This window comes from Pongo abelii, chromosome 12 (genome assembly GCF_028885655.2).
Source record: "Pongo abelii isolate AG06213 chromosome 12, NHGRI_mPonAbe1-v2.0_pri, whole genome shotgun sequence".
Classification (NCBI taxonomy): Eukaryota; Metazoa; Chordata; class Mammalia; order Primates; family Hominidae; genus Pongo; species Pongo abelii.
Window position 1 is genome coordinate 23,669,091 of NC_071997.2, and position 288,358 is coordinate 23,957,448.

Sequence of the window (288,358 nt, forward strand, 5' to 3'; positions counted from 1 at the left end):
TAGGGTTAAAAGCACTCTTTAAAAATTTAAATAAAAGTTAAAGCATGGATTACATGGGGTTGTTTTTCCTGGAAGCACTTAAGTGAATGAATATGCTACAATGAAGATATCAAACACACAACAAGAGGGCAATGGACAGGAAGTTGGACTACACAGCCCCTTGTCACAGCCTCTTCTTCTTCTTCTTCTTTTTCTTCTTCTTCTTCTTCCTCTTCCTCTTCCTCTTCTTCTTCTCCTTCTCCTTCTTTTTCTTCTTCCGCTTCTTCCTCTTCCTCTTCTTCTTTTTTTTTTTTTTTGAGACAGAGTCTCACTCTGTCGCCCAGGCTGGAGTGCAGAGGTGCAATCTCGGCTCACTGCAACCTCCGCCTCCTGGATTCAAGCGATTCTCCTGTCTCAGCCTCCCAAGTAGCTGGGATTACAGGCACGTGCCACCACGTCCACCTAATTTTTTATATTTTTAGTAGAGACAGGGTTTCACCATGTTGGTCAGGCTGGTCTTGATCTCCTCACCTCAAATGATCTGCCCGCTTTGGCCTCCAAAGTGCTGGGATTACAGGTGTGAGCCAGCACACCCAGCCAACTTGTCACAGCTTCTGACCCAGCAGATGTTAACTGTGGATGGTACATGCCCATATTTGAAAGCAGAAGTGAATTACTGCTAAAGCCAGGGGTGCACAATGTGTAGACAATTCACTTGCATGTTGGAATACCAACAAAACCATAACATGGAGTTGTGAATCTCAGGTGATGGATGAAAGTTTGCTGGACAGTTACAATGTAAACGTCATGACCCATCAGTGCCCAACACTGATTCAGTCTCTACAGTAGCCATAGGCACTGCAGTGGCCTCAGAGCAGAAGGCACAGGATACCAAGGCAGCATCCCGTGGCCTCAACATGGAGGACGTGAGGCCACAACCTTTAACCAAACTGTGGTGCAGAAGAGGCAGGCCCACAGAAAGCCATCCAAAGCACTGGTAGTATTGTTCAGGCACACCTCTAATTGGGCTCCAGTTCCTTGAGGGTAGGTATGGGGAAGGCTTGTTCCCAGAACTAGGCTTTGAATGTCATCTGTGCCCAAGGTGTTTGGGGATCAAAAGTCTAAGCAGCGCTTATTGGTGTGCACAAATCAAGAAAAGAAAATGTAAAATGCAAACGTTGTATTATCTTTTAGGACCATGATTAAAAATGAAGAAAAGACTGGGCATGGTGGCTCGCCTGTAATCCCAGCACTTTGAGAGGCTGAGGTGGGCGAATTACTTGAGGTAAGGAGTTTGAGACCAGCCTGGTCAACATGGTGAAACCTTGTCTCTAAAAAATACAAAAATTGGCCAGGCGCAGTGGCTCATGCCTGTAATCCCAGCATGTTGGGAGGACAAGGCAGGTGGATCACCTGAGGCCGGGAGTTCGAGACCAGCCTGACCAACATGGAGAAACCCCATCTCTACCAAAAATACAAAATTAGCTGGACGTGGTGGTGCATGCCTCTAATCCCAGCTACTCGGGAGACTGAGGAGGGGAATCGCTTGAACCCGGGAGGAAGAGGTTTCGGTGAGCTAAGATTGCTCCATTGCACTCCAGCTTGGGCAATAAGAGTGAGGCTCCATCTCAAAAAAAAAAAAAAAAAAAAAATTAGCCGGGCGTGGTGGCGAGCCCCTGTAATCCCAGCTACTTGGGAGGCTGAGGCAGGAGGATCGCTTGAACCTGGGAGGTGGAGGTTGCAGTGAGCCAAAATCGTGCCACTGCACTCCAGCCTGGGCAATCGAGGAGACTCCATCTCAAAAAAAATAAAAATGAACAGTAGTCTCACATAAAAGGTTTATTTAGATGTAAAGACTAAGTCTTGAAATAAACCAAGAATGCATGATTGGAGATGGGAGGAACTTTTCTGACACAACTGTACATTTGGTTTTTGCTTCCTGGTTGATTTTACAATCTTATAAAAAGAATTGTTTTTACAAAAATATCCCCTAGCTTGATTCGTTTTCCCAAGGGCCTTTTTTAATCCTTAGATGTTTAAACCATTCTTTGAAGCACCTACCTTGCATTGTGCTTGCAAATGTTCTCTTCAATTTTAACAGTCTAACACTGATAGATCCTCCCTGCGCAACAGCTCTGCCTGTGATGACAGCAGCTCTCCAACGTCGTTTCCATGAAAACCCCCCTATTTCAGGAGATTGCAATTTCACTCCGTGCATATTTGCACCAGATGTTTACAACCTCTGACAATCAGATGGTTAATGAATTATTATCACATTGATGAGCCGCGTCGGATAGAGCAAGAAATGGTCATGAACAGCGCTTTGTTAGCTTTTTTCTTCCCTAAGGTATGCAATTTTGGAGCTAAGATAACTTTGCTCACGTCTCTTTGTAGTGGAGCGGAAGTAGGGGAAGAAAGACAGGAAAGAATGGGGATGATTTAGAGAGAAAGTGTTTGCTCTTGCTTCCTTTCTCGCTGCATCTCATTCAAGCTTCTTGCTGCTTCGTATTTCTCTTGAATAGCACCCACCTTCCCCCTTCAATGGTAACTGCAATTGTTAACATTTCCTACTCATTTTCTCTTCCCCTCAACCCCAAGCATTGAGGGGGAAAGAAGGGAAAAGTGGAAGAGCCTGAAGAATAGAAGTGCTTTTCCAAGATGCATTTGGACCATGCAACAATGATGAGCTGGACCCAGGGCCTGGAAAAGGCAGGAGGGTTGCACTTTTACTCCCTACCCCATTATTATTATTATTATTATTTTAATTTAATTAATTTTTTTTTTTTGAGATGGAGTCTTGCTCTGTCACCCAGGCTGGAGTTCAGTGGCGTGATCTCGGCTCACCACAACCTCTGCCTCCTGGGTTCAAGCAATTCTGCCTCAGCCTCCTGAGTAGCTGGGATTACAGGCACCAGCCATCACAGCCGGCTAATTTTTGTATTTTTGATAGAGACGGGATTTCACCATACTGGCCAGGCTGCTCTCAGACTCCTGACCTTGTGATCTGCCCGCCTCAGCCTTCCAAAGTGCTGGGATTACAGGCGTGAGCCACCGGGCCTATTTTGTTTTTTTGAGACAGAGTCTCACTCTGTCGCCGAGGCTGGAGTGCAGTGGCACAATCTTGGGTCATTACAACCTTCACCTCCTGGGTTCAAGTGATTCTCCTGCCTCAGCCTCCCGAGTAGCTGGGATTACAGGCACCTGCCACCACACCAGGCTTATTTTTGTATTTTTAGTAGAGACCGGGGTTTCACCATGTTGCCCAGGCTGGTCTCGAACTCCTGGCCTCAGTTGGTCCACCCACCTCGGCCTCCAAAAGTGCTGGGATTACAGGCATGAGCCACCGTGCCTGGCCCCCACCCCATTATTTAAATACTCAGGGCACCCAGGGACCAGGGTGTCACTCTGTGGAGCAGCTACTCTAATCACAGCCCTTCAGTGAATGCTGTCATACTACCCCAGCTTCCTGTCCCACCACCCATCACCCACCACCCGCCACCTACCCATCACTGCTGCCCAGCCCAGGCCTATAGCCATCATCTTCCTTTCTGCTGTCAAAGCCAAAAGCTAGGTTAAATAACCATTTTCTTCCAGAAGCAGTTTTAAATCACAACAGAATTTCTTTACATTTACAGGGTCTGTGCTCTCCACGGTAATTATAACACTCTGCATTCATTAGGTGGATCTGTTTGTACGGACATGAAAAGATGTCCAAGATATAAGTGGAAAACATTAAATTGCAAAACTTTCTCCATAATATAACATTTTATTTAAAAATATATTTACATATATGTTAATACATGGAACTGTGTTAAAATGTAACTTTCTACTGCATGATTAAGGTCTGATATCAGATATTAAATGGAGTGTGACACAGCCCACCTTGGAGGCATCTTCAAAGTAAATACTGAAAACTGGGGTTCTGCGACTGTTTATCTTACCCCCCCACACTTTTTTTTTTTTTTTTTTTTGAGACAGAGTCTCGCTCTGTCACCCAGGCTGGAGTGCAGTGGCGTGATCTCGGCTCACCGCAACCTCTGCCTCCCGGGTTCAAGCGATTCTCCTGCCTCAGCCTCCCAAGTAGCTGGGACTAAAGGCACGAGCCACTACGCCCAGCTAATTTTTTTGTATTTTTAATAGAGATGGGGTTTCACCATGTTGGCCCCGGCTGGTCTCAACTCCTGACCTCAGGTGATCTGCCCGCCTCGGCCTCCCAAAGTGCTGAAATTACAGGTGTGAGCCACCAAGCCTGGCCTCCCTTCTCTTCTCCATCCCCCCTGACTTTGCCAATAAGCAAGAGGGAAAGAGGATAAAAGAGAAAGAAGACCAGACCACACCACCTTCAGGAAAGGAAACGTCTTTGAATGAAAGCTGAATTGATGAATGAAATCTCAAACCTCATTTCTGATTTGACACTGTATTTTGTGATTGCACGACAGTCTTCTGAGCAAGAAAATTGAGGGGACTGCCAAGTTTCCAGCCAGCAAGAGAGGAAAAGTTCCCCACTGAATAAACTTTTTTTTTTTTTTTTTTTTTTTTTTTTGAGATGAGAGTCATTCTGTCGCCCAGAATGAGTGCAGTGGTGAGATCACTGCAACCTCCACCTCCTGGGTTCAAGTGATTCTCCTGCCTCAGCTTCCCGAGCAGCTCAGACTCCAGGCATGTGCCACCATGCCCGGCTAATTTTTATATTTTTAGTAGAGATGGGGTTTCATCATGTTGGCCAGGCTGGTCTCGAACTCCTGACCTCAGGTGATCCACCCACCTCGGCCTCCCAAAGTGCTGGGATTACAAGCGTGAGCCACTGGGCCCAGCCTCCACTGAATAAACTTTAAAAAGGCAGAGGGAAACAAAAATAAAGTGGAATTTCTATGACATTTCCCTGTTGGGCTTAATGGAGAGACTAGGTTCAAAACAGAGGAAGACATCTGGAAACAGGATATAGCAAATTCCAGATATCTCTTGTGGGGGCGGGGGGGAAGGTGGTTGCGGATGGGTGTTACTCACTTTTTCTATTTACATTATGCCTGAATTGTGTTAACAGAGCATGATTATTTTTGTAATCAGAAAAACCATAATGATAAACATGCGCCCCTAAAATATTAGTGGAAAAAATCACTGCCCTTGACGTTTCAAAGACATTTGTAAAATATTAGAAAGAGGGCAAGCTGAAAAATCAAATAGGAACCATAATCACTGACATCTATAGAATGTATTACCTTTAACAAAATATTTTCATTTAAGAATCTTATTTGATGCCGGGCCTGGTGGCTCATGTCTGTAGCCCCAACACTTTGGGAGGCTGAGGTGGGAGGATCACTTGAGCCCAGGAGCTTAAGAGCAGCCTGGGCAACATAGTGAGACCCTCTCTTTACAAAAAGTTAAAAAATTATCTGGGTGTGGTGGTGTGCACTTGCAGTCCCAGCTACTTGGGAGACTGAGGTTGGAACGATTGTGTGAGCCCAGGAGGTGAAGGCTGCAGTGAGCCATGATCATGCCACTGCACTCCAGCCTGGGTGACAGAGCAAAACCCTGTTTCAAAAAAACAAAAAGAAAACACCTCATTTGATTGTTACAGCAACCCCAGAGTTATGCACTTGAGTTTTTCACATTGTACAGAGGTAGAAATAGTGTCATAATTATTGGTTACTTAACATGGCCAACCACACTGCCAATGGAGAGAAGGCTCAAATTCAGGTCTTCTGGGTTTAAGTCTCGTATTCTTTCCATTTCACAATACAGAGTGCTGTTCTACAATGATATTTACTTGCCAGAAAATATTCTCCCAGCCCACTCTCAATGGATGCACAAGATTCCCTAGTGCACATGATGTAATAAAGCCATACAATTACAGTCTGCAATAACAGTGTTCTTCTGAACTATATTCCACATTCCCCTATAAACTGTGGAATCTTTACATATTTAACAGTTTTCCTCATCTTAAAACTGATACTTCTAAGCCAAGTGTGGTGACTCACGCCTGTAATCCCAGCACTTAGGGAGGTCGAGGCGGGTGGATCACCTGAGGTCAGGAGTTCGAGACCAGCCTGGCCAACATGGTGAAACCCCGTCTCTACTAAAAATACAAAAATTAGCCGGGCGTGGTGGTGTGCATCTGTAATCCCAACTACTCTGGAGGCTGAGGCACGAGAATCACTTGAACCCAGGAGGCGAAGGTTGCAGTGAGCTGAGATCATGCCACTGCACTCCAGCCCGGGCAATAGAGCAAGACTTCATCTAAAAAAAAAAACAAAAACAAACAAACAAAAAACCTGATAATCCTACTGAGTTCCATACCTGTCAATGACCCTATAATTTTCCTGTTATCACAGTATTGAACTTTAGTTATCTTTGTTCTCTTCATCCATTTTATTCTATATCTGCTCATTTTGCAGTTGTGTGTGTGTGTGTGTGTGTGTGTGTGTGTGTGTGTGTGTGCGTGTGTTGTTTTTGAGACAGAGTTTCACTCTGCCGCCCAGGCTAGCATGCAGTGGCTTGATCTCGGCTGTAGTGGTGAAGGAGGCGCTGCAGTCCGGGGACCTGAACTTCGCCCACCTGAACCTGCCTACTGCACACTATGCCCTGCCTCCAGGTGTACTCACCTTGCTTCTGGTCACCTGTGAAGCTGGACACTCACCCCAGAAATGCGGCCAGTCACAACAGCCCAGTCACACCACCATTAACATCTCATGCTACTGAACCTGAATAGGTGGAGTCCAGTTTGTATCTAGACCCTTATCTGCAGAAGAGCCTGGGAAACAGAGCATTAGCCTTCCAGCCTCTGCAGCACAGGAAGACATGTTAGGAGAGCGCTGAGACGCTCATTGCCAATTAACCACATCCACCTTGTTGACACAGTTTCATTTTTAAATTTTTATTTATTTATGTTTTTGAGACAGGTTCTCGCTCTGTCGCCTAGGCTGGAGTGTAGTGGAGCTATCTCAAATCACTGCAGCCTCAACCTCCTGAGCTCCAGTGACCCTCCCACCTCAGCCTCCTGAGTACTGGGACTATAGGTGCACGCCACCACACCTGGTTAATTTTTGTATTTTTTGTAGAGATGGGGTTTTGCCATGTTGCCCAGGCTGGTTTCCAACTCCTGATCTCATGCAATCCTCCTGCCTTGGCCTCCTGAAGTGCTGGGATTACAGGTGTGAGCAACCATGCCCAGCCTGCAGTCTTTTTGATTCTTTCTTAGAGGAACTCCTCAATCTGTTTGTAATCCATTTCCATCCTGCCCCACAGAGGTTTCTAGTCTTTGTTCCCGTAGTAAACTACATATTGTATTACAGTGGCCTATTTATATCAATCTCCAGCCCCCTCCTTGCAGGAAGAAAACATCCTTGAGGGCAGATACTATATCTTATCTTTTTATCACCATTAGTTAACATAGTGCTTGACAAAATACTAATTGCCCAGTAAAAGTTGAATGAAGGAATGAATTTTCTGCAGAAGACTGGAAGATCTACAAGGATGCCTTGGAGGCATGTGAAATCAGGGGTTGTGCTGCAGTGGAAAACAGGCTTGAAGGTGGCTGAGGCACCAGGATCCAGGGTCAGGACCCAGGTATTCAAAGAGAGGACACTGGGAAGGATCTGTGGCCTCAGGGCCACAGCTTACAGACCCCAACTTATTTCTGACTCTGGGCAGCTTTAGGCCCCTGGGAAAGTTTCTGAGGGACTTAGGAGGAAGCATGCCGCCTTGGTCTCTAGCTGTGGCCAGTGAGGTGGGTGAACAAGCTTGGGGTTCACCCTGGAGCTTGGGGAGCAGAAAGGTGTCCCAGCCTGGGGCAGGAGGGATAGGCTGCAGCAGCGCAGTGGAGAGTGTGGCAGTGGCCATGCCAAGGAGGGCAGCAGAGGGAGCTGGAGGCCCCAGAACCTCGGGGAGGGGAGCAGCTGTCCATTCAGGGGGAGCCCTGATATCTCCAGCTTTAGCTGCAGGGGGTGGGGCACTCCCCACCCCAGAATGTCTGCTTGTTACCATTCTGCCAGGATGGTGAATTGGATGCCACTTTAGCTGATGTGACTCTTTTCCAAGGCACTTTCTCAGTCCCAGTCTTGTACTCCAAATCCTTCAAAGACCTCTGTCTGAATAAACAGAGTAATTTATGCACAAAAGGCCCACCACTATCAGGTCCCCAGATATACTTTTTTTTTTTTTTTTTTTTTTTTTAGACAGTCTCACTCTTTCACCCAGATTGGGGCTCACTGCAATCTCTGCCTCCAGGGTTCAAGTAATTCTCATGCCTCAGCCTCCCAAGTAGCTGGATTACAGGCATGCGCCAGCACACCTGTCTAATTTTTGTATTTTTTAAGTAGAGACTGAGTTTCATCACGTTGGCCAGGCTGGTCTCAAACTCCTGGGCTCAAGTCATCTGCCCACCTCAGCCTCCCAAGGTGCTAGGATGACAGGCATAAGCCACCGTGCCTTGCCCCGTAATATACTTTTCACCCTTTTCCTCCGGCCACTCACTTCCAAGAATCCTCCAATTCCACAAAGCTTCCTGGTCACCAGTGCTCCCGTTCCTGCTTCCTGCACTTGCTCCGTGGGACACCCTGCCTGAATTACCCTCAGCACCAGCCTTAGGATGCAGGGAAGAAAGGCTAATGTTCTCAGCTCCACATCATTGCTGGGCTCATGAGGATCCAGAGCAGCAAAGGGAGGTTGTGCTGGCAGGCACACATGCACACACACACACACACGTGTGCACTCACATATACACAGACACCTGCAGACACTAGTGTGTCCAAAGCAAACAGGGCCACCCTCTCCACTTTCATGGCCACCTCACACATTGCATTCCGTGTTCACTTTAAAGCTTTTGAGATACTTTCCTCTGCACTAAATGTTCTCTTGACATTCATTTTAACCTGATTTCAATTACATAAAACTAGAGGGGACCATGTAATTCATTTTCCAGTATTCTAGGCCCCACATCACACTAGGAATGACCGTAAGTTCAAACATCCATAACATAATTTATTCAACCATTACATAATATATTCATCCATTACATAATTTATTCAACCCATGAATTAAGAACTTTTTATGGGCCGGGCGAGGTGGCTTATGCCTGTATTCTCAGCACTTTGGGAGGCCAAGGTGAGCAGATCACCTGAGGTCAGGAATTCGAGACCAGCCTGACCAACATGAAGAAACCCTGTCTCTACTAAAAATACAAAATTAGCAGGGCATGGTTGGCACATGCCTGTAATCTCAGCTACTTGGAAGGCTGAGGCAGGAGAATCGTTTGAACCCAGGAGGTGGAGGTTGTGGTGAGCCAAGATCGCACCATTGCACTCCAGCTTGGGCAATAAGAGTGAAACTCCATCTCAAAAAAAAAAAAAAAAAAAAAAATTATGTACTGATTTCTAGGGTCTCACATTGAATATATTACAATACCTTGGATCTAATTGGTAGACAAGTTTGAGACAAGTAGTGGCTCTCAAACTTCACTGTGCATTAGAGTCACCAGGAGGTCATCCTAAAATATAGATGACCAGGCCAGGCATGATGGTTCATGCTTGTAATCACAGCATTTTGGGAAGCCATGGCAGGATGATGGCTTGAGGCCAACAGTTCAAGACCAGAAAGGTGACATAGTGAGATCCTCGTCTTCATTTTTTTTTTAAATTAATTTATTTTTTTTGAGATGGAGTCTCCCTCTGTCACCAGGCTGGAGTGCAGTGGCGTGATGTCGGCTCACTGCAACCTCCACCTCCCAGGTTCAAGTGATTCTCCTGCCTCAGCCTCCTGAGTAGCTGGAACTATAGGTGCGCCACCACACCCAGCTAATATTTTTGTATTTTTAGTAGAGACGGGGTTTCACCATGTTGGCCAGGATGGTCTCAATCTCTTGACTGCATGATCTGCCTGCCTCAGCCTCCCAAAGTGCTGGGATTATAGGCGTGAGCCACCTCACCTGGCCTAAATCCCCATCTTTATAGATAGACAGATAGATAGATAGATAGATAGATAGATAGATAGATAGATAGATAGATAAAAGAAAGGCTGGATGCAGTGGCTCACACCTGTAATTCCAGCACTTTGGGAGGCTGAGGCAGGAGGACCACTTCACAACCAGCCAAGACAACATAGGAAGACCCTATCTCTACAAAAAAATTAAAAAAAATTATCCATGCATGGTGGAACACACCTGAAATCCTAGCTACTTTGGAGGCTGAGGCAGGAGGATTGCTTGAAGCTAGGAGTTCGAGGCTGCAGTGAGCTATGATTGTGACACTGCACTCTAGCTTGGGGTACAGAGCAAGATACTGCCTCCAAAAACAACAATAACAACAACAACAACGAAAGATTTCTGTGCGTTCTGGATCTACCACTGCAGATCCACTGCCTTGTGTTTCATCCAAGTAAACCTCCCCAGCTGGAACAAGCATGGTGTCTCTGCCACGACACTGAGCGAATGAAATTCCAAAGCACCACAGAGAGTTTTTGAAATTGAACTCCTGGCTTAACAGGGTAACTTAACAGAGCAGGGAGAGATGAGTCAGCCATTTAAAATCAGGTACAGGGGATTACTGGGGCTGGATGTGCACTGGTACAGCATACCAGAATTATTACACAGAATGTCAGGGGCCCGGGGCCCTGGGCCTCATCTGAAGCAGCCTCAAAGCCACTCGCCTCCTCTGACACCCGTAGGTCTGGCTACGGAGAACCTATTGGGAAGAGGACTTTCCTGCTCCAGGTAGGTTGGAGGCAGTGCTGGAGAGGCTTGAGGCTAGAAACCCAGATAGGGCCATCCTTCCTGCCTGCCTTCCTTCCTCCCTCCCTCACTTCTTTTTCTTTTCTTTCTTTCTTTTCTTTCCTCCCTCCCTCCCTTCCTCCCTCCCTTCTTTTTCGTTCCTTCCTTCCTCCCTTTTCCTTCCTTCCTCCCTCTCTCCCTCCCTTCTTTTTCTTTCCTTATTTTTCTCTCTTTCTTTCTTTTCCTCCCCTTCTTTCCTTTGCTTTTCCTTTCCTTTCTTCTCCTCCCTCCCCTCCCTCCCTCCTTCCTTCCTTTCTTTCTTTTCTTTTTCCTTCCTTCCTTCTTTTCTCTCTCTCTCCTTCCTTCCTCCTTCCTTCCTCTTTCTTTCTCTCTTCTTTCTTTCCTTTTTTCTTTCTTTCTCTTTCTTTCCCTTCCTTCCTTCTCTTTTTTCTCTCTCTCCTTCCTTCCTCCTTCCTTCCTCTTTCTTTCTTTCTCTCTCTTTCTCTTTCTTTCCTTCTCTCTCCTTTCCTCTCTTTCTTTCTTTCTCTCTCTCTCTCTCTTTCTTCCTTTCTTTCAGATGGGTCTCACTCTGTTGCCCAGGCTACACTGCAGTGTGCCATCATAACTCACTGCAGCCTTGAACTCCTGGCCTCAAATGATCCTCTTGCCTCAGCTTCTTCAGTAGCTGGGATTATAGGCTCCAGCTGTTTCTTTTACCCATCCAGATTGTTTCAGGATTTGAGAATTTGAGCCATTTAATTTTTTTTTTTTTTTTTGAGACAGAGTCTCGCTCTGTCGCCCAGGCTGGAGTGCAATGGCGCAATCTCGGCTCACTGCAACCTCCACCTCCTGGTTTCAAGGGATTCTCCCTGCCTCAGCCTCCCAAGTAGCTGGGATTACAGGTGCCTGTCACCATGCCTGCCTACTTTTTGTGTTTTTAGTAGAGACAGGGTTTTGCCATGTTGGCCAGGCTGGTCTCGAACTCCTGACCTCAGGTGATCTGCCTGCCTCGGCCTCCCAAAGTGTTGGGATTATAGGCATGAACCACCACGCCCAGCCATTCTCAAAGTTTTTTAAAGGAGAGAGAGAGAGAGAGAGAGAGAAAAAACTTTTGGTAATTTTTTTGTGTGTGTGTGTGTCTTTTTATAGAGATAGGGTCTCACTCTCTCCCAGGCTGGAGTCCAACAGTGCAATCATAGCTCACTGCAGCCTCCAACTCCTGGGCTCAAGCAATTCTCCCACCTTGGCCTTCCAGGTAGCTGGTACTACAGGCATGCACCACCAGGCTTGGCCAAATTCTTCACTTTCTGTAGGTCTTGAACTTCCGGGCTCAAGTGATCCTCCCACCTCTGCCTCCCATGTAGCTGCAATTACAGGTGTAAGCCACCACATCCAATTAACTTTCAGTACCTTATGTTCCTGATAAAGCCATGCCTGCCTCAGAGGGAAGGCAGGATGGACTTTTACCCACCAGAGAATCCTGGTTCAAATGCTGAAATTCCCCCAAAATAGCAGCAATCTTACTACCTGCACCTTTGGCTTCCCCCAGCAACCTAGAAGGCCAGCACTCTAAGCCTCACCGAAGAACTTGACTCTGAACTTCACTCTCAAAGATTAGGCTGAAATAACTGGCATTTATATTTTATTTTATTTATTTATTTTGAGACGGAGTTTCACTCTTATTGCCCAGGCTGGAGTGCAATGGTGCAATCTCAGCTCACTGCAACCTCCGCCTACTGGGTTCAAGTACTTCTCCTGCCTCAGCCTCACCAGTAGCTGGGATTACAGGTGTCTGCCACAATGCCCAGCTAATTTTTTATATTTTTATTAAAGACGAGGTTTCACCATGTTGGCCAGGCTAGTCTTGAACTCCCGACCTCAGGTGATCCACCTGCCTTGGCCTCCCGAAGTGCTGGGATTATAGGCGTGAGCCACTGTGCCCAGCCCTATTTTATTTTTTGAGACAGTGTGTCACTCTGTTGCCCAGATTGGAGTGAAGGGACACGATCATGGCTCACTGCAGCCTCAAACTCCTGGGTTCAAGTGATCCTTCAGCCTCATAGCTGGAACCACAGGTGTGTGCCACTACATCCAGCTAATTTTTAACTTTCGTATAGATGGAGTCTCACTATGTTACCCAGGCTGGTCTCAAACTCCTGGGCTCAAGTGATCCTCCCACCTCAGCCTCCCAAAGTCTGCAATTACAGGCATGAGCCACCACGCTCAGCTAGAACTGGCATTTATAAAGCATCACCAGGAAGCACCTCTTCATATCACTGGACTCTCCAAATCCTGCCTCCAGTCAAGGTGGACCGCCAGAAAGTGAGTGGCTTAGGTGGCTTTATTCCACTCTGCTGCAGATTTGTCTTTAACAGAGTTGAGTGTTAATATCACCAGCTCTGCCAGCCTCCACCATGTTCTGCCAACTTTCATGGACTTCACCAACAAGCTACCTCATTCTTCAGCTCTGGGACCTGGGAAGGAGGAAGATATTTGACTGGGGACTCGGGCTCTGAGTGGTGGGTCATGGCAAACATGGGTGCTTGCTTTCTGCAGGGATGGGCCTTTTCTGGCATTCTGAGGCTGGGTGACACTGGGGCTTCTAGATGTGGTGATCTCAGCCTGGACTCAAGCTTTTGCAAAGTGGGCTCTCTCAGCAGGGCAGTCCTGACACGCCTTCCAGCAGTGTCTGGGAACCAGAACAGGAGAACGAAAATGCAGAGAAGGGCCAGTGGTGGCTCACACCTGTAATCCCAGCACTTTGGGAGGCTGAGGTGGGTGGATCATTTGAGGTCAGGAGTTTGAGACCAGCTTGGCCAACATGGTGAGACCCTGTCTCTACCATAAAGTGCAAAAATTAGCCGGGCGTGGTGGTGCACGCCTGTAATCCCAGATACTTAGGAGGCTGAGGCGGGAGAATCACTTGAACCCAGAAGGCAGAGGTTGCAGTGAGCCAAGGTCGTGCTACTGCACTCCAGCCTGGGCAACAGCAAGACTCCATCTCAAAAAAAAAAAAAAAAAAAAGGCAGTGGATACTTTGGTGATGGTTGCTGATGGACTGGTTGAGGGCAACCCTGGAATATTTCGAAGGGGGCTCTATTTGGGCAGGTGAGGACTTGGATATGTATTCCCAATGTGTCATGAAATTTTATGAATTACAAAAAAATTTTCATGAATTTTGACTCAAGACACCAAAGGCTCTGGCATCTAGAATTATAGAGTAGTAGTTTTTCATCCATTATTAATAGAAAGGGAATCACTGCATCTAGATAAACTAGGTAGATTTAAATACAGCTGTAAGGCTTTATCTGGTTGGTGGAATCAGTGTTATTAATCCTCTGGATCATATTTTTTAAAAACATCCATATCCTTATTAAGTATGAATAGTTAAAGGAATTGATGTACGTAAAATGGTACCCACATATCCTGATGTCATCTCTGTGATGAAAGCTTCCCCCTTCTCTAGTACTGCCATAAATGCTTTGCTGGCACTGAATATTTAATGTCTTGAATTATACTTATTGGAATAGCTATCTTATTCTGACCTCTAGATTGTCCTTCTTTTACTCACCTTTATAATTCTGTAATATGTAGCCAGTGCTTCCTGCAAGGAAGGTCTTTACTAACTGCATGTGGAATCAAATTTAAGTGAATTGAGTGCAGGCCTGAGAGTCAGAGCTGGAGTTTTTGGTTGTAGTCCTAGCCCAGTCACTGGAAAGTTGTATCACCTGGCTAGTCATTTCTTTGAGCCTTGGTCTTCTCCTATCCTCCTTATCTCTCCCACCTCCTCCACTGTCATCATTTGCTATCCTGTGCTGGACTTTGTTACCCTCTGCCTTCATTACGGTAACTGGACTGTACTACGCTATACATTCCCATGCGGCAGCGTGGCAGCATGTACTGTTTTTTTTTTTCTTTTGAGACGGAGTTTCGTTCTTGTTGCCCTCGGCTCACCGCAACCTCCGCCTCCTGGGTTCAAGCGATTCTCCTGCCTCAGCCTCCCAAGTAGCTGGGATTACAGGCATGTGCCACCATGCCCGGCTAATTTTGTATTTTTAGTAGAGACGGGGTTTCTCCATGTTGGTCAGGCTGGTCTCGAACTCCCTACCTCAGGTGATCTGCCCACTTCGGCCTCCCAAAGTGCTGGGATTACAGGCGTGAGCCACCATACCCAGTCGTACTGTTTTCTGATATATTATTTTATTTAACATTCATAACTTACGACCGGGTGCCGTGGCTCACACCTGTAATCCCAGCACTATGGGAGGCTGAAGCAGGAGAATCGCTTGAGGACACGAGTTCAAGACCAGCCTGGGCCACATAGTGAGACCTTATCTCTACAAACAATTTAAAAATTAGCTGGGCATAGTGGTATTTGTCTGTAGTCTTAGCTGCTCTCGAGGCTGAGGAAGGATTGCTTGAGCCTGGGAGTCTGAGGCAGCAGTGAGCTAAGATTGTGCCATTGCCCTTCAGCCCGAACAACAGAGCAAGACTCTATCTCAAAAAAAAAAAAAAAAAAAAGAAAGAAAGACTGACTTATAACCTATGAGATCTATGAGATGGATATGAATATGATAAGCTCTACTTCTCTACTTTTCAGCTGATAAAACGGGTTGGAGAAAGAGTGAGTGTTGTGTCTAAGGCACTAGTAAGTGGCCAAATATGGATCTGAACCTAGATCAGTGCGATGTCCTATATACTCTGGTTATTACTGAAAAATGACTTTCGATTAGAATTATTTTGAGAAAGCCCCACTCTAATTTATTATACTTAAGCTAGTATACCCCTCTGAACTAGTGTAGCATCAAAACTAGTGTACATTCTCTGTCGCGCGGTAGCTCACGCTGCAATCCCAGCACTTTGGGACGCTGAGGCGGGCAGATCGACCAGCCTGGCCAGCATGGTGAGACCCTGTCTCTAACTGAAAATACAATAATTAGCTGGGCGTGGTGGCGGGCACTTATAATCCCAGCTACTCGGGAGGCGGAGGCAGGAGAATCATTTGAATCCAGAAGGCGGAAGTTGCAGTGAGCCAAGATCACGCCACTGCGCTCCAGCCTGGGCAACAGAGCGAGACTTCGTCTCAAAATAAATAAATAAATAAATAAATAAAATAAAAAAATAAATAAAAATAAATACATAAATAAATTTAAAAAACACAAAATAAAATAAAGTAGTATACATTCTAAACTAGTAGTATACTCTCCCAATGCATGAAAACAGAAACAACACCTATAATTATCAGTAATTGTTGTTGTGGATCCAAGTATCTATGTAAGAAGCAAAAAACCCACAGCAACAGTTGTCATCGTTGTCACAAACTTAATTACTGGCTAGAAATGTCTAGTGCTGCAGCCAAACAGCAGTAGGAGGAGCCTTTCCCATGGCTGAGTGGAAGGAGGGAAACCTAGACTATTTCTGGGTCTGCCTTGAGCTTTCTCTGCCGCCTTGGGCAAGTGACTTTGGCCCTTGGTCAATGTCCTGGAGTAAGATGGGGCTAACACCACTGCACTGATTTGCTGGGACAGGTGGTGGAAAGTGGTGGTCCAGGGCTGGGAGAGGACAGGAAGGGCAATGTTTCCTAGGAGAAACTGCACTATGCTGGGGCAGCTGTGGTGCTGCAAAGCGCAGGGAGTGTGGCAAGCGGACGAACCTCGTGTCTTGTTTCCTTGTTTTAAGATTGGAGGTGGAGTGGTCGATCGCCAGCTCTTCCAGCTCTAAGTGCTCAAGTTCTGCGCCATCCCAGGGGAGCCTGATTGCTTTCACGTCCCTTGGAAACAACTGGCAAAAAATAATTTCACATAGTCTGGAAAGGGCTTGGGACAGGGACCACTCTTTGCTGACATTTGTCATTCTTTAAACATAATGACATACATTTATTAAGGACTCATAGTCCATAACTAAGACAAAATGAGCTTCAGTTACGTTCCCTAACTCGGTCCACGTTCCTTTAGAACGTCTCAAGCCCGCAAGTCACTGATCGCGGAGTCGCAGCCTTCCCCTGGGTTCAGGCGTCTGCGTTAAGCGCGGGCACATCTTGGGGATCCCCGCGTGAGATTTCTCCGCGGCGTCGGAATAGACTGTTCACGGATTCGCGTTAGGATTGCTTATGCTGCAGAACTTCAAAGAAATAAATGTATCAGAATTGCGATGTTTAAGTTCTAATCTATTTAAGCGGGTGGGTCAGCAGAGGGTCAACAGGAAACTTCAAGGTAAATAGTGACCTCTGGAAAAGGCCCGGTAGCTCACGGCTTCCCCACTGTCTCCCCAGAGCAGACTATTAATTCTTGCGTTTCAGGCAGAACTGCCGCTGCCGGCCCTGCAGCAGAGCTAGGGAGCGGGCAGGGAAGAAACCCAGCCGAGCAAGCTGCAGGCTCGAGTCCCCGCGGGCGGAGAGGCTCGGGCTGGAGCCTCCGGGGCGGTGAGGGGGGACTCACCGCGCTGAGCACAAACTGCTTTCCCCGGGAGCGCCTGCACCCGAAACCCTCCAATTCGAGGAATGGGATTAAAAGTGACAAAGGAAGGGGAACGGGGGCTCCGTGGAGACCTCTGGAGGCGTGGAAGGGGCGTCCCCGAGGAGGGGCGAGCGCCGCCCTGCAGAGTGCTGGGCGGGCGGGGTGAAGGGGCTGGGGGACGCCTGGGCTAGGGCTGGTGGGGGCAGACGGCCGCCTGCCCGGGCTGGCACTGGGGCGAGGGGTCCCGCGCCCCCGGAGGGAGGGAGGGAGGGAGTTCGGCCCCGGAGGGCGGCGGCGGGGGCGCGGGCTGCGGTCCTGCGCTCCGCCCCGCGCGGGTAGCCGACCGCACCTCCCCCTGCCGCATGTGCGCGGTGTTGTGTGCCCGGCCTTGCTCCTCCCCCTCCCCTCCCCTCCCCTCCCCTCCCCTCCCCTCTCGCCGTCTCCTCCCCCAGCGGCCCCGAGCGAGCGCCAGCGCCACACAGCCCCGGGCAGCCGCCGGCGAGCGCGCCGAGACGCCGAACAGGTGGCCGGAGGCTGCGGGCGCCGCGGCGGGGAGAGGCGAGGCAAGTCCCGGGCGAAGCGAGGCGAGGCGAGGGCGGCCGGGCCGGGCATGCGAGCTGAGCGGCCCCCCGGCGTCGCCGCCGCCTGCCCGCGCCTCTAGCCGCCCGCGCGCCCGAGTCCCCAGCGGCTCCTCCGCGCCCAGCGTCCCCGGTCCCGGCCTCGCCTGCTCCGGCTGCGCTCGGCGAGGGGCGCGGGCCCGCCCGCGGCGGCGGCGGCATGAAAGTGACCGTGTGCTTCGGACGGACCCGGGTGGTCGTGCCGTGCGGGGACGGCCACATGAAAGTTTTCAGCCTCATCCAGCAGGCGGTGACCCGCTACCGGAAGGCCATCGCCAAGGTGAGGGGCCGGGGGCACGGGCGGGGAGGGGGCGGCGGCGGGGACGGCGCCGGGATCAATATGGCGCTTCCTGGAAGGGGGAGGAGAGGCGCAGGGAGGCGGGGAAAGGGAAAGTGCGGCCGGGCTGGCCTCGCGGGCGCCCCCCACCCCGGGCTGCGGGCGCCAAAGTTCTCCGCGCGGGCCGGGGCGCAGCCTCGGGGGCACCCAGCCGGGTCCCGCGGCCCCCGCCCTCGCCCTCCGCCCGGGAGCTCCGGCCTCGGTAGCGCGGGGCGAGCCGGGCAGCGGCGCTTAGGTCGGCCCTGGGCGCCTCCCCGGAGTCTGCAGACTCAGCCAAGCCCCGAGCCAGCGCGCGGGGGGCGCGGGCCGGGAAATCCAGCCCCAGGCCTCTCCCGGTTCCCAGGCCCCGGGGGCACAGGCCGGGGAGTGGGAACTTTTGGTGTGAGGAGAGTTTCGTGACTGCTCTCCCGACGGAGGCGGGCTGCGAGCCTTCTGTCTCCTCTCGCTTCCTCGGGCGGGGGCGGGACAGCGGCGGGGGGTCTTTTCCTCCATGTCCCCTGCTGGCAGGGGCCGGCAGGGGCGGCCCGGCGCGTCCGGGGGCTGCAGGGTTTGGGGAGTCGCCGGCTCGGGGTCGGGGAGGCGTTCCCGGGAGGGCCACCGCTGGCACTCGGCACTCGCTTGCGAACATTTACTGAGCTGATCCCACTTGCTGGGCTCTGGAAAGCACAACCTTGGAAGAGTCGCAGAATGAAAAGTTTTCCTGCGAGGACCTCAGCTCCTACCTATCCCGGACTGGTTCCATGTGGCTGGGCTGCGGAGCCGGGCCTGACTTGGGAGTTGAGTGGATTTCCCTTTTTCCTGGTGGACTGATAACATTGTCTCCACTTCACAGCATTCCTCTACTATGTGTCAGAAGTGAAAAGGCATTTTGTTAAATTGTTTTACCGACTGGGTCTGTGTTTGACAACAGCCCACGCTGAAGTTTCTCCCAAGCACCCGGGGATATATTTCCTTTGTAGTAGAGTCCTCTTTGGTGGGGAGCGCATTCGCTTGGGTGCAGTATTTCCCATTTGTTCCCGACAGTGGCCTGGCCCCTGTGGGCTTGGGGGCTGCAAATGACGTTGGAAAGTGGCTTGGTCAGCCCTATTGAGCGTACACAGGGTACTCCAGTGGCATCTTCAGTTCTCTCAGAAATTAAGAAGTAAAAGCTTTTTAGACTTTTGTTTTGCTTTTAGTATATATTGGAAAAAATAGCATAAATTTGGCCTTTAAAGATAATTTTGGGGGACGTTTGGAGACCCGACACAAGGATGGAAGACGTTGGCTTTAGTAGCTCTATTATGTTCCTTACAGTTGAACTCTTTTATTGAAAATCAAATAAAATTAGTAGGAATTGGGCACCTGTTTATCTTGCAAATCTGACAAAGGGAAAGAAAACCATCTAAATGGACATTTAGCATTTTTAAGTGTTGTTTATGTGTGACAGTTTATGCTTTAAATGTTCCAAAAGAGTACTCAAATTGTTCAGGCACTCTGGAAACCAAGAAAATAAATTGTGCAAGGAAAGAGAAATAAAGTAATATGCACTCTGCAGTACGTCTAGGCTCCTGAATAGGAAGAGGGTGGTCAACATTTTCTTTCACTTTACTAATTTTATATGATTAAAATTGTTTTACCTACTGTGTCCCATGTTTCATCCTGCACAAAACAGACATAGGCTGAACTGCCTGTTTGGCAGTAGTTCAAATGTAGTTGTTTGAGGCATTCGTTCCACAGAAATTCTGAAGCTTTGACTGTGTCCACGGCACTGTTCTGGGTGCTGGACATCTAAGGGACCCCACTGGCTGTGAGAGGCTGAGCAAGAGGCTGCGCGGTCCTCCAGGTGAAGGAGCTGGTGGTGACATGGGGAGAAGAGGTGGCCTCTGGGATGCTGGGTAGCTAGAGTGCAGGGCCTTGGTCACGGACCTGGTCCTTGTTATTAAAGATTAGCAGTGGTTGTTTCACAGGGCATAGAAAAGGGAGTGCAGTTTTCTTAAGGGTGTCTGGGAAGGTGTCACAAAGAGAAAAGGGGCCTGTGAGCTGAAGGAAGGGAGGGTGATAGTGACATGGGAGTTGGAGATGAGAGGGAAGGTCAGAGATGGGTCAGGGGTTCAACACTTACATGCTCTTTAAGTACAACTTAGAGTTCTGTAGGTGAATTTTGACGGGGGCTTTGCAGTATACCAAGTTCAGTCATTGGATCCCAAGATTGTTGACCCTCAAATGTTGCCAGAGCTGGAGTGTCTTCTAGGTCTCCTTTTTCTCGTTTTTCTTCTGAAATTGCTAGACAATGATTAAGATTAATTTTTAGTCTTTCTTACTACTTTTCCCATTCTATATTAAGTGATGAGGAAGTGTTAATATGTATTTAACACTGTTTTAACTTTTATTCTCTATCTGTTCCTTACCCGTATTGCCTAATAGAACAAGAGAAATTCTGTGTGAAGAATTGGGTGGCTGGATAGTTGTGAAGTGGTATTTAGGTTGCTAGGTGACATGTGGCGTGATGAACTCCCATCTGGTGGGGAAAAATGTGGGCAGATCATGTTTATGGCCTTGTATAATAACCAACCAAGCCAAAAATAAAAAACAAAAAGGAAAAGAGAAAGGTCCCAACTCTCAAATCACGAAGGCTTTCTCTGCAGTATACATTTTCTGGTGTGGTGGGGCTAATTTTCTGGCATTGCATCTGAGCTGTTTTCTCTTCAGGTTACACAAATCAATTTTTCTGGATAGTGAAGTGTCATGATTTAATACTAGACATGTCCTCAGTGAGTAGATATTTGAAGGCTTACGCTAAGTCATGTGTGACATTTCTTTTTTCCTCTCATGAAAGATGTTTTTGTGGTTGTGATCACTGATGGGTGGGAATAGCTGTTCATCCTCATCCACCCATCTGCATTAGGAGCCTCGCTGAGGACAGTGCGGTGCTAGACATTGGGAACCACGTTACATGGACCGTTCTCAAGAGGGCGCAGGATGTGAGGATGGACTGTGTCTGCATCTGTTCTTCTGCGCTTGCGAGCTGACACCTGTGATTCCAGGTGGACACGGTGCTGAGCTGCAGCGCTAAGTGTGGGGTTGGTTGAAGGGCTGCTGTGTATAAAAAGTCATGCTCTATGAACAAAATATAAGACTGAATTTGTGCAATTTTCAAAAAAAGTGTAATCTAGGAGACAGGAAGAATATATAACAGTATAAATAACAGTAGGTGGTAGCATTAATTGGCACCAGTGTGATACAGTCGGTAATCACTTCTGGATTTTGGAGGTGGGTGCTATCATTATGGGGTGTGTGTGGGAGTCTCATTTAGTCACTAGGATTTGAACTGGGCTTGGTTGGTGGGAAGGCTGACCTTGGTATAGGGCAGTGCTTGCTAACTGGGTAAGGCACCTGCCTGCAGAGTCAGATGGGCTCTGGGTCTGAGGTCTGCAGTTGGGGTCTAGGTGTGTGAATCTGCAGAATGTCTGCTACGATTCTGAGAAGTGAAAGGGAGGGCATTCCAGGAAGGCAGTATGGACAAAGGCGATTCAGGCATTCAGCCCAGGGGGTCAGGATCAAACTGAGGAGGACGGAATGCCAGGGCAAGACCCTGAGACTTTGTGCAGTAGGAAGGACTGTGGTGTTTAGCTAAGAGTCAGGGTAACAAGTAGTTCTAGGAGGATAACCTGAGCAACCTTAGATGAGGTTTGGATGGATAATTCCTTAGCATTTCATTCTAAATAAATGTTGCTGAGTGACCAAAAGGGGAAGGAGAGAGTGAAGGGCAAAAGTGAGGGCGAGGAGGTGCTGGAGCCCCTTTGCTCACTGTTCCCACCTCCCTCATAGCCCTCCTCTCAGCCTGTAGAGGAGCTTTGGATTGGGTTTGGTGACTTAGGTTTACAAGCCATTTAACCTTGGGTACACCAACCCTACGGAGCCCCATTATCTCAAGTGGAATATTCCCTGGCAGGGTTAATGTAAGTATTAAACAGGATGATGAGAGGGAAACTCGAAAGTCCTGGACCCAGCCCATACTAGCTGCTCCATAAAGATGAATAGAATCACCAATATGTTTTATCCACCAAGCAGTTTTACACCCAGGGAACTTTCCCAAGTGTCCCACTATTGCTGCTTGGATTTTTCCCCTTTACTTAAAAACGCAGCATGTGATTTCATTGAAGGATGGGTAAGAATGTTAGATTGAATGACGTGCAACACCACAATCAGGAGAACAAAATTGTGTGTTGCATGTGTGTGTGGGCTGGGGAAGTAAAAGCTGCGGGTGTTGGCCTGATTACAGGTTGATTATTGGGGCCTCTGGCTTCTGTCCCCAAGCACATCATTTTAGAGTGATTTCATAGCAACCTGTTGTTATTACAGGTTGAGCATCCTTTATCCAAAATACTTGGGACCACAGAAGTATTTTGGATTTTTCTGGACTTTGGGATATTTTGTATATATAATGAGATAGGTTGAAGATGGAACCCAAGTCTAATGTATTGTTAGAATTTATGTTTCCTATGTACCTTATACACATAGCCTGAAGGTAATTTTATGCAGTATTTTTGTGCTTGAAAAGAAGTCTGTGTTAAGTACTTACATGTGGAATTTTCCAGGTGTGGCGTCATGTGGGTGCTCAGTAAGTTTCAGATGTTGGAGTGTTTTGGATTTTGGATTTTTTAATTAGGGATGCTTGACCTGTATTTTTTAAAAAGTTGAGTTCATGGACAGAAACTTTTGAAAATGTGCTTTTTTGGTGGCGGGAGACTGTTGATTAGTAACATAATGACAGTCATGGTTTTTATGAAAAATCTTGTGGTTGGTATGGAATTTTTCTGTGAATAAATGTATGACTGCATGTTATTCATTTACAAGTGTATTGAAACTTTTAGGAAAATAGTTGTACTATTGCAGAGATTGAAAGAAAATAGAGGCAAGCATAAAAATAGTGAAATGAAAGCAGCTTTTTTATTATTATTTTTTAACATTTTCTGCCTACCCTCTCAAAAAGGAAAAAGAAACTACACATTTTTGAAAGGCTGATCTTTCTAGAATTCAAGTCACATTGTCCTCTGGTGCTGAAGCGCCTTTGTCCCGCGTTCTCCAAGTCCTGCCTTCTGAGCACAGCCTGTCCCTGTAGGGACCCCTCTTGCCTTCCAGCCACTCCCTCTGCAGCTGCTCCACCCCCTGGGACTCACATACACTTTGCTGCCTCCGTTCTGGCATTTTCTGTTTCTTCTGCCTGGAACGTTTGCCCCTTCCTTGCACTCATTCGTGAGTCTTAGCCCAGATAGCCATCTCCAGGAGGCTGGCTCTCCAGCCCAAGCTGCTAGAGGATCTTTCTCCCTGCCTGCTGCCTCTCCTGGGGACATCCTGGGTGTAGCTCCTGTACCAACTCAGATGCCTGGGCTGTGCTGTGTGGTTTTCAAGTGTATCCATGCGCCCTTTCTCCTCCGGGTGAAATGCTTGAAGCGGTGGCTGAGCTTCAGTCTTAGTGAATAGCCCGCGTCTGACATTGCAGTCAGAATGTTGAGTAAATACAAAGTTGAGAATCAACATGTTACTCTGGTCTTACACAAAAAATACACTTCTGCTGAGAGGACTTTCATCAGCACTCGTGAATTTAAAGGACTTTAAGGTTTGGTGTGTTTGACGTACTGGCACAAACAGCTTGTAATGGAAACTAAGATTTAATGAGGTTTGGAGTACCTAGAAGTTACTCTTTCGTATCAGCTGTCTTGAGGGAGTTCAGTTTGTTTTTCAGATCAAGCAGAGGACCCTCCTGGGATTCGCACTGGGCGAGGTTCAAGGCAGGTGGCCAGGGCTGTGTGAGAATCTGGCCCTGGAACACACCTATGCTTGGTCTGGCGCCTCTGATTCCGTCAGTTGAGATGCTTGGCTGAGTGCCAGGACTAAGTAGGAATGTTTAGGATCTGAGATTCTCAGAGAGAATCTGGCAGATGTGAAGCGCTTGTTGGCTTATGGTAGACATGGATGAATTGGTTGTGGAGGGAATAAAGTCCCACTTGGATGCAAACCCACAGACAGATCCTCCGTCTGTCCTGGGAGGTTCTACTTCCCCACAGAGTTGGGTGCAAGTTGGTGATGTTGAGCTCCCCATAGATGATTAGAGCCCTCTGTATTTTTTTTCAAGGATGGAAATAAACATGTAAGATTGGGCCAGAAGATGCTTTCTATAGGTAATTTTCCATCGGGGGAGATGGCATGCTAAGCCCACACAGCATGCTTTCATCCTGCTTGGCCACTCGCTCAGCATTCTTGGCTGGGACCAAGGTCAATGGCAGTAGAGCTGGACATCAGTAAATTACCTGTTTTGGGTAACTTTTCTGTACAGAAGCAAATCTTTATCAAAGTAAATGCCGAGTTCAGTGAATAAAGTAAAAAGGTGACTGATTTTTTTTGTCTTTTAGTCATTATTTACAAGTTTTTTCTTTTTCTTTTCCTTTTTTTTTTTTTTTTTTTTTTGAGACAGGGTCTTTGTCACCCAGGCTGGAGTGAAGTGGCGTGATGTCTGCTCACTGCAGCCTCAACCTCCCAGGCTCAAGCGATCCCCCTGCATCAGCCCCCCAAGTAGCTGGGACTACAGTTGTGTGCCACCACACCTGGCTAATTTTTGTAGTTTTTGTAGAGATGGCATCTCGCCATGTTGGCTAGGCTGATCTCAAACACCTGAGCTCAAGCAATCCACCTGCCTTGGTCCCCCAGAGTGCTGGGATTACAGGCATGAGCCACCATGCCTGGCCTAAATTTTAGCAAATAAGTAAAAATAACTTTGTTTTAACTTATTTAGTAAATAAAAATTTTAGTAAATAAAGTTAAAATAACTTTCGTGTATAGGTCTGTGCCTTCTTGCATCTGGCCTGCTGTCTTTACGTGGTTTTTGCCATTTAAATATTACTTTTGTGTATTCCTTTTTTCTCCATCAACTCATGTTGGTCCTTGCAAATACAATTTCAAGCTCCACACCCAGGTGACTTTAAATATCAATTATTTTTTTTTTCACCTAAAGAGAGTATATTTTGTATATACTCTCCGTACTCTATTCTGTGTGTATTTTATATATACTCTTTATATATATACACACACACAAACACACAAGAGAAATGAAAATGTGTACACAAAAACTGTACATCAGTGTTCATAGCAGCAAGCCCACATATTGTATAATTCTGTTCCTATAAAATGACCAGAGTGGGTAGCTCTGTAGAGACAGTAGAGTGGTGTTTCGCTAGAGCTGGGAGTTTGGGGTAATGGAGACTGTGAATGGGTATGAGGTTTCTTTTTGGGATGATGAAAATATTCTGAGATCATGGTAATGGTTGCACAGTTCTATTCAAGTGTATACTTTCAGTGGATGGAGTTTATGGTTATGTGATTATATGTCAATAAAGATGTTAGAAAAATAGACTGCATAAGCCACTATGAACAACGCTCCATTTTTAGGTATTTTATAGTTCTGAGCATTTCATAAAATGACATATATATGTGTATCAGAGATGCTCAAAACACTTCAAATGAAAACTGGCTGTCTTCAGGAGTTTTCCATATAGTGTGGAATCCCTGCTTTCTCAGGCCTATCCAGTGTGTCCTGTTGTGACTGTCTGGTAAGCTCCTGGCTGCTGAGCCTCCAGGTCCCCTGGTCTCTGTGTGCTACCCCCTACCCCCTCTAAGGGCTTCACCAGTTGTTCTTTAGCCAGAGACTCCTTTTACCCAGCTCGCCAGCTACCTTTGTGCAGTGGAGGTTGAGAATGCCCCAAGGATGCACGTAATGGACCAGCCTTTCCAGCATTTGGCTTTGGCTCCCAGAAATTTTGAGCTTTGGCAAATCTTACAAGCTCTGTGAGCCTCTGCTTCCCCATGTTCTCATATTCAGAGGTGCTGGGCTGGACTCCCACTGCCAGTTCCCTGAGCTGTGCAGGGACTCCTGCTCTGCACGGTTGGTTTTGGTGCTTATGGGACCATAAGTGATGTGCAGTGGCTTTTTAGATGATTATACAGGGTCCAGGACCTCTTACTCCTCCCATCCATGCTGTGAGAATATTTTGCCTCCCCCCCAACCCCCCAACTTTGAAATGACGGGGCTTGCTCTCCAGGTCAAATGGATGCTATTGAGAGTTAGGGTAAATTTTGCCTAGGGTTGGCTGGGTGAGAAGGCTCACGCCTGTAATCCCAGTGCTTTGGGAAGCTGAGGTGGGAGGATTGCTTGAGGCCAGGAGTTCAAGACCCAGCCTGGGCAACATAGTGAGATCCCGTCTCTTTTTTAAAAAATTAGCCCGGCATAGGCTGGGTGTGGTCGCTCATGCCTGTAATCCCAGTACTTTGGGAGGCTGAGGTGGGTGGATCACGAGGTCAGGAGTTGGAGCCTGGCCAAAGTAGTGAAACCCCATCTCTACTTAAAGTACAAAAAATAGCTGGGCATGGTGGTGCACACCTATAATCACAGCTACTCGGGAGGCTGAGGCGAGAGAATCACTTGAACCCTGGGAGGCAGAGGTTGCAGTGAGCCGAGATTGCGACACTGCACTCCAGCCTGGGCGATGGGGAGATTCATCTAAAAAAAAAAAAAAAATTAGCCAGACGTGGTTGTGTGCATCTTTAGTCCCAGCTGCTCAGAAGGCTGACGTGGGAGGATTGCTTGAGCTCAGGAGTTTGAGATTGCAGTGAACTATGATGGTGTCACTGCACTCCAGCTTGGGTGACACAGAGAGACTCTGTCTCTAACAGAAAAAAAAATTTGTCTGGGGTGTCCTTCAGAATTTCTTTCTTTTTTTCTTTCTTTTTTTTTTTTTTTTTTTTTTTTGTCTTTTTGAGATGGAGTCTTGCTCTGTCGCCCAGGCTGGAGTGCGGTGACGTGATTTCGGCTCACTGTAAGCTCCACCTCCTAGGTTCACGCTATTCTCCTGCCTCAGCCTCCCGAGTAGCTGGGACTACAGGTGCCCACCACCACGCCTGGCTAATTTTTTTGTATTTTTAGTAGAGATGGGGTTTCACTGTGTTAGCCAGGATGGTCTCGATCTTCTGACCTCGTGATCTACCCGTCTCAGCCTGCCAAAGTGCTGGGATTACAGGCGTGAGCCACCGCGCCCGGCCCCAGAATTTCTTATTGTCTCAAGATAAGTATCTTTTAATGTAAATCACATCATACTCGGAAGTAACTAAGACAATTCCCTTTGTGAATTACAGATGTATGATATTGCATGATACGAACTGTACAGTGTATTTTTTTTATATATATATATGCACATACGTGTGTATTTCTGGGGTTGATGTTTTATGGTGGTAGAAATTTAAGTCATTTTAGAGATGACAGTCAAGTCAACATTCTCCCAATCTTGGTGTTTTTAACTACTCAGACACTGTAAGATTTCAGTTTTTGGAACTCAGATGTATATTTTTCTAGTGTCTGGTTTTTCCCTTCTTTTATTTGAGATGGAGTCTCACTTTGTTGCCCAGGCTGCAGTGCAGTGGCACAGTCTTGGCTCACTGCAACTTCTGCCTCCTGGGTTCAAGCGATTCTCCTGTCTCAGCCTCCCGAGTAGCTGGGATTATAGGCGCCTGCCCCCACACCTGGCTAATTTTTTGTATTTTTGGTAGGTGGGTTTCACCATGTTGGCCAGGCTGGTCTTGAACTCCTGACCTCATGATCCGCCCGCCTCAGCCTTGCAAAGTGCTGGGATTATTACAGGCGTGAGCCACCGCACCTGGCCTTTCCCTTTTAGTTGATTGTACCATATCCCTTTAGATTAGAAAACTAATCTATGTTATAGGGTTTATATGTTTCAAAAAGCCTCTTTGAGATAGACTACACTAAAAATCAGTGTTTCCTTCTTCAACACTTAAGAAATCAACTTGATATTATGTCTCAAAAACCTAAAATTGCTAACCAATCAAAAGATGTGTATTAATATTTAAAACACAAAGAAAGGAGTGTTGTTTTTGTGTAGGTGGTATATATGAGACTAGGTTTTTTTGTTCAATTTCTTTTACATAGACAATACAAATTGGAAAAAAGATTTTATGTCTGTGTTTTAATTTTCTTCTCTAAGTCCAATGTTAAGTCCAAAATTAAAAACTAAACTCTTTAGAAGTCTGAGGGACAAAGGAAAAACGAAAACAACTCTTCCACGGAACGTATTTTCTTACACCACAAAGGCATTTAACATGTGTCATTTATAATGCTGAAACCCAGTGTGCAAAGCCATATGTGAATAATGGTTAGCCAGATTCCTGCCCAGCAGGGTTATACTCTAAACTTGGATTTCTTTTATTACAGACAGCAGCACCTGCAGAAGAAGGAGGTAAAATATGCAGGATATTGGTTCCTGATGTGCTACAACACAGGATATGACTAATCACTAAATTCATTAATGTTGAACATAGGATTTGGTACCTTTACCACTTTGTTAGAGATCTGGAAAAAAAATCTTCTAGACAAATCAAGTTGATCTTGGCCAAGTGCAGTGGCTCATGCCTGTAATCCCAGCACTTTGGGAGGCCAAGGTGGGTGGATCACTTGAGGCCAGGAGTTCAAGACCAGCATGGCCAACATGACGAAACCCCATCTCTATTAAAAATACAAAAAAATTTAGCTGAGTGTGATGGCAGGTGCCTGTAATACCAGCAACTTGGGAGTCTGAGTAGCGAGAATCGCTTGAACCCGGGAGGCAGAGGTTGCATTGAGCTGAGATCGTGCCACTGCATTCCAGCCTGGGCGATAGAGCGAGACTTCATCTCAAAAAAACAAAAACAAATCAAGTAGATCTCTAAGTGCATCATTTGGATTGATAACTATTTTTTACTGCATCTGGAAGGTGGTGGCATTTTAGCAGTTGTTGTGTTGAGGAATATGAAATAAATATATTTTAAATTATGAAGGCACATCTTATCAGGAATATTTTTTCCAAGGACACTTGCAATGCTAATAAACTCCTGAACTTTATTATTGTTATTTTTTATTTTTATTTTTTATTTTCTGAAATGGAGTCTTGCTCTGTCACCCAGGCTTGAGTGCGATGGCGCGATCTTGGCTCACTGCGACCTCCACCTCCTGGGTTCAAGCAATTCTACAACCTCAGCCTCCCAAGTAACTGGGATTATAGGTTCCAGCCACCACGCCTGGCTAAATTTTTGTCTTTTTAGTAGAGATGGGGTTTCACCATGTTCGCCAGGCTGGTCTTGATGGAGTCTTGAACTCCTGACCTAAAGTCATCTGCCCACCTCGGCCTCCGAAAGTGCTGAGATGACAGGTGTGAGCCACCGTGCCTGGCCAACTCCTGAACTTTCTATGGTGGGGTCATTTTTATCTTTTATGTTTTAAGACCCACACAGATGTTTGCAAAAACACCGTTAGCGGAAAGTGGAAAGTTTGGTGATAGGTATTTTGCTTCTAGGAAGGAAAACCATCAGAGCGGCACATCATGGATCAGGATTCTGAAGAGGAATCTCTCCCGGACATTTATGGAGAGTTAAGAGAAGTACCTTTGTGAGCACGTGATTCCTGCCTTCTATTTTTTTTTTTTTTTTTTGAGACGGAGTCTCACTCTGTTGCCCAGGCTGGAGTGCAGTGGTTTGATCTCGGCTAACTGCAACCTCCGTCTCCTGGGTTCAACTGATTCTCTCACCTCAGCCTCCCAAGTAGCTGGGATTACAGGCATGCACCACCACACCCCGCTAATTTTTTTTTTTTTTTTTCATTTTTAGTAGAGACAGGGTTTCGCCTTGTTGGCCAGGCTGGTCTCGAACTCCTGACCTCAGGTGATCCACCCGCCTCGGCTTCCCAGAGTGCTGGGATTACAGGCATGAGTCACCGTGCCTGGTCGAGAGTCCTGCCTTTTAATACCACCTGCTTTGTGGGGTTGTTGTCTGGGTTCAAAGAGAGAATGTGAAAAGGTATTGTAGGAGGCCAGGTGGACTACATGTTAGCTGTACTGTCCCTTTGTTTTTACCAGGAGTGATTAAGTGATTAAGTCTCACTAGAATAGGCTTTTCTAAATTGTTTTATCTGGTCCTCATTAGAACTTCACTACATGTGGGAAATCATGTGGCAAAACTGTCTCCCTTAAAAAAAAGTCACCAAGGAAACCTTCTGCAATTTAAGAAATAAAATCCCAGTGACATTGATTTGGATGCTCCAAACATGTCCATAATGGAAGAGCTTTTCCAGGTTTTGGTTTGGGCCCCCCAGACCAAAGCTTTGACACATAATACAAGCTCTGTAAATCTGTTTTCCTATCTGTAATTTGGGATTGTCATCTTTGTAGGGTGTCATGGAGATTAAGTGATTCACTGTAGACAATGCCCCTTTCATGTAATAGATTCTGTTAGTATTAGATCTTTTTCTTTCTCTTCAAGTTTCAAACATAGATTAGGCAAAATTTTAATGGCTATTTCACAAAATCAGCTTGATTCTTGTTTATGATATCAAGTGTTGTTTTTCCAGGTTGTCTGTTTTAAAGGGCTACTTTTTTTTTTTTCTAAAAGTGCTTTAGAAACTCCGGTGTTAGTATGTATGCATCATTTAGCTAAGAATGAAGATCTAAAGATCACCCAAAAGTCTAAGCTGATTCTTTTGCAGGTCAAGGAGAATTGTGTTTGTCTAGCTGTCTTAGCTGTGTAGGACTTTCTACTTGTTACTTCCTAAATAATTGCAGCCGCAACACTGCTGCTTCAAAGGAAATTACATAAAATTTATTTGCTGTATTTAAAGTACATTAAAAGGCATCACTTACACATTTTTCATTAAAAATACTTTTAAAACTTGGAAAGGATAAAAGTGTAAAATGTAAATACTGTCTGTATTAATAAAATGCAGAGATGTTTTAAAGGCCTTTAGTGTTTATTAACTAGTAATAGTTCTGAGAATACCCTGGAGCTCAAATAGATAATCTGTGTTATAAAATAAATAGGAAAGTTGACATTTTTGTGACTTCTCTAATCCTTATTATATAGGCCTCTATAATTCATGTGCCCATAACACTTCTTAAGATGTGATTTTGGGCATCTTAAGATGGTGATTTCGGGCAGCTAAATCAGCAATAAAGGAACACAGAACATCTTTGGCTTAGGTAGGTAGTTGTAAGGGTTGACAGATTGATGCAACTTTTAATACTTTAGTTCGGCTAAAGGCACCCAGTGCCAATCACCTGAAGACTTCACCCAGGAGTTGACCTATTTATCATACTGAATAGGGAGTGGTGTCTTGAAGGCTCATTCACATTCTGGGCTTGGCAGGCAGTGGGATGAAGTCAGACTTGCAGTTATCAACACCCTAGCTTTGTATTCAAGAGGACTACTTCCTCTCATCCGTCTTTTTCATACCACAGTATTGAAGGGGTTGTTTTCCTCTTTGAAGACCTTAAACATCTCATTAATTAAAGTAATGTTTCTTCCCTCTCCCCATATGTATTTAGGGAAGTCGCTAAGCAGTGATTGAAGTAATAAAGCTTATCTAGTGGCAGCACTCCTATTTTGATTCTGATCCCTTCCTGTATTTATTTGTAAACATTTTTTCATGTGAGTGTGTTTGAAATTCCAAGTTTTAGTTTCCTACAGGATGTGAAAAAGACCTAGCAGCACGGGAGATTGGAATGTATTTATGTGCGTCTGTCTCTTGCCTTCACGCTTCCCCTTTGTTTTTGTGCTTTGCTAATGAAAGTAATGAATGGTGCTTTCAAAAACTTTCCAGAATACTCAAGTGTTTTGTAACAAAATTGCAGAGAAATAATTGGGAGAATTTTCGACAGATCTTAGTGTGTTTTAATAGGGGGGATTTTAGTCCGAGGCAGAAGAGTTTTGGCCCTGCATTGTTTCTTTACCGATGAGAAGTGAAGCTGCTTTCTTTATAGATTCCGGGGAGTGGTATTTTCAGCTCAGTCTCTGCTTTTGGTGTTAGAAAGCTTTTTAGGTCAGGACTCGTGATCGAAAGCTCTTGCATAAGAGGTGCTTTTATCAGGGGCATTATTTATCTGCCTGTTAGTTTGAGAGGTTGTTGGGAAGGTACCGTTTGAACAACAGTGAAACCTGTCACTTTTTTTCATTCCTAGCTTACTGTGAAGGAGTTTCAGGCAGCAAGGAGGAGATCCAGGAGACAGTGGTATCAGAAAGTGGTAGTATTACCATTATTATTTTTTATTTTTTGTTTTTTCGAGACGGAGTCTGGCTCTGTCGTCCAGGCTGGAGTGCAGTGGCATGATCGCGGCTCACTGCAAGCTCCGCCTCCTGGGTTCAAGCAATTCTCCTGCCTCAGCCTCCCGAGTAGCTGGGATTACAGGTGCCCACTACCACGCCTGGCTAATTTTTTGTATTTTTAGTAGAGATGGGGGTTTCACCTTGTTTGCCAGGCTGGTCTTGAACTCCTGACCTCAGGTGATTCACCTGCCTCGACCTCCCAAAGTGCTGGGATTTATAGGCGTGAGCCACTGTGCCTGGCCAGTATTACCATTATTATCAAGAGTAATGGTAAGCACTCACGGCACATGTTATATCAGGCCCTATGTGCCGGGCTCAGTGCTTTATGTGTCTATGTTAATCTCATGGAGTTGTGATACTGGTGTCATCCAGAGTTTACAGATGAGGAAGCTGGGGCTAGAGACGATAAGAAACTTTTTTTTTTTTTTTTTAGGAGGTTGCACAACTGAGGGTCTTGCTCTATCACCCAGACTGGAGTGCAGTGGCATGATCATGGCTCACTGCAGCCTCAACCTCCTGGGCTCAAGCAGTCTTCCTGCCTCAGCCTCCCGAGTAGCTGGGACTACGGGTGTGTACCACCTATGCCTAGTTAATTTATTTTTATGTTTGTAGAGATGGAGTCTCACTGTATTGCCCAGGCTGGTCTTGAACTTCTGGGCTCAAGTGATCTTCCTGCCTCAGCTTCACAAGTAGCTGGGACTACAGGCATGCACCACCACACTTGGCTAACTGGTTTTTTTTTTTTTGTAGAGACGAGGTTTTACTTTTCTGCACAAGCTGATCTTCAACTCCTGGGCTCAAGTGACCCTCCCACTTTGGCTCCCCAAAGTGCTGGGATTGCAAGTGTCAGCCACCGTACCCAGCCGGCTTGGCTGCCTTTGGCAGACTCTAACTTCAGAGCCTGCACAGTGAATCGCTATACCATGACAAACTGATGTGCATTTTAGGATGCTGCAATTCCATAAGAAAGAGTAAGTGATCCCGTGGGAGAAGAACAGGGTTTTTTCCTGACTTGGGTTTGCTTGAATGGCTTATGGGTTCAGGGAAGAAGTGCACCTTTGGGATCAGCTTCAGGCTAGTGAGGGTAAAAAAGGCGCATGGCTAGCTATCAAAGACCGTTGCTTCTCTGGTGTGGCCTATGGGCCAGCAGCACTGGCATCTCTTGGGAACTTGCTGGAAATGTACAATCTCGGGGCCCATTCTAGACACCTCCGTATAGGAATCTGTATTGAGGCTGGGCATGGTTGCTCCCGCTTGTAATCCCAGCACTTTGGGAGGCCGAGGCGGGTGGATCACCTGAGGTCAGGAGTTTGAGACTAGCCTGGCCAACATGGTGAAACCCCATCTCTACTAAAAATACAAAAATTAGCCTGGTGTGGTGGCAGGCGCCTGTAGTCCCAGCTACTCGGGAGGCTAAGGCAGGAGAATCGCTTGATCTCGAGAGGTGGAGGTTGCAGTGAGCCGAGATCACGCCACTGCACTTCAGCCTGAGTGACATCCCCAGTTGGTGCTAGAGCAACTGCTCTTAACCTTGGTAGCAAAGGTTTTAGAATGTTGATACCTAAGCTCCATATAAACCAAGGGGGTGAGGTCTCTGGTTCAGGGTTGGAGATTGGTGTTTCTGTAAAGCTCTTCAGGAAGCTATTCAGGTGGTTGTCTGTGCAGCCAGGGTGGAGGAGTCCTGGCCCAGGCCAACCTCCAGACCTTTTGGAGTTGTTGCATTATGTGATTTGCAACCCTGCTCGCCTTTGGACTGTGCATGGAAATTTCCAAAACACAAGTTGAGAGGATCAGCCAGCATGCCCAAGGGCTGGTCACTTGTGTGACAGTGGATCAGCCTGTATGTGTGGGTTTTTTTTTTTTTTTTTGAGATGGAGTCTCACTCTGTTCCCCAGTCTGGAGTGCAGTGGCGCCATCTCGGCTCACTGCAACCTTCGCCTCTCGGGTTCTAGTGATTCTCCTGCCTCAGCTTCCCGAGCAGCTGGGATTACAGGCACCCACCACAACGTCTGGCTAATTTTTGTATTTTTGGTAGAGATGGGGTTTCACCATGTTGGTCAGGGTGGTCTCGAACTCCTGACCTCAGGTGATCCACCTGCCTCAGCTTCCCAAAGTGCTGGAATTACAGTTGTGAGCCACTGCGCCCGGCATGTTTTCTTTTTCTTCTTCTCCTCCTCCTCCTTTCTTCTCATTTCTTCTTCTCCTTCCCCTTCTTCATGGGACAGGGTTTTGCACTTGCTGTGTTCCCCAGGTTGGAGTACAGTGGTGCCATCAGTGGCTCACTGCAGCCTCAAACTGCTGGGCTTAAGTGTTCTTCTTGCCTCAGCCTCCTGAGTAGCTGGGACTACAGGTACATGCTACCATGCCCAACTCATTAAGCATTTTTTTTTTCTTTTTGTAGAGATGGGTTCTTGCTAAGTTGCCCAGGCTGATCTTGAACTTTTGGTCTCAAGTGATCCTCTTGCCTCAGCCTCCCATAACACTGGGGTTACAGGGGTGAGCTACCATACCCAGTTTGTATATTTTCTTTGTGTCTTTGTGGGTTTTCTTTTTTGAGACCGAGTCTTGTGCTGTTGCCCAGGCTGGATATATTTTCATTTTTGACTTTTGAAGTCATTCCATTCTCCTGCCTGTTAATTTTGTTGAGTTTTATTTGTAGAAACAGAGACAACACATGTGCAAGGTCGTCCTTAGGTTTTAGCTGTTGACTCTAAATGATGTCTAGTCTAATAGTCACTTCTACTAAACAGAAATTGGTTAAGGAAGGGCAGTGAGAGACAGCACGGTGGAGTTGTAATGAGATGGGGGAAGGAAAGGCCAGTTTGAGTAAAATATATGAGTTATCCTTTGTTTGAACCAGTTTGAGTAAAATATATGAGTTATCCTCTGGGTGTTTGTATATATAGAAACCAGTCAACTACGGTATTTGGTTTTGGGTAAAGCAGAGATGAGGGCTTCTGAGTAGCGGACAGAATACTTCTCTTGCAAGAGTTGCTTTTCAAGCTTGTTTGTGGATACACATCCATTTTTGTTGGATGGAGCAGTAGTATTAGAGAAGACTGTTGGCACACTTTCACAAAGTAGGTAAGGGATTCCTTTTCTACGTGTTTAGACTTTACTTTGACCAGGTGCGGTGGCTCACGCCTGTAATCCCAGCATGTTGGGAGACTGAAGTGGGAGGATTGCTTGAGGCCAGGAGTTGAGACCAGCCTGGGCAACACAGTGAGACCCTGTTTCTACAAAGAATAAACATAAATTAGCCAGGTGGGATGGCATGCACCTGTAGTCTCAGCTACTCAGGAGGCTGAGGTGGGAGAATCGCTTGAGCCCAAGAGTTCAAGGATGCAGTCAGTTATGGTTGTGCCCCTGCACTCCAGCCTGGGTGACAGAGCAAGACCTTGTCAACCACTTACTTAGCTCCTTGGAACAGTTCCACTGAACAAGTCCCTTCATGACACCAGATTGTCAGTGGGCCTGGCTGTTGTTGGCAAATATAAGCTCCTGGTTGTGCTGCCTCATGAACCTAACCATGGGTCTGACAATTTGTATGTCCATGTATTGATTTTATTTCATTTCATTTATTTTTTTTTTGAGATGGAATCTCGCCCTGCCATCCAGGCTGGAGTGCAGTGGCACGATCTCAGTTCATGGCAACCTCCATCTCCCGGGTTCAAGTGATTCTCCTGCATCAGCCTCCTGAGTAGCTGGGATTACAGGCATGCACCACCATGCCTGGCTAATTTTTTGTATTTTTAGTGGAGACGGGGTTTTGCCATTTTGGCCAGGCTGGCCTTGAACTCCTAACCTCAGGTGATCCACTCGCCTCGGCCTCCCAAAGTGCTGGGATTACAAGTGTGAACCACTACATCTGGCCAGGAAATAATTTCTTCAAGGGTACTTTCAGGGCTGCAAAGTGCAGTTCTTTGAAATACTATTTTAAAATATTTTCTTCAAATCTACTGCAACTATGGGAACTGACTAGTACTGAATTTTATAGACCTGATAGAAATTGCTCTAAAGACATAATGTGTCTGATAGTAATGTCCATGTAAGAATTTTAAAAATAGTATTCAGCAGTTTCAAATAGCACTTAACCCGAAGTTGATAGTAAAAATGTTTTTTGAACCCTAGTTTATATTTAGGTGTTGCTGCATAACCAACCCAAAACTTAATGGCTTAAATAAACAACGATTTAATTATATCTCATGATTTTGTGGGCCAGGAATTTGGGCAGGGCTCAGCTGGGTTATTCTTCCGTGCCACTTGGGGTTACTTGCATGTATTTACCTGGCAGATGATGACCTGGCCTGGAAAGTCCTAGATGGCTCCATTCATATATCTGGTGTTTGGTGGGGGTAACTAACTAGAATGTTGGGCTCAGCTGGGACTTTTTTTTGTTTTTTGTTTTTTTTTTCAGGTTCATAGTTTATTGTACAAATTGAATGATCACATGATGAGTTGACATTAGCTTTTCCATGGAACTTCGATTAGCATGGGAATTTAACAGATGAGGCACAGTTTAGAACCCATGTATACTGCTTTCACAGCTGGAGTTTTTAAAGATCTTAACTTGAAATAAAAGATCATGAAAGCAATGTCTCTATATGTCAGTTCATCCCACCTGTGTGCGTATAAGAGTTGACTTTTTTATTTTTTATGTATTTATTTTATTTTATTTTTGAGACGGAGTTTCGCTCTTGTTGCCCAGGCTGGAATGCAATGGCACGATCTCAGCTCACTACAACCTCCACCTCCTGGGTTCTAGTGATTCTCCTGCCTCAGCCTCCCGAGTAGCTGGGATTACAGGCATGTGCCACCACGCCTGGCTGATTTTGTATTTTTAGTAGAGATGGGAGTTTCTCCATGTTGGTCAGGCTGGTCTTGAACTCCTTACCTCAGGTGATCTGCCCACCTCGGCCTCCCAAAGTGCTGGGATTACTGGCGTGAGCCACCATGCCCGGTTTTTTTTGAGACAGGGTCTTGCTCTGTTGCCCAGGCTGGAGTACAGTGGTGCAGTCAGCTCACTACAGCCTCAAAATGCTGGGCTCAAGTGATTCTCCCACCTCTCAGCCTCCCGAGTAGCAGGGACTACAGATGCGTGCCACCATGCCTGGCTAATTTTTGAATTTATGTAGAGACAGGGTCATACTATGTTGCCCAGGCTGGTCACAAATTCCTGGGCTTAAGTGAGCCTCTTCCCTTGGCCTCTCAAAAGTGCTGGGATTATAGGCATGAACTACCATGCCCGCTCTGAAATACGTTTTACTACCAGGGAACTGGAATTGGGCATCACCCTCCGGACCTGCCATGATTTTAATCTTGCCAAAGCCACAATCAATCCCACAGCCAGTGTCCTTCAGTGCAAGCAACCCTCAGCTGGGACTTGTTGACTGGAGCACCTGCATGTGATGTCTCCAGCATAGAGGCCTCCGGATGGTTGGACTTCTTGTACTGTGGCTCAGGGCTCCTGGACAGTATCCCAAGAGTCAGGAAGAAGCAGCTGTCACTCTCTCAAGTTTTAGGCCTGGAAGACAGCACAGCTTTATTGTCCCTGTATTCTATTTGCCAAATTAGTCAGTAAGCCTGCCTAGGTTCAGGGCAGGGCACGCAGACTCCACTTGTCAGTGTGAGGAGTGTCCAAGGCCTTGTGGTCATCTTTATTCTGCCATAGATATGTGTGTGTGCATATGCGTGTGTATCACATATAACATCAAACTTTTTTTATTGTTATGTGTCATGTTTCAAAGTCATCTTTTTCTTGATCTGGGCAAGGGCAATAAAATGTATGTCCTGAACTTTTGAAGCTGACAAACTTAAGAAGTCGTTTGTGTTCATATTTCATGAGCCCAAAGATCTAACAGCTTTCCCAGGCTATGTGGTAGAAAGAGATAATGATAATAACATCATAGGTTTATGTGGCATCTTCTAAGAGGTTCAAAGTGGTGGTTCCACTCATTTCTTTATGGGAATATACTGTGAAATCCATAAGCTGTAGTACCCCCAAGTTCATACACCGAGGTGGGAATGCAGTAATTTCATCATTCTACTAATGAACAGCGTTCAGAAGGCAGTTCTTGTAGTGATCTGTTTACTGATAGAACTTCTGTGAATCTGCCTTTCTTAGATAAGATTTTGGAAAATGATAGAAATTAACTTTTGTGTGCCTGGTAATAATATACTGTTTATCAAAGAAATGTCATATTTGAAGAAGAGTCAGTTATTTTTCTGAAGTGAAATTTTTTGGGGGAGAAGTTTTAGGGGTATGACATTGCAGGGATGTCTGTAATAGATTAAAAAGTCTACATCCTCAGCAGAGGCAGAAACATACAGTGGAAAGGGTATAGGTGGTTATGTGACCATCCCTGTACTGAGTATGTGGCCAGGACTGAGGGTGACATTGCAAGTGGAAACCCTTGTCCCCTGTGTGGTATCTGTTCATGAGTCCCCCCACCCCCGACCCCCCACCGATTGTGGGAGCATCTCTTTTTACTTACGGGAGATTGAATGGAGTTTTCAAGTATAATTCAACCATATGTTGAGTTTGCTTACCTTTGCTGTTTAGAGCTTATCCTTTGAGTAAGATGCAAGTCCACTGTAAATGTGGTATTACTTAAATTCATTCCATTTTTCTTAAAATGAGATACTTTGCCTCTAATTGATGGTATCAGGCTTTGGGAATAAACAGTTTTTCAGGCACCATTTGTTACGGATTATCTCCTGGTTCATGAATATTGCAGTCTTATGTGAAGTGATCCACCCTTCACGTTTCCCCAGAGTAAATTTTTTTTTTTTTTGAGACGGAGTTTCACTCTTGTTGCCCAAGCAATGGCGCAATCTTGGCTCACTGCAACCTCCGCCTCCCAGTTTCAAGTGATTCTCCTGCCTCAGCCTCTCAAGTAGCTGGGATTACAGGCATGCACCACCATGCCGGGCTAATTTTGCATTTTTAGTAGAGATGGGGTTTCTCCATGTTGGTCAGGCTGGTCTCAAACTCCTGACCTCAGGTGATCTGGCTGCCTTGGCCTCCTAAAGTGCTGGGATTATAAATAGCTGTGAGCCACTGAGCCTGGCCTTTTTATTTCTTTTTTACTTCTTGTTTCGCTGGCTAGGATCTCATCACAGTGTCAAATATGGTGACAGTAGCGTGTCTCTCTTTGTCTTGTTCATGAGCCTAGAGGAAAGGTTCCAGTTTGACAAATGTAGGCTTCTTCGTAGATACCATTTATCAGATTAAAGAAGTTCCAAGAAGGCCTTTTATTAAAAGGAAAATTTAGTTATGCCATAGTAAATTTAAAACATGGCTTTAATATGATTTCATGAACATGTTGTAGTGAAAAGAAAGGGCATTGCTGTCTTGTAGACCTCAGGTTGAATGTGGATCTTACTATCTGTGATCTGGACTTCTGAACCTGCAGAGTAACCAAGTAAGCCCACATAAGATCATTCGAATTATGAAAGTAAAATGAGAGAATCTCTTCAGTTGTTGGCTGTTTTTTTCCTGACATTAATTTGAATGAGGTCATAAAGTAAAATTTTAAAGTTGAATTTTATGTAGACTTGGTTCATTCAAATACTTGAAGATAACAACATTCCTAGTCTGAGTTGTCTCTTAAGTAAGATTTAGTAGGGGTTAGGTTTCTCAGTTCCATGCCGGCAGTCTGCATTCTAATTATAAATGCCTGTTCTGTCATAATCTTCCAATGAGTGGAATTGAACTGTTCATATACATTTTATTGATTTATGTCTGTATTTAAAGCCGAGTGATTTAATCATTTTGGACAGTGGAGAGACCCGTGGAATCGGGTCTGGCTGAAGTGAAGGTTAGCTATCATTTGTTTAACCCTCATGTGTCTGGTGCTGAGTAAGATGAGTTTTAGCGTTTATGAAGGGATCAGGTGACAGCGATGAAAATTCCAAGCCATTCTTATGCTAAGAGTTATGATGGAGTCATCTTCGGAATGTGCTGATGACAGAAGTGGGGATGCGGTTGCTTGTGGGTTTTGTTTTGTTTGGGGGAGTGTGAGGAGAGACGGGTGGTGGTTGTAGAGAGTGGGGAACGCTTTCAGGCATGACCCTTGTGTTGATTGGGTCAGTTTAGCTGCAGGGGAAGGCGCAGGGATATTCCTGGTGTTGGGAGAGGTATCCACACTGGCAGAGGCTGGGGCAGGGTTCTGTGTGTGCAGTTCTGGACCGTCAAGGGCAGGGTGGGTAGGGGCTGGACTCTGGAAGTCCATTCTTCATGGTGCTGAGGGGCTTGGGCTTTCAGTCTTGAGAACGCTTTGCCAAGATATGCCAAATCTGAGTGTTCAGATTTGTAACTGCAGATCTATGGCAGTAGCATTGTCTCCTGTGTTAGAGGCTCTTTATAACTCTTTACTGCTGGTACCCCCCAGGACTTACTGATGGCTCTTGAAACCCTGTCCTTGTTTTCCCCAGTTTTCAAATGTATTTGGTAATGGGGTGTAACCCCATTTATTAATGAAGTCCTGGTTTAAAATGAAGCATGTGTAATAATAGTTCAGCTTAATAAACGTTTTGGAAAATAAGCCTTGTTTACAGACTCTTACCTCGATTTAAAAAAATATTTTTTTCGTTCTCATATTGTCAAGAGAGTGCTCTGAAAAGTTACAGTGTAACAGTAATTGAATATTTTATTTATTTTTGCCTTTGAATACTAAGATATATAAATCAAGGATGGACTATTCCTTGTCATAAAGCTGAAAGTTTAATTTCAAACTGACATCTGCTGCCAGTTCTGTGTTTTAGTATTTTATTTATATTTAAAATTCCACCTTCCCTATATTTTTAATATCTTTTTTTTTTGTAATTGTGTCTTTGTGTTCTTCCTTTCAGTAGGTGTTATTTATTAGGTGCACTTTTATTCTGCGGGCAACTTCAGAGATCCCTTGTTCCTCAGAACATATTAGAATTCCTTCTCTTCTTCAGTGTCCTAAGTAGATGGTACGAATGTGCATAATTAACTATGTTCTGCAGTTCTCAGCTCAGGAATACTTTTCAGCTCTTACAGATAGACACTTATGGGTAACAGTTGTTACTTATGAGCTCATTTTAAAAGTAGATGAATGTCTGAATTTTCAAAGACAAAGGGTTTCAGAGTTCTTGATAGTTTCTTATAGAGGTGGGTATAGGGCCTATGAGAAAGCCACTACTTCAGAATCTTAACAAATAGTAATTGATACCCAGTGGCAAAAATCAGAATCCACTTTTCTTTCAAGAGCAGATATTTAAGGCTTAATTGCTGACTGAAAGTGCAGTTCACCTCCTGCTTCTGGAGACAGTGATGCCCCCAGTGCAGCTCACTGGACAATCAGCCAGGGTCAAGGTATGGTCCCCATATCCAGAGACTTCATCTTCCCCTCTTCCAATCTCCACATGTGTACCCCAGCTTACCTACCCCAGCTTCATCTTCCCTATGCACAGAAAATTAGAATAATTCTAAGAATTGTTTTTCTTAGAAACAATGTTTTGAATATGGCAAAGTGAAAATTGTTTTTCTAAACAAGATATTGGCTGGATGTGGTGGCTTACACCTGCGGTCCCAGCTACTTGGGAGGCTGAGATGGGAGGATCACTTGAGCCCAGGAGTTGGAGGCTGCAGTGAGCTGTTATTGTGATACTCCTACTCCAGCCTGGGTGACACAGTGAGACCCTGTCTCAAAAATAATAATAATAATAAATAAATAAAAATTTAAAAAGTTAAAAAAGTAAGATATTGATGCCAGTACAACTTATTGGTGATGATTGAAAGCCAAAAATATATTATAAAAACACACAAGCAGTATATCAATATTATGTTTTATATAAATATAAACAAAAACAAAAAAAAAGCACTAAAATTATACTACAAGAGGAGGTGCAGTTATGCTTCTCGGAGGTCAGGTGCTCTTAGCAGCAGCTGCCATGCCAGTCCTGCCATCACCACAAATCCAAGGCGACTGACAACACCAAACCCTTCCCAACTATTCTTAACTCTAATATATTCTTGATAATGCCTTTCAGTACTAATGTTTTCCCTGCTCCAACGTAACATCCAGAATCTTTTCCTTGACCATTCTGATAGGAGCCTAGAACCTTCTGTAGTTTTCAGTGTTTCTTTGGTGAGGCAAATTCTTGGAATGTCTTTGGCACGGGGGTGTAAAATTTCCACTCCCTATATTTAAGCCTACAGCTGGGAGCAATTTCTTATTGATGTGCCTAAAACTAGTTAAATCCCCACTCTCCTTAGCAGTCTCTCTTGAGAGTTATTTAAGATTTAGGTAATATATTACAAATTGTGAGTGCAAACCTCTGCCAATCTCTGAGATTGCTCCACTAAGGAATCACTAGCCCTGCCCTTCCCTGTCTCATCCTCCCAGTGCCTGGAATTGGGTTAGCACCTGTAGTGTGTATTGGCATTTTCTACAGGGCTGATATGGTCTGGCTCTGTGTCCCCACCCATATCTCATCTTGAGTTGTAATCCGAATTGTCATCCCTGTGTGTTGGGGAAGAGAACTCGTGGAGGGTGATTAGATCATGAGGGAAGTTCCCCTATGCTGTTCTTGTGATAGTGCGTGAGTTCTCGAGAGATCTGATGGTTTTATAAGGGGCTTTCCCCACTTTGCTCTGCACTAATTCTCTCTGATGCTATCTTGTGAAGAGGTGCCTTCTGCCATGATTGGAAATTTGCTGAGTCCTCTCTAGCCATGTGGAATTGTGAGTCGATTAAACCTCTTTTCTTTGTAAGTTACCCAGTCTCAGGTATTTCTTCATAGCAGTGTGAGATCAGACTAATACAAGGGCTTTAAACATTTGTGTGTTTGTGATAGAAGGAAATTCCATATGCAGGTATGGTCAATTAAGTGAGTACATTTCCTTAAAAAAAAAAAAGTAAAAATTTGGATTTGATGGATATTGCTTACAAACTTGAATGCTCACAAGGTTATTTCTGCAGGCATGCTGAATCTCATCTGATCTGTAGTGACTGTCACATTTAAGTTGAATTACAGCTTGGGCACAAAGGCAATAATTTGAACAAAGTCTGATTCTTAAAGAGTAATATAGTATCCACTTCCCCACTTCCATTGTTTTTCAAGGAAAAAGTTGGTATGCAATACAAGGGTAATATTAAGCTTTTATCTTCACCATTTATTTATTTATTTTTATAGAGACAGGGTCTCACAATGTTGGGGAGGCTGGTCTCGAACTCCTAGGCTTAAGCAATCCTCCCACCTTGGCCTCCCAAAGTGCTGGGATTACAGGTGTGAGTCACTGCACCTGGCCTCATTTATTCAGTATTTGAGGCAGAATAGGAAAAAAGAAAACCAAGGAAATTCTAATGTATAAACTGTGACAGAGTAGTTTTTTTTTAACCTAAATAATGAATTCCTTATATTTGAAATAACTAAGTGAAAATAAAATTTTTTGTGTCTGTTTCAATGTAAAAGCTTATTTCATTCCACTACAGCATACAGAAACTTTATTCTTTTTCCTAGAAGGTTATAGTACCAGACACCCTTCTTCCTTGAAATACTTTAGATGGGAAGGACTGAAAAGAATCACTGTAATTGGCATGTAGAGTGTCACTGGGTACTCATTAGGATAAGAAAAGGTAGTGAAATCAACTTGAAATTTAACCAAATTGGTGGCATTGTGCCTTGTAAGGTGCTTTATGGAATGTAGTCACATTTTATGCTAGACTTAAGTTCTAGTTTTATGGAAATTTTTTTTTTATTTTTACGTTTTCAAATGACTTTTAACAAATACTCTGAATGAATACTCAGTAAATACTTAGGCCATTAATATTTTGCAATGGAAATTTCTATTGTAGTTTCAGTTTATTAATCTTTGCTCCTTACCCCATCTCACAAGAAAGACTTGAACATTCAGTGAGAGGCAAATTTGACTTCTTCAAACCTAGAACGGAAGAAGGGAGACAGAATGTCACAAACTGTAGTCTGAACTTGACATCCTGATATTCTTAGAGAATGTTTTGACTTTTAAGCCTTAAAAAGTATTCATGTGTTTGAACTGTGGAACTCCAATCTCAAGTTTGGTTGTTTGGCAAGTAAATTAAGAATAATCATTATAACAGTCCTTTGCTACATGTCTACTGTAGCTGGGCTCTGTCCTGTGTGTTTTAGACATTACTGTATTTAGAAGGAGAACAACTCCAAGATGCTACATGGAGAAACTAAAGAGAATCACATGGCCAAGATGTACCACATTGGAGATGCCAAAACTGGGTTAAAAGCCCTGATCTGACTTACTTTATTTATTTTTATTTTATTTTATTTTATTTTTTCAAGACAAGGTCTCACACTTTTGCCCAGCCTGGAGTGCAGTGGTATGATGTTTGCTATAGCCTTGACCTCTCTGGGCACAAGTGATCCTCTCACCTCACCCTCTCAAATAGCTGAGACTACAGCCATGAGCTATCACACCTGGCTAATTCTTGTATATTTTGTAGAGTTGAGGTCTCACCATGTTGCACAGGCTGGGTGACTTATTTTGAAGCCCATTTTCTTTTTGTCGTCCTCCTCTACCTTCAGGACTTTTCAGGTAGTATAATCCTGTTGTTGTAATTCCTGGCATCACTTACTCCATTGAGGTTTTTCTTGTCTCTTGCATAGCCAGGTGAGAGCTGAGTTGAAAAGCTTTCTATACAGGCTTCATGGATACGTATACTGGTATAAGTGCGTCACACAGTTAATAAAAATATTGGACAAGCCCATTTAGTTCACTTCATAACGGCAGTGCCTGTACACACTTTCCTCAAGACTTTCTGGTAGTCGGAAATATGAGTTTAAAAGTAATAGTCATTAAATTAAGTGGAAACTGTGGGTCGTTTCAAAGACATTGTTTTTACAAATTGATTACACACGTACTAGGTCCTTCCAAGAGCATGCTTAGATTGAACAGAAAGTCTTACTAACAGAACATGTGCCCTGTGCTCTGTATTGTCCTCAGGGCATATGATTGACTATTACAGTAATAAACCTTTGCTTTCTCTGAGGTGCAAAAGGAAGCTATAGTCTGAGTGCTTGGGAGAGGCATAAGTCATAGTTGTAGGCTGTAATAAATGTAAATCCATGAAAAATGGGTTAGCTTCAAACAGCTGAGTCACAGAGTCTTGCAAAACTATGCCCCAGTATTCCTCTCTGGAGCCCAGAGCATAGAAGAGTTATCCATCTTTTTTAACAGTGGGATTTCTAAGGCTTCTCAGAAATCTCTGGTCTCTTGGTTTCCAGCAAGAGAACAATATCGAGTCTTAAATGACAGAAATTAATTCCTAAATAAGTTGAACTTTTTCAAGTTTTTACTAAATTTAAATAATAATGCTCATACGAATGGTAGCTCATGTCTTCCCTGTGCGGGTGGTACTGAACTAACATTCTAAATTTGAAATGGCAGGCTCTCTGTTCCCCTGTCTGGGTAATCTCTGATAAAACATTAATCATCTCAAGGTTCTATTCAAGTCCATTGATGGAAATTGTGAAATGTAATTTAGCTTGAGGAATTGAATTAATGTTTTCTAATAGCCCTGAGATATTCACTGATTTATAGGTTTGAATGCTGGGAGGTGCATTTGTGTTTCTCTGTGTGTGTGTGAGCTCATCCTAGTTAATCTAAATAGGTGATTAGAAATGATGCACGTTCTATATCATAAAAATATGTATTATCTCTGTGACTGGTGAATATAGGTATGGTTTATTTGTGTCTGTCATTGAACTTATACATTGCTTTATACACCTGGTATAAATTCGTGCTCAACTGAGAAATATTTGTTGAATTTAAAAAATCCTTTAAATGTATATGCATATATATGTAGACATGGAATCGCAGATGTATCTATTTAGTTCTAATGTTTTATTTTCAAGCAGGTGCAGAATTTATCTGATTTGATTACTTACACTATGTGCCTCTGTTGTGCAAATACTAGTTTTCTCATCCTTCGTTTTTCTCCTTACAGCTCCTTTATCACTTTGCAATATCTAGCTCTGCTCTGTAACATTTCTGCCTTAAACCACATTGATGATGTACTTGTGTCTTTCTCACTACCCTCTTCCTTTACAATGTTACAGCTTAACAATGGGTGCAGCATCCATTTGTCTTTCATGTCATTCCCTTCTGCATCTGTAGCGTCTGAGAAGTGTCTGGCCCAGGTAGGCATGCAGTAATGTATTGAATGAATATGGGAAGGGAAGAAGGGAAAAACATGGTTCCAAGATCCTGGGGAGGGCTAGCTGAATGGACTGTGCCTCTTTTGTGTCACCTTGGAGCAGTCATTTCATCTCTTGAGGCTTAGTTCCTTCTCTGTGAAATATGTGTTATTGTTATTATTATTATTATTATTATCATTATTTACTTTTTGAGACAGAGTATTGCTCCGTTGCCCAGGCTGGAGTGCAGTGGTGTGATCTCCACTCACTGCAACCTCCAACTCCCAGGTTCAAGCAATTCTCCTGCCTTAGCCTCCTGAGTAGCTGGGACTACAGGTGTGTGCCACCATGCTCGGCTAATTTTTGTATTTTTAGTAGAGACAGGGTTTCACCATGTTGGCCAGGCTGATCTTGAACTCCTGACCTCTGGTGATCTGTCTGCCTTGGCCTCCCAAAGTGCTGGGATTACAGGTGTGAGTCACCACGCCCAGCTCAGTCCTCTTTTTGATGGCAGTGTTCTGTATGGGGTGCTATGTGGAGCCTTCCAATAGAATGCTAACAGGATAGAGTGCATTCTAATATTGCATTCTAGGAGAAGGGACATGTGAGTTATTCAGTCCACGTCCTCACCTGTATCTTTGTATCAGTTACCATTCACAGAGGAAAAAAATTAGTGTCCCAGGTGATTTAAAGTAGGGAGGTTTCACCTGTTCTAATAGAATTTATTACATCAGTACGTGTTACAGGCAAGTTCCAAGTGTTATGAACAAATAGTGTGACATACTTCACTGGCAGGTGTGCATCATGAGTCCAGAAAAGAAAGTTGTGCCTATATTGTGGAGGCTTGAATTAAGGATAAATAATTAAAGTTGGTGGTTAGTTAGGAGCACCTAAAGTTTTGGTCTGTGTCAGGACTGAAGGTTGAGGAAAGAAATTTGGGAATCTAGGAGTGAAGAACTTTGGAATGGTGGCGCCTACTGGAGTGTGTTCTAAATCCTTGTCTGTGTTTCAAGTCGTTGCTAATCTCCCTTGTGGCTTTCTGCTGTTACCATCCCTTGTACCTCAGGCGTGCGGCTGCATAGAGGACAGAGTGTGATAATCATGATTGTGTTGGCTCATCCTGGAAGCAGGCATGTTTAGATTTTAAGTGTAGTAACAACGAGTACAGAAACTCCTAACCTTGACCAAAACTCCCCCGGCTTAGCTTGCACCAGTTGTACCGTACCCACCAACACTATGGTCATATGGAGTTTCTTTTCGCTCCTTGAGACCAGCAACTTCATTTCTGGATTAAGGCCTTGCATTCTGTCTCCCCACTGAGAATTCTCATCCCCTGATTTTAGGTGGCCTCCTCTTTGTCTTGGGTTTGTCTTCAGTCTTGATGCTAAGAAAAGTCTCCCCTGATCGACAAGTCATGCTCCATCACATCCTCCTATTTTAATTCTTACTTTACTATATGATATTACCTTATTAGTGTAATGTGAGCTCATGTGAGTAAGGTCTTTGTCTGGCTTACTGCTGTAGCCAGTGTTCAGAATGTTCGACATGTGGTAGAAACTCAAATGTTGGTTGAATGAAAGAATGAATGGCTAAAGACACCTTGGCCTCATTTCCTGTATCTGTTTTCCTTACCCAGCCCCACTTCAATGTAATAGGAAAACAGAAAGACCATATTTACTAATTATAAACACTTACTGAGAGCTGGGTAATGGAGACCCTTTGTTTGGGCACACATAAAGTAAGATTTATTTATTGTTGGCAAGAAGGTCCAGGCTCACAAATTGGTATTCCATTACCGGAGGTGGATGAATGATGTGGAGCGGGGTGGGGAGGGGGTGGTGGGGTGTCTGGGAACAAGCTGGTCTTCGTGACTGGGGCTGGGGCCCTCTGGGTTGGGACAGAATGGTGTGCAGGTGTATTTTCCCCTGTTACTTCCTGCCCTGTTTCCTGGTAGTCCTGCCATTGCAGACCTGTATCTGTGCCAGAAGGAGGCATTTCAAGGTGTCAGTGGGGTCGGTAGTGGCTGAGGAAGGAAAGGTGGGGGAGTTAATAAACGGCCATAGTAAGGACAGAAAGAGATTTTTTCCAGCATCTGGGTGCTTTCTCTGCAGTGCCTGTCTCATGCAGCTGCTTGTGGACACAGCGTTTATGAGGTTTCTCTTGTGCATTTTAAAGAATCAGGATTCCCGTAGGAGAAGTCTACGGGACAAATCTAGACTCTGGGCATGCCCATCTCCAGTTCTTCTTTTAGGAACCGTTTCAGAAAGGATTCTTTCTACACCAGGAAGGATGCCCTAAGCGTGATCATTGTTGGACAGGGATCCTTAGCTGACAGCGAGAAGAGAGTGGCAAGGCGCCTTTGAACCGTGACCTCTCCTTTGGCTAACACAAAAATCAAAAGCTGGCGTTTCCCTTGCTGTTCTTTAGCTGCATCTCCAACCACTCTGCCCACTCCCTGTTTTAAAATAATAAGTAACAATTTTACTATGAATCAATGAAAATGCAATCAACTATGGATTATACAGTATTACAGTTTTCAGTGAATGCTTATGTCTTTTCTCTGTCCTTTCCCTCCAAGGGAAAAGTTGGGAAGTAGGGGAAAACAAAAGGAGAAGGCATTCAGGCAACAATTCCTCATGTATTCTGAAAAGCAATTAGATACAAGTCACATTTGATTTGTTGTAATTTTAAGGATCCTTTGAGTGGACATTGGCGTGGGCTGGCCGGCAGGGCATCAGGGGGACGTTGTGAGTCCTGCTCCACCTTTAGCACTAATTTTAAATTAGATTTGAAGAGTGGTTGGTGAACAGCCCTCCACTGCCCATCTGCAGCGAAAGAGAAGAGCCTTGAGAAGGACTTCCTGCTGAGATGGTTTTTCATAGAAGGTATAATTATATCCATGTTAGGAAGACCCAGAGTGAGACTGGCAATTGGCATTTCATGGCAATAAGTGTGTGAAATGATCCTGGATTGGTAATGTTCACCATCTTTATATAAATAACAAAAATGGAGGTTTTGTATCACTACAGATGATGTCCATGTCATTCTCAGCTTCCTGTTAGCATGTGGGTTCTAGTGTGCATAGCAGTAGAAATTATGAATAAATACTGTTACTGATACATATGACTTCTGTACATGGAATCACTTGAGTATTCTGATGTAAGGCCTTTGGAGAATTCTAAAAATGCAACACTTGATTAACCCCGCCCCCCCCCCCCCCCCCGTAAAACTGTGAATTCAGGATTAACAAGATACAGTGAGTTCATAGATGTTGTCCAAAAAAGGAAGAAACTGTATTTCGACATGCTTTTTTTTTTTTTTTCTTTGACATGTACCTATATTAGTTAGCTGGGATGCCATAACAAAGTGCCACAGACTAGGTGGCTTAAACACAGAAATTTATTTTTTCACAGCTCTGGAGGCTGGAAGTCCAAGATCAAGGTGTCGGCAGATGGTCGTTTTTTATGTTCACATGGAGTTCTCCTGCTGTGTGCGTCTGTGTCCAGATTCTTTCTTCTTCTAAGGATGCCAGTCATATTGGATTAGGGCCCACTCTAATGACCTCATTTTAACTTAATTTCTTTTCTAAAGACTATTTCCAAATACAGTCATATTCTGAGGTACTGGGTGTTAGGACTTCAACATGACATTTTCGGGGATACAGTTCAACCTATAATAGTACTACACTTTTTTAAGTGATTGTGGGGAGGTCTTGATAATTTAAGGGTACACTCTGTTTGGCTCTGTTTAACCAAGTTCTTACATTGATTTTTATAGAGCAAAATATTTCACTTCCACTCATTACTATGTAATCTCACAGGTTGGTTGAGTTTTGGACCATTTGTCATGTATCTTCCACATATCTTCTATGTCTGTCTCTCTCTGTGTGTACATAGTAGAGAGAGAGAGAGAGAGACAGGGTATCACTATGCTGTCCAGGCTGGACCAAATGAACCTTCTGTCTCGGCCTCCCAAAGTACTGAGATTATAGGCATGGAGCCATGGAGTCTGTGCTACTTTGTATTTTAATGTAGAATTATTCCCAATAGAGCAATACCCCTCAGACTTTGAGGTTATGTTAATGTCCCGCAGATCTTGATTCAGTAGGTCTTGGGTGGAACTTGAGATCATGCATTTCTAGCATGTTCTCCAGTTGATACTGATGCTGCCAGCCCTCAGACCATAGCTTGAGGAATAGAGCCAGGAGTGGCTGCACAATTTGCAGGTTCAGTGTTACAGAACCAGTCTGTAGCAAAGCCAAACACTAACGGGATTGCAGCAAGAGAAAGTGAGACGTTTATTGCATGGCTCCACGCAAGGAGAATCGGGCAGCCCATGTTTAAAACCCCAACTCCCTGATGGCTTACAGGTAGGGATTTTTAAAGGCAGGGAGGCAGAGGTCACAGGTACGGTAATAAATTCATACATGGAGGTTGTACATGGTTTTGACCTGTAGAGGTGGGCTTTCTTGAGGCACCAGGTGATTAAACATGATAGGTAGATTTAAAAATTTTCAGATTTGCAGTTGGTTAAGGAAGAGAAGCTTTGTTTAAATATTTGGGGTCACCAGAAAGGAATGTTGGCTGTGGCTTGTGTCACCTCACACGGACTTTACAGCAAAGAACAAGAAGAGCTGTCAGAGGCCCGCCCTCAGTTTTCTCTCACCTGAGCTCTGCGTGCCAGCAGGTCTGTTTAGTAGGGGTCCAAGTTTCTGAAAAACAGGAACATATGCTAAGATGTTATCTTACATTTCTGTTGAGAACAAAACATCTCATGACTCTAACTTTGTTGGCTACTGTTATAAGCAACTGTTACCTTCTTATCAAATTGCTCATTTACAAATTGCTAGTGAGGTGCCTGGAATTTCCCTCATATCAACTCAAGCTTTTTCTTTACTTCCATGCCTGCAGGGGGTGCGGGTTAGGCCCGAGGGCTCCCTGCTTCATCTTAGTAATGCAGAATGAAAATGCGGGTCACCGCAAAGTGATTCAGAATTTTGAACTGGTCACCGCAGAGCAAGACACCTACTGTGGCCCCTGTGTGAGTATACAGGTGATACCACTCACGGAGCCAGCCCTGAGCTGTGTGGGAGTGCTGATGGAAATTATCTCAGGACACTTATCTGCAATGATTTGTAAGATGATGGCTTTTATTGGCCAGTGATAAAATCCTTATACTTCTAACTAGTCATGGTTTTACATAGTATTTGCACAAAACTCAGAGCATGGAGGAGCATTAGCATGCAGGAGACATAGTTAAAGCAAGTTGCTCCTTAGACTGTAGATATCTTGGTGTCTAAAACACAGAATATCACCACCAACACCACAGTGATTATAATATATAACTTGCCCTTCTTTTGCAAAGTTTCAAAGGAATCTAGGGTGTGACACATGAATTCCTCTGCCCAATGATGATGACTCTCCTTTGTCCTTGAGGTAGCACTGTGCCTGCTTTTTAATGGTGGTATTTAACTATGGGAGCAACATTCATTGCATTTTTCGGAGGGGAACAATCATCATCATCATAGTACAAGATTATAAAACTCATGGCTTAGGCTGTGCACAGTGGCTCACACCTGTAATCCCAGCACTTTGGGAGGCCAAGGAGTTTGAGACCAGACTGGCCAAGATATTGAAACACCATCTCTACTAAAAATATAAAAATTAGCCAGGTGTGCTGGCAGACGCCTGTAATCCCAGCCACACAGGAGGCTGAGACAGGAGATTGCTTGAACTCAGGAGGCGGAGGTTGCAGTGAGTCAAGATTGTGTCACTGCCCTCCAGCCTGGGTGACAGGGAGACTCTGTCTCAAACAAACAAAAAAACGCAATTAAAAAAATAAACATTAGCCTCGGTGGCTTATATTATCATTCTGCTTAATTTACCATGTCTACCCATGCTGAGCATTAGGATATCAATTTTGGGGCTGTGGTCCCAGTTGACTGGACTAGAAAAATGAGTTTGTCCCATATCACTCCTATATGAGTGCCTTCTTTGTTTTGGAGATGGAGTTTTGCTCTTGTTGCCCAGGCTGGAGTGCAATGGCGCCATCTCGGCTCACCGCAACCTCTGCCTCCTGGGTTCAAGCGATTCTCCTGCCTCAGCCTCCTGAGTAGCTGGGATTACGGGCATGTGCCACTATGCCTGACTAATTTTTATTTTTAGTAGAGACAGGGTTTCTCTGCCCAGGCTGGAGGGCTGGTCTCAAACTCCCGACCTCAGGTGATCCAACTCGCCCCGGCCTCCCAAAGTGTTGGGATTACAGGCCTGAGCCACTGCGCCCGGCCGTGAGTGCCTTAATGCTTAGAATCATCTAGCAAATATTTTTCAAATATGGCTAGAAACAAAATCTTCTTTAATCATTATGCATTTTTCCGTGCCAAAGGCTGTCAAAGTATCTTTTTCCCCCCCCATAGTGTTCTTATGGCTCAGTGATGAATAAGGTGGATTTGTCAATTGATCTGTATAAAAACACAGACACTGATGTGCTCAGTCATACATCTTTAGACCTATTCCATTTCTCTGCCCCTTCCCCTCCCTTTACATTATGAGAGCTGTGCAGGTTCCCTTATGGAAGTCACGGACATGTTTTTCAGTTAAGAAACTGAAAGTATGATGAAAATGGTCTGAGGTCTATTCCTACTTATCCTACTAGATTGCCTCTTGGTGCTTATTCAAATTCTTGACCGTGAGTCCCTTTAATCAAGTAATTATTTCAAAGAACATAATTAGGTTTCCATAGGGTGGTTACTTCTTTTATATTCTTGGTTCTTTTTACCTTATTCACCCGTATCTTTATTTTCAGAGATTTCCATATCCATCAGTTGGGACTGAAAACTAATCTGCATTAAAGTAGCAGTTGTTACTTGATATGACTTGCCTTTTTTTTTCTCATGGATATTTGAATGTTACAGGATTTGGGAAGGTAATTTTTTTTAATTACTGATAAAAATCTTGTGGAGGATTCTGATTCTCAGGTCTGGAATAACCTGCATTTTTTGAATAAGTGGTGCATTCACATGGTTTAAAATTCAAAATATGTAATTGATGACACCATATCTGAGCCATTCAGTTTCCTTCTCAGGAGGCAATGTTGTTAGTGTGTATGTCTGTTGTGTGTGTTCTTCTAAAGATAGTTTATGCTTATATGAGCAAATGCAGATACACCTTCCTCTCATTTTACATACTTTTCAGTTTTCTAAGCCTTTAGCAAAAGTATGTAAATTAATGTTATGGGATTTTACAAAAGGCAGAAGCCTTCAAGACTATAAGCAGTGCAGACAGAGTGATTTGAATGATAGGAAGTAGGTATGCTAAGTAACCTCTGAAATCACACCCACGCACCACAGTTTTCACTTTCTGCGCACAGAGATGGTACTATCTGTAGGCTTCCAGAGTTTTGCCAAAATAAAAAAAAGAAAAAAAAAGAAAAATTAGAAAAAGTGGTGAGCCTTAGTACTAGAAATAGTAAAGAATTAGCAGATGAAGTTTAGCAGATTTTTTTAAAATTAACATTGTTACTTTAATTTCAATTCCTAATTGATGAAATAAACGTTAACAAGAATGTGTAAACATCTATAAGTTAATGGGTGCAGGACTAAAGAATTTAAAGTAGTAATCATCATACAAAAACTTGCTTGCTTTCCTTGATAGCTCTATGGAATTACTTAATTTTAAAAAGGCTATAGATGTTAAATGTCATGATTTTTGAGTAAGCGATTTTTTGAAATCTTACTCACCAAACTAACTGAATTGGATAAAGAAATGTCAGATGTGTAATAAACTGTCCAAGAGTTAGTGGCAATTGAAAACATATCAAGTTGAAGAGAACCACAGGATAATGTGTATCTTTTCTTTTAATGATCTAGAAGAATTAGCTAGGCAATATATTAAATGTACAGATCATCATGAACGAGGTGTTTTCTTTTTGTTTTTTATGAGTGTTATTGAGAATGAAGCAGTAGGGTCAAACATGCAAGTTTAATAAAATGGCAAAAGATGAAAAAGATGTCTTTGCAAAAAGCTAACTAATGTTTCTGGGGATGGATAAATCCCTAGGATCAAGAGAGGGGAAAACCTAATGAGCCTAAAGTGTTTTATTCCATATAATGACAACATATCAAACAGTAATCTTGGGTGACTAGCCTATTTTTTTGTCTGCCCAATTAGCTTAATTGACAGCCATCATTAGATGGCATTATGATTGGGCAAACTAGGAACTTCTGCAGTAATGGAAGTTTTCAAAAAAAGGTTTGTCTCTCAACTGAAAAATGATAGACAAACATCACAGAGACACGTAAAAATTGACTGAGTGAGGTAACATTTGTTTTCATGTGAATTATTAGGAAACTCCGCTCGATTAGTTGGACACCATGTACCTCTCTTCTTCAAGGTACTGTACACAGGAGCTTGAGAAGAGATGAAATGGGGCCAAGAAACTAGCATCTGAATGCACTTTACTAAAAGCATTTTTTCTGTTTTACATGTGTTTTGGCTTAACCTTAGAGATGTTGCAATATCTTACCAAATGCCTTACAGAGAATCCATGGCCAAAGTGGAACTGAAAGTCCTAGGTCTTCCTGCCAAGTGCATAACTCTTTCCTCCTTACTACACTAGAAAGACTTTTGCATTGTAATATTCTGAGACAGCATCAGTGATTCATTCCTCATTTTAGGAAGCAGTAAGGAATAGGTCTACATGGACAAAGAGGAAGTTAAGGTTTCAGTCTCTAAAGCAATAATGGTGGGTTGCCCTTTTGTTAAAGAGTCTCATGTCAACAAATGCATGTCTAGTTTAGGCTAGGAAGAAAGAATAGTTTGAAAAACAATAGCTTGAAAAATCAGTAGGGCATGCCAGGCATCCTCGTGTCTTCAAATTTGTGTATCACACATAATGTGAGTGATACTAAAAATTTGTTATGCTCTAATAAATGATGATTTATGTATACCAAAGGCTCTAATAAAATATCTAGAATTGGTAGCATCATAGATATGAATTAAATAGGTGGAGATGAAGTAATTAAAATTAGTTCTTAATTTGCACTGATTTTTTTTTTAATCTTCAATTTTGTAGGTAAAAAAATTGGAGCATTAAACTGATAGAAAATTGTAAAGAACATTCTGCTTCCAGTAGGGAAAATGGTCTGTTTTCTTTTCTTATTTTAACATAAGATCAATACTAATGTCATTTATATTGTACGTTAGTGTTTACAAAGTGGATTCACATATATTCTCATTTCATCTGTGCAGTAACCTCTGGAAGATAAGGTTTCCTCGTTCTGTTTTTTAATGTCTGTTTCTTAACTCTATGTAAAGGCAGATTGATTGGGCCTCATCTCCTCAATTTAGAAGGCTGGATTGATTGATGGAACATTAAAGAAGGCAGAGGAAAATAAGGGATAGTGATTCTAAAAATAAAAGTGACACTTGAAATGGTTTGACTAGCAGTCTCACTTATTTTTCCAAAGGCAAAAATTAAAAAAAAATCAAAAAGACAAAAATTAAAACCCACAGATACCAATAAAAGCAGGGAGCACATGTATCTTTCTGATCCTAACACTTAGAGTAGCAGCTTTCTTGACAGTCTATTTTTGTGAATAGAACACTTAGATGTCCATTTTTAAAGGACAACTTTGTTTTTTCTTCCTGGTGTTTTGTTGTTTTACTGGCATATATTTAAATTTGATTTAAATTTCATGGCATTAAACCAAAAACTTAGATGGTTATATCGTGTCATTTGTTATATTTATTCAGTATTTGTAGGTGCATTTTGGTAAATTTTTTACTTTATTAGTTGGGGTTATATACCACATTTAATCCCAAGTACTCACAATAATAACAGCTTAAATATGCTAAGAGTTTGTTTCTCTCTTACGTGAAAGAAGTCAAGCAGTTGGCAGTCCAGGTCTGGTATGTATTGACAACCCCAGTGTCAGAGAACCAGACACTTGTCTGCCTGAAGTATCATTCTTAGCAAATCACCTCATGGTTCAGGGTAGCTGCCTGAGCGTCAGCCATCAGGCTGACATTCCAGGCAGCAGAAAGGAAGAAAGAAGAAGGGCACCTGGTTTCCCTTTTAGGATGCTTTTGTGAGGTACTAATTAGCATTCTTGTCTTTAACTTCTTAAAGCTTATGCGAAAGCAGCTTACTGCAAGGTAAGCACGTGACTGCCTAGCTTAACACAGAATGCCCTTATGAAGGGTGTATGCATCTATGTGTGTGTAGATGGAGAAAGACATACCTCATTTTATTGCACTTCACAGATATTGCATATTTTACAAATTGAAGGATTGTAAAACCCTACGTCAAGCAAGTCTGTTGATGCCATTTTTCCAACAGCATGTGCTCACTTCATGTCTGTGTGTCACACTTTGGTAATTCTCACAATATTTCAAACTTCTTTGTTATGATTATATGTTATGGTTCTCTGTGATCAGCAGTTTTTTTGTTTTTGTTTTTTTCTTGAGGCGGAGTCTCGCTCTATCGCCAGGCTGGAGTGCAGTGGCGTGATCTCGGCTAAACTGCAGCCTCTGCCTCCCGAATTCAAGCAACTCTCGTGCCTCAGCCTCCTGAGTAGCTGGGACTACAGACGCACGCTACCACGCCCAGCTAATTTTTGTACTTTTTAGTAGAGACAGGGTTTCACCATGTTGGCCAGAATGGTCTCAATCTCTTGACCTCGTGATCGCCCACCTTGGCCTCCCAAAGTGCTGGGATTACAGGCATGAGCCACCACGCCCGGCCAGTGATCAGCAGTCTTTTATGTTACCATTGTAATTGTTTTGAGATACCACAAAATGCACCCAAATAAGATATCACACTCAATTGATAAATGTTGTATGTGTTCTAACTGCTATACTTACTGGCCATTTGCCCATCTCTCACCCTCTCCTTGGGCCTCGCTATTCCCTGAGAGACAACAATATTGAAATCAGACCAATTAATAACCCTAAAATAATCTTTTAAGTGTTAAGTGAAAGGAAGAATCACACATCTCTCACTTTAAATCAAAAGCGAGAAACGATTAAGCTTAGTGAGGAAGGCATGTTGAAAGCCAAGATAGGCTGAAAGCTAGGCCTCTTGCACCAGTTAGCCAAGTTGGGAATACAAAGGAAAAGTTCTTGAAAAAGTGCTACTCCAGTGAAAACACAAATGATAAGACAGCAAAACAGCTTTATTGCTGATACAGGGAAAGTTTTAGTGGTTTGGGTGGAACATAAAACCAGCCACAACATTCCCTTAAGTCAAAACCTAATCCAAAGCAAGGCCCTAACTCTTCAACTTTGTGAAGGCGGAGAGAGGTGAGGAAGCTGCAGAAGAAAGGTTGGGAAGTTAGCCGAAGTTCATTCATGAAGCTTGAGGAAAGATCTCCGAAACATAAAAGTGCAAGGTGGAGCAGCAGGTGCTGATGTAGAAGCTGCACCAAGTTATCCAGAAGATCTAGCTAAGATAATTAATGAAGGTGGCTACACCAAACAACAGATTATCAGTGTAGACAAAATAGCCTTCTGTTGGGAGAAGATGCCATCTAGGACTCAAGGCTGGAGAGGGGAAGTGAATGCCTGGCTTCACGGTTTCAAAGCCTCAAAGGGCAGGTTGACTCTCTTGTTAGGAGATAATGTACCTAGTGACTTTACATTGAAGCCAGTGCTCATTTACTATTCCAAAAAAGCCAGAGCCCTGAAGAATTATGCTAAATCTACTCTGCCTCTGCTCTATAAATGGAACACTGAAGTCTGGATGACCACATATGTGTGTGCAGCATGGTTTCCTGAATATTTTAAGCCCACTGTTGAGACCTGCTCAGAAAAAAGGATTCCTTTCAAAACATTGTTCATTGACAATGCATCTGATCACCTAAGAGCTCTGATGGAGAGATGTATAAGGAGATTAATGTTATTTCCATGCCTATTAACACAGCATCCATTCTGCAGCCCAGGGATCAAGGAGTAATTTCATTCTTATTATTTAAGAAATACATTGCATAGGCTATAGCTGTTGCAGATGGTGATTCCTCTAATGGATCTGGGCAAGTAAAATGAAAACCTTCTGAAAAAGATTCACCATTCTTCTTGCCATTAAGAACATTCATGATTTATGGCAGGTGGTCAAAATACCAACATTAGTAGGAGTTTGGAAGAAGTTGATTCCAGCCTTCATGGGTGACTTTCAGGGGCTCAAGACTTCAGCGGAAGAAGTAACTGCAGATGTGGTAGAAATCACAAGATAACTAGAATTAGAAGTGGGTCTAAGATGTGACTTGAATTATTGCGATTTCATGATAAAACTTGTACAGATGAGGGGTTGCTTCTTATGGATGAACAAAGAAAGTGATTTCTTGAAATGTAGTCTACTCCTGATGAACTTCCTGTGAACATTATTGAAATGATAACAAAGGATTTAGAATAATACATAAACTTAGTAAAGCAATGGCAGGGTTTGAGAGAATTGACTCCAATTTTGAAGGTTCTGGTGGCCAGGCGCATAGCTCATGCCTGTAAATCCAGCACTTTGGGAGCCCAAGGTGGGAGGATTGCTTGAGCACAGAAATTTGAGATGTGCCTGGGCAATACAGCAAGATCCTGTCTCTACAAAAATAAAAATAATTAGCCAGGTGTGGTGGTACACTATAATCCCAGCTACTTGGGAGGCTGAGGTGGGAGGATCGCTTAAGCCCAGGAGTTCAAGGCTACAGAGAGCTATGATCACACCTGGGTGACCGGCCAAGACCCTGTCTCAAAAAAAAAAAAAAAAGGAAAAGGAAAAGAAAAACTGTTTGCCACAAGGAGGTTTTCTTCAATTGCCACAGCCACCCCAGGCTTCAGCAGCCACCATCCTGATCAGTCAGCAGTCGTCAACATCAAGGAAGACCCTACAAAAGATAATGACTCGCTGAGGGCTCAGATGATTGTTAGCATTTTTGAGCAATAAAGTATTTTAAAATTAAGGTGTGTACTTCTTTTTAGACATAATACTCTTGCACACTTTAGACATAATGCTCTTGCACACTTAATAGACTACAGTGTAGTGTGAACATAATTTTATATGCACTGGGAAACCAAAAAACTCATGTGATTCACTTTATTGTGATACGCACTCCATCGTGGTGGTCTGAAACTGAACCCTTAGTAGCTCCGAGGTATGCCTGTATAGAGATAGATAAAGAGATAGACTTATTTTGAGGAATAGGCTTGTAGGATTTTGGAGGCTGGCAAGTTTAAAATCCACAGAGACCCAATCCACTTGAGACCCAGGGAGGAGCTGGTGTTGCACTTCAAGTCTGAAGGCTGTCTGTTGGCACAATTCAAACTCAGTTGTACTTCCCAGTTGCTTTTACCATTATGTTGTGCCTCTTATATAAACCCGTTAGCTCAGTGCTTGGCACATCGTACGATTTATTATACAATTAAGTTCCACAAGAATGTTTGAAATGGAAGGTACGTAAGATTGCTACAGCTATGTTGTCATGTTAGGGCTGAAGCTGGAATGGGGGTTGTCAAAGAGGGAAAGACAACATCATAAAAAAAATAAAGGTGTGGGTAACACTGTGTAGCCTAAGGGAACTTGTCTATTATAAACATCCAAAATAAGCACTTTGTACTGTAGTCACTGTACCCCAGGGTTACAGGGAAGGAAAGGGCCAGCGCTCTGCCCTAGCTCTTTAAGAGAAACCCATAGTTCCAGGAAGTGTTTGTGCTGGACAAAATCTCTGAGCTTTCTCCAAGTCTGTTTCTGTCAAAACTCAGAACTGCTCCATAACTGAGTTGACCTCTGGAATACTTGATTCTCTCAACTCAACTTTGTTACTTATGGCTATTGTTAAAAGCCAGGAGGTAACTTTTTCCTTACTTGGATACCCTGTCTTCGTTCCACAGTTTTTTAAATGGAATGTATGGAAAGGTTGCTAACAGCTATGTTGTCATGTTAGGACATAGCCAAGATGATACAATTTCTGGGAAGTTTATTACAGTGGCTACTGTAAAATTTGGTAGCACAAAGGTCTCTAATAAAATTTGGGAGGCACATAATTTAGTCATCTACTAATCATAGATGGTGTTAAGTAACTCTTTTCTATCTTAGTTGGAATAAGAAATAAAGTAACTTAAACTGCCTTATGAATTAGAGTTATAATTCTATCTTGAAAGGCAACTGAATATTAAAGTGAATGCTTAAGGAGGGAATGAACTTGTTTAAAAGATAAGCAGGGAAATCATGACCTTTTAAACCATTCTTTGGAAATGTAAATTTTAAAGATAAAATTATTTTCCTTAATCTCATCTGATCATTAATTGACTTTTGAGACACAGTCCTTACAGTCTGTTTTATATGTTGTGATCCTGTCTTAGTGCATTCCTGCTGCTGTAACAAAATACCACAGACTGGGTAATTTTTAAATAACAGAAACTTACATTTCACAGTTTTGGAGGCTGGGAAGTCCTAAATGAAGGCACCAGCAGATTCAGTGTCTGGTGAGGGCTGCCATCTTCTCCAGGATGGCACCTTGAAGGCTGTGGCTTCACATGGCAGGAGGTGACAAAAGGGCGTGGACCGTTCCCACCAGCCCTTCACAAAGTGCTATTCTCATCAGTGACACAGAGCCCTCCATGCCTAATCACCTCCTAAAGGCCTCATTTCTTAATACTGTTGCATTGGGGATTAAGTTTCAACATGAATTTTGGAGGGAACACAAACATTCACACCATAGGAGCTCCTTTTTGAGTTTTGTGTTTTGCTGTCAGTTTTATTTTCTGTGTTGCTAGCTCTGTTTCATGTTTCTGTAAAGTAAAATGAAGCAGGCTCCATCACTTACTGTGTTGTCTGGGCAGGTTAGGCCACTTCTCTGCTTTGCTTTTCTCATCAGCAAAGTGGGGATTATAGTCTTCCCTACTTTCCTTTCTGCAAGTATTAAATGTGGTTCCTGGTGTATCACCCAGAGCAGTGCAAGACTCAGTAAGGCTTTAATTCGTGTTAGCTGCTTTGGTGAGGGTGATGCATTGCTGCAATCCCCAGAAGAATAATTAAGGAATCCAGCTGTGAGTGTCTTCTATGTCAGCAGTTCTCATCTACTCTTCAGATCACTTTTAAGATATATATTATTTATACTCTCATTTATATAGATGAGGAAACTGATTCTCAGAGGGTAAATTGCCCCGGCCACACAGTAAGTGGCAGAGCTGTTAGAGTTTCAAATTTGGGTCTGTAAAACCCAAACCCTACTCTTTCCAGCATATCATGCTGCTGTTGTCGAAAAATGCCAACATGAAATTTACCATCTTAACCATTTTTTTTTGAGATGGAGTTTTGCTCTTGTCACCCAGGCTGGAGTGCAGTGGCATGATCTCAGCTCACTGCAACCTCTGCCTCCTGGGTTCAAACGATTCTCCTGCCTCAGCCTCCCGAGTAGCTGAGATTACAGGTGACCAGCACCACGCCCAGCTAATTTTTGTATTTTTAGTAGAGATGGGGTTTCGCCATGTTGGCCAGGCTGGTCTCAAACTCCTGACCTCAGGTAATGCACCCACCTCAGCTTCCCAAAGTGCTGGGATTACAGGTGTGAGCCACTGTGCCTGGCCCATCGTAACGCTTTTTAAGTGTGTAGTTCAATGGTGTTAAGTATGTTTATATTGTTGTGAAATAGCTCTCCAGAACTTTTTCATCTTGCAGAACTGAAACTCTATATCCATTGAACAGCAACTCCTGCTTTATCCCCAGCTCCTGGCAACCAGTGTTCTACTTTCTATGTCTATAAATTTGAATGCAGCAGATTCTCAAATCATGTTGTTTTATTCAACATGATTTTGTTATAATGTTGATGAGAACAAAAAAATTGATTCCCAGTTGGGGCCAGTGTCTATGTGGGGTTTACGTGTTTCTCCCATGTCTGCTTGGGTTTTCTCCTGGTACTACAGTTTCCTCCCGCATCCCAAAGATGTACATGTTAGGTTAATTGGTGTTTAAATCGTCGCAGTGTGAGTGGGTGTGGCTGTGAGTATGCCCTGCGATGGGATGGAGTCTCGTCCAGAGTTGGTTCCCATCTTGCTCCCTGAGCTGCTGGGATAGGCTCCAGCCACCTGCAACCCTGAACTGGAAAAAGCAGAGTGGAAAATGAATGACTGAATGGACACACATTATTGTAAAATAAAAATTTGTAAAGTATATGATCATCATACAATAAATGATGATCAATAAAACACAACAGTAAACGATATGGTACAAAAGCACTTAATGAACATGCCCTGTTTTCGTTTGTTTTTTTGTTTTTTGAGATGGAGTCTCGCTCTGTCATCCAGGCTGGAATGCAATGTCGTGATCCCCATTATTTATAAACATTCTGTCTTCTCTACTGCGCTCTAAGCTTCTTGAGGGAAGGGTGCATAATATTTACATCCCTCCCAATAAACAGTATATGTCATAATATCTGATGCAGAGAGGAAAGGAAATAAAGATACAAATAAGACTTCTATAACTGATTAATGCCCAGAGATTTTAAAAGAAGATTCAGATGTTTGAAATGTTTTTAGCAACTTTGAGAAATGTTACCACATTAGACCAAAACCTATGTTATTTTTCTTCAGTTAGCTATTAAGAGCTCCCAGAGGCTGGGATTAGCTAGCTGACAGCTAACACTTAGGGGATGGAGGAGCGGTCTTGGCCTCCCTTTCCCCTCCAGGGCAGGACTGCAGAGCCGGTACCTTCAGTCTGGTCTTTTTCCTCAAGGTCGCTGCTCACAACCACTCTCAGCACTGCGGACCTCCAGGGCTCTCCCTGGCTAACTCCTCCTGCTCTTCTCCACTGCCTCCCAGGATGGCCACGTTCCCTCTGAGACACGGCCACTCCCTCTGTGAATCAGGCCATCACAGTATACAGGAGACAACCCCTTAGAGTTCAGCCTTTTTTATCTTCTGTTTGTTTGCTTGTGGGAGTTCAGAGACTCATTAGTTTGGCATTAAAAAGGTTTCCTCCCCCACCACCAACCTGCCAGCAACTTCTGGATTCCAGAAATCCTGCGTTTCTGGAAAGCTGGTCTCTTCATAGCCAAGGAGAATATAGTATTCTTTATTTTTTTTTTGAGGTGGAGTCTTGCTCTGCCGCCCAGGCTGGAATGCAGTGGTGAGATCTTGGCTTACTGCAACCTCCACCTCCCAGGTTCAAGCGATTCTTCTACCTCAGCCACCTGAGTAGCTGGGATTACAGACATGCGCCACCATGCTGGCTAATGTTTGTATTTTTAATAGAGATGGAGTTTCACCATGTTGACCAGACTGGTCTTGAACTCCTAACCTCAAGTGATCTGTCTGCCTTGGCCTCCCAAAGTGCTGGGATTACAGGCATGAGCCACCATTCCTGGCCTAGTATTACTATAATGTCTTGATTTCCTTTCCCCATACAAACAAATATTAATAATAAACTCCTCTGTATCTGTCAAACAAGTTCTCCATAATTCCTGTAAATACATAATCCTAGCAAAAAGATTTATGTACACTTTTCTCCATTTACGTAGTGGCAAACAAGCTAAAAAATACTTTTGCATTATTTTTCTCCCAAAATAAATATCCCTTCTCTTCACTCTCTCTCCTCTACCCTTAAAAAACAGCATGATGGCTGAGCACAGTGGCTCACGTTTATAATCCCAGCACTTTGGGAGGCCAAGGTGGGAGGATCACTTGAGACCAGGAGTTCAAGATCAGCCTGGGCAACATAGCAAGACCTCATCACTAAAAAAAAAAAAAAAAAAAAAGCCAGATATGGCGGTGAGTGTTTGTAATGCTATAATAGCTACTTGGGAGGCTAAGGTAGGAGGATTCCTTGAGCCTAGGTGTTCAAGACCATAGTGAACTAGGATTATACCACTGCACTTCAGCATGGATGACACAGAGAAACCTTGTCTCAAAAACAACAACAAACAAGAAAAACCTCAGCAAGATGGGAAAGAAGTTTCTTCAACAAATGATGCTAGGAAAACTGGACATCCACATTCAAAAGAATGAATTATATACAAAAATTAACTCAAAATTGATTAAAAACCTAAACATAAGTCCCCAAAGTATAAAACTCCTAGAAGAAAATATAAGGAGAAAGGCATGACATTGGACTAGGCAATGGTTTCCCAATCCAAAACTAAAAGCACAGGCAACAAAAGCAAAAATAGACAAATGGAACTATATCAAACTTTAAAACTTTTGTGCATCAAAGGACCCAATCAGAGTGAAAAGGCAAACTATGAAACAGGAGAAAATACTTGCAAATCATGTATGGATGAGGCTTTAATATCCAGAATATATAAAGAACTGCTGTACCTCAAGAACAACAACACGGCCAGGTGCAGTGGCTCATGCCTGTAATCCCAGCACTTTGGGAGGATAAGGCAGGCAGATCATGAGGTCAAGAGTTCGAGACCAGCCTGGCCAACACAGTGAAACCCCATCTCTACTAAAAATGCAAAAAATTAGCTGGGCATCGTGATGTGTGCCTGTAGTCCCAGCTTCCCAGGAGGCTGAGGCAGAAGAATCGCTGGAACCTGGGAGGCAGAGGTTGCAGTGAGCTGAGATTGTGCTACTGCACTCTAACCTGGGCAACAGAGCGAGACTCCATCTCAAAAAAAACAAAAAACAAAAAGAACAACACCAAAAAAAATCAAGTAGCCTGGTTACAACATGGGCAAAGAACTTAATAGACTTTTTTCCAAAGATGACATACAAGTAGCTAACAAGCATATAAAAAGGTGTTCAACATCACTAGTCATCAGAAATGCAAATCAAAACCACAATGCAACATCACCTCACACCCATTACGATGACTACTATTAAAACAAAACAACAAAGAATAACAAGTGTTGGTGGGGACATGGAGAAATTGGAACCTTTGTGTGTTGTTGGTGTAAAATGGTGTGGTTACTATGGAAAACAGTAAGGTGGTTCTTCAAAAACTAAAAATAGAACTACCATTTGATCCAGCAATCCTACTTCTGAGTAAATATCCAGAACAATCTAAAGCAGGGTATTGAAGAGGTATTTGTAACCCATGTTCACAGTAGCACTATTCACAATAGCCAAAAGGTGGAAGAACTCAAGTGTCCACTAACAGATTAATAGATAAATAAAATGTGATATACATAACAATAGAATACTATGAACCCGAAGGAAATCTTGTTATAAGCTACAACATGGATGAAGCTTGAGGACATTATGTGAAGTTAAATAGAAAGCCAGTCACAAAAGAACAAATACTGCATGATTCCACCTATAGGAGGTATCTAAAATACAAGAAATCTTCAATATTAACAATTGGTTCTCAGAAACTATGACTTTAAGTGAAAGGACATATAATGAAACCAATTTTTCTACAGGCTAATTGATACAAACAAGAGTTAAGTTCCTATGGCAAATTTCTGGTCACAAAAATATCACCAAACTTCGAAATACCCAAAACACTTCTAATATTAAGCACTGAAATAAATATGAGCTATAAAGACATTTAAGACAGATGAATAAAAACAATCATTTACCCAATTTTTGGTGAATCAGTGAGTGACAGCGGTCATAATGGTGGTTAAATCAATGAATCAATGTTTGCAAAGTGAAAATTCCAAGTAGCACCTCCTCCCACCACGTTATTTGGAAACAAGAACATAGGGCAGGCTGGGTGAGGTGGCTCACGCCTGTAATCCTTGTAATCCTAGCATTTTGGGAGGCTGAGGTGGGAGGATCATTTGAGGTCTGGAGTTCAAAACCAGCCTGAACAGCACGGAGAAACCCCATCTCTACTAAAAATACAAAAGTTAGCCAGGAGTGGTGACACATGCCTGTAATTCCAGCTACTCGGGAAGCTGAGGCAGGAGAATCACTTGAACCCAGGAAGCAGAGGCTGCAGTGAGCCAAGATCATGACATTGCACTCCAGCCTGGATGACAGAGCGAGACTCCATCTCAAAAAACAAAAAAACAAAAACGAAAACAGGGCATGTTCATTAAGTGCTTTTGTACCATATCGTTTAGTGTTGTGTTTTATTGATCATTATTTATTGTATGATGATCATATACTTTACAAATTTTTATTTTACAATAATGTGTGTCCATTCAGTCATTCATTTTCCACTCTGCTTTTTCCAGTTCAGGGTTGCAGGTGGCTGGAGCCTATCCCAGCAGCTCAGGGAGCAAGATGGGAACCAACTGTGGACGAGACTCCATCCCATCGCAGGGCATACTCACAGCCACACCCACTCACACTGCGACGATTTAAACACCAATTAACCTAACATGTACATCTTTGGGATGCGGGAGGAAACTGTAGTACCAGGAGAAAACCCAAGCAGACATGGGAGAAACACGTAAACCCCACATAGACACTGGCCCCAACTGGGAATCAATTTTTTTGTTCTCATCAACATTATAACAAAATCATGTTGAATAAAACAACATGATTTGAGAATCTGCTGCATTCAAATTTATAGACATAGAAAGTAGAACAGTGGTTGCCAGGAGCTGGGGATAAAGCAGGAGTTGCTGTTCAATGGATATAGAGTTTCAGTTCTGCAAGATGAAAAAGTTCTGGAGAGCTATTTCACAACAATATAAACATACTTAACACCACTGAACTACACACTTAAAAAGCGTTACGATGGGCCAGGCGCAGTGGCTCACACCTGTAATCCCAGAACACTTTGGGAGGCCAAGGCGGGTGGGTTGCTTGAGGCCAGGAGTACAAAACCAGCTTGGGCAACACAGCGAAATCTCAATCCTACCAAAAAAATTAAAAATAAAATTAGTCAGGCATGGTGTTCTGCACCTGTAGTCCCAGCTGCTCAGGAGGCTGAGGTAGGAGGACCGCTTGAGCCCAGGAGGTCAAGGCTGCAGTAAGCTATTATTGCATCACTGCACTCCAGCCTAGGTGACAAAGAGAGACCCTGTCTCAAAAAAAGAAAAGAAAAAAGAAACAAAAACAACCCATAAACATAAAATAGGGTCACGGACATCTCCAGGCAGAGATCTGCCTTGAGGCCTCTGAGGCCTGGTAACTATTATATTGGGTGGTATTTTAAAAAACTAACTAAAATGTTGAATATTTCTCTCCTATTTATAAAAGAAATAATCCAAAACAACCAACCTGGAAGAACTTTAAGGTTACTCATCCAGCCTAAGAGAAGAAAGACCTACCCTCTCCTGTTTACTTCTCTCTAGCAAACAAGAGATGTTGACTCAGACCAAAAGGAATTTTTCTGACCTGGAAAGAAAAGCCTCACTGAAACGTGATAAATTCTAAATGGCTCTGAATCCTAAAACCAACAAACAAAAACTTGACCCCGAAGTAGCTCCCCACTTCCCTGTCACATTACTTAATCCAAAAATGACCTGATTTTTCATAAAGAAAGGCTCCCAAATGACTTCAACATACAAGATTAATTCCTTACACCTGGCTATATGAAACCCAACTGCATCGGAAGAAATACTCCTACATGAATATAACAGAGTAGACTATTATTAGGAAAAAATGAACCCTGACGAAGGCCTTGCACCTACCTCTGATTTCCTCTCTGGAGCTATGGACAAACAGTTATCCAACTGCACCTCGTGGCATCTGAACTTAAATCCAGCACACTCCACACTGCGTGGGGTCCAAGTTAAAGTGCCACAGCACCCCAACATCCTAAGTGTGGCCCCAAGGGGTGGATGCCATACCACGGCACAGCTTAGATCACAGCCACTTGTGAGGACAGAGGAGCCTATTCCCAATGTCTCCTCAGGATTGCTGACGTCTGAGGTGGGGTTCCCATCTCCTTGCAGGATACTCCTACTCTTAGCCAAGGGAGGGATCTATGATGATATCTTCAAAAGATTTCCATCAGATCACAGGGTGCTCCTGAGTCTCATTACCACAGACATCTTTGAAAGCAAAGAACACACAGCAATTTTTTTTTTTTTTTTTTGAGATGGACCCTCACTCTGTCACCCAGGCTGGAGGGCAGTGGCGCATTCTTGGTTCACTGCAACCTCCGCCTGCCAGGTTCAAGTGATTCTCCTGCCTCAGCCTCCCGAATAGCTGGGACTATAGGCACGCACCACCATGGCCAGCTAATTTTGTATTTTTTGTAGAGATGGCGTTTCACCATGTTGGCCAGGATGGTTTCGATCTCTTGACCTCATGATACACCCACTTCGGCCTCCCAAAGTGCTGGGATTACAGGCGTAAGCCACCACGCCCAGCCTAACTTTTTTTTTTTTTTTTTAAGAGACAAGGTCTTGCTCTGTCACCCAGGCTGGAGCACAGTGGTGCTATCAGGGCTCACTGCAGCCTCGAACTCCTGGCCTCAAGCAACCCATCTGCCTCAGCCTTCCAAGTAGCTGAGACTACAGGTACACGCCACCACGCCCAGCACATTTTAAAATTTTTTGTAGAGACGAGGTCTCGCTGTGTTGCCCAGGCTGGTCTCCAACTCCTGGACTCAAGTGATCCTCCTGCCTCGGCCTCCCAAAGTTCTGAGGACTGCACCTGGCCCTATGCAACAACTTTGAGGAAAGAATATGAGCATTGACTGAGCCATACACACAGGGGATGTACTTTCATATATGACAAGATACGAGCCATGAAGTCCACAGGATCTCCCTGTTGCTCAAACTTGTTATCTGCTTGTCTGTACCTCCTGGAAAGCCATCCCTACCTCTTCCCTTGCAGAAATCTTACCCACATTTCAGTTCCTGGCTGAAATGTATCTCTGCAAGACAACCATCTTCAATCCTACTTTTATCTTATGCCCAGTCCCCCCAAAGCACTTAAAATGACGTCTTGAAGATGTGCATGTTTTACCATTTATCACCATGGTGAGTCCCACAGGCCACAGTATGCATTCATTCCACAAATATTCATGAAGCATCTACCATGTGGCAGGCACGGAACAAGATGTAGGGTCATCGCAATGAATGGGCCCCACATTCCTAGAATCTGTGGTCTAGCATATGAATCAACTAGAGCTCCCTCTTAAACATAGCCCCCACATCACAAAACATTCACTGAAGTCTGTTACTGGTTATCTCAAGCCAACGATCAATTTCTATTCCCTTGCTAACCTATTTTGTTTCCCAATCTACTGGCACTCAGATTTTTCTGAAAGGTCCTAATATTATGACTCAAGACTTTATCTAGGCCATCTGGTCAGTTTCAAATACAGACATCCATTTAAAATAGGAGAATTTTAAAGTACGGGCTCCAAGACACCTTATAAAATACACATAAAAGAGATTTTATACATTAATTCCATAAAATTCATAATTCCTTACATACATGGTTAGTTCTCTGTTCCTATATTCCCTTATGAGACATTTGAAATGTAATGCCTGTGCCTTCAGTTTATTTATTTTAAGAAATTATGGTACATGGTGTCTCAGAAAAAGGAAGTTTAACACAGTACATCAAAAGAGAGAATACATCAAGCACAAATACAACTAGTCTGCCCTGGTAATATTCCATAAAGTTTCTGATAAAATCCTGCATGGAAACAAATTAGCTGTATGGGAACTGAAGCAAAACATAATTACACAACTAGTAATTAAAGTGTGAAATGGACTACCTCAAACAACAATAAAACTAAACTATAAACTTATCAGACGGGAGGAGGGGACAAAAGAGCAAAGTAGGGTTGTGAAGCTTGAAAGCAAGCTTGTCTAACCTGCCGCCCCATGGGCTACGTGTGGCCCAGGATGGCTTTTTTTTTTTGAGACAGAGTTTTGCTCTTGTTGCCTAGGCTAGACTGCAACGGTACAATCTCGGCTCACTGCAACCTCTGCCTCCTGGGTTCAAGCGATTCTCCTGCCTCAGCCTCCTGAGTAGCTGGGATTACAGGCATGCGCCACCACCCCTGCCTAATTTTGTATTTTTAGTAGCGACAGGGTTTCTCCATGTTGGCCAGGTTGGTCTCGCACTCCCAACCTCAGGTGATCCACCTGCCTCGGCCTCCCAAAGTGCTGGGATTACAGGCATGAGCCACCGCGCCCGGCCTCAGGATGGCTTTGAATGTGGCCCAACACACATTCGTAAACTTTCTCAAAATGATATCAGATTTTTTTCTGCAATTTTTGTTTTACCTCATCAGATAGTTAGTGTATTTTATGTGAAGTCCAAGATAACACTTCTTCTTCCAATGGGGCCCAGGGATACCAAAAGATTGGACGCCCCTGCTTTAAAGACACACAGATAAATTGTGCGCAGCTGGTGACTTGGGCCTTGATGACAAGGGCATCTAGTGAGTACAAGCCTTATCTATCAGTAGCCACAAAAAGCACAATAAAATGACTCTGTGGTTAAGTGGCCTGAAACTGCACAAGTCATTTCCTCTTTGTGGGCACCCAAGTCCTCTTGTACAGAAATGAAGGAGTTGGATGGTCTCTGGGGTTCCTATATTGCTTTACCAGTCTATGATGCTATATCAGAAAAATTAAACAAACTCCAGGCAGCCTTTTTTCCACAAGTAGAAATAAAACAGCCATTCCTACCAACACATAATTAGATCTTGAAAACAACCCATAATACAAAATTAAAAGTACCTAATATCCTCTACAACATTCTGTGTTAAACATGCATTTATAAGCATGTTCCCCTGCAATCACAGAGTTCAAAGTTCTGTAGACACCATTCACCCAGAACAGCTTTCCAACCCTGAGAGTCTGGTGGAGGCGCTGGAAACACCATGAGCAAGCAAGGTCACAGTCCCACGCAGATTACTGGAAAAGCCTCCTAAGAGCAAGAAAAGTCAAATATGGAGAAGAGCATCCATGTGGCTACTACTGACTGGACACATTTCTATATTTACCATGCACTCTGACAGCAGCTGGGGATAGCAGGATGGCATGGTGCACACCACCAGTGAATTAAGAACCAAACACCCAGTCTGAAAATAAGTGTGTTATGCAATAACAGCGGTACAGCCAAATCTATAATGAAACCCCTGTTCTACAACACTTAAATATCAATTTCGGGGCCAAGCGCGGTGGCTCACGCCTGTAATCCCAGCACTCTGGGAGGCCGAGATGGGTGGATTGTCTGAGTTCAGGAGTTCGAGACCACCCTGGGCAACATGGTAAAGCCCTGTCTCTACTAAAATACAAAAAATTAGTTGGGCATGCTGGCACATGCCTGTAATCCCAGCTACTTGGGAGGCTGAGGCACGTGAGTTGCTTGAGTCTGGGATGTGGAGGTTGCAGTGAGCCAAGATGGCGCCACTGCACTCCAGCCTGGGTGACAGAGACTCCATCTCAAAAAAAAAAAATCAATTTTGGGAGACAAGCCATAGGTATATGAAAAGGTCACTAACAATACTCAGTTACGGAAATTGTAAGTGCCAACCAAGCAGTACAGGAATTGAGAAAACACAGAAAACACTAAAGACAAAGAACGCTTCATGAAGAAATGGTCATTTATTTTCAATCAGGAGAAATCTTAGGACAGAGGTGAGGAAGTCAAAACATGCACAGTGAGGAAGGGCACGGTGGCTCATACCTGTAATCCCAGCACTGTGGGAGGCCAAGGCCAGAGGATTGCTTGAACCCAGGAGTTCGAGACCAGCTTGGACAACAAAGTGAGACCACGTCTCCACAAAAGGCAAAATAATCAGCCAGGCATGGTGGTGCATGCCTGTAGTCGCAGCTACTGACAGGCTGAGGCTAGAGGATTGCTTGAGCCTAGGAGACCAAGGATGCAGTGAGCTGTGATCACACCACTGTACTCCAGCCTGGACAACACGACAAGACTCTACTCTATCCCAAAAATAAAAATAAATTGGCTAGGCATGATGGCTCATGCCTGTAACCCCAGCACTTCGGGAGGCTGAGGCAGGTGGATCACCTGAGGTCAGGAGTTCGAGACCAGCCTGACTAACATGGTGAAACCCTGTCTCTACTAAAAAATACAAAAATTAGCCAGGCGTGGTGGCAGGTGCCTTAATCCCAGCTACTTGGGAGGCAGAGGCAGGAGAATCGTTTGAACCTGGAAGGAGCAGGTTGCAGTGAGCCGAGATTGAGCCACTGCACTCAAGCCTGGGGGACAAGAGCGAGACTCAAATAAATAAATAAAAAAAAAATAAAAATAAAAATAAATTTTTAAAAAATGCATGGTGTATTGGAACAACCAGGGAAAAAGCCTAGAAACAATACACTCCTTCACAACTTGTGGTTTTGTCGTTATTCATCCTTTCTCCCCACAATATACTCATACGTTGAGTTGAGCCAGGCACATAATAAGATCTCTGCTAGGGGTAGACTAGGGCAGAGCCCTTTTTAGACCTGTCTGAAAAAAGCTAGCGCTCGAATCCTAACCTTCATGTCATCATTAATATGATGTTTGTTCTAAACAACCTTAAAGCAACGTAATACACCACCAACAGAAACAGCAAATGTAAATCCAGAATTTGAGGTTTCAAGGGAAAAAAAGCATTTCAAAAGGCCCCAAATAAATTTTAATTCTAAAATTTTAAGGATCATTTCATTTTCTTATATCCTCCCTCTACTTTTTTTAAGTTAAATCCCTTCTCATCCCTCCAATCTTGTTTAATATTAATAGTTACTTAATACATTCCTGAGTGCAGTGCAGCAACACTTGCTGTTTATCAAAAGACTAAAATAAATAGCAGGTCAACAAGACTAGACAAGGAAAACACAAAACTCGTTTGACAACTGGGGCCCGAAACATGTTCGTATGCATGCGAGAGAAACAACCACCTACCTTTTTAGTTGGACCTGCTCGATACTGTACAGCAAGCAGATTATTTCAGTATAACCCTCAATCCATGCCCCTCTTGCCTTCTCCCCTCCAAAAAGACATTAAAGCCAACCAGAGATTTGAGCAATGAATTTATGAACTTTAAGTTCAAGACTTTCAACTTTCATATTACAATGTAGTGATGAATATTACCAATGTGATATGATTAACAAAATTAGCACCTCCTCATATGTGAAATATGGTACTAAAGCCCATTCTTGCTGAAAATCTAGGATGACACACAACTCACAGGGCAAACCCCATGTGGTTAGGTGGGTGTTTGTTTTGATGCGAAGCCTCCAGTTTTGTTCTTGTCTAGGCCTGTCCCACAGTCATCTGACATTCCTGCAAAAACTTGTCTTTATTTTGGATGGACACACTAGCAATGGAATTGGCGCTGAAATTTCAGCTTGTGGTGCAGGGTATGTTAGGATACAATTTCCCCCTGAAGTAAATACTGAAACACTGACGTGTGGGTTTGTTTTGCTTTTTTACTTTCAAAAATTTGCGAACGGGCACGGCGGCTCTTGCCTGTAATGCCAGTACTTTGGGAGGCCCAGGCGGGTGGATCGCCTGAGTGTCAGGCATTCGAGACTAGCCTGGCCAACATGGCGAAACCCTGTCTCTATTAAAAATACAAAAAATTAGCCAGGTGTGGTGGTGGGTGCCTGTAATCCCAGCTACTTGGGAGGATAATTGCTTGATTCTCTGAGGCAGAAGAATTGCTTGAAACCAGGAGGCGGAGGTTGCAGTGAGCTGAGATCATACCACTGCACTATAGCCTGGGCAACAGAGCAAGGCTCTGTCAACAACAAAAAAAAGGCCTTGGAAATAATGCCACTGTGTACTATGTCAAGAATTCTAGCCAGGCGCAGTGGCTCAGGCCTATAATCTCAGCACTTTGGGAGGCTGAAGCGGGCGGACCACCTGAGGTCAGGAGTTCAAGACCAGCCTGACCAACATGGAGAAATCTTGTCTCTACTAAAAATCCAAAATTAGCCGGGCGTGGTAGCGCATGCCTGTAATCCCAGCTACTTGGGAGGCTGAGGCAGTAGAATCACTTGAACTCGGGAGGCAGAAGTTGCGGTGAGTCAAGATGGAGCCATTGCACTCCAGCCTGGGCAACGAGAGTGAAACTCTGTCTCAAAAAATAAAAATAAATAAAAAGAATTCTCAACCCACCTAAAATAAACATGATAAAGACCTAAGTAAGTCATGATAAAGACATCTGCCAGAGCATACACCACCAACCATAAAAACATTCCAAAATTATTTAGTAAGGCTAAATCTACCACAATTTACACAAAATTAATTTGCCTTTAAGGATTTTCACTCTCAATTAAAAGGCCCAATGTTATGATGAAGTATAAGAAAACACTTTTCAGAATGATTAGAGGACACTTGGCAGAAAAAATGAGCTGCATTATTCTAGAAAGGCAATAGAAGTATCCTGAGAATGGTGACTCATTTGTTCTAAATCTATATCAACTATTCAAAGTAACTTTGAAAAAGCTTACCTAAAGGAATATGATACAGAGGCAGAAAGTGACTTGGTTATATATAAATCTTAAGCAATGTCACGCTCCTTACAAAGACCAACAGCAACCAAAAGAAATCAATTCCAGAACTGAAGAGACTGCATTCTAAAATTAACAGAATTTTAATATTCAAATTAAGTTATTTCCGTCCTGTACCTCCATCCTGTCTTTGAAAAGAGTTGTGGAGTGAACAGGGCGTAAAGTAAGCTATGTGAAAAGAAGAAAAACCACAGAGACCAATGCCACAGGAATGCTGACGCTGCACACACAGGGTGTGCCTGGGCAGCCAGCAAGCGGAGGGCAGGGAGGGAGTCTGACCCTCTCCTCCAACCCCATCGCCAGCAAAAAGGCGATACCCTGAGAGGGGCTCCAGAGCATTCCTCAGGAGTGCCCGGCATCCACAGTGATAAGCTGAGTGACCAGGGGGCTCAACTACTTGCAGCGTTCCCAGGGGAGCAAGACCCTGCTCTTCCACATTGCAAATCACACACAGTTCCTGTACAGCCATCTCCTGGAGATGTAAGATTCCCAGCTCTCACCAATTATGATAAAAATAAAGTAAGATCCATTCAGTTTTCTGCTGGAAGATATAACTAAAGTACTAAATACCACTGTTAATCTGAGTTATGTGAAAAATACATATTTTGGAGTTACACCAATACCTTCAATTAAGCATGTACTAAATTATAACATACATACTCTAACACTAGAAAAGCAATGGCTTTAATATTGTCTAAACAGGCTGGGTGCAGTGGCTCACGCCTGTAATCCTAGAGCTTTGGGAGGCCAAACCAGGCAGATCGCTTGAGTCCAGGAGTTCAAGACCAGCCTGGGTAACACGGTGAGATCCCATCTCTAAAAAAATAATAATAATAAATACAAAAATTAGCCTGGCATGGCGCCATGCACCTGTAGTCCCAGCTACTCCACAGGCTAAGGTAGAAGGACCACCTGAGCCCAGGGAGTTCAAGACTGCAGTGAGACATGATGGTGCTACTGCACTCCAGCCTTGTGATAAAGTGAGATCCTGTCTCAAAATATGTATTTTTTGAGACATATATTTTTATATACATACTGTTGTTTTATGTATATATATATATAGACTGTTTATCTATATATATATATATATATAGATTGTCTAAACAGTAACAAGTAAGATTTGCCCGTCACTACACTGTCATTCACTCTTGCTATCTCCAGTGGTTATCACCTGCACAGAAATCAAATTATAGTTTACCTAGTCCAAGTTTTAATAATAAACTGGCTCCATGCTTCTGCACAAGGTCACTATAAACTATAATCATAGAAAACATCCATGTATGTGTTTTGAAAAATGAGGACTGAAGAACCAGCCTGGCCACTTAATCTCCTGTGACAGCAGGGTAAGATCAGGCTTGATGTTCAGCATGGTACTCCCTGGGGTCGTTCCGTCTCACTCTCCAGGGCAGGACACTTTGGGCCTCACACTTCCTGCGCACACTTGCCCCACAATCTTCTTGCCTATGCTCTGAAAGCTGTTGACAGCCTTCATCTCAAAAACATTTAACTTCATATATTTTGCCTCAGCATTTAGAATATCACAAAGCATTTTGTAAGCCACCTTTCAAAACACAGTATCTTCTTTAGAAAGTGAGGGAGAAGGCAGGATATTAGTTTAATATTCCTTTTTGCCAAATACATATATTGAACATGATGAAATATTTACCAGTGTAACTATCTGATATCTAAGATTTATTTCAAAATGATGGAATGGAAATAGTGCGAGGGTACAGAAGAAACAAGATTGGCCAAAAATGTGAATTGCTTAAGTTGGGTGACAGGTACATGGAAGTATGTTATTCTCTTAACAATTGTAGTATATTTGAAATTTTCCCTAATGAAAACATATTTTTACAAAAATACATATATTGGCCAGGCACAGTGGCTTACACCTATAATTCCAGCACTTTGGGAGGCTGAGGTGGGAGATCACCTGAGCTCAGGAGTTCAAGACCAGCCTGGCCAACACGGCAGAACCCTGTCTCTACTAAAAATATAAAAATTAGCCAAGCATGGTGGCACATGCCTGTAATCCCAGCTACTTGGGAAGCTGCGGCAGAAGAACCTAGGAGGCCTGGGCAACACAGCGGGCTCTGTCTGGGGGAAAACAAAAAGAAATCATATATTGACTTGAAAGGTCAGAGGATGCCTTTGATTTACATGTATCCAATAAAACCATACAAGAAAAAGGCCATCAATGATAGCTGAAACAGCCAGCCAGAGAGACACACAGAAGCAAAGTCACTATGTTTATTATGCATTTCTGGTTGCTTTTTTCCTTAAAGAAGCACAGTGCCTTTGACTTCCATTTCTGACTTCCCAAATTTTAAGGTCACCTCTGATAAGATCATAAACTTCTTTGAGCTCACATCACCAATTATTTCAAACTCTGTTTGAAAAACCAAAACGTATTAGATATCAATCAGATCATAGTAATTAATCTCAGCTTTACGATGTCAGAAGACTTTTAAACTTCCCATTTTCCACAGCTTGTTCCCCGCCTGGGGAAAAAAACTCAATCACTTCATAAATCTGGCATCATCCTAGTACACTGTGTTTTAAAATATGCTCAAGTATTGATCACGGTGATGCAGCAGAGGAACTGCGGGCTTGAGCACACAGCAGGGATGCAGGACCAGGGATGGGGGGGCTTCTGTAGAGGACATCTGTAATCACACTCTGGGCTCACAATGGAAGGGTGCCACAGGCTGGGAGCTGGGCTCCTTTCACTTTCCAGTTCGAGTTCTCTTGTCTACACTTCACTGGTGGATCTGTTACTGATATTAAAACCCAAAGCCACCAGCAGAGAGCACTCAATGAGCACAAGCTTGGTAATTCCTGTTCACTGCAGAGGGAAACAGGAGTGCATATCATTAAAGCAAGAACACATTCTTAATGGAAACTTCGTATGGAGCACGGGGGCAGTATAATCCGAAATTCACATAAACTCAAGTGTTCGTGAGAAATTAAGCATGTAATCCTAAAGATTCTATGAAATGCATCACATATTGTTTAATTATTTATCTCTCAGGGTATTTTTTTTTTAAGTCAATGCAGTATGGTTGGAAACTGCATTGTGATCTATGGCTTTCTCCATGCAATTAAAATAGCCTTGCAAGTCACGCCCATTTTTAAAAGCTTATACAAGCACCTATTCTCTTGCAGTGGTGAAGATAGCACTGTAATTTCCCTTCAGTTCTCTTACATAACTAAAGAGTTTTTTGTTGTGTTTATAAGCTCATATATTGGCTAGAAAAAATTATAAATTTGCTGGTACATTTCTAAACTTGCTAGTAAAAAAATTAAGTTATATATAAGAGGCTGCCCTGTTCTAATCCCAATAAAGTATTTAAAATAATTTTACTATGATCACAGTAAACATAGCACATAGAACTAAAGGAAATACTATAGTGAATATATATAAGCTAAACTGGCTAGTTGTCATTAAACCCAGGAACTGGAAAACTGACCATGAAATATTTTTGTTTTTCTTTTTACTGTTATGTTGTATTATTAACTCAAGACAAAGGCAGGAGTGTAGGGGTGAAGAAGAGCTCTGGGGATAGGTCAAGTCAGCTGGGCTGTGCTACCACGGGCAGCAGCAGTCTGCAGGAGAAGCCCTGCACATCAGTCTACTGGATGCTGTAGCCCAAGTGACAACGACGTAACTGCGGAGCAAATGCTGGAGCAGTAGAAATGCCAGAGCTTCTAAAATCCACTCCATGAGCTGATTACTCACAAATATGAACGAAGCATCAGCTCATTCAGTACAAGCAATGGAGCCTAGGAATTAACAGTGAAGACTTGACATAGCTGGAGCAAATGACTTAACCTCTCTCTGCCCCAGTTTCCCTCATCTGAGAAATGTGAGTAACAAGAGTCCCTTACTCATAGAATTGTTAAAAGGATTGAATGAGTCAAAACTTTTTTTTTTTTTGGTGAGACAGAGTCTCACTCTGTTACCCAGGCTGGAGTGCAGTGGCGTGATCTCGGCTCACTGCATCCTCCAACTCCCAGGTTCAAGCGATTCTCCTGCCTCAGCCTCCTGAGTAGCTGGGGTTACAGATGCCTGCCACCACGCCCGGCTAATTTTTGTATTTTTAGTAAAGACGGGGTTTCACCATGTTGGACCAAGGTGGTCTCGAACTCCTGGCCTCTGGGTGATTCACCCTGCCTCAGCCTCCCAAAGTGTTGAGATTCCAGGTGTGAACCACCACGCCCAGCCGAGTCAAAACTTTTCAAGCTCTCCGAATAGCTCAAGGCATTCAGTCACTGCTAAGTATTCGTTGCCATTCTGATAAGCCAGGATTTTCACGACAGTCCCTACTTCCTCAACTGTGTGGACTGGTGTTATTCATCGTTAAAATCTACCCTTGCGGGGCACAATATCTAGTGTCAATCTATCTCAAAAGGGAATGAGGGAATACATGGTGGTTCTCAATCCTGGCTATTTCAGAAACACCTGCGAGCTTTACTAACCACACAACACCCCAACGAAGACCAAGTGAATTAGAAAGAAACTCAGATGACAAAATGTCCAGCCAGCTTGGGGAGCGAACACCAGGACTGCAACTGAACAACGAAAGTTACTTTGCAAAAAGGCAGATACTTTACTACACCTAAAACATTATTTGCTTCCTGTGGACTAGTTCTACTGTCTTGAGTGAATGCATTTGTGTGTTGTTGTTTTTATAATCCCCTGTTCTCAGTCATGTAACAGGTAACTGCAATATCTAAGCATACATGTCTTTAGAATGTCATTTGGTTAAAGTTCTTTCCAGCCTTAAGGGAGTGTAAAGGTAATCAGCACCACAAGGATTTCTGCCTAACATGTCTTTTAATCATCAAAAGATGTCATATAACTTCCTAAAGCTCTTGGCTATAACTATTTTTATATTTAGAACAAATTGAGTTAATGTTTTACTAAAACAAAAACTTTGGCCAGGCACGATGGCTCATGCCTGTAACCCCAGCACTTTGGGAGGTGGGTGAATCACCTAAGTTAAGGAGTTCGAGACCAGCCTGGTCAACATGGTGAAACTGTGTCTCTACTAAAAACACAAAAAATTAGCTGGGCGCAGTGGCTCATGCCTGTAGTCCCAGCACTTTGGAAGGCCAAGGCGGGTGGATCATCTGAGGTCAGGAGTTCGAGACCAGCCTGGCCAACACGGTGAAACTCCATCTCTACTAAAAATACAAAAATTAGCCAGGCATGGTGGCACACACCCATAATCCCAGCTATTTGAGAGGCTGAGGCAGGAGAATCACTTGAGCCCAGGAGGCAGAGGTTGCACTAAGCCAAGATCGTGCCACTGAACTCCAGCCTGGGTGACAGAGTGAGACCCTGTCTCAAAACACACACACACACACACACACACACACACACACACACACACACACACACACACACACACACACACACACACACACACACACACACACACACACACACACACACACACACACATTAGCCGGGCGTGGTGGTAGGCACCTGTAGTCCCAGCTACTCGGGAGGCTGAGGCTGAGGAGAATCCCTTGAACCTAGGAGGTGGAGGCTACAGTGAGCCGAGAATGCGCCACTGCACTCCAGCCTGGGTGGCAAGAGTGAACTCCATTTCTAAAAAAAAGCTGGGGGGGAGGCGAGAGGGGGGGTCTTTCTGTCTCATATGTATAAGGAAAGGCCAGCATTACATCTTTATACTTTCTCCTCTCTGAGCACAGACCTCTGAACTTCTCCTCTGACCACAGAGCCCTCTATTGTCGGCAACTTTCCACCCTTTTCTGTGGACAGGGAATCAAGTCCAGTCTTTGCTTTCCCAATAACCAGCTGCGTAAGCTCAGACAAATAAAAGCTCTGCCCATTCCCCAACCTGTGAAATAAAGGGGAAATACAAGATCTACAGGCACCACTGCTCTTACCATTACACTATCCTTAGAGCCCACAAAGCATCCATTCCCTCTGCACCCTGTGTGGTGGGGGATTCCATCCTTCCAATATGTTTAAAGACTTTGGCTCAAGAGTCACAAGCTCATGAGCCTATGGGAGCCAGGCAGGTAAATGAGGGACAGGATGAGTGGGTGCCTACAAGCCTGAGAGCATGAACCCTATCTAAGGAACAGCTGCCACTGGCGGCATACAAGCTTGCTCTGGCCCAGGCTCCCCAGGTCTCAGGAAGCACTGCACGTTCCCACGTTTTATGCAGCATCTTTTCAATTTCTCAGGCTGGCCATGACAGACATCATTAAAGCAATGTGTTCTAGCCTTCTCCCTGCAGGCAGGGCAAGCCTCGTAGGACCCAAAGTACATCAGTCCTTCCAGACTGCTGACACCTGCAAGCACAGAGAAGTACCACCTTGTACTCTGTAGTCAAAATTTATTTAACTGAAGCAAGTCTGAGCACAGCAACAAAAGAGATTGCTATGTTTATTTTTTTTGAATGACAACAACAAAAAAAAACAGTCCAAGTTTATATACATAATGATTTATAGGCATTTTGAAGCCTTTAAGGTTTTCTTTCTGCTCCTGGTCTCTTGTCTCTCCATTCCCAATCTTACACACTGTTGCCAGAATAATATTCCTCCAGTCCTGTTATGAAACCCTCGCCTGTTGGAGAATGAAAAGCAGGTTTCCCTACTGCAGGTGAAACACAAGTATGCAACCCCCTCCCTCCGCGCCACACACACACACACACACACACACACACACACACACACACACACACACACACCCCACTTCCATCCAACACACACACACACACACACACACACACACACACACACACACACACACACACACACACACACACACACACACACACCCCACTTCCATCCAACCCCTCCAGACTCAACCATTACCACATACTGGGCACAGGCCTTTTCAGCACCCGATATCTGACAAGCAACGTTCAACAATGTCAACCCGGAGACAATACAAGATCCTTGCAATGCATTCTGGATCAACAAGTAGGTATATTAAGTCTAATTTATTAGACTCTAGGCATTTCGAGGCTTCACAGTATGTATGATGGATCTGTAGGCAAGAAAAGCACAGAGTAAAAGCCCTTTATTCTCTATTTTTCTATCTAGTTAAGAATTTACCAAATTTACCATAAGTAATAAAATACTGTTTTTAGAAAACACTCAAATTCAGGCTCTTGAATATTTGACAAAATTATATACTGCTTCAAATACATACAAATACACTTCAGGAAGCCTGTACATTAAATAGCAAATAAAGTATCTAAAGGATTCTGACGCTAAATGTCATTTCTGAACATTTTTGTAATTTAGAAAAATAGTCACATTAGCAGCCAGCTAGTCCCACATCTTGAATTCTTTCACAGAATTGCAATGACGCAATGGCACTTCAGGGAAAAAAAGCACCAAACCTCTCTTCAACCCTGAAATGTGCCCTTAACAGATGAATAATAAAAATGGACAATATGTACCTCAAAGTACTCTCCACTTTAAACTGACACACTTGTGTTTGTCCTAATGCTGCTAACCAGTTTCCAGTAAATATGTCACATTATTGTCTATTTCTAAGTGCTCCCAATTTGGATGAAGTCATCCCAAGCAGCAGTAAAAGGCTTTTATTGCCCAGCAGAATACAACCATTTCTGTACTTGCCTTTTGTTTCTCATTACCTAGATGTAGCAATCAAAAAGTCCAAATTTTCAGGAGGTACATTAGTTTTTTAAATGGTTTCTCATATTTAATGTAATATTCTAGGTTTCATATCAGGCAAAATTCTCAATTTATCCTCATGCAGCCATGCACTGCATAACATTTCAGTCAACAACAGACTGCACACGGACAGTGGTCCCATTAGATTGTAACACCATATTTCTACTGTACCTTTTCTAGGTTCCCGTATGTTTAGAAACACAACTATGTACCACTCTGTTCTAACTGCCTGCAGTATTCAGGACAGTAACGTGCTGTACAGGTTTGCAGTTCAGGAGCAACAGGTTAGACCACACAGCCGAGGTGTGCAGTAGGCTCTGCAACCTAGGTTTGTGTAAGTTTACCCTATGATGCTCGCACAATGAAACTGCCTAACAACTCATTTCACAGAATGAATCCTCCTTAAGCGGTGCATGACTATGAATATAAATCCTTAAAATGCTGAATGCAGCCTACGCTTTTAAAAATATGATGCTATGGGCCAGGCGTGGAGGCTCATGCCTATAATCCTAGCACTTTGGGAGGTTGAGGTGGGCGGATCACTTGAGGTCAGGAGTTCAAAACCAGCCTGGCCAACACAGTGAAACCCCATCTCTACTAAAAATACAAAAATTAGCCAGGCATGGTGGCGGGTGCCTGTAATCCCAGCTACTTGGGAGGCTAAGGCAAGAGAATCACTTGAACCCAGGAGGCGGAGGTTGCAGTGAGCCAACATCACACCACTGCACTCCAGCCTGGGCGACAGGGCAAGACTCCATCTCAAAAAAAAAAAAAAAACGGTAAGATACGATGCTATAAAAAAGGATTGTTGTGAGAATTTGAAGGATTCTACATGTAAAATGGAAGCTAAACATCTATAAATAGTAGAACTTGATTTAATATAGAAGGGTCTCCTACAATAAATGAACCTGACAAGTAAGTGCCCCAAAAGTTTCCATTTAATTAAAAATCCACTAAGGAAGTTACACACACAAATTAACTTTATTATGCAGCGAGCAGTCTCCTGGAGGAGCCCGAAAAGTAATCTCACCGTGGTCCAAGGAGTTCCTTGTACTTCACTCCTGGCTGTTGTGTACGTATCTGTGATCCATCCCCAGGGAGAGATTAAATTTAAACAGCTTGGAAAGAGAAGGAAAGATCCTTCCTTTCGATAAAAACACATCCAACATCACCTCCCTCCCCTAGAAATCGGGGGCTTTCAACATGTGCTTTGGAGAATTTTAATAGGTTTTATAGCCTGAACCAGAGCAAAATAGCAATTCATTAAGAATTTTAGTGTGTTTCTTAAAATACTCAATAAAATAAAATAATGTCTCAGGGCTATATCCTCACCTAAAATATTTTATAAAGGCCAGAATAAACCTGATACCAAAATCAGACAAATATGTATATATCTTCTCCCTCATGAACTAAGGTACAAAAATCAGCAACAATATATCACCAAATTAAATCCAAGAATATATAAAAAGAAGTGGATGGGCTACAAGAGCAACACATCTACAAATCTCAGCTCTCTCTCTCCAAAATCCAATTGTTTTTTTCCCTAAAGGATAAATTAACCAGACCTGGAAATTAATGAGTTTGCAGATTGAAAAGTTTTCACCAACTTTATACTGCACTGTACAGCTATAAATTTACATAATGCAGGACTACTTTTTAACAATAATATAGAAATCAGGGGAAATCAATTTTTAAAAAACAAGATGAAGCCAAAGGCAGTATTCAAAATATACTCCATGGCCAGGAGCTCACGCCTGTAATCCCAACAGTTTAGGAGGCCCAGGAAGGAGGATGGCTTGATCCCAGGAGTTCAACACCAGCCTGGCCAATACAGCAAGCCATCGTCTCTACAAAAAAATTTAAAAATTAGCCATGTGTGATGATGCATGCCTGTAGTCCTACCTGTACTGGATAGGTGAGGTGGGAGCCTTACTTGGGCACAGGAGTACAAGGCTGCAGTGAGCTATGATTGTACCACTGCACTCAGCCAAGGTGACTCTGTCTCCAAAATAAAATAAAATTGAAATTAATAAAAATTTAAATTTAAAAAATGTACTCCATTAGGTCCTGCAAAGCGAGTAGACGCTGTGAGGATTCCAGCAGCCTTAATGAGCGCATGCACACAAGGAAAGAACCACAACTATTCATTTCTCTCGTGAAATTCTTAAACCAGCCCACAGTTTGACCTGGTTATATAGCTCTATTAGTGTAAGTACACAACTTTGTACCCCAAACTTAAGAATTTCACAGCTACAAATTTCTACAGGCAGGGTATCCATATGATAAAGATATTTGTGCATACTTGATTAAGTCATCATTATAAGCATCTGTTGAATACGCTTTGAGCAATTTCTTTACGCTGTTTTCTCTCACCTTTATAATGATCTTTCAAATCAGAAAAAAAGTCAAAATATAAAATTAGGACATCTTCTTTTAGGAATTCTTCTATAGAGCAGGCTTGAGTTCCACCTTGCATGGCATAAAATGTATGCAAAGAAAATACATTCTGATATGAGACCCTCAGTTGCCTACAGACTTCAATCAACTCATTTGGAGAGCTGTTCATTACCTCCTAGGCTTTTCAAGTCTTATTAGTCTTTACACAATCCACTGACAAGGACAGCTGTAAAAGTTATACTTGCTGCTCTAGTGCTGACTAGACAAATTTGTAGTGATTAGCACATTACCTGAACTATCATTCCAAGTTTGTCTGAAAGCCACACAAAAACCTATAGCTACACGTCCTATAAAATTAAAGTTCCTCATAAAATGACCACACTCTTGAGGTCATAAAATAATAAAAGTACTTATTTGCCATTAAAATCACAGAACTTTAAGAGACTGCAAAGACTCTAGAGGTCATCAACAACTGAGAAAAGTTAAAGTTCAAAAATCAAAAAGTAATTTTTTTCACAATCAAATAGTAGTTGAATAGCAATATCCAACGTTCCCATCTCCTAATTCCTTGTTCCACAGTCTCCTAGTTTTTTCATCATGCCACATACAGCTTACCAAAATCTTTATTTTTAATTTAAATCACAGGAAAGGCAAATGCTGTAATGAGTCTGCAAATATTTACAAGAGAGGATTGAAGAAATAAGCCCACTAAATTCAGTGAGACAAGTATAATGAGAAATAATCCCAAGGCTCATTTTTCTCAGTTTCTCAGAATTGATAGGATAACAATAAAACGAAGGGAAGAAATTTTGCAAGCCTAACTCTCAAAATGAATAGCTATTTGCAGAATGAATCACAGCTATTAATCTTTTCTTGAAAAATATATGACAGCAGGGTGTTTTCCCTGTCTCTAACTTTAAAAGGCTGGCTGCCAAAGGGCTATTCAATGAAAACATTACATACCATCATTAAGATATGCACTCTTTCAACCTGAGGACGCTTATTGAAAGGTAAGGAAAAAAAAGATAATGCAATCTTCTGAAAACGTTAAACTACAAGACAGTCACATTAACAAAAGTACAGCTAAGCCCGACAATGCATGGTCTTCTCCAGTATATGCAAAATGGAGACACTCTAGGGTAGGAGGCCTGAAGTAAACTGCACTAACCCCTTTGTCCACCCCCACCCATACAAATTGTCTTTGAAGTATTTTGTGAGGTATCTTGATTTTATTTTTAAAATACATACAGGCCAGGTGCAATGGCTGACACTTATAATGGCGCTTTGGGAGGCCAAGGTGGGGGACAGCTTGAGGCTAGGAGTTTGATATCAGCCTGGGCAACACAGCAAGGCTCCATTTCTACAAAAAAATTTTCCTTTAATTAGCCGGGCATAGTGGCATGTGCCTGTAGTTCCAGCTATTTGGGAGGCTGAGGCGGGAGGATTGCTTGAACCCAGGAGTTTGGGGCTACAGTGAGCTATGATCATACCACTGCACTCCAGCCTGGAGGACAGAGAAAGACAATCAATCAATAATAAATAATTAGTAATTGATTAATCGGTGATAAATAGGTAAATGAGTTAAAATTCATATAAAATTTACATTACGCCATAATATTTGTCTTCGCAATACGAAAGTTGAGCCTTCAGATAAATGGAAAGCCACCTCTGAGACAAACCCATACCTCCCCCAGCAATACTCACACCCAGTGTGAGGAACATATTGGAAGGCCACTACAAATAGCAACATGAGGGACAGCCATCAGGCACCAGTCAGACGAGGGACTCACGGAGGAGCTCCTCTATGAAGACTCCAGTCTAGTGTCTCCTCCCCACCTCCCACCTTTTCTTTGAGCTCCCTCTCTCTTCTGCCCTCTACAGGAAACAAGCTGATACTAAAATAAAGGGGTCTGGGACAAGGAAACAAGAAGTTCACCTCTACCAATGGAAAACATAAAAGTCCCACTACTACAATGAAATATTTGCCTGCCTCTACTTAGACTTTATACCAAAGTTCAAAGTTAACACCGTTAATCACCATCCACAAAAGCGTGACTAACCAAGTCATGATTAGCTAGTCATTTCCTGACTGCAAATGGAAGTAGAATTTTCCCACTATCATTGACAGTGACTACTAGAATTTGTTGAAAATCCCTTACAATCACTCTTCCAAAAATGCTTTAAGACAAAACTTAAAGTAAAATAAAAATTTTATTCACTAACAGCTGTCTAAGATTCCAATACAAACATAATTCTATGTTGTGATTAAAAAGAAAAATTATTCAGCTTAAAAAAACAACTACATGACTAGAGTTTTGTTTTGTTTCTTTTGAGATTGAGTCTCACTCTGTCACCCAGGCTGGAGTGCAGTGGCACCATCTCGGCTCATCACAAACTCCTCCTGCTGGCTTCAAGCAATTCTCCTGCCTCAGCCTCCCAAGCAACTGAGATTACAGGCGTGTGCCACCAAACCCGGCTAATTTTTGTATTTTTAGTAGAGACGGGGTTTGAGATCTGTGGGGTTTCACCATGTTGGCCAGGCTGGTCTCGAACTCCTGACCTCAGGTGATCCGCTAGCCTTGTCTTCCCAAAGTGCTAGGATTATGGGCGTGAGCCACCGCACCCTGCCATGGTTAGAGTTTTTATCAGGTATTTATTCTGGAAAGCAGACTCAAAATTAATATAAACCATCTTTCTCAAAACTCCTAATATAAAGCTAACACCAATTCACAAAAGAGAGAGTAAATTATGCTTCTGCAAAAGTAAAATCAAAGCTGTTTTTTTTTTTTTTACCATAAGCAGTCACAGAAAGAACAAAGCTGTTTTATACTTATTTCCCATTGACAAAATTAACCCCATACATAATAATCACTTATTCAGAAAAAAAAGTGTAAAGAGTAACCATATGGTTTTAATGTTTCCTAACCTCCTAATTTATTATTTAGAATGTTAAAACTTATTTCTCAGGTTCAAAAAAATCCTTTAAAAAACTTTTACCATAATGCCTTATCAGTATTACTCAACTACCAAAAAGTAAACTCAAGACATTATATCAACACAGTACTATAAAAAGGCACGCGAGTGATACACTTCTGCACTTGAAAGTCTGTCAAATTCCCATCATTGAAGATTACACATGTAAGAAATATAAGGGGCCTTTTTTTTTTTTTTTTTTTTTTTTTTGGAGATGGAGTCTCTCTCTGCTATTCAGGCTGGAGTGCAGTGGCGCGATCTCAGCTCACTGCAAGCTTCACCTCCCGGGTTCACGCCATTCTCCTGCCTCAGCCTCCATAGTAGCTGGGATTACAGGCGCCCGCCACCATGCCCGGCTAATATTTTTTTGTATTTTTAGTAGAGATGGGGTTTCACTGTGTTAGCCAGGATTGTCTCGATCTCCTGACCTCGTGATCCGCCCGCCTCAGCCTATATGGGGCATTTTTAAAACAAAAGAGAAAACAACTTCACATGCTGTGTTGAAACAACTGGCTTTCCTATTGGAGGAGTGTGGGGAAGAAATTAGGTCACTACCTTACCAAATACAAAATCAATCCCATATGAATTCAAGATTAGATTCTAAATGCTTTCTTTCATTAATTTTAAACTATTAGATATAAAAAGAGAGTATTTTTGCAATTTAAGGTGAGGCCTTCTTAAGCAAGACACTAGATGTTAATACCCAATAGCCAGAAAGTTTAACATTTCTGTACAAAGTATGGTATATGCCATTTTAAAAAGTTAAACAGCAGACAAAATACAGAAAATCTATTTTCAATGTGTACTATTACAAAGGGCTCATGAAAAAAAAAAAAACCCCAAAAGCAAAATGGATAAAGTAATAGGAAATTCTGAGAAAAGGATGTAAACATGTGAGAAAACAGTAAAATTCCCTGGTGCTAAGGGAAATTAAGGCTATGATGATGTAGCACTTTTTGAGTATATCCAAATGGACAAGAGAAAATAATAAGTAGATAACCTAGTATTCACGAGAGAGATCAATTATCTTTTTTTAGGGCAATTTGTCAATAATAAGACATAAGTTGTACGTTTCTTTTGTTCTAGGCTACACATAGCTTCCATACACAAGAATAAAGCTGTAGAGATGCTATAGCACTAGTTATTTACAGCAGAAAATTTGAGAAAATATTCTTTTCATTAAAGGAATAAAGTTATGATAGTTTCATATGATAAGATATTATGGAATATGCAATAACGATTACAGGACTCCTCACTAGCTGCAAATTGAAATTCTGATTCAATCTGACATTGAACCCCAGTACAACTAACCACATTCAAAGTTCTGTCCCTGCTCCTTGAATGATGTGTTCCAACACAACAGATCTGCTGCCAGTCCCCAAATCTGGCTTATATTAAGCATTCCATCTCCCTGACTTCATCAGCAATGAATATCAAAATGGGCTAACCTACCCACATGGGCTTCCTAATTTTTCCATAAGAAAATAGAGTAGATACATGCAATGATTTATCTGAAAAGATTCTCATCAGGCCCTTTGCAGTATAAAAGGAAAAAAAATTTGAAACAATTAACCCCCCTTATTTTTTATTCCTTTTAAAGTAAGTGGCAGATATCAGTACACTTTGCCTGTAATCATTTCAGCAATGCAATATATGTACAGTAGTATAATCCCATTTTTAACAGAAATATTTTGTATATATAGGGTATACACTCCACTTGCATAATGACACTTTTCTTGAAGTAATAAAAATAGAGTCTCACTCTGTTGCCCAGGCTGGTCTCAAACTCCTGGGCTCAAGTCATCAATCCTTCTGCCTCAGCCTTCCAAATTGTTCAGATTACAGGCATGAGCCACCACACCAAACTTGTTACTTTTTTTTTTTTCTATTGAGACAGAGTCTCACTCTGCCGCCCAGGCTAGAGTGCAGTGGCGCGATCTCAGCTCACTGCAAGCTCCGCCTCCCAGGTTCACCCCATTCTCTTGCCTCAGCTTCCTGAGTAGCTGTGACTACAGGTGCCCACCACCACGCCCGCTAATTTTTTGTATTTTTAGTACAGATGGGGTTTCACCATGTTAGCCAGGATGATCTCAATCTCCTGACCTCATGACCCGCCTGCCTCGGCCTCCCAAAGTGCTGGGATTACAGGCTTGAGCCACTGTGCCTGGCCTTTTTTTTTTTTTTTTTTTTTTTTTTTTGGTGATAGCGTCTTGCTCTGTCATCCAGGCTGGAGTACAGTGGTATGGTCACGGCTCACTGCAGCCTCAAACTCCTGTGCTCCAGTGATCCTCCGACCTCAGCCTCCTGAATAGCTGGGAACACAGACACATGCCACCACACCCAGCTAAATTTTTTTTCATCAGCAGACAACGCTATAAAAGAAATGAAACAAAAATAGATCACTTGAATCCACACTACTGTCTGTGTTCATAAAGAAAGTGACAACTACACTGAAGAAAGAGTTATTTCAAAATGTTGGAAATAGGTTACTTTATTTATTTATTTATTTATTTATTTTATTTATTTATTTATTTATTGAGACAGAGTCTTGCTCTATTGCCTTGGCTGAAGTGCAGAGGTGCAATGTAGGCTCACTGTAAACTCCACCTCCCAGGTTCGAGCAATTCTCCTCAGCCTCAGCCTCCCAAGAAACTGGGATTACAGGCATGTGCCACAATGCCCAGCTAATTTTTGTATTTTTAGTAGAAATAGGGTTTTGCCATGTTGGCCAGGCTGGTCTCGAACTCCTGACCTCAAGTGATCTGCCCACCTCTGCCTCCCAAATTGCTGGGATTACGGGCATGAGCCACCATGCCCGGCCAAAATAGGTGACCTTAGACATCCCAAAATAGGTGACTTTAGACATTCTGACCAAAAAAGGTCAGAAGCAACAAATTCATTTCTCCTTCCCCTTTTACGGTTGAGATGCTCCACAATCCCAACTGAGAACAGCAAGATACAGTTACAGAAACAGAAATGAGAAAGCGGGTGAAGGGGAGAAATGGGGACGGAGAGAAGCAGGGGTCTGCAGTATTGACCTGGTCCCAATAATACGGGGTGTTTATTTAGGTGGTTGAGCAAATAGTCAGTGAGGTCAAAGGTATCTCGTGCATACAATGTGCCTTTTTAACAGGAGCCAAGGGTTATTCTGTGACTATGTGCTCAGGCAAGGAGGATTTCCCACTTCTCCACTAACAACAGTCAGAAGCCGAAAGCTCCACTCTGGTGCTTGGCTACATTTTGCCTTAAAGGACAGGTGAAGTGGTGGGGTTACCTCCGCCCCAACAAGGACTGAGAAAGACATCTGCCCCACATTATGGAGCCGATTTCACCACAGAGGTGAAAATCCTATCCCCTCCCACAATGAGCATTCTATTTGGGGGAGGCAAAACCACAGTGCTCTGGTTTGAACATTTGTGTCCCCTCCACAATTCATGCCAAAACTTAATCCCCAATGCAAGAGTAGAGAGAGGAGGTGCCTTTAGAAGAAGATTAGCCTTAGAAAAGGGCCCTCGGCCCCCCCACCACGTGAGAGCTCAGCTGCAAGGCACCAACCTAGCAGCAGAATCCAGGCCCACACCAGACACTGGCACCTAGTTTGGACTTCCCAGCCTTCAGAGTCGTGAGAAATAAATCCGTTGTTTTATAAATCACCCAACTTCAGGTATTTTCTTATAGCAACACCAATGAACTAAGACACACAGCAAACCAGCATGAAACATCTAGGAAAGTAGGAACACAAGAACACAGCACACCACGCTAGGGATGCCTGGGCCCACAGATGGTTCTCAGAACTGCCATTGAGAATAGCCACAGCAAAGGGCCCATTAGGCAAAGGCCCAGGAGGAAGAAGGCAACAGCAGATGGGGGCGTCTTGCTGAAAAATCTGAGACTCTGGACTGCCTCATACAGGATATGGGTCTTACTACAGGCAATACCCTCGAATATTTTCTACTCTATTCTTTCTCTGTCTTTAAAGCCAATTTTAACCTACGAAGAAATACAACCTCCTCTTCCCCCACTCTTGCCCCACCACCAAACACAAACACACATATGCTAGACTAACCATCCGACATGATACATGCATGTATGATTTTAAGGAAAACACTTCTAATAAGATAGCTGGAGGGAATGATCAGGATTTTATAAGCACCACTAGACCTGGGAAAGCTGGTACTAGATCCGTCTACTCAAGACAGGAAGAATCCCATTTTTGTTTGTATTTTATTTTAGAGATGGGGTCTCAGTATATTGCCCAGGCTGGTCTGGAACTCCTGGCCTCAAGGGATCCTCCCGTCTTGGGGTCTCCCCAAAGTGCTGGGATTATAGGTATGAGCCACCTCACATGGCCTCAGAATCCCATTTTTAATAAGCTCCACAGCACATCACTTTACCTCGTTAAAATACCTCATTAAAATGGAAGAAAAGCCAACACAGGGAGACCCCATCTCTACACATAATTTAAAAATTAACCAGGCATGGTGGCACTCATCTGTGGTTCCAGCTACCAGAGAGACTGAACTGAGAGGATCACCTAAGCCCAGGAGGTCCAGGCTGCAGTGAGTGAGCTGTGTTCACGCCACCGCACTGCACTCCAGCCTGGGTGACAGAGTGAGACCCTGTCTCAAAATAAGGGGACAGAAGGGGTCAAGGGGAGGAAGCCTATTGCCACATCACACAAAGTACTGCTAATTTTATTTGTAAAATGTTTAGAGCACATTGTAGCATAAAACATAAAACCAGAACAAGCACAAATGGGGGTGTTCAGTAAATGGTAATGATTGATATATCTGAACAAAAGTTTGCAAATGGATGTAAAGTAACACTTCAACTAGCAGAAAGTAACTCACTTTCTCCCTTTTGTTTAAGGGATCACCTCCTTAAACAAAATTACCAACTACTGAAATGTAGGTAAAGTTTTTATTACATAAAATGAAGTTGACAACTAAATGCAATGTAGCCCTCTGGACTGGATCCTGGAATAGAAAGAGGACGCTAATTGAAAAACTGGTGAACAGCAAATAAAGTCTGAAATTCTGTTAAAGTCAACGTTGGTTCATTTTGACAAATGCATCACAGTGATGTAAGATGTTAGCAAAGAGGATGAGGTGAGGGATACACTCTCTGTACTATCTTTGTAGTTTTTAATACATCTAAAGTTATTTTAAAATAAAAAGTTTATGTTAAAGAATGACCACACCAGAGGGCTGTTCAAGAAATGAGGAAGGGATCAACCATATCAACTATTACTGAGGAATCCAGCAAGATAAGCATCCACCTGACTTATATTAATTATAACCTCATAACCTGATTGACTCCCAAAAGCCCCACCTCAGTACTATCATATTGAGGATTAAGTTTCAATATAACTTTCGAGGAGACACAAACATTCAGACCATAGCTGTATCTATCATTAATTTGGGGAAATTTTCAGTCACTGTTGCTTCAAATGTTTCTTCTGTTTCTTTCTCTTTCGCTTTTTTTTTTTTTTTTTTGAGACGGAGTCTTGCTCTGTTGCCCAGGCTGGAGTGCAGTGGCATGATCTCAGCTCACTGCAAGCTCCGCCTCAGTCTTCCGAGTAGCTGGGACTACAGGCGCCTGCCACCACGCCTGGCTAACTTTTTATATTTTTAGTAGAGATGGGGTTTCACCGTGTTAGCCAGGATGGTCTCGATCTCCTGACCTTGTGATCTGCCCGCCTTGGCCTCTCAAAGTGCTGGGATTACAGGCATGAGCCACCACGCCCAGCTTTCTTTCTCTTTTTCTTCTCTTTCTGGTATTTCCAAAAAGTCTCCATGTGCCACCTTTTGTAATTGTCTCACAGTTCTTGACTCTTGTTCTGTTTTTTCTTTTTCATTCTTTTTTCTCATTGTATGTCAGCTTTTGAAGTATCTATTGACATCTCTTTGAGCTCACTGATTCTTTCATTGGCCATATCCATTCCTTTGATGAACCCATCAAAGGCATTCTTCATTTCTGTTATGGTGTTTTTTATTTCTAGTATTTCATTTTTATTTCTTCTTAGTGTTTTTTATCTCTTTGCTTATATTACCCATCTGTTCTTGCATGTTATGCTGTTTTTACATTAGAGCCCCTAGCCTGTTAATCTTAGTTATTTTAAATTCCTGGTTGGATACTTCCAATATTTCTTTCACATCTGAGTCTGGTTCTGATGCTTGCTCTGTCTCCTCAAACTGTGGGGTTTCTTTTCTTTTAGTATGCTTTGTAATTTTTTGTTTGAGGCTGTATATGATGTACTGGGTGAAAGGTACTGTGTTAAATAAGGCTTTAGTATGGGATTTTGTGTTTCTCTGGCTAGGAGTTAGGCTTTGTTTACTATTTGCTATATAGTCATGGATGTCAGAGGCTAAAATTTCCTCTAGTGTCCTTGTGTTGTCTCCCCTGTCTTCTCTGGGGAGCTCCCTAGAGGCTTCTTTGTAAAGTAGCTCTGAGTCTTGCAGTGTCTATCCCTAGTCATGGGAAAACATCAAACAAACCCATACAGCAGGACATCTGACAAAGTACCAAGTGTCAAGGATCATGGATTGAATCCTGAAACAGAGGAAGGACACTGAAGGAAAGACTGGGAAAACCTGACTGAGGTCTGGAGTTTAATTAGTGATACTATACCAAGACTAATTTCTTAGTTTTGATAATTTGTTAACAGTTATGTTAACATTGGGGGTAGCTGTGCAAGGGGGTGTGAGAATGCTGTTATATCTCTAACCTTGGCCCATGGTTAAGGTGTTTCCAGTGTAAGGTCACTGTTATTCCTCATAGTTAACATATATCTGGCACCATAGGATTCATTCTGGAATTCTCCTTGGCTTATTTATAACATTTTTTCTTTTTCTAGTAGTGAGGAACCTGGCTTTCATGCAGAGTTTACAAATGCCAATTTAAACTTGTGTTTTGTCATATGCAATGATTTTATTACCTGTATTTCAGAGCTTATGAATTTTTAATTATTCTAAGGGCTAACATAGAACTTTTTCATGTTTTCTACTCTTCAAGAGTAGGTAAGACTTTAGTTTGTAATACATTACAAAAGGAATCATGTGGTTCTCTGAGAGCTAATTTGTCTTGGCAAAAGGCTTTAGAGAGCTGTGAGTGGTGGCTCATGCCTGTAATCCCAGCACTTTGATCTGAGACGGGTGGATCACCTGAGGCCAGAAGTTTGAGACCAGTTTGGCCAACATGGCAAAACCCCATCTCTGCTAAAAATACAAAGAATTAGCCAGGCATAATGGCATGCACCTGTAGTCCCAGCTACTTGGGAGGCTGAGGCAGGAGAATCACTTGAACCTCAGAAGTGGAGGTTGCAGTGAGCCAAGATCGTGCCACTGCACTCCAGCCTGGGAAACAGCGAGACTCTGTCTCAAAACAAACAAAAAAACCAAAACAAAAAAACAAAAAAATTAGACGGGCGTGGTGGCATGCACCTATAGTCCCAGCTACTCAGGAGGCTGAGGCAGGAGAATCGCTTGAACCCAGGAGTTGGAGGTTGCAATGAGCAGAGATCATGCCACTGCACTCTAGCCTAGGTGACACAGTGAGTATCCATCTCAAAAACAACAACAACAACAACAAATTTAAAAAACCAACAACAACAAAACCAGCAAACAAAAAAACTAAACAGGCTTTAGGGAAAGAGCAATCTAATTATCTGATTATATGATTGGCACTAAGATGGGAATGACTCTGGCCTAATTTCTTCAATTTACATTTTAAAATAGGAGCTTAGTTAGCCCCCAAATAATATGTAATTGATGTATTAGGGTTGGGGAGTGAATATTTTTCAAAGCAGAAGATATTTCTCAATTCTTACTTACTTTTAGAGGTTGAAGTTCAAGGAAGCCCCTGCCTTGGCACTGTATTCCAGGGAGGTATTTGGAGTTAATTTCAGTGCTTAGCAGTGACTCTTTAGAAAAGCAGTATATGATTGAAATGTAATGTGTTACAAATCAGATCACTACAAGTAATTTAAAAATGTGCTAGTAGTGCTTTTTTTTCTGAGATGGAGTCTCACTCTGAAGCCCAGGCTGGAGTGCAGTGGCACGATCTCAGCTCACTGCCAAGCTCCGCCTCCCAGGTTCACGCCATTCTCCTGCCTCAGCCTCCCTAGTAGCTGGGACTATAGGCGCCTGCCACCACGCCTGGCCAATTTTTTGTGTTTTTAGTAGAGATGGGGTTTCACCCTGTTAGCCAGGATGGTCTCGGTCTTCTGACCTCGTGATCCTCCCACCTCGGCCTCCCAAAGTGCTGGGATTACAGGCGTGAGCCACTGCACCCAGCCTCTAGTAGTACTTTCATCAAAAGTAAATAGAAACATGAAATTAATTTTCACAATATATTTTAAACTAATATGTTCACAATGTTAAAATTTAAACATGTAATCACTATAAAAACTACTAGTGAGATATTTCACATTACTTTTTTCATGTAAGCCTTTGAAATCTGGTGTGTATTTTATATTGACTGTACAGCCTGATTTTGAATAACCACATTTCAATCTTTCAATAGCCACATGTGGCTAGTGGTTACTGTGTTAGAGCAGTTCTAGAACAAAGGAGTCCCTTTAAAAATATTTTGAAGTCATAATCTGTAAGGCAATATGAAAGCTGATCTGAATGATTTCTCCTTTTCCGGGAAAGGAAACAAAAATGAAATCATGTTAGGGCTGCATATTTTATGGGTCCCAGGAGAAACACACATAGTCTGAAAGAATGATCTCAGTCAGAAACTCAGAATGAATCATATGAATTAAACGTTGGACAATGTCCAGTGCTCAGCATGTGTTTTTGGTTTATACTAAGAGCATATTATGCCACCAAATACAGATATTTACTATTATACTTAGTGTAGGAAGTATATTGAGACATTGTTCTAGACTACCACAGTTCCATATTTTGTGAAAAATTATATTGCACTTTTTTTTTTTTTTTTTGAGTGCGCCCAGGCTGGAGTGCAATGGTGTGATCTCAGCTCATTCCAGCCTCTGCCCCCTTGGGTTCAAGTGATTCTCCTGCCTCAGCCTCCCTAGTAGCTGGGATTACAGGTGTGTGCCACCACATCTGGCTAATTGTTATATTTTTAGTAGAGTAGGGGTTTCATCATGTTGGCCAGGCTGGTCTCAAACTCCTGACCTCAGGTGATCCACCCGCCTCAGCCTCCCAAAGTGTTAGGATTACAGGCGTGATCCACCACATCCAGCCTTATATTTCACTCTTTAGGAATTGTATCTTACTGTAATGTTAAACTACACTAAAATAAATAATGTCAACCTTTTGTCAGATTGCTCAGAGTAGGTTTCTACTTTGCTTATAAGGAATACAATTCATGCTTTTGTGTACACACTAGACATCTAAAGCAATCAACTATAGTTAACAAGCAGTGCTCTTACCAAAAGGTAACTCTTTCCAGAATCTGGCACACCATTTAATATCAGTATGAGCATATGGTGGGTTTAATAATTGTTTTCCATGTTTATAAGTTTTCTTTAGTTTTATAAGCAGTTAAAAAGAATCCCTTTCACTGAAATACAATCTGTGGTGGGACTTCTAGCTTTTCTCGATCTTACACTGCTAGATTTATGTCACTGCCATAGCTATGCAATGGGTGATATTTACACTATGCTCAAACAAAGCAACCAGAAAAACCCGTCACTGAATAATACAGATATTCTGAAGTTAAGCAAGCCAACTTTCATTAACAGATCAATTTCCTTAGAAAAGTTGATGAAACTAAAGACTGAAGTTCGAACAAAAAGCCCTCTCAAGGGGGTATGAATTTCTGGTAACTTATGGGGTAAGAAAAAGAGCAAGAAACTTGGAAGTAGGGAAGAGAAAAAAGAAAAGGAGCAAGAGGGGATAGCCAGCTCTCAAAAGAGTCTCCAATAGGAAAGCAAAATCTGTATCTAGCCAGTACCAACATGTGAAGAAAGAGTGAGCATAGCAAAATTTAGTTGCTTGAAAATCAAACAAAAAACCAAACACCTGTAATCCTAGAACTTTGGGAAGGTGAGGTGGGCGGATTGCCTGCACTCAGGAGTTCAAGACCAGCCTGGGCAACATGGTGAAACCTTGTCTCTACTAAACTCAAAAAAAAAAAAAAAAATTAGCCAGGGGTGGGCTGGGCACGGTGGCTCACGCCTGTAATCCCAGCACTTTGGGAGGCCAAGGCAGGCAGATCGTGAGGTCAGGAGATCGAGACCATCCTGGCTAACACAGTGAAACTCCATCTCTACTAAAAATACAAAAAATTAGCCGGGCATGGTGGTGCGTGCCTGTAGTCCCAGCTACTTGGGAGCCTGAGGGAGGAGAATCACCTGAGACCGGGAGGCAGAGATTGCAGAGAGCTGAGACTATGCCAAGGCACTCCAGCCTGGGTGACCGAGCAAGACTCTCTCTCAAAAAAGAAAAAACAAAAAGCCTCCTTTAAAAAATGCATTTTGATGCTATAAATTTATCAGTTAATAGTTTTGGGGGCAAAAAATGTTTTCTGACGTTTCAGTAAGAGCTATAGACAAAGTCCAGCATTAGTCATGACTCTGGACTAAGTCTGGAAATCTGGAATCTCTTCCCAGCTCTGGGAGGTACAAAGTTTTAAAAAATAAGTTAAGGTCAAAATGCTGGAAAACATTCAATTTATTTCCTTATTAACTCAATTGTTTACTCATAAACGACAGTAACACTTGGTGCTATGGGTCATGCACTGAGGTCAGAACAAGGAACAGAAGAAAATGAGGTAAATTGATAAATCTTTTTGCAGGCTGAGGAGAGAGAGAATGCTGGCATGCCTGCTCTGTGCTGGTTTTTTTTTTTTTTTTTTTGAGATGGGGTCTTGCTCTGTCACCCAGGCTGGAGTGCAGTGGCGCAATCTCGGCTCACTGCAAGCTCCACCTCCTGGGTTGACACCTTTCTCCTGCCTCAGCCTCCCAAGTAGCTGGGACTACAGGCACCCACCACCACGCCTGGCTGATTTTTTGTATTTTTAGTAGAGACAGGGTTTCACTGTGTTAGCCAGGATGGTCCCGATCTCCTGACCTCGTGATACGCCCACCTTGGCCTCCCAAAGTGCTGGGATTACAGGCGTGAGCCACCGCGTCCAGCCCTCTGTGCTGGGTTTTATGATGTCATCCAATAACTCACAACTATGTAATTTATTTCCTTTTTACAGATAAAGAAGTGGGGGCTCACAACGATGTAATTTATTTCCTTTTTACAGATAAAGAAGTGGGGGCTCAAAACTATGTAATTTATTTCCTTTTTACAGATAAAGAAGTGGGGGCTCAGAGCAGTCAAGAAGAACATGCCCCAAGTTATTCGTCAGTGAAGCGGAAATTGTGGTGTTCTTGTGTAAGTTCACAGTTTATACTTTACCATTATACTGTGCTCCAAAATATCTGATATTTACTTTCAAAGCATGTGTAGGAAGTTTACTATGATGATGCAGAGACATTGTACAGAATCCAGTCCCTTGACTCTCAGGTCCCCAGAACACTCACTTCACGATTTTGTTGACCTCTTACGTCAACTTAAACCTAGCACTCTCTTGGCTGGCTTTCTCTGCTCTTCATGGGCACTCCAAAGCTTCTGTACTTACATGCTACAATTCCAGTCATAGGAAGATGCTGAGTTCTTTAGTCCCAGATCCATATTCCTGAGAAAACCTGATTGCCTAGGCTCAGGTCATAACTCTGTATCTGTTTCAGTTGATTATGGCTGGGCCTACTGCCCATCTGTATGGTGGCAAAAGTTCCCAGAGAGAGGCAGGGGTGACAGGGACTGTTGTCTCAAATGCTAGGCAGACATCTGGAGTGGTAACCACTACATCTGTTCACAGTGAGCACATCCTTGCAGGGAAACTGGGTTAATCATCTCTATTATTGAAACTCAGAGGTATAGTGTTTCTTCATAGGAATTTTCTTTCCTTATTTGAGATGGGGGTCTCACTTTGTTGCCCAGGCTGGAGTGCAGTGGTGTGTGATCTTGGCTCACTGCAGCCTCCCCTCCCGAGTTCAAGTGATTCCCCTACCTCAGCCTGCTGAGTAGCTGGGACTACAGGCATGGGCCAACATGCCTGGCTAATTTTTGTATTTTTAGTAGAGACAAGTTTTCACCATATTGGCCAGGCTGGTCTTGGACTCCTGACCTCAGGTGATCTGCCCACCCTGGCCTCCCTAAGTGCTGGGATTACAGGTGTGAGCTATCGTGCCCAGCCTATTTATAGAAATTTTCTATAGGTATATAAGTAATAATTTGAAGGTCACAACTAGATGCCTTTTCGTGTAACCGTATCTTGAATGGAACAAACATTTTCTTTCTACATAGAAATTATACATAAATAACCCAATGCTTTTTAATACCCATGAAAAACCATTAGCTCAAAGACACTTGCAAAACTGTATCAGGTTGTTTTCCTTGGTGTGTATTAAGTTTGAAGCAAAGGGGATTTTCAGATACCAAGACAAAGTAGAAGTCTTCCACCAAGTTGAAATCATCACATTGCAATTTAATCATATGATACAACCAATTTTTTGATGTGTTATGCCATTCACCAAATACCAAAAATTTTTAGGAGAAACTTTACATCCTCAACTATACACTTCCAGCTACACCACCACCTAACATGGACTTTAAAAAGAATACAAAGTACGGTATGCCTTCTCAGTGCCTTGTTGGTAATTCAGTTACAGTTCTGCCAAACTTTCTTTAAAGGAATACAATTCTCAATCTTACACTGTTCAGAGCACAAGCATAGCTTATTGTATACAAGAGATGTGCATCAGTTCCCACTCCTCAGGGACTGTATGAATTTGGCTTTATTTTTATTTTTTTGACAGAGTCTCACTCTGTCGCCAGGCTGGAGTGCAGTAGTGTGATTTCGGCTCACTGGACTCTGCCTCCCGGGTTCAAGTGATTCTCTTGCCTCAGCCTCCCAAGTAGCTAGGACTACAGGCGCACACCGCCATGCCCAGCTGATTTTTTTTGTATTTTTAGTAGAGACGGGGTTTCACCATGTTGGCCAGGATGGTCTTGATCTCTTGACCTCATGATCTACCCGCTTTGGCCTCCCAAGATGCTGGGATTACAGGCATGAGCCACTGTGCTGGGCCAAATTTGGTTCTTAGAAACCAAGGAGTTGATGTGTGCACCAGGCCCAGGGCTGAAGAGCTGCTTCTCACTAGATGCCTCTCTTGGTCTGGCTGCTGTATCCAGTCCTATCCAGGGTTAGCTCTGTTCCTCCTTCTTGTGGCATCTGTGTTTCTCTTTCTGCTCTGTCTCTCCCTATCTCCTAGTCCAAACATCCAAAGAAATTAATTACCTCCAGGAGATCGAGACCATCCTGGCTAACACGGTGAAACCCCATCTCTACTAAAAATACAGAAAATTAGCCGGGCATGGTGGCAGGTGCCTGTAGTCCCAGCTACTTAAGAGGCTGAGGCAGGAGGATAGCGTGAACCTGGGAGGCAGAGCTTGCAGTGAGCCAAGATCGTGCCACTGCACTCCAGCCTGGGCGACAGAGCAAGACTCTGTCTCAAAAAAAAAAATAAAAAAAATATTAATGACCTCTGCCTCTAACTGAACAAAGCCCTTCATCTAAGGCCAACTTTGGTTGTCAGCCTTAGCCAGACATCTGCTTCTGGTCAAATCAATGTCTTGTCCACAGGGAGGCCCAGTGCTGTTTCTAGTTTTAGCTGGATGCAGGGTGTCAGACACGGCAGGTACTACGGTCTACCTGGCGGGTATCAAAGAATTGGTCGACGTTCTCTCAACAACCTAATAGGGACCAATCATGTAAGGCCAGTAGTAAAGGAGTTTGAAGTTCCCTTTCAGAAACCAATTAACAACCCCAAAGAGACAGTGTCTAACATAAAAGAGCAGCCATAAAAATATACAGTTAAACATATTTAATAGAAATATTAAAATAATCATTACACTTTCTCTCACTGCGGAAACCATGAAAGAATATGCCTTTTGTAATCAAAGTAATAATTTTTTATCATGCAAAAAAGTATTGTTATGACATTTGTTAAGTAGAGACTATATTTCAAAACAACTTTATACAGACTTCAAAAGGTCTAAAGTCAAAGAGAAAGTGAAATATATTTAAATATGATTAGTTACATTGTATGCAGCTGGCATACTCATATTCACAGTTTATAAAGTAAAAAAACTAAACTCTTCATGTCAGTTCTGAAATAGATGCATTTTCATTAATACATTCACTGGTTAGGTCTGTTCTTCTAAGACAGGAGGAAAGACAAGATATATGAGATATTTTTTAAAGAACAAACTCAACATATCCAGCAGCAAATTTCAGTTAAACTAAATTGGAAACCAATGTTCTGTGTAACCAAAGTGCAAAGTCAGTTCTCCAGCTCAGAAAGAAAATTAAGAGTACAAACTGAAGGCTTAAGAGAACTTCAGAGAGCATACTGTGTGATTAACACATAAATATTAAAAATTATCCAATTTCTGATTTAAGAACCAAAATTATCCAATTTCTGATTTAAGAACCAAAATTATCCAATTTTTGATTTAGTTTTGATCTAGTCATTAAAACATATGCAGAGGTGTCAAAGGCAAGTAACATTACCACCTAAGGTTATTCAGAGGAACTGTGAAGATGTAGCACGGACCTCTAAGATGTCTTTCTAAAATCCCTTCTGATGGAAAGCTTATGGAACACTATCTGCCAAAAACACTGAAAGCACCAGTTTTATATTTAGATACAATGCTGAGTGATATAGTCACTGTTGTGATAGGTTTTTATTTGGGAAAATGGAGAGGATTCTGAAAACAGATTCATGGCTTGCATGCAGTGACACCATGCCAAGAGCCTGGAGAAGCACCATGAAATCACCTCGACTCAAGTGGTGGGCCCACCTATTCAGTCAGTGTTATACTAGCCAGCTCTAGGGCTCTGACAACATAATGAGTTTTAAGATAGTATAAAAAAAAAAGAACAGTTTATTTTAAAGCAAATAACTAAATTGTAGTTTAACTTAGCATAATTAACTGCAGCATATTTACTTCATAGCCCCTTAACATGTCACTTTTACCAATAAAGCTTTTTCATTCATATTCTAATCACAAAAATTTCTCAACAATTTATAACAATCTGTAAATCTGACCTTGCAATAAATAGTCATAAAACGTTATTTTTATTTTATTACTATTATTATTTTTAGAGACAAGGTCTCGCTCTGTTCCCCGAGCTGGAGTGCAGTGGTACAATCACAGCTCACTAGCCTCAAGTGATTCTCCAGCCTCAGCCTCCCAAAGTAGTGGGATTTCAGGCATGAATCACCACACCTGGCCTTGAAACATTATTTTTAAAGCCTAAATTCCAGTTGGTATGTTACCAAAATTTAGTTTAACTTCAAAATTCACAGTACTGCCGAGAAATGGGCGGGTCCTGAGGTTCCAGAGAAGTGGGGAGTGAATTCATTCCTGGTGGTTTTATTCTGGCAGCATGCATGGGAGATCACGAGTCAGAGGGCTGTGGCCTGGTATCAACACTTCAAGCTGTTGTACTTTTACTTCAAGTTGAAACTTTTAAAATACATCTGTCATATAGATGTACAAATATATGTAGATGCAAACATATATACACACTTTTTGACAAGAGAATGATGGTAATATACATGAACCATTTTTGTAAATAGATTCTATTTGGTTAAAAATATTCCTTCCATCAACCTATCGAAGTCCAGACCAACTATGAAGATAGGATGCCCATCCAGAAGAACGGGAAGCATTTTCTTCCTCACCTTTGGAAAGTAAAACAAAAAAAAGAAAAAAAAAAAGAAAAAAGAGAGTATTAAAATTTCTCAATGTAAAATCTATATTTTAGAACCACTCTACAATATAAGCAAATGTCTTTTTTACTGATTACATGCCTTTTTTGGGGGGGTTCTTTTTTTTTGAGACAGGGTCTTGCTCTGTCTCCCAGGCTGGAGTGCAGTGGCATGATAAGACTTCAATGCAGCCTTGACCTGCCAGGCTCAAGTGGTTCTCCCACCTCAGCCTCCCAAGTAACTGGGACCACAAGATGTGTGCCACCATGCCTGGGTAATTTTCTGTTTTTTTGTAGAGATGCGGGTCTCACTGTTTTCCAGGCTGGTCTCAAACTCCTGGGCTCAAGTGATCCTCCCACTTCGGCCTCACAGTGTTGGGATTACAGTCACGAGCCACTGCACCCATCCATATGTCATTCTTTAGACACATTACTTACTAAACTTCTCTTTTTAAAGGATATACTGAATTTCCGGTTGAGCCAACTTAACAGCTAATTTTATATTTTAGCTTTAAAACATTGATAAGCAACATGAAGCAATCTAGAACTTAACGTTTAAATGGCTTTATTAAAGAAATCCAGCTATGAAAATTATGCAGAAATGTTTATCTACAAACAATCCTACCAGCACAGAAGAAATTCTCCCTCTATTCTGAAATACAATCTTCTCAGAACATACTTTGATGTTATGAATCAATGTCTGTTCTTGAACATTATTTATTGTCTTTCTCTATTAAACAATTCCAAAATAAAATTTCCAGCACAACTAAATATTGTTGACAATAAGAGGATTTAAAAAAAAATTCTTTTAAAACAGAAGCTTATATACAACTTAGAATCTAAAACCAATAGATTTATGGTAAACCTTAAAACTGAACCAAAACAAACAAAAACCAAAGTTTTAATCATTTAAAAATCATGTTTATTGAGGTACAACCTACTTATAGTAAAACCTGCCATTTTCAGCATATAGCACTGAGTCTTGACAAATGCAGAGTTATGTACCACCAGCGACCAAGGCCCAGCACATTTTTACCTCCTCCAAGTTCTCCCTGGCTGCTTCTCCCACTCCTTGGCAACCACTAACCTGCTCTCTGTCCTTATGGTTCTACTTTTCTCAGAGTGCCATGTAAGTAAAATCACACTGCACATAGTATTCTGAGTCTGACCTCTGTCAACTGGCATAATGCATTTGAGAATTATCCATGTTGCTGTACGGGCAGTGCATTCTTTTTTATTGCTGAGCAGTATTCAACTGCATGGCTGTACCAGTTTGTTTATTCATTTGCCAAGTGAAGGATAACTGAGATCTTCCTTGTTTTTAGCAATTTTAAAGAAAGTTTCTATGAATAATTGTATACAGGTTTTTAATTAAATGTTTTGGAGATATAATTCATATACCACATAATTCACCTTTTTAAAGTGCATAATTCACCGGTTTTTAATATATTCACAAGGTTTGTACATAGGTTTTTGTGTGAATACTGGTTTTCATTCCTCTTGGATAAAGATTTAATTTGGTATTACCCTTCCAGACACCTTTCTGTGTTTTCATATGTATCTATGTATGACAGTTTGACCTTAGGCAGAGTAGCATTTTCAAAATTTTACATGGGGAAACTTTCTAGAGTTAAAGCCATTTTATTTTTCTGTTCGGAACGTCTGGTTTTATCTGCGTGTTATTTACAATCTGCTGCATAACAAATTACTACAACCTTAGTACCTTAACACATATTTATTTCACAGTTCTTGTGGGTCAGGAGATCAGAAATGGTTCCATTTCAAGGTCTCTCACACGGCTGCAATCAAGATGTTGGCATGGCTGGGGTCTCATCTGAAGGCTGGACTGGAGAAGAATCTACTTCCAAACTTATGTGGTAGTTGGAAGAATTTAGTTCCTCAAGGCTGCTAAACTGATGGCCTGTGTTCCTTGCCTCTGGGATGGTAGCTTGCTTCAACCAAGTGTGCAAGCAGAGAAGACAGAGAGAGTCCGCTAGCAAGACAGAAGCCACAATCTCTTGTAATCTGTCATTTTTGCTGTATTCTACTGGTTAAAAATAACTCATTAGGTTAAGCCTACTGGCTCTCAAGGGGAAGAGATTATACAAAGGCATGAATTTCTGGAGGAGGGAATGAGGGCAAAGAATTCTGAGAAGTCTGTCTTCCACAATCTGAAGAACTTCTAGAAAGTAGGAGGAAGCGATATTGCTTAGGGATGGACAACTTGGCACTGGTTGTGTTCCAAGTGAGGTAACCTTGTTCCCAAGAATAAAGAGAACCAGATGTCTGTAAATGTTTCCCTGAACTGAAATGCAGATTGTTGTATGTTCACCTGAAATGAATGGTGTAAGCTGAATGTAAGATTTTTGACAAAATAAAAATTTTGCTGTGTTCTCAGATCTGGCAGGCTCCTGCCCTTGTGCAAACAATGTTCCTGGCAGCTATTCATCTCCTTAGGTAAATAAGAATTGAAGAAAAGCTGTGCTGAGACAGGGTACATTTGCTCTTGCTTTGGAAGGTTGTTTTCTGATAAGGTTCTATATCCTCTGCAAATCAAATCAGGCACTTACAGTGTGAGTATGCATTCTCTTTCTGCCAGTCTGGAGATGATCAAAAAGCCTATAACAGCTTGGCCTATTTTCCTATTGGGTTGCTGGGCTTTTTTTCCTCTATTTACTTGAGAGTTTTAGACCTCTGTGTATGTATGGTGTACAAGTGACAATATTCAGATCTGTAAACTGTAACCCAGTCTGGGAGCAAAGAAGATACAGAAAAATGACTTTTACTTCCTGCTTGAGTAGTAAAATTGAGATTCAAATTTTGCATATAGAAGTACTATATGGCTAACTTATTTGGGGAGCAAAGCTGACTTACCATAAGTCTATCTCAAATAGAAATGAAACACTCAATTTGTGAAATACGCTGAGTTTTAATGCGTGTGGGGGCAGGGTGAATTAATATTTGCGATGCAAGGAGAGGAGCAATCTATACTTACCAGTGTCTATTTGACATTGTTTGGGGACTACTGCTACACTCTAAGTCATTTTACCTTATAACGCAGAGTTGTGACACGCTACTCTGAGCAGCTCATGACATCTCCTTGAAATTTAAGTTGGGCCTCTAATATGTGTTTATTATAAGGACTTTGATGCTGCTTTTCAGAGTTGGGTAACCTACTTTACCCCCTAAGCTAATGTTTCCCAAATACACCCAAACCCACAGAAAGGAAAACTATTCCTCATAAACTTACAGCCAACATCATAAACATTTTATATCTAGAGCTGATGATACAGTCAGATATTTACCAACACTCATGTATATATGTAGAGTTTCAAGAAATAATTGCTTACTCTTACTAGATTCAACATATTCTAATGTTTGACATACTATTTTTATTTTTTAATTTTTTTTTTTAAAGATGGGGTTTTACTCTGTTGCCCAGGCTGAAATGCAGTGGTGTGACCAGGATTTTGACCAGAAGTTTGACTGCAGCCTCGAACTCCTTATAACAAACAATCCTGCTGCCTTAGCCTCCCGAGTAGCTAGGACTATGGGCACATGCCACCAGATCTGGCATATTTTAAAATTTTTGTAGACATACGGTCTCGCCATGTTGCCCAGGCTGATTCTGAACTCCTGTTCTCAAGCAGTCCTCCTGCCTGGTCTTCCCAAACTGTTGGGCTTACAGGTGTGCGTCACTGAGCCCAGCTTGTATTCTTTTGATTTAAAAAAAAATTCTGAATGTGATCCACCAAATTAATTTCACCATCCACTAATAGGTAGCAACCTGAATGAAAAATACTGTTATAAACTTTACACAAAACCAGAGATTATAAACATTTCCTTCCAAGGAAATGAAAGAGGCAAAAGGTACTTGTTTGCTCTGATGGGCCCTGTTTCCTTCAGTGCCAGGAAGAGTGGCTCTCAGACCTTTCTTCTGGTATCCCTCATGTATGCAGTGTTGGTTATTATTTTCAAGGCCTTGGTAACAAAATGCCCCTAGTGTGACCAGTCAGACTGACAGTCCATATCTGTCATATGGTGGTAAGTTTCCTTTGCATGTCTTTCTTTCTTGCGTCTTAGATCTTTTACTTAGGAAATTTCCTTTTTGCTTGAAGTACATCATTAAGAATTTTCAATGAAGGCGGATTCTTAAAGTTTTTGTTTTCCAGAAGAGATCTTGGAAAATATAAAAGGTTGGCAGTTATTTTAGTACATGAGATAGTACTACACCAATGCTGTTGAGAAGTCTATTGTGAGGCAATGTGTCTTCTTTCTCCGGCTGCTTTTGAGATTTCTGTCTGTCTTTTTTAGGGGCAGTTTTACTCTTATGTGACTAGAAAAAAAAGATTTCTTCTTTTTTTTTTAATACTGCTTGAGATTTTATTGGGTTTTTGATCTGTGGATAGATATCCTTCAACAGTTCTGAAAGATTTCCAGCCATTCTCTTCATATATTATCTGTGCTGTATTCTTTTCTCTCCTTTTAGAACTTCGATTAGTAAAAACATGTTTGATGTCTTTTCCCACTCTTGTTTTTTGTTTCTCCCATGCTGAATTCTGTGTAATTTCTTTTGAACTATCTTCTAGTTTACATTCTTTTTTTTTTTCTTTTTGAGACAGAGTTTTACTCTTGTTGCTCGGGCTGGAGTGCAATGGCACCATCTCAGCTCACTGCAACCTCTGCCTCCTGGGTTCAAGCGATTCTCCTACCTCAGCCTCCCAAGTAGCTGGGATTACAGGCATGTGCCACCGTGCCCAGCTAATTTTTGTATTCTGAGTAGAAAGGGGTTTCACCATGTTGGCCAGGCTGGTCTCGAACTCCTGACCTCAGGTGATCTACCCTCCTCGGCCTCCCAAACTGCTGGGATTACAGGTGTGAGCCACCGCGCCAGGCCTTACATTCTTAAAGAGAGAATGTAAGTATCTAAATCTACTGCTAAATCATCGTTTTTCATTGTAATAAGGTCTCTTTTATGTACTCACATTGATAAGAGACAAATAGTAAATAATCTTTAAAGCACAAACTAATTTAAATGTAAGTGTTTTCCTGTCTATTTACAAGACTTAGCAAATGCACATCTTAGAGTTCTGGGTTTCTAATGTGTATCTCCTCTATGAAATTCTTTAAAAATATCTGTTATTGGTACCCCTTAGGTTAGTCTCTTTTAGAACTTCTAAATCAATGGACCCTTAACTTATAGGAGCCACCTGGATGTTAGCAACATCTACATTAAACATGCTGAGTTTTTAAAAGAGGGCTGTTAGACATGCTAAGTATTTTGAGATAATACCATTGTTGTATTGAAAACTTTAATTTTAAAATGCAAACGTTCTTAAAGTCCTGGTTAATTTTATAACTATAAAATTAGTTATAACTTTGAGATTTCTGTCTTGTTTTTTATAGGGGCAGTTTTACTCTTAGATGACTAGAAGTAGATTTCTTCTTATTTATAACTATAAAATTAGGTTTACTTTTGTTAGAATAAATTAAAGAGAGCGAATTTGTAATTTGAATAACTATTTACTAAAAATATACAAGATGTATTCTTATTTGCGCCCTTGTGACAAAAATACTATTGTGGCCATAGAAATCTATCCTACAGTTTGAAGAACTGAGATTACTGTCAGTACTGAGAACATTCTACCTTCATCATTAGAAAGATTATGAAAAACCAGATTCAAACAAACTATCAATACTACTTATGAAGTATGTCTGTAAAAAAAATTAAGCCTGAATCTTATCAGGCCTCTAGACCAGGGTTTCTCAAGGTATGGGCCCCAGACCAGAAGCATCAGCAACAAATTGTTAAAAATGCAGAATCTTGGGTCAGAAATTGGGGACCAGCAATTGGAATTTTAGTAAGTATACCAGATGATTCAGATGCCTGCTCAATTTTGAGGATGACTCATCAGTTTAGTTATTAGGATTTACAGGGGATAGGGGAACATGTTAAAGAGCACCAACTAGATAAGGTCAGTCAGTCAAAAGTAAGATGTCTGGACATTCTGGGCCTCCTGATGTCTTAGAAAGCACACAATACCATCTATGATGTATTTTTGTCCACCATCCCACCCAATTGCACCTGGATCTTCCTATTTATAGGCAATTGGAACAAGTTCAGTGTTACCCTGTAATGATTAAAACCCAAATATAGGACTGCTATAGCATAAATGACCACTTTCTTCAATTAATAAGTGGCACATTAAAAAATACATTTTTATATATAATTGTTATAGATAAAAAAATAACAAAATGGCCGGGCGTGGTGGCTCACACCTGTAATCCCAGCACTTTGGGAGGCCAAGGCGGGCAGATCACAAGGTTAAGAGATTGAGACCATCCTGGCCAACATGCTGAAACTTCGTCTCTACTAAAAATAGAAAAATTAGCTGGGTATGGTGGTGTGCATCTGTAGTCCCAGCTACTCGGGAGGCTGAGGCAGGAGAATCGCTTGAATCTGGGAGGTGGAGATTGCAGTGAGCCATGATCGGACCACTGCACTCCAGCCAGGGTGACAGAGCAACACTACATCTCAAACAAACAAAAACACAACAACAAAGTAAAGCTTAAGGAACCTCAACCAAATCCAATATATGAGCCCTATTTAGGATACTATAAAAAGACATTCACAATAACACAGGCAAAATGAACATAAACTAGGTATAGGTGACAGAGAAATCCAATAAACATTGAATTATTCACTGGGGAAAGAAATGATGTGTGGGATTTAAGTCTCTAACTCTCCCCTATTTACGCCAAAAGACTGTCCGTGAGTTGAAAACTATTAGAGATGCGTGACAACTCAAGAGAGATTATAGTGTCCTCCTTGTATGCTTGAAAATGTCAAAAATAAAAGTAATTTAAAACTAAAACAAAAACGAAACCATAATTCTTAAGATGCAGCTTGAATTCAGTTAACTACAGCAGTTGTATGTGAAGCATTTCAAAGAAGTTAATGACATCACAGTATTAAATCCATCTGACATGGAAACCAACTCTAACTACAACATAGGTTTTTGTTTTGTTTTGTTTTTTTTGAGATGGAGTCTCACTCTGCTGTCAGGCTGGAATACAGTGGCGTGACAGATCACTGCAACCTCCGCCTCCTGGGTTCAAGCGATTCTCCTGTCTCAGCCTCCTGAGTAGCTGGGACTACAGGCGCATGCCACCACGCCCAGCTAATTTTTGTATTTTTAGTAGAGACGAGATTTCACCATGTTGGCCAGGATGGTCTCAGTATCTTGACCTTGTGATCCGCCTGCCTCGGCCTCCCAAAGTGGTGGGGTTATAGGAGTGAACCACTGGTGCCTGGCCTATGGCACAGTTTTAAAACTGCATTTGCCTAGAAAGTGGATTGCTGTATATAGGCCAAGTGTTGGGCTATATGACTGCATTGTCTTAGGCTATTTGGGGTTGGAGGAAGGAAGAGGGGTGAAGTAGAAAAGGAACAAGCTAATAAATGTTTTTTAAAAAGTAGAATTTAAAACAAAACCACGTTCAGCTGAACACCAGAACTCAACACCAGGATAAAAATCCAATTTTCAAAGAGCTAGAAGATCAAGCTAAGCACTTACTGTATTTTGCTGAATGTTAAAATTATATAAATGTACTACAGTTGCCTCAAGATGTTAAAAAGTCAGCTTTTCAAATCTGGTCACGGCCTACTCATATGATAGACCCAATTCAAATGAGCAAAATTTAAAAGTTACACATACAGACAAATTCTCAACCACCAGGCTGTTTAGTTTAAGTTATAAGTCAGAAGTTCTAAGACTCTCCTTTTACCCACCTTGAGCAATCGCAGCAAGTTTTCCCTTTTCTTCAGGGCTGAGCTGCAACATTGTATTTATAACAGGAAGAAGTCTCTCTCTTTCACTACCTGGTTTCAAGAAAATGAACTGCAGCAAGACGTTCTTCAAGTATTCCAGGTTAGCTGCAGACTTCTCTCGCTCTTGATTCCTTTCCAATCTTCTTATTTCACTTTTGAGAAGCTGGTGTTAGAGAAATGAGTTAAAAATGGGCTTTAGGAGCTTCTGATTAAATATGGCAGACTGAACTCATGTATTTTTCTTCTCTTCCCCACAAATTTCTCCCTTCCCTCCATATGGCAATAAAGGAAGGAATTCAGTTAACTACAGCAGCTGTATGTCAAGCATTTCAAAGGAGTTTATGACATCACAGTATAAAATCCATTTGACATGAAAACCAGAACTCCAACTATGAGATAGTTTCAAAGCTGCATCTGCCTAGAAAGTGGATTGCTGTATATGAACCAAGTGTTGGGCTATATGACTCCATTGTCCTAAGCTGTTTGGGGTTGGAGGGAAGAGGGGTGAAGTAGAAAAGCAACAAGCTAATACAAGAGGAGAAAAAGTAGATGAGACACATCAAGAAATTCTCACGATAAACAGATGAAGAGGTGGAAATGAGTCAGTCCAGCAGCTTACCAAGTATCACTGACAAGAGGAGAGGATGCATCCTGTGTAAATACTGGGGTTCTTGTCTCAGAAGCACAGAGTATCATGGAAATTGGAGTTGAAAGCTGGGGAACTGATGGAACATCTCCATGAGGAGCAACTAACTGGAGCCATGGGTTGGTACCAAGATGTTCCCTCTGCCTTCTACTTTCTATAGAAACTAAGCCAGTATGGCATGGGGCTCTGAAAATGGGCTGAGGGGAACATCTGTAGCCTCCACTAACCCCCTGCCCCTACCCTGTTCCTAAAGTCCCAGGCAGTTAAGACGTCCACAGTGAACGGCACTTAATCAAAAGTTCAGACACAGTGAAAATTCAGGAATATAAGACAATGTGAAACACTATCAGAGAAATGAGGCAAAGAATGATATAGAAAAGGTAATAGCATGTTCAAGTCTTTGAGGAAGATTTCCAGGTTGAAACCAAGCCATAGCTTTTAGTATATTTTCATTTTAGGTTAGACAAGAAAGTTAGAGAACTTTGTCCTCAAACCTAAGACCATTTAAAAAAGTGACAATAAAGAAGACTAAGAAATCATGAAGAGAGTATAAATTTATGAAAATATAACATTTGGCCAGGCATGGTGGCTCATGCCTGTAATCCCAACACTTTGGGAGGCTGAGGCGGGCAGATCACGAGGTCAGGAGATTGAGACCATCCTGGCCAACATGGTGAAACCGTGTCTCCAGTAAAATAAAAAAAATTAGCCAGGCATAGTGGTGCGTGCCTGTAGTCCCAGCTACTTGGGAGGCTGAGGCAGGGGAATCGCTTGAACCTAGGAGGAGGAGATTGCAGTGAGCTGAGATTGCACCACTGCACTCCAAACCTGGTGACAGAGCGAGACTCTGTCTCAAAAAAAAAAAAAAAAAGAAAATATAACATTTAAATAAGTCATTTAGGTTTACTGGGCTAGTTAGTGATTTGTTAGCTATGATAATGTTTTTATTAGTGGGAAAATGTTATTTTATAGAGATGCATACTGCAGTATTTAATGGTGGAATGTCATGATATATACAAGTTACTGAAAATAACTGAATTCAGCTTTAAAATAATCTGACAAGGATAGCTAGTGGCCTTGCACAGTGGCAGGACAGATCTATTAGGAGCAGCAAAGTACAGGGGAAAATCATGTCCTTTTCAGACAGCTATGAGTTTGAATTTTGTTCCACCATTTACCAGCTTCAATTTTTCTCTCAACCAGTGATGAGATTAAATAATATATGTAAAGCCCAGGGCCTGGGTCATAAGAACTCCTCAATAAGCAGTATGACTCTATTCTGAGGGGTGATTTATCAGTGAGCCAGGGTGGAAATACCTCATTTGAGTAATCCTCAACTGCTCTGCACCATTCCTAGATGTTTCTGGTGTCTACTTTAAACAGGAAAAACTTCCCATGCCACTTTGCCATCTCCACCTGAAAACTGTTTAGTAGTTCAGTACTATAAATATCAGCTGAATAATTTAAATTTACTGTTTATCTTTAGAATTCAAAGACTCACATCCATTTAAGTTTTATTTAAGCATATGTGAACAATGATTTGTGAACATCTCTCTAGTTTCTAAATCTATTACGGTTTCTTAGAAAAAGTAGGAATAAGAAATAATCTTTATGTAATAGGTGTAAAAGAAGTATTTTGGCTGGATGCGGTGGCTCACGCCAGTAATACCAGCACTTTGGGAGGCCAAGGCAGGTGGATCACGAGGTCAGGAGATCGAGACCATCCTGGCTAACATGGTAAACCCTGTCTCTACTAAAAATACAAAGAAATTAGCCAGGCATGTTGGCGGGCACCTGTAGTCCCAGCTGCTCAGGAGGCTGAGGCAGGAGAATGGCGTGAACTCGGGAGGTGGAGCTTGCAGTGAGCCGAGATCGTGCCATTGCACTCCAGCCTGGGTGACAGAGCAAGACTCTGTCTCAAAAAAAAAAAAAAAAAAAAAAGCAATATTTCTCACCATCAGGAATCTAATATAAAGATCAAGACATTATAGATGCATCTGCAATGTGAATTTTTCAACTTGGGTGCATGTGTATGGAGGGTCAAGAAAACCAAACTGGCAGTTTTCATGGTGGCCAGGTTTTCTGATCTCACCTTAATTTGCTCCATAAGGATTGCATTGGTTGCTTCTGTTTCCCGAAGCAGGCCATTTAAGTGATCTGCACTTTTTGTGGTGGAACTGAGCTTCTGAAGCAACTCTTCTTTGGTAAATTCAGCATGCCATAATGGAGGCTCTGCAAGATGTTGTTCCAAGAATTAATTTTCAAAATCATAGATTACAGATGAAGATTCTAAGTAAGAAAAATCTAAATATAAATATCTTACTATGTGATATTTTATAGGTCTGCTTTCTTTGCCATTCATCTATTTGGCATACCTCAATCAACAGATTATATGTTGTAGGTGACACAAATAAAACAGTATCTCTGTTGTAAAGCCTGTAATCTAACTGAATACAAGCCCTATGAGTCCCAGTTCTGAAATTTGTCAGAATTGTGTTTATAGACAGTTTTATTACACATCTTCTTCCCATCTATTAATATACCAAGATTTTATGTCATTTCACGTATAAGGAAAGCATTAACATTTACTGGTCACGTATCATGTTCCCTCCTAAGAATCTTCTATCAGGTGGGGTAGGTATCATTATTCAAACTTTACAGACGATGAAACAGGCTGACAGTTGACAGGTAATTTTTGCAGAAATCACAAAGTCAAATTGGCTTCTGGAGTCTGCTGCTGCTCTATCATGATGCCTCCATGTCACCACTATTAACTTTGCCTGAAGGAACCATGACTTGCAGTTTCTACCCCACGTGGTCAGTGACCATGAATACAAATGACCCTTACTCCAGGTGATCCTGAAGTCTCAGGAAGATGACAAACAGATTCCCCCTAAATTTTGAACAGTAATATTAATTACAGGTAATAAAATATACCAAAACATCACTACAAAAATTTAGCATTACTTCATCAAGAGGAATAAACTGAAACTGTCAGTTTCTTGGAAGGGTGAGAGGATAGTTTATCCTGCTTTCTAATATCCACCACCTATTTGTGACTATAAACTTCCCACCACTTATTTATGGTTCAAGCCTAGGGCAAGACCTAGCATTTTATTTTAAAAAAGATTTGTTTAATAATTTTTCCATTTGGACAGTGTGATGGTTAATACTGGGTGTCAACTTGATTGGATTAAAGGATGCAAAGTATTAATCCTGAGTGTTGTCTGTGAGGGTGTTGCCAAAGGAGATTAACATTTGAGTCAGTGGGCTGGGGAAGGCAGACCCACCCTTAATCTGGTAGGTACCATCTAATCAGCTGCCAGTGAATATAAAGCAGGCAGAAAAACCTGAAAAGGCGAGACTGGCCTAGCCTCCCAACCTACATCTTTCTCCTGTGCTGGATGCTTCCTGCCCTTGAACATCAGACTCCTAGTTCTTCAGTTTTGGAACTTAGACTGGCTCTCATTGCTCCTCAGCCTGCAGATGGCCTAGTGATCATGTAAGGTAATACTTAATAAGCATCCATCCATCCATCCCATCCATCCCATCCATCCCATCCATCCATCCATCCATCCAATTAGTTCTGTCCCTCTAGAGAACCCTAATACAAACAGGTAGTGGAATATTGAAAGAAATTTTATTGGAGCAGCCCAAAAAAGCGTATGTAACTTAGAGTAATAGTAATTAAATAAGACAGTGAAATTAAATAAGAAAAACATATTTAGACAGAGTAACATGCCAAGTTTAGTTGCGGGAGAATTAAGCAGCTGCTCTAAAGACTGTGTGTATGTGCTGGTGGAAGACACAGACTCAGTATCAGTTGTTTCCATGCCTTCTCCCTCTTCCCGGGTTACAGTGTGCATGTCTAGAAGTGGGAGGTCTGTGTTTCTCCTTTCTCGAAGGTTCTTCAAAGATTGTTGAGAGGAAACTGGGCCTATTAGATTTTTTTTAAAGGTTAAGTGTGAGATTGTTCAAAATCTATTGATTCGGCCTTACAGAGATACACAATAAAATGAAAATATCAAATGATAAGAGTAGAGGAATTAAGTAACTATAAGATAAGTGAAAGGTGTATGAAGAATTGCTAAAACATTTCTTAAAATTTAGTCATCAAGGCCGGGCGTGGCTGAAATCTGTAATCCTAGCAATTTGGGAGGCTAAGGTGGGTGGATCACGAGGTCAGGAAGTTCAAGACCAGCCTGGCCAAGATGGTGAAACCCTATCTCTACTAAAAATACAAAAAATTAGCCAGGCACGGTGGCAGGTGCCTGTAATCCCAGCTGCTGGGGAGGTTGAGGCAGAGAATTGCTGGAAACCAGGAGGTGGAGGTTGCAGTGAGCCAAGATCACGCCATTGCACTCCAGCCTGGCAACAGAGCGAGACTCCAGCTCAAAAAAAAAAAAAAAAAAAAAAAAACTTAGTCATCAAACTTTTAACTACGATAGTCATCTTAATAGAAGCTATAAATTAATGGCTACTAGCTAAGATAAACTGTTAGATAACACAGCTCATAATATAGTACTACTTATTTTTTATTAATTTAGAGTAGAGGGCCAAACTACTGCTAAATACTGGCCAAAATTAAAAAACTAGATTGTAGCAATTTTTCAGGATTAGGTATTTCAGATTGCTGCATACTTCTTGAAACATACTTGCTGAAATCTGCTTGGCAGACTCCTCAATCACTGCCCTTATACCTTTACCTCTGCAGCTTCTTAATTGTTGCTGCTCATACCTACAGTGCTCATACAGTAAGAGCCCAGAATCCAGGGCATGGAAATAATCAATTACATTGTCTAGCAAGACTTTCCTGTTTGCTTATAAACTGTAAAGTGTTTTTTTTTCTGAGACAGGGTCTCACTCTGTCACACAGGTTGGAGTGCAGTGGCACGATCTTGGCTCACAGCAACCTCTGCCTCCCAGGCTCAAGCCATCCTCCCACCTCAGCCCCACAAGTAGCTGGAACTTACAGGTGCATGCCATCCACCCAGATAATTTTTGTATTTTTAATAGAGATGGGATTTCACCATGTTGTTCAGACAGGTCTCAAACTCCTGGCCTCATGGGATCCAACTGCCTTGGCCTCCCAAAGTGCTGAGATTGCAGGGGTGAGACACCACGCCCAGTCTAAACTGTAAAGTTTATCAGGCCCTTTGACATGTACTGGTTTATTGACTCCCCAAAATCTGAAGTTCAGAGAAATTTAATGACTTTGCCCAAGGTCTCATAACTGAGTTAGAAACCAGAATTATAATCTAGATTTTTAAACTTCAGATTTCATTTATTTTGCATTTCATTAAGTTGCCTTAGTCCTGACTGCCCTTTCTGAAGCATTTTCCTGGGTTTCTGGTAAGCTGACTGCTTATTCCACTGCTGATTGCTAGATTACAATCTCTTGTGCGACCTTTGCCCTGGCTGATTACTTCCTTTGTTGATTCTTTGGCATATGTTAAATTCTTCTGAAGTTGCTTTTTTACCCTAATAAGTGACTGATAGCTGCTAATGCTCCAGTGACAATATTTCCCATGGGAAACCAAAACACCATCAACTTGCTACTAAAATACTGCATCATCATGGCTGACATTTTTCCATTTCTTCCTGGAAGCAGAATGGAAGATACTGGGTGCGGCTGAACTAAAACTCCAACTAGCTGTAAATGTGAAAGCAAAGAAGCTATATTGGTTATGCAATTCTACACATTCAGTGCCGCTTGAGTGTTTCTAAGTTCCTTGCTCTATCTAACGTTTCTATTTAAAAAGTAGACAAATTTGATGACTAACAATGGAGAACACGAAACAAATCTGGTGAATACTAGAATTAAGACATGTCAGCCAGGCACAGTGGCTCATGCCTGTAATCCCAGCACTTTGGGAGGCCGAGGCAGGCGGATCACGAGGTCAGGAGATCGAGACTATTCTGGCTAACACGGTGAAACTGTGTCTCTACTAAAAATACAAAAAATTAGCTGGCCTGGTGGCAGGCACCTGTAGTCCCAGCTGCTCGGAAGGCTGAGGTGGGAAAATGGCGTGAACTCAGGAGGTGGAGCATGCAGTGAGCCGAGATCGCGCCACTGCACTCCAGCCTGGGCGACAGAGCAAGACTCCATCTCAAAAAAAAAAGACGTGTCATGAGACTGACAGAGCATGTTTAAGTCAGAGAAAAAGAAATACTCCTTTCCATTGAGGGTAAGGAATACGTCAAAGTCAGCATTCTAAGAGGTTATACAGGCTTCTGTAAGTATAATCAAGAGGGAAGGATTCAGATGATTCAAATATCTTTCTAGTAAGCAAATCCAAAATTCATTAATCAGATTTGACACTGGTGACACCTAGTAAATTTTCTTTCTTATGAATTTGTGAAGAATGTATTTAAGAGACATAAATACATGAAAACATGAACAACTAATATTTCCATGTGTACATACATACTTCTTGTGGTCGGTTCATTCTTAAGCTGGAAGAGCTGTGCTTCCATCTTGGAGAGCTGCTGCTGTAATGTCTCCACTGTCTTTCTGTGCTCTTCCTGCAAATGTCGCACTTGATCTCGGAAGCTATTTCGAAGGACCTCGTTCTGGGATGTGAGCTGACTCACAGTCTGTGTATGTTCAGATTTCATCATCATGTTCTCTGATTGTATTGAACACAATCTGAAAGATGAGAAACTTAGTTACAGAAGATCTTTCAATTTTATATGCTGACTTAGCCTTTCTCAACTGGGTTCTGCAAGAGAATTAGCTCTAAGACCTCTACTGAATGTATGAATCAACTTCTCTCCTACATACCTACACTGTACTCATTGTGAAATAACTTGATGAGAACTGACACTGGCTGTCATCTAGTTCAAATAATCTGTTACACATTTCAGATGAAGAACTCCAGTTAAGAAACTGTGTTGTGTTGTCCAGACTAGGAACTTCTTTCATGGTTCATCAGAAAATAGGACTATATTTAAAGCATAAAATAATTATACTTTTAATTAGTTCACTTCTTCACATCATCGTATGTGGTAGCTCACATAAATGTAAGATTAATCTCCCTTTTATCTACTACCCTGAAAACATTAAAAAAAAAAAAAAAACCCACACTCTTTTGATTTACTCAGAAAACTTTAGCAGACAGTATCCATTTTTGAGTCGATTAACATGAACCACAACAAACACAGACTTGGTTTACTATAGCTGTTTCAATCTCACTGCACATGAGAATCACTGGAGTACCTTGTTGAAAATAGAGACGTCTAGTTTTCATGTTACACCCACTGAATCAGGATCTCAGTAGTGGTTCTAGGAATTCCCTACTTTTAGTAGTTTTCAATGTGATTTTTATGTACTCAGCCTGAAACTAACCAGTGGGCCTACAATTCGGGAACCATCACTTTTAATGGTTTACCTGTAGTTTTCATGTTTTATATGTTTGGCTTTGGTAAAAAGTAAATAAATAAATAAATAAGTAAATTTCCTTTTATACAGGGGATCCACAGAATTCTCTCATAAAAATTAAAAAAATACAAAAGCTGCCAGAGAAAGAAGTAAAAGCCCCTTATTATTACTCTCATGCCTGGCAGGATAAAATCCCAATTCCACAGGTAGATAAACATTGTTAACAGTTTAGTCTGTACTTTTCCAAGATATTTTTTCTACCTGCTACACATATGGGCACCATACAAGGTTTAAAACAGGGTTTAGTGGCTGAAAGGAGAAATGCAATAAAATACCATGTTTCAGAAAAGAAATCTTAATTACTAAGTTCATATTGATTAATGAATCTAGAAAATACTAGTGTATACACATTTCTCTGCAAGCATTTTGTTCAAACAATATCTACCAAGAAAGTGAAGGAAAAACCATCGGAGGTTACAAAAATATTCTAAGCAGGATAAAAATTAGAGGTAGGGTAAAGTGTCTATTCTCAGGCAGTATCACTGACATTTATGAATTTACCAATTTGAAAGCTAAATGCTTAAACCCCCCATCTGGAATCAGAATGATTGTGCTGACAGAAGTTCACTGTTCTGTCTCAGTTGTTACAGAGGTGTTTATATTAACTGTAGTCTCTGGGTAATACAGATATTCATTAGTTAGCCTAATTATCACATTCCTCTGGAACCATTTTCACAATCTGCTATAGAGAAAGTATGAATATTAAAACATTTTTTAAAAGTGGAGACTATATAAAGAGAAGGCCATTTCTTCATACTTGGGCACAGACAGTAACAATACCATTAGTTTTTAATATTTCTGAAGAAGAGGAAAGACTCCTAAAGATATCTCAAAATGCTATGAAAACTGACTGGCACACAGTAGGTGCTCAAAAAACACTTACTGAAAGACTGAATTACTTTAGAGGAATCAACAGTACTTTATTTGTGTTAGCAATGTAATTTGCAATAACTTTCCTAAAGAATAAGTGTTGGAGAATATCAAGCAAACATCACTATATATAAGATAATCTTATGGTAAACCCTGGTGATAGGCAGTTAGAAAACTGGTACATCTTCCCTGAAACTTTGGTTTACATGATTAACAGGCAAATTACACTGTTAACAGACAGAAGCCACAAAAAGCTAAACCTGCTTTCATTTTTCAGATCAGCATAAGATTAGGTATATATTATATAAGCAAATCTGTGATAAAATTATCTTAACACCCTTGATAAAAGATGCTCAATGAAGAATTCTTTTCCTCAGCCTAATACTCCTACTACCCAATTTCTTTATCACAGGAGTTGAAAACTTCTTGTTCACAATAATCTATTTATTTTGCCAATACTTCTAATGTCTATTTAAAGTATTATAGTGATGAACAAAATATGACAAATTGAAGACAGAATTGCAAAGATAAGTTGCATATTCTTTTTCAGTTAGCAACTATTTGGGTGTTTTCTTCTAGAAAAAAAATGCTTATGATTTGATACCTGGGTTGGAAAAGTAGCATGTTTTTGTTTGTTTTTTTAGAGAAACATCCTAGCCAATAAGACTGTAGGAGACACAATACTGGATGAGCAGATAGACATTAATTGTTCTTAAAAATGCAAAATATAAAAGCAATGTAAAAGGCGAAGCTCTAAGGTAGATAAAGCAAAGTTACCAAGCCTTTAGAAATGTCTATTTTTTATTTTCTAATCTGCATTTATCTCAAGGATCAACATATTAGAAGTTTCAACAAAGAAATACATTGCTGTCTGGTACAGCGTTAGTGCTGCTAACAGCCTTACTTTTCCAGGAGTTCCGCCTCTTTGGACAGTTTCCTGCAGCATCTTGTTGTGCCTTTCTAGCAGTGTATCATGTTCAGACTGCAATGTTTGAAGTTCAGATACATTAATCTGTAAGTTATTTTGGCTATCTTGTAATTTCATTTTTAGCTGGTCAATCAGCATTTCCAGATGTTCCCTAAAACAGAAATACAGTTTTAAAATTTTTTGAAAAAGGTGAATTTGATTTTGTGGTTTCAAATATAGTTTAACCGTTCAACCTTTCAATGCCATACACTTGGATGATTCTAAAGGAAATATAATAGTCTGAAGAATTCAAGACTAGGATTAAATATAATACAAAAGATACTATAGCCAGATTTAAAATCTTAGGCACTACAGATTTACAAAAAATTTCTCCAAAATTTAGAATTTCATATTCAAAAAGGGGCATCAAAATAGCCTATTTTATGTTACAGGACTATGTCAGTTAAAGAAAAAACCTCACACTACTTTTTTTTTTGAGACGGAGTCTGGCTCTGCTGCCCAGGCTGGAATGCAGTGGTGCAATCTCGGCTCACTGCAACTTCCACCTCCCAGGTTCAAGTGATCCTCCTGCCTCAGCCTCCTGAGTAGCTAGGACTACAGTCGCCCACCACCACACTGAGCTAATTTTTTATTTTTAGTAGAGACAGCATTTCACCATGTTGGTCAGGTTGGTCTTGAACTCCTGACCTCAGGTGATCCTCCAGCCTTGGACTCCCAAAGTGCTGGGATTACAGGTGTGAACTGCCATGCCCGGCGCACTCACACAGTTCTTAAATTGTTGTTATAAGAATGGTATGTCAGACCAAGTTACAGTGAAAGATAATCCCTGAAGAAAAGCAGGTCTTTTTAGACTTGGAAAAAACACTAGGTGGAAATAGTTAAAATCCTGATTCTGCCACAATGAGTACAATACACTATTAGTTTTTTTTTTTTTTAATGTATATTATAAGAAAGTAGAAGGAACACAAAACATTTACATTCATATAATGTGAACTCAAAATTTAGGCATGGTCAAAAATGGCTCTTGAAAATGGTGACATTTATATTTATGAAATGTATCAGTATCTAATTTCCCCTTTATATAATGAGCTACTGGAAAGAAAATACCATGTTTCAATCTACAGTCTCTATATTTAATAGATTCCTAAATGAAAGTAACAGAAACATAAACATACAAAAATTTCAGAATAATTAGTCTTGTTTAGAACAGTAAGAGCCAGATGTAAAACTGCTTTGAATACTGAACCGCTCAACACAGATGCCATGGAATGCCCTCTCTCTCTCTTACTCCCAGTACAAACAGGATCTGTATGCTAGTTTTAAAGCAGCATAAACAATATACCATTCAAATAGAACTGAAATGGTCATAAATAAGAAAAGTTTAATTCTAGACCAAAATTCAGTACTAAATTTAAAATTTTTGAAATAAGTGAAATATTTTAAAGCAACTTCTGTTTAACCTAAATTAATGGCAAATAAGTATACTTAGCATTTTAATTTTTACTTCTAAATTTTCAAAATTGGAAAAACAAATCATAATGTAATTTTAATGCCTGTATTTTCTACCATGACAAGATCTTATTAAGACAAGATTGAACTGTGAGCCTATTATCTCATATCCTGGCTTCACTGTGCACTTTAACATCTAATTTTAGAGTTTGCAACAGTGTCCTTTGTAATGAAGTTTCCCTGTTACTGTTTGCAGACACAGTGAAGCCAAGAAATTCTGTTCTCTTTGGTAACAATATACATAATTTCACAGTTAAAAATCATAATAGGATTTTAGGCCGGGTGCTGTGGCTCACGTCTGTAATCCCAGCACTCTGAGAAGCTGAGGTGGGTGGATCATCTGAGGTCAGGAGTTTGAGACCAGCCTGGCCAACATGGTGAAACCCCGTCTCTAATAAAAATACAAAAATTAGCTAGGCATGATGGTGTACGCCTGTAATCCCAGCTACTCAGGAGGCTGAAGCAGGAGAATCACTTGAACCCAGGAAGCAGAGGTGGCAGTGAGCTGAGATTGCACCACTGCACTCCAGCTTGGGCAACAAGAGCGAAACTCTGTCTCAAAAAAAAAAAAAAAAAAAAATCATAATTGGATTTTCAATCTACTTGGTGAAGAACCTGCATTGTGGGAGGAAAACTCTGCATATTTAATTTAGACTTTACCTTTCTTGTTTAGCGCCCTCAGTTTCAGCCTGAGACACAGATTTATTTTTCTGTTGTTTTAGAACGTTATGAACTCGGACTTTGTAGCTCTCGAATTCAGAGGTTATAGTAGCTTGTTCTGCCTATAACATTTAAAAGAGAGAAACGTTTTCTATTTTAACAGGGTCCTTCTGTTTTCTTTCAGAGATTAACAAATTGAGATAAAAACCTGTTTTTGAAAATGAGAAAGATAGCTGACATTCTTTTTGGTTTCTTGATTAACCTTGCTAAAAAGCATACTTCTGTTGGCTTTACACTTAAAAAATTTTAATTGATACATAATTGTACATATTTATGGGGTGCATGTGATATTTTGATGGATGCATACAATGTGTAATAAGCAAATCAGGGTAATTAGGATATCCATTGCCTCCAACATTTATCAGGTCTTCATGTTGGGAGGCCTTACACTTTTTAAAGGCCTCTCAATAATACATATTTTCTGATAAGAGATCCGTTTCTACCATGTCTTCTACCCTGGTAGATTAATTTACTAACCATACATTTTATAGTGACACTATGTACTTTTGGAACTTTATAAACATTTTCTCTTATGATATCTCCTCTTTTTATAAATTTGAGAAAAATTAACTCAAAGAAATTAAGTTATTTGAACTTCAGTTTTCAAAACAGGGTGGTTAAGTGTTAAGTTCTAGGTCTTCCACTTTCTTGAAGTGATCTGTAAACTCCCACAACAGTGTTGCCATGATTGCTTAAATAAGAGCTGCATCTAACACAACCACTGCACTGTGTCTGTTTTGGATGATGACAAGAAAGTAGGCCCCCCACAGCCATGCTATTAAAATGTTATTTTATAATCATTTAGCCCTAAGAACTGTAACACTTTTCTAATAAAAAAAGCTTTATAAATAAGTGACAAATTGCAAAACAAGGTTGAAATGGAAAAAACATCATGTTTTTCCTTTTGGCAAAAAAAGTGATCCAAGTTACGATTAGGGTTGGCATGGGATTGGGGTTAGACCCAGATTAACTGAACAGGTCTTAATCTAATAAGTGCTCTTAACAGCAAAATACTAAAAAGGGAGAGCACAGCCCTGGAGTAAACCAATGACTAGCTGATAATAAAATCCCAGTGGCTTGCTGTGGCTGAAGAACGCACCTTGGCAGCACGGCTCTCTTCCTGTAGTGCTGTCACTCTCTGCTGGTATGCACTTAGCGTACGCTGGTGCTGTTCCGCAGAGGTTTTCAGGTGCTCGTGGATTTTGTGCTTCTCTGATGTTATTTCAGCCAGCTGTATCTGGGGGTAAATCTTTAAATTTAGCTTTAGCAAATCCTATCTTCACTAGTTAAAGAGGTTTTCCTTAAAATACAAACTTTAGGTTTGAGACATAAGTACATATAAGGCATAATTAAGTAGTGAAATATTTTTATGTATTATTATTGAAAAAGTAGAGACAAGTAGAACATTTTCTCACTAAGCTATCTTTTCTTAAACCAACATTAATTCAAAAAAATGAACATCCCAGACTACATATTTAACATACAATGTTTAAATACTTCAAGACATTATATATATAAAAATATACACAAACATAGCAAACATATAAAATCATTTTATAAACTGTTCCTTGTGATTGCAATATCATTAAGTTCAGATGCAGGCTTATTTTATTTTGCACTATTCTATAGTATATTACGAATTTCCAAATACGTGAAAATAATCTAGCTTGAGCTAACCAATATACTCCAGTTATATGCCAGACTTGATTTATTGTTGTAACTTCCTCAAAATGTTGAGGAATCTTTCTAGATATCCTTATAGGATAATTAATAAAATCTCTAAATGGTACTTCACTTCTACATGAAAAAACTTTTTTTAATCTTAAAAAGTAAAACCCTTACTTTATAGACTTCTACTTGCTGCTGGCTTGCCTCCAGCTCGCCTTTTAAAGATGCTTGAAGTATTAAGTGATCAGTTTCCTACAGAATGAGAATCTTGGTTAAATTTTTTTTAATGTTACTCACAAATAAATTATGAACAAGTACTAAAATACAAAACTGAAAAATTAACGTACTGCTTGCTTTGAATCTGCCAGTTCCTTTTTGGTTTTCACAAGCAATTGCTTGATTTTGGTGTTTTTTTCTTCCTATTGTTGTACTGAAGACTGTAATGAAGCTAGCACAAGAAATAATTTCAGCAGAAAAAGATGTAACAATTTTTATCAGTGAATTTAAATACACAAATATGTCTTCTTTGTATTGGCTTATCTTTAAGCCTGTTTTAGCTTTTTTATTATGGAATACTTCAAACATATGTGACAGTAGTAACAACAGTGCCATAAACTCTACTGTACCCATCTCCTGGCTGTAACAATTACAACCCATAGACAATCTTAGTTAACCCAGACCAGGAAACAGCAAGGTACTTAAGAAATGTTAAAGTGAATAAATGTGGACTATAAACATCTTAATGGCAAATAGTTTTACACCCATTCTGGGTCCCCAGTAACATTTATCACTGTGTTAAACACCCGACTGACAGTGAAAGACTGGTGAAATAAACAAGTAATGCCCCCCACCAAATCAAGTTGTTATGATGAAATAATTAAAAGGTAAAGTGAATTTTCTTTAACTCACTTATTTCTTCTTGTAGGGTTTCTTGTTTCTGTTTTTGAATTTTTATTTCTTGTTCCAAATCTTCTATCTTGTTGTTTTTATTAGTTAACTTTTGATTTAGTTCTTTCATCAAACGTTCATAATCAGCTATTTCCATATTCATCAATGTGGTCTGTTGGGCATCCTGCACATTTTATAAGTAGAAGATTTACACAATAGTAGATCAGTTCATTTGTAAATTTTTTTTGTCATTTGTAAAATTGCTAAAATGATGCCACAGCAATAAATGGGTGCTTTTCTGTAATACTGAAATCGTTTACACTGTAACAAAGAAATGAGGAGTTGGATATTTTCTAGTTTTTAATTTCACAAAATATTTTCTAGTAGTTTAACCCAACTTTCTTAGTTTCATTTTATTTCATTATAACTAACTACAACTGACAGTTGTAGCTTGCAGAGCTCTTATTTATAAAATACTAATATGTCAAGTGGCTCTTATAGTACATTTCTTTTTAGCCTCATCTTTGAAGGAGTAAAGTCAGCCAAAGTTTTAAGTATAATACAAATTTCAAGCTTTGACATTAATTAAATCTTAATGTGTCATACAACAATCATGTATACAAAATGAAATGTCAAACCAAAATCTTGTAAATCAGGAGCCTAGATTCTTCTGAAAGGACTGGTACTTAGAGAATTAAGTTAAATTTTCAATTTTTTGAGCAAATAATTTATAAAGCATTATTTTAGTACCACAAGTAACATTCTAAAACACTTCTTTTCAACATGTATAGAATAGTTTAACAATGCAGGCTGAGTGCGGTGGCTCACACCTGTAATCCCAGCACTCTGAGAGGCTGAGATGGGTGGATCATTTGAGGTCAGGAGTTCCAGACGAGCCTAACCAAATTGGTGAAACTCCATCTCTACCAAAAATACAAAAAATTAGCCGGGTGTGCTGACGCATGCGTGGAATCTCGGCTACCTGGGAGGCTGAGGCACAAGAATTGCTTGAACGCGGGAGGCGGAGGTTGCAGTGAGCCGAGATCATGCCACTGCACTCCAGCCTGGGCCACAGCGTGAGATCGCAGAGAGAACAGAACAAATAGAACAACAAAACAGAACAATGTGAACATTACATCAATTTTCATCCTAGTGTTTTATTTTACCTTTTTAACCAGCTCTAATTCTTGCATGGTTTTCTGAAGCTGTTTCTTTTCCTTTTGAAGTTGTACCTGAAGTTCTTCAAGTTCACTTACAGTAGTGGCATGTTCCTGAAATTAAAAATAAAAACAACCCACACAACCCAACCAACATTAAAAAGGTATTTTTAAGGGGCTTTAAAATAAATCTGACAGCCTGGCGTGGTGTCTCACACCTGTAATCCCAGCACTTTGGGAGGCTGGGGCGGGTGGATCACAAGGTCAGGAGATTGAGACCATCCTGGCTAACACAGTGAAACCCCGTCTCCACTAAAAACACACACGAAAAATTAGCTGGGCATGGTGGTGACTGCCTGTAATCCCAGCTACTCGGGAGGCTGAGGCAGGAGAATGGTGTGAACCCGGAGGTGGAGTTTGCAGTGAGCTGAGACTGCGCCACTGCACTCCAGCCTGGGCGACAGAGCGAGACTCCGTCTCAAAAAAAAAAAAATGAAAAAAATAAAAAAAATAAAAAAATAAAAATAAATAAATAAAATAAATCTGACATGCTAAAATACAGAAAGTTTGGGAATATTTCAATGTTTAAAATGTATACACCTCCAAATCACAGCATGGATTCTCAAATTTATGGTTGGTATTAAGGAATTAATGAACTCTGCTGTATTCATAAATGCTACTCTTTAGTAAGTCTTCCCTTCATTTAAATAATATTTTGGTAAATGCATCATATATATGTGAATCAATCTCACAGGATTGCTTTTACCTTTATCTTCTGTTCTTTCTGAAGTTTTTCAGCTTCTAATTCTTTGTCTATCATTGCTTTGGCTCTCTGGACTTCTAAAATCTGTACTTCTAATAATTTGGCATTAGACTGTAGTGTCTCAATACGAGCCAGGAGATCTTCATTATCAGAATTTATTTTTTCACACTGAAATGACAAATGATTCATTACTATAAACATGCAGAAAACATATACAGCAGAGGAAGAATGAACAGGTAGATTAATGAGAATATTGGCATAGTGTGACAAATGAAGATTTCCAAGTCCATGCTACAGAATAATATTAAGAATCAGTTTTAAAATCTGTCATTGAAATACTAATATGGTAAACCTTACAAGAGATCAGGTTGCACTGGCAGAGCAAAGTGCAGAAATGAAAAACAAACAAACCCCCAAACAAACAAACAATTCTCTAGGGGAACTGAGATTAGAATAATAAGCAAGATAGTTGCTAGCTGTTTCATCTTATTCTTCTCTCCTAAGTGGGAAGGAGGGTGAAGTGGGGGGGTGGGGGGGAATAAATTCTGTTTCCGACTATATTTAATTTTTTATGCAAAAAGTATTGAGATTAAAATATACCTGTTATAGTTTTCATTTTTGGATTTATTAAAAAATTACCTGCAAAGTCGAATTTCTTAATTGTCTTCTAAGGTCTTCAATATGACGCTCAAAATTATCAGCACGTTCTTTTTCCACATCCAGTTGCTCTGACTGCTTTTCATATTCTAATAAAAGATTCTTCAATAAAAGAAGGATTTAACTTTGGCATATTATTATGCATTCAACAGGTCAGACTTTATCATCAAGCCACCTTAAGATTCATGAGTCCATTCCGGATGCTTAAAATATTTACCCAAGTTGAACAGAATACCTAACTGGCATTAGGTAATAAAATTAGCATATTTTGGGTAACTTTTAGTATTGGAGGGTGGGGGAAACATATGAAAGGAGAAGAAAATTTTAAATATAAACAATATAATAGCTCCAAGGTTAAATATTCTACTCATTAACAAAAATGAACTTCTGAAATGTAACCACAATTTAAGGATAGATAAAACGTTTAATAAACACAATTTAAGGACAGAGGATAAAAATTTTAACCTGGATACCTAACTCTACCTGAAGAATTCTGATGAGAGAAATATTCCAGGCCTGACCTAATATAAGGTAAAAGTGCTAATGAAAGAACACTGGAAGACATTCATAGATTTAGTCTCTCACACTCTGCAGTGACACTTTCAGTATTTCCTGAAGAATCCAAAGCCAACTGAATTTTCTTTGATATTCCTAGTTGGCCTACTGAAGGACAGAATGATCAGACTTTTTTGCCACACACAAGCTAATTAGGTTATCCACCAAAATATGTAAATGAGATTCAGTTTCGAGATTGCATGTGGTTCTTTTTCTCTCTCTCTCCTTCCTTATAAATCCTGTTTTTGCTTTTGTTTCTGGAAAACTTCTATTTTCTTCCCATAAATGTGCCTGCAAAATTACTAGCAAAATGGTGTTTTAAAAAATTTTTTTAAGTTCAGGGGTACATGTGCAGGTTTGTTATGTAGGCAAACTTGTGTCACAGGGGTTTGTTGAACAGATTATTTCCCCATCCAAGTACTAAGCCTGGTACCCATTACTTATTTTCCTGATCCTCTCCCTCCTCCTACCCCTCCACCTTCTGTTAGGCCCCAGTGTCTGTTGCTCGTCTGTATGTGTCCATGTGTTCTCATCATTTAGCTCCCATTTATAAATGAGAACATGTGGTATTTAGTTTTCCATTCCTGCATTAGTTTGCTAAGGATAGTGGCTTCCAGCTTCATACATGTCCCTGCAAAGGACGTAATCTCATATTTTTTTATGGCTGTGTAGTATTCCATGGTGTATATATACCAATTTTCTTTATCCAGTCTACCACTGACAGGCCCTTCGGTTGATTCCACGTCTTTGCTATCATGAATAGTGCTGCAGAGAACATACACGTACATGTGGCTTTATGACACAATGACTTACATTCCTTTGGGTATATACCCAGTAACGGGATTGCTGGGTCAAATGGTATTTCTGTTTTTAGGTCTTTGAGGGATCTGTTTTCCACAATGGCTGAACTAATTTACACTCCCACCAAAAGTGTAAGTGTTCCTTTTTCTCTGCAACCTTACCAGCACCTGTTATTTTTTTGACATTTTAATAGTAGCCATCCTGACTGATGTGAGGTGGTATCTAATTGTGGTTTTATTGCTAGCACACTGTTTGTTTTCTTGCAAAGTTTATATTTGGAAGTTCCACTGAGATATTATGCGTAAAAGAGAAACGACATTAACCAAGAGGACTGTGAAGCCTGGCAGTGGCTTTCCTGAGGACCTGGACCTCTTGTGTCCTTGGCTCACCTCCACAGGCTTCTCTGGTGGTTTTTTTTTTTAAGATGGAGTCTCGCTCTGTCGCCAGGCTGGAGTGCAGTGGCGCGATCTTGGCTCACTGCAGCCTTCGCCTCCCGGGTTCCAATGATTCTCCTGCCTCAGCCTCCGGGGTAGTTGGGATTACAGGCATGTGTCACCACAACCGGCGAATTTTTGTATTTTTAGTAGAGACAGGGTTTCACCGTGTTGGCCAGGCTGGTCTTGAATTGACCTCAGGTGATCTGCATGCCTCAAGCCTCCCAAAGTGTTGGAATTACAGGCATGAGCCACTGAGCCCGGCCTCTGCTGGGTCTTGTGTGGCATTTATGCTCTTTTGGATCGTGCTTGCGAAATCTTTTTTTTGAGATGGGGTCTTGCTCTGTCGCCCAGGCTGGAGTGCAGTGGTGCAACCTCAGCTCACTGTAACCTCTGTCTCCTGGGTTCAAGCGATTCTCCTCCCTCCGCCTCCCAAGTAGCTGGGACTATAGGTGTGTGCCACTACAGCCAACTAATATTTGCAGTTTTAGTAGATGACAGGGTTTCGCCATGTTGCCCGGGCTGGTCTCAAACTCCTGAGCTCAGGCAATCTGCCTGCCTAGGTCTCCCAAAGTGCTAGGATAACAGGTGTGAGCCACCATGCCCGGCTCTTGCTTCCCAGATCAGATCCTTGACTAACGCACTTTTGTTTCTAATTCTCATTTACACATGGTCAATTATTTGACTCAACTGGTGGCTGACTGTTACAATCTGAATTTTGATTTTATAGTCTGTCCATTTAGTGATTTCAGTGGCAGAAGACAAGACTTGGGAATCTAGAATCTGGCTTATGTTCTATTTTTTTTGAGACGTTGTCTCGCTCTGTTGCTAGGCTGGAGTGCAGTGGCGCGATCTCAGCTCACTGCAACCTCCACCTCCCTGGTTCAAGCAATTCTCCTGCCTCAACCACCATGTCCAGCTAATTTTTTTGTATTTTTTAGGAGAGATGGGGTTTCCCCATGTGGCCAGACTGGTCTCGAACTCCTGACCTCAGGCAATCCTCAAGCTATGGCCTCCCAAAGTATGTTTTTCTATGTTTATTTATGAGTTTGCTACTTCTTGGCACACATGCATACAGGGTTGAGGTATCACTAGGGTCTTTTCTTTTCCATAGAAAGAAGATTCTGTGCTTGTTTAGTATTTGGGTAGGCTCCTCTAGAAATCAGAGATATTTATCCTCTTAGTCTCTATCTGGCCTTCTTCATTTTTACTCATTCTGGTTCCAATTGCTGTCAATAGCTGTAAAAACTGAATTGCTATGCCAAGGCATAATAAATAATGGCTCCCTTTGGGAAATTCTGATTTTAATCAAGTATTATTCCTAAGGGGAGTCTTGGAACAAAAACGAATGCCATGCATACAAGAGCCTACTTTCCTTATGCAGGGTAGACACTTCTAAACATCTGAATAATTACAAATTATTGTCCCTCTAGGACTCCTGTGTGTTCAGATCTTTTAATAAACTGATACAAGTTATTACAAGTGATATGAACACTAAAAAACTAGCCAAATTAACAAACTCCAAAAATTACTCAGTATCTTTATAATGATGCATCCTGAAGAACCTAATAGAGCATAGGTATATGTGTTTTTAAAAGTGATCAACATTAATAAACATTTCAGCACCTCTGGTTCTACCTTAAATCCTGTCACATTTTTATACGTAAGTTTATATTACATATGAAAATATGGTAATGAAATTTGAAAATTTAAATTTATACATGACAAAGAATTAGTATGCTTATATATAAAGATCTTATAAATCCATTAAAAAACCCATTTAAAATTTATATATGGGCTTCTTCATAAGAGCAAGTTACATGAGGAACTTGCTTCTTTACATTTTAAGAGACCCTATAATCTATTAATTTCTTCCAGAGGTAGACCAGACATATCAATTTCAAGTAGTTAAATCTATCAATCTTTCCTTTGTAATTTGTTAAAATACTTTAGGTAGGGGTGCAGTGGTACAATCTCCGCTCACTGCAACTGCCACCTTCCAGGTTCAAGTGATTCTCGTGCCTCGGCCATCCGAGTAGCTAGGACTACAGTCACCATGAGTGTGTGTGCCACCATGCCCAGCTAAATTTTGTATATTTTGTAGAGACAGGGTTTCGCTGTGTTGGCCAGGCTGATCTCAAACTCCTGGCCTCAAGTGACTCACCCACCTTGGCCTCCCAAAGTGCTAGAATTACAGGCGTGAGCAACTGCACCTGGCCTAAATTTAGTATCTAAAGTTTGAAAAAGTCTTTTGTATCCAGAAGTCAGTTAAAAAAAAGATCAAGTACTTCACTCCAGGTTTTTAAAAAATATTTTTCACAAAATTTTTTAACCCATCCAGAATACATTTTGCTATGTGGAGTGAAATAAAAACCTAATTCCTTAGAAGGAATTTCTTTCTTCATTGGTTTCTGTTTCAAACTTTACTGAGATGGTATAGCTTAGTTGATGAAACAATAGATCTGGAATGAGACTCCCTGAATTAAAATTGCAGCTCTGCTCTGTTACTTGTTCTGTGACCCTGAGGTTTCTTAAGAAATCTGAGTCTGTGACTTTGAGTTCCTTCATCTATTTATGCCTCAGAGTCCTCACTTGTAAAGTGTTGATGCTAATATACTTGGGGGTTGTTTTGAGAATTAAGTGTATTGAGATATGTAAAGTGCTTAGAAGAGAGCCTGGCACCTGTTTGTTGTTATGCGGAAGTATCTATCTCTTCTGCTACATTAATCTGTACCATTCTTGCATCAGAAATCTACCACATTACTCTAACTGTGATAAGTTTTAGTGTCTCTTTCAGTAGGATGTCACTTTTTTCTTTTCATTTACAAAAAATTTAGCTACTCTTGCTAGTTTTTTACTTAAAACTTAGAATTCTCTCACGATCCAGCCAAAAAAACTCTACAATTTTTAACGAATTTGTCTTAGAATTTATAAACCAATCTGAGAACTGATAGTTCAAATAACAGTCATCCTATATAAGTTTTGCAGTTTTCTTCATTAAGTGCCAAAACTTCTCATTTAAGTGCTTCCTAAGATTGGATTTTATGGCTGCTGTGGGATTTTTTTTTTTTCATCAAATCCTGCCTGATTACCACTCACTCTCTTCTCCCTTCCCACCTTACTTTTTTTTTTTTTTTTAATGAAGTATTTATTGATGATTCTTGGGTGTTTCTCGGAGAGGGGGATATGGCAGGGTCATAGGATAATAGTGGAGAGAAGGTCAGGAGATAGACACATGAACAAAGGTCTCTGGTTTTCCTAGGCAGAGGTCCCTGTGGCCTTCTGCAGTGTTTGTGCCCCTGGGTACTTGAGATTAGGGAGTGGTGATGACTCTTAAAGAGCATGCTGCCTTCAAGCATCTGTTTAACAAAGCACATCTTGCACCGCCCTTAGTCCATTTAACCCTGAGTTGACACAGCACATGCTTCAGAGAGCACGGGGCTGGGGGAAAGGCCATAGATCAACAGCATCCCAAGGCAGAAGAATCTCTCCTAGTCAGAACAAAATGGAGCCTCCTATGCCCACCTCTTTCTACACAGACACAGCAACAATCTGATCTCTCCTTCCTTTCCCCACACTTCCCCCCCTTCTTTTCAACAAAACCGCCATCGTCCTCATGGCCCGCTCCCGATGGTCGCTGTCTCTTCGGAGCTGTTGGGTACACCTCCCAGACAGGGCGGCCGTGCAGAGGCGCTCCTCACTTCCCAGACAGGGCGGCGGGGCAGAGGCGCTCCTCACTTCCCAGACGGGGTGGCGGCCAGGCAGAGGCGCTCCTCACTTCCCAGGAGGGGCGGCCGGGTAGAGGCGCTCCTCACTTCCTCCCAGACGGGGTGGCAGCCAGGCAGAGGCGCTCCTCACCTCCCAGACTGGGCGGCCGGGCAGAGGCGCTCCTCACTTCCTCCCAGACAGGGTGGCCGGGCAGAGGCGCTCCTCACTTCCTCCCAGACAGGGTGGCAGCCGGGCAGAGGCGCTCCTCACCTCCCAGACGGGGCGGCCAGGCAGAGGTGCTCCTCACTTCCCATACGGGGTGGTGGCCGGGCAGAGGCGCTCCTCACTTCCCATACGGGGTGGCGGCCGGGCAGAGGCGCTCCTCACTTCCCAGATGGGGCAGCCGGGCAGAGGCACTCCTCACTTCCTCCCAGACGGGGTGGCGGCCAGGCAGAGGCGCTCCTCACCTCCCAGACGGGGCGGCCGGGCAGAGGTGCTCCTCCTCTCCCAGACGGGGCAGCCAGGCAGAGGTGCTCCTCACTTCCTCCCAGACAGGGTGGCGGCCGGGCAGAGGCACTCCTCACCTCCCAGACGGGGCGGCCGGGCAGAGGCGCTCCTCGCCTCCCAGACGGGGTGGCCAGGCAGAGGTGCTCCTCACTTCCCAGACCGGATGGCGGCCAGGCAGAGGCGCTCCTCACTTCCCAGACGGGGCGGCCGGGCAGAGGTGCTCCTCACTTCCTCCCAGACGGGGTGGCGGCTGGGCAGAGGCACTCCTCACCTCCCAGACGGGGTGGCCAGGCAGAGGTGCTCCTCACTTCCCATACGGGGTGGTGGCCAGGCAGAGGCACTCCTCACTTCCCAGATGGGGCAGCCGGGCAGAGGCGCTCCTCACTTCCTCCCAGACGGGGTGGCGGCCGGGCAGAGGCTCTCCTCACCTCCCAGACGGGGCGGACGGGCATAGGCGCTCCTCACTTCCTCCCAGATGGGGTGGTGGCCGGGCAGAGGCGCTCCTCACTTCCTCCCAGACGGGGTGGCGGCCGGGCAGAGGCGCTCCTCACCTCCCAGACGGGGCGGCCGGGCAGAGGCGCTCCTCACTTCCCAGACGGGGCGGCCGGGCAGAGGCGCTCCTCACTTCCCAGACGTTGGGCGACTGGGCAGAGGCACTCCTCACATCCCAGATGATGGGCCGCTGGGTAGAGACGTTCCTCACTTCCTATACGGGATGGCAGCTGGGCAGAGGCACTCCTCACTTCCCAGATGGGGTGGCCGGGCAGAGGGGCTCCTCACATCCCAGACGATGGGCGGCCAGGCAGAGATGCTCCTCACTTCCTAGACGGGGTGGCGGCGGGGCAGAGGCTGTAATCTTAGCACTTTAAGAGGCCAAGGCAGGAGGCTGGTAGGTGGAGGTCGTAGCGAGCCGAAATCACGCGACTGCACTCCAGCCTGAGCACCATTGAGCACTGAGTGAGCGAGACTCTGTCTGCAATCCCAGCACCTCAGGAGGCCGAGGCAGGCAGATCACTCGAGGCCAGGAGCTGGAGACCAGCCCAGTCAACACGGCAAAACCCGTCTCCACCAAAAATACAAAAACCATTCAGGCGTGGCGGCACGCGCCTGCAATCCCAGGCACTCGGCAGGCTGAGGCAGGAGAGTCACAGGAGCCTGAGGCAGGGAGGTTGCAGCGAGCCAAGATCACGGCAGTACAGTCCAGCTTCGGCAACAGAGGGAGACCGAAAAAAGGAGAGGGAGACCGAAGAAGGGAGAGGGAGGGGGAGCGGGAGGGAGAGGGCCCCTCTCCTTCATTATAAACAAAAACTTAGTATCATTTCCTAGCTAGGAGAAATAACAGTACACCGTATGATACAGATTCTTGTTCCACTTCTGCTATTACTCAGTAAAGGCACCTTGGGTAAATCAGATAGCCTCTCTTGGCCTCAGTTTACTCATGTCTAAAGTCTTCATTTCTAAGGTCCCTTGGGACAACGACATTATCAGATTCAAAACAGAATAAGGCTCTATGTTCTACAGTAGTGTATAGGCACATTCGTTCTTAGGTCAGGGATTCCTAACCTAGAGCTCACAGAAACTATACGCAAGTATACATCCACTTTTAAGTTAACACTTTTCACATTTCTCAAAGACCGTATCTTTAAAAATAAAAGATTAAGAGCTACCTTAGCTAGTAATAAAACCGGTATACTTAAAAAAAAAAATTCAGAGATTGTTACTTTATCATTGTACTTGTTTGGCATGGCTAAGATGTGTTACTGGTCACTAATGGTGTGATTTCACTTCCCTAACCTGTTCTTGAAGGCCTTCAACAGATCCCACTTCTTCTTCCACTCTAGTAGCCACACTTCTAAAAATGATCTGTGCAACATATATAATATGCAAGCTGTAGAATGCTGGCTGTTAAAAATGGGGTCCATTTTCAAATACAACATTTTTCTAAACCATGCACAAAAGAACAGCCCTACAGGGACACTCTTCCATATTGTATACATGCCGTTGCCACTACATTTGAATACTGGCAGACGTTAGTGGCTAAAGATAAACATTAGATAAAACATAGGTCTTCACTGAGCAGACCTGAAATAACAGAGCAATGAAGTACATTACAAATCAGCATCCCAGTACATTTTAAAAAAACAAACCAACAAGGGTGTCATGCCACCAGTCAAAAGGTACTTTGCTTAAACTGGCATTCTTTAACATGCATGTTGTAGTGATAAGTACTTAATTTCATACAGCCACAGTTATTAATACTTTGCTAAGAGCTACCAGCTGCTAAAAACTGCTGTTATCTCATACTGAGAATGCTAATTCTATACCTTTGCTCTCAGGCTGTGAGGAAGGGGTGCTAGTCCAAAAGGCCATGGGATTAGATTTAAAAAGGCTAAAATTAAATCCTAGAAAATAAAGAATATTTTTTAACATTTTGGGAAACAAAATGAATATGCTTTTAAAACATAAAAAGCCAGAATCCCTCAATTTATACCACCAATCTGATTGTCTTACATATTCATTTATCCCTGTAGTTTCATTCTTTGCTCATTTAATAAATGAGCAAGACTGACATACAACTTGAGAACATCTCAATATCATGTTCTTTTTTTTTTTTTTTTGGAGACAAAGTCTCACTCAGTCACTCAGTCAGGCTGGAGTGCAGTGGCATGATTTCAGCTCCCTGCTACCTCCATCTCCTATGCTCAAGCGATCCTCCTGCTTCAGCCTCCTGAGTAGCTGCTAATTACAGGCACGCACCATCATGCCCAGCTCATTTTTGTATTTTCAGTAGAAACAGGGTTTCACCATGTTGGCCAGGCTGGTCTCGAACTCCTGAGCTCAAGTGATCTGCCCACCTCAACCTCCCAAAGTGCTGGCATTCTAGGAGTGAGCCACCGTGCCCAGCCTCAATATCATGTTTTCTGAGTGACAAAAGAAACTGAACAAATGAAAATGAACACTTTAAAAAAAGACTCACGTTAATGCGCATGATTCAAGCATGAGTCCGTATACTGTACTGAGTTCTTTTGCTCTGCCCTAGCATGATAGAAGTATCTTCCAGTTACTGAAATGTCTTAAACTAAGTTCTCTTGCTCTTTGAAACCTCACAGTGAACTTATTAAGGGAGAAAAAAAAATTGCTCAAATATTTTGGGGGTGTTCACAAAGCATCATTTATATCCCAACATTAGTATCCTACAAAGAGTCTGCATCAAGCTAAACATTAAAAGAAAGAAAAACTGTGCTTAACAACAAAGTACTTACCCTTTTCTGGTGTTTTAAATGTGTAGTTGATTGAAGATTCTTCCGTTGGAAAGGAAGCAAAGAGATTTTTGACTTTGCTATCTGAAGACTGTTCCATATCAGAGTTCTTTGACAGTTCACATTTGTTAGGTTCCACTTTGCTTTCAGATCCACTCTGGGATACTGAACTAGTTTCACTATTGTTACTTTTCAAAGGTGCATTAAAACTAAATCCAGGAGAAACCACTGCTTTTGTTGTTGTTTCAGATGTGCTAGACACTTCAACTTCTGAAGTTGCATCTGCTACATCATCACCCTGAATAACATCTGTCCTCTCTCTTGTGGTTTCTTCTAATACAGCTACAGCAATTTTGCCACATGGTGACTCTCTGGGAGTGCTTGACCGAGAAACATGACGTGTTATCAAAGAATCTTTTTCCTAGGCTGTTTTTGCTTCATCAAAAAAAAATTTTTTTTTTTTAAGCTTTCCATAAAGAACATATTCTTATTTTATTTATTCTAATTTAATTACCCTTTTTTTAAAAAAATTATTATTATACGTTTGCTTTTATGGTATATGTGTGCAATGTGCAGGTAAGTTACGTATGTATACATGTGCCATGCTGGTGCACTGCACCCACCAGCTCGTCATCTAGCATTAGGTATATCTCCCAATGCTATCCCTCCCCCCTCCCCCCTCAAAAATTTTCTTAAACGAGTCTGCAACATCCTGTAGTTTAAAACAAACAGCTAAATGCTCAACTTTTCTTTCTCCATCTGCAAAATCACATGCAGTCCACACCCATACTCTTTCTGTTCCTTTCATATTCTGCAAAGTCATGTCTGGAGTTATTCTGTGATTGGCACAAAGTTTTAATACTTGGTCCCTTCTCATCACTATACGAACTTGCTTATTATCATAATTCTGTAAAATCTTTATATCACCAATGCCCTTTTCTTTCCATTGACCAACATCTTTATCATATCTGTAGAGTTTTGCCCTGTGACTAAAAACAACTTGTTCATTTTCCTCACCACTGGATACTTCAACTAGATCAGGTAAAGGAACAACAGGTTCAAAGTACTGTCCATCTCTCTCTTCTTCTTGAGTAACATCAGATTCTTCATCAGTGCCAACTGAAGTCCCACTCTGATTCAACTTGGCAGGAGACTTAGATGGACTCAAAGCAGATTTCAAACTCAAGTTAAATCCTGTTGTTGACTCACCAGAGCGGAAAAGATTTTTTCTCACAGGGCTACCTGCCAATGCAGAAGCATGTACTGAGCTACTACTAACACTATCATCCAAAGCATCTTCCCTTAAATCGTAGTTATCCCATTCTAATGTGGGCCCAGTGTTTTCAGGATTGGGTTTTATTGTTGTGTCTGAGGCACTGGTTGCATCTGTATCTGAACTCTTATCCTCTTCCTCAGTGACTTTTGTTTGATCATTTGTCAAAAATGTTTTGATATCTTTCAGTCCACTCTTCATTTCTTCAGCTCTCTGTATTAACTTGGCAGCTCTGCCAGTATCTACAAGTTTATGGGGAGTTTGAAGTGGTATGTCTAACAGAAGCCGCTGGCATTCCTCAAATCTCTGCTTGAATTCTTCAGCCAGCTCTGGTGTTTTAAATTTTGCTGCCAACTGCTCTAGTTTGGCATCACCACCAGAGAAATCAATGGCTAACCAGATCCATGCTCTATCTGATCCAGAGAGAGGCTTCAGGTTCATTGTAGTCGTTATCCAATGATTAGCACACACTTTTAGTACTTGTTCTCTTCGCATCAGCATTCTTAGTTTGCCATTGACCTCATTTTTGAGAATTTTTAAGTTCCCCAAGCCCCTTTCTTTCCACTGACTTATCTCAGCATCAAATCTAAATAGTTTTACCCGCTGTGAATACAGAACTTTTTCATCTTCTTCTCCTGTTACAAGTTCTACTTTTTCAGGCATTTGAACTACTGGTTCAAAATGGATGTCATCGCTGTCCTCAGTCTTATAGGCATCATCATCTTTCTCAAAATCACCAGAAGTGTTTGCTTTATTGGCCATTTTACCGCATTGTGATGAGAATAATTTTTCTCCAGCACCTGAAAATCCCTTGAAATTGGGCTCTTTTTTGCCAAACTGAAATCCTTCTCCGGAAGTTGATTTTGCAAGATCTGCAAATGTAAACGTGCTACTTGTTTGGCCAACAATCACAACACGACCATTCTTCTGGCTACTAATATCCTGAGCCTGGAAGCCAGTATCATTTTCAAGAGGCTTTTCACTTTCCTTTTCTTCATTTCCTGGTTCCGAAATGCCAAACTTAAATCCATCAGCAGACACAGGGATGGAAAATCCTTCTTTGGTTGACTTAAATTCTGTATTAGAAGAACCCTGAAACATACATGAAGGTGAATTTTCTTGATCCACATGCCCAAATTTGAATCCTTGCTCTGTATTGCCAAACTTAAAAGCTTTTGCTGAGAAATTACTTTTAAATCCTGTTCCCACCTGACTTCCAGAAGAGTCATGCAACTTCATTTCTGAGCCCAATGTGAAAGCTGAAGGAGCTTCTGCAATAGGTTTATAAGTGGGTTTAGAGGCATCACAAGCCACACATTTTAAGAAAGAACTCTCATTTTGTACACAGCAAACACTACAGTCCCACTGTCCTTTCCTGATGAACATTCCTTCAAATCCACTCTTTGGAGCCTTGCTTATCTTGTTATCATGACTTGTGGGTTCTTTTACAATTCTGACAGCCTGATTTGATGCTGTGGCTACATTTGTTCCTGGGGCTTTTAAAATGCTCTGGGCTTCTTCAAACTTGCACTTAAAAAATGCTGCTTCCTCAGGAGTTTTGAACCTAATAGCAAGTTGTTCTGGTTTTGGCAACTCATCTGCATAATCAAGGGCATGCCATACAAAAGATCTGTCTGATCCAGCATTTGGTGTCAATTTCATATCTGGACTGATGTAATGATTTGCACAGATTTTCAATACTTGCTCTCGTCTCATTAGAAGGCGAATTTTACCAGATGTTTTATGCCTCAGTATTTTTACATTGCCAATCCCACGTTCTTTCCATCCTTTGGATTCTACATCAAAACGAAACAATTTTGCGCGGTTGCAAAAGAATTCTTCTTCATCTTCCTCACCAGTTTTTACTTCAACCTTATCCGGAAGAGGTACTACAGGCTCAAAGTGAGGACCGTCATCATCATCATCCCCATGGGCACTTCCTCCATCTGTCTCCTGATTCTTGTTTGCTGTCTCTAAAGTGGGTGTTCCAAATACTGATTTCCCTGGACCATGGAAAGTAAACATATCATCACTTCGCCGAAAACCAGAATTCTTTTGCTGACTCGACCCCATGTTTTCTGTAAATGAAATTCCAGACACATTTTTGCTTCCAAAATTGAATGTATTTCGAGGCCCAATGGTTTGACCACCAGGAATTGGTTTGGGTCCACTATAGCCATCTCCTTGCAAGGGTTTATCTGAAGTCAGGAGACCTAAAAGGCTTTCACTGTTACAGTAAGCTGCAGGAGGGGGCTGTGTCACAACCTGTGGTGAGGAAAACGTGAAGTCACCATCATTTGATTTGAAATTTGAGTTAAATTTAAAAGGAGCTGGCTGTGTTGTGTGTGCTGGTGTTGGCAAAGATGGCCTTATTCCTTCACCCGGCATGGGCTGAACAAAATTAGTTTTCCCAAATTCTATAGCCTTAGATTCTGCAGATCTTGAAGCACGAGCTGCAACTGGAGGTTTTGTGAAATATCCTGGTTCTGGCAAAGGTGGATTTGTGCTTGTCTGTTGAACATTGTAATTAAAGGAATCATCACCCCTGGGAGATAGAATTCCTGTTGCAGGAGACTCAAAACGCAATGCAGGAGGACCATACATCTCCTGAGAGAACATACAAGCAGATGAGCTTTGCACTGGCGGTGTGTGCATCTGTTGCGGATAGGCATAAATATGCTGTTGGGGTGGAAGCCTATTCATGCCATAGACTGGGCCCTAAAAGACAGAAAGTTAAAACATTTTGTAGCTTGTCTACAAAACTACAGATAACTAAATGCAAACCAATTCTCACAAACTTGAAACATGAATATGAAGTGAAGAAGATCTCATTAGGGGATGTAGTACACATCATTAACCCGTTTATGCCAGAGGCTGCAAATTTTCTGTGTGAAAAATCAGACCCTGGCAATGACCTTGAGCAGTAGGATATAAATAACTCCCATAAGCTTAGTGTTCCAATAATGGAGCACTAGGCATAAGTAGGTTAAGAGAAAACCACATTACTACAAAGATAGTTGCATATATACTTGGCATATAATGAAAATTAATTATAGCATCTTAAAATCTACAGCTAAAGTCATAAAATAAATAGCTTCTTCATTCCTAAACAATTTATCAAATGATGTTAACAATAATGACGATGATGATGATGATGATAACATTCATTGAGCATTTATTAATGTGCCAGCTGGGCACTGTTCTAAGCACTTTACATTATTAACTCATTTTAATATCCCCAAAAACCCTATGAATTAAGGTATTATTATTATCATTTTACATATGAGGCAACTGATGCATTGAGAGGTTAAGAAACTTGCCTGTGCTCAAAATAAGCAGAAGAGCAAGGGTCTAAATGCACCCCAACACTCTGTCCTCAAAGCTGTCACATTCAACTACCACTGTAATATTGAGTCTTCAATCAATTGTTATACATATAGCTGTATCAGGCCTGAAAGTACTTACCACATAGTGGGTCAGCAAGGGCATTACAGTTCTATTTCTGTTAAAACAGAATGATGAAGGATCCACCACCACCACTCCTATTTTTAAAATATTCTAAATATTCACACTTATTGTAACACAAAAATAAGGTGATTAAGAAGTATAATTTCTGTATTTGGAGATAAATTTAAAATATCTACATTTTAAGGGACATAAAAGTTTTAATACTGAACTACTGCTCTCTTGAATTTATTTGAAGGAACCCTAAACAATTTAAAAAGGAAATAATTATAAATGTATAAATTATTCCTTTGTTACCTTTGTGGGAGTAACATTAGCTGCTGGTCTGAGAAGATACCGGGAATTATATGCTGGTGACTGACTATAACATACTGAAGGGCCAGTAGTTGCAACTAAAAAAAAAAAAAAGAAAATAAAACACTGTTAAAGTCTATACTACAGTTAAGACTATCTAGGCAAGAGCTATAAATACAAAAGCAATAGAAATTAAAGAAAGATTTAACTACATAAATTTTAAATTTCTATACATCAAAATACACCAATCAAGATTATCAAATGACAAACTAGAAAAAAATTGCTAAATATGACATGAAGAATAAGAGAATAGCATCACTGTGATCAACAAGAACAACTACCTCACAAGCATTAAAAAAGGAATAAAGAAGAAAGTAACTGTTGCCTTTTCTAAGAAAGATCAGTATGATGTGGAATTATGGACATTCAGTCACAGAAAGGACGTAAGGAACCAAGATGCCATCTGATGGTCAATGCATTTGAAGTGGGCCTAGAAAATCTGCAGAAAGACTAGGTTGTATTTTGTAAACTAAAGCTATTACTGAGAATGTTCAGCTCAAAAATCACCTGACAAATTCATGGAAAGGATGTCATCAACAACATAAAATGTGTTCCCTGGCTTAAAATAAAAAGCACATCAACACTCATGCTGATGTATAAACTATCTGCTCCCTCTGTTTTGTGTGTTTCACCAGGAAACAAAATGACTAGAAGGCACCCATGTTAACGGCAAAACTACCAATAGTCATTTGCTTGAACTGTTTTATGATAGTTTTACCAGAAAACAACCAAAAGACCTTTTATGCCTGTACATGGAAGAAGAAACAGAAACTGTGCCAAGAGGTTCCAAACAATTGCCTCTGGAAAGCACTGAAAAATCAAGACCGAGAAAAGGCTAGCCAGAAGCCCAAGTTTGATTTTGGAAACCTAACAGAGGTGAGGATAGCTATTTTGAAATTACTATGGGGAGGAAGCAGGCACAGAACACAGAACCACCTGACAGAAATGGCCCAAGAATCTTCAAGTCTTGCAAGATGTCTGTCTACATGAAAGCAAAAAGAAAAAATATAATTTTAAATTAAAAAAAAAAATCTTAGTCTGAAGTTGAAGTAGGGACTTTAATTGACTACTGACTCTAAACTGTGCGGAAAAAAACTAAAGAGCTCTAATAAATCTACTAAAAGTAATCTAATTTTTAAAAGCACCATATGAATAGACAATTTAGGAAAGAAATATAATAGGCCTCAAGGAACATGTTTTTGAAGTGAGCCTTGAAAATCCGCAAAATGACGAGGTTGCATTGTGCAAACTGAAGCTATTATGAGAATGTTCAGGTCAAAAAAATTACCTGACAAATTCATGCAAAGGATCTCACAAGGAACACAAATGTGTTCGCTGGCTTTTAAAAAATCACATTAACATTCATGTTGATATACAAATTCTTCTCCAACTGTTTTGTGTGAGTTTTACCAAGAAACCAAACAACTGGAAGGTACCCACGTTGAAGATGGCAAAACTACCAACAGCCATTTGCATGAATTGTTGAGCATGACTAGTATTAAAAAACCTTAAAAATTGATATCACTTTTGTTCCTACAAATTGGCAAAGGATTTTATAAACTAGTAAGTCAGCATTAGCAAAAGTGCGAAGATGGCACTATCAGATACTAGTGGTAAGAGCACAAACTGAATATTCTGAATACCCTACAAAACTAGGACAGTGTCCTAGAATTTGTAATGGCATAAACCAGAAACAACATAAATAAAGGAACAGAATTTACAGTACTTCCATGTGATGGGATACCATGAACTCATTAATATTCAAAAAACATTTAAGTTTAAAAATGCTCAGAACTAAAGTAACATTTAAAAAACAGGCTAGCTCATCTACACGCAACATAATAACATGGTAACAATCTCATAAAAAATACTATATGTATAGAGAAAGAACCAGAAGGAAATGTTCTCAAATATAAGAAATGTTAATAAGGTGGTTAGTTTTTAGTTTTCTTCACCCTGTTCAGTACTTCTGAGTATCTCCTATGAGCTCATTAATCTTTAATTTGAATCATCTTACTTTAAAAAAAACAAGGACCATCTTGATATATGTTTACTTTTATTAAGGAAAAAGAATCTATGAACACAGGAACAGAAATCAGGAGATCTTGGCTCTCGCCCTTTCAGTGCCCCAAAGCTGTTTTGTGAACCTGTAAATAATCCATTTGGAGTCTCCATATTTCTCAATTGTAAAATGAGGATGTGCTGCTTCTACACATTTCATAGGGTCATTGCAAGAATAAAATGAGACAATGGGAATGGTGTATTTACATGCTTGTATAAGAACAGAAGACCTTTTATGCCTGTACACAGAAGAAATGGAAACATGACCCACAAGGCACCAAATAACTGACTGCACACATCACTAAAAAAGCCCCAGAAAAGGCTAGCCAGTTCGTTTATCCTCTTACAAGGACCTATAGATGTATAAGGTTTTAAGTAAACAAGGTTTGAACGTTAGACATTTCATATACTTATCTATGACTTATGACATTTAATAAGCTTGACTTCACAAAGATTTTGTTATTTTGCTTGTGTTGAGAAGATACTATCACAAAAGGCTAGTGGGGTTGCCTTAACTATATGAACCATCACACAAATGTGCTAATCTAAACTAGATTTTATTCTAAATCTTTCCTGGCTAAAAAGAAAAAAAAAAAAAGGGCACTACTACTACCGTTTCAGAAGTCTGTCGTACGTAAAAGGAACAATTTTGTTATTTCTGGCTGCCTGGGAGCAACGTATTATACTGGCAAGTGCTTTGGAGTTACACCACTGGAGTGTGAATCTTGGCTCTATCAATAACTAGCTGTATAATAATGAGTAAGTTACCTAACCTTTCTTGATCCCATTTCTTTATTTATAAAAAAGGGATTAAAATTACATTCACAAAGCACTTTTGCACATAACCAACCCACAGTAAACACTATTAGTAACCTTAGTTCATTAACTGTTTACTGTATACTCTAATAAATGTCTGATACACACCCACGCCCACCTGCACATACACAAATGCTCATAGTAATTATGTAAGGCAAGTATTATCTCCACATTTCAGACAGGTTAACTTACACAGCTATTATAGTAAGTGATAGAGCAGAACTTAAAAACCCAGTATGATTCAGGTCCAAACTCCTTTTCTTTCTTTATATAACCATAATATTTCAAATTAAGTAAGATTTCCTATATAATGTCCTGCCTCTCATCATTATCATCAAAATAATTCCCCAGAGGTGTAGGTTCTTAATTAAGCATTTCTTAGTGCATAACTCTATTCACTAACATTTTTCAATTTAAGGAATAATTTCATCTCAGCTCATCTGAGGTGTGGATTAAGTGTTCTTTAAGCCTTTATATACATGTGATCACATACAGTTCGTTTTTTCTGCTTGGGGTTATAAAAATCTCCGTTAACACCAAATACAGCTTCTGAAGTAACATATAAACAGACGTTGACATGTATATTAACAAACATATATAAACGAGGTGATTTCACAAGTTATCTACTTAAAAGACGGAAGTAGTTTTACTAAAATATGCAATTATCCACTTGCCAGCTCACCTGTTAGTGGAGCCCCATGAAATGTCTGTGACCCCTGATATCCACCAGGCACTGAGTCTGGTCCATAATTCTCTGTGGGCCAACGATGAAGGGATGCTGAGTTACTGCTATTTAGTTTCAACTCCTGCATTTCTTTCTATTGGAAGAAAAAAAAAAATCAAATAATTTTAAACATTTAATTATATCATGCCAGAAACAGTGCTGGGAAAGCTTACTCTTTTAAATTTAAATAACTGATTTTTTTTTTTTTTTTTTTTTGAGATGGTGTCTCGATCTGTCGTCCAGGCTGGAGTGCAATGGCACAATCTTGGCTCACCGCAACCTCCACCTCCTGGGCTCAAGCAATTCTCCCACCTCAGCCTCCCGAGTAGCTGGGATTACAGGCGTCAGCCAGCACGCCCGGCTAATTTTTTGAATAATAGTAGAGATGGGGTTTCACCATGTTTGCCAGGCTAGTCTTGAACTCCTGACCTCAAGTGATCCACAACCTCAGCCTCCCAAAGTGCTGGGATTATAGGTGTGACCCACCACGCCCGGACCTGATTATATCTTTTGAAAGTTTCTATTTGCCAATGAGTTCTAGGTACCTGGTGCTGATTTTAAAATATGATTCTTAATTTGTTAAAAATTTATCTGCTCCCATTTTCATTCGTTAATACAAAACCTAATTCATTAACTCTCTCACCTAAACAAATAACCTCCTAAATGATCACACCTTCATTTCCATTCTGCACTTGCCTACATTAACCTTTCTGATGTTCACCTCCAGCCAAGACAATTCCCTGCTCAAAAAAACAAGTACCTAGAAACTAAATTTCTTTCCCCAACTTTCACAGTCCTCTAACATTACACTGACCATCCTTTCAGTGTGTTCTTTCTACACTGCAATCTGGACTACCTGACATTCCAAATCACCTCCCCAAATTAGCTTTTCACTTAACCCCGTGCTGAAACAAAATACAACTCATTCTCAAGGTGATGTTCAAATGCTCCACCAGGAAAGGGAAAAAAGTAGCAGCTGCAGAGAAATTAATTATGTATATAATAATATGTCCAACGCACTTAAACTCTTAATTTTTATACTATCTACACTGTTAGGTAAACAATATTAGCTCCTATCTTAAAATGAGAGAAAGAGATGCAGGGAATAACAGCTGGAATTTGAACCAGATCTGACTCCAAAAATGGTTTCTGAACACAACTCTGCTGCCTTGACAAGATGGCAGATAGATACAATGCCGTCTACTGTAGCTATGTGGCTACCTGATCTCTGCTGAAGAAAACTAAATGACAGCACCATACCCAACCCTAGAACCTACAAAATGTCCCCTTACAAAACAGACACTTAACAGGAAATTGTTTTTCCAAAGAAATTGTAGTGGTATCAGAAAACAGGTAAATTTTGAAAAGTTTCAAACTTCTCTGTATCAGCCCAGGAATCCGACCACTTCTAACAAGTGAGGTCAGGGACAGATCTAGCATGTCGGCTTTCTTTTTCCACAAGTGTTTCAAATAAAAATTTCCCAGGAAGACCTAACCATGAGGTCCAAAACCATCTCAATTTTCAAGCTAAATAAAATTTCCCCCACTCATCCATCTACAGTGCCTAGTCCAGATGCTACACATACACATCCAAGAAATAAGAAACTAGTGGAATCACCTAGAAAACTTTATGGTCACTGTTGGTATCCGCACCAGAGCTTTGAATTCGCAATCACTGCTGTAACTGTAATTTTTAACATTCAATGTGATGAGAACTGGCTTCAATAATTCTCTCGTTTTTAAAGATAAGAAGCCAAACAGTCACAAAGGAAGTGACTGGCCCAAGATCATTAATTAATGGCAGAGTCAGTACTAGTACCAAGCTTTTCAAGCTCATGGACTAGTGCTCCACTATACTTCCACAGAATACAATGCTGGGAGCCTGAAACCTGTATGTTAAGTCAAAATTGTATGTAATTGTCATAGGCCACGACTACACACAATTAACATTCAAAATTTTTGTGCAAATTCAAAAATGTCTTCCCCACCAAATAGTATTCTCTTAAGTTGCAAATACTGCTGATCACACTGTAATAATCGCCACACATCAGCATATCTTTGATGTAACTTTAGCAGTATGAGTAATTTAGTTCTTGCCTGATAAGCATGAAAGAACCTACTTTTATTTCCAATTCCAAAAAAGTCAAGCTCCTTTGAACCCTATTGTTAAAATAAGATATATATACATAACTATTTCCTTACATAATTAAGTCAAATTCATATGGAAGTATTAAAATATAGTAGGACTTTTTGAAGCTCAGACCACTTTTCAATTCCTAGCTATACATTTGAAACACATGTAATCCACAGCTAATCTGGGAATGAACTCATAGACCAGAGTATGATTAGTACAGTGTAGCAGTTCGATCACTCAGGAAACTTCTCTGTGCCAGGGACTCTTATATTTTAAATAAAACAGTTTCTACCTTTGAAGGTCTCAAATTTTGTGGAAGATGAGGAGAGAGACACATAAAGTACTTTCAAAAATATGGTAAAGGGTTGGGCATGGTGGCTTACACCTGTAATCCCAGCACTTTGGGAGGCCAAAGCAGGCAGATCACCTGAGGTCAGAAGTTCAAAACCAGCCTGGCCAACATGGTGAAACTCTGTGTCTACTAAAAATACAAAAATTAGCTGGGCGTGGTGGCGGGTGCCTGTAATCCCAGCTACTCTGGAGGCTGAGGCAGGAGAGTCGCTTGAACCTGGGAGGTGGAGCTTGCAGTGAGCCAAGATCGCACCATTTCACTCCAGACTGGGCAACAGAGTGAGACTCCACCTCAAAACAAAACAAAACAAAATATGGTAAAGGGTCAAGACCAAGGTATGTAGGCTGGGCACAGTGGCTCACGTCTGCAATCCCAGCACTTTGGGAGGCTGAAGCAGGACTGTTTGAGCCAGGAGTTCAAGGCCACCCTGGGCAACATGGCAAAATCCCGTCTCTACAAAAAATACAACAATTAGCTGGGCCTGGTGGCGTGTGACTGTCTGTAGTCCTGGCTTCGTGGCAGGCTGAGCCAAGATACTCTCTTGAGCTAGGAGGTCGAAGCCGCAGTAAGCTGTGATCATACCACTGTACTCCAGCCTGCACAACAGAAGAAGACCCTGTCTTTAAAAAAAAAAAAAAGACCAAAATGTCCCCTTGCCATACTATTTGGATGGCAGGGGGACATTTTCACCAGCTTCAGAAAAAAAGTGAGAGAGTGGCCAGGGAAGGAATCTTGGAATAAAAAGTACAGCTAGAGAAATTAAGTGACTTACCTTAATGGCCTTTAGTTGTTGGCAAATCATTTTCAGTAAAGAATTCTGATCTTCTGCCCATCGAGGTGGTGTTTTGGGAGAATACTAAAAAAAAAACAAAAATAACAAAACAGCATTTAAAACACTTAGAACAGAAACAATTTCACAATGAAATGATTCCATTCTTTCCTGTTTACCTTGTAACTTTTACTTGGTGATAGTGAATATTTGGTAGGAGATGGTGTAGAATGTTTTATTTCTGAATCTACATTTTGCAAAGAACCATTTTTATAAAGAGGACCTCCTTCACTATAGTCTTCGAGTTCCTGCATGACTGAATTAAGCATCTCTTTTACAGACTCCAGGGGCACAGGCAACTAAAAAGACATTAATTAAGGGCTTTCGTTTGCAAAAAATTCCAAAAGTAAAAACTCTAAAATGATATATTTTATCTTATTTACATTTTTGTCACTTTAATAATCACTTTACACTTTAAATAATAATACACGTGAAAGTGTTTTTTAATTATCTTTTTTTTGTTTTTCTGTTGTTTTGTATTATTATTTTTATTTTTTTGTCTTTATTCTATAATTTTTTTCTTCATGAACACAGAAAAGTGTTGTACAATCTAACATCTTCTGATTCTAAAGTCCATGCTCTTTCTATTACTTCTGTTAACCATGATAATTGTAGAGGAATGTTAACTTGGAAAGCTTTTCCAAGTGAACAAAATAAGTTACTTTTGTTTTCTAACTGATTTTCAATGGTGACAGAAATACAGATGCTACAATACACCAGACAACATAAATCCTAATAAAAGAGTAGTAACACAAATTAACCAACAAAACACTCAGAAGACTGAACATAATTTAACATCCTCATGACAATCTCAAACAGCTGACAGCAAGAAAACAAGGGCATTCATAATGGCTGATGAGGATGAGAAGAAATGCTCTTAAGTTGTCAGCAACAACTTTCAATTTCAGCAAAGTTCATTAAGAATCAGTCCTGAGGCTATATTTGTTTTGATTACACTGCTAAGATAACAAAATCAATGTCTTATCTTAGATCTTTTCTAATTCCCCAAGAAGTACTTTTTAAGAGCATATACCTAGATTCCCAAGTTTAAAAAGACACACCAAACCTAAGACAAAGCAAGCAAATATAAGCATTTAGACACACACATCCCTTCTGTGCATTAGTAACAACATATTACTGAGTATTTTTGAAATTACCAAAATATAAGACCAACGCAAAAACATTGACCAGTGGGTTATCAGTAAGAACGTACATACAACAACCTGCTACTTACTTTCTTGACCACTGAAAGATTTGAATCACTGTCATCTAAAATCTTTATTAGGTAGTCCCTGGTCTTTCTCAGATAATTTTTGCATTCTTCTTGTTCTTCAGGAAACAGGGCATCATTTTCAATGTCTTCTGCCTTCCTGTGAAAAATCTATACAAATAGTGCTTTTATGAAATCATTAGGTTTTTAAGACAAAAAACTTTTAGCTTGGCCAGGCATGGTGGCTCATGCCTGTAATCCCAGCTACTCGGGAGCTGAGGCACAAGAATCGCTTGAGCCTGGGAAGCAGAGGTTGCAGTGAGCCAACATTGTGCCACTGCACTCTAGCCTGGCCAACAGAGAAACCCCATCTTTTAAAAATAAATAAATAAATAAATAAAACTTGTAGCTCAAGTACCACATCTACTTACCAGTGCGAGATTCCAATAAGAAACAACGCTTTTTATAGATTCAAAAGCAGTCATAGCATCTTCTATATTTCCGTTTACTGCATCCAATATAGCAAAAGTTATGTGTGCGTCTTCTTCATATTCAACAATTTCTGATGCCTAAACACACAGAATAGTTTTTAGTCAAATTGTTTATACTCAATATAAAACCCAAATGATTTTCCAAAGATTTTATGTGATCTTAAGAGACAAACATCTCATTACTCTTCTCTGTCATATCTTATTTGTGAGCTAGTGAATTTAGAAAACAAGATTACCATTAAATAACAAGGCAATTAATTTAAGCAGTTTATAGCTCCATGTCTTTGTTTATAAACTGGAAATTCCCATCTCCAATAAATTCATAAAGGAACTCTGTTACCTGAATGTCTACACTATGAAAATGTTTAAACAGAGGATCAATAGGTTCAGGAATACTGTTCTTCTTTTTTATTATCTTCAACAATGGCAAAACTTTCTTCCAATAATGAACACTTCTCCCTATGTATTCTCGTTGATCATAAAAAGAATTAAGATCGCTGCCCTAAAAAAGAAAGTTAAAAGCACACAACTTTAAGGAACACGCATGATTAGATCTAAAGTTCATTTACAAGTTGTAAGAACTGGCTAAAATTTCAAGTCAAAACCAAATGGTACCTCAATAGTCATTTGTTCAGCTTCCAAATACTGTAATAACTAAACCACCTTAATACCAGTGATCATTCTACACTGACTTTTTTTTCTTTTTGAGACAGAGTCTCGCTCTGTAGCCCAGGCTGGAGTGCAGTGGCGTGATCTTGGCTCACTGCAAGCTCCGCCTCCTGGGTTCACGCCATTCTTTTGCCTCAGCCTCCCAAGCAGCTGGGACTACAGGCGCCTGCCACCACGCCCGGCTAATTTTTTTTTTTTTTTTTTGTATTTTTAGTAGAGACGGGGTTTCACCATGTTAGCCAGGAATGTTCTCGATCTCCTGACCTTGTGATCTGCCCACCTCGGCCTCCTAACATGCTGGGATTACAGGCATGAGCCACCGCACCCGGCCTCTACACTCAACTTTTAAATGCTTCTAATGATACCACCCTAACGTAGCAATCCAAACTACTTTTTAACAGTTACCATTTTTAGATAGCTGAAACCTGCCTCTTCTGTAGTGTCAGTTTGTTCAAAAGGCTGACCATCTACACCTAATGGTGACACAAAAAACACCTTAAATATTTAGAAAGATCTATAATGGTCTTACCTACAAAGCCTTGTGCTAATTTTTTTTTAATTTTTCAGGCTGAATAATTATCAGAACTTAATTATTAAGGAATAACAGTAACAGCTCAGCTAATATGTAACATTCACTGTGTGCCAGGTACTGCTCCTCTAAGTGCTTATATTTAACTACATTAACTATTTTGCAGCAATAAAAAACACATCTGTCATAATATGACCAAGCTGCTGTTTTCAGAACAAAAAAACTTTCAATGAAAAGTTCATGATTTTAAAAAATTAAGGTAATGTTCTTTAAAAATGCTTATACTTTAAAACTCACCATTTTCTGAAGGCATTTTGCCCAATGTACAAGCAGAGCAGGTTGAAGGCCATGTTTTTCCTGGGCTCTTAGAGTGTTTATTTCATGCTGAACTAGAAGTCTCAATTTTGCTGAGTTTCCAGGTCTAAAAAATAGTTCAATTTACTAAAATTGCTTTCTAAATACACAGTTCAGCGCTTACATACATATATGTTAATGGGTCACATGACAAATTAAATCTTCACATGAGGATTAAATCCCTGGTAAAACCTATGCACTAAGTGACAGCAATATTTTTGTTTTACTACTTACACTGCTTTTCTGTGAATCAGAGTACAAACCGCATCCCACCAAGATTTTTGTCTTTCTGTACAAAGCTGTTTACACACAGGAAGGGGCAGGCATAACGGCTGATAGGATGTGTGGTGAGAATTACATTTCTCCTTCAATTGTAAGTGGCTGGTATATACTACTCCAAGGAGAAATACCTGTTTTATTTAAGGAAAAGTTAAGTTAGAAAAAAAAAATTAAACAAAATTCAGAATATTTAATTTGTTAAAATCTTTGCTTACTTCAAGGTCTAAAATACATATTGATTCAGGTGCATTTGTTTCAAGCCTTGAGGTTTCCTGGGGCAAACGATGGAAAAGCTGTTTTAGCCATTTTCGGATTCCAGGTAAAGCAGGCAATGAATTCCACTGTAAGCCAAGCCAAGTAAGGTGCTGAAGACTACCATTATGTGCTCGAATAGCACCTAAAATCAAATTAAAAAATTGGCTTAAGGGTTTGAAATTTTTCTTTGTGCCATTAGTTTTGCCAACATAAGCAATTCACATTATATATATCTTAATTATATAACTGCTTTTCTATATCAAAGCTGGAGAGAATTCTATGTTAGGCAAAATCTCATGTTCTTATTAAATGCATTCTCACTTGATTATTTCTAGAAATTTTAATAAAAATAGTAGTGATGAAGAATGTTTAAGTCCATCTTAAAAAATGACACTGACTAGAACTCAATAAACCAAAATCAACTGACAAAAGCCAAATAAAGAACACCTAACCTAATAAGAAACCCCAAAACAATGGGTTTTCCTTTAAGTCATTAAAGCAATGGAACATCACTATATTAATCCATCAGTACAGTAAAGAAATCTGTTTTCCTATAAGAAAGTCAATATTGAAAAGGTTATGCGCAGTCAGGAGTTCGAGACCAGCCTGGCCAGCATGGTGAAACTCCGTCTCTACTAAAAATACAAAAAATTAGCCGACCATGGTGTCACGTGCCTGTAGTCCAGGCTACTTGGGAGGCTGAGGCAAGACAATTGCTTGAACCTGGCAGGTGGAAGTTGCAGTGAGCCGAGATTGCGCCACTGCGCTCCAGCCTGGGTGACAGAGTGAGACTCTGCCTCAAAAGAAAAGAAAAGAAAAGAAAAGGTTATGTGCTTCTGGAAGCATAAAGAGGTATAATCTTTCTGTCATTTTGGCAATTTGCAAGACTTAAAGATGTTCATGTCCTTTGTCTCAGTAATTCTGTTTTTAGGTATCTCTATGGAAATAACTTGCAATGAAGACACTTTTTGTTGAAGTTTTTATCAGAGTATGATTATTAACAGTGGAAAAGTTGAAAACAACTTGGATGCCCAATAACAGAAAGTAGCAAGCAAATTATGACTACTTCATAAAAAAGATTATATTGCCAATAAAAGTGATATTTATAGTTTTAATACAGAGACTATGGGAGAGAATTCATGAAGGAAGCAAGATAAATCATACATAAACAACCATTTAGATGAAAAATATGGCCAGATGCAGTGGCTCATGCCTATAATTCCAACACTTTTTGTTTTTGAGATGAAGTCTCACTCTGTCGCCCAGGCTGTAGCGCAGCGGCGTGATCTTGGCTCACTGCAACCTCCACCTCCCGGGTTGAAGTGATTCTCCTGCCTCAGCCTCCCGAGTAGCTGGGACTACAGGCACATGCCACCACGCCCGGATAATTTTTGTATTTTTAGTAGAGACGGGGTTTCACCACGTTGGCCAGGATGGTCTCGAACTCCTGATCTCAGGTGATCTGCCCGCCTTGGCCTCCCAAAGTGCTGGGATTACAGATATGAGCCACTGTGCCGGGCCCCATCCCAACACTTTGGGGGGCTTAGGCGGGAGGATCACTTGAGCCGGGCATGGTGGCGGGCACTTGTAATCCCGCTACTTGGGAGACTGAGGCAGCAGAATCACTTGAACCTGGGAGGCAGAGGTTACAGTGAGCCGAGATTGCACCACTGAACTCCAGCGTGGAGGACAAGAGCAAAACTTGGTCTCAAAAACAACAACAACAAAAACTACGTGCCACCCCCACAGCACCACATTCAAACTCCCCCCAGCCCAACCCACACACGAAAGGAATACAGGAAAATATTGTCATTATTTCTGGGTAATAAGATTATGGGCAATTTATAAGAATTAAGACAGAGACCGTTTCCTCTGAAACATATAACTTACCAACATCATATCTAGCCAAATCTTCAAGCTCTGGTTCTTGTACATCAATGTTTCCAATATCATCGCTACCAAGAAAAGATGTATCCTTAGGTGACTGACTAGAAAACAGAGCATCATATAATGCAGACTGCCCACTTTTGTTGGCAAAAGATTCAACAACCTCTTTTAAAAAATCTTGCTTGCCACGACTTAAGTTTAGCAACATGTGCCCTGAAAAAAAAATTTACTTCCATCACTTTAAAAATACAGATTGTATTTGCTCACATTGTCTCATTTGTATACCCAAAGGGGAAATAACATGATTATTGCAGACCTAACCCTCCAACCCAAAAAATACAGCTGGACAACAAAACGGGTGCTTATGTAGAAAATGAAGAGTACAGGTTTAATATTCTCAGTATCTACAGAAGACAGCAGAAGTGGGAAAAAAGACAGGAATGTGTATGAAAAATGCCAAACATATTTGCATTTTAGATGAAAAGGTCTGGATTTAAGTGGCCATAGGAGAACAGGGACAAGCTCTTATTCTCTGATCTGATACGATTTCTAAATCTGGCTGATCAGAATCCTCCTTTAAACAGCTTTTAAGAATTATTTCCGGCTGGGCACGGTGGCTCATGCCTGTAATCCCAGCACTTTGGGAGGCCAAGCTGGGCGGATAATGAGGTCAGGAGATCGAGACCATCCTGGCTAACACAGTGAAACTCCGTCTCTACTAAAAATACAAAAAAAAAGATTAGCCGGCCATGGTGGCGGGCGCCTGTAGTCCCAGCTACTGGGGAGGCTGAGGGAGGAGAATGGTGTGAACCCAGGAGGCAGAGCTTGCAGTGAGCCAAGATCACACCACTGCACTCCAGCCTGAGCGACAGAGTGAGACTCTGTCTCAGGAAAAAAAAAAAAAAAGAATTATTTCCAGGCCTCGTTCCCAGAGATTTTTATTCCATATGTTTACAGTAAGCAATCAAAAAATCATAGTCCTCGGATAAAGTACTGATACATGCTATAACGCAGATGACCCTTGAAAACCTTGCTAAATGAAAGAAGCCAGTCACAAAAGACCACATACTATATGATTCCACTTACGTGAAATGTTCAGAATAGGCAAACCTACAGAGACAGATTGGCGGTTGCCAAGGCTGAGAGGTTTGAGTAAAATGGGGAGTAACTGCTAATAGGTACGGAATTCCTCATGGAGTGATGAAAATCTTCTAAAACTGATTGTCGTGACAATGGTAATACTCTATGAACATACTAAAAGCCACTAAACTGTACACTTTAAATGGGTGAAGCGTATGGTATACGAATTCTATTTCAATTGAACTTTTTTTAAAAACCGTCCTTCGAGTTAATTCTGCTGGGCAATTAGGTTTGGTTACCACTACACAGTTGTGTCTCAGCACACTTACAGAGGCACCCTCGGGATGCCCAGATCAAAGACATAAAAAAAATAGGCAATTTTTATCTAACTGTGACCATGCAAAGGCACTTATGAGAGCCCTGCAAGGGTAGAAGAAAAAGAGAAAAGGAAAAAAGTAGAAAGTCACTTTAAGGATTGAAAGCCTAACTCCCACAAAAAAAGTGGGCTATGGAATAAAAAAGCAATGTGAGCTTTGGCCAACAGCCTAACTATATACCAAAGCTTATAATAACTTTGATTTAATATTACATCTTGCTCTTTACAAAATTCATCCAATTTTATATCAAAACTGCTCCTTATAGAAAGCATTATGTTTCTTCAGTTCACTGCTTGATTCAATGGCCACCTAACTACCTTAAAGTTTGTATCTTAGCAAAATCACAGGTAATATGCAACAGACCTTTAGGATTCATCCCAAGCCAAAAATGGGGGAAAAAATCCACAAATTCCAAGAGCCTAATATAAGGTAAGTATATATCTTCTATCTTCCTCACTATGCTCTCAGCTCTTTAAGACAGATCCATATCTTCTTCATCTTTATATCCCCACAGCAGTGTTTTTAGAATCAGCTGGTGTTAAATGGTTGGCAAATCAATAATTATACTTAGTTCAGGAAGTGACTAAATATTCAGGATAGAGGCTCTAGCAGCCAGATAAAGAAAGAGTTAAGAAATCCTCTCCACCTAGGAACAAACAATATCAAATATTCATGTTTTTTAAAGAATGTGCTAATTCTTCGCATCTCTTCCATACCTACTGCTCTTAACTGATACGGCAAAAAGAAATAATTTTGACAAATTATCTCCTGGACAGATGAAGATTTTATCATAAGATATGCCTTAACAGAAATTCCTTTTTCTTTTTAAATCAAATTAGTTTAATATTACTATTACCTGATTGGCTCAGTCGGTCACAGGCCATCATTTCCAGCAGATTTTGTCCAGCTTCACCTTTTATTAATTTAATCTTTGGTCTTGGAACCTAATAATTTTAGAATCAAAAATCTTAATTTGATGATACCCATACTTCTAATAGTAACATGGTCTTATCTATTACACTGTACTTTTTTTGACAATGAATAAACAGTTAACCATTAATTAAACTGAGTTGGAAAAGACTGCAAAAACTGGGAACCAAGGAATTTATAAAACCTATGAAAGACAGGCCAGGTACAGGCGTGGTGGCTCACACCTGTAATCCAACACTCTGGGAGGCCAAGGTGGGCTGATCACTTGAGGTCAGGAGTTCGACACCAGCCTGGCCAACATGGTGAAACCCAGTCTCTACTAAAAATAATTTAAAAAAAACAAAGAGCCAGGCGTGATGGCACACATCTATTAATTCCAGCTACATGGGAGGCTGAGGCACAAGGATAGCTTGAACCTGGGAGGCACAGGTTGTAGTGAGCCAAGACCGTGCCACTGCACTTCAGCCTGGGTGAAAGAGCGACACTCCATCTCAAAAAAAAAAAAAAGGCGGCCAGACATGGTGGCCCACACCTGTAATCCCAGCACTTTGGGAGGCCAAGGTGGGGGGATCGCTTGAGCCCAGAGTTCAAGACCAGCCTGAACAACACGGTGAGACCCTATCTCTAAAAAAAGTTTTTTTTAATTAGCCAGGCGTGGTGGCACACACCTGTGGTCCCAGCTACTCAGGAGGCTGAGGCAGGAGGATCACTTAAATCCAGGAGATCAAGGCTGCAGTGAGCCATGATCATGCCACTGTGCTCCAGCTTGGGAGACAGAGTGAGACCCTATCTCCAAAAAAAGAAAAAAAAAAAAAGCATACACAGAGCAGTTCTGAGAAATTAGTTTCTACTAAAAGCACATTCATGTTACAATCAGAGAAATGGAAATTTTAATTACATTACTTTTCTACCCTGCCTAAATAGGACAACAGCAGATGTTGTCCTATCTGAGTAGATATGACACCCTACTTTAAAAAGTACAGGTGAAATGACACTTGGAAATGCCACATTGTAGATAACACATTTTCAGAGTATGGATAATATGGGATAGCACTGGAATAAATGGGACAACCAGGAAATTAAAGAGATCCTAATGTAATAACCTGTGAAAACAAAAAAATCATGATGAATAGAATGGCGAAGGGAAGACATGACAGCTGCCTTCAAATATTAAAATTATTTTATAAAAGCAATCATCAAAAGAAGAAACAAGACCAACAGGTAGAAGGCTTGAAGAATATTTTTATTCTATATAAGGAAGTACCAAGAGCCAAACCACCTAAAGATGCACTGGGCTATCTTGAAAAGCAATGGAATGTCCATCACTGAAAATGTCCAGTCATAGGCAATGCCCACTTACTAGAAACATGCCAAAAGTAACTATATGGGTGACTAGAGCATCGGCTTTTAATTCTATCACCACTTTCTTAATTGGTGGTGGAAATGTAATTTGATACAACCTCTTTAGGGTTAGATATTTGGCAGCAGCTCTAAAAATTATAAATGCATAGATATACTTTGATACTGCAATTCTTTCAGGAATTCATGGCACAAGTTAATCATTGCTAAATTACTTCAAGTAGCATTAAAAAAAAAAAAGTAAAAGCAAGCTAATGTCCTGGTTTTAGGACCCTGGTTTTAAAAACTCCAAAGCTACAGTACATCCACACAATGGAATAATATGCAAGCATCCAAACTAATGAGAATGCCCTTTATATATACTGACATGGAAATATCTCCAAGATACAGTTAATGGAAATAAAGTAAATGCAATCTTCAAATGTTTTCCTCCTTCTTTTAAAGACAGGGGATGTATGTGTGTTTACTTGGAGATGCATACAACATTTCCTGAAGAATACACAAGAAAGCAATAACATTAGTTTCTTTGGGAGTGGAGAAAGTAAATAACTAGGGAACAGAAAGGAGTCTTCATAGCATATTCTTAAGAGCCGCCAGAATTTTAAACCATGTATATATAATTCTTTCCAAACATGCTCATTTTTCAAAATATATGATTTATGAACCTAAAAGCTTCTGATTTTGAATTTTAGAAATATTCGTATCGCCTATCCTTTTACTCACAAGTTTTCTAAACATCATGTCAAAGTTTGTCATCTATATGTTGAAAAGAGCACACAAAATAAGAAACAAAATGTTGACATCATTCTTTTTGTTTTCAAACTGACCTCAATTCACAAACCCGGCCTCTTTTACAAAATTATTCAACAGTTGAATTTGTGACCAGTTAATTAGTTGTGAATCCACTCAATCAAATCATCTCAATTCACTATTTCCTTTTTTTTTTTTTTGAGTTGGAGTCTCGCTCTGTCGCCAGGCTGGAGTGCTGCAGTGGCAAGATCTTGGCTCACTGCAACCTCCGCCTCCTGGTTTCAAGCAATTCTCCTGTCTCGGCCTCTCAAGTAGCTGGGACTACAGGCACCCGCCACCATGTGTGGCTAATTTTTGTATTTTTAGTAGAGATCGGGTTTGACCGTGTTGGTCAGGATGGTCTCGAGCTCCTGACCTCAAGTGATCCGCCCGCCTCAGCTTCCCAAAGTGCTGGGATTACAGGCGTGAGCCACCGCGCCTGGCTATTTCCTCATCTTAACTAAAAGGTTTCAAGATACTTTGTTAAATACCTAGCTGCAATGCAGATGTACTTACTAGAACCACAGTATTCCTCTGATTAAGAGTCTGAAAATCTTGCCATAAAAGTTAGCCAATTCTTAAATACCCAAATGCCAGCACATAACCTACATTTTATGCTTATAATCATTTGATCATTAAGCTTTAAAATAAACTGATAAAATAAAATACAAGCATCTAAGATGTTTCTATTATATATTCATTCTACAGAAATATGTGGTAGTTAAAGACTGAGGTAGGTATCTCTGTGCTGAAGTGGAACAATGAAGAAACATTTAGAAAAGCAAGGCATCTGGCAATAGGTAAAGCACACCCACATTGAGGCACAATATTTTTTAAAAGCAGAGAAAGAATGTATTGCACATTTGCATATGCAAAAAATATTTCTGAACACCCAAGAAACTCCTAACAGTAGCTGTCATCTAGGAAAGGAGACCTGAGTGAATGGATTAAGAGGGAAACTAACTTTTTATTATTAAAAGTTCACAGTCAGGTGTGGTGGCTCATACCTGTAATCCCAGCACTTTGGGAGGGCAAGGCAGAAGGATCACTTGAAGCTAGGAGTTCAAGACCAACCAGCCTGGGAAACATAGCAAGACCTTGTCTTTACAAAAAATTTAACAATGTAGCCAGGCATGGTGGCAGGCACCTGTAGTCCCAGCTACTGAGCTGAGGCTGAAGCAGGAGAGGATCGCTTGAGCCCAGGAGTTTGAGGATACAGTGAGCTATGATCGTGCCACTGCACTCCAGCCAGAGCAACAAGAGTGAGACCCTGCCTCCCAAAACTACATATCAAAAAATTTTAGGCTGTGCACAGTACCACCTATAATCCCAGCACTCTGGGAAGCTCGAGCCCAGTTCAGCGTTACAGTGAGCTACGATTACGCAACTGCACTCCAGCCTGGGTGACACAGCAAGACTCTAATAGACACACAGACAGATAAATTTTAAAGTTTCCATTAAAAATAAGAACTATTGGCAGGGCGCGGTGGCTCATGCCTGTAATGCCAGCACTTTGGGAGGCCAAGGTGGGCGGATCATGAGGTCAGGAGATTGAGACCATCCTGGCTAACACGGTGAAACCCTATCTCTACTGAAAATACAAAAAAATTAGCCGGGCGTGGTGGTGGGTGCCTGTAGTCCCAGCTACTCGGGAGGCTGAGGCAGAAGAATGGCATGAACCCAGGAGGCGGAGCTTGCAGTGAGCCGAGGTCGTGCCACCGTGCTCCAGCATGGGCGACAGAGTGAGACTCCATCTCAAAAAAAATCAAATAAATAAAAATAAGAACTATCAGTTACTTGAGAATTTCTATAAGAACCTTTTAATGTTTGTATTACCTAGTGAAACCTCACTAAATCCATTAATTTTCACTAATCCATTCCTTATGAACACAGAAGTTTCTACTGAGCATTTTAAATATTAGTACCTAACATGTGAACTGTCTATCAACGGTGTTTTCAAAAGATTTACAGGCTGGGCTCGGTGGCTCATGCCTGTAATCCCAGCACTTTGAGAGGCCGAGTCGGGTGGATCACGAGGCCAGAAGATCGAGACCATCCTGGCTAACATGGTGAAACCCCATCTCTATTAAAAAATACAAAAAATTAGCCCGGCATGTTGGTGTGTGCCTGTAATCCCAGATACGTAATAGGCTGAAGCAGGAGAATCACTTGAACCCAGGAGGCACAGGTTGCAGTGAGCTGACATTGCGCCACTGCACTCCAGCCTGGTGACAGAGCGAGACTCTGTCTCAAATAAAAATAAAAAGATTTATATTAGGCAGGGCATGGTGGCTCACTGCCTGTAATCCCAGCACTTTGAGAGGCCGAGGCGCACAGATCACCTGAGGTCAGGAGTTCGAGACCAGCCTGACCAACATGGAGAAACCCCGTCTCTACTAAAAATACAAAATTAGACGGGGGTGGTGGCGCGTGCCTGTTATCCCAGCTACTTGGGAGGCTGAAGCAGGACAATCACTTGAACCTGGGAGGTGGAGGTTGCAGTGAGCCAGATCACGCCATTGCACTCCAGCCTGGGCAACGAGAGCAAAACTCCGTCTCAAAAAGAAAAAAAGATTTATATTAGAAGGAGGGGCCTTCTCTAAAAGTAATGAATCCTTTTTTTCCCTCCCCAAGCAAAAAATCCTTCTCTAAAATTAACAATCATTTTTCTAAGCCTGGTTTAATGCTTTTTTGGAAGACTGCTTATTTCTTTTCCTTTCAAAAGTTATGCAAGCTCATTAAAAAAAAAAAAAGGCCGGGAGTGGTGGCTCACACCTGTAATCCCAGCACTTTGGGAGGCCGAGGCGGGTGGATGACTAGGTCAGGAGATTGAGACCATCCTGGCTAACACGGTGAAACTCCGTCTCTACTAAAAGTACAAAAAAAAAAAATTAGCCAGGCGTGGTGGCGGGTGCCTGTAGTCCCAGCTACTCGGGAGGCTGAGGCAGGAAAACAGCATGAACTCGGGAGGCAGAGCTTGCAGTGAGCCGAGATCGTGCCACTGCACTCCAGCCTGGGCGACAGAGCGAGACTCCATCTCAAAAAAGGCCAGGCACAGTGGCTCGTGCCTGTAATCCCAGCTCTTTGGGAGACCAAGGCAGGTAGATCACGAGGTCAAGAGATTGCGACCATCCTGGCTAACATGGTGAAACCCCGTCTCTATTAAAAATACAAACAATCAGCTGGGCGTGGTAGCACGGGCCTGTAGTCCCAGCTACTCAGGAGGCTGAGGCAAGAGAATCACTTGAACCCAGGAGGTGGAGGTTGCAGTGAGCCGAGATCACGCCACTGCACTCCAGCCTGGCGACGGAGAGACTTGGTCTCAAAAAAAATAAAAAAATAAAAAATAAGAAAAGGTTTTATGTTTTCAAGATTAATAGATATACTGTTACACATACACAATACAGTCATAAATGTTATATACATGTTTTTCAATTAACATGTTAAATTGCAATCATATTCTTCTATCATAGGTTATAAAGCCACTGCCCTACATCTACTTATTAGGATTTTGTCCAAGTAACACATCTTTTTGAATCAAGCTTTACCCATAATACAAGATTACATCTTTATCATGTTCCCAAAAATGGCAGAGTAAAAAGATTAAACTCTTCAAATGTGTCTACAAACAAATCATGGCAATGCAGGCTTTCAACAAGAGTGCATTCAACATCCCTGTTTCACCAGCCTCACCAGTATTGTGTATGCTTAGTTATTTTCCACTGTATCAAATTGACTATTTCATTTTAACTTTAATTCCACAGGTTTGTTCACATACTGTCATTACATACCAGAGCACACCTTCATTTAAAACACATCAAGACTCAGTGAAATGTCAATTGCTCCTACAAGTGGAAGACTTACCTGAAATGCTATGAGATAGCACAATGCAGCCAGCTCAGAAAGAGCTCGCCATTGAACATTACTATGCTGACCCATCTTCAAAAGCAGAGAACCAGCATGCATGTAGAAATGTCCTTTCATTTCTAAGAAAGTAGCTGACAGTTCATCATTTCCACCCAAAGAAGATTTCACAGACTGAAGAGCACTACCAAAACTGTAATATGAAAATATCAAACAGATAATACACACTTACTGCACTGTGAATAATCATGGTTTATTTAATTCAAAACAAAATAAACATTTTATTTCAAGCTTCATCTTCCACATTCAACTTCTAATAATTCTTATTCCCCACGTTATAAATTATGAATCATCTAATGCTTATTTTTATCCTGCATGCTTCCTATACTTCATGCTTAACCTCTCAAATGATGTCTTATTCCCAGTTATTTCCAGCCCTCCAATCACAGGATAAATATAGGATTAGTGATTATAGGTGCACATTTCAAAATAAACCAGGAGAAAATTGGGAGACTATTTTGTAGCTTCTTCCTGATCATATAATTTCATTATTTAATTAACAGTTGTAATTTCTCAAATTAGACATACCATTTCCAAATTACAAGTAAATAACTGACAGGTATTTGAGTATCAATACAGTAATTGCTCTCTTTACTACACAGATCATTACAGTGTTAAATAAATTGTCTTTTTTTTTTTTTTTTTTGAGACGGAGTCTCTCACTATCGCCTGGGCTGGAGTGCAATGGCACGATCTAAGCTCACTGCAACCTCCACCTCCTAGGTTCAAGTGATTCTCCTGACTCAGCCACCTGAGTAGCTGGGATTACAGGTGCCTGCCACCATGCCCCGCTAAACTTTTTTTATATTTTTAGTAGAGACAGGGTTTCACTATGTTGGCCAGGCTGGTCTCGAACTCCCACCTCATGATCCACCCGCCTCAGCTTACCAATGTGCTGGGATTACAGGCATAAGCCACTATGCCTGGCCTATTATTTGTAATCTATATTCTAAATTAGTTCTTCTAAATCCTAATGTTTCTCCAAATCCTCACTTTGGAAGAAAAGTAAAAGCAAAAAGCAAACACTTAAACGTGAAGCATGATTTTAAAGTGGCTTATAATAAAGCAGCCAGAGCAAGTGAGGTCTAAAGATCTCTGAGGGTGCTCAAAAACCCCTTCAGGGGATCCATGAAGTTAAAATTACTTTCACAATAATACCAAAAAAAATTTATATTTTACATATTCATTTTCTCATGTATGTAGAGCTGAGTTTGTTTTTGTTTTTGTTTTTGGAGACAGAATCTCACTCTGTCACAAGGTTGGAGTGCAGTGGCACAATCTTGGCTTACTGCAACCTCTGACTCCCAGGTTCAAGCAATTCTTCTGCCTCAGCCTCCCGAGTAGCTGGGACTATAGGTGCGTGCCAACATGCCCGGCTAATTTTTTGTATTTTTAGTAGAGACAAGGTTTCACCGTTGTTAGCTGGGATGGTCTCGATCTCCTGACTTCGTGATCCATCTGCCTCGGCCTCCCAAAGTGCTGGGATTACAGGCCTGAGCCACCGCGCCCCACTGAGCTGAGTTTTCTAGAAGCTTCATGACATGTAATAGTTTTACAGACTGAAAGAGGAAGTAAATGAGAATCTAGCTATGTTCTATTAAGTGAGACATTAAAAAGATTTACAAAAATGCAAAAACAATGACACTTTTCTGACTCGTTTTTTGCTGTTGGAAAATAATTATTTTTCATAAAAAATGCTATTATTGGCCCTGCGCGGTGGCTCACACATGTAATTCCAGCACTTTGGGAGGCTGAGGCGGGTGGATCACCTGAGGTCAGGAGTTCAAGACCAGCCTAGCCAACATGGTGAAACCCCATCTCTACTAAAAATACAAAAAATTAGCCAGGCGTGGTGGTGGGCACCTGTAATTCCAGCTACTTGGGAGGCTGAGGCAGGAGAATCGCTTGAACCTGCGAAGCAGAGGTTGCAGTGATCCGAGATCACACTGTTGCACTCTAGCCTGGGCAACAAGAGCAAAACTCTGTCTCAAAAAAAATAAATAAATAAAGCTATTATTATTAACACACAATAGGGCTTATTACATTTTTAATGGATTACATATTTTTTATTTCTTTTAATTTCTAATGTAATAAACACTGATAGAAATAACCCACATACGGCCAGGTGCAGTGGCTCAGACCCGCAATCCCAGCACTTTGGAAGGCCAAGGCAGGCGGATCACGAGGTCAAGAGATTGAGACCTCCCAGTACTTTGGGAGGCCAAGGTAGGCGGACCAAGAGGTCAAGACATTGAGACCAGCTGGGTGCGGTGGCTCACGCCTGTAATCCCAGCACTTTGGGAGGCCAAGGCGGGCGGATCACAAGGTCAGGAGATCAAGACCATCCTGGCTAACACGGTGAAACCTCATCTCTACTAAAACTACAAAAAATTAGCTGGGTGTGGTGGCGGGTACCTGTAGGCCCAGCTACTCAAGAGGCTGAGGCAGGAGAATGGCATGAACCCTGGAGGCAGAGCTTGCAGTGAGCCAAGATGGCGCCACTGCACTCCAGCCTGGGCGACAGAGCGAGACTCCGTCTCAAAAAAAAAAAAAAAAAAAAGATCGAGACCATCCTGGCCAACATGATGAAACCCCGTTCCTACTAATTAGCCAGGTGTGGGCTGGGCATCGTGGCTCACGCCTGTAATCCCAACACTTTGGGAGGCCGAGGAGGGCAGATCATGAGGTCAGGAGATTGAGACCATCCTGGCTAACACGGTGAAACCCCGTCTCTACTAAAAATACAAAAAAATTAGCCGATTGTGGTGGTGGGCGCCTGTAGTCCCAGCTACTCAGGAGGCTGAGGCAGAAGAATGGCGAGAACCTGGGAGGTGGAGCTTGCAGTGAGCCGAGATTGCGCCACTGTACTCCAGCCTGGGTGACACAGCGAGACTCTGTCTCAAAAAAAAAAAAAAATTAGACAGGTGTGGTGGCGGGCACCTGTAGTCCCACCTATTCAGGAGGCAGAGACAAGAGAATCACTTGAACCCAGGAGGCAGAGGTTGCAGTGAGCCGAGACTGCGCCACTGCATGCCAGCCTGGTGAGAGCAAGACTCAGTCTCAAAAAAAAAAAAAAAAAGAGATTGAGACCATCCTGAACTCCGTCTCTACTAAAAATACAAAAATTAGCTGGGCATGGTGGTGTGCACCTGTGGTCCCAGCTACTTGGGAGGCTGAGGCAGGAGAATTGCCTGAACCCAGGAGGCGGAGGTTACAGTGAGCCAAGGTCGTGCCACTGCACTCCAGCCTGGTGACAGAGCAAGACTCCATCTCAAAAAAAAAAGAAAGGAAGAAAGAAAGAAAAAAAAGGAACCCACATACAAAGATCTTTGATGTCCTTAAGAAAAATGTAAAAAGAACTTGGGACCAAAAAATTTGAGTATACAAAGAATACAAAATAAAACATCCTACATGTTTTCTAAAATAATCTTAAAGTTATGTTAGTTCTTTTAGATACTGCTTTTACCCTACCAATTTAGGACACTATGTACTTTTTCAAGAAAATTACCTACTCCCTGCACTCAGTGAAATGAACTTCTGTCCTTATACCAGATGGGGAAATAAATTAACTTCCAAACAAATGGACAGCCTAAACTAGCAATCAGTGAACTTTTTCTACAAAAAGGAGGAGAATACTAATCTGGCTTTACAGGCATACAATCTCTGCTGCAACCACTCAACTCCAACCTTGTAGTATGTAAGCAGCCACAGACAATACATAAACAGAGGCATGCTGTATTCCAATAAATATTAACAAAATTAGGCAGGGGCCATATTTGGCCCACAAGCTCTAATCAACCCCTGCTCTAAACTAACATCTTTATACAAATCCAAGTGATGTTTTTGTTCAATGGAATTTATTTTCAAAATGGAGACACTGGTTTTCAAAATCAAAATTTAGGAAAAAAGGTAAATCACATAGTTGAGTTCTTTTGTTTCTTAGCTAAAACAGTATTCTCTGAAATACTAGTGATGCTAAGTGCTTATACTAGTACATGTGAACCTAGCCATCTGACGACAGATGAACTTTAATTTTCACTCAAGATTATACTATTATAAAAAATAAAATATGAAATAGCAGTTAGAACATTCATTTTAAGCTTGACTATGACAAAACTCAGTATTTAACCATGAGGCTAATTTTAATCAAGCTTGAACTATAAGAGTTCTCTAAAAAGGAAAGTCATATAAAACCAATTAGAACTTCCCCATAAAAGAAGAAAAATAAGATTGCCTCCTAGTGGTTCACTGTATTAACTATAACTCCTAGATACATTATAGAAATAATGATTCAGTAAAGAAGTTTAGAGCAATGAACTTACTGCAAAAAGAAAAACTGCAATTTATACTAAAGCATTCTCCTCAAAGTCAACGTACCTTTCCAGTAATTCTCTACTTTCCTGCACATCTCTAGTGGAAAGCGTAAGAAGCATAAGATTAGCATAGGCCAGCAGTAAGTCTGTATTGGTTGCTCGCCAGTCACTGTTATCAGACTCCAAACACTGTAAAGACTCCAGATATTCCTATTTTGTGGAATGAACAGTAAGTTACAAAACTTAATCAAATGTTAAGAAATTAACCATTTTATGCCTACAAATTCCTTTTCTCACTCCAACCACGTTTGTAAAACTATATTGATTTTTACATCAACCTTAAAATGAAAACACCAAAAATATATACAGTTATCATAGTTATCTCCCCAATCTTCCCATTATAAATTTAACTGATCCTGGTAAAAATTTCATTTTATAACTGTTCTACATAAATAAAAGAAATTTAAGTCCAGCAGGGCACTGCTGCTTTAGTACAAAAAGATGTATGCTAATTGCCTACATAGAAATGTAAAGATCCAATAGCTTTTATCTACCTTAAGGGTCTGTACAACACACGAATTCCATTCTAAACTTGAACGCAAAGCTGTGTTCCTCTCTGCCTCATGGCAGTGGGCCACAGCATCCTTCAATCTTTTATTTGAGCGATACAACTCCACTAGCCGGATATTCACATGGACGTCATCAGGTCTTACATAAAGTTCTGACTGAATCAAGTCAAAAAGTTTATTCCATCCATCTTCACCTTCACAATCTAGAAGCTGTTCCTATTTAGAGGGGAAAAAGAAAAATTATTAGAGTAACACTTGTGCAATTTTAAACAAGTCATGCTCCCAAAGAGCACCATTCCACTATGTCTAGTTTTATGATGATGCCACCAAAAACACTATCCTATATACCTTATTCGTCCCTTCTGAGAGTTGCTTACAACCCAGAAACTAAGCCTCAAGAACTGTATGTGAAGAAAAGCATCTGTGATTACTGCAGTAGCTCACACTCTCTTCAGAGACTACCACGACTATTGCCACACATCCCTGTCCAACTGAGTCACCACCAGAAGCCTAGACCTCCCCAGTCAATCCTCAGCAACAAGGTCTTTATCTTCAAACTGCTCTGTATCTCCTTAAATCTGACTCAATCCTGCATCCCCTCTCCTCCCACTGTTCTGTTACCTTCATCATCATCTCAAAGCACTGTCATCACCTCCTGACCTGAAATGAAGACAGTATCATCTCAGGATAACCCCCACTACCACGATGGCTGTTTCTCTCTGAACTTACATACAAGGAGAGGAAGTAGGGTTTGTGGCCACTCACTTCTCATCTGCGATGCTCTTCCATCAGCCTCTCAAGAAGCTAGGAGCACAGGCATGCACCACCATGCCCGGCTAATTTTTTTTTAACGTTCTGTAGAGATGGGGTCTTGCCATGTGGCCCAGGCTGACTACTCAGTTCCTTAATCACCTCATCTCCAGTGACGTTATCCTCCACTCCAACCTCAACCATCCACTTGCCACTGACACAGGTCTTTAAAATCTGTATTTTGGTCATACCACCGAAACCACCGTACCACCCTTCTTATTCGTCCACCTCACTGAGGGCCTACATACCCTTACTTTCAGAAATATACTTCTCCACCACATGACAAGTTCCCTTCAAGACAATAACATCATCAAGTTTTAAACACCTGTAAACACAGATAAATACACACACTTTCTTCTGTCAGGCAAAAAATGCTATAATCCCTTATATCCATAATTACTGTTTGCTTACAGATCCCTTCAACTAATTCCCTCTTTTCCTCAGAAGAACCCTCCCAACTGGTTTCTGTGTGCTTAGATTTGGGAAATCACAACCCCAAGCTAACTGATTTCATTTTCGTTATCTCAACCATCAAACTGGTGCTGCCTAAAACAAAATATCATTTTAGTACTAACAGACTCACTTTCTCCACTCCCTGACACTTCACACCTCCTCCTATTTCCTCAACTTCCCCATACCTTCCTTTGACCCTCACTTTCAACCTATAACCTAGATTCATCCTTCACTGAGAAACTTGATGCTATCACACATAAATTCCATTTTACCTTACCTACTTAAACTCGTCTTTCCCCAACTCTCAAGACCAAGCCGCCCATTAGTACTCTGTATTTCATTCCCCTCTCTCCTTTATCAATTTCTCCTCTTCTGGATGAGATGGATGATACCCTGGCCTCTCCCTATTGCAAAAGCCCTAGTCTTTGACTCTATGTTAAAAATTTTTTTAAAAACCACTATGAGTGCTTTTAAAAAGTTCTATCTCAAACTTGAGAGAAAAAGCCTTCTCAACAGTAATACTCTCATTCATTAAACAAACGTCAGAAACTGTTTACCTTAGCAAGCCTTAAATTTTAGGAGAAATGGAATTACTTTGCATGACAGTTATAAATCTCATGGATTTCAATTCCAAAAAAAAAAAAAAATCTGATACAGGAAAGGTGTAACAGTGCCTTCAAGTTATTAAAGAAAATCTTTAAAGAATGCTTCAAAGTATCTAACTTGTTATACTGCAAGAAAAGAATCCCCTATCATTACATATGTTCTTTAACACTACCGACACCAGATTAACTGGATTGCCATGCCCAATATGGGAATTATGTTTGAGGCATAACTCCTAAGAGAGTAAAGAAATCTGCACAATTAGACCTCACGTTTTAGACTAATATTTAAAATCCAGCTGCTTATTACTGGGAAGAAAAACTTATCAGTAATTTTTATCTTTGGAAGCATTTTCAATGCTTTTTCAGCTTCAAAAATCTGTACGTGACTGTTCATAGCAGTTAACAATAGCCAAAACCTAGAAATAACCAAAATGCCCCTCAAAAGTGAATGGTTAAGGCTGGGCACAGTGGCTCACACCTGTAATCCCAGCACTTTGGGAGGCCGAAGTGGGTGGATCACCTGAGAACCCGGGAGGCAGAAGTTGCAGTGAGCCGAGATAGCACCACTGCACTCCAGCATGGGCGACAGAGCAAGACTGTCTCAAAAAAAAAAAAAAAAAAAATAGTGAATGGTTAAATTGTGGACCATGAAATACTACTCAGAAGTAAAGGAACCAACTATGGATATACAAAACTTATATGGATCACAAATGGTATTATGCTGACTGAACAAGCCAACCTCAAAAGGGCACATGCTTGGCCGGGCGCGGTGGCTCACGCCTGTAATCCTAGCACTTTGGGAGGCTGGGGCGGGCAGATCACATGAGGTCAGGAGTTCAAGACCAGCCAGGCCAACATGGTGAAACCCTGTTTCTACTAAAAATACAAAAATAAGTGGGACATGGTAACATGTGCCTGTAGTCCCAGCTACCCGGAAGGCTGAGGCAGGAGAATCGCTTGAACCTGGGAGGTGGAGGTGGCAGTGAGCTGAGATTGCGCCAGTGAACTCCAACCTGGGCAACAGAGCAAGACTCCGTCTCAAAAAAAATGAAAAAAGAAAAAAAAAAGTCACACACTTCATGATGACATTTACATAACATTTTGAAATCACCAAAGTATAAAGATGGAGAACAGATTAATGGTTGCCAGAGGTCAGGCATAGTGAAGAGAAGTAAGTAGCATGACTACAAAAGGGGCAGCATGAGGAAGATCTCTGTGGTAATAGAGTAGTTCTGTATCTTGACGGCAGTGGTGGCATGAATCTACACGTGATAAAATGAAAGAAAACTATACATACACATTGTACCAATGTCAAAATTCCTGATTTTCATATTGTGCTTTGGTCGGGTTAAACAGGTTGAGTATCCCTTATCCGAAATGCTTGAGACCAGAAGTATTTCAGATTTTGAATTTTTTCAGACTTTGGAATATTTGCGGGATACTTAGCAGGTAGAGCATCTCAAATCTGAAAATCTGAAATCCAAAATTTTCTAATGAGCATTTCCTTTGAGCACCATGTCAGTGCTCAAAAAATTTCAGATTTTGGAGCATTTAGGATTTCGGATTTTAAATGCTCAACCTGTATAAGCACTGGGGAAAAATGAAGTAGCATATAGGATCTTTCTGTACAATCTTTGCAACTTCCTGTGCAAAAAAATCTATAATTATTTCAAAATTAAAATTTTTTACATTTCTATCAGAAACATATATAATGGGGGTAGGAGGAGGCTAAAGGCAAATATACGTTTATAATTTAATATTGTACATACACAATAAAGTATACATTAATATATAAAACATTACAATATACATTTTAAATGTTTGCCAAACATAGTTGTGTAGATTTTCTCCAGAACAGTTACTTAGTAAACTATATTTTACTCTATAAAGAATATCAGGACCAGTCAACACACTAGCAAGAACTTCCTACCATTTTTAGTAATTACGTCTTATATACTAGAGAAACCACCTTTTATCTTTTGCTTGAAAACCTTACTATCTCAAAATACAATCCCTTCTACTTTCAGACAATAGTTATTAGAAAACTCTTCTTTAAAATATCCCTAAATTGTCATCCTGTAGGTAATTTTCACTTAAAGAAGCAAAAATTGGATACCAGACAGAACTTAATGTAAATCTTAGCTCTACTTAGTTTACAGCTACTAAACTGTAAAATCCCTAAAATATTAATTATTTCAGAAGGGTAAATGAGATGTCACTTATAAAGTATAACTATGCCTAATAAGACAGTAGATGCTCAGAAAGGTTTTAATACACTTTTTAAAAGAAAAATTTTAAAGGAAACACAAACACCTGGGCTTAAGGTTTGCTATTGAAAAGGAATTTAAACTCCAAATATTAGAAATGGTTATGTCTTTTCTCCCTTTATGTTTTGTTTGTTTACCTTTAGTTTATAAACTGCAGGACTTCCTGGGAAAAGTTTAGCTGCTCTTTCAACCCAGTATTTTGCTCTTCCATCAGTAACATCATTTTTACAAAGCAATTCTGCAATCTTCAACACAAGATCTTTTTGTGTTGGGTTTAATTCCACTGAACGCTAATATCAGAAAAGAAATTAAAGATTAGTAAATAAATTGTATGTATGTATGTAGGAGTATATATACTTATATATAAAGGTTAAAAAATTATCACTCCAACCCTTAAAAAATTCTACTTCTAGAGAAAACATGTTACTTCAAAGGTGTTAAAATAAAAGTGTCTTGGAATTTTCTGGAAATGAATCAAATAAAAATTATATTTGTGTCATTTGAATGCAAAAAACACAAAAGAACACCATTTCTGACCGTGTTAGACTTACAATTTATAGGTGTTAAACAATTCTATAGCTGTTCCAAGCTGTGTCACGTAATTGTACTATGATACCAATGCCTGTTTTATGATATTCATAAAATATATTTGACTTACTTATATAAATTTCTCTGGGCATCATGTGTTTGGCTATGCAAAGGCTATATTTGAATCCTATAACTTACCCTGTAACATTCAACGGCTTTGTCTGTGTTTTCTTCCAATTCATAAAGAAGACCCAGAAATCTATGAGCTTTGGGATCACTCTCTTGCCCATTAATGTAAGTACATATGTATCTGTTTTTTAAAAGTAATACAAAAGTAAATTAAACTTAGAACTGTACTTTTAAATGCTAACCGAAGAATACACCTTAAACCAAAGCAACCACTAAACTCGTTTATATTGTTACTCAAAACTACCACTATTTATGCAGATAACTCAAAAGTATTCATAGAAAGAAATGGGTAATACTTAAAAACACGTACATAGAGTTGACCACATACTCATTTTACCATTAAATGTCACATTTACCAAATTTTTCTCCAGTGTTATCCACACATAAGAAATGAACATATAAATTGCTTTTTCTTCCTGATCACATTTTAATAAAGCACTAACAGTTTTGCAAATAAATTAGAAGTGATTATAGTAAACATTTTTAAAGTTGTCATAATGCAAAATACTAAACAGCAACAATTTCCCAAACAAAGGGAAATACATTTACCCTTTAAGCAAGAAAGTAATTTCTAACAGTACTATATCCAGCTAAAATCGAACAGAAGAAAAATTACTAATTACAGTACCAAATACAGGAAATTTCCATTTCTCAAATCAAGTAACAACTAAAATAAGTAAATATCCTCTAGGTTCCTTGACAGTATTACGATCAGAGAAATTAGGCCAGACCTAAACTAAGGGATTAAAGTCTCACAGTAAAAAGGTACAAGAGTTAACAGTCACAGTGCTGCTAGTTACATAATTTATGTACCACCATTTTCCTTTCTTACCAGCATTTCCATCTTCCTTTGGATGCCTTTAAAAGCCTGCCTCCCAGCTGGAAGCAGTAACACACACCTGTAGTCCCAACACTATGGGAGGCCGAGGCAGGCAGACTGCTGTGCTCAGAAGTTCAAGACTAGCCTGGGCAACATAGTGACACCTGTCTCTACCAAAAAATGCAAACCTTAGCCAGGTGTGGTGGTGCGCATCTGTATCCCCAGCTACTTGGGGCGCTGAGGTGGGAAGATCTCTTGAGCCCAGAAGGAAGAGGTTACAGTGAGCAAAGATGGAGTCAGCTGCTGCACTCCAGCCTGAGCAAGAGAGACAGATACTGCCTTAAAAAAAAAAAAAAAAAAAAAAAAAAAAAGCCTGCCTCCCTCTTAATTTCCTGCTTTAATCCACTCCAAGTCAGGAAATCAGAATCACCAAGCTTCTTATCCCTAGGATAGAGACTTAGAGCATCACATATTGTGTCAATTAAAGATCTTTTATACAAGCTATTCTCCTGCCTTACACTTACAGTTTAATTTTTTATTCATTGCTATTTTTCATCTGATTAAGGTATCAGATATTTAACCAAAAACAAATTAAGATATAGGCATGGTCCTCTTTTACTCCAACAGAAGACAATTTTTAGAAAAAGTGTTTTAAGCCAAACAATTTCTTGCCCTTGGTATAAACAAGCAGCAGCATGCAGAAAACACTAATTACCGTTTCAATCTCAATGGAATCTAGGCTGGTCCTTAGCATCAGTCTGAGTGATAAATCCCTTATTCCAGAATACACTTAGGAAGAACTACTAAGAACATATTTTTACCTATTTCAAAGAAGAAAATGAGAAAACGCATTGATTTTTAAAAAACGAATACATGTTACAGTTTGTACTTACTTTTTAGCAAGATCATATTCTTTAGCTTCATAATACAGCTTTGCAAAATAGAATCCTTTCATTGACATCTAAAAAAAAATTAAAAATGGTTTTACTTTTCATACAGAAATATTTTCCAACATTTTTTCAAAAGCAGTAAAAACCTGTCCTTAGTTTATGTTCAAATACGCCATTTTCATTCACTTAAAAGTTTTTTTTAAAGCCTGACAAATGCATAATTCCATGTTTTATAATTTCCTATCACAAAACAAAAAATAGAGCTGGGTGCAGTGGTTCATGCCTGTAATCCCAGCACTTTGGGAGGCTAAAGTGGGCGGATCACCTGAGGTCAGGAATTTGAGACCAGCCTGGCTAACATGGTGAAACCCCGTCTCCACAAAAATACAAAAATTAGCCAGGCATAATGGTGGGTGCCTGTAATCCCAGCTACAGGCTGGGGCAGGAGAATGGCGTGAACCCGGGAGGGAGAGTTTGCAGTGAGCCGAGATCGCGCCACTGCACTCCAGCCTGCGGGATAAAGCGAGACTCCGTCTCAAAAAAAAAAAAAAAAAGAAAAGAAAATGTCTAAAATGGGAGAAAGGGAATTAAAAATAACAAAAGTATATATGTGTGTTACTCAGAAGTATATAGATGTAAAGGGCAGAAAAAACAACTAACAGCTGTCAAAGGTGCCTGCCTGTAGTCCTAACTACTCAGCAAACAGAGGTAGGAGGATCATTTATGCCCAAAAATTTGATGCCAGCCTGGGCAACACAGCAAGACCCTATTCTAAAAAAATAAAAATAAAAATAAGAGCTGTCAAGTAGCCTTTGAGAAGTAGGAATCAGCCGCAGAATAAGAAACCAACTTGACAGAACATAGAAAAACTAAACAGAAGCCATCTGGAAAAAGAAAAACTAGAGAAAGAATTATTTTTTTTCCTTTTTTTTTTTGGAGACGTAGTCTCGCTCTGTCACACAGGCTGGAGTGCAGTGGCGCAATCTCTGCTCACCGCAACCTCTGCCTCCATGGTTCAAGCAATTCTCCTGTCTCAGCCTACCCAGTAGGTGGGACTACAGGTGCCTGCCACCACGCCCGGTTCATTTTTGTATTTTTAATACTGACGGATTTTCACCATATTGGTCAGGCTGGTCTCTCGGCCTCCCAAAGTGCCGGGATTACAGACGAAGAATATTTTTAAGAAAGGCAAAAAAGCACAGCCGCCAAAGCTCACCCGGGAGCTGCGTCAGTCCCCACTGGGTTCCTCCAGGCCAAAGAGGTACGACCTCCGCCGCAGCATATAGAGTAAATGTCCAGGACATGGGAAGAAACCCGCCGATATAGCACCCGGGTGCCCAAGCCCCCCAGAACTAGACGGCGCCGGTACTACGCGGCGCGCCATCGGCCAGAAAGCCTGGGCCAGGGCGGGCCCACGAGCGAGCACCGTCGGGAGCGAGCACCGTCGGGAGCGAGCACCGTCGGGAGCCAGCACCGTCGGGAGCCAGCACCGTCGGGAGCCAGCACCGTCGGGAGCCAGCACCGTCGGGAGCCAGCACCGTCGGGAGCCAGCACCGTCGGGAACAAGCCGGGAGAAAGAGGAAGCGCCGGCGCCAACGGTCTCCCGTCCACCGCGGTCCCCCAAGGACTCTCCCTGAGATTGCAAGCGCCACGCCGCCCACAGGACTGCGCTAGCCGGCCGGCGCCTCAACAGAGCGCGCCAGGGAGCAGCGCCCGTCGGGAGCCATGACGCCTGAGCCGCGCCAGGCCGCCGCCCGGCCAGGTCGAGGCCGTCGGTCTCTTCGAGACCCACTCACCTTTCTAGGCGACGGGGCGGAGCCCTGCACCCAGGCGATGTACCGCTCCACGTCGGCCTTGCTGCGCCTCATCGCGCCGCCAACCTGACTGCCGAGCCGCGTGAGACCAGCGCTCAGCCCCGCAGCAGTCGCCACTTCCAAGAGGAAAGCGCCTGAAAGTCAGGGACGCAGCGAGGTAGCCCGCGGAGGACCATTCTGACGAACTTGCGTGCTGCGTCATCACTGTGCGTCACATTGGCGCCGTGGGCGCTCGAGCTGCACTCGGCAGGGCTCTTGGCAGCGCCCTGGGCTCTGAGGTTGTCTTGGCAACCCCGGATCAGATTTCGGCCGCCAGCCTCCACAGCCTAAGGTGGATTTCCAGCAGATAACAATTTGCGTGATGGGCTCTTAAGCGTTTTGGTCACTTGTTCTAAATTATAAGTGCGCAATGCATTGGAAGAAAAAAGCACTCAGGCCAATTTGGTGAATGTCTAAATTGGAACAACGTTTCTGGAGATGACTGGTTAAATACGTTGCATCGGACATGTGTGAATACTAAAGCATACATTTTTAAATTCATATCTATTAAAAGAAATGAGGGTCGAGGATGGTGGCTCACGCCTGTAATCCCAGCACTTTGGGAGGCTGAGGCAGGCGGATCACCTGAGGTCAGGAGTTCAAGACCAGCCTGACCAACATGGTGAAACCTTGTCTCTACTGAAAATACAAAAATTAGTCGGGCATGGTGGCGTTCACCTGTAATCTCAGCTACTCAGGAGGGTGAGGCAGGAAAATCGCGTGAACCCGGGAGGCAGAGGTTGCAGTGAGCTTAGATCACGCCACTGCACTGCAGCTTGGGTGACAGCAGGCACGCACCACCATGCCCAGCTAATTTTTGTATTTTTAGTACAGACGGAGTTTCACCATGGTGGCCAGGCTGGTCTCAAACTCCTGACCTCAGGTGATCCACCCACCTCAGCCTCCCAAAGTGCTGGGATTACAGGCATGAGCTACTTCGCCTGCCCTATGTTTTGCTTATTAATCCCTTGTCAGATAGATAGTTTGCAGATAATTTCTCCCCTTCTGTGGGCTGTCCTTTCACTTTGTTGATTTTTTTCCTTTGGGGTGCAGGAGCTTTTTAATTTAATGTGATCCCATTTGTCCATTTTTGCTTTGCTTGCCTGTGCTTTTGAGGTATTACTCAGGAAATCTTTGCCCAGACCAATGTCCTGAAGAGTTCTCCCAATATTTTCTTGTAGTAATTTCATAGTTTGAGGTCTTAATTTTAAGTGTTTAATCCATTTTGATTTGATTTTTGTATATGGTTAGAGAGAAGTCTAGTTTCATTCTTTTGCATATGGATATCCAGTTTTCCTAGCACTATTTATTGAAGAGACCATCCTTTCCCCAATGTATGTTCTTGACACCATTGTTGTAACAAGTCCACTGTACTGTGTGGATTTGTTTCTGGGTTCTCTATTCTGTTCTAGTGGTCTATGCATCTGTTTTTATGCCAGTACCATGCTGTTCGATTGCTATAGCTCTGTAGTATAATTTGAAGTCAGGTAATGTGATTCCTCCAGTTGTGTTCTTTTTGCTCATGATAGCTTTGGCTATTCTGGGTCTTTTGTGGCTTCATATAAATTTTAGGATTATTTTTTCTATTTCTGTGAAGAATGTCATTGGTATTTAATAGGGATTGTGTTGAATCTGTAGATTGCTTTGGGTAGTATGGACATTTAAAAAATATTGATTTTTCCAATCCATAAACATGGAATATTCTTCTATTTATTGGTGTCCTCTTCAATTTCTTTCATCAGTATTTTATTGTTTTCATTATAGAGGTCTTTCACCTTTTTGGTTAATTCCTAGGTATTTTATTTTATTTGCAGCTACTGTAAATAGGATTACTTTCTTGATTTTTCAGATTTTTTGCTGTTGGCATATAGAAATGCTACTGATTTTTATATGTTTATTTTGTATCCTCCAATTTTACTGAATTTGTTTTTCAGTTCTAATATTTTTTGGGGGGAGCAGGTCATTAGATTTTTGAAATGTAAGATCATATCATCTGCAGACAAGAATAATTTGACTTCTTTCTTTCCAATTTGAATGCCCTTTGTTTCTTTCTCTTCTCTGATTTCTTTCTCTTCTCTAATTTCTCTAGCTAGGTCTTCCCCAGTACTTGTTGAATAACAGCAGTGAAAGTGGGTATCCTTCTCTTGTTCCAGGTCTTAGAGGAAAGGCTTTCAGTTTTTCTCCATTGAGTATGATATTAGCTGTGGGTCTGTTATATGGTTTTTATTATGTTGAAGTATGTTCTGTCTATATGCAGTTTTTTGAGAGTTTCTTTTCATCACAAAATACATTGATTTTCCCATCTCAGCCTCCTGAGTAGCTGGGACTACAGGGGCATGCCACCACACTTGATTAATTTTTTATTTTTAGTGGAGGTGGAGTCTTGCTATATTGACCAGACTGGTTTCAAACTGTTGGCCTCAACTGATTCTCTCACCTTGGCCCCCCAACGTGCTGGGATTACAGGCATAAGACACTCACTGTGCCTGGCCAAGATGTTGAATATTATCAAATGTTTTTCCAGCATCTAGTGAAGTAGTCATATCATTTCTGTCCTTTATTTTGTTGATATGATGTATTACATTGATTGCTTTGCATACACTGAGCCATCCTGGGATAAATCCCACTTGGTCATGATAAATGATCTTTTTTAATGTATTGGTGAATTTGCTTGCTAGTATGTTGAGGATTTTTGCATCAACGTTTATCAAGAATATTGACCTGTAGCTTCCCTTCCCTTCCCTTCCCTCCCCTCCCCTCCCCTCCCCCCCTCTCTCCTCTCCTCCCCTCCCTCCTTGCTTTATATATCTGGGTGCTCTAGTATTGGATGCATATATATTTGTAATTGTTATAGTCTCTTGATGAATGGACCCTTTTTCATTATATAATGATCTTCTTTGTATTTTTTATAGTTTTTGTCTTGAAATCTATTTGGTATGATGTAGTATAGTTACTTTGGCTCTTTTTTGCCTTCCATTTGCATAAAATATCCTTTCCCAATCCCTTTATTTTCAATCTATGTGTGTCTTTATAGGTGAAGTCTGTTTCTTGTAGGCAACAGGTTGTTGGGTCTTTTTTTTTTTTTATTTTTTTATCTATTCTGCCACTGTGTCTTTTGATTGGAGAGTTTAGTCCATTTATATTCAATATCATTACTGAAAAGTAAGCACTTAACTACTTCAATTTTGATACTTGTTTCCTGGTGGTTTTGTAGTCGTTCCTACCTACCTACCTTCCTTCCTTCCTCCCCTCCCCTCCCCTCCCTCCCTGCCTCCTTCCCTCCTTCCTTCCTTCCTTCTTGTGAAGGTGATTTTCTCTGGTGGTATGTTTTAATTTCTTGCTATTTATTTTTTCTGTATCTGTTTTAGGTTTTTTTATTTGAAGTTACCACAAGGCTTGCAAATATCATCTTATAATTTACTATTTTAAACTGATGAAAACATAACACTGTAAAAACAAATAAGCAAAGAGAAAACTAATAAAAAGTCTACAGTTTAGCTTCATCTCCCCACTTTTTAACATTTTGTTTTTTCTGTTTATATCTTATTATATTGTCTATGTCTTGAAAAACTGTTGTTATTTTTTGATAGGTTCATCTTTTAGTCTTTTTTTTTTTTTTTGAGATGGAGTCTTGCCCTATCGCCCAGGCTGGAGTGCAATGGCGTGATCTTGGCTCACTGCAACCTCCGCCTCCTGGGTTCAAGCGATTCTCCTACCTCAGCCTCCTGAGTAACTGGGATTACAGGCGTGTGCCTCCACGCCCAGCTAATTTTTGTATTTTTAGTAGAGACAGGGTTTCACCATGTTGGCCAGGCTGGTCTCGAACTCCTGACCTCGTGATCCACCTGCCTTGGCCTCCCAAAGTGCTGGGATTACAGGCGTGAGCCACTGTGCCCTGCCCTCATCTTTTAGTCTTTCTACTCAAGGTATGAGTAGTTTACACACAACAATTACAGTGTTACCATATTCTATGTTTATGTGTGCAGTTACTATTACCAATGAGGTGTTTTTTTTAACCTTCAGATGATTTCTTATTGCTCATTAATGTCCTTTTCTTTCAGATTGAAGAACTCCCTTTAGCATTTCTTGTAGGACAGGTCTATTGTTGATGAAGTTCCTCAGCTTTTGTTTGTTTGAGAAAGTCTTTCTCCTTCATGTTTGAAGGATTTTTTCACTGGATATACTATTCTAGGATAAAAGCGGGTTTGTTGTGGTAGTTGTTGCTGTTGTTGCTTTTCAGCTCTTTAAATATGTCATGTCACTCTCTCCTGGCCTGCAAGGTTTCCACTGAGAAGTCTGCTGCCAGATACATTGGAGCTCCTTTGTATGTTATTTGTTTCTTTTTTCTTGCCACTTTTAGTATTTCTTCTTTATCCTTGACCTTTAGGAGTTTAATTATTAAATGTCTTGAGGCAGTCTTATTTGGGTTAAATCTACTTGGTGTTCTATAACCTTCTTGTACTTAAATATTGATATATTTCTCTAGGTTAAGAAAGTTCTCTGTTATTGGCTGGGTGTGGTGGCTCACACCTGTAATCCCAGCACTTTAGGAGGCTGAGGCAGGTGGATCACCTGAGGTCGAGAGTTTGAGACCAGCCTGACCAACATGGAGAAACCCCATCTCTACTAAAAATACAAAATTAGCCCGGCATGGTGGTGCATGCCTGTAATCCCAGTTACTTGGGAGGCTGAGGCAGGAGAATCGCTTGAACCCAGGGGGCAGAGGTTGCGGTGAGCAGAGACTGTGCTATTGCACTCCAGCCTAGGCAACAAGAGTGAAACTCCATCTCAAAAAAAAAAAAAAAGAAAAAGAAAAAGAAAATTCTCTGTTATTAAGGAACAATACAGTATTATTAAGAAACAATACAAATAAATGAAAGGAAGACAGGAATGATTTATTTCATGGTTCTGTCAAGTGGGAAGACATGAGTTTATGTATTTAGCTTATTGGTAGAATACATGAGTCAGGCTAGGCTTGGTGGTTCATGTCTGTAATCCCAATAATTTGGGAGGACCACTTGAGACCAGGAGTTTCAAACCAGCCTGGCCATCAACATAGTGAGACCCTGATCTTTATTATAAAGAAAAGATGAAAGAGATAAAGAAAAGAAAACGAGTCAAAGTGAATAGAAGAGGTATAAGTGGAGGAGGATGAATTCAGAGTAAATATGTCATCTAGGAAATCCAGGTCCCCGCAGTGCTATGTGTAGCTATGGGCAGAGATGACCAGAGCTGAGGAGAGGAAGCTGCATTCAGTTCCCCATGAGAAGTAAAACAACATTTAGAGAAAATTACAGAGGATGACAGAAAGATTTTACAGCAACTTAAGAAAAGCAAAAAGACAAAATGGTTCAGAAAAAAAAAAACAAAACCAAAGAAAAATCTATAAGGAGCTGATAAAAATGTGCCATAAACTAGATGTGGAGCTGCTCCAGGAAAGAACCAATAATATACCTAAAAAATGTTTATAGTATTTGAAGTTCATACCTTAGAACAAGCTTGCCCAACCCACGGTCCGTGGGCCACATACAGCCAAGGACAGCTTTGAATGTGGCCCAACACAAATTCCTAACCTTTCTTGAAACATGGTGAGATTTTTGTCATTTTACAATACAGCTATAGTTAATCTTAGTGTATTTCATGTGTGGCCCAAGACAATTCTTTTTCTAATGAGGCCCAGGGAAGCCAAAAGATTGCACACCCCTGGCTTAGATGATATTATTTATTCAACACCATAGATATGTATGTGTGTGTGGGGGTGTATATATATGTATATGTGTGTATGCATATCCATATGTACCATATATATATAAAATATATATATCATATGTGTATCTCCTGCTTCTAAGAGGGAGGAACTTTTCCAAATAGAAACAACATAGATGAAATGTAATTCTTATCCTAACCATGAACAAGCAAGCTTTTTTGGAATTTTTGAGTGGATGTAATTTTATATTCCCCTTTATGAAACACTGACCACAGGGAATATTCCCCTCTAATAAGCTTCTTTTGTAGCTTTTTTCTGAAAAACTGGACAAATGTAATGTGGGAGTCAGACAGCATGTGTCACTAAGCTGAGAGCAGTGACATATGAAGGTGACATTTGCATGTCCTGGCAGCATTGTCCAGCAAAGGCTTCCTTTCTTTGGGGATGGACCCTCCCTCCTTACCTGGAGCAGCTCCACGTCAGGCATGTGGCACGTCTCCCACAGCTCTCTGTACATGTCTTTCATCCTTTCTAAATGTTGGGTCATTCTCACTTGACTGTCTTGTAGTTGTTGGAAAAGCTCTTTTGCTTCTCTGTCCAGTGCCTGCAGATGCAGTTGCTTCTCCTCATCGAGAAATAGAGGCATCTTTTGATATTGAATATTGATTATCACCTTACTTAATGACACATAGTTCTGCGGAGACATTTGGTTAAAAGGATTACATACTCTCACTCTCAACAGAAAACTTCAAATAATTATATGCTGGGTGTAATCAAGCAATCTATAAACTTTCTGCCTCACTCTTGCAAGGAGTCTTGAATATTTGTTATTTCTTTCTGTCCGTCTTTTTCAATGTTCCTGTTCTCTTTCCCTCTTTAAATCAAAACCTGTATAAAGACTTCCAGTTTCTCTTCCTGAGATGCTTCTTCACAGTTCTTACTGAGTCCATTATTTCCTCTATTAATCTCCCTTTTAGGATTTTTCCATGTATGATTCGCCTAAATGTTAAAAAACATTTAGCCATATGCCATATTATGCAGATTGATTTTTCCTTTTACTATATTTTTACTCTATATACTATTTTATATACTATTCTATTTCTTTCCTCTTCCTCACACCCAATCTTGGTGAAATGTCTCATGTCCAGTGTCTGAAAAGGTTTATGCCAACCTTCAAATTTGAACTAGAATACATATCATGCCATTTATCCAATAAACTAGAATTAATTTGGTTAGCTTGTGTGGGCTTCTCTATTTGCAATTCCTGTGGGCTTTTCTATGTGCAATTCCTATTAGATCAATTATATCAAACCCCCTCTCTACTAACAATGCAAAAAAAAAACTAGCCAGAGACAGAGCCAGACTCCTTTCAAAAAAAATAAACAAACATAAAACTTCTGTTTTGAAGAAACCTAATCATCTATGTTAACACCCACCTACGCCCTGTGAAATGCAATCAATTAGAGGAAACGGATGTGGTCTTCACAGATTTATAAACGGACACTTCAGGAGCCAAGCTCATTCTTCTCCAGAGCCCACAGAGTAGCTTTGCAACTGGCTTTGGGGACTTCCGAAATCTACCAGCACTGCAGTGAGACTCTCATCCCTGAGCTCAATTCATCTGATTCGACAGCAAGCTTTGGTGAGAACACAGATATATTTCTGAGGTAAGTACACAGTTTCCAGAGTAGGAGCTACTATTAGGTTACAAACCAAAACAAAATTTGGGGACTTTAATTTATCTGCAAACTTAGATTATTTTTAGATGAAATGATCTCATTTTCTGAGTTTTAAAAACGGCTCCATTTCTTTATAAAATTATTTTAAACATAATCCATAGGTTTATGGATTAAACATGGGCCACCATGTTCAGCTGTTTGTTTGTTTGTTTGTTTGTTTATTTTGAGTTGGAATCACTCTCTATCGCCAGGCTGGAGTGTAGTGGCGCTCTTGGCTCACTGCAACCTCCGCCTTCCAGGTTCAAACGATTCTTCAGCCTCAGCCTCCAGAGTAGCTGGAAATATAGGTGACTGCCACCACGCCCAGCTAATTTTTGTATTTTTTTTAGTAGAGACGGGGTTTCGTTATGTTGGCCAGGATGGTCTCCATCTCTTGATTTTGTGATCCGTTCACCTCGGCCTCTGAAAGTGTTGGGATTACAGGCCTGAGCCACTGCGTCCGGCCTTTTTTTTTTTTTTTTTTTTTAATTTATAGAAGTATTTTTAGAGACAAGATGATCTAGACATTTTGCCGTGTCACCAGTCTAGTGCTCCTGAGCTCAAAAAACCTGCCTGACTTGGCCTCCCAAAATGCTGGGATTACAGGCTTGAGTCACCTTCCCTGGCTTGGTTTTTATTTTTATTTGTATTTTAGCAAAACATACATTTAAAATGCTGACTTACTGTCTAGTGCCTAGTTTTTTGTTTTTGTTTTTTCTTGGGGGGGAGACAGAATCTTGCTCTGTTAGCCAGGCTGGAGTGCAGTGGCACAATCTTGGCTCACTGCAAGCTCCGCCTCCCAGGTTCACGCCATTCTCCAGCCTCAGCCTCCAGAGTAGCTGGGACTACAGGCGTCCGCACCACTCCCAGCTAATTTTTCGTAATTTTTAGTAATTTAGTGAATCCCTATCTCGGATTCACTATGTTAGCCAGGATGGTCTTGATCTCGTGACATCGTGATCTGCCCGCCTCAGCCACCTTGGCCTCCCAAAGTGCTCGGATTACTGGCGTGAGCCACCGTGCCCGGCCTCTAGTGCCTATTATTGCATGATACTTACTCTTTTCCTGAGTGTGTGAAAGAGTCATGATAATGCTTCAATTATCATTATCTTTTTGTAAATTTAATTAATTGTCTTTTAAGGATGTTGTAATATTAACCAGTACATCCCCAAATTAACAGACTGTCCAGGAACAGTAAACATGCCAGAAAGTTTTTGTTGATTAAATTAACATAGCAGCCTAGAAAAACAATGATTCTTAGCTTTACCTTGGAGAGGTACCTTACCTTGATTTGACTGTTTTTCCTTGGAGAGTAAAGGCTAGCTTTTTCTGATTTGGGTCAAAGTATGAGTTCTGCTCTAACATTTTCAAGCAAAGTCCTTCTGGAAAAGTCATTATGGATGGTTGTTATAGTTAAATAAAATAATGAGAGTAGAAGAGCTTAGTTAGCTTTCCTTCTCTAAACCAATCACCGGCAATTAAGAGTGTTACTGATTTTCAGACCATTCAAGACTCAAACCTTGAGTTTACAGGTTGATGAAACCCTTGAAGCCTAAGCAATTTGGTGGACACTAACACCTCAAAAAATCCGACATTCTTCCATGCAAGAAAGTAGAGTTTGCAAATCTAGGTCATGTGTTGATTGGAGAACAGTCACTTTTTCTAGAGGTTGATGTCTCTTTGTGCCTTAGTTTTCTATTTTTCCTATTTCTGTCGTTGCAAATTAAAGCCTATACTTCTCTAGAAAGAAAGGATATTATTCGATCACGAACTGATTCAAACTTTGCTCAGATCTTTGTCTCTCCAGGGTAGAAGCTTAAATTCTTGTGGTTTTCTTTCCTTAGGAAAATGGACTCAGACTTCTCACATGCCTTCCAGAAGGAACTCGCCTGTGTCATCTGTTTGAACTACCTGGTAGACCCTGTCACCATCTGCTGTGGGCACAGCTTCTGCAGGCCCTGTCTCTGCCTTTCCTGGGAGGAAGCCCAAAGTCCTGCCAACTGCCCTGCATGCAGGGAACCATCACAGAAAAAGGACTTCAAAACCAATATTCTTCTGAAGAATTTAGTGACCATTGCCAGAAAAACCAGTCTCTGGCAATTCCTGAGCTCTGAGAAACAAATATGTGGGACCCATAGGCAAACAAAGAAGATGTTCTGTGACATGGACAAGAGTCTCCTCTGCTTGCTGTGCTCCAACTCTCAGGAGCACGGGGCTCACAAACATTATCCCATCGAAGAGGCAGCTGAGGAACACCGGGTAAGAGATAGCTCTGTGATCACCTGAAAGCTGGAGGATGGCAGAGTTAAAGAGATTAGAAGGACGATGAGAATCACGGTGGTTACTCCATTCTTTACTGAGTGCCAGGTGCTGTTCTAGGTACCAATGATGACATTTTGAATAAAATGTGCAACTCTGCCTTCCTTCATGGAGCTTGCACCCAAAAAGAGACTGATTAAGTACATGTCATTCTTATTGACTCTACAGTTCAATGCTAATGACTTTGAAAAGCTACCAAAACTACCAGTGCAAAGAAAGGTACTTTGGAAATATATTTAATATTACTGGACAAATGAGTATGGGAATAGCACACTACAAAATCAGGGGCTAGCATAGTGGGTTCTGAAGCAGGATGTTTCCCTGAACTAATTTAGCTGGGTTACAGGAAATCTTCACTCTTCAGTTCCCTAAACTGTTCTACATTCTGAAACCTCAAACTGAAAAATATCAATTAAGGATGAGCAATGAAAAATTTTGTTTTTTTCTCCTCCCACTAATGTATTTATCTATTATATCCATTGCCTGCATATACCACTCAGATTGTGGAATCTTTGGTATCTGACTTTCTGTTGTTCAACCTTGTAATTCTTTTGCAGGAGAAACTCTTAAAGCAAATGAGGATTTTATGGGAAAAGATTCAAGAAAATCAGAGAAATCTATATGAGGAGAGAAGAACAGCCTTCGTCTGGAGGGTAAGTATGATACCGTGAGTCCTCCTGACCAGCTTGAGACAAGCACGCTGACAACATTTATATTAGCAACTTGAGTTGAAATTCTCGTATGCCAGATGTTGTCATGTGTTTATTCATAGGCTGGAAAACAACCAGACTGTTCAATATAACGATTGTTCAGGTTTTCTGTAAATGCTTTTCAGATAAGTAAAAAATAAATATAAATTCTGAAGGGCAAGCATGTGCTGAAAATTAATAAGTATTTCAGACAGAGTTTTCTGTATAATATGAATTATGAAATATTGATTAAATAGTATATAATTGAGAAATCAAGGCATTGATTGGTGAATATGATATTGTCCAGGGGGAAGAAACCGGGTGGGAACAGTAATTTAAGAAATGTGCCTGTGCTGGTGAAATCTGATAGCGAAGGACCCACATGATGCCAGTCCAAGTAGGAGAAAATGCAACATGATGAAAAGCTGAGGAGAAGGGATAAAAAATGACTGGGGGAGTGAGAGGATAAATATGTCATTACTGAGAGGAGAAACACAATGGAATGGGGATTCATGTTCTTAGAATGGCAGTGCAATACAGAGTCTATGGATTTGACAGAAGAAAGATAGGAGACAGAAAAGAGGTAGTCGGTTTGACAGATGGGGGTTAAATTTTTTACAAGATCCTTTTTGTGTGATGGCTTCTGATCCCGATTATAATATACTAAAAACATTTCTACTAAGAGTGATTGTTCAGGCTGTGAAGTACAGAGATTTGAAACAACAACCTAATTGAGTAACAAAGATTATGTGTATTATTCATGACAATGTAACAACCAATCATAAATTTTAGTTGTTTTCTAATTGTATTTCCGATTTGAGAGGACATAGATTTAGACATTGAAATTTAAAGGGCTTTTTTGCAGGTGTTTGGGAATTGATGAATTACATAAACTTTGAAGGAAGGTCTTGCTTAACTCATCATCCTGTTTGTAAAGGATGGAAAATAAAAGAAGGAATGAGGAGGATGAATTTGTGGGTTCTGCGAGGTGGAAGTAGGCCTGGGTATATAACCTACAAAATTCATATCCCTACAGGGCGATGTGGTTTTACGGGCACAGATGATCAGGAATGAGTATAGGAAGCTGCACCCGGTTCTCCATAAGGAAGAAAAACAACATTTAGAGAGATTGAACAAGGAATATCGAGAGATTTTTCAGCAACTCCAGGGAAGTTGGGTCAAAATGGATCAAAAGAGTAAACACTTGAAAGAAATGTATCAGGAGCTAATGGAAATGTGTCATAAACCAGATGTGGAGCTGCTCCAGGTAAGAACGGAGGATGCCCCTTGAGACACTTTGTGTTAGCTGACCTTTACATCTTTGCCTTCCATTGGGTACCAAAGACATTATTTCTTCATCTCCTGCATTGATGGTGAGAGTCATTCCCACCAGTTATAGAGATAAACTGTAACTCCTACCCTAATCATGGAAATAAAGCTTTATGGAATTGTGCAACTAGATTTCCATACAACATTTTCTACCACAAGCTTCCTCCTCCAGCACATTTCATTAAAACTCTGGAAGAAAAAATTTCATGTGAAAATTCCATGTTTAACTCCAATGGATAATACATAGAAATTATGGAAAAACTGACATTTCCTTCTTCCTCCTTTTGGGAAGTCCTAGGTTTGAAATGCTCTTGATTTGAGCCACATTACACTTTGGGGACTAGCCCTGAAAGAGACCACACTGTAGACAGCTGCAGCAATGCGCAGTCACTACTCACACCTTTCTCTCTCACTCAAATTTAGGGTCCTGAATTTATCAGAAATTCATACTGTCAATAGGTCTTACTGGTATAATTGTTAGAGATGACAATACATTTTAAAAGAGTTGCAGTGATACTATGTGGTAATTCTAAAGTTTTCAAAACCTGAAGACCAGATAGGCAGAATAACAACTGTTTTTGTGTGTTTATTTTGAGACAGAGTCTTCTTCTGTCACCCAGACTGAAGTCCAGTGGCCCAATCTCAGCTCACTGCAACTTCTGCCTCTTTGGTTCAAGCAATTCTCCTGCCTCAGCCTGCCTAGTAGCTGGGACTAAAGGCATGCACCACCACACCCCACTATTGTTGGTTTTTTTTTTTTTTTTTTGGATTTTTAGTAGAGACGGGGATTTGCCATGTTGTCCAGGCTAGTCTGGAAGTCCTGACCTCAGGTGATCCACCCACCTTGGCCTCCCAAAGTGCTGGGATTACAGGTGTGAACCACCTCACCCAACAAGAATAACAACTTTCTAAATAAGTAATTTTTTTTCTCTCTCTCTCTCTCTCTACAGGATTTGGGAGACATCGTGGCAAGGTATGTTTTCGGCCATCAGTGCAAACTGGAGCACAAGGCATGCTATGAAAAACAGGCTGTTTCCAACAAAGTGAAAACATAATTTACTGACACCATAATGTGTCAGTGTGATAGTGTGTGTATGTGTGTGTAGTCACGTGTTTGTGTGGTATGATAAATGTTACCTATGCCTTTTATCAGACATTAATCTTTTCTTACTTTCCCAAGTGACTCAAGGGGTTATGTTTTGAAGAGTGCAATGCAGAGATTGCTAGAATACAGTTGCCTCTTTTTATGATTCAGAATCATAATTAGAGATCAACTATTTGGTGGCAGATAGGGAGAGAGGCATTTATCTTTCAGTGGCAGTAGGTTAGAAATGGAGTGAATAGTTAGAAAGATTCCCTGAGAGCCACAAACCCATCCTAGCGTTGTGGAGGTACATTACAGTATCAGAAGTGGGTTTGAATGAAGCATTTTCTGTTGGAATCTGTTTCTTAAACACAGACATCAGAAACTTAACCAACTCAACCTACTTCCTTGCAGGAGTGAGTCTGTGCTGCTGCACATGCCCCAACCTGTGAATCCAGAGCTCACTGCAGGGCCCATCACTGGACTGGTGTACAGGCTCAACCGCTTCCGAGGTGAGTGTCGCCCTCTTGGTGGGATCAACGTGCAATGCCTTCAATTATGGTTTTCTATGGGCAGCTTTCCCAGTGTAATGATCTTTCATCTAGAAGAAGAGAATAGTCTGTGAATAGGTATTTATATTTATAGTTTCACTATCATCAAACAGACAAAACTAAATAAAAGCTGGTGAAATGTAATAGGAATCAGCCATATAACAAATTTCTTAGAAAAATAAAACATGCAGAAGGGCTCTTTAGGACTTTAGGAACCATTCTCTGATACAATTTCATGTATACAATTATGACATGAAGCATACAGAACTGAATTCAGGACATTTCAATTTCAAATTCAGTGCAGTTAATGACTGATTTGAGTGACAGTTTTTTTAAATACATTTCAGGTGAAGTTTCATAGCATTTATAATTTTAATCATGTTTTTAATCAACTAAAGCACACATGAGTAACTTATATAACAATGCAAAAACTGAGAATCTGTGAACAATAGGAACATGATTTGGTGGTTGATGAGGTCTTAGAACTCCAGGATAGATCACGACAAATCCAGCAGAATAAAAGAAGTCTGTGCCTGAATCTGGCATGAAAGTCAGATAATTCTTGCAAGGAATCTTCACTTTTCAGAAGGCAGATTCAGATTTTGTCTTTAAGTATGAATTTGCTAGCTTAAGTCGCAGATCATAATATTTCTGGAAAGTGATAACTTTTTTATTTGGGACTAAGAATGTCTGCCTACCTCATCTCCTGTCCAAAGCCTCCTGCTCTGCCCTGACGGAGAAGAGACAATGAAGGTTAATTTTATTGCTATGGACTTGGCTACAGCGCAAGAGCTTCCAGTTTTCAGTTGTTATGAAAGGTCGCTAACGAGACATAGACATGACCTTCCTCCCCTTTATACTTTTTGAGTTTATAGAAATTGTGATCATCATAGTTTAGCCGTTTATTTGTGCAGATCACCTAACACCCTTTGATTCCAACATTTTTCCAGACAGAATTTTCTTTCTAATCTTGACCTGTGTTTTCTAGTGAGAATCTCTTTCTTATCTGAACATAAGGATTTATAAACTGCTTTTCACTGGAACATTCTCTTTTTTCTACAGTGGAAATTTCCTTCCATTATGAAGTAAGCAATCACAACATCAGGCTCTTTGAAGATGTGAGAAGTTGGATGCTTAGACGTGGATCTTTGAATTCTGACAGATCTGACTATTTTGCTGCATGGGGATCCAGGGTCTTCTCCTTTGGGAAACACTACTGGGAGCTGGATGTGGACAACTCTTGGGACTGGGCTCTGGGAGTCTGTAAGGATGCCTGGATAAGGAAGAATAGCACAATGGTTAAATCTGAGGACATATTTCTTCTTTTGTGTGTGAAGGTGAATAATCATTTCAGTCTCTTGACCACCTCCCCAGTGTTTCCTCACTATATAGAGAAACCTCAGGGCCGGGTTGGTGTGTTTCTTGATTTTGAAAGTGGAAGTGTGAGTTTTTTGAATGTCACCAAGAGTTCCCTCATATGGAGTTACCCGGCTGGCTCCTTAAAGTTTCCCGTCAGGCCTTTCTTTTACACTGGCCACAGATGATCAGGATTAAGAAAACTTACTGTTTGGGAACTCCATATACAAGGGAGCCCTTCACTGTTGATATAAAGAAATCATACTGTTCAGGCTTTTTTCTACTTCAGTGTCACTTCATTTTATTGCTATTAAATATAAAATTTGTAAAAGGCAAGACTTTTTGTACATTTTCTTGCAATTAAAATAATCTCTTATGGCCCATTACCTAAAATACGTATTGTGATTTTCAAGTGTTTGTGAATTTATTGGATGGAATTCTGGAAATATGTGGGTGTGTGATTCCAACTTAATGATCTCATTCAGGAACAAATTTTGCACATCATGGACAGACGGTGTTTTGTACAATGAACTTGTAAGTGTGAGAGTTCCCTCCTATTACAGTAAATTCTACACCTCATCACTTTGGGGGGGAAAATTTATTTTACACAGAAGTTTTCACTGAATCTTTGGGCTAGAACAGGAATTTAACAGTCATGCATCCTATGGCAACAAAATACATTCTGAGAAATGCATTTTTAGGCACTTTTATCATTGTGTGAACATCAGAACACACTACAAAAACCTAGATAGTGTATCGATCTACAGACATAGGCTAATGGTACAGCCTATTGCTTTTCTGAGAATTTGCCAGCAATGTCTGAGCAAGAACCAAAAGGGTTGAACCCACATTGAATTCTGTAGCTGTTTGATAAAGCAAACAGCGTCACCCACGGAATAATAGACAGATGTGCAGACTGTCTGCTTTAAAATGTGTTTGTATTTCCAAGTCACACAGACTGTGAATTCTCACTGATAACCTAGAGACCAGACATAACCATCACCTCATGTTACATTGGAAACATATTAGTATCAGGTAAAAATAAATAAATAAAAAATAAACAAATTAACTAAATTAAACCAAAACCAAAAACAAAACAAACAAAACCCAGTTCTGATGAAAACCCAGTTTATAGTGAGTCCATTGAGTCTGTCTACCCACCAAATGGTCATTTTCATGATCACTGATTAAATAATGGAAACATTCTACTTCCAGTCCAGCAGATGATCCTGGCTGATGTCTGAGGTTCCTTGCTTGGGGCTGTTACCTAGAATATATTCAAATGGCCTCTCTAGGTAGCCGCTTGGGCTTGCTCACAGCATGGTAGATAATTTTCCACACTGAAGAGTCCCATAGAGTCAGGAGAATTGTATACTACCATTATTCTACAGAGTAAAACATCAGCTGTAGTCACAACCCTACACAAAGTAAAGGGACTAGAACACGCACACAGCAGTAGCAGTCTTGAAGTTACATCATAGAAAAACAATGTGGGATGGAATATATAATTTAGCACTCTTTTAGAGAGAGTGGGGGAGGAATATAACCTACTACACCTACTCTTCCTAAGAAGTGGACATTGAGGATCTATATCCAGAGACTGGGGGTCCTGTAAAACATGAGATCCAACGAGCCCCTTATAGAAACATCATTCAAGTTCCAGATTCCTGTAAAAGGGCAATTGATAATTGACCAGGTAAATATTTTTTGGAAATTTTCTTCAAGATTTGGTATCAACTGGACAATCATTAAGAGCACAACACAGCAAAATCACTGACGAAAATGCACACGACACTGGAGTAGAGGGGGGGAAGGGGTGGTCCATCTCCTTCAATATGACCAGGGACAGACACAGTAATTCTAGGTCAGTGAGATAAAAAAGGTCAGGGCATCCTTGTCAGGAACCGCCTTCTGATATCTATATGCGGCTGCAAACTATTCATGTAGGCCTTCTGAATGCCTTGTACTTCCCAAGATTTCTTGATGTTAAGAGCCACTGACTGGGCTTCATAGTACATAGAATACCTTCAGCATAGAGGGTGACAAAGTCTTTCCCTCAAAAGCCAGAAGTTCAGAAACCTGTAACCGAGTCATCCACGGGACCTTACCAGTAAGTGTGGGCTGAAGAGAGAGACACTGGCTTTAACCTCAGATAAAAGATATTCCATTCTCACTGCCTTGTAGCCTCTCATACTCAGAAAGGAAGGTGAGGCTAGGTCCTGACTATTCATTCTTCCAGACTGTGAAAGTTTTTGATGCTGACTCAGAGAAATGTCCTCTGCTTACTAAAATCTAACGTCTATTAACATTCTGCTGCAAAAGAGATAGGCCTTGTCTTGTCACAGTCCTCTCAACCTGTGCCCATATGTTCCACTCCTCTGGCCCTTACTGAACCATGATGACTGCCAGAATCACTCTGAAATTCTTCTGCCCCTGTCAGTCTTCTGGCCCAGTTCTCGGAACACAGGTCCCTGTCTATCCGCTTTCCAATGATCTGTCCATGCCCTTCAAATTCGCAACATAAGAAAAGTTGATCATGAAAATATCCCAGAATGGGAAATACGGGTACCCTGTTTTGTCTGAGACCAGCAATGCAGATGCAGGATTCTAGGGGAGGAGGAGAAAGCCAAAGTTGATGCCCTTGAAACTGCTCAGTCACATCCTTGTGACATCTAAAAGGGTAAAAGGTATTCAGGGTTAAATAATTGGAACAGAAAGAGGACAGTCAAGTTCAGGCATATACGGAGAAAGAGAGCTTCTATCAGAGCCTGACACCAAGTAAAACTCTTTCTTTAATGGAATGCACCCATAAATGTGTCAGAAAAATAACCCTTGGTGAGGAAAAGCAAAGTTGTAGAGAACAAGGGATAAAGAAGACAACAAGCAACATTTCCTGCCTATTTCAAAATAATTCTTGAGTGCTTACATTTCCTGGAATTGCCATGAGGCTTCTGTGTATTATCACCCACTGTGAAAAGGTCAGCTGAGAGTAATATGGTATCATGGTTAAGAGCAATGTCTTGAAGCTAAATTGCCTGGGTTTGATTCCCCAACTCACTGCTTATAAGCCTCATTCCCAGAACAAAGTGCCTTTCTCAAAGCCTTGTGCGTGGATGTGGGGTGTATGGGTGTGTTAGGCATATTTTTATATAATATAGTATTTGTATATTCACAGTAATTGTGTGTGTGTATTTGTGTGTGTGTGTGTATATATATATATATAAATATATATATGTGCTGGGATTATAGGTGTCAGCCAATGCGTCTGGCTTACTCTCACTTTTAATTATTGTCTTAGAAGCATGCATGATTCAATTTGTTTTTCAATTCACGAATATATCTAATGGCTAGAGATGTATTTTTTAACTTAACTGTCATGTTTTGCTGATAATGTAATTATGATATCTTTATTTCTATTCAACCCTCACATTATTTACTTCTTTTTCTTGTCTAGTTGCATTGAAAAGGACATCGAGCAAGGTGTTGAATACAAGTGATGATAACAGGGCTTATATCTCATTCCCATTCCTAAGTAGAAGCTTTCAAATTCTCTGTTAAGTATGGTACTGGCTCTAAGTTATTACGTTCTTATTAGAGAAAGTTCATGGCTATTTAAGTTTTTTTAATAGTGCTTTCAAAATCGTACAATGGTCATTTTATTGTATCAAATATTTTCTTCCTCTTTTTACAGGAACAATAATATGTATTTCATCCTGTTCATGTGGTGAGTACTTATTTCAATTTCTGATGTTACATTAGTCAACCTTTCTAGAATAAGCTCCACTTGGAGATGATATGAATTTATCTCTCACAAGATTTGATTAGCTAGCTAACTTTTTTGAATTGTTGCACCTATATTTATTTTAGAGTCTGTTCTGCAATTTGCATTTCTTGTAACACACTTATCAGGATCGAAGATCAAAATTATATGTTGGAGCTTGGCACAGCAGCTAGAGCCTGTCATCACAGCCCTTTGGGAGGCCAAGACAGGAGGATCACTCGAGCCTAGAAGTTTTGGGCTTCAGTGAGCTATGATCTTGCCATTGCACTATAGCCTGGGCAACAGAGAGAGAAGCTGTTTACAAAAAGTAAAAGAAAAACACAACAGAAAAGCAAAGTTACGAGTTGGGAGGTATTACTGCTTTTTTCTGTTCTCTAGAAGGGTTCGTCTAAAAGTGTGTGATTTTTTTCTTAAATGTCGTAAATATTTCACTGAAAAAGATCACCGGGTTTTTCATTGGGAGAAGTTTTGTTTTTTAAATAATAGGGTAAATTTTTAGAATCTACATCATATCTTAGATTTGTCTATGATTTCTTCTGTTGGTTTTTGTCAGATATGTTTTTCAGGGAAATTTCTCATTTCATCTAAATCATTAAGTGTATGAGCATAAAAGTCGTCTTAAAATCTTCTTATTAACATATTCATTTGTGGACGACCTAAGTGTTTGCCTATTTATTTTTGATTTGAACCCCTCTTCTCCATTTTTTAATTGAGTCTTACTAAGAATTTATCAATTTAATTTATCTGTGTAAAGAGCCTACTTTTGGCAGGTGTGGTGGCTCACACCTGTAATCCCAGCACTTTGGGAGGCCGAGGTGGGTGGGTTATTTGAGGTTAGGAGTTGGAGACCAGCCCAGCCAACATGGTGAAACCCCAACTCTACTAAAAATACAAAAATTAGCCAAGCGTGATGGTGCGTGCTTGTAATCCTAGCTACTCGGGAGGCTAAGGAAGGAGAATCACTTGAACCTGGGTGGCAGAGGTTGCAAGGAGCCGAGATCGCACCACTGCACTCCAGCCTGGATGACAGAGTGAGACTCTGTCTCAAACAAAAAAAAAAAGCATACTTTTGACTTCGTTGATTTTATCTACTGTATGATTTTTAATCAATATTCTACAATTATTTTAATTTTTTTTAGATTTTGGCATGAATTTACTTTTCTTTTTTTTTTAAATATTATAGGTTTATTTAAAACTTAATTCTCACCTTGAGTATGCAAAATACAAACTCCACAAAATGTTCATTTTACTTTGTAGTTTACAAATATACAAAATAGACGTTTGCTTAAATTTATATTACATATTTATTAAGGCAAGGAACTATATAGAAAAACACATTTGTTCTGCTTAAGGCATACTTGGGAATAAACCATTGTACAAATTATTGCACATCTGAAACCACAGTGCATAACAGACTGTCTGCATAAAAATGCTAAAGAAGTAAACCAGGTATATTACCTGACTTAGGTCATAAATGTAGATCGGAAGACAAATATAGATTTTCCTTGTCAAAGTATGCAGCAGTTTGAAAACTTTGGCTTCCTTGTTTGGTACCTTTAGAACCAAGACTCACCAAGCACCATCATTTAGGCTATTTAAACATGTTTTCTGTACCTGAATTTCTTCCTCTGCTTCTAACATCATAATAATGGCTTTTAGAAGGTAAAGAGAATACAAGGTGATCTTTTATGCTTACATTGCATCAATACACAATTCAAGGGAATTCTGGTCTTCCCTCCCCCCAACTCACGGATATAATTTATACCCTGATATCCACAACTTCCAGTCACCCCCTTGGCATTTTGTAAGTCCAGGAATATTCAGGTTGGATTTAGAATTGGAATGATAGAAGATCCAGTCACAGACCCCATCTATTCTTTGATTTTTGTCTTTTGAATTCCTCATTTTTCCTGATTATCCACCCACAAGATGACTCAGTTGGGAACTTGACCATGATTGTAGTGCTTTCTGGCTGGGCTCCTTCCCTCATCGGGAAGACAGTGTGAAAAGTAAAAAATACTGAATTCTCTTCTGGCAGTGTGGGTCATATCCACTGTCTGGGATCTAAAAATGCCTCTTCATGTGTAAGGCAAGGTGGTCCGACCTGGAAAATGCTCGGTCGCATTTTTGGCACTGGAACGGGCGGTGCCCAGTGTGTTTACGGTAGTGCCTGGTCAGTTCATCTGAGCGGGCGAATTTCCATCCACAGCCGTCCCAGTCACAGTGGTAAGGTTTCTCACCTGTGTGGGTTCGCAGGTGTGCCTTGAGATGGGAACTCTTTGTGTAGGTTTTGCCGCAGCCCGCGTAATCACAAGTGTGGGTGGCGGTCCTTTTCCGGGGCCACGATCGTCTTCCCCTCTTTGGCTTGGGCTCCTCCGGCATGCACGAACCGGGTGGCATGAGCTCTTGGTAGTGGAGCGGCGGGACTTGCGGCTGCATCTGGTCGGGCAGGAAGGATGGGTAATTGGGCCCTAGGTGGGGATGGAAGCCGGGGGGAAGCGGCAGGGCAGGGTGACAGTCCCTGCTGCTCAGCACTGCCTCAAGACCCAGGGTCGGGGTAGTCCTGCTGGGGAGCTGCCGCCCCAGGGGGAGGTCGTGTGCAGCCGGCCGGTGGCCATTGCTGAGAGGGGGTCCAGCGCCCGAGTGGGTGCACGAGGAGACCGCCTCCCGCTTGATCTTGGGACACGTGCGCGGCGGCCCGCCGTTGTAGGGCGCCACCACCACCGGGTGGCTACCGTCAGGGCTGCCTTTGCCGACGCTGATGACCGACGGGCTGCCGTACTCGCTGCCAGGGGCGCTCAGCGACGCCTTCAGCACGAACTTGCCCATCAGCCCGCCACCTGGCGGCTGCGGCTGCTGCGGCGGAATGTACACCGGGTCCAATTCTGGCCGCAGGAGCTCGGCCACGAAGCCGCCCGAGGGGCTCACGTCGTTGATGTCCGCCAGGTTGAAGGGAGCCGTCGGAGGGGGAGCGGGCTCCCTGCCATCAAGAGGCCTCCGCCCGTGCCGCCCGGCGCCACGCCCGGGTCGTTCCCGGCCCGGATCGGATAGGTGAAGCTGCAGGTGGAGGGCGCGCTGGCAGGGCCGCTGCTCGACGGGGACGACGAGGAGGAGGCTGACGCTGACGAGGACACGGTGGCGGCCACTGACTCCGGAGGATGGGTCAGCGAATTAGAGAGGATAAAGTCCAGGTCCAGGAGATCGTTGAACTCCTCGGTCTCTCTCCGAGGTAGGGGCGCCAGGTTGCTACCGCCGCAAGCGGCACCGGCTCCGCCGCTCTCCAGGTCTGTGGCCACAGTCTCCGCCGCCAGGTCATAGGGGCGGCCGGGAAGCACCGGAGGAAGTCGCTTCATGTGGGAGAGCTCCTCCTGCCAGCGGTTATTCGGGGCACCTGCTTGACGCAGTGTCTTCTCCCTTCCCGCCGGGCCAGACGCGAACGTGGAGAAAGATGGGAGCAGCGCGTCGCTGACAGCCATGTCAGACTCGCCAGGTGGCTGCCTCATTAATGTGGGGGCCCAGAAGGTCCTCGGGAGCCCGAAGCAGCTGGGGCACCCGAACCCCAAAGTCAACGAAGAGAAGAAACGAAGCCAAAACCCAAAAACCCAAATTGGCTGAGATCCTTCTTCTTTGGATTAAATATAAATCGGAAGCGTCCTTTTTAAAAAGTTCCTTTGTATACAAAAGTTCTTAGAAAAGTTGTAAACTCAAAAATAGACAATCAGCAAGGCGAGTAAGTAGGTCTGGTGGCCGGGCTGCGCTCTCTTCCCCTCAGCAGCGTCCCCCACCACTGTCGCGGTCGCCTCGAGTGCTGCCGTGGGCGCAGGGGCTGTGGCCGGGGCGGTGGGCGCAGGGGCTGTGGCCGGGGCGGTGGGCGGGCGGTGCCGCCAGGTGAGACTGGCTACCGTGGCGCGGAGCTGCGAACTGGTCGGCGGCGCAGGGCGCGGAGTCCGGAGAGTTGTGTGGAGCGCGCGCGGCCATGGGCGCGGGCCACGGGCGGGTGGGAGGGTGAGGGGCCAGAGGGACGGGGAGGGTCACTCGGCGGTTCCCGGTGCCTCCGCCGCCCGCCACCGCCTCTGCTCCCCGCGCGCCCGCAGACACGTTCGTTCTCTCTGGTCGGGGAACTGCCCAATTTACTTTTCTTTATCTGGCTCTTTGGGATAGACCTTCATTTGTAAATAACAGATGAATATAATGCTATACATTTTCTTCTTAATATTGTTTTAATTAAATCTCAGTTTTCTTTCTATATATCTTGAATATTATCCCATGAAAAATATATTCATTGCTTTTCTTTAATTCATGCATTTGCAGAGAAACTGTAAAGGAAAGAGAAGAAAATACTTTTTCAAACCTTTATTTTAAGTATAGCAATACATGCGCGGGTTTGTTACATGGGTAATCTTGTGTCATCAGGGTTTGTTGTATAGATTATTTTATCAACCAGGTCTCAAGCCTAGCACCCATGAGTTATTTTTCCTGATCCACTCCCTCTTCTAACCCCCCACCCTCCTATAGGCCCCAGCGTGTGTTGTTCCCCTCTATGTGTCCATATGTTCTCATCATTTAGCTCCCACTTATAAGTGAGAACATGCACTATTTGGTTTTCTGTTCCTGTGTTAGTTTGCTAAAGATAATAGCCTCCAGCTCCTTCCCTGTCCCTGCAAAAGACATAATCTAATAATTTTTTATGGCTGCATAATGGGAATACATTTTCTAGTTACATTATAAAACAATAAGAAACAACTGAAATTAATTTTAATAAAAATTGTTAACCAAATATATCCAATATGTTTCGACATGATTAACATGACAAATATTAGTAAGATATTTTATATTGTTACTCTTTTGTTGTTTGTTTTGAGACAGGGTCTTCCTCTGTCACCCAGGCTGGCATGCAGAGATGTGCATTCCAACTAACTGCAGCCTCAACATCCTGTGCTCCAGCAATCCTGCCACCTCAGCCTCCCCAGTAGCTGGGACTACAGCTGCTTGCCACAACACCCGGGTAAATTTTTTTTGGTAATGATGAGGTTTCACAATGTTGACCAGGCTGGTCTCAAACTTCTTGAATCATGAAACGTCCCACTGCAGCCTCCCATGGGCTGGTTTTACAGGCACGATCCACTGCACTCTGCTTTCTTACTTTTCGTGCTAAATTTTTGAAATTGTGCACTAGAAGATCTGAAGTAAGAGAAGTGTTAAAAAAGATGAGGCCCCCAAATTGCAAGAACCACAGAGAGTAATAAACTGTGGTCCAAAGGTAATCAGACAGATTTAAACTCATATACAGAAAAACCAATCTAAAAAGAAAGGAAACATTGATTATAAAGCAAGATTCTTGACTTGGTGATTGCAGACTTTGTGATTAGCAGTTTTCTATAATGGTAAAATTCAGGTCAGGCCATGAGAGTGGAGGCAGAGATACAATAAAGGAGAAGTTCTTTCAACCAGACCTCACAATCTAGTAGAAGTAGCAGACACACTAGTAAAGCAACAATCCCAGTACAACATGGAAACTGCCACAAATATCTATCTATTAGACATATAGAATTAAAGATCAAATCGTTTGCATGAGTCTTGAAGAATGAATGGAAATTTTCCAGGTGAATAAACAGTAACAGTTGTCCAGGTTCAGACAAACGCCTGCATAAGGGAGAATTTTCTGTCTAAGGTGGTTTTCAATACCTGCAATTCTCGGCAGATGAGCAATGCTTTGATGGTCCAGAAAAAATCGAGGGGTGAGTTAAAAGTGTATTTGTGGAATGCAACTTTTTATAAATCCAAAAAGTAACTTTTAAAAGGAGACTATGGATGGATTTCTGAATCACAAGTAAGGGAAACTCTGTCAGAGAGGACTTCCAACTGGACAATTTCAAATGAGGAATCTTTAGCTCATTTGAAATACCAAGGTCTTAGAAAAAGAGAACAGAGGCCATGGACTGGAGACGAGAGTGTGTTTTAAACAGGGTGGTCAGAAAATGCCTCAATGGAAAATTCATATTGAGACAACGTCTTGAAGAGGAAGGCAAACACAAGTGTGTGTGTGTGTGTGTGTGTTGTGTGTGTGTGTGTGTACTTAGAGAGAGAAAGAGAGGGAGAGAGAATTCTAGGTGAAGAAAACAACATGTGCAGTAATGTTGAGTTTGTGTTTATTTTGAGGGCTGAGGAACCACAAAGAAGTCTATGTTTTATGTTAAAGTCAGTATGAAAGGCAATGGAAAGAAATGAGATTAGAGAGACAAAGAAGGCCAGATCATAAACGAAGCCTTATTAGCATAGGTTTTGCTTGGTGAAATGCATTGAGCTGAGCATGCTAGTCTGAGGCTATTTCACACGTGATGAATTTAAATAACTTGCCCCAAATTTCAGAAATGAAAATAATTATTTCCTTTCTAGTCAATATAGCTCTAGAGTCTAACTATTAAGCAGGAACTGTCTGACTTTTGTATAAATATGGGTTGGAAAAGAGGAATCCAATTTGTTTTTCTTCTTTGTGACTATCTTAGAAAAAACACTTTATCATGAATAAAGTGAATATATTTGGGTAGATACATCTATGTTGGTTGATCTTCATGCAGAAAAGAAAAAAGAGTAAAATTTCATATAGTCTGAGAATTGGCAAGACCAAGAGTTAAAATATGGGATGTTCAAGAGACAAAGAGGAATCAGTGAGATTCAATAGGAGATGAGTAAATCGGTTTTGTTTTTGACTAACCCATTGTTACTGCAGGATTATGTGAATTTAAAGATAGAAGCAATCAGAGCTGAATATCGGAAGATGCCTGCATTTCTCCATGAAGAACAGAAACATCATTTGGAGATGCTTCAAAAGGAGGACAAAGACAATTTTTAGCAACTCAATAAAAGCAATGCCAGAATGGCCCATGAGAGGGAGATTTTAAAAGGAATGTATGAGGAGCTGAAGGAAATGTCCCATAAACCAGATGTGGAGCTAATCCAGGTACTGACTGACCATGGGGTATCAGGATGTGGAACATTCATGTGCGCAGGTGTTTTTCCTCTTTCCTGAAATGCTTTCTTCCCTGTATTTCCACGACTTCTTTCCAGAAACACATTTCCATAACTCATGCTACTTTGTGGGTAGAGTATAGCCCCTCCAAGGGATTTTACCAGAAAAAAGGTCCCTCTTACTTTATCCACCAGCAACAAAACTTTGTGGAATGGTCAAGGTAACAGCCCTAATAAATATTCCCCATCTACAGTCAATAATATATTTTGGCTTTTTGAACATTTATAAAATAGTGAGCAGTTCATTTACATTAGGTCAATCTGGAGACATGGCAAGACTGGGAGTTTGGGGAATCTAAATATTATTTTTCATCCACTCACATTTATAATAGGGCCTAGGGAAGATGACTGGATAGGTTCTTCATAGTTACTGCAGAAGATAGACTCTCTGGACCTTTTCTCCCTTCATTTGTGTAAAGAATGTCTTCAAGACTCCGACTTCACCAGGACATTAATTCATAACAATATGAGAGACAAGGTTTTTCATTAGAGAAGAAATATAAAATGCTTTCCAGAAGGGAAAATGGCAGGAAAATAATATTTTCAGAAACTGCCTCCAGATCTCACACTGAACTTAGTGGAAGACTCATCTTGCAGAAAGCACAAACGCTTTCTTTTTCTTTTTTTTACAGGTGTTTGGAGACATATTACCCAGGTGCGTGTGTACCTGGATTTTAGCAGGTGTTCTTTCAGTTTCCACAAATATTAAACAGGATCTACTAAAGCGAAGGCATACATGATCAAGATATTAATATTACTTTTTCCTGGATCTACTTTCGCTCCCCCACCTTATGTAGTCATCTATTATGTTGCCACACTCAGTGATTTTACTGGACAGATGCAAAGAAAGTATCAGAAAAAAAAGGAGAAGAAGCAAACACCAATACATAAATGAATAAACAAAAAAAGAATGAAAGAAAACAAGCTTCTCAATTTCCGATTGTTTTATACCTCCAAATCCTGGATAGGTGAAAGATAAAGTGTTGTTTCCTGGATGGTGGGAAAGTCACCAGGGGAAGCAGCAGGAGAGAGAAGGGGAAAGTATTTTAGAAGTGAGAAAGTGTTGATGATTTGTTGTTTACATATATATATACACACACACATATATATATACACACACATACACATATATATAATCAGCTGATGTGCTGAAAAATAGATTAAACAAACTGTAAAGTGTTAGTGCCAGAAAAGCCTGGCCCTAAAGAAGAAGAGCACACTGACAGGCACCAGCAGACGCTGGCAGCCATTAATGGTACAATGACATGGAAATCAGCTGAGAGCTCTTGGAGGTGAGCCCTGCTGCTGAGACGTTTTACTGCAGGGGAACACCACCTTCCCACTCCATCCCCCTCCTGGCACACCATTTATCTGCTGAAAGCTGCTTTCACCAATCAATAAATCTTGCACTCATTCTCCAAGTCCACATATGATCCAAGTTTTCTGGCACACTAAGGCAACAACCCTAGGATACAGAAAGCACTCTGTCCTTGCAAAAAGGCAGAGGGTCTAATTGAGCTGGTTAACACAAGCCATTTGTGGACAGCTAAGCTAAAAGAGCACACTGTAACACAAGCCCACTGGTGCTTTTCTTTTATAATACTATAAAATCTAAAACTTAAAGAAATGTCACTTTTATTTACTACTATACTCCAGGAAATAATAACACTTAATCAGTTAATATAATGTCTAGGACATAATGGATATGTAACAAATATTTCAATAATTAAACTTAAAAATGCATAAGAGAGATTTGAAAGCTTTGATGTTAAAGATAGGAGCATTAATTTAATGGTTTGCATTTTTTAGGATTTTAGGTTGATGTGAAAACAAATTAAATTCTAGAAGCTTATTTTTTTATTATTATTATTATACTTTAAGTTTTAGGGTACATATGCACAATGTGCAGGTTAGTTACATATGTATACATGTGCCATGCTGGTGTGCTGCACCCATTAACTCGTCATTTAGCATTAGGTATATCTCCTAATGCTATACCTCTCCCCTCCCCCACCCTAAACCTCATGCATTTTCCATTTTTTTAGAAAGTTTCCTATGTTTGTTGGGATGCAGGGATTATAGAGAGTGTATTAGCACAGAAGCCTAATGTGTGGGTGTGTGATAAAGTCATGGTGGTTATTCATTATTTATTTTATTTTATATATATATAAATACATATTAATATATATAAATATATAAATATGTCAAATATATATCAATATATAACAATATATAAATATACAGAAAATATATATAAATATATGTATGAATATATATAAAAATATGTATAAATATATACATAAATATATATAAATATATAAATATATCAATATACATAAATACATAAATATATCAATATACATAAATATACAAATATATATAATATACAAAATATCTACATAAATATATAAATATATAATGTATAATATATAAATATATATGAAAATATATATAAATAAACATATGAATATATAAATATATAAAATGTATGTATATATATAAATATAAAAATATATATCAATATATAAAAAAATAAAAATATATAGAAATATAAAAAATATATAAATATATAAATATATAAATAAATATATAAATATATAAAAATATATAAAAAAATAAATATATGTAAATATATAAATAAATATGTAAATATATAAATACATGTGAATATATAAATATATAAATATATAAATAAGTATATAAATATATAGATGTATATAAATATATAAATATATAGAAAAATATATATCTAAATATATAAATATATATCTAAAAACATAAAAATATATATAAATATATAAAAATATAAAAAATATATAAATATATAAATATATAAATATAAAGGTACATAAATATAAATATATATAAATATAAAGGTATATAAATATACATATATAAATATAAAGGTACATAAATATACATATATAAATATATAAATACATAAATATATATAAAAATATATAAATATATGTAAATATATACAAATATATAAATAAATATATAAATATATAAATATATAAACATATATAAATATATAAATATATATAAATATATATAAATATATATAAATATGTATATAAATGTATAAATACATACAAAAATATATAGAAATATATAAATACATAAATATATACATAATATATAAACATATATAAAAATATATATAAATATATAAATATATAAAAATATATAAATATATAAATATATATAAAAATATATATAAATATATATAAATATATATAACAATATATATAAATATATAAATATACACATATATAAATATATAAATATATACATATACATATAAATATATAAATATATACATATATACATATATAAAGATATACATATTCATATAAATATATACATATATACATATATACATATAAATATATAAATATTTAAAAATATACATATATAAATATATAAATACATATAAATATATAAATATACATATATAAATACATATGAATATATAGATATATAAATATATAAATATAAATATATACATATAAATATACACATATATAAATATATACAAATATAGACATATATAAATATATACATATATAAATATACACAAATATATACATATATAAATATACATAAATATATACAAATATATACATATATAAATATATACAAATATATACATATATAAATATACATAAATATATACAAATATATACATATATAAATATATACAAATATATACATATATAAATATATATAAATATATACATATATAAATATATATAAATATATACATATATAAATATATATAAATATACATAAATATATACATATATAAATATACATAAATATATACAAATATATATATATAAATACATATAAATATATACATATATAAATACATATAAATATATACATATATAAATATGTACATATATAAATATATACAAATATATACATATAAATATATAAATATATGAAGATATACATATATAAATATATAAGTATATATAAATATGTACATATATAAATATATGCAAATATATACATATATAAATATATATAAATATATACATATAGATAAATATAGAAATATATACATATAAATAAATATATAAATATATACTATATATAAATATATATAAATATATACTATATATAAATATATAAATATATACTATATATAAATATATATACTATATATAAATATATAAATGTATATACTATATATAAATACATAAATATATACTTTATATGAATATATAAATATATAAATATATATACTTTATATAAATATATAAATATATAAATATAAATATATATAAGTATATAAATATATACATATAAATTTATAAGTATAAACATATATAAATATATAAATATATATAAATATAAATATATAAGTATATATAAACATATATAAATATATAGATATACAAAAATATATGTATAAATATATATAAAAAATGTATAAATATATAAATATAAATAAATAAATAAATATAGATGTGTATAAATATACATAAAAATGTATATATATTTGGATAGAAAGATAGACCGAATTTTTAAAATGGAGATAGGGTCTCACTATTTTCCCCAAGCTGAACTCATACTCCTGGGCTCAAGGGATGCTCGTCCCTCAGCCTATGGAGTAGTCAGGAATATAGGAGCTGGCCACCATGCCTGGCAGTTTGTTTCATTTTAATTTAATTTAAGGTCATCCCCCAGGCCATAAGAGAAGAGATGGGAGGATAGAAGAACAAAATGTAGACATATACTCCCTACTTTCTATTCTCATTTCACCATCATACAATATCCCCTTGGTTTTTGTTTTAATAATTGTTCTGCCACAGTTAATTACACATTTACTAGTGTGTTTCCACTACCAAACATACTTCTTCAGTATACTGTGGAAATTAACAAATGCTTGTTAACAGAAAAAAAACAAAACTTAAAGCTTGGTCAACATCACTGTCTTCCATACCTGGGAATGAGTGTTGCTGTGGGGCCTTGAACAAGTCTCCTCAAGGTAGGGGGCTAAACTTGACTTTCGAGGTAGGGCTTAGACACCAAACCAAATTGAGGATTAGCTAAAACAGGGACCAGGCAGAAGCAGCTTTCCAAAATACACGCCCACCAGTGTGCCATAGCAGGTTACCATTGCCATGCCAACACCCAGGAGTTTTCACCCATTCCATGGCAATGACTTGACAACCCAAATTACCCTTTCTCTAGAAATTTCTGCATAAACTCCTTAGTCACCCTTCATCACCGCATTTCAACTGTTTACACACAAACACAATTTAAAGTTTTTTATGGCTTGGCATGGCGGCTCATGCCTGTGATCCCAGCACTTTGGAAGGTAGTGGCAGGAAGACTGCTTGAGGTTTGAGACCAGCCTAGGCAATATAGCAACACCCCATCGCTACGAAATATATATGTATATATAAGCCATGCATGGTGGCTCACACCTGTAATCTCAGCTACTCACAAGGCTGAGGTGGGAGGACCCCTTCAGTCCAGGAGTTTAAGGCTAAAATAAGCTATGATTGCACCACAGCACTCCAGCCTGGGTGACAGAATGAGACCTCGTCTCAAAAAAAAAAAAAAAAAAAAAAAAAAAAAAAAGTTGTACGTGAATATATGTTTACAAAAATGCCTGCTTTGTTCCAGACATGGATTGTTGTGCTCTGGATATATGAAGTTCTTAATATTCTCCTTACATAAGAATAAAAGAATTAATATAAACAAATATTTTTCTGTAATAGAATTAGGAAATTTTCCCCAAAGCATGGGTAGCATAATATGATAGAAAATATTAAAGGATAATGTCAAAAAACGTAAGAAGATTAGTGTCAAGATTCACATGCTAATGAACTTTCATTATTTATATATTTGAAACAATTGTATCTTATTTTTCTTCCATAAGGTTGATTTTGAAATTTTCAGAGGATGGCCAACATGTACCAGTGAAATAGGAAGATTCTTAGTGATAAGAAAATATAAAAAAGGACTTACAATGATGGAGACTGTCAGGAATTAAATTGACATATATATTAAGCTACTCACTAAGAATAAAATGATTTCCATCTCATTTACTGTAGAAATATACAAAACACGCATTATAAAGAGGAATACAGATGATAGAGAGTGCAAATTTTTATAATAAATTGAGAAACCTATGTTAAAACAAAAAAAGGAAAGAAAATATCTTGGATTATAAACAAGAGCTCAATTGTGACTAATATGTAAAGAATTTGTATCATCTGTAATTTATTCAGTCTCAAAACTGAGGGTACATTTCTCTCAGATACTCAGTATCAGTGAAAACCTCTCATGGGATCAGTTAGGGCACAGGCTAGTTTACTCTAATAAAGATCCCAATTTTAAGTAAATGGGGGCTATTTTTTTCATCTACTTATCTAAATAGAGGAGGTAATAAAAAAAATGACTATTACTTTCAACAACTAGATTTCATCTCTATTTGCAAGAAAGTGAAATTTGTTGCCATCTGCTGTTCAGCAAGAAAACTGAAAAAACCATCCTGAGCAAGAGGACCTGAATGTAAGGAGATGACATGGTGCTTTCTACAATACTTCTGTTCCCATCCTCTTCCTTCAAGCTTAGGCATGCAGCACACTGAGCTGCCAGATGTATCTGGAAATGCTGAGTACACATTAAATATTTATTTTTATTTCCTTTATTTTATTTTATTTATTTTCTATTTTTATTTTTATTTTTATTTTTTGCCAGAGACAAGGTCTTGCTATGTTGCCCAGGGTGGTCTCGAAGTCATGAACTCTAATAACCCTCCTACCTCAGTCGCCCAAACCTTGGGATTAGAGGCATGTGCCACTGTGTCTGGCCTTTTCTTTTTCTTTTTTTTTTTTTCTTTGATTTAGAAGAAAAAAAAATTCAATGACAGACAGAGCAGAAGAAATACCCAGAGCTTGTGTTCAATGAAAATCAGGTGATCCTTTACTAAAGAGTTGCTTTTAGTTCGAACCGGGAATGAGTATTCAGGAATAAGTACACTCTGCTTTTCACCACTGTCGAGGTGTCCAGTGTTTCCCCATTCAGCAACTGGCTAACTAAGGATCATATGGCAAGAAGGATCTTATGTGTCTTTTAATCTCTTAAATTGATGGCTAAATCAAGGTGATTATCCAAATTATGAAAATACGTATCAGCAATGCTTCTTTATTCTTTCTGTCTGTACTACCTAGACTGCTTAGTTAACTTTCTCTCTTCTCCTCCCACACATTTTTTGTAGCACTTTACTAAGTAACAGGAAAACTCTATCACCTTCTGAAATTTGTGTCTCTCCAAGTGATCTCACATTGTGGAATTTTACCTTCTGGGCTTTCAACTCAATTTTCCTTTCTGTTTCCACCTAAAGTTCCTGAGCATTCTCTATCGACACTAAAATTTCCATAAGCAACAGCCATTACACTCTCAATATTACCTTGTTACCAATTTTGTTTGTCATTGATTCAAAGAAAATTTTATAGCTAATCTTATTTAGCTTAGATTTACTTGTACATACAGGTGGTATCAGCCACCAAGGACATTTAAGATATAGGTTGGTAAATTTTCTCAGCCATTAAACCAAAAATTTATTACATTCTTCTGTTTTGATAACTTCTATTATAATTATTATCACCTGGGACGTTCCTAAATTGAGAAATAAAATTAAGGTAAGACACTGGGAACCTTGCCAGTTATATCAGAAAACTAAGATTCCTTCTCACCTCCTGAAGAGGTTATTGATCCATTTACCTTGTCACATTTTGGGGGGCAGAAGTAAAATTCTTCACAGAAATAAAATTAAAAACTGATGTGGAAACATAGCATGTGTGTAGTTCAAACCAGAGAAGTGATATGAAATTTTAAGGAAGAGTATACAAAATGGGAAGAGATCATAGTCTATGATGAAATTCTGGGAAAGCCATAGCATAAAGGTCACATCAAGGAATATGAGCCCAGGAAGGAACTAAGATGTGTTAACCATGTAGTTAGAAAAAGAAAATTACATGTTGGGAGGCTGAGGCGGGCAGATAACTTGAGGTCAGGAGTTCGAGACAAGCCTGGCCAACATGGTGAAACCCTGTCTCTACCAAAATTATGAAAATTAGCCAGACATGGTGGTGGGCATCTGTAATCCCAGCTACTTGAGACACGGAGGCTGGAGACTTCCTTGAACCCAGAAGGTGCAGGCTGCAGTGAGCTGAGATTATGCCACTGCACTTCACCCTGGGTGCCAGAGTAAGACTCTGTCTCAAAAGAAAAGAAAAGAAAGGAAAATTATTTGTGGCAAAATCAAGCAAATGCATAATAGTAGCATACATAGAGTTCTTGTCTTGTGTTCTCCATTTAGCCAGCATAATTTAATTTATCATTTCAACTAACTATAGTTGATGATGCTGCAGACTCAGAGAGGAATGTCTACCCGGGTGTCCTCCTGTGAGCTTTCCTTTGACTCATTGTTAGTAACCAAAAATTCAAGATTATATAAAATAAAGTTACTGTTATTAGACAATAAAAATTCGACTGCCTTCAAATCAGAAAATGTTATTTCTGTTCTCAGTTCAACTCCTGATTGTGTGTGTGTATGTGTGTGTGTGTGTGTGTGATTTTGGCCAGATTTTCTCATATCTCTTTGGGTTTTCTCATTGTATATTTGAAGATATGAGAAGACAATATTTTTGCAAATTTAGCTAAATGATCAAATTGGCTTCTATCTGTGATTCAAAAATCAGGAAATATCTCATCCAAAAATAGAGAGTTTCTATGCTGGGTATGGGACAAGAGCCAGTTTTTGTAAGGTTTCTTGAACAGGAGCAAAGAAACAAAATAATACAACAAATGAAATGGTTAACATCAGGTTACTCTTCTTCCATAGATGAAAGAATAGAGGACTTCTTTATCATGCTGGCTAAAACTGGCCTGTTTTGGCGTTTGGCTATTATGCATCCGTCCTGATTTTTTACTAAGTCAGGTAAACAATGTAGTTAAAAATTCAGGGATGCAGAACTTTAGCATGAATAGCTGCATTTTGATTTGGTCTGTTGGGGCATAGTCCAAATAAATGGCATTTTTTATAATTTGAATTAACAGAATGTTTTTACATTTATCTCACATTTCTATAGTATTTTAGGATTTAATTTTCTATCCTTGATATTCATCTGAGGTTTTCTTAAAATGTCTGAGGACAGTCACCTAATGCATATTGGAATTTTATACTTCTAACCTTTCTAACTTTTAGGAACACACATGACCTTATTTTATATGGGGAGCTTAAATTCATTATTTTATTACTTTTGAATTTCAGAAAGAAAATATCTTTCTTTCTGAATTTTCTGGGAGATAGGCAGAATAATCTGGGAGATAGGCAGAAAATCTAGAGACAACTGAGAGAAGAGGGCAATATGATCACAATGTGGAAAAGAGATCAGTGGCAATTTTTTTCTTTTAATCCAATCTTGGAACCAGATCATTTATTCACTCATGCATCCTTTAATCCCAGCCACTTGGAATTCCCTTGTGAGTCTCTTCCCTCACCTGTAGTTTATTTCCAAACATATTTGGGAAACATGCACAGAGAACACTACGTTACCCTAATCCTATTAATAAAACAATCACTTTAATAGGAAGGAAGAAGCCTGTAAGAATCAAAAAGGACGATCAAGACAAATTTCTGTGATTTTTTTTGTAGCATCGTGCATGGAGCATCCACATGGTTTCCACAGAGCTGGAGTCATTCAGGGAAGCTTCCTATATCGAGAGTGGTCCAGAAGAATTCTACCAAAGATTTAAGAAGTGTTTTTCTGCAACTCACATCTTCATAAGTGTAAAGGGTAAAGATTCTCAGAATACAGTTCATGGATATCTGATTCTTAACAGGTAAGACAGATACTGTCCAAGAGCATTTCCAACAGGATAATATTGAGTAGTGTATCCTTACATGCACCTGGAAAGCCAGGAATTAGAGAAAAGTATGAAGATGAGAAAGCAGTGTCATCTGCTATTTTTGCAGTGATGGTACAAGCTCCAGCTTACCAAACTATCAGTGGGCAGCATACTGCCATTACTCAGTGAGGAGCTTTAGAACTAACTAGTAATGATACTCTTGGTGCACAGGGACTGCAGAAAAGATAACGGACTAGAGGAGCTACTCTATTGCCGGTGACGTACACAGTGCACTATCTAGAGACCACTGATGGGCAGAGAATGCTAGCAGCCAGTAACCAGGTTGTGGTACTAGCTGTCACAGAAAATGTGCCATCATCCCAGATTGGCATCCTCTATCAGAATTGTTCCTGCAGCTGGTAGGGCATCTTTCCCAGGTCCAACTGCTCAGCTTTTCAAAAGGCAGTGGAGAAGAGAGAGAGGCTGGCCCGAAAAGAAACAATGAAGCATCTTGAGAATATTGTAGAAAGTATAAGGAAAATGGGAACAATTTAGAAAAGAAACTGCAGAACTTGGAAAAGTAAACAACTCTTTCATTAAGGACATAAATTCACTTAAGAGGTTTGTTATTGGAAAAAATAAAATAGATTATGTTTCAATTTATTTGTTGTGTTTATTTGCATGGCAAGTTTCCTGACATTAGCTTTATTGAAAGAGCTGTTTGTTCTGAAGAAAAGCAGCAGGAGTATCTCAGATTAGTACTGAAAAGCAAGGATACCATAAGGAAGAGTTTAGATTATGACAGGAGCTTTGCTTGAATGCTGAGTTATAAAATCTGGTCAGGCAGTGGTGTGCAAGATGTTCCATAGGCAGAAAGAGGCAACAGCTAAGAGATTAAAATAATTTCCGTCAAAAGGAGCCTTGATTGTTAGTATAGGATACAAGTAACAGACAGAGAGATGGAAGTAAAAACAATATAAAGAACATCTCCAGCCAAATATTTCAGATATTACCATCTTATCCCTCAAAAGTACTTATCTAGGCCAGGCGCTGTGGCTCACGCCTGTGATCCCAACACATTGAAAGGCTGAGAGTGGGGGATCACCTGAGGTCATCAGTTCAAGACCAGTCTGGCCAACTGGTGAAACCCTGTCTCTACTAGAAATAAAAATAAAAAATTAGCCGGGCGTGTTGGTGGGTGCCTGTAATCTCAGCTAATTGGGAGGCTAAGGCAGGAGAATTGCTTGAACCCAGGTGGCAGAGGTTGCAGTGAGCCGAGATCGTGCCAGGGCACTCCAGCCTGGGGAACAGGGCAAGAGTCCATCTCAAAAACAAACAAACAAATGAAAAACCAACTTGTCTAATGCAGTCCTATCTTCTCCAACCCAGAGTGTGTGAGGCGTGGATTCCTTATTTGGTCCTAAGCATTTGGCTGCATAGCTGAGACAGCTTTTCCTCTCAGTTGTGCTCTATGTCGTTGTTTCTCTGCTGTGATATCAATTGTGGGTGCCAGTTTGAGTGCAGACTTTCATGCTTGACATGGGTGGCACTTTGTGGTATGTGTGATGGCAGATCCTCATCAGGACACAGATTCAGAGTTAGTTTCTCAGAAAATGAAGATCTCAGAGGGAAGAGCTGTGACTAAACTAGCCCTGTAAAATTTGAGAATCAGTCAATTACTCTGCAGAAAAAGAAACAGGCCTAAAATTTCACATGGAATTGTCTTCATTGACAAGTTTCTTGCCATATTTTAGTTTAGAAACTGTACATATGAGTAGGTGACTCTGAAGTAATGGCAACAGTAACAAGAAGTTGATAGTATTCCTAAATATAGAAAACAGCATTTTGCCTTTGTGGAAATAGAAGAGAGGACATGTGCACAGAGGCGCACCAAGCACCATCTGATGAGGGATGGGCACCAAGATTGGAAATGGTTACAAGGAAATATATAAATAGCAATAGATAATAACCACTTTTAATTTAATTTATTTACCAATCCCCCAATTTAGTGAGGTGTACTTTGTATGTAAGATCTAGTTTTGTGATTCTTATTGTTGAAATCAAAGAAGGTAAATAGTTTTGTATCTGAATTGATGAAAACTCGAGCAGTTGCAGCTAACTTGAGTTTGGTAAAAAATATCCAGAACCTGAACTGATTCTGTTAAAGCAGGAGGTCATATTTGAGAGGTCACTATAGACTCTGTATACAATCTGGACGGATGTTTTGGGGCCAAATTTTGTATTTCTCAAAAAGCACAGTGGCCTCAATTAACATCAGAGGATCTGAACATATCTGCTCTGCTTTTTGTCCTGTGTGAGATGTTGTGAAGTGGAACAAGGAAGAAAGAAAGAGCACAGCCATGAGCTACCATGGTAAGTAGTGGCCCTGAAACCAGAGCTCTCCAGCACAGGGCTGGTCCTTAACAATGAAATACGAGCTAATACTGGGTGTCTAATTTGCAAGAAGAAGACCAACATACAAAGAAAGAGCCTTTTTACTAAGCATTAGGGGCTATGACAGAAATAACATTTTTTCTAGAAATGATGAGACAGAAGCTCACCACCAAAATTACTCATGCAGGGAATATTGCCATAATAACCAATGAATGCATGTTTTACATGTTGGGAACAGTTATCTTAGGACTTCTTAATTTTCTTAGGACTAGCACCAGAAAAAAGCAAAAACATCTGGAAAAGGCTGAATAAAAATTCCTTTCAAGGCCAGACATAGTGCCTTATGCCTTTAATCCCAGCACTTTGGGAGGCTGAGGTAGGAGGAAGGCTTGAATTCAGGAGTGCAAGATGAGCCTGGACAACACTGAGATACTCCATTTCTATAAAATATTTTTTAAAATATTAGCCAGGCATGGTGGCACACATCTTTGATTCCAGCTACTTAGGAGGCTGAGGCGGGAGGATCACTTGAGACCAGGAGTTTGATGCTGCAGTGAACCATGATTGCTCCACTGCATTCCATTCTGGGCAACAGAGCTAGAGCTTTTCTCAACACCAACTAACAAACAAAAAAAGGTATTTTATTTCACTACAATATTTTATTTGTATATATTTACATGTGCACATATATGTGTGTGTGTTGATATATTTTAGAGTAGAAGACAAACTTTAAGTCACTAGATGGATGACAGTTTGAGCTTACATCCCCAAACTGTAGCATGTGTTAGAATTATCCCCAGGGCTTGCTTTATAGATATTTCTAAACCCCATCATATAAAGCTTATTGTAACTACAGACATCTAAATAATTATTTATGTTAGCTCTATAAGAGATGCATATCTGAGAGTATATTCTTATAGAAGCAAAGATTTCATTTTCAATAGAAGCTTATTCTCATTAACAAATGGCCATAAAATGTTTTTTTAAAAGATGATAATTTTAAAAATAATATCAGCAAGCTTTTACCATTAAAATCTCCAAGGGATTTAGTCCTTTTGATATTTTCCTGTACATGTTTTTGTCTATATCCACCTTTGTCTATATTTTTTAAAATTTTTTCTAAAATAAGTCGTATTTATTTCTTGTATTTTAAAGCTCAAAATGTATTTAAACATTTTATTAATTTAGGCTCTTTTAAATAATATCTTGTTATTTGATATGTTCAGTTAATTACTAGTTGGTAACTTTAGATATAAAGTTTTAAATGGCAGAAGTCTATTTTATAAATGATGAAGCCTGAGGCTGTCAAACCCTAATTTGATCAATGCACAATTTATACATGTATCAAAATATTATATTGTATGTCATACATATGTGCAATTTTTATATATTGATTAAAAATAAAAATTTAAAAATTATTCAAATAAGTTGTCATTTAAATAAAGGTTTTTTTGATTAGCTTGAATTTAGTAAAAATGCTTTAAATGAAATCACCTGAATATTTTTTATGCACAGTACCTACTTCATTTCCCTGAGTTTAAAATTAAATCAGCCATAGGTGCCAGACATTGAGGCTCTACTTGACCTTTTCCAAAACCATCCATCATCATCATTAGCATTTTGATCTTCAAATCTAAAGACCGGTAGAAATTGATCAGTACTGAAGGGATTTACATGTCGATGAGCCAGGTGAGATGGTAGCAGATCCTAGATTTCAGTGAAGAAAGGGCAGAAATTATCAAAGAATGAAATGGTGTATTCAAATCTCATATAAAAATACTATCAGATGTGGGTGCAGAAATGAAAGTAGACTTGGGGCCCCAGAATATCAAACATGAATTTGCCATGTGGGTGTTGTTTAATAATCAATGACAAAAGCCAGGCATGGTGGCTCACACCTGTGATTCCAGCACTTTGGGAGGCCGAGGTGGGCGGATCACTGGAGGTCAGGAGTCTGAGACCAGCCTGGCCAACATGGTGAAACCCTGTCTCTACTAAAAATACAAAATCAGCCAGGCCTGGTGGCACATGCCTGTAATCTGAACAACTCGGGAGGCTGAGACAGGAGAATCCCTTGAACCTGGGAGGCAGAGGTTGCGGTGAGCCGAGATCATGCCATTGCACTCCAGCCTGGATGACAGAGGGTGACTCTGTCTCAAAATAAATAAATAAATAAATAAATGACAAGATAAACCAGCACTAACCACAACTAGAGGGTGTTTGTAGAGGGTTATTTACAGAGATTAGGAATTGAGTTGATGTAAACAATGGTGGAAAGGTAAATCCTTTCATTTGTACTCTGTACTGCAGAAACCTAATAAGGGAGGGGCTTTGAGGATCCTATGATACTTTGGCCTCCAAAAAGCAAGGATTATTACTTATAGAGGCATTTGGAATTTGCTAGACTGTGGAAATCTCAGAGAATAACATCTGTTATCCAGAAAGCCCAGAGGACACCCAACTCCTGCGCCAAATGCATGAATTTCCTGCAAGCACTGTTCAGACCAGTTATAGAATATTCAGGTGAGTATTTCCTTTAATTTTTTTTTGTGTATAAAAATTGTGAACTTCTGGGCGGAAGGTCCTGGATATTTTACAGTTTTATCTATAGCATGACATCTAGAATTTAATTGGAAACGTTTATTGTAGAATATGAAAAGTTCTATGTTGACTGTAACTTCAGGTTGTATGCAGCCTTGGTCCTCTGCAAAGTTTTCAAAGTGCTCAAAGGCACTTTTTTATTTTCCTAATATTCCACTGAAGTTTTTATTTATGTAATGGTATTTTTAATTTACAAAATCTATTTTGTTATTTGAATGTTCTTTTCAAAGCCTCTTGTTATTTTTTGAGATTTTTACTCTATAAAATAGAAAACGTGACTTTGTGAAGCTTATACGTTTGTATTTCTTTATTTATTTTTATTTTTTACTTTTTATGTCACAAAAATTAAAAAAATAAAAATTAATAAAAATTAAAAACTAAGAATTCATACAGCTTCACAAAGTCAGGAGTCCATACATTATGTTTAAGATCAAAACTTACCCTCAAATGGTTCAAGGATAAAAGGATGTCTTAAACTTCTAAGTATTTTACAAGTGATGATGATAAAAAGTAAAAAGTAAACAAATAAAAGATGTATTCTAACACAGAAAAGGGGGCAATCACATACAATTGACAAGGTTAATTTTTTTGAGACAGGGTCTCACTCTGTTGCCTAGTCTGAAGAGCACTGATACAATCAAGGCTCACTGAAGTCTTGCCCTCCTGTGCTCAAGCCATCCTCTCACCTCAGCTTCCAGAGTGGCTGGGACTACAGGCACTACGAGTGTGGGTCTGGCTAAATTTTTGTTTTTCTAGAGATGGGGTCTCTCTAAGTTGCCCAGGCTGGTCTCAAACTCCTGAGCTCAAGCAATCTTCTTGCTTCAGCCTCCCAAAGTGTTGAAATTACAGGCGTGAGCCACCGTGCCTGGCCCTGTATACATTCTTAGTTTTTCCCAGCTTCTTTCTTTCTTTTTGTAAGAGATGGGGGTTTCTCACTTGTTGCCCAGGCTTATCTTGAACTCCTGAGTTCAAGTGATCCTCCCATCTTAGGCTCCTAAAGTGCTGGGATTACAGGCATGAGCCTCCACACCTGGTCGCAGTTTTCTCATGGAAGTAATACAACAGCAAGCATAAAATGACCTCATAGAGATTCAAGGAGAAAAATAAGATATTAATAATAAGTGTAAAACATTTGCATATTAGTTTGCTGGGGCTGCTGTAATAAACTATCACAGATGAAACAATAATTTGCTCTCTCACATACTGAAAACCTAAAACTTAAAATCAACACGTTGACAGAGTTGGTTCCCATTGGGGATTCTGAGTAGAAATCCAGCCCCTCCCTGTCTACTAGTTTCTGATGGCTGATGGGAACATTTAGCTTTCATTGGCTTGTGGCAGCATAGCTCCAGTGAGCTCTGTCTCCACATGACTGTTGACGTGTCTCAGATCGTCCTTTTATTTCTTCTATAATGATAAGAGTCATCGGACTTAGGTCCCACCCTAAACCCAGACTAATCTCATTAGGAGATTACCAAGGTAATTACATCTGCAAAGATCCTATTTTCAAAAGGTCATATTCACAGGTTTCAGGGGTCAGGACTTAGACATATGTTTTGGGGGGCCACACTCTTTAACTGGCAATTTGAAAAAATGTTTGGCTCATGAAAAGAGCCACATAACAACAAAAACACAACTGTATTTTTATTTTCACTGCTTTATACACATCATCCTAACATTTACAATTGGGAAGACAGTACTTCTTTTCCTAAATTCAGATTCTGAGTATTCCACATCTCTCTTCTAACATCAAGTCTATGTGACTTCTCCTTTTTCTGAGTTAGAATACATCTTATATTTATGTATTTATTTTTTATAATCATCACTTACAATATATTTGGAAGTTTGACATCTTTTTTATCCCTGAACCATTTCAGAGTATGTTTTGATCTTAAACACAAAGTATGAAATCAAATGTTTTTTAATTTTTTTATTTTCCTTTCTGAATGTTACTTTTTTCTTAATTACTCTCCTGTTATACTATTAAGTTTTTTTTTTTTTAGGACACTAATGAAATGACTTTTTTTCAGATTTTTGAGGTTAAAAATTCAATAACTTTCAAGTTTACCCTCTTCTAAGTTTTTCACAGTTTATTTTAATGCTTTTTTATAAATTTTAATTTTTTATTTATATTTTCATTTATTATGAACAATTTTCCAAAGTCTTTTTCACATAATAAATTTGATATATGAGCTATTCTTTATTTTATCTTCTACCTCAAATATGGACTTGAATTATTATTCAATATTTTAAAACATTTTAATCTATATATTAAGGAATTTGTGTTTCGAGGCATGTGATATTATAACATTCTTCATACTTCTAGTGAATTTTTAACATCATTCAAAGGCTACATCCTTCTATACTCTACTGAGAATTAAAAATGGTTCTCAAAAATATTCTCACATATTCAGAAACTCATTCTCAGAATTTCGACCTCCACTGGCATCTTTTTATTATTATTATTATTATTATACTTTAAGTTTTAGGGTACATGTGCACAATGTGCAGGTTAGTTACATATGTATACATGTGCCATGCTGGTGTGCTGCACCCATTAACTTGTCATTTAGCATTAGGTATATCTCCTAATGCTATCCCTCCCCCCTCCCCCCACCCCACAACTGTCCCCAGAGTGTGATGTTCCCCTTCCTGTGTCCATGTGTTCTCATTGTTCAATTCCCATCTATGAGTGAGAACATGCGGTGTTTGGTTTTTCAGCTTTTCTTGTCCTTTGTAGGGACATGGATGAAATTGGAAATCATCATTCTCACTGGCATCTTAACTCTGTTCTCTTTCCCTTCTAATGCATATTTTCCCCTGAAGGCCCCATGTTACACTCCTTATGCACCCTCTATTTAAGATCTGGTTTAATTTAATGTTGTATGTATTTGTACACAATTTTACTGAAGTTAGGCTTTGTCTTAGAATAGAAGATTATCCTAAAAAGACTAGTGAAAGAGTTACGAGAATTTGGAGAATTAGTTGGGAAATCATGCCCCAGAGGAATTACTTTAGGCAAAAAAAAATTGGTGGGGAAAAAAAAAAAAAAAAAAGCAGTAGTTATCGGATCTGCCATGTTTTCAAGTTCTATAGTGGAAAATGCCAGGTATTTTGGAGGCACTTTCTGGAGGAAGCCAAATTTTCACTGAGGCTTAAAGATGATGAACACTTAACCAAATAAAATTGAAATGTTTTATAATTGCCATTAAATCCTTGATATTTAAAAGGAGAAGCAGTATGGTTCACTAGAAAGCATTCATTCCCATGCATGGGTCCTGGAGAATCTTTAATTCAGTCTTTTATCACAGGTTCACATTCCCTCATAAAAAGGTAACAGTTGGATGCATGTCTGGAGGAGCTCTTGGGCTTGTCCTATTGCATCTTTAACTTCTCATCTGCAACTTTAGCTATGGCCATTTGGGCTGTGCTTAGAAAACGGCCATACTCAGGGCACTGTAGAATGAACAGTCTTTCCCGTTTAGGCATTTCTCCTTCCACTTTAACTTTTGACTCTGTCTTCAGGGCATTTCTGTTCTATTAAGCTTCTTAAGTGATGAGTGGTCTGGTGTTTGCCTTATGCAACTCAATTTAAGATCAGTTCATGTGAGATCTGGCAGAAAGAAGGCTGGGGTGGAGTGTGGAGATATTGAATATTGCACATGTAGCATATGAAAGGCAAATATGGATTTTAATTCAGAAATGGGCTATATTTTATTTATATCGTTAAGAGTAAATTAATTATACAAGGGATGTATGGCAAATAGGGTGTAATTTTTTTCATCAATCCCAATGAAGCAGAGTAACTTTCCTTTCTTTCTCCTCAGAAATACAGAATCACACATACTGCAGGACTTCCAGAAAGAAATCATCCAGTGACTCTTAAAAGTAAGGAACTCTGTGTTCTTACTCTGATGTCTACATAACCGGGATCTTATAAGTAAGCCAGAGACATCAAAATGGCTTTGCCTAGAAGCCAAAGCCATTGGTCCAATGCAGACGTCTTGAGGTTACTGGAATGCATGGAGAATAATCTCCCATCTGATGACAACGGCACGTTCAGCTCAACTCAGTCACACATGGACTGGGGAAAAGTAGCTTTTAAAAACTTTTCTGGTGAAATGTGCAGACTCAAATGATTAGAGATTTCTTGCAGCTTGAGAAAATTCAGCACTTTGAAAGAATTAGTCCTGGAAGCTAAGAAATGTGTTAAAAATACAAACGAAAGCCAAAAAGGCAGGAACCATCCAGACTTTCCAAAGAGGCCCCTTACTGCTTATATCCGCTTCTTCAAGGAGAATTGGCCCCAGTACTCCCAAATGTACCCTGGGATGAGAAGCCAGGAACTGACCAAAATCCTGTCAGAGAAATACAAGGAGCTCCCAGAGCAGATGAAACAGAAATATATTCAGGATTTCCAGAAGGAAAAGCAAGAATTTGAGGAAAAACTTGCTCGATTCAGGGAAGAACACCCTGACTTAGACCAGAAGGGCAAGAAATCTGATATCTCCAAGAGAGTTCAAACCAAAGTGCAAAAGAAGGTTCAGAAAAATATTGAAGAAGTGAGGTCTCTTCCAAAAACAGATCCATTTTTCAAGAAGGTAAAATTTCATGGAGAGCCTCAGAAACCCCCCATGAATGGATACCACAAGTTTCACCAAGATTCCTGGTCAAGTAAGGAGCTGCAACATTTGTCCCTGAGGGAGCGCATGGTAGAGATTGGCAGACGCTGGCAGCGCATCCCGCAGAGCCAGAAGGATCATTATAAGAGCCAGGCTGAGGAGCTGCAGAAGCAATACAAAGTGAAATTGGATCTCTGGCTCAAGACTTTGTCACCTGAAGATTATGCTGCATACAGAGAATCGACCTATGCTAAGGGTAAGAATATGGCGATGACAGGAGGTCCGGCCCCCAACTTGAGACAAACAGATCCGCAGTCCTCATCAGCAAAGGGTCTGCAAGAAGGGTCTGGGGAGGGGCAGGGGCTCCAGGCTGCAGGAGCAGATGCATCACAGACTATTTGGGTAAACTGTCACATCTCCATGGAACCAGAAGAGAACAGGAAGAAAGATGGTGAAGAGGAAGAAAGCAGTACCTCTTTAGACTACAGTAGTGGAGAAGAAATGGAAGTTGATGTCTGAGGGCAGTGACTCTAGTGCAGCTTCCTCAGAGGACTTCTAACTGGGACTCCACCTGACTCAGACTCCGCCTGACTCAGACTCCAGGGTCAGGCAGAGTTTCTCCGCAAAAGCCCATTCATGCCATTCGTGTCAAGGAAAAGGGACTCTCCTTCTGCCTCTTTTTACTTCTTTGCTTTTTTTTTTCTCTTTTCTGCCTTCCCCGCTCTCCTCCTCTACACAAAGTAGGAGAGGTTGGAAAGAAGCAACTTGGTGCAGCACCCTCTTACATCAGGATTACAAACCTGGGAGGGACTCTTTGGGGAGAATAAATATAAGTTTCAGCCAATACCAACCTTATCCTTAAAAAACAGGCAAATATCATCCCTTTCCCAGTGAATTTTCTGCAATTAAAACTTCTGGAATGAAGCGATGATTAGGTGTAGGGTACACACTGTATTAGACTGAATATTTCTGAAGCAAGAAGCTTTGCTTTACTCATTTTTGTTCTGCTAAAGGCAGTAAGAAAGCACCCATGAGCCTGGGACCCTGACCTTCCCTGTGGAAATGTTTTTCAGGACTCCTGCACTTAATCTAGGGTTGGGGATATTTGATGAAAGGTGGGGTAGGTGTCTTAAGAAAATTGTTGTACTCTTGATATCTCTCTCCTCCACTCCCTGAAGTAAGGAGTTGGTCACTCGCATGCCTGGGAGTAGGCAGCAATATTTCTATATATATGTCTGACTCTTAGCTTTCATTGAGACTTTTCTTTCTCATTTCCAAAAAAAAAAAAAAATTGAAAATACAAAATAAAAACTTACCTATTTCATCTGAATGCTCCCTCACAGAATCCCTTATGACATTGGGTACAGCATCTCTAAGTGCCATCTGCATTTATTCTTGAAGCTCCAAATATTTTCTCCTGATTCAGGTGCAAGTGAATCTCACCTTAAGCACTCAGGATTGATAGAAAGATGCACAGAAAGACACATATAGATAAATACACTATTCTGTTTCACTGTCTTCTCTATGAATTCATGCACCAATATAACATTGTTTTAATTTTTTTTTGGTTTACTAATATGTTTGAAAATCAACCTAAGGTTAGTGCCTTCTCAGTATACCTTTATTCTCTTAAACATTTCTGGCTATTTTCATATTTTGTTCTCATAAGTATAAGCATTACAGAAGTAGTTGTATACTTTTTATATGAAAACCATTGATTATCATGTGTTTATTTTGTCCCTAGTTATCTTAGTAAATTTTTATTTATAAGTTTTTTCTAGGTAAATAAGTTTCAGAGAATAATGAAAATATTTATCATTTTATGCCTCTAATTTCTAAATGTATGAGATTAAAATATCCAGGAGAATGTTAAGCAATAATAAAATAATATGTTCTTGGCTAGCTTCTGACTTTCAATCTAATGCTTACAGAATTTAAAATCATGAATATTATGCAGATGTGTATATTTGAAATAACTTATAAAAAAAGAAAATTGCTATTTACTGTTATTATTATTAAGTTGACTTTATAATGTTTATCGATTTGAACGAATTTATTTTGTTAAATTTATCATATATTTATGTAATTTTTCCTTAGTGTATTAGTCATCATCCTTCAGAGAAAAGTAGCACCAGCATAGAGAGAGAAACAGAGTGACAGAGAGAGAGATAGAATAATACTGAGAGGAGACAGAGAGAGACAGATACGGTGTCTTGTCGCCCAGGCGGCAGTGCAGTGGTATGATCTGGGCTCACTGCAACATCCACCTCCTAGATTGAAGCGATTCTCCTGCCTCAGCCTCCTAAGCAGCAGGAATTACAGACACCCGCCACCACACCCGACTAATTTTTGTATTTTTAGTAAAGACGGGGCTTCGCCATGTTGGCCAGCCTGGTCTCGAACTCCTGACCTCAAGTGATCTGCCCACCCAGAAAGACTAATTTTATTATGAAGAATTGGCTCACAAAATTGTGGAGGCAAAAAATACCATGATCTGCAATGTGCAAGCTGGTCACTTAGGAAAGCCAGAGGTGTCATTCAATCTGAGTCTGAAGGCCTGGGAACCAGGGAAGCCAATGGTGTCAACCCCAGTTCAAGGGCAGGAGAAGATAAGATGGGATACTGTACTAGCTTAAGAAGTGAGGCAGGAACAAAAGGGTCAAACTCCTCTACCATCTGCCCTTTGTTCTATTCAGGAGCTACTGGGGAGAGAAATCTACTTTACAGAGACCAATTCAAGCTGACACATAAAATTTACCATCACACTTTCATTTTCTTACAGATTCTGGGGAGTTAGGCATTTTTACCATTTTTTCATGAATTCTAGATGTCTGATGGGTTGAATTTATTTAGAAAATGTATTTGCATATTATGCCCATTGTTTCGCTTCAAGTTTGCAAAATTAACTTTAAAGATCTGATTCTTTTTACTTCCAATTTAGAAGATACTGTAAGTCACATTTCCCACTAAGTGGTAGTAAGGCCTATAGCTCAGGCTAGATAGTGAGATGTACAAATGCAGTTGGGGCTTTGCTTGTGATTTTAAATACAGTGTTTTTAAATTTATTCAGCCCCTACTCTTTTTTAAGTCTTGCCCTCCTTGTGTGGGACACACAGATGAATGGTACAATTCTTGACTTCATGACACTCAGAGTTAAAGATGGTATTATTTGGTTTAAAAAGGGCAAGTACTGACAAATAGAAACTGAACTTCTGAGTTTGCTATTATAATAAAATATCATTGGTTAAAATAATGATCTCTTTGCTTTTCTGTTACCTCATCTATACATTCTTGAAGTGGAAATAAAATTAGAGTGCGATTAGGCCAGGCATGGTGGCTCATGCCTATAATCCTAGCACTTTGGGAGGCTGACTCTGGCAGATCACTTGAGGTCAGGGGTTCAAGACAAGCCTGGCCAACATGGTGAATCCTCCTCTCTACTAAAAATACAAAAATTACCCAGGTGCAGTGACACTGCCTGTAATCTCAGCTACTCGAGGCTGAGGCAAGAGAATTGCTTGAACCTTAGAGTCAGAGGGTGCAATGAGCCCAGATCATGCCACTGTGGGCCACCCTAGGTGACAGAGAGAGACTCCATCTCAAAACAAAACCAAAAATGAAACAAAAAAATTACAGTGAGATTAAATATAGGTAAAGGTTACACTTAATGCTTATAAAGTACCTATCTCACAGTAGATTTACAGAAAATGTTAGGTTGATTTTCACATTTTTTCTCCTTTATTCCTTTCACCATCCATATTTCTCCTTTACTTAATTCCAACAAAATCTTTAAGTAATGCATATGACATAACAAGATATATTACATTCAATAAATAAAAATTCAATGAATGATATTCGTCTGCAATGCATAAAGACCTGCACCCTTGCTAGAATTTGATCCCAACTTTGACCTAAGTACCAGAAATTTTAAAAAATAGTGTTGTTGATTCTATGGGTGTGTGTATATGTATGTGTGTGTATATATATGTATGTGTGTGTGTATATGTATACACACTATATATATATTTGTACATAATAATGGGAGATCCTTGAATGCAATGCAATTGATAGAAAGTACAATACAATTTTTTAAATATAAAAATGTTTCTGCAAGGCAATTAAATCAAAATTTATCCTTGATAAAACAAGTATTAATTCAAAAAAGAAGTATTGGAAGTGGAAGTGACGTCCAGACAGAGGAAACAGCATACCTAAACACTTAAAGAGAAGAAGGCCATGATGCCTGTGGAGAAGCTACTTCTACAATTCTTTTGTTCTGGTCTTCTGTTACACACAACTCATGGAACCTGCTAAACACACTGAGATCCAGTTTAGAGGCATTCCTTGTTTACACATTTTAAAAATTTGCACCTTAAAATTCTGAAAAGATAGAGAGGTGCAGTACACTTTCAGACCATTTCCAAACCTCTAAAGAAAAACAGTGAAAAACTAGACTAACAAAATCAAAATTCATGAACAATATCTACAACAACACTGAGTGACAATGTACTCTACAAAAATCCCAAATATGAATACTCATAGACAAATCAGGTGCAACAGCAATATCCATGAGGAATCAGAATCCTTTCAGGATGAAGCAGAGAGGGTGAACAGAACATATGTAGATTTGAGAACTCCCCAAGTCAGCAACAAGGATTCTTTAGAAAGTGTGCAAGGTAATTAAAAAAGAGCTGCTGAAACTGAGTAGGGTGGGAGTTTGCATACATCAATAAGCAAGAGTGCAGGATAAGATAAAAAGAGGCTGGAACCATATGGTTTCTACAGCTCTTAAAATAACTAGGCCAAATTCTCTTCCAGGATCAAATTCCATACCGAGAAGAATATAATGGGAGTAAACTACATATTAAACAAGGCTGACACAATAGGATCAAAAAAAGCGAAGGCCCCAATAAAGTAAGTGGAGACAGAAGCAGAACCAGAACAGAGCAAAAAGTCAATGCTCTTATTATTGAATACATACCTCATGGAATCAACAGGAGAGCTCTAGAGTCGGGATGCTAGGAAAGCTATCTTGACCGATCTTTACCTTATAAAAGTTCAAGTTTTGTTCCATACAAATAGCATCAATAGGGAATGCTTTTATTGTTATTGTTCTTTGTTTCTTATTTTAGAAGAGGGCAGAGGGAAGAAAATGCCTTTCCAAAAATAGTATACCTTGATATGACTCTTCATGAAGTAACAACTAGCGTTCTTGAAAGAACCTTAGTGCCAGGGATACAGTGAGCTTATACTCTTTGGCTGCAATCTTGACAGAAGTGTCTCTGGGCAGTCCTCTTGGTTTCCAGCCCAGGAGAATCGCAGCCCCACCTCACTGGATCCAGCTCCATCACTGTGCCTGGCTACCTCTAGCTATTCCTGAAAGTCAATTTCTAGAGTATGTCCTGATCCTCTCCTCCACCAAGCACCACTCTTGGTCCCTGCAGTATCCCTCCAGGACCCTACCTAGAAGCCTTTTTGCCTGTCCTTGCTCCATAGCACCTCATCCAGGAATGTATTATAAGCCTGGTGTGGTGGCTCACACCTGTAATCCCAGCACTTTGGGTGCCCCAGGCAGACAGATCACTTGAGGTAAGAAGTTCGAGATCAGCCTAGCCAACAAGGTGAAACCCCCTCTCTACTAAAAATGCAGAGATTAGCAGAGTGTGGTGATGCATGCCTGTACTCCCAGCTACTTAGGGGGTTGAGGCATGCAAATAGCTTGAACCTGGGAGGCAAAATTTGAAGTGAGTGAGACAGCAGCACTGCACTCCAGCCTGAGCAATGGTGATGATGAGTGAGAAAAAAATACCATAGGTAGAGCTAGAGGTACATATCTACCTACATATCTATGTATCTATGTCTTTAGCTATATATAATATAGATGTATATTATACATATACATGAATATACATGTTATATATTGTTTAATATGTAGTTTACTTCCAGTATCATATATAATACATTACGTATGTGTATATATACATATTGCATATATGAGAGAGAGATCTGAAATGTATAGAATCCCTAATAACAAGCAGCTGCCACCCCCATCTTTCACAATGGCTAATTACTTGACTGTATGATTTCCTCTCAGATATGGTACTGCGGACCACGAGGTGTCTCCAGCAAATTAGCAGCAAATTCAAGTGCAAGTTTTTGGCTTTAGAAAATGTATCAATTAAGTCAGCTACACTTGGGAAAGGAGGTTAGGAATATGCACCCAAAGGGTTGATCTTAACTGTTCCTTATTACTAATGGGAAAATTCTGGAGATGAACGGATGTTTGGGGTGGCTGTCTTGCACTGACAGGAGTAGGGATGGGGGATGGATTTCTCCTCTATTCCTCTTGTGTTAATAATGGCAGGAGATTTTGGTTACTGGGAATAGTATCTACATGAGCTGGATAAAGTGCGAGCACTAAAGGTCTTGGGAGGGTAAAGAGAGGGGCTGCAGGGGCTGCAGGGACTGCAGGGAGGAGGAACTAAGGCTTTTTCAGAGAGTGTGCAGAGAGAAACAGTCAGCTTCTCTGTCCATCATCCACAGCTCCAGGATTAAAGAAAACTCTGCTTTCTCCCTGCACATTCTCTTTGTATCTGTAAGAGAAAGTGAATGGGTTAAATTAGTGATCTGAAATGATTATTTTCCAGAAAGACAATTGAACCACTACTGAAATATATAAAGGCAGCTGGGGCTTTGCGAGGCCACCCAACCCAACCTCCATATGGGGGAATGAAAGGGGACCCAGTTGTCCCCAATTCTGGAGCTTTTGGGTTAATCAGGAAAGTGCCAAGGAGGCAGTGGAGGGGTGGGGTTAAATAAAACACCTTCTGTAATCCATGTATTAATGGGCCAGGCTAGGAAAGAAAAACTGGTAAACATGAGTTGATAGAAGAAAAATAGGAGAGAAGGTTTTATTTTATTTTTAAAAATAATTTTCAGAAACCAAGTTCATATGAGTTTTATGGAAGAAGGGACTAGAAATAATAGGAATAAAAATATGTGTGTTTAGCAAAGGAAGTTCGTGGTCAGACAAAAAATGTAGTTAAAAGGATGTTGGTGGTGAGATGAAGAACATGGTTTGTGTAAACTGTTGGGTATGAAAGATTCCATTGAGTTGAAGAAAGACGGAAAGTTTCACAAATGAGTACAGAGAACATACTCATGTGGTCAGGAATATGCTTTGTTATGGACAAAGGAGATAGTACAAAAATCAAGTGAAGATATTGGGTCCATGTAGGTATTTAGTTTTATTTCAAAACAGTGGGAGTAAATAAAGTAGGTTTTAAAATTGAGAGAAAATAACAAAGATAAAGTGAGAACAAGAGAATGAAAGAGAGGAAATTAACATTGGAAGGCGATTGTCTGTTGAATAATGTCTCTGAGAATAGCATGGAAGTCAGCTTCTACGTGTAGGGCAAAGCCTTAGAAAAGAAGAAGCAAGTTGCACTAATGGGGTCAGGCTCTGGTTAGCAGGTGGTTTTTGAACTGCTAAAAGAAAAAATTTTGGAAAAGTCTTATGTCATTCTATGAAGTAATATTCACTATTGTTTTGAGAATAAAGAATCAGCATGCAGGTAAAATATTTGAGAATAAAGAAACTAAACAGGTTTAGTAATGAAGCTTTTGTGTATTATAAGATAATTAATTATCAAATCATAAGTTACCATTTTTAACTCAAAGGTAGATACTTGAGGGCAAAGAGTTGAAGGCCAGATTTTGACTTCTGGTGCAAATGCATATATACATACATACATAGAAAAGAAGGAAAGAAAAGGAAGAAACAAAACAGAAACCAGTCTCTAATTTTTGGTTCATTCATTGCAACAAATTGCTAAATACTTTAAGATAAAACAAGAAATAAAAAGGCATGAATAAAAGTAGACTATGTGTTCCAGTGATTTCATTATTACTTCAGGGTCATGTGAATCTACGGAGGAAGATGATCCATGCTGTGTATTGCAGAGTTTCTCATTTGCTTTATGAGGAAGAGGAGTGTCACTTGGAGAGACTGGAATAGGAAAGCAAAGAGAAGTAAAGACAGTGAAGACAGAATGAAATGAAAGGAGAAAGCCATAGGAGGAATGTATAAGAAACTGAAGGAAAGGTACCATAAACCAGACCTGGAGCTGCTCCAGATTAGGACTGAGAACAAGAGAGTCACTGGGAAAAATGACCTCATTCTCTTTGCCTTCTGTGATGTGTTCAGAATGATGCTTTCATGATGCTTGAAAGTGAATTGCTTGTCTAGTAACAAAAGAGACAAAGTCAGTTTTTCTTGATCCAGGAGCAAAACACAAACAAACAAAAACAGTAGAAAACACCCCAGAAAAAACTTTCCTTTCAAAATTCATTCAGTTGCTGAAAAACTGCAGTAAAAAAGTTTATTTGAAGCTTTTTGAATTTGTATTTAAATATATTTAGATATTTAGAAATTTGGGAATCCATCCAATATATTTCCTCAATGGCCATTTCCTGGATACCAGTTGGTATAAACTTTGGGCTCACCCATCCTTAGGAATCTAATAAATTAAGCCTTCGCTATGAATTTTGTGATGCATGCTAATACTTTCTCTCTTCTTTCTTACCTAATTTTAGAAATGTGTTAGAAAGGTAAATTTCTTCCTATATGCAAGTTTTGAGAACTGTAACAGTGATCAGTCTAATACTGAAGTGGGAACATAATTTATTATGAAAATGTACCCTCCTTCATAGTATATTTAGTCTTCCCATTTTCAAAAGGTAGAAAGGTTTTGTTTGTTAGGCAGGGCTATTATTGTCAAGGAACTACAGAGAAATCACATAGAGAAAATTACCATTTCCAATTTTAATTTTCAAAGTGTATAAAGAAATTGACATAATGGCCCCAAATTATGCCAGGACTTCTGGGGGAAAGGTAAGTATTTCTGACAGTGTATGGTGAAAGCAGGGTGTAAAGAAGCAAAAGGAAAGACCCTCAAGGATTTGGGGCTTCTGTAGGTAGGAGATGGCGGATTCCAACTTCAAATGGAAAGACTATAGGGTGCACTTAGGTAAGCTGGCTCTGAGGAAGCAGGATGCCTACCTCAGCTAAGCTTGTCAAGCCCCAGCTTGTGGTTACTGACACTCAGTATTACAGTGGTGTATAACAATACACAAAATACTTTGTATAATCATCCATGATATTAAAAACATTAGAGGAATATTTATAACAACAGCCACAAAGTAAACTGGCAACTAATTTCACTGGATTTATCCCTTTCTCAAGAGATACTCTGGCAGAGAATTCTCACAAAGAAATCTTTCAAAAGCGTATGTGGATTTTCTTTTACTTTATTATACCTATGCATGCCTCAGTGAAAAATCCATAAATCTGAGACAAAGTGGTTATTTAAAATAAGAGTTATTATTTACATTATTTTTCTGAGAATAAGAGCAAGCTGCTTTTGCTACTCACTTCGAATTATTAAAAATTCCACAAATTTAAATGTTCTAGGGAATGTGAGCTTAGCAATAATTTCTGTTCTTTATATATTCCAAAAAATATAGTAATTTTTCCCCATTTTTGTGGTTCAGGATTTGCTTGTTATGAATATGGAGTAACCCTTGAACATCAGTAAACTTCTCAAGTGTTCCTGCTGTCCTCCATATTTTCAGTGATAACCTGACATATGTAGACACTATGCAAAGCCCACATCCATTAGAAGTTTATGACACTATGTTTTCATGTGACTGTTTTCTTATTCCTGCAGCGCATATTTCCTGGGATAATAAAATAACCACTTGTTACATCCCCCTTGTTTGAAGTTCTGAGACAGCTACTCTTTGGTTCTGATGATCTCAACATCGCCCCAACTCCAACAGAATTTAAGTGTTTTCTTGATGGCAAGCCCTGCCATTCACTTTTGAAGATATTACTGAGAGGTGGATGTTGGGCAGTGTTGGAACTGGGCTGTTGGATTTTGCAACGATTCTTGGACAATGAGAAATGACATGCTGGTAAACTCCAAGGAATTTTTTCTACATTTTGTGTCAAGAAGGCTACTGGTGTCATCTCAAGACCTCTTCCCCACTATTACCTCAGTATACAGAAAGGCCTCTAGGCCAGATGGGGGTGTTTCTAGATTATGAATCTGGCATGGGAAGCTTTGTTAATGTGGCCAACAGTTTTCTCATTTGTAGCCTCTCAGGTTCTTTCCCTTACACTCTTGGACGTTTGTTTTGCTTTGCTTTGCACTCACAGAATCAGGGATAGGTCAGTAACATGACTAAAGGTATCAGAAACACTATCTTCTGAAAATGCTAACCTACTGACTACTTGATTTTCTTTATCTGTTTCTATGAAATTTGTACCATTTTTAAATTGTAGAGGTATACATTTGTTTCGATTTTTATTAAACTACTCTCTCTTAGAATATTGTGCATGTCTTTTCTTTTATGCTGTATCTTTTTTTCCCTTGATTTCCAAGCCAGCCCAGGTAAATGAATACCTGAGTGTGTTTATCCAAACTGATGGGTTAATGCAAGAGCACAGGTTTCTTCCCCCTGAACTGGAATTTTCTTTTCTCTATTCCACTTCTGCTAAGTCACATTTCATCAAGTGTAAGTTCCAACATTTCTTCAGGGAATTCTTTCTTTAGCTCCTGGGCTAGATTAGGCTATTTGTTTTAAAGACTCAGAAAACCTTATACTTTTCTTTGTAAAACTCACAATGTAATAGTAGGCTTCTTTTCTGCTTTTCAAATTACAAGAAAAGGATTGTGTTTGTACTACACACAGTTATATGTCAAGAAAGTAGACAATGGTTAAGATATAACTGATATTCAATAATTATCTGTTTGAATAAAGGAATAAATGCACAAATTAATTGATGAAAACATATGATACAACTATTTAAAAGGCTACCAAATTTACCCCTGTATTCCTATTGATTTTGGCTACTGAATGTAACCAAAATCAACAGGGATACTGAGAAATATTATTTAATAAAGATATAAATTGGATGCTTATCAAATTGATAGGCTCAGTCAATTTTCTTTAGCTCAGGAACAAACTATTGATGGATAGAGATCTTAACAGAATGACAATGATACAGATAAAAAGACTGAAACCCTGTTAGATTTTAGTAATTTCACCGATGGCATCCTACAGTTCCCTGGGAACATGTCATTACCAGAATAGAAAGTAAGACTCACTTTTTGCTTCAGAAAATACAGAATACTCAGAAGCCTCATTACACTTTAATAAAATTCCAAATTTATTAAGGTCTTTGAAATTTTTAAGATACATTTGCAGTAAAATATCCTTATTATCAGAAATACATATATTTTGGTCATGTTAACTTGGTATGAAGGCTTTCCTTAAGTATCGACTGGAAATTGATTCCAGGACTCCCCACAGATACCAAAATCTTGGATGCTAATAATCCTCGGATGTCCTTACATAAGATGGCGAAGTATTTGCATGTAGCCTAAGCACATCCTCCAATGTACTTTAATTATCTCTAGATCACTTAAAATACTTAATGCAATGTAAATGCTATGTAAGTAGTTGTTACACTATATGACTTAGGGAATAATGATAAGCAAAAAAAAGTCTGCACATGTTCAGTGAAAACGTAATCATTCAATTTTTTTTCCTGAAATTTTTTAATCCATGATGAGTTGAATCCATGGGTGCAGAACCCTATCATATGGAGGTCCAACTGTATGTCAAATATCATATTTAATGGTGCATTTTCTAGTATTTAATTTAATTACTGGCAATATGGCACACAACAAACATATCAAAAGTTTCTGATATGTGTTTTTTGAATTTATTTAAAGCAATAAAATAATGCCTCCTTTAATGAGGATTGCTGAAAACAAAGTCTAAAAAAGGCTGACTCCATCTATACGAAGTAACTCTGATCTAAAAGTTTAATGACAGAGAGGATCTCTGAGTTGTTAGTCCACTGGATGTGGGACATAATTGTCAACTTCCTGATCTGTGAAAACAGTCTCCAAGCCACACACGCATTGAATGGTAAAGGATAAAAATCTAACTAACTAGGAAGGCTTAGGCACAACTTTTCAAATACAGATTTAGGTAGAAATAGAGAAAAATAGATATGAATATTGCTGAGCTTCGTGTTTAGCTGAACTCATAGTAAATATTTATCATCATGAATATGTTCATCTCAGAAGCCAAAAGCATACCTACTCTCACAGGAAGTTTGCATATATATACATATATATGTGTGTGTATATATATATATGTATATATATAAAATACATATATTTCAAAGCAGTCATTCATATATATTTTTTTCAAGTAGTAAGCTAATTTTCCAAGGACTATTATTATATATACATAAAATATACATATATACATATATACATGTATTTTATATATATATATATATATATATATATATATATATAGTCCCAGCACTTTTAGAGGCTGAGGTGGGAGGATCACTTGAGCCAGGAGTTGGAGAGAAGCCTGGGCAACAGGGTCTCTCCAACAACAGCAACAACAAAATTACTCAGGCATGACAATTCGGCCTGTAGTCCAGCTATTTGCAAGGCTGAGGTTGGAGGACTGCTTGATCTGGGGAGGTCGACTCTGCAGTGAGCTGTGATCTCACCACTGCACTCCAACCTGGGTGACAGAGTGAGAGCCTGTCTCAAAAACAAAACAAAACAAAACAAAACAAAAACAAAAAGCTGACTATATTTATCCATTCTTCCTTATTGCTCTAATAGCTGTATTCTAATATACAATGAGATTATATACAAGATGAGGATGGTTAAAAGAGTATAAAGAGTATAATGCTATTAAAATATAAATGACTACAGAATTGTATGTTTGCATTACTGCTGTCATTGGAATACAGATCCTGTCACCTTGGTAGTCAGCATAGTACCCAATAGGTAGTTTTTAAAAAATATATTATTATCATTTATTAATGTGGAGAATAGCCTTCCAAAGACAGCTCCAATGTCCTTGTCACACAGAGGCAGCAGTCATCAGGAATTCTGCTGACCAATGCTTTACGTGCCTGTTTACAAGGAAGACATTCTGAAAAAAAAAGTCAGGAAACTTCAGGAAAAAAAAAAACAAAACAAAAAGTATAATAATAATAAATTTAAAAAAAAAAGAATTTTCTCTAAAGAAAAAAAAAAATCACCACCAACAAAAAAAACACCTTTTCTTCCAAAGTAAGTATTTTCTGACACTCTCACCTTCAGGCTGTTGCCCCTGTTGGAAGTGAGAGAGTGACTAGTTACTGGCAGTGTGACACCATGAGCACGCTCCTAGGCTAATGGAGCTGACGGAAGAGCTCCCTCCAAGACAGGCTCCCTGCAGCCCTCCCCTTTCTTTCTTCTGAAAATGTGTATCTTTCTTTTCAAGCCACGACTTAAAGTCTTATTTTGTTCCTACTCTTAGAAACAGTCAAAAAGAGCCCTATACCAGCCATTTTATGAATCAATGTAATTTTAAAGCAGAGGGATAGTAAGGCATTATTTGTCTCTCTGGTCTTGGTTCCTTTTCTGCATCCTGCAATCATTCAACTGCATCTTAACTCTACCATGTCCATGACACCACTTATGACTAGTGCCTAGAAGACTGAACATCACTTGTGCCTACGTGCAGATAGAGAGAAAGTTGTCTGGTCACATTACCACTTTGGTGGAGGGCACTCTTGAAAAATTCATGAGCCAGGTCTGCTATTATAAACACTGGGTCAAAACTTGGTTGACTTCAAAGTGTTCTCAGAAAGTTTGATAATACACTATTGAAAGATGGTTTTCCACCTCAAAACCTGACTGGTGGCAACCTTCAATTGGCCCCTGCATTTCCTCTGAGCTGAAGCAGCCAAGAGATGGAATCGTTTGCATGAGGAGTTCTTACTGCCACTATGGTTGTTAGAAAACATGGAATGATCCCTCTGCCCTCCAGGTGATTGAAAGCTATGCAAAACAAGGTTGTTCCTTTCTGAGAGGAAGGAAGGAATGGGTAAGAAAACTTTTAAGGCATAAATAATATAAAATGGCACACATTTTAAGACACATTCACATGACATTATACTACAAAAAAAAAAAAAAAAAAAAGTGACTTTCTCTGATTTGAATCAAGGTCCTTCACACAGTTCACTCCCAGGCCTGTTTTGTGCAGTTAGTTACAGGATTGAAGTTGGAACATGACTGGTTGTTTGCACATCCTCCGGTTTCTTGGAGCTGCTGGAGGACCCCTGAGGGGCTGTGCAAAGGAAAACCAGGCGGAGGCCATGTTGTCTCTTCAGCACAGTCCTCTGAGATAGGTGGCAAAATAAGAGGATTCCAATGTAAAATGTTGCTGTCTGTTCCTGAATAGACACAGCTGTCTCCTCTGCTGAACTCTTCTGGATTTTCTGTGCAATCACAGCTGACATCGTTTCTATTATCCTGACAGCACTTTTTTCCTCCTCTGTAATAACACACTTTGTGGATGAACCAAAATCACCAAAAACTGCCACGGATACTGTTACAGGGCCACTCAAAATAATACCAACACTATTGTTGGCAATGGATTGGTAGAAACCCAAAAGAGAGAAGGTAAGAGAAAGCATTGTCAAAGTCCCCTGATGAAGCTTTGTATGTTCCATGTTTCTATCCTACTTTTTTCCATTATGCAACCATGAGCTATGAGTGGTCACAGGTCTGGCAGAGCAATGTAGTTCTACAGGCCCACCACGTTTCTGGACGGTAGACGTGGCTCAGAAGTAAAATAAGGTGCCAAGTCTGAACCCATGGAAGACAAGAGAATCATGACAGTAACATACAGAAGTGTCCATATGGATCCAACATTCACATGCAGAGCGCCAGATTACAGAAGCAGGCAAGGCAGGCTTCCAGAGAAAAACTCAAGCCTTGGTTCACTTTCCAAGGTACTAGAGTTCAGGGTAATCAGACGCATTCCTTAACCTTGACTCCTTCCTGCTTACTAAGACTTTGATCAGGGACAGTCTTCATGCTGTCCACAGGGGGTCTCCGAAACTGAGAGTAACAGTTGGCTTACATCTCCAGTGATTCAAGTCTGCAAGGTGTATATGATTGTGCTTCGGGGGGGAAAGCAGAGATGCCACTTTGTGCACTTACAATGGAGTTCACTTCAGTGCTAAAAGCACATCATAGCAGTTCTGCTTGTAATAAACTCCAAACTAGCAATCTGCCTTTGGGTTGAGCTGTTCTCCTACAAGATAAGCTGTTAAGTCATGCCTTGACTTTAGATCTCTCGGCCGGGAGGGCTAAGCATCCAGAGGTCCTGTGTGGCAGCCGGCTGGGAAAGCCACCCTCAGGTCCTTCCCACCGACGCCTGCGGCAGCGACTATGATGGCGGCTATGGTGACAGCGGCTGCGATCGATCTGAAGGGGCCCCTCCACGCACCACGCAGAGCAGAGGAGGGCGCGGTGTCTTGCAGGCCGGGGCGCAGGCACTGGGTAGGTCAGGTGGGTGCTGGGTTCTTGTTCTTCTGGCATCTTGACGCTGAAGCTGGGCATCAGGGCTCAGCACTTCTCCAGGCAGAGCCGAGTGGGCATGTAACCGGGCGGGTTCATGGCTGCCAGGAGCATGCCAGGAGCAGGAGGAGGGATCCTGTGAGAGACAAGGGGGGCTGGCTGTAGATAGAGGTCACCCCCAATAAGTAGTTTTTTTAACCCATCTCTCTCCCTCCGCTCTCAAGTAGACCAGAGAGTCTATTTTTCCCATACTGATGTCTCTGTGTGTTCAATGCTTAGCTCCCAATTATAAGTGAGAACATACAGCATTTAATTTTCTGATCCTGCATTAATTTGCTTAGGATTACAGCCTCCAGCTCCATCCCCATTGCTGTAAGAGAGTTGGTGTGCCCAGAGTAAATCCCTCCATTTAAGCTCCCATTCACAACTACACTGACTCCATTGAGGATGGACCTTATGGTGAAGGTGGGAGCAGCCACTGCTGAAACCGCCGTTGCTCAGTAAGCCTCCATGAACATTTCCATTTATCTCATTTGCTCCTGAGAGAGTGGTGCATTACATCATCTGCCCGTTAATATCTGATCCTTGATAGAGGTATCCTGGAGGGTCATATTTATGATATTCTGCTGGTGATTCTTCCACAGGCACATTTCAGTGAAAACCATAAGAATGAGAGCAGCTCACCGGGCAGGAATGCCCTACCCTCAGCTAGGCCCCTGTGGTCCAGCCCAGAGCAGCAGGAGTCAGGACGCAGGAATCCTCTCCAACCAGTGCCAGGGCCCTGGAGTGGCTGCCTTCCTGACAGCTGTTCTTGGGGAAGTGCCAAGGAAAAAACCCAGGCCCAGGGCTTTTCATCAGACTCAGGGTTGGCTTTTGTTCTTTGTGGACTTGAAATGCCAGTGGTTCCTGCTGTGTGCACAAACCACGGAACAGGGCCTATCCTCCCCAGCTCCTGCCAGTGCCCAGGGGCTGTTGAAGGGACCAGAGGCTCTGCAGGTTTGAGTGGAGCAAGGGAATGAGGTTGAGGCATAGAGAAGATTCAACAGATCTAACTGGCCCTTTTGTTACCCCAGGAGGGCTTCTGGCACATTCTGAGTGGAGCAAACTTGGGTGCTTCGCCACACTCCTTCATGGGACTAGGCTCACTACAGGGCTGTGTCCTCTTGTGTCATGTTGTGGACCACACAGCACCTGCCTTCCCTGCATCTGAAGGAGCAGCCTTGAGGGCTTAGGGTTCTGGAACCCCATTTTCCTCTCTGTGCTTCACTGGCTATCCTTGCTGCTTATGGCCCCCACACCAGAGTGGACATACCATTACCCCGAGGGAATGCTAAGCATGGTATTTCCTTCTAACACCAACAGCTACTACTACTGTAATTTACTAAGTATTACTTAATGCCAGGAACTGTGGAGTGCCTTATACACAGCCCCACTTATCTTTCACAAAACCCAGTGAAGCCAGGGCTTTGCGGCAACTGGGCCGCAGAGGGTGCTCTGGGTCACCCATTTGCTGAGCAGCAGAACCACAATCTGAACTCAGGTCCATCTAACGCCTGAACCAGCATTCTCTTCACTACCCCATGGAGTAGCTCCAAAGCATGGACAACTGTAATAACTCCAAGGAAGCATTAGAATAAACTAGAAAATAAACTTAAAAAACAGTGTCAGTGTTAGGGGCCACTAGTGGACTGTTGAGAAGAAGCTTGACCCCAGTAATGAGATGTATGATTTTTAGGCCCACAGAGTGGGTAGGTAACTGAAAGAATGTAGAGGAAATCAAAGGCTGGGGTCATGGTGAATCCCATTGCTCTCCGACTGAACTCCTGCTAGGCTTGCAAAGCACAGACACAGAACACACTTGTGGCAAGAATGAGTGAGTCATCCATTTACACATTTTCTAAACTTGTTTTAAAATTCTTTCTATTTTTAGGCCTACCATATTTTATGTCATGTAGCGTTTCCTTTTATTTCTTCCAAACACCACTCCTTTGAACCTCCTGGAGTGTGCTGTGTCCGTGGTAATTTCTGTTCACTTTGTCCACATTCCCTGCACTTTAGAGATTTTGATCCCGTCTGCTCTGAGATTTTATTTCTTAAGTAGAATCACTTGCTCCAGTGAAGATGGCCTAGAGTCTTGAGAGAATGATTTTTTTGCTATTTGGGGTCTGGTACCCTTTCTTCCATAATGCAGAGAGACCATAGGGGTCACACAGCTGGGCTGGGAATCTGGTGGCCAAAGCCAGAACCCTGGCACATTCTCATACTGGCTGTGTGACCTTGTGCCAATCACTCAACTTCTCTCAGCCAAAGTTTCTATGTCTGAAGACTGAGACTAATAATGGTACTTCTCTTGTACGATATTAGGATGTTTAAGGCAGACAAAGTGTTTGGAGCACAGTGAGTGCTCAATAAATGTCAGTGGCTGAAAGTCAAACTAGCCACAAGAAAGATGGCAGAGAAGTGTTGCTCATGGACCTTGGTGAGGTGTCACAGTCATTATACCAGGGATACCGAGAGACAGAGAGAGGTCCCAAAAATGGCAGCGGGGCAAGGTGGCTGGGGAATGGGAGCAATGAGGACAACCTGATGAGGTGGTCTCTCAGGTGTGAATGAGCTGATTCCTTCCATCCTGGATCTGAGTGTGCACTCTCTGGGGCTCAGGAGTCTGCTCTTACCGTGTCCAAGACTACAGTCACAGACTAGAGCCTACTCCAGCAGCTCAATGGGCTGCCAAGTTCTACTGTCTGAGAACTCTCTGAGTTCTGAGAGAGTGTTCCATGCTACCAGGGACCTGCGGCTCTGGAGAGCAGAATCCAGAATAGAAGATACCATTCCCATGGCTTCCAGAGCCATGGCATCCCAGGCTCAGTTTCTCCATGAACCCAGGCGGTGGAGGTTGCTGTGAGCCAAGATAGTGTACCCCACAAAAAAAGATTGCTCTGTAATGAACTGTATGTATAAATATTTTCCTGGAGAGATGAGAAGTGACAAATGGAACTGTGGGAATACAGGTGGGGCACCTTTAGAATGAATATGGACAAGTTGGCTTCCCTTAAACCTAGTCTGTCTTGTCTTTTTGCAGCTTTTGAATATCCCTTTAAAGATTAAAGGTAAGCAGGTAGGGAAGTGTAAGAAGGGAGTACCTGGAGAGATTCCCCAGTCCAGGGCCATTGCCATTTTCCAGGCAGTGACCAAGGTGTACAGAAGCTTAGGATGTGCATCCTGACTGGGTAATGCTCCTGATCCTGAAAGCAGCCTTGACTGCCCACAGGTAACCAGGAAATAAAGAAAGGGTACACGTCGACCCCCGAGATCCTCAAGCCACTTTCACAGGTCAAATTAGGTGACTGAGTTCAGTCTTATGGTCTCTTGTTCAGGATTCAGGAGATAGCTGTACTGCCATGTTTGAAACTTAGTCTCTCCATTCTAGAGCCCAAGGAGCTGTGAGTTATGGAAAGCACCCTAGACTCAAAGTCAGAGAGACCGGGGTTCGTGATACCACCCTGCTCTGAGCAGTGACCTCAAATTCTTGGGTTTCTCACACTTAGTAAAACTATACATGTAACAGCCACATCTTATTAGCAGGGTGACGTGAAAATGATTTGTAAACTATTAAGAAATGGAGAAAAGTAAGGGATGAGGCAATTATGATGATCAATATAGTGCCGTGGTTTCCTCACCAGGACAGCCTTTTCTATTTTCCTGTCTTCCTCCCCTTTGATGTATTTAGCTGTACAAGCATTTACTGAGCATCTACTAAGTGCTGGACTATCTGCTAGGACCTGGGAACACGGTGGCGACTGAAACAAGAACCATGTCCTCATGGAACAAATAAACAGGTCCTAGTAGGGAGGTGTGCTTCGTGCTGTAATGTGGCTAGAGTGTAGAGGGGGAGGTGTGGGGAGCAGTGAGGGTACCCCACAGAGTCTTGGCTGTCCAGAAAAAGAGACCTCTAAGCAGAGACTAGAAAGAAGAGTTGGAATCCACCAGGCAAATGTGAGAATGTGAACGGTAAAGGTGGAATGTTCTGGTACTGGCAGAAAAAGGTCCAGAAGCCAGAGAGGGCCAGGTACATTTACGGAACTAAGTTCAGTGTAGTGGGAGATAAAGTACAGTAATAGAGTGCATGTTTGTATATGTGAGTGTGTGTGTGTGTGTGTGTGTGTATCTGTAGTGAGAGCTGAGAGATGGGTCTGGGAAAGTGTGCTGGGTTAGATCACAAAAATCTTTGTAGGCATGTTGAGAAATTTGGACTTTATACTAAAAAGCAAAGGGATCTTAGTTGGGGAAAGTGAAGGAACAAACGTGTTTTGGAAAGCTTTTTCTGGCTACAGTGTGGCGAACGGATTGGAGGAGGCCAGGTTGTAGGCAGGGTGGGGTGTTGGTGGGGCACCGTGTTCCCATAATTCTAAGGGATGATGGCAGCCCTGAGGATAGAGGGAAGTGGTGATGGGGATGGGTGGGGAAATATTGTCATAGTCAGCTTTTGACTCTCGATTCTATCCTTGACTGGTGGTGATGGGCTGCAGCCCTGTGAAGACCAGAATGAGTGTAAGCCCCATCCTGTCTTCCCATGTCCTTTGGTGAGCTTCAGCTTCCCCAAGCCCAGTAGTCACTGCAAGCAGATATGGCTCCTCCCACCTCAAAATCTTCCAGTGGCCCAGGGGAAGTTTCTGTCTGATGACAGTCAGATCAGAGAAGTGAGGAGGGGATGCTGGTCTAGGACCAATACTGCCATAGATGGGCTGATGAGATGCTTGATCCCTCACCTCCAAGTCTTGGCTCCAAGACAGCTTCTCAGGGAACTCTTCTCCAATCCCCCTATTGCAAACCAACGCTGCCTCCCCAACCGCGCCACCACTGGCTTTATCCCTTTCACTCTGCTTTATTTCTCTTCGCCATTTGACATATTGTCTACTTCACTTATTTATTTATCATCTGTCTCCCCCCAGTAGAAGGTAAGTTACATGAGGGCAGGAATTCTTGGTAGTTTTGTTTACTGCTGTATCCCCAGTGCCTAGAACAGTGTCTGGCACTGTTGTTTTACTGAGTAAATGCTCAGTAAAAGCTTGTGCTTACATGAGTGTTCGATGGAATGACTGAGTGGCAAGGGTTACACAATGGCCTCATTGTGATGGTGTGGTGCTGGGTGCTGGGCACACAGCAGTTAATAAGATAAACACTGGACTGAAGTCTTAGCCGTGCCTGCCCCTCTTTGGTTCTTGGCAGCTAGTGGCAGAAGCAGAAATTCAGTAGCCTTTTATTGTTTACCTGGGCATGCTGCCTGCCTCTCTCTTTTTTCTGGATTGCTGAGGACCCTCTGAGTAGAATATGGGTGAGAATTGGGCACAGGCCATGGGCAGGGTCAGGGAGTGACCTTCCCCAGATCCCAAGGGCAGTGGGAGACAGCCAGACCACTCTCCTCCTTGTCGGCACTCAGTCTCACCATGGAAGGCTCCAAATCTCTGGGGAAAGGTTATAGCACCTGCTGCCCAGGGAACATGTGACCACTTGAGCGCTGCTGGGTTGGAACAATCCACACAATCAGGCCATTGTACTAACCATGCAGGTCTCCTTACCAAGCCACACCTCATTCCGGCACTGCCAGACCCTTCTGGGGCCCTGATTTACAGGTGCCCCAAAGGGGGAGGTATTGTTCTAATGGCCTTGGGGGAGGATGAGGGCATTTCTGTGGGACTCACTTACTCTGGCCTGCTGTGAGATCCAGGGAGAAGAAGATGAGAGAAGGAGTAAATAACTGCATTCTAGCTTCAGGCCCTATGAGGAGTGGTAGACAAGATCATTACTGTTTGACTCCAGATGACATTGGCATTGACTATTGTCCTCCAACATGTGCTTTGCTTGGTGAAGACTGTTGGGCACTTGCTGATTTTTCAGAAGTCCAAAAGATTCCCTTCTGTCATGACTGGGTCCAGAAATTCCCATCAAGTCACTATCCATTCTTGAAGATCTTCCTTCCCAGAACTGGTTCTCAGCAGACCATTAGACAAGGATTTGGTGCTACTGAACTCTTGGTCTGTATAAGATTGTGTTTGTTATTGTCCTTCTAGGAGCAAGGAGTTCTACAGGGCTTGGTAACCTGTTGACACTCAGGCCAAGGTCACTGGTGGGTTTCACTCCACAGGACCATTCAGTGACTGCAAGGAAGTCCCTGCTTAGGCCGTTTATTTTTTTCGTTATTAGTAACCACACAGGAGATGGCATGATGAGGTAGAATCCAATTTGACTAAAGCAACCTTTTTTTTTTGAGACAGGGTCTCAGTCTGTCACCCAGGATGGAGTGCAGTGGTGTGATCACAGCTCACTGCAGTCTGAAGCCTCAACCTCCTGGGCTCAGGCAATCTGTCTGCCTTAGCCTCCTGAGTATCTGGGATCACTAGCGCACACCAGCATACCCAGCAAATTTATTTTATTTTATTTTAGTAGAAATGAGTCCCGTCATGTTGCCCAGGCGGGTCTCGAACTCCTGGGCTCAAGCCATCCTCCTGCCTTGGTCTCCCAAGTTGCTGGGATTACAGGTGTGAGCCACCGTGCCTGGTGTCCACAGGAACCTTGGTTCTAAAAGGCAAGTGAATAAGGATATACCTTTGCTTGGCACATTGCAAGATACTTGAGTGCCTGGCATGTAGTGAGTGCTAAAAAAAGGTGAATCCGAATCACAAGAAGCTTAAAGCCAACCAGGGCCATTTTGGGTTCTGGATACTAGTTACAGGTTCAGAGATATCAGTTCTGCTTTATCCCCAATCCTCATCATACCTTTCCACAAAGAGAGAGGAAGAGACTGCGCCAGCACTCACCCTTTCCCATCTTCACTTGCAGGAAAGACACTGGTTTAGAGGTCAGGACCCAGGCATCTGAGATGCCCTTGCCCCCGACCCTGGCTCTTGGGGCCCAGCAGGTGGTCTATGTGTCCCACATTTTTTCTCTCCAGAGTCATCCCCCAGGGGAACACACACACCCTGACCATGGGAAGGGAGGTCTGGCTAAAGGAGGAGGCCACTGCAATGACAGAACACCTACTTAGTGAGCAAGCACCAACTATGTGTCAGATGCTGTCCAAAGTGCGGCGTGTCCAACATTTTCACCATTCTTGGTACCCTTATCTCTAAGGAAAAAGGTCTGCAACCTTGAACTTCTGAGTTGGACTGTCTTGGAGACTCCTCTATGCAAGTTACTGTGGGACCTTAACAGGTGATTTAGCCCTTCTGGACCCCAAGTGACCTCGCCTGTGGAATGGGGATAATGAGAACACCTTCATTTCAAGAGTTGTGCGAGGATTAAATGAGATGATGAAGCGCATGGCACAGGGCTTGTTAAGGGCTCTGCAAATTTTAGTCATGCCAGTGATGATGAAGAAGAAATGTGAGTGCTCTAAAGGCTCCCCAAGGTGTTATCCTTGGTTTCACTGCTGCCTAGAATTTGCAGCAGGGCAGCAAGAAGGCCCTGATGCTGGCAGTCCTGGGAAGCCTGAGTGTTTCTCACTTGCCTAGTGGCCTGGGGACAATCACTTTCTCCTTCCGCACCTTCAGATCGGGGTCTGAGGGTTGAGTCCCCAGGGCTCTGGGTCACAGACACAATGTCAGAGTTGTTCCAAAAGACAGAAAGTCCCCTCTCCTCCAGGCGCCCAAGCCTCACCCTTAACTCCTCTGGGTCAGGCCACCTCCTGTCCCCTCTGCCTGCTGAAGGTGGGAGGAGTAGGGAGGAGGGGTGGGGTAGCAGAGGAGAAGGGCCTTGGAGGACCGGCGAGCCCCTCCAGGGCCAGGGTGTCTCTCCCCCTCCCCCCCAGAGCACAGCGGACTTTCTCTAGTTCTCTCCTCTCAGCAGCTGGGTCTCCAGGTGCGTTCCTTTAATTAAAAGTATTAGCCTTCCGCTACACTGGCCTTCATTTGCATGGGATCCTTCTTTTTATGCAGCCTCAGTATCAGAATGAGCCAGGAAGTTAACGGAGCGTCGTCGTGCAGCGTCCCGGGACACCAGGGCCCAGCGCGCGCTCTGCTTCCCCGCGCTGCCCTCTGGGACTCCGCAGGTGGCGGCTGTCACAGGGCGGGAGCTGTCAGGTTTCCAGCCCCTCCGCCCCGCAGGGCTGGGCCTCTCTGCGCAAGGAGAGGCGCCGCAGCTTCCCCATCCTCCCCTGGCAAAGCGCGTTCACAGCCCGCGTCTCCGTGGGCTGAACGAAGGAGGAAGACAGCTGTTTTCTGATCACCTACGTGTGCCAGACACTGGACTGAGTTCCGTGGCTATTCCAGGGAAGGACAGTCACAACTCCTGCCTGGAACTCATAGCTCCTCAGGAGGAATCTGTATTGGTGACTACACAAGGAACTATGACATCAGGTAGCAGGTGGTTAAAAACTGCGGGAATGTTTCACCCGAAGTGGCACTGATTGTTAGAGAAAAGCAGGACAGGAACTGTCAGCGGCAGACCCTTACAAATGTTTTTTGTTTGTTTTCTTAGATGAACATTCTGATGCTTAAGATAATCAGGCAAATTCACCAAGGCCATGTAGATGGTGGCAGGTGGGCCTGGGGTTTAAACCCCAGCCAGCTGGTCTCCCAGGTCCATCTTTTCCCATTCAGGAGAAGAAGCTGACTGCTTGAGACCAGACTCCTTTCCCTCCACGTACTTGTGCTCTGATGGAGGCTCAGACACAGACCTGGGAGACTCCAGATCATGGTGTTTGTTTCTGACTCCAGTCGCCTCTGTCTCATGTTCTGGCTTCCTCAACTGACCTGGGGTTTTGTCTGTAAACTGCTCCTGGCCTGCTCACTGTCCCACTCCAGTCCCTCTCCATCCCTGGGCCAACATCCACCCCTTCCAGCTGCCGCAGGGTCTTAGGGACCAAGGGACAAGAGCAGGAAGGAGGCCTGATTCTTACAGATAAGGAAAGGGAGATGCAGGACGGGCTTCTCCAGTTCTGCTTAAGTTTTTACTCCTTATCCCAGACTGACTCAGGAGTCCAACCCGCTTCACTTCTGTAAGCTAGTTCGGATGGTCCTTTTCTACAAATTTCTCTTCCTTGGACTAGGAGACAGGCATCATGGAGGTGGGGTGTGGTAATGGGGGTTGCTGTGTTTCATTTCCATGCAGAGTGTCTGATGCAGTGTAGACAACCAATACATAGTGAATGAATGAATGGATGGGTCATAGATTGGGCTCAGCAGTAGACGTAGATGCCCATGTAAAAGACAGAGGAGGAAACAATGTGGACAAAAAGGTGGAAGGGGTGTGGAATCCCTTAGCCACCAGCATTCTGTCGTCTTCCAGAGAGTAGACACCAGGGGTGATGCCACAGCCCCTCCCATGATACTCCTGAGGAAAGCAGGCAACATTTCCTCTCACTTTGCTCTGTGGAGCCTCTGGAACTGGGAGCCTAATGGATCACCACTGCTGTCTGGAGTCACCCCAAAAAGACAGTCAGTTAATACTATTCTAGGTCCAGGGTAGACCTAGGTCCAGGGACAAGAAAGGGAATGATGAGCTTAGGATTTATTTTAGAGGTGTGTTTTCAGCACGTTTTTAGTCACTCCTTCTCCTTCCCTGCCCACTGGTGAAGGACCTAAAAGATGAAAATGTTTCATTAGCACTTTCTCAGCCATGCACCCAGAGTGGGCTGAGCTCTCCTGTCTCACATCTCCTTTGCCATGGGTGCTGTGCTGAGTTGGGGGAAGGTGGAGAGACTGCTTGAAATAATGGCAGCATTCATATCCCAGAGTAATTTAATAGCATTATCTCATATCATTTTCATGAGCAATTGATGAGGTTACTGTTGATCTGTTTTATGGATGAGCAAAGTGAAGCTCTGATGAGCTAAACACCATACTCAAGGTCAGGTCATTTAATGACTGTGTGCAGAAATCAGGACTTGGACCCAGGCCTTCCAATTCCAGAGTCTGTCTCTGGGACTAGGGAACACCATCAGGAAGGGAAATGGAATCTGGACAAGATCCTTGAATCCCCAGGCTTTGCCCAGGAAAAGTGGAATCTTCATGAAGAGGTCACTTAGAAGAACAAGTCAAGCATCTTGCTTGAAATGACACTCAATAGGTCAGGTCTCTTCTCTATTTCAGGCACTATGACTTTAGAGATGTGTTAAAACACAAATATTTTTGTTGGGAGTAGTGTGATGATATTAAGCCAAAGGCTCAGCAGAGTTATTAGCAGACACTGGACCATTCAGTGAGCTTGCCATCACTCAGAAACCAGAGAGCAAGACCCTCAGGGAATAGATCTTTAGGGCAGGTGCAATTTGATGGAGGTGCAGGCAGGCTGGGAATGGGAAGGGGATGAGGACAAGTATCTGAGCAGTGAGCTCTGTGAGTGGTGGGATTCTGAAGCTGCAAGGAGGGCATTCTTAGAAGCTCTCTGAGGCCAGAACCTGGGACTGCCTTGTCCTGTCTGTGTCCCCACTGACCTACAGAGCTCCTGGTACACGTAGGTTCTCAATATTGAGAAGCAGTAAGTAGTAATTGAGTGTTCCAAGAAGAAATAGTTGAGAGAGAAGGTGTGGAAGTAGGAGAGCAGACTGGAAGGCAGCTTTCATGTAGGTGAATCCACTTTAGGGTTGGAGCTGTGTGGGAGGGAGTGAGGTGGTGTGAACACGTCAGTGTGAGCTGAAGCTCCAGTTTTCTCACAGTGCTTTCTTCACCCCAAAACGGGCATTTCCAAAAAGTTTTTAAAAGGTTTTGTTGATTTTATTGTTGAATATAAAATTGGGCTCACCCTGGAGTGGGCTGTGCTAGGGGTGGGAAAGATGCTGGCTTAATGGAGTGCAGACAGTTCCTCAACTGATTTAGCTGAAAAGAAAGGTCTTGATGGGTCTAGAGGCCCAAGGAATAAATACCAACCCTGCACAAGGGAGGCTTGTTTCCACCCAGTGCAGACATAATAGCACGAGCAGTGCCAAAGGTCTTCTGGAAATTGTGTTCTATTCACTGACACTCTTTAGTTGAAAAATGGCAAACAATTAGGCCCGATTAGGCAAAAAATATAGGAGATGGGCTATAGAGATGCAGAGATGGGTTATGGAACCCAAGGTCAATGATGCAGCTCAGTTTCAGAAATGACCAGAACCAGGACCCAGAAGGTCACTCACTGGGCTGCTGGCCATCTGTTTCCCTCCCTCTCTCTCTCTTTCTTTCTTTCTTTCATTCTCTCTCTCTTTCTCTCTCTCTCTCTGTCTCTTCCCCCTCCCCCCCCCATTTCTATTGGAGCATTGGCTTCTCTTTCTGTATCTCTGCAGGGAAGTTCTCTTTGCCATCAGGCAAAAGGCAGGTCCTGAGATTACCCATTAGATCCTCATGAAGAGAGTGACCACTCTTTCATCAAAGAGAATCTCCTCATCCCAGCCTGTGTTGCTTGACACCCTGGTCCAGTCCACTCTCACTGAGGCTATTGGGGGTTCATTTCTGTGAATAAAGATTGCAGTTCTCAGAGAATAGGAAGTCAAGATCTTTTGGGCTGCTTAGACATCTCGAAGATACTCATTGAGGGTACTTTCTCAGATGGCTTGGGAGTTTTCTAAATATCTATTTGTCATAATTTACCTATCCAGTGTGCTGGGACTGACTGAAAGGTTGCTATATTCTTAGGTGGGACCAATAGGAAAAGCACATCCAAGATAAAAGTGCTATATTTCCTCTATACTTCTTTGAGTTGCACCACACTTGGGTTAATAGCTCCATTCTAAGCATTACCTACAAAGAAGGAGACTGAGAATTACCTACAAAGAAGGAGACTGAGAAAGAGAAACAGAGAGGACTAGGAACCATGAGAACAGTGTAAACCATGCCCACTGAGGATGAACTATAGGAACGAAGGATGTTTTGCCTAAAAAATAGAAGACTGAAGGTGAAATAAAAGTCCTTTTTAGAAAACTAGACAGTGGTTATGAGGAGAGAGAATCCATATGCTTGGTGAGCAATGTGTGAACATTGTGGACAAGCCAGTTTTGCTTAAGTCTGAGTAGCACGTTTGAGGCAGTTGATCTGCCCACACTGTAATGGGCATTGCCTTAGGAGGGAGTTAATGGCCTATTGCTATGCTACAAGTCTTCTTTAAAAAAAAAAAAATTCAATAGGTTTTTGGGGAACAGGTGGTGTTTGGTTACATGACTAAGTTCTTTAGTGGTGATTTCTGAGATTCTGGTGCCCCCATTACCCAAGGAGTGTACGCTGTACCCATTGTGTAGTCTTATCCCTCACCCCTCCTCCCACCCTTTCCCCCGAGTCCCAAGGTCCATTGTATCGTTCTTATGCCTTAGCATCCTCATAGCTTAGTTTCCACTTATGAATGAGAACATATGATGTTTGTTTTTTTATTCCTGAGATACTTCACTTAGAATAATGATCTCCAGTTCTATCCAGGTTGCTGTGAATGCCATTACTTCATTCCTTTTCATGGCTGAGTAGTATTCCATGGTATATACATACACCACAATTTGCTAAGAGTCTTCTTTAAGAGGAGGGTTGATGCTGAGGATGCTAAGCAGAGGAGACTGGCGTTGGGGATTTCCAAACCTGATTGATCATGCACTTGCCTAGAGGAGTTTAAAAAGTCATAGACTCTTGAGTTGGGTTGGGGAAGAATCTCCCACAGGTGATTCTAATGGTCATCTGGACTTGGAAACCATTGAATCGGAAGACCTTTGAAGTATGTTCAAATTCTAAATTTTGACAAAGTTATCTACAGCAAGTGTGGCCCCCAGACTAGCAGCATCAGCATTATCTGGAAACTTACTTGAAATTCCAGTTCTTCAACCCCACCCAAGACCTACTGAATCAGTAACTCTAGGGGTGGATTCTAGCTATCTGTGTATTGCTAAATACACAGGTGATTCTGATGCCTGCTCAAATCTGAGCACCACCAAGCTTCAGTATTTATTAGTAATTCTATTTTTATTCTATATATTGGAGTCATGAGTTCCATTGCATTTACCACCTACTATGTTGTAGCCAGCCTTAAAGGTGGCCACTAGAGAATCCCAAAGGCAAAGCATTCCCTGCCTCCCACTATTTAGGCCCTTGTGTATTTCTTTCTCACATGTTATCAGGGTTAGTCTATACGACCACTAGAGTACAGCAGATTGATGGTATATCAATCCTGAGGCTAGATTTTGAAAGACAAGGCTTCTGTCCTGCTCTTTCTTGGATCACATGTCCACTGCCATGTCATGAGAACACTCAGGTATCCCCACGGAGAAGCCCATGTGGAGAGAAACCGAAGCTTCCTGCCAACAGCCATTAGGAACCCAAGGCCTCCAGTCAGAAATTAGGCAACATTGCGGATGTGGATCCTTCAGCCTGAGTCAAGATTTCATATGACTGTAGGACTGGTTGACAGCTTGACTGTAACCTCATGAAAAACCCTGAGCCAGAATCGCCCAGCTATGCAGCTCTTGGATTGCTGACCCTCAGGAATAGATGTCTGAGATAATAAATGTTTGTTGTTCTAAACTTCTAAGTTTGGGGTAATTTGTTACATGGCAATAGAGAACTAACACTAAACTCTTATTCTCACATCTGCTCTGATAAATTCCACTCTTGGTCATATAGGTGTTCTGACAGGAGACTCCTCAGAGAATATTTTCACAGCTAGAGAATAAAGTGGAATTTCTTCTTCTTCTTCTTTTTTTTTTTTTTAACGGACTTCATTTGAGCTATAAATCTGCCTCTAGCACTGACACTGAAATTTGGAGACACATCGATTCATTCTTGGCATTTTAAATGTGTCTATGATAAAATACCCTCAGGGAATCCTTTCAGAACCCAGTGGGGAGATATCAGGGGCACTCCTTTAGGTCCAGTAGATGCTTTATTCTGCTTTGGCTGGACATTCTGGCTGGGACAATGGGTCAGCCTGAGGGAGAGGTCACATGGCCTTTTCTAGAGACAAGTCAGAAAGAATGGCAGTTGCAAGGGATGGGGAGTAGTAGTTGAGGCTGGTGATACTTCCCTTCCTATAAAAGAAACACAGAGAGAGGCTAATTGGGTCTTAGTCTTTGCATTGTGTATATGTATATGTATGTGCATGCATGTGGGTTGTTCTTTCCATTTACCATCTTGGAAGTCTTCAAAGACTTAGCGTCCAGGACCACTGGTCAAACATTATACCTTTTGTTCCTTGCTTTCCCCCGGTTGGTATTTTCTTGTATGGAAAGGGAGCTACAGAGGAGGGATCACAGAACTGGAGAGAGGGGCAGCAAACATTCTGAGTCTCTGAGGACTAAGGTTAGTCCATGAGAAGCTGGCCTGGGTCTGTGAAGGAGGCCTCAGGCCTCAGCTCTTAAAAGATTTTCTTCTGGGATTCCAAGACAGTGTCCTCTGCTGCTTCTTTCCACTGGCTGGACTCTGCCTGTAATTCAGGCAGGAGCCACCAGGTAGAGAAATGTGTAGATGACATCGTGGGGACACACACACACACAGGTTCATTCATAACAAACATTGTACATTTATGAAAGTTAGTTACCATTAATTCTCTCCCGGCCTTTGTTGCCTCATCTTTAAAGTGAAAAGATTAAGGAAAGTGTTGTGTAATGTCTGCTCTGAATTTCTAGGATTCTATAGTATTGCAGTTATAACAAGGCTTCTTTTACTTTTTAAAAACGTATTGCAGGTCCTTAAGGTTTTGGGGTCATAGCCATGTTCCCCATTCCTTCCTTTCCCACAGTTTACTTGAGATCTCTCTGAACATCACCTACCACTCAAAGTCAGTTTCCTCAACTTCTTTTTGTTTTAAAAATGTCTCTATATTTTCACTTAACTGTTTTTCTTTTTTTTTCTCTCTCTCTCTTAATTTTGGACACAAACTTTGTGTGCTTTCTTGGATTTCCTCAACTGCCTCTATTTTCTCTTGTTGGGTGCCCAGACAATTCTGAGTTGTTCCTCCTTTTCCAGGCTTGATCACACCATGGGATTTGGTGTTGTGGTGAATGGGGACTGGATGATGCAATCCAGAAGCCCAGGGGGATTTGCTCACTGTTGGGTAAATCTTGATTGGTGGGAAATGGGAGACTGGAGGAAGATGGTCAGATAAATCCTCCTCCTCCTTCCTGTGAATACTTTAAGGTATGATTTCTCCTTGCAAAACCTACAGAGAAGCCCAGCTTGTCAAGCAAGCATGTCTCATGAGTGACCTGCTATATGTCTGTGATGGTTAATTTTATGTATCAACTTGACTAGACCATGGGGTGCCCAGGTGTCTGGCTAAACATTATTTCTCGGGTGTTTCTGTGGGTGTGTTACTGGATGAGATATGCATTTGAATCAGCTGACTGAATAAAGTAGATTGCCCTCCCTAATGTAGAAGTTCCAATCTATTGAGGGCCTGAATAGAACAAAAAGGCAGAGGAAAAGTGAATTTGCCCTCTGTCTAACTGCTTGAGCTGGGACATCAGTCTTCTACCTTTGAACTGGAACTTACAGCATTGGAATTCCTAGTGGTCAGGCCTTTGGACTTGGATTGTAGAATTATATTGCTGGCTTTCCCGGTTCTTCAGCTTGCAGATGGCAGATCTTGGGAATTCTCAGCTCCACAATCACATGAACAAACCCCTTATAATAAATCTGTCTCTCAGTGTGTCTCTCTCTGTGCCCCTGCCCCCCCCCCTGTTCCTCTCTCTCTCTCCATGTATAGATATATAGGTCTGTATGTGAGAGATCTATCTCTATATCTATGTATATATCTCCATCTCTAAGTTGTATTAATTCTGTTTCTCTGGAGAACTCTGACTAATACAGCATCTTCGCAGCTTGGTGTGAAGTTGCCCCTAGGATAGCAATGCGTTTCATCACAGGGTCTTCCATCTGCTTCCATTTATTCCTCACTTTCATTGTCCTGAACTTGCACCCTTCCCCCACATAAAATGTCAGCACTTCAATCCTTGCGTCAACCTCTCTCTCTCTCTCTCGATTCTTTCCTCTTAGTCTGTAAACATTCTCAAGTATGTCCATGAAAAGCAAACATTCTCTTTATTAAAAGCATTTAACTCCATCTCTTCATGAACACATTTCTTTTAAAAGTGCCCTTACTGGCTGTATTAGTTTTCTAGGGGTGCCATAACTAAGTCCCACAAATTGGGTTGCTTCAGACAACAGAAATTCATTCTCTTGCAATCTTGGAGACCTGGCTTACAAAATCAAGATGTGGCAGGGCCTTGCTCCCTCTGAAGGCTCTAGGGGAGGATACTTCTTTGTCTGTTCCAGCTTTTGGTAACCCAGGAGTTCCTTGACTTGCAGCTGTATCACTTCAGCCTCCACCTCCATCTTCTGTCTTCTCTCTGTATGTCTGTGTCTTCACTTGGCATCTTTCTCTCTCTTACAAGGACACAAGTCATACTGGCTTAAGGACCAATCCTAGTGACCTCATCTTAACTTGATTACACCTGAAAAGACTTCATTTTCAAATGAGATTCTATTTCTAGGTACAGGGATGAGAATTTTGACATATTTTTGGTGTGTATGATTTAACCCATAAGACTGCCTTAATGTCCTTACTGCTAACTAATTCCTTAGCTTTGTGTAGTTAGGTTTCATTCCACAGGCTTCTCCTTGTGTGGTTCCCATGAAGGTCATCAATGCCAAGCTCAATGGCTCTTACTCATTCCCCGTCTTTGTGACTGTGCTGCAGTGTTGGTCATGATTGCCTTTTCCCTCCTTCCTGAAGCTCTCTACTAACCTCACATCCCGGTTACTGTGCACACCTGTGGCTCTTCCTGTCTTTCAGATTGCTCCACGTGTGCCCTCTTCTCTGACTTTCTCTTCATTCCTCATCTCCAATTCAAGGTTCATTTTTAATGCTGGGGGCTTGGTCACATTCTCTTCTTTCAACACACTGTTCTCTGGCCTCCTCTCGACCTTCATGTGTCAGTGCTCTCTTCTAAGTAGGGAACAGATATATCTCTCTGGCCTGACTGTCTCCTGAGCTCAGGGCAAGCATTGCCACCGAAGAGCCTCAAAAACAATATATCCCCATGTATCCCAAGCACAAGACATCCTCTTTACTTACACACACACACGCACACCCCACCCCCAACCCCATACTACCATCTATCCATTTTCTATTTTGCGTGTGTCTATGTCAGTCTTTGTGATACTGCTCAGAGACTTCTACAGTACTTTGAATGTGGATAGACCCCTGAAGGAGAAGGTGAGATTAATCCGGTGAATTGTGGCTTATTGCCATTATTGTGACCCAATCTTTAGATTCACCCTATTGAGGCCTAGAGACGTTTGATCTACACTCGAGTCTGTCATCTGAGATCCTCAAAGCAGCACCAGAACAAGCATACATATGCAGACAACTTAGGGGTATTAGTTTTGTGGACTGCATATTTGTGTACTCCCAAATGTGTATGTTGAAACCCTAACTACCAGTGGGGTGGTATTTGGAGATGGGGCCTTTGGGAGGCTATTGGGTCATGAGGATGGAGCCCTCATGATGGGATTAGTGCACTTATAAGATAAAATATGAAACTGCTTGCTTCCTCTCATTCTCATTCTCTCTCTCTCTCTCTCTCTCTGCCATGTGATGACACAGCAAGAAGATGGCCACCTCCAAGCCAGGAAGAGGGCCCTCACCATGCTCCTGACCATGGTTGTTCCCTTCAGCAGCATGTGAAATAGATGTTTGTTGTTTAAGCCACCCAGTCTATAGTATTTTTGTTATAGAAGCCTGAACTGACTTGACAATTAGGTAGCTCCAGGCCTAGTTTTAGATCAAATGAGGCCTAGGGGCATCCTTGGATATCTTTTCTCTCATAGGTAAATATGTGATCTTTACAGTAATTCTGCATTTTTTTTCCCAAAGCCTCTGGTAGAGAGCCTCCCAAATAGCCAGCTTCCTGTAAATGTAGCTGAATGGTGGAATTTGCCTGGCTGCTTCTCTTAGTCAGGAAGCCTGAAAAACTGGCACTAGAGGATCTGTAAATGGGAAGCTGCTGCAGCTTTCTGCAACTCGGCTCCCAGATCCTTCATTCCCTGCCTAGCCAGATAGCATCCTAAGGGTGATGTTTAGGATTCAGCATTGAGGTCAACTCAGGGATGAGCTGCTTTGAATCTTTCATTTCACTGATGGAGGCAGATGTTCTGAGACATTAAGGAACATCCCCACAGTCCCCCAAGGTCTTCTTATATGGCACCGGCCCTTATTTACTTTCTTTTTAGAAAAGATTGCATCATTCTTAGATGGCCATTCCTGGGATGGGCAGAGGGGGCACTCTGTGTGCCCTTTGCCTGCCGTGTGTTGGTGGGAGATACAGTCCCATGGCACATTTTCATCCTGTGACTTTCACCCACAGCTCTGTGGAGATGCTGCCTGGAAGAAAAGCATATCAGGGTACCTTTGGAGAGGTTGTCCTGGGTGGATCCTTGGGGTCTAGAGGTCTCAGCAGAGAGACGAGGGAAAGAAGGAGTGTTTAGGGGTAGTCATGTATTGAGAAATCCAAGCCTCTGTGTGGGTATCTCCTGTGTTCATATGGAAGCCAAGAATTCTCAACTATTCTCGAGGACTCTGCTCGGACCTTGTAAGGATCCGTGTCTTCCTGGATAGCTGAAAATCGGTGTCAGTCACATTTTCAACAGCTTTTATCGGGTACCTGCCTCTGCGTCTTGTATTGTCATAGCACTTTACACACAGCAAGCCAGACCAGGAGTGAAGAATTTATGTCATTTGTTATTTTCTTTTATTTGTGAATATGTGTGGGGTTGGGAGACTGGGTGCTAGACATGGGCTGAGGTCCAGGCTAGGCACAGGGAGCTGACAGCTGCAGGACATGCTAATTGTTCTGGGATGGCCTTTGGAATCTAGGAAATTGGCTTTCCGAGCTGAGGCGGGGTCCAGGCAAGGAGGCAACAGGATGCAGGCATCACAAAGGGACCGGGGACCTCCATGTACCCAATATCTACGTCTCATCACTCGGAGAAAGATTCTCAGCTCTTGGTGACCTTGTCCTCCCTCAACACGATACTCACTGCATATGGACTCATTTGACAATTGCCACAAAGGCGTTGGCCTCAGAGGCACTTTAAGGATATAACAGTAGGAAAGGGAGGCTTGGGGAGCCAGAGAGTCACCCACACAAAACCCCACACATGTTCCTAGCAGAACCAGGATACGCACCCAGGCTTCCTGAGGCCACATGTCCTCCCTGTGGCTGCCTGGTCATTCCCCTTCACCTAGCAGCTGTCTTGCTCCCATGTAGAACAGCAGGGCCCAGCGGCCACCTGCACCACACCATTTCCTCCGGCTCTGTGCTAGAAATGATGCAAGCAGGAAAATCATTTGTGGACCTACTATGTGTCAGGCACCTGCTGAACAGTAGCATTTGATGCTCTCGATGGCCTTAACAGGTCGGCACTGATCTGTTGATGCTGCAGTTGAGGAGCTTTAGCTTAGAGATGTTAAATAGCTTCCTCAAAGTCACCCAGGTCATGCTGTGCTGCTGGAGGGGCTGGGATGCAGCGTGGGAGTGTGACCTCCTGAGCACGGACCGCATGGGCCGCCTCGCAGCCGGCATGGTGAGGTGAGATGAGGTGAGGTAAGCTCGCAGCTCCTTGGTGCCAGCCCTCCCACAACCAGAGCTGGGCTGCAGCAGGCTCTTCCCCAGCTTACCTGGGCAAGAGAGTGAGGACTGCATGGCTGCCGAGTGATACATGGAGAGCGTTGCTGCCTGCCTGACAGGCAGAAGATAAACAGCTCCCCGTTAAATCCCACTTAATGCTGATATTTATAAATTTATTCAGCTTGTGTTTCCTGAATCGAGAGAATGCCTAATAACATAGTGTGCTTCATCTCACATGTTCCTACTAATGAGAATGCAAGTATTGCTTAATTTTTTTTTAACATTTCATTTGCTTTCCACTCACTCCACCCTGTTCTGTTGTTGTTGGCTTAGAGTTTAATCTGTTGCTAAACACTGGGAAGTTTGGGCTTCTCGGGTGTCAGTGAGGAGAGAGCCAAGGTGGGTCTGGGGCAGTGGCTGGACCAAGGCCTCCAAACCGTGCCCTGTCCCACATGCAGTGCTTGGTGGCCATGGAGTTGGCATACCCAAAGGATGGGCCACACTGAGGGAAAATGAAAGTCCTGGTGTCCTCTGCTGTATTTTGGGGTGGCTTCGTGCATTGGGTCAGAGTTGCAGTATTTGGGGGCTTCGGGACAAAAATTTAGAGTAGAGAAGTGTCCTTGGCTTTGGACAGACAGGAGGATGGACAGAATGACCAAGGAAACCTAAGCAACATTTGTGGGGTGTGGTATAGCTGTGTGTGAGGATGAGTGTGTGTGTGAGAGGGGTGGAGGGCTCCATCTCTACCTTCATTTAATCTGCTTACTGAGTTATTGTTGTTGTTTTTGTTTTGTTTTGTTTTGTTTTAAGAAAGCCTTTACCTGGCTGCTTATCGCCCCAAGGTCAGCTGTGCTGGCTGCTGCAGGTGCAGTTCTGGGGTACCCAGGGCAGTCTTCACCAGGCAGGAGGAGCCCTCGGAGTAGGGCAGGGAGAGATGGCAAAGAGATCAGCAAAGCTCATGAGGGTGTTTGGAAATGCATTTGGTAAAGAAGTGAGGGTGGAGTGAGCTGAGATTGTCTGTGCTGGGCTTCCTTGGGTGAGGTGGATGGGAGAGGGGAATGAGGGTGCCTGGCCTCAGAGGCCAGGTGGACAATGAGTCGAGTGGGGTTGGGGAGCACCAGGTAGAATTCTGGAGCAGGGAGGAGGAAGGCTGCGGAGAGGCTGTCCAGTGAGGCAGGACCAGGATGGGGGCACACAGGGGATGGGAGAATGGAGGGAGACTAAGTCTGATTCAGGGAAACAAAAACAGAATCTGGGACGAAGCAGTGGAGGAACTGAGATGGGATGCAGGCCTTCCACAACCTTTCCTTCCCCATCCCACCACGTCCTCTGTTTTCCCAGCTCCAATCCTCATACTCTATATCCATCCAGCACTAGATTTTCTTTTTGATGTCTTCTTTTTCTTCTCCCCTCCAACTAACCATATTGTGGGACTGAAGCATTCTTTCCAGTTCTAAAAAACATACAACCTTAAATATAAAAGCTGGGTAGAACAATTCATACTTCCCATCAAATGCCCTGACATATCCAAACTTACAGATAAGCTATAAATGCTTTCTTATAATTCAGCTGATGGTCCACCTACCCATGCCTGTGTCCCGTCCTTGTGTGCTGGCTGGAGGAGAGACTGTGACAAGCGAGACCAGAGTTCCTGCCCTGACCCCTCAACCTTGGATGAGCTATGGGCTTCCTGAGGCCTCATGACCAAAAGCTCCTGGGCTTCTAGCCCTGCTCTGGAGGGCAGCACACTGTGGTCTGGGCATCTTCTGCTTGGCTGGCAGAGCAGGAGGCAGACCAGACTGCAGAAAGTGGCAGCTCTAGGGCAGTGCTCTCTGCCTTTATCTGGTTTGAGAGGCAGGACAAAGCTGTCTTCTATGGGGCCTGGCATCTTAGGAAAGGGACTCATGCCTTTTGACATTATCCAAGAAGCTGGGATAGGCCTGGGTAGGGCAAGGATGGAGGCTCCAGCCAAACACCAGAGACTCAAACTCTTTGTGAGAGTGGCCCTGCCTCAGCAGTAACTTCATGCTTTTTGGGTAGGTCCAGCCTTGTATATTCCAAACCAGACCATCAATGACTGAGAGATGTAGTGTGTTTCCTGCTTTCCTCTCTCTCTCCACCTTTTGCCCTCTGCACAGTGCTGGGCACTCGGAAAGATCCCAATGCAGCGGTATGGTAAGGATTGACTGCTAACATCTGCAAGAGGCACTCAAGCAGTTCTCAGCCCTGCTGCCCACTGGAATTTCCTGGAGAGGCTTAAAAGATACCCAGAAATTTTGCCCTAATTGGTATAGGCTGTGGCATCAGGTAAAGAAACATTTATTTATATCCTTAGAAAATGAGCCAACTCAGACTTATTCCTGAGCACAGCCCCTTCCTTGGGGGAGAAATACAGTATATTTCAAGGCAGTCTTGATACTCTTAAATATAGTATTCTTTATTACAGCCTTACTCTAAGTAATGATTGAAGTTTAAGGATAGCTTTTTTTAAATTAATTATATCGAGGCATAGTTTGCACGTACTACAATATCCCCATTGAAAGGGTACAGTTCATGAGTTTCAACAAATGTGTACATTTATGTAACCACCACCCCAGTGAAGATGTAGAATAATCCACCATCCCACAAAGTTCTCTTGTGGGCATGGGATTTTCAAAGCTCCCCAGGTGATTCTATGGTGCAGCAGACTCTGAGTACCATGGAGGCTCACTCTTAACAATCTCTGCTTCAGAATCTCAGAGAGGTTGTTCAGGACAGCACTTCTCCCACTTTAGCATGCATCTCCTTGGATCTGGCTGAATGCCCACTCCATCTCAGAGTGGGGCCCGGAACCCTGCATTCCTAACAAGCCCAAACCACACTTTGAGGCTCTGCTACAAGTCTCTCATTTTGGAGGTGAAGGAAACGGAGGCTGAGAGTGTTGATGTGAGTGGCTTGCAAATCCTGATTTTGAAGCTCCTGGACTAATGACAATCGTATCCCTTGCCCGTCAATCTCTTTTTCGATCGCCACCCTAACCCGGAATCCTAAACAAGATGCGTGGCCATGATAGTATCTCTCTCCTATTTCCCTTCTGAGTGTTGTCCATTGTTTCTAGCCTATTCCCATCTTTCTTGTCCTGACCCAAGTCACCTTCCTGGGGAAGGGTCCCCTCCTCTGCCTGTTTCTGAACCAGCACCTACCTTTTCCCTATCAACAGCTCCCTTTCCTGGTTCATTCCATTCCTTAATATGTATCAACTCAATTTAATAAGCAAGTGTTTATTTAGCAATAGAACTGGGTCAGACCCTATCATGCCCTTGAGGAGGAAGGCAAACTAGAAGCTGTGATTAAGTTAACAGATAAGACAATTAAATAACAGGATATGTAAGTGAGGAGAGACCTTAGTGACTGCCCAGCTCAGTTCCTCATTTTATAGGTAATGTTTAAGAGAAATGACCCTCTCCTACTTTCAGCAAGGAGGTGCACATAGCATAGACCCATAGAAGAGGAGGGATCTGAGAAGGAGTTTGAAAAAAGCATTGGAGAGGCTGTGAGAAAACAAGGCAGGTGTCCTGGCTGAGGGCAGGAAGGAGACATTGTGATGGAAATTGGGCCCCATTTTCTTGGAGGATTGGGAAGAGGACCTGTGGACTGGGCGGCCCGCACAACTGCCGTAAACTCAGGCAGTTTTCAAGCAGATTGACCTTCCTGCTGGAACACGGCAGATGAGGTGAGGTTCTCCTCTATCCAGGTCTGTCCTTAGCACCTTATGCAGGGTTTAACCCCCATGGGCATAAACAGGGTGTGTATCTGGGGTGGTTTGGGGATTAGGTCTCGTGAACACTGGGACCTGGAGATGCTTGGTCTAGAGAAGGGAAGGTGTTTGGTCTGGGAAACATGGGGGTCATGTTTAATATTAGATAGGCAGTCACATGGGATATTTAATTAGCACTGTGGAATTTAGAGAGAGGCAGGTTTCACTTCACCTTTGGGAAGTACTAGGTTCTAACACACCTCCCTCGCCTGGAAAAAGATTGAACTACCACAGATTGAATCCCTTGGGAGGAAGGAATTTCAGTCCCTGAAAGTGGACAGCTGAGGCTGGATGAGAACAGAGAGATGTCAGATGTCCAAGCTTCTGTGTGCACTCCCTGAGAGTCCACTAGGGGAAGCCAGTCATCATGGTAGCCTCATGTTCATCTTCATGTCTGAGGTTCAGCCCCAGAGCAATTTCCCTGTGGCCATCTGGCTGGGAGACATGTTTCATTTTCCTTCCAGAGGAACAGGCACCTCATTTGCCTCCCAGAATAGATCCACATCCAGAAGAATGTAATGGAGACAGGCAAGAACACAGAAAATTGCATAGGTTTAGGAAAGAAGAAGGCAACAAGGTTCTGTTGGGTTGCATCTGAGGAATCTTAGGTACCTAAAAAAATAGGTCTGGAATTAAAATAAGATGTTAGTGTTGAAGGTATAGAAATGGGAGTTAAAATGATGGCATGAAGCTTATCTAGGGAGATCACGCAGCTCCAGGTGATTGTGGACTGAATGTCTTGTAGGGTTTTGGGGAGGATGAAATGTGAGTGGAATTTGGCCATGATCAGCCCTTAGAGTCGGCCTGAGCCCTGCCCTGGCCGGCTGTGTGTCCTTGGGTATGCCAAGGTGAAGTTTCCTCTTCTGCATAACGGTGAGATTGTCCACAAGATATTTAAGGTTCTCCTAGCTTAGACACTGTAGAATTTACATTTTAACGTTTTAGGGATTCAATTCTAATTCCAACCCAGAAGCAGACATCAGGGCTGATCTGGACCACCTCAGGAGAATAGCAGGGTCAGTGTGCAGAGGGGCTGGTCATGGTGGGAAGGTCTTGAGGAAGGGAGACAGAAGAGAAGGATAAATGTGATTTGAGGTGGGAAAGAAAAAATTGGACTGTCCTCAGTCCCTTCAGTCAGGCATTGCAGAAGCTGTGTCTGCCTGCCAATTGTCTGCCAATCAGACTGAGAATGTCCCCACAGGACCTCACGGGGGTTGCCTGGTCCATGTTGCACAAAGCAGGAACAACTGCTGGTTAATTATGCAGACACAAGGTGAGGAGTGCAGCTGTCTCTGGAGTTAACTCTCAAGGAGCTGCAACTTTTACAGTTAGCTCCCAACCAAATGTGGGGGACAGGCTTTTCATGGTCCTAGGAGAAATAGGTCTACTGGGCTTGTCCAACCCAAACCCGGTTGCCTCTATCGCCCCCAGGGTTGCTTGGCTTTGCCTCCGCCATGCCTGACACTGGCTCTCTGCTGGGAGGAAAAAGCTTGCTCTGTTGCTGGCTGTGTGGAACAGAGAGGGAAGTGGCAGACAGTCTGGGCCCAGCACTTGGGTATTGTGCTGTAGCCATGTGACTCATCTCTCCAGTTCAGACTCATCCCTGGAAAAAAGAGCCCAGACCTCATCACGAATGCATTCCTAGGAGAAAATGAACAGCTGGAGAATGCTCCTGATCAGTAGGCCTGAAGGATGTCGCGATGCAGCCTTCAAGATGGAGCAGCCAGGATGCCAAGTATCTGTCTTGCCCAGATCCTAAGGCACTTTTCCTACTGATCCATATTGGCCTCAGGAGATGTCTCAACACAGCACCCCAGCCAATGGAGTTGCCACATAAGATGAACTTGTGATCATCTCTAAACTAAAGAGTTAAACTCAGCACTAGCAAATGACTTCGGGTTTATGCATATGTCATGTTTTCTCTGGCAACTGCACAGAACCATCTCTAAACATCACATCTACGGTTGGCAGGAGTGGCATGTATAATACAAAATGTCTGGTGGCCCTATTGTCACAAAACCTGTATAAAAGTAAATTCACAAATGGCTTTTTAGAACTGATGACAAAAAGTTGCTCGTTATCACTTTTCTATTTAATTTCCTAAAAGGGCAATTTGAAATCACACTGGGATTCTCACAATTTTGGTTGACAGTCAAGTAAATTGCAGCTACTTATCAAGCACTTTTGAATGAATACATGAAGAATGAATAAAATGAAAGCTCTCATGTTGCCCTCAGCATCACCAGTGTTCTGTGTTTCTTCCTGAAACCTTTCCATTGGTTTAAAAACCTTTCTCAAGTGAAAGCAATCTCTTTAAAAACTGCAACATACTACGATGAGTTTTCACCGTGGAAACATTCTCTATGCCTGCAAACCAAATCACCCTTTCTCTTTTCCTGGGAAGCACATCTTTCTCGGAGCAGAGCTTTGCAAAAAGGGGAAACCAAAGCTTCCACCAGGTGATAGTTACAGCTGCTCTCTCTTCCTGTTGCCCCAGGTGCCGAGGTGCAGAGGGGGCAAGGCAGCAAGGCCTAGCCTGGGCAGAACTTGTCGATCATTAACTTTGCAAACTGACTTTCTGAACAACTGTGGTTTATTTCACTTTGATGTATATCTACTCAACTCCTCTCTAGTACGTTTTCCTTCCTAACTGTGTTTGCTGTGACTTATGGTAAGATCTGAGTGTAGCTCCTGAGATGCTCTATAGGGTCAACAATGGGGTGTGTTGTGATGCTTGATATAAATGCATAACCAGGCAGCACGTGGCATGGTGCACACTCAGACCTGCCTGTGAAGGCTTGGCATTTAGGTAAGCAGCATTCATACATCCTCCTGAAAAGAGCCACCAGTGTGGGCTTATTGTTGTCCAAGGGTACCAGGGACTCTAGGTGACCTTTGGTTTGCTAGTAATCCTGTCCCTTCCTTTTCTGCCTCCTGCTTGGGTTGCAAAGCCATCACTCCCCACCACCCCTGCCCCTGGCCCCCAACAGGAGAGAAGGGTGGAGCTAGCAAGTTGGTGTAACGAATTCATGCTGAAGTCTGAGATTGAGGAGTCGGGTGGAGGAGGAGAAATACTTTCCGAAGAAGCCACCAGGCATCACAGAATTCTACATGCCTGAGATGGAAGGAGCACTAAAGAGCATCCAGCCCAACTGCCTCATTTCAATGAAGACAAAACAAGAGTCAGAGGGGGGAGGTGGCTTATAAAGTTCACAGAGCTCGTTTTTGAGAAAACTAGGACTGTGCAGTTTGGGTCTTCTGACGTCCAATCTCCTGTATGTCCATGTCGCATGCTGCTCCAGGGTGGACCGTGAACATTAGTCAGACGGTCCCCTGAGAGCATCAGTAGTCCATGAACCCAGAGTCTCAAGGCTGAGAAGCTGGTGGAAGTAGCCTTGGGTTTCTGGGTAAACACACTTTTATCCCCACCTTTTCTAGGCTCTGCATTCCCATTGAACTGGAAGATTTTATGCATTTCAAGATAGTTTAAAAATATTTATCATGTCATTTAATTCTAAAACCAATTATGGGGTAGGACTATTATTTCCATTTTATAGATAAGAAAACTGAAGCCCATCCAGAGATGGTGAGTAGCTTATTTAAAGTCATAGTAGAGCTGAGAGTTGTACGTGGCTTGTAAGAACCCCATGGCTGGGTTCTTGGGCTTCTCTTGCTGGCTGTCCAGCTGGGCCGTGCTGCACTTGTTAGTTACATGAGACAGTCTGCATAGATGGTTAGGGACAGCTTTGCAGTAGGAGAAGGGACTAAGTGCTAGAATCTGTTTTAAACTATAAGAACTTATCTCATTTGGATGTTTACTGGTCTGAAGTATGCATCCTGCTTCTTCCAGGGAATTTTAGAGTTTGAGCCATTGAATTCCTAACAAGGGATTTCATCCTGTGCACTGAAAATGACAGTCTTGTTGTCATACAACCTCGGGTCTGAGCCCAGCTCTATCACTTAAAAGCTGCATGACCTAGGGAAAGCTACTTAATTTCTCTGAGCCTCTGTTTCTTCATAGGGAAATAAGCGTGCAGGAAGTTTATTGTGGAGTGTTTCTGGGAGCAGAATCTGCTGGGGAAGAGAAGGAAGTAGAGTTGGAAAGAGGAAGAAACTGAGCAGCAATGTAGGTGATGCAGAGCCCTGAAGCTGGATGGTTCTGCAGAGTGGTACTGACTTGGGGTGAGGGGGACCAGGCCTTTAGAGCCCCATAATGACCATCATTGGATATGGGGCTTGACCTTGGGTGAGTTGGCTCTCTTTATAAAGGGTAGTTCAGAGAGGTCCAAGAGCTGGGAAATGAGTCCTTTAATCTTGATGGGGGATCAGGGTGAAGCAGGACAGCATCCACTGTAGTATTTGCAGTGCTGTTTTAGGATTAAGTGAAATGATTGGAATGCACATACAGCACAGAGACTAAGGCAGAGAACGTGCCTAGTTGACAGTAGGGCACGTTCCTACTGTCAGTGTGGCCTTCTCTCCGCTTGTCACTCCACTTCTTATTCTCTGGTAAGGAAACTCTGCTCGATCTTTCAGATAAATCTACAGGGGCCACAATCCACAGACCTCACAGAGAGCTCAGAGGACCAAAGGGAAGAAAACCCCACCAGAGAATTTGCCTCCATTCGACAACCTAGCCTGCCCATCTTGCTGCAGGGGCATGGAATTGTGTGTTTTGCCGGGGGTGGTGAGAGGGGTTTGGGGGTCTCTGCCAAATCACTTACGAGCTTTTTCAGACAGAAACCATGTCTAATATTCCATTCTCATTTCCCAAATTGTACTTTGGCTTAGTGTTACAGGTCACAATGGATATTTGTTAACCTGATTTAAACCTAACCATATGGAAGAGATTATTTTGTGTCTGTGAGGCTGACACAGTAGTAGTCATAGTTCCCTTGTGCCAGGTGCCCTGCACACAATTTTCTGTAATCCTGAGAATGCTTCATGGTAACTGCTGCTCCTGTCTACCTTTTACAGATTAGAAACCTGTGGCTCAGAGCAGCCAGGTCACAAGGCCAAGCTGATCCCGCTGATAAGTGACAAAGCTGGAACCCCCTCCCAGGAGTCTGACTTGTGCCATTCCTATGCCCCAATGCCTTGCTCTGTGTCCTGTAGTTCTCTCTTTTCAGGAAAAAAAAGGTAGACCTGGGTGTCCTGTGTTAGAAGAAAAAGCAGAATTATGAAATTCATACGGCTTGCTAGTCTACAAAGGAACTATAGGGGATAGTGACCCAACCTGTTCATCTTAAGGGGGTGGTGGGAGATTGGCAGCAGAGGGGAAGCCTCAGCCTGGAAGAAGGAGAGGAGCTGAAATGAATTTGTGAAGAAGCTTGTGGATCTTCCTCCCCCGAGACCACTACAAATAGGACACAGCAGCCATCAGTGGCAATAATCAGTGGTTTGCTGCTCATCAGAAACCAAGGTGGGCTGATAAAATATCGGCTAGGGTCAGCCCAGCTGTCCCACTTCAGGAAGACCTGCTTTGGGAGAACACGAGCTTGCAGGCCAGGACAGGTGGGGTGGCTCCTTATTTAGTTGTCTTAAATTGGCTCCCTATTTAGTTGTCTTAAATTTCTTTATTCTTCTTGGAGACCTTTTAACAAGTGCATTTCCCTGGTGCATTGAAAGTTGGACTTGGTCCATGTGTAATATATAACATTGCAAAGCCCCACCTACTGCCTAAGGTGTGAGTGCTCACATGCTCTGCAAGTGATTGCTCCATTTCTGGCACTTTGGTGTCCCTGTTGCCTTGAAATCCATGACATGTCTGAACAGGTGTGCATCGTGGAGCCCTAACCTTCCCCAAGGACCCTATCTTGAGTCTTGGACCTGGGGATGCCTGCTCTTACTGCTCTTCTTTTCAGGCCCATTGCTCTGCTCCCTCTCCCCTTACCCCTCTGATTGGATCTGGGTTTCTCTAGGGCTCACCTTGCTTTCTGTATGCATCTCACACTTGCAATTTGGGTTTTGTCTACTGTGTATAAAGTGACTCCTTGGATCAGGAACCCAGACACACTCATGTCAGCTCCTAGGACCGAGAATGGACAGGGGATGCAGGGGCTTAGAGGAGGGCTGCCAGAGATGTTCAGACCTCAGCTTCCTGACCCAGTCTCTGTCATTTAGCTTGAATCCTCTCATCTGCAAGTTGTTTGGCAGTGTTTGCAAAATGTGTGGCACACACTTGGAGATGCTCCATGAAAGACGGCTGTTGTTGTTGCTGCTGCTGTGATTTTTATGATCTTATGACTGCAGACCCCCTTGATGGCTGGATGGTGAGAGAGGAAAAGCACAGCTGTACCAGAAAGACAGGCAGAAAGAGGTCCCAGGCACAGCAGATCCCTTCAGGGTGGTGGAAATGGAGTTCTGCAAAGTATTGCTGCTGTTGCTGCTGCAGACTTTGCATGAATCTCATTTACCCTGGATCCTGGGGCCCATGCTGCTGAGAGCTTGTTCCAGGTCAAATGTCTGGGAGTTCCATCTAGATCCTAAAGCAAAGACCTGGCATTCTCAGGCCATTGCCAACATTCTTTAAAATTTGGGTGGTCTTATCTCCAATGGAAAGATCTTTCTCCATGATTACCAGATTGCTTGCAACTCTCAGAAGCGAGGATAAAAATTACAAAGGACCTCAGGAGTCCACACCTTTTGCATAGAAATAATAATATAAATGGTCCTTAGATTTCCCTAATCAGCCACTCACAGTATAGCTAAGAACCTGCACATCTGTGCATTCAATGAGATGAACAAGCATATAATATTGTTGCTGTGTGAGTAATTAAACAACGCATCTGAAAATTGAATATACTAGTTTTTGCATGTACCCTGAATGCTGACCTCTTGAAGAAAGAGAATCAATTAAGGGATGTTGAAGGGGTAGACTTTTGAGGGGACTCTGGAGAAGGATGTGGCATGTTCAAGGACTTTTTAGGTTGGTGGCACCATTTCTTTACGACAACTAATTCCACATTCCTTCTCATTGATTCAGACAGATCACTTGAGAACTGCTCTTGCATTTATCAGTCATTATTAAGGTCAATTTTTGGCTCACAAATAGAATGGATAGAGAGAGAAGATGGTGAGAGAGAAAGAGAGAAGAATAATGAGAGAGGAAGGGTAAAGTGAGAGGGAAGGAAGAAAATGCACAGATTTCTTTAAAGATACTAACTAGTAGCTGGTTTATTGACCAATTAACATAGGTTAATGATGATTGTTTTTATGAAATTTGGTGGGTCACCCTCTGGACAGCCAGCTGAACAATGTCATCCCAGTCTTAATCATAGATCATAAAATGTTAGCTCTGGAAGGGTCTCAGAAGCCACGTAGTCCAACCCTCTCGGTTAACAGAAGAGAAAACTGAGGACTGGAGAGGCTAAATCCTGGATTCAAATGGCCAGCAGGATTGGGAGAGACATGGAAACACCCAGAAGAACAGGCATTTCTCTTAAATAATTCCATGAAGAAGCTCTGATCTCTTTCCATAACCACAGAACTTAGGCCTTCCAAATGCTAGGTGCAAAGATGATGCTGTGATGGGATTTCTAAGGCCACCTTGAGGAAGCGGATATTTTAAAGGCTAGATGACCTCTAAAATTTTGATCAACTTTGACATTCATCGTAGGGCATTATGTGTAGAAATACAGGACATTATACTATAATACTTGTTTGTTTAAATTATTTCTCCTGGAAAAAAAAAACTCCTTAAAGAAAGAAACTGTGTGACCCGTCTTTGTTTCTCCTGTAGCCTTGCACATAGCATGTTCTTGATAAAGGATCCTCTGACTGAGTGAACGGCTGGAGAGTTTTTGGAAGCCTGTGATGAAGAGTAACCAGGTCATTGACACAGAGGGCAGAGTGAGTTTCAGAGCAGAGGAGACTGTCATGTGGTCAGCGACACTTAAGGAAAGATCAGATGTATGTGGAGAGGGAGAAGGATTTGTGTTGAATAGAAATAACGAGAGCTGCATTCTAAGATTTTTTCTAGAAAAAAAAAAAACAACTTTCCAAATCCCACTTAGAAAGTCTATATAGACAAACTGCGACATGGTACCCCTTGAGCAGGAAAAATAGATTTTACAGATTAGGACAAGGTCAGGCAAACAAATAGCCCAAAGCCATGCCATCAGCTGGAAGCAGCTCTACCCCAGCCCGCTGCTCTTCCTGGGCCTGGCTCACCCCTGCACGTGGGACAAATCCTTACCCTGCTACAAAGAAACCAGCATGAGAATCCGAGGTCCACTATGTCTCAGAAAAAGGAAGAGGAATGTGAGAATACGTTTCCATTTGGTTCACACTTCAGTAGACTGCATTTTTCCTGCCCCATATGCAAGGCGCAAAGCCCCTGGGCCTCCCAGCCATCACCATGTGTCTGCCACCTGGCGGTTGTGTTCTCACCTGGAAGCTGCAGTTGCACCTGGGCCAGAGGACCCTGGCTGCTGGCACTTCCTCTCTGCCTGCAACCTCCTTCTCTGAAAGGAGGTAGTGGTGCTGATGGATTTTTTTAAATTTTACTGGATCCTGCTCAAGGTTGGTGATCTGAGCCATCTTAATCATCCTAATGAGTTTGCAGCTGTTACTTCTCATTGGAAACACATATTCAGTGCTATCCATAAAGTGTTGGTTTCCACACAGGGTGCTTAGGAGGCAGGGGCTCTATCCCCAGGGTGATAATAGAAAATTAAATCTGTTCCCAGGGCCCCTTGGTGGCACTACAAGAGCACGGAGAAGAGCCCCTGCATTTATAGGGGATTTCTTCCACCTACGGGCATTGTCCTTAATGCTCCTCCCTTCACTTCTTCCTTCCATTCTCCCTCCCATCTTCCTTCCAGCCTTTCTTCCTCTCTTCCCCTCCTCTATCTCCTCTTTTCTTCTTCCTTTCTCTCTTTCCCTTCCTTCTTTCTTCCCCTCCTCAAACATTTATTGAGCACCTACTTAGTATGAGGCATGACATTAGGGGGATGTTGCGGAGGGAGGGGATACAAAAGTTGATAGAATCTGGCCTCTTTTCAGAAGGAATTCACCAAATTGAGTCATAAATAGAGAAAGCAAAGTTGTGCACAAAATTTAACTGTCCCAAACTCCCATAGAAAATCCACTAAGTGTCACAAAGTGAGTCCAGGGAAACTGTGGTGTTTCCTCAGAAGCTCAAGTGCAGTTGGGGGATCAGAGAAGCTGTCCTGATGGGCATAGCATTTGAGCTGATGGGTGCATCCCTGGATTCTCCACATTCAGAAATGGATTTTTCCTTCCCTAACGTCCACAACACTACATCTCCTCCTCCAATGACATCTGCGTGGCTCTGGCGTCTCTGTGGGTGTCTTTCCTCTCCTCCCAAAGGCAGCCCTGGCTGCCCCCTCCTGCTATGGCCTCTGGGCCTTGATATCCTGAGACTCACACAGAACTGAGATCCCTACCTCTAGGGGTTTCAAATGCAATACAATATGGCTGGCATGGACTTTTATATTCAGGAAACACAGACAAGATAGTATACATTTTGAAAATGGACTTTAAAATGTCAGCCATATATATTACATCAACAGAGAGAGAGAGAGGTGCAGTTTTTAAAAGGAGGTAAAAATACCTCATGCATATAGCTTCCAAAGAGGAATGGTGCCCTTTGGGAGGATTTGGGAAGCAGCCTTTTGGGTGGGGACAATCCAAATGATTGGCCTCATGAGCCTAGAAGCGGCTCTGCCCACGTAGCACCCCTGTGACTTTGGGCCGGTCCCCTCCCCTCGTCTGCATTCCCTCTTCCTCATGTGGTCTGGCTCCCTGGGATCCCATGGTGGTGATAAGGTCAGAACACAGTGCAGTGGGTGACTTGGGGGCAGGAAAAGGAGGCTGTGGTCATCACTGAAGGAGGACAAAACAAGGACATGCGCCAAGGAACTGACACTGGGACCATCGAGAGAGAGGTGACAAGCTATGAAGTCTGACAACTGATTCATTTTTCAAGAGTCGAGACTAAAATAAGAGGAGATAACAACAGTAGCCATGTATTGGGTATTTAATATGTCCCTAGTGCTACATATACATTGTCTATCTGGTAAGACAGGAATGTTACATATACATTATCTACCTGATAAGACAGCTATTATTATTATCCCACTTTATAGATGGGGAAACTGAGGCTTAGAGAGGTAAAATGATTGTTCAAAGTTAACACTGTTAGTAAGTGGAAGAGCTAAAAATTGGAGACTTGATTTTTTACTCTTGCTAGAGCTCTTAGCCATTGCTTTATTCTGTCTCCCATAAGTAGATTCACTCGTGAGGCTTTATTTGGATTTTAAATGGCGACATATCATGGTTCTTCATGAAGCAAAGGTGGACAGGCACCTGCAGTGCTCAGGGTACATTGTGCGGGCAGAGCAAGAACCTTGGGAAGGAGAGCTGGGGATCTGCCATCAGAAGAAAGTGAAAGGAGGCTTTCTCATTTGTAAAGAACTTTCACAGCTTTTGCCTTAATCCATTCTCATGACAGCCTTGGGATTTAGGCATAGATTTTTTTAAAAATTCCCATTTTCCAGTTGAGAAACTGAGTCCTGGAGAGGTGAAAGAATTGCCCAGAGTCATCTAGCTGGTACATGGCAGGAGAGCGGAACCTAGTTCTCTTTTCCCTGGGCTCTGCTGCTTGTCAGGGTTGGACATGAGGTCCCCAGAGGAAGCCCATGTTGCTGGAGGGTTAGACAGGAGGGGGGCAGAGCAGGTATGGCTGGGGTCCTAAGAGCTGAGGTGAGAGAAGTTCCGAGGCACGTGACGTCATCTTCAAAGTCCCAAGTAGGGCAGGGGGCCGGGGCTGAGGGTCTGAGAGTGGCATAGCCTGAAGTCCAGAGCTAGAGGACAATGCCAATGGCAAGAGCCCAGAAATGAATAGGCCACCTCAAATGGAGTGCTCTGTGGGGTGCCCTCTCCAGAATCTAGGGGGAAGGAGAAGGTCCAGCAGGAATCACGGGTTTGGGTCTCTGCCATTCCTAACACCCTGGTGCCTCAGGTGTCGACGGGCAGGATGTCTGGAGGCCATGGGCTGCAGCAGAAGGAACACATGCTTTGGGGACAGATTGCTCTGGATTCAATCCCTGATTTGATCACTTCCTGCCTGTGATTTTGTGCTTCAGTTGCCCTTTCCATAAAATGGAATAACAGCTTTTTCTTAGTCATAAGGTGTGAATAAGTGAATGCATATTCACAATATCAAATGACTCATTCATTTCATGAGCTCAACATGTGCCAGCACTGTGCTAGGATAGTTCTGTGGGCCATGCAGACAAGGTCCCTGTCCTCATGCAGTTTACTTTGGTGCCCAGCACAACATAGGCCCCTACAAGCACCACTTCATTCCTCCCATCTGTAAAGTTACCTGATTTCTGTCCTGCAGTGCCTGGCTCCATGCCAGTAATCAGGAAGGAGAAAGGGGTGAATCAGAGAAGCAGAACCTCAAACTTTTTTCTGAGCCCACAGTTCCTGAGCTAAGCAGGAGCCAGAGGTCAGCAGGGTGAGGCTGGGGGCTGGGGACCAAAGAGGAGGGTTGACACGTCTTATTCCTCCTTATCTGACTGCCCTTGCACCAGAGCCCGGAGAGTTTGACAATGATGATCTCACTAGTGTTCAAAGCTTCCCGAGGGAGGCCAACAGCAAAGCAGAAAGCACTGGAGTGTGCTTGTGTTGACAGTTGCCAGATCAGAGGGCCTGGCTTGGGATCACAGGCTGCGGGGGTGGTGAAGCAGTGCGCAGATTCTGAAGCCTGGCACCCCCACCCAGGGCCCCAGGAGCCAGGTTCACCCACACAGAAACCCAAGGGAGGCTGTGTTTCCTAATCAACGGCCTGCACCGTGTGGTAGATGCTTTTCCGGTGGGTCGTCTCTTTCAATTCTCCCAAGTCTGCAAAGAGAGATTATTGTTCCCATTTTCTAGATCAGAAAACTGAGGCTCAGAAGAGTGAAGTAGCCTGCTTAACGACGCATGTCTTCATCATAATAGTTGGTATGCAGGTTCCCCTCTCTGTCTCCATCACACACACACACACACACACACACACACACTGCAATGACTGTCTCTCTAGGCTGGCTAACAGTTGGTATGCAGGTTCCCCTCTCTGTCTCCATCACACACACACACACACACACACACACACTGCAATGACTGTCTCTCTAGGCTGGCTAACAGTGGACCAAGATGACCCCATCCTTACCTGCATCCTGCATCAGTCCACCGGGAGCAGACAGCAGGGATAAGGATGGGGAGGACAGGGTCAAGGAGTCAGACTACAGGCACCCCTGTGGCTCAGGGCATAGAGGGGGCTCAGGACACATGGAGCACCCCCTCGCCCACGTTCCTTTTCCAGGTCTGCCTCTCTACCAGACCTCTCTCCTTCCTCCTTTTTCGCATCCTCTTTGGATTCATTTTCTCCTCTCCTTTTATTTCCCCTTCTCTGCTTCGTGATTCACCCTTTGCTATCTTTTCCAGTCTTTTCCGTTCCTCTCTTCAGTCTCTCCCTCTCCCTCTGCTTCCTTTCCCTGGACTCCCCTGGCTCCTTCTCCGTTTCTCATCCTCCCTCGTGTTTTCCTCTCTTTGTCTCTTCCATCTCCTTCCCTCCTTTTCCGTTTGTCTCTCCCTGGCCTGCGCCCCTCCCCGCCGCTCGCACCCTCCCGCGCACTCCTCCATCTGCGCCGCCAACCCTCCCTCCGCCCCCTCGGCCCCGCCCTCCCCTCGCCAGTCTCCCCCCTTCCCTCTCCGCTCTCGCTCTCCGTGATTTATTACTTGCCGTGTTGCTTCTGACAAACTATTTGTAGGAAAATGAGATTTGGTCCGCGCTGGATAGCTCCTCTGGGAGGCAGGCTTGGGGGTCGGGGGTCGGAGGCCCCGTGTGTCCCCCCCCACCCCCCACCAGAGCCCAGGGCGCTTACGGAGCTCTTTAAGATAAATGAGCAAAATTAAGAGACTCACTGGGGGAAGAGAACACTGGATGGGAACGAGCGAGAGCGGATGGTACTTGGTTTCCTCCCAGAAATGCATCCACGTGCGCCCCACTGGGGCCTTCCCCATCTGCTGCAGACTCCAGGGAACTTCCTCCCCTCAAAGAAGAACTTCCAGCCCTGGAGCATGTTTCTTCCTTCCCTGGGATGTGGCGCCGAAAAGGGCCGAAACCTCTAGTAAGGCACAAGCAACAGATTGGGGGTGGAGCAGCAGGTCTCTTGGGAGGTGGCCTGGATGAAACTGGACAGAGAGGATGGAAGGGGAGAAACAGAAGAGTGTGACGAGATGGGTGTCCAAGGGCAGTGGGACAGGCTGTCCGTGTGGGAGAGTGGACTTGAGGAAGTAGCTGCAGGCCCAGACTACTTCAGGCGCACCCTGATCCCCTGGGACCCTCAGGGCACAGGAGGCAGTGCTGGCTCCAACCTCAGTCCAAGGAGCTGTGGAAGCCTCAGAGGCCCTTGGCAGAGGTGAGCCCTCGTTTCTCACCTCAAAGGCAGGGATTGAAGTTTTCTCTTGTCTGGCTGGCAGAACTATAAGTTGTCAGAAGGCAGGTAGTGGGTCTTTGGTTTTTCTGCAGTACCACAGGGCTAGCTTACCTTAGGCCATAAGTATTATTTGTTGAGATGCATGAATACAAGAATGTCTTATAAGCTCTAGGCTCAATTTTCAACTCCCACAGATGTGCAATGAAAACAATTTTCCAGACTACTTTTTTTCCCTTTTATTTTGAAAGCAATACACTTATTTTTTCCATCAAACATTAAGACAACAGAGATAAGCAACATAGAAGAAAATAATAATCACCTGTTATTCTACTATAAACAATTTGGAATTTATCCTAAATCTCAAAATATGTATGTATTATACATTGTTTTGACCTGCTTTATTTCATTCAATGTTAAATTGCAAATACCTTTTTATATCATATTAAATATTTCTTCTAAAAATTTTAAGTTGTTACAGTGTTTTATTATAGGTTTGTATGCTCTGTGGATTTTTTTTTAACAAGGCACATATTTTTGTTCATTTTTATTGTTTCTAAATTTTTGCTATTATCAAGATTTCCTAACTTTTGCATTATTCAGAGTTTTTTGTTTTTTTTTTTTTTGACAGAGTCTCGCACTGTTGCCCAGGCTGGAGTGCAGTGGTGCGATCACCTCTCACTGCAAGCTCTACCTCCCGGGTTCATGCCATTCTCCTGCCTCAGCCTCCTGAGTAGCTGGGACCACAGGTGCCTGCCACCACACCCAGCTAAAGTTTTGTATTTTTAGTAGAGACGGGGTTTCACTGTGTTAGCCAGGATGGTCTTGATCTCCTTACCTCATGATCCGCCAGCCTTGGCCTCCCAAAGTGCTGGGATTACAGGTGTGAGCCACTGTACCCAGCCCAGATCATCCCATTTTTATCATAGTCAGTGTCTTAGTCTGTTTTGTGTTGCTATAACAGAATACCACAACCTAAGTAATTTATAAAGAAAAGATTTTTTTTGTTCTTACTGTTCTGGAGGCTGGGAAATCCAAGGCTGGGGGGCTGCATCTGGTGAGGACCTTCTTGCTGCATCATCCTACGAGGGAAAGAGGAAGGGGAAAAGAGCAGGAAGGAGCAAGAGAGAAAGCAGGGCAGACTCATCCCTTTTATCAGAAACCTGCTCCATCAATAACTAACTCCCATGAGAACACCATTAATCCATTAATGAGGACAGAGCCCAATAACCCTGAAATATCCATCCTCTTAACACTGTTGCATTGGAGATTAAGTTACCAACATTTGAACTCTGGGGGACACATTCAGACCATAGCAGTCAGTTATAAAAGTGTGATTTATGCTTTTTCCTAGTTTCATAAGCATAAGATGTGACATATTTTAATAGTTGACAAATCTACAGGGCCTGATCTGAGTTCCTAGCCCGGATCAGCCTTTCTAGAACTTTGTAGATTTTCAAAGACCACCAGTGCTGCAAGCCAGGGTAATCTGGAATGTTCTGGAAGCAAAGGAAGTGGATATGGCTTCAGCCATAAGAATAAAAAAAAATGGTATTTAAAGAAAAAGATTATTCAGTTCAAATCTTCCTAAAACATTTACAAAACAAATGTACGTCAAGTTATAATACTGGGTGAAGTTACCTCTGATTGGTGTTAACTATGTTATGTGAGGATACCAATTTCAAAGTATATTAAAATGTAAAACTTGAAAATGGTGGAGTCATCCTAAGTATTATTTCATAAAATACCAGTAGAGAAAAAAAAGAGGATTTGACATATAAAGATACCAGAGAAAAACATTCAAAATTATGTGACCTCACACAGGTAACCCTTTCAAGTGACAGGGCACTTTTCAAGTGGAAGCTTTCCTCCCTGCCTTGAAAACAAGGATGTGTGACTGGTGTCCATTTGTATGTCTGTCTGTCAGTCTGGAGTGTGTAGTCTCAGGAAGGCTGGAGGGTGATGCGAAACACTTTGATGATTTGGTCTTTGCGTTTGTGCTGCTATTAGCACTTGCATATGCTGTACTGAGACTTCTACTGACACGACCCCTCCAATCAATGTATTTCTTGGAGGACACCTTACTCACTTATTCTAAACTTCAGTGTCCTGGGTCTCTTGAGTGGCTCTCTAGGGCAGTAATGGTGGGAGGGCAGAATTCACAAACTATGTTCAATATTTGGAAAGGACTGATTACCTACAGTAAAGTGACTTGGCTAGTAAAATGTCAGGTTTCTTTGCTTTGGGTTGATTTATAACAACTCAATTTGGGAATACATACTATCTCTATAGATTGCTCTGACTGGCATTTTTCTAGATCTTTGATTTATAAATGAAAGGGAGAACTGATTATTCAATAAATACCGTCTATTTTTCCTGATTATGTAGGAAATCATATCTTTGTAATAAAAGGAGTGTTTGATAGAATGAGCTCATGAAGAAGAGTGTAATGTTCAACTATAGTTCTCTCTACTCCCCAGATGCCATTGGGGTAAAAGTTACCCAAACGAGAGAAGATTCTATTGACCCTGAAGTTGAAGTATGGTGGAAATTTTCTAGAAAAATCCATTCAAATCTTTTTCTCTCCCAGATCATGAAGGAAAGAGGAGGCATCTACTGAATGTAAGGTGGAGCCAAAGGCATCTATTGATGACTGAAGAAGAGGCATGAATATGACAAAAACAGGAACCTAGGCCAAAAAAAATGATTCATAGATGATTCAACCTGGAGGCCCCCACCTTATTTTATTAGTAAAAAAAGATGTGGTGGCGAGTGTATGGGGAGAGAAAAGAAATTAAAACACCATGATCCTTTTAATACAGTCCAAGATTTACTCTGCATAATCCAGTCATATTTTTGACAGTTCATACCTCCTCTGTCCCCAGTAACAGAAAAGTGATCTTTATGGGGCCAGTGTGAGGAAGCTGGCAGGCACTGCCCCCGTCACATTAAACTGTCTCAGTGAAGAGGCAATTTGTTTGATATTAAGAGTTATAAAAATATCAGCACAGAGCGGTTATGCCATGGATATTGCACAAGCCAATCTGAATTTTAATGTAGTGTGAGCGATAAGCACCGCATTCCTGAGCTCCTGCCACACTCCCTCTGCAAATATTTGAAGAGAAAAAGACAGAGGTTTTGAGTGTCTTGCTCTTTTCCACTTGTGCCTCATGCAGGCTTGCTCCTCACCAGATGCGTGGGAGCTGGCAAGGGTTTCCAGGTGCCTGGAAGGGGGGTTCTCAGGGAGCCCCACACAGGAGATCCAATGGCATCCCTGGCATCGTGTGCAGAGAGAATGGGGTCGGCTTCCTAGCACCTCTGTTCGTGTCCCTCACTCACAGAAGAAGTCATCCAGCAGCCAGGACTCAGCTCCTCCACCCAGTGTCTCCTGATTTTCATCCCAAGTATTCTTTAGCGTCTTAGTCCGATGGAATGCCATTGCCCAAGCATCCCACTCCCCTCCCCATCCTCTAAGTCCACCATAAAATGCCCTTCTTATCTTCTTACTGTGCCCCCATCACACCCCGTCTCTTTAGCCCATAGGTGTACACTCTGACCTCTCCCCTCAGGCCCCTTCCATCAGTTTTCTCATTATTTCCCTTTACTGCCATTCCTCTCCCTTCACCTCCCAGTCACCTCTTCCCAGCCTCTTCTCCCCTAAATATCCATTTAACCTTACAGATCGATCTTTCTGAAACATGCTAACCAATTAATTTCACTTCCACAGAGTGCCTACTCTGTGTCAGGTGTTGCGCTAGTGGCTGAAGGAGACACAAACATGAACAAGACCTGGTGGTCTCTGCTCTTCAGGGACTCACAGTCCAGTTGGGAGGGGGAAGAGGGGGTGCCAGAGGTGGTGGGGGTGCCAGACAAGGATTCTGGTCATTTTTACTCTGAGGGCAGAGTGAGATAAGATCCCCAGGAGAGGTCCAAACACAGGCAGTAAAGGGCCTAAGAAGGAGAGATGTGTCTGAAGAGGGGAAAGAGAGAACATATCACGGTGGCTACGGGCTATGCCTTCAAGAAGGGGCACAGTTGGCAGGTGGCAGTTGGAGAACTGGTCAGAGAAGAGTCTATCTTAGGCAGAGCAGAGAAATGCTCTGATGGGGGAATTCATGGGGAATTGTTAAGAAATAGTGAGTCATCCAGCTTGTCTGACAGGGCTCAGAGAAGTTCAGGGACATGCCCAAGCTAATGAAAAGGTGAGTCCGATATAGCATGCTGTTTGTCTGATTTCCGGCGCAGAACGCTCTTCGTTACACCACAGCAGTAATTCTCAAGGTGTTAGCCTGAGGCTCCTGGACTCCTTGAGATCCTTTCAGGGTGTCTGAGAGGTCAATGCTGTTTCAAGGTCATTTGCCTTTGCTTTCTTTTTTACCTCCGGGTGTACAGTGAGGCTTTTTACTGTGCATGTCAAAGATCTTTGTAACTCAGTGAACCAACATTTTACAAGTGACCAGTGCATGATGTTACAAGTCATGCATGGGTGAATCATCCGCTCAAGGCCTCTCTCTCTCTCTTCCTCTCTCCGTATGTGTGTCTCTCTCTCTCTCTTTCCTGGCTGTTGCTCTCATTCTCAGGCTTTTCCTTGAATCCTTTCATCTGGAAGTTTCCTTCCTTCCCCTTTCACCCAACTTCCTTTCTGCAGTACCTTCCACTGTACTACCTCACTCCCTTCCTTCCCAGATTCCAGATCTAGGCTACTTACATTTCTCAAGCCAGCCTCCATTTCTCCATCTTCTGTTATCCCTCAGACTCCCTCTCTAATGTTTCATAATTCTTTCACAGGCATGGTCTCCGTTTCTTCTAGAGTTTTTGGAGGCTATCTATGCTTCTCAACTTTGGTCACCAGCTTCTCAAAAGTTCTTATTTGCTGCTGCAATGATAGATAAGTGTTCACATTTGTGAATTATGCTCATCACTTTTGAAGTTATGAGAGACTCTTCTGAACCTCCCAGCCCAGCCCTGGGTCCAACTTCGTGCAAAGGAGGAGGGGTGTCCTGGCTCTGATGGAGGGAGCACAGTTTTGGAGACAGGCAGACCTGTTGCAGAGCCAGCTTTGCCACAGTCTAACAACGTCGGTTTAACCAAGTCACTCCATCTCTCTGAGCATTAGGCCCTGTTTTTATTGAGTGAAGATAATAATACTCACCCTGCAAAGTTCTTATGAAAATTCAATCAGAATTTACACATATGGCAGAGATTAAGTGCTCATGTGGATTCACTATTATTATCAGAAAGAGACATGATGGCAATCAGTGAATGTGAGTGTTTCTTACAAGGCAGTTAATTATTTGTCTTAATTATTACAAATTAAACTATAACCTAAAGCACTAGTTCTCCAACTTTCACACACAGCAGAATCACTTGGGCAGCTTGTTGAATATAAGGAGGCCCCAGAAATTCTGATTCAGTAGTTTATGAGTAGAGTCTTCACATCTATAATTTTAATGAACTGATGTACACCAAACACTGGCCCATATATTTTCTGAGTTTTCTGGAATCTTAAATTTTCCCACTATTTAATGAGATTATTCAGTTCTTGAAAACCTACACAGCTTGTGTTTGATGATCTTTATTAATATCTGACAGGTTTTCATTCATTCTTTCATTCATTCATTCACATGCGTTCTTTGTATTGAACTAATGGTTGCAATATCTCACCAAGCTGTCCTCTGCATAACCCACTAGCCCCTGCCTCCCACGCTTTCCATCTTTCACAGAGCATGGTGTGCAGTGGAGCCAAGAGACCTTGGGCACTTTCTTTAATATTATCAAACCTCCTATTTCTCCGCTTTTGCAGTGAGGACAGCACAATCTCATGGGGACATTGTGCGAATCATCCAGGCTAACGTGTGTGGGGGCCTTCTGTGATGTGCCACCCAAATGCTACTTCTAACCATTTTCTTTTGTGGAAAGCCCAGGTGCTTATTCATGTAAAAGAGGGATTGGACTTGCCAGTCTCTGAGGCTTCCAGTGTTTTTGTACTTACTCGAACCCTCCATCACTCCAAGGACAGTGCTGGCTCAGGACAGGCTGAGTGGACACCAAAGTCTGGCCTCTCCTCCGCCTCCCATTCAATCCTGACCAAACAGCACCTGCACTGTCTATACTCAGCTTTTGCAAATATGCTCAATGCTTTGCAAGCCTGTTGTCTTTTTTATTCTTCCTACATAATTGTTTGGACTTGCTTAATGTACCTTGAATGGAGGATTCTTTATATAATCTAAATGCTTCTTCACCTCACCACCTGTGGGTACAATGAGGTCACAAGGGACTATATGTTTGGCTCCTGGGACTGGAGAGGTGCGGCTAGGAGCTTGAGGCCACCACCCTCTGCCATCCTCCCGTGGCTCCTCCTAGCCATCTCAGGTGGTACTCTGGGGTTGCCATGATGCTTTCATGAATCTCTGCTGTGCCTCTTGCTTCTTGTCTGTGTCACCATCATCACTCTGCTCAGGCTGCCCCTTGAAGGGTGGCCACCACCACTTTCTCTGGACAGCTATTAGCTGAACATCTACAGAATGGGAAGGGAAAGGCTTCTCTCTTCCTTTGTGAGTCCCTTACAGGGATGCCTGAGCTCCAAGATGTTCCAGCTTTTTTCACTTTGCATATACACAACCTTTTCTCTGCAAGGAGCCTCAAGCAGTGTTAGCCTCATCCTGTGCAGAAACATTTCCATTTACTGCTCAGGTCCTGTTTCCAGATTGGTTCATAATGGTGGCTTCTTTCCCTTGGGATCTATCTCCTGAGGTTCCTCACTGCAATTTGGCTTTCATGAAGGCATTGCCAATGTCATCAGACATGTCTTTTTATGTCCAAATCCCAAATTGTGCCCTGCATAAATCAGTTGGCACAAACAGACTGAGGAGTGTGGGGTGCAGGGAGCTCAAAAGCTTATCAGGGACATAGAATTATACCCAGAAAGCATGCTAAGGTGGGCAAAATCCTCTCTGCCATTCTTCATGTGAGAAGCACCTATAGGTAGGATCAGGTAATTAGAGTTTGCAATGGAGGTGGATGGTGAAGAAAATGGCCTCCCCTGCCTATGTGAAGAGTTATTGTTTCTTTCTTTGTCATTTATTTATTTGGGAAATAGCACCATAGGGTCAGCACTGAGAGAACAGGAAGCTTTGAAGTGTTTTCCAGAGAGTGATGAAGGAGAAGCCAGGGAGCACAGAATCAGGAGAAGCCAGTAGGTGGATGAGGCCAGGACCCTCTGCCTCCTGCAGGCAGGCTGTGGAGCTCAACAGTGATTCCTGTCATGAGCGCTTCCCCGGCTGTTGTGTGGGAGCCACTCAGTGAACGGCTGTGGCCCAGAATCAGGAGAAAGGGAGAAGGAGTGAGGGTGTGAAGGTAGTGGAGGGGGGTAAAATTTCTAGATTGGTTTCGGGGATGCAATAAACTTGATGAATTGAGAAGAGCCTCCAGTCTGTCCTCAGAATTATTGTATTAATTGCGAAGTTACGATAGACACAGAGGATCCTTCTCCTCAAGGAAAAGGAAATGTGGCATCCTTTACTCATCTGTCATCCCACACTCACTGAGTGCTCTCTGTGACATTCACTTTCAAGGCCCTCTCTCTCAGGGGACTGGCAGGACCTGCACTTGACTGGTGTTGGTGCAAAGTGGGAAGGAAGACTGCCCGCTGGTGCTTCCAGTGCAGAGTCCAAGCCTGGATCAGGAACTGCTGTGATAAAAGAGAGTACAGAGACTGGGAGACCTTGCTGAGAAAGAACAGACAGGAGTCAAAGAGGGAGTAAACGCCAAGCAAAGAGAAAAATGAAGAGCAATGACCGCGTGATCCTAAGGCTAATTGTGCTGCTAGCAATAACTGGGAAGTTGGGAATGGGCTCTAGCTTGGAAAGAAAGATAACAAGCTCTGCTTCGGACAAGTTTTGTTGCAGGGGTTGGAAGGCCAACCAAATAGAGATCTTTCATAGGCAATAAGAAATATGGGTTAGGAGAAGGACAAGGGGTCAGTGTTTGAGAGTAGGCTGAGCAGCTGTCAGATAATGAGAGCAATGCCGGGTTGGTGAGATAATTCATTTGTCTACTTAAGAAATATTCATTGAGTGCCTACTGTGTGCCAAGCATGGATCTGAGCCCTGGGAATACTGCAGTAAATCAGACAGGGAAGGAATCTTGAATGATTTGTACAGAGGAAGAGAATAAGTGCTGTCAAGTCACGAATGGGGCTGGGGGAAGGAGAAAGCATCAGTGTGGGAGGTCAGCCCGGGATGCAGGAGGTCAGCCTGGGATGCAGGAGGCCAGGAGAGGAATAATAGCATGATGGATCAGCTGGGGCCTGAGCAGACCTACATATAACAGAAAATCCAAACAGTGGAAGCCTAAACACAGCAGGGCTCTATAAGGATTTCACAAAGCAAGAGATGTGGAGACCATCCAGCTCTGGTTCAGGAATGCCATCAAGTAGAGGACCAGGCAATCTGCCCCCCCAGAGCTGCATAGGCAACTGCCTGCATCGTGTGATCAGAGAGTCAACCATGGTCCCCCTGTCCCCAACTTCAGAACCTTGCATTTCTTCCTTCTCTGGTTTGAGGTTGTGGTTTTCAAAGTGTACTTTGTGGTGCCCTAAGGAACTGTGGAGACATCTCAGGGGTAGCCATGGGGACCAAAAGGCCAGCCAAGGGGGCTGGTCCTCAGGCACAGTTGGCCACATTTTAAACAGAGACTTTATCATAGTTATATTATATATGATTATATGCATATATTAACCCCAATTGCTCTTTCTCAGAAGAGTCCCTAAAAATGAATGTTTCCTAGAGGAACAGGTTACAGGTTGCCTGAATAGCTTTCTAGAGTGAGCAGGGGCTCATTTGTGAAGACTACCCACTGCTGCCAGAGGTGTGGTCTACCAAGGCACTGGATAATGTGTACATATGTGTTTGTATGTGTGCGCATGTTGTGTGCATGTGCTGCATATGCACTCATCTGTGTGTCTTTCAGTGCCATGTACCTTTCCTCCCCTCAGTGACCTGAGCCCTTCCCTCCCTAACGATGTCTGCATCCTACCCCCCCAAAAACATCCCTTATCCATTCCAAATCTGGGGTCTTCTTTCCAATTCTTGTCCTAAAGCACAGTACCATGTTGTAAATTTATTTTAGAATTTGTAGCTTTGGGGCATTTGAGGCGGGGAGAGAGGAGAAGAAACAGGCAGGGAGAAAGGGAGTTCCTAGAGAAGACGCACAGGATGCTAAGTCATGCTTGCTTCCAGGGAGGAAGCCTGGGCTGCTGGAATTACAGTTGTGAGACCATGCATTGTCCAGTCTCCAAGTCAGTGCCATCACTCTCCTAGACTTGGGAAGGGACCTCACATTTGGTAAGAGTAAACTGTGTGCCTGACATTGTCCTAGGGGCTCTCTTATAATCATTTACTCTTCATACCAACCCTGCAAGACAGGCAATTTTACCCTCATTTTATAGATGAGGAAGACTTCCTTCATTTATATTTGAAGGCTGCTGTGAAGGCCAAAAGAAAATGTGTGGAAGAAAAATTTAAAACAGGGGAGGTGTTGTCCACGTGCATGAGTTGATATCCCTGGCTAACTTTCCACTTGACCCATAGGCCAATTTAGTACCAAAGAAAATTCATCTACTCTCTTTCTGTCCCTAGCCAACCGATGACAAAAATGGAACATAGAAGGAGAAGGTCCAGGAAGATTCTGTATTTCAAGGGAATAAGATACAAGTCCTGCCATAAAAGCCTCCAGAGAAGCAGGTAGAAAAATAGCCAGTCTTGTGGGTGAACTGAAGGTGCATGATATAAGCTCTGGCTGGTAACTTTATCTCTCCAAGCCTTAGTTTCTTTATCGGTATAATGGGATCAATAATAGGACCTGCCTCATCAGGCTGCCATGAGGAGTGAGTAAGTGAATGCACATAAAGAAATTGGCAGTGTCTGCCGTGGTGATGGCTTACTAGCTGTTAGCTTCAGTTATTGTGGTTTACAGATGAGGAAACTGAGGGACACTTTCCCTAAATCCCAAGCCAGGAGAGTTCAGACTGATCTCTCTCTCCCACTCCTGCTCAGAGCCTGGCTCCCTGGAGCCCTTTCTGTTGTTTACACATGTGTGTGGGAAGTGCTGCTGGGGAGGGTGTGTGAACAAGGCTTTATGGCTGAGGAGGGATTGGAGTCGTGTTTCCCTGTGGGTCTCATTTCCCAATCTGGCAAGGCTTATTCAACTCCCCACTTTCCTCACTGCCCTTCCCTGCCGTCCTCCCTGTCGCTCTCTTTGTGAAGGGCATGTTTTGACTCCTGGCTAGGAGAGTAGCAACTGGGAATCCCTTCTTATTCCAAATTTCTAATTTTATTATAGTCATTTACAACTGTCTCAAGAGTCATCCTCAGGGACGATATTTCCCCTATTTTGTCACAGACTCAAACTAAGATTCTTAATAGTCTCTTTAACTTTGAAACAAGATCCATGGAATTATTTTAAAGGAAGGCGAGTATGAATGAGAAAATGTGAAAGAAAGAGTTAGGGATGGGGAGAGAGAGACAGAAGTTTCTACACTGGTTGATGTAAGATCAACAAGACCCTACGGAATTGAGCCATCTGCGGAGACCCTCAGGAGGGAGAGATGGTCCAGGACAGTGCAGGAAGTGTGGGGTAGGTGGGGTGTGTGACCGGGGTCCTAGGTCTTCCAGTAGTTTGACCCTGGTACTTTCCACAGAACTGAAATGTGGGTGTCTCAGGAACATTCTAATATGAAGGGTTTGAGTGGAAATCTCCTGCCATAGTGGCTTGAGAAGGCTCCAGGGAAAGGTAACCCATTTACTCACAGCAGCCATTAACGTTCAGACCCAGAGGAGTTTAGCAGATTAGCTCTAGATTTATAAGACCCAGGAAAGCGGATACTGGGCTGACCAGGAAGGGATGGGGCTGAGGGAAAAGAGGAGACCAAGCCTGCTGGACTGGATTTGGAGGCACCAGTGACCCAGTGACCTGGGAGAGAGGCAGATTTTGTAGGGTCTTCATTCCCTTCTGGGGCCAGTCCAATTATCTTGGGTGGTGGGCCTGCTGATGGAGATGGGTTGGCTTGTGGAGGACGTGAGAAGGGAGACAGATCAGGATATTTTATTTAGGGAATTATGTTAAACGGTAAAATCTAGAAGCCATAGTCTGAAAGAATTTATATTTAGTGGGGGAAAATCAAAGGATGCAGAAAAGAAAACAAGACAAGGAAATTCTGGCTGTGACTAAATCCCAGGAACAGGTGCTCAGACCTAAAGAGCTGCTGCCAAACCGAGCTCTTGGTGGACTGACTGATGGCAAGGTGTCCAACTTCTCAGGGTCTCTTGAAATCCCTTTCTTTGGATGCCACACAGAGGCTCTAAGGGAGGAGGTCCTTGTTCTGACACCCTGAGGGTGGGCTTCTAACTCTCCCTCCCCTTCATCATCTCATCCTTGGGAGCACCCCAGGATTCCTGGACTCTCAGGGGGTAAAGCCAAGATTCCCAGGTGGGACCTCTCATCTTTGGGGAATGCCTGTCCCACACACTGAGCCTGAACTTAGAGCACACAGCTGTAGGGTATCATGAGTTGATCTAAGGCATGAGCATCTGCCAGGGTTATTTTATTAATTCTCCTGGCCTGAATGATTACTCCCTGTATTTAAACAAACATAAAAAGGTAAAACAAAAATAGCAAAACAATGTATTCTCAGTCTTGCATCTCACCAGTCTATAGGTTCAGATAATGACATTTGAATCATAGCTTTGAGCCTTGCTACCTTTGAGCTCCCACCTGCTTCACAGTGTCTTACTGAGTTCCCTCCTCCCAAACATTCTTGGACTACCCGTGGGGTAGTTGCTGCAGTCTGAGCTACCATTTGATGCTGGCTTCTGTTACTTTGGCCTGTCACCTCTACTATTGAGCAAGAGTCTTTGTTTGTCCCAGGATTGCCACGATAAGGGGCTCGCTCTGTCATCCCAAATTGCTGCCAACTGGCTCCACCACTGATGTTCATAGGAAGTGAGAACACTGTGTCCCCAGTGCTTCATTGAGGAAGATCTCAAAATAGGGTATCTCAAAGGGTCACAATTTAGTGGGACAAAATTTAGTCAATTTACAAACACACAGACATTTCTTCTCTTTGTGACTTTATGATAGCTGAATTGGGACAAGTTCCTAATGTTACTCAAATGCTGCACACAGAGCCACCATCACTCTAAGCCCCAGTCCTGCTGCTGCATCTGGTTCACCTTGGCAGACTTTCTTACTTTTGGTGAATTATCTCACAGCGCTCACATCATTCCTTTCTGCAAATGGGCTTCCATAAGGAAACACCAAGTAGCTCACCAGACATGTCTATTTATGTGCAAACTCCTATAGAATCAGTTTAAGATACTTTTTGAGCGCTATTTCATTTCTGCTGTAATCAAGGGATCACATAGATTTTTGAGAGAAAGGTATTTTCCAGCTCCATCTAGCAGAGTGTTCCAGGGGCTCCCTTCTGGCCCAGCTGGGACACCTAGTTATTCCAATTAGCAGCAATACCTAGGCAGAACTTTCCTGAGGACTGAATCTGCCAAGAGTTAGTCCAACACCTCCACTACCACCACAAAGCTCAGGACCACCTTCCCACCCCACTATGGCTGAATAAACCGTACTCCTGGGGCAAGACATGCTCCCAGATCCCTGCACTGAATTATCTCATCACGCAGGACCTCCACTATTTTGGGAAATAGTTACTGTCTTCTGTCTTACTCAACAGGGCACACTAAGGACCCAGAAGGGAGAGAACATTTACTTTAATTAGTATGGACTATAATGCAGAGAACCTGTAGCCATGAATCAAGTGTATTCAGACCAGAGTGGATGTGTCTGAGGGAAGGCAAAGATCTCCTTTTTCAGACTCATGAAGCTTCAAGAAGTGTCTTTTCTTGGACACTTATTATCTATGGGCCAGGTGAATGTGCCTTATTGGATCCTTGTCATAACACCTCCACTGCCCATAATATCGTCTCCCTTTTCTTTCCTTCGTTTATTTTCTGTATCCCTTCCTCCTTTCCTCCCTTTCCTTCTGTACCTTCCCTCTCTCCTTCCTTCTTCCTATACACCTCACACGCTGCTGGGTACTAGAGGGATGAGGGATGGGTAAGACGTTGTCCTTGCCCTTGAAGGGCAAGCACATCATATGACGGGGAAGGCAGACGTGTACACAATTAACTATAATAAAATATGGTGAGCAATATAATGGAGATCTGCCCAAAGTGTCCTGGGAGCACGGAGGAGGGAGCAAAGAAGCTGCCTTAGAGGTCATCAGGAAAAGCTCTACTGAGAAGGTGATTTCTGAGCTGCCTTTTGAAGACCAAATAGGAAAGTCCAGGTGTGTAAAAATGGGAAGGGCTTTCCAGGCAGGGAAACTGTGAAAATAGTGCATGGCATATAGTCTGATTTGGCCAGCGGATAGAGTAAGGAATGCAGGAACATTTGAACAGGTAGCTCAGGATCAGTATGGGCTGGGATCTGAGTGTCATGCTTAGGAACTGGCATTTTGTTCAGTATACGATGGAGAGCCACACACAGAATTTTTCTTTGGGCAACACTTCTTGACTGGCAAGGCTCACACAGCGGTACTCAAGGTGGGCAGTGAAATTTGTGTGTAA

The 288,358-nt window shown here is 41.5% G+C and overlaps 3 protein-coding genes, 2 long non-coding RNA genes and 2 pseudogenes across 19 annotated transcripts; 4 read left to right on the forward strand and 3 right to left on the reverse strand.

Annotated features, from left to right (window-relative positions):
* The first annotated feature begins 17,490 nt into the window (after window positions 1-17,490).
* Window positions 17,491-192,524, forward strand: LOC100439468 (tripartite motif-containing protein 43). 5 transcript variants are annotated; one of them, XM_054547117.2, is made up of 9 exons: window positions 17,491-18,033; window positions 99,068-99,150; window positions 184,574-184,752; window positions 186,648-187,062; window positions 187,680-187,775; window positions 188,848-189,078; window positions 190,091-190,113; window positions 190,639-190,736; window positions 191,838-192,524. In XM_054547117.2, the coding sequence occupies exons 1-9, from the start codon at window positions 17,499-17,501 to the stop codon at window positions 192,317-192,319; spliced, it is 2,142 nt and encodes a 713-aa protein (XP_054403092.2). In that variant the 5' UTR covers window positions 17,491-17,498; the 3' UTR covers window positions 192,320-192,524. The 5 variants fall into 5 exon arrangements, with proteins under 5 accessions (XP_054403092.2, XP_024098594.2, XP_024098592.2 ...); XM_024242826.3 differs by lacking the exons at window positions 17,491-18,033; window positions 99,068-99,150 and adding an exon at window positions 177,567-177,670; XM_024242824.3 differs by lacking the exons at window positions 17,491-18,033; window positions 99,068-99,150 and adding an exon at window positions 177,571-177,670 and having other exon boundaries at window positions 184,494-184,752.
* On the forward strand, window positions 26,889-35,836 carry LOC134759630 (uncharacterized). The gene is made up of 2 exons (XR_010136157.1): window positions 26,889-32,827; window positions 33,010-35,836. It is a non-coding gene; the product is annotated as an uncharacterized LOC134759630 (long non-coding RNA).
* Window positions 100,286-138,149, reverse strand: LOC129057618 (GRIP and coiled-coil domain-containing protein 2-like). Of its 7 annotated transcripts, XM_063713312.1 has the most exons (9): window positions 137,944-138,149; window positions 128,658-128,764; window positions 128,022-128,186; window positions 127,265-127,369; window positions 126,120-126,282; window positions 125,558-125,658; window positions 125,385-125,462; window positions 123,483-123,604; window positions 121,425-121,464 (listed from the first exon to the last, which is right to left on the reverse strand). In XM_063713312.1, exons 1-6 carry the CDS (start codon window positions 138,038-138,040, stop codon window positions 125,630-125,632), a joined length of 666 nt encoding a protein of 221 aa, XP_063569382.1. In that variant the 5' UTR covers window positions 138,041-138,149; the 3' UTR covers window positions 121,425-121,464; window positions 123,483-123,604; window positions 125,385-125,462; window positions 125,558-125,629. The 7 variants fall into 7 exon arrangements, with proteins under 7 accessions (XP_063569387.1, XP_063569385.1, XP_063569386.1 ...); XM_063713314.1 differs by lacking the exon at window positions 125,385-125,462; XM_063713313.1 differs by lacking the exons at window positions 121,425-121,464; window positions 123,483-123,604 and adding an exon at window positions 124,642-124,779.
* LOC112131774 (E3 SUMO-protein ligase RanBP2-like) lies at window positions 138,367-177,542 on the reverse strand. 4 transcript variants are annotated; one of them, XM_054547111.2, is made up of 20 exons: window positions 177,322-177,542; window positions 175,529-175,596; window positions 173,825-173,936; window positions 173,236-173,388; window positions 168,949-169,179; window positions 168,459-168,604; window positions 164,022-164,214; window positions 157,936-158,023; window positions 155,626-155,835; window positions 153,696-153,877; window positions 153,436-153,611; window positions 153,145-153,268; window positions 151,990-152,151; window positions 151,590-151,727; window positions 151,183-151,329; window positions 150,068-150,247; window positions 149,892-149,975; window positions 146,592-146,727; window positions 142,976-143,070; window positions 138,367-141,931 (listed from the first exon to the last, which is right to left on the reverse strand). In XM_054547111.2, exons 1-20 carry the CDS (start codon window positions 177,391-177,393, stop codon window positions 138,581-138,583), a joined length of 6,048 nt encoding a protein of 2,015 aa, XP_054403086.1. In that variant the 5' UTR covers window positions 177,394-177,542; the 3' UTR covers window positions 138,367-138,580. The 4 variants fall into 4 exon arrangements, with proteins under 4 accessions (XP_054403086.1, XP_054403088.1, XP_054403089.1 ...); XM_054547113.2 differs by lacking the exon at window positions 150,068-150,247; XM_054547115.2 differs by lacking the exons at window positions 138,367-141,931; window positions 142,976-143,070 and adding an exon at window positions 145,076-145,240.
* A 2,841-nt stretch (window positions 192,525-195,365) lies between the features above and the next one.
* Window positions 195,366-204,716, forward strand: LOC129057417 (uncharacterized). Of its 2 annotated transcripts, none has more exons than XR_008521987.1 (4): window positions 195,366-196,263; window positions 200,779-200,917; window positions 202,643-202,922; window positions 203,574-204,716. It is a non-coding gene; the product is annotated as an uncharacterized LOC129057417 (long non-coding RNA). The 2 variants fall into 2 exon arrangements; XR_008521981.1 differs by having other exon boundaries at window positions 202,643-202,873.
* On the reverse strand, window positions 197,070-199,936 carry LOC100940235 (Krueppel-like factor 4; annotated as a pseudogene).
* Window positions 204,717-221,004: 16,288 nt separating the features above from the next.
* Window positions 221,005-223,066, forward strand: LOC129057433 (putative upstream-binding factor 1-like protein 6; annotated as a pseudogene).
* The last annotated feature ends 65,292 nt before the right edge of the window (window positions 223,067-288,358 follow it).

Bases quoted from the DNA above. Each gene is read 5' to 3' on its own strand.
- LOC100439468 (XM_054547117.2), top strand. From the start codon at position 17,499: ATGTGCGCGGTGTTGTGTGCCCGGCCTTGCTCCTCCCCCTCCCCTCCC. The intron at 187,063-187,679 runs GTAAGAGATAGC...ATTCTTTTGCAG, and splicing joins AGGCAGCTGAGGAACACCGG to GAGAAACTCTTAAAGCAAAT. The intron at 189,079-190,090 runs GTAAGAACGGAG...CTCTCTCTACAG, and splicing joins CAGATGTGGAGCTGCTCCAG to GATTTGGGAGACATCGTGGC.
- LOC129057618 (XM_063713311.1), bottom strand. From the start codon at position 138,040: ATGGAACAGTCTTCAGATAGCAAAGTCAAAAATCTCTTTGCTTCCTTT. The intron at 128,187-128,657 runs GTAATTTTTTAA...TTGTCATTTCAG, and splicing joins TAAGAAATTCGACTTTGCAG to TGTGAAAAAATAAATTCTGA. The intron at 126,283-127,264 runs GTAAAATAAAAC...TAAAATGTGCAG, and splicing joins AATTAGAGCTGGTTAAAAAG to GATGCCCAACAGACCACATT.
- LOC112131774 (XM_054547111.2), bottom strand. From the start codon at position 177,393: ATGAGGCGCAGCAAGGCCGACGTGGAGCGGTACATCGCCTGGGTGCAG. The intron at 158,024-164,021 runs GTAAGTCTTCCA...TAAAATTATTAG, and splicing joins GCTATCTCATAGCATTTCAG to GTTCCAAGACCAAAGATTAA. The intron at 153,878-155,625 runs GTAAGTTATATG...ATTTGATTTTAG, and splicing joins TTTGGCTAGATATGATGTTG to GTGCTATTCGAGCACATAAT.